The following is a 288,358-nucleotide window of genomic DNA, read 5'->3' as shown; positions in this document are numbered from 1 at the left end:
AATGCAATTGGGTGAAGTTTGCCAACTTCTCCATATTGCAATAAGATTGCTCCTAATACAAAGTCTGAGGCATCTGTCTTCATAAAATAAGGCTTGTTGAAATTTGAACGTACCAAAATTAGAGCTTCTATGAAAGCATCTTTTAAGCTTTAAAAATCTTTCTCTGCTTTGGGGCCCTAGTTGAGCTTGTTCTTTCATGTCAACTTCATAAGTAGAGCTGTAATCTTGGAATAATTTCTAACAAAAATCCTATAGAATTTTATAAATTCAAAAAAATATTAAACATCATCTACAATTTTTGATTTTACCCAATCAATGATTGCTTATACCTTCTTAAGATCCATAAAAAGGCTCTTGTTGGAAATGATATATCCAAAAAATTTATCTTGACGTGCATGAAATATACACTTCTTCATTTTTGCATATAGCCTAGCACTTTGTAGTTTTTTTAACACAAGGTAGACATATTTTTTGTCGTCTTCTATATTCTAGAAAAAGATTAGAATATCATCCAAATAGATCACAACAAAATCATCAAGATGCTTACAAAATATGTCATTTATTAAGTGGTGGATTATGGCTGGTGCATTAATAAGTCCAAAAAGCATGATATTATAATTAAAATGTCGATACATGGTGCAAAATGCTATCTTCTATTCATCTCTCTCCTTAATGCGTACGAAGTTATACATGCCTCATAGATCAATCTTTGTAAAGATATTTGCTTGGCTAAGTTGATCAAAAAGTTTGAATAACAATAGCAATGGATATTGATTCTTTACCACGATTTTATTAAGACTGCAATAATGAATACACATCGATAAAGTTCCATCTTTTTTCTTCACGAATAATATCAAAGTTCCAGATGGCTACTTGGAATGTCAAATAAAATTCTTATCCAAATTTTCATCAATGTACTCTTTTAAAGTCACAAGCTCATTCTAAGATAAATTATAGAAGGATCCAAATGGTGGTTGAATACCTTCTTGAAGGTCAATCCCACAATTGTAAGGGCGATACTTTGGCAAGATGTCTGCATTTTTTTTTTCAAATACATATGTAAAATCTTTATATGCCTCTGGAATTATTATTGTAGCAACGATAAATTTCAATCATGGATATATGTGGACAACAAACGTAGTACCTTGTTTGGTTATCCTCACAAATGCTCTATTGAAGAACAAACACTTTGAAGACACAACACTTAGCATCAGCAAGGTTGCACACAAAGAGAGTATGGAATAAGATGTCTCTCACTTCCAAAACCCATTACTTATAGGTAGTAGTTGCTGCCCTAAAAGACTAATTCCTGTTGAGAAAAGAACTCTTTAAGTAGTTGCTAATGGTCAATAGAGTACAAGTGTTGTTAAGGACATCCCATAAGGTAGGGTACTGGTCTATAGTACATTAGAGTACAAGGGGAGGGCTGGTCCTAGGAGATATCCCATATGGATTGTAGCACTTGGTACCTTGGTACTAGTATATAAGGAAAGGGTTGGCATGGGAAGAATTATCTCATACCACACTCTATTTGTTATAGTGCAACCTTGCTAGTCCTAACTTACTTGTGTGGAGTATGCTTTCTATGTTTCAATAGGTTATGGGCCCACATTCTCTTATCAAGTAAGTTGTTCTTGCATTTTATTTTCTTTGTTGCTTGTTTGGTGGTTGAGATCTTATGGTATAGTATTACTAGTGTTTTGTTGAAGTCATTACTCCTGGATTTGTGAGTGTATGAGGTTAGTGCAAGACCTTGATAGTGTCTTTGCTGAAGTAACACTAGTATTTGAGAGTTTTATGAGAAATTGAGTCATTTTGAGTGAGGTGATGTGAGGGAGATGTTTGAAAGCCATAGAATTACATGACATAGCATTTCCCACTATTTAGACGTGATTTGGACTCAAAGTATGCAAAAAGTTGCAAAACAGCGAATTCTGAGTTTGTAGTTCAGCAATCTTTGAGTAGTCATATCTTTTGCATTACAACTCCAAATCAAGAGATTTTTGGACCTACTTGTAGCTTGAGATGGCATCTTTTGAGAGTGATAGCTTAAGAATGGTAGAAAATTTTAGAGGTGACAACTTTCACCACTGGAAGGCCAAAATGGAGCTACTTTTGGCGTCATTGGATCTTTGGGAGATAGTATGTGAGGAGGAAGAGGCACCTGGATTAGAGGCAAGCATGAAGGAGCAAAAGGACTTCAAAAGACGAGAGAAGAAGGCTTTTGGCATAATTGCCACCAACTTAGATGAAACCAACTTTGCTCATGTCATTTCTTGCAAAGGAGCAGCAGATGCATGGAAGACTCTTTGCAATGTCTATGAGAGTAGGAATCTTTCCAATGTGCTATGGTCAAGGCAAAAGTTCTTCACCGTGAAGATGGAAGAAGGTGAAGATCTCATGGCTCATGTAAATAAGGTAAAAGCACTTGCAAACCAACTTGCTGTTGTTGACAAGCCTTTACTTGAAGAAGATGTTGTGATGACATTGCTCTCAAGCCTTCCGGACTCCTATTCCTCCCTCATTGTGGCATTGGAGTCTATTTCAAGGAAAGACCTCACTTTGGACTATATCACGGCAAGACTAGCCCATGAAGTGACCAAAAGAAAGCAAAAGGAGTCTATTGGGGAGCAATCAGCACTATTTACAAGACCAAGTAAGGCAAGTGCCCCTTTTCAACGTTATCCTCCTAAAACTTGTTACATTTGTGGAAAACCAGGCCATTTTGCTAGAAATTGTTTCAAGGCAAAGAGAGGAGAAAGAGAGAATGCCAACAATGCTTTTCATGATCATGGAGGTGAAGACTTTGCATTCATGGCAAAACAAACTCCTTCCATGTTTGATATGAGCAAATGGATTGTGGATTCCGGATGTACCAAACACATGACTCCATACAAGTGTTCATTTAACACTTATCAACCAATTCAAGCAACCAAGGTTTGGTTAGGTGATAATTGTATGGTAAAAGCCATTGGAATAGGCACCATTGTAGTGGAGGTGGTGGTGAAGGGCATAAGCAAGAGAATCACTCTCAAGGATGTGTTGCATGTGCCAAAGATGAAAAAGAACCTCCTTTCGGTGAGTAAACTTGTAACTCATGGGTACAAAGTGCAATTTAACATGAACGGATGTTTTGTGAGAACCATGGAAGGCAAAGAAGTAGCAAAAGCGACTAGGAATGGCAATTTCTATATTATCAATTGCAAGAGGATCAATGGAGTGGAGATTACTGCCTTTGCTGAATTTCCATCAAATGAAGAGAAGATGGGCATTTGGCATCAAAGACTTGGGCATTTGAATGCCAAAAGCATGAAGGGGCTTCAATCCAAGGTAAATGGCATAGACCTTGGCCATTCTACCATGAATCTTGCTTGTGAGGGATGCATTCAAGGCAAACAACATAGGACACCATTTCCTAGAGGAGTTGTAACAAGAGCAAACCAATTGCTGGAGCTTATGCATTTGGATGTTTGTGGATCCATGAGGACACCATCTATGAGTGGTAGTGAAAAGTGGGAGATGTGTCCAAGTGGGAGTAGTGGTGTGTTTGTGGACACATCTTCAATTCCAACAAACAAACAAGAAGATGAAGAAGTGCATTCTCAAAGTGAAGAAGGAGAGGAAATTGCCATGATAGAAGAGCCCAATACTATGAAGACTTCAATTCCAGCAAGATACAACAAGGACAATGAAGAGAATGAAGATGAAGAATACCAATAAATGAGTAAGAGAAAGCACTCCATGAGTCATACAAGGCAGCAAGAGGTGCAAGAAGGTTCATCTTCTTTGCATGAAAGAAGATATCCAACACGTGAGAGAAGACCACAAGGTGAATGGTGAAAGAATCACATCTTTCCACAACAATTGGATGTAAGTGGGTGCTTAGAACTAATAGAGATGCAAACGATTGAAGGTCAACAATGGGCTATGTATTCTTTGTTTGAGTGGGAGCCATATCTTTGAATAGCAATAGACAACCAAACATTGCAAGGTCCACAATAGGGGCGGAGTATTTGGCAGCAAGTCATGAAGCAATGGAGGCATTTTGGTTGAGGTTGTTATTGGAAGATATTGGACTTGTGCAATTTGAAGCTACTCCATTGAGGTGTGACAATCAAGGATGTCTTGCTTTTGGAAAGAATCCAAAGCATCATGCAAGAACTAAGTACATTGATATTCAGCATCATTTCATAAGAGAGAAGATAGAGATGGAGGTTATAGATATGATGTATTGTGAAACCAAAGACATGTTTGCTGATTTGTTGACAAAAGCCTTAGTTAGAGAAGGACACAACAAGTTGAGTAAGGCATTAGGATTGATAGCTAATTGACCAATAGCAAAGTGGGAGTGTTGAGAAAAGAACTCTTTAAGTAGTTGCTAATGGTCAATAGAGTACAAGTGTTGTTAAGGACATCCCATAAGGTAGGGTACTGGTCTATAGTACATTAGAGTACAAGAGGAGGGCTGGTCCTAGGAAATATCCCATATGGATTGTAGCACTTGGTACCTTGGTACTAGTATATAAGGAAAGGGTTGGCATGGGAAGAATTATCTCATACCACACTCTATTTGTTATATTGCAACCTTGCTGGTCCTAACTTACTTGTGTGGAGTATGCTTTCTATGTTTCAATACTTCCACTCTTTGAATTTTACATACGTGGCCCTAAGATCCTTTTGGCATCTCACGAGCCTCGAGGGTATCCTATGACACATACTAATGACTCATACTTAGTCTTTAGATATTCCCTTGTTAATACTTTATTCTTTTGACTTTGACTCTTGGTCCATGACTTCGTCCTATATCCATTGGATGCTCTTACTATATACCAAGAGTCAAACCTTTGATTACTAGCAACTTACCTAACTTAATATCTTCTATAAGATAATTTATTCTACTTTTACTTTAACATGCTCTAGCTCCAATAAATAAATATTATTTAAATTTTAGTTAGGTATTAAAAGTTTTTTTTTATAGATCTGGACATTCTATTATCTATTAGAAGATATTCTAATTTTTGGGATATACAATCTATCTGTGGATTATATTTTTCAAGCCATGAGAGTCCTAAAATGATTGGACTTGATGGTGATCTACTAATATTGAATACTATTTAGCTCCTATCGTTATCAAAGATTATTTCTAATAGAATCATCTCATGAGAGATGTTTCTAGAGAATAAATGTCGACCATCTATAATGTCTATATGTACGGCTTTTAATTTTTTGACCATTCAAATTTTAAATGATCTAAAAAATTCTTCATTAATAAAACATACAATGGCTCCTAAATCAAGTAATGCATGACACTCTAATTTTTTAATTCCTAATTGTATAGATATAGTAAAATAATAAGAAGGATTGGCAGAGAATACATGACATTTTTTGATTTGTGATAGTCAAGAATCGACCTGCATTGTCCTTATTATGACTAAACGCCTTTATTTCTTGCAAAGCTTTTGATGATGTGGTCACACTTCTCATTCAACATGTACGTTGGCATTTCTTTAAACAATTATCAACCTTGTAGTTAGATTTTCTACAATATAAGCATAGACCAAGTTTCCTTTAATACTTCTTTTTTGCTCAAAAAGAGGTTTGAAGCAAACTACATCAATCAGCATATCTTTTGTTTTCAAATGCCTATTAGAATTAAATGGTGAAGAAGCTGCACAATAATTGGTGTATACATGTGGCATAATTGAAGAACATTTTTCTTGTCATTGTTGAAATAAATGGTTATTGCACTTCACAGCTTGACTAATGGCTTCATCGAATGTTTGAGGATCTGATATAGATAATAATAAGTCCTTGATATCATTTCTTAATCCTCTATGAAATTGGCTCATCAACGCATCTTCTCTCCAATTCATATCACATACTAATTGTCAAAAATCTGAGGCATATGTTGATGTAGAACGCATTTTTTTATTAAAGGCTTCAAATTTTAGTTTTTGAAGAATGAACCTTATCATGTTTATCAAATACTGCCGCAAATGCTACCAAAAATACTTCAAAATTGTGTAATATAGAAGTATTATTTTCAAATAATAGAATAAAAAAAGATAAAGTTTGACCTGAGAGCAAAGTTCCAAACAAACTAATATGAGATAGTTCAATGAAATATTGTTGAAGTTGAAGCAAGGTAATTAGTTGTACTTGGTTTACAAAGCCATAAAATTTTGAGCGGGTTCCATCAAACTTTTCTAGAAGGCTAATCCTTGATTCTTTTGCTCTTATTGTTGTCAAATCATTGCCTTGAGTGGATGCACCTCTCATATTTGTTGAAGCACATATAGTCGTTTGACAATTTTGAACCTCCATTTCTATTTGATGTGGTAGTTGAGGCACTTTGGTTCCTTAACTATTATGTATGGTCATATATAGTTCTTTATTTTCCTTCGACAAAGACTTTATCTTGATCTTCAATGCTTTAAGAGCATTAATAATAGAATCTAATTTGATCTCTTTGAAATCTGTCATATTGACTTTTCTACCTTTTGCCATAGAAAATCAAAGAAATACATGCATTCAAAGGAAAAAAAGCCTCATCTATTGTATAAAAAAAACCAAAAGAATATTAAAAAAAATAATATTAATCTTGGAGAGGATAGTCTGCAATCTCTAGAATGCAACAATACTTCCAAAAAGAGAGCTAATCCATTTTTTATCAAGAAAGATTAAGCTTCTAATATTATTTTATGACAATCTTGACAAATTGTTAGAAATCATATACAAGACAAGGATTCAAGATCTAGAAATGGAATTAGCTCAATATTAGAGCAATAGTTGAATAAAAGGTAAGAAGATCCTGGCTAGACCACAAGAAGTGAGTTGTTGAGACTGTAGATTTGATCAACCTCGATTCCTATATATATATTAGGTCCTAAAAAGCTTCTAAAAAAGTTTCTATGAGACTTGGGAACTAAGCAAGCTTAAGATCCTTCTTTGGCAACTTCCTAAATCATCTAAAGCCTCTTAGAACCTTCTAAAACTTTCTTTGAATCTACTAGAACCCTTTGGAACCTTTTGGAACCTTTTAGAACCTTTTAGAATCCACACAAACCTTTTTAGAACCTTCTAGAACCTCATAGAACCTTCTTGAATCTTCTTCAGTTGTATATCAGTGACGTAAGTGTATTAGAAGTTGTGGATTACTTTCTTCTAAACTAATATTGTTCTTAGTAATTTCTTAGTTTTGAAGTCCACTTTCTTACATGTCTTGAGTAATATTAGATTTTTTTTTTCTTCTTTCCAAGTATTATTATGGCAAAGCTTCTTGAAATCGAGAGTGCAATGGTACAAATGCATGAACAATTGAGGGAGTTGATACTTGCAATGCAACAACTTAGTTTATCACCACCAAGATTAAGAAAAATACCAAGAAGTGAAGATACAAATATGAATTAAACTGCTTCAATATCTATACTAAATCACATCTCTTTTCTTATAATAAAACATCCTTTCATTATTAGAGAACCTAGAATTACCTTATCAGAGAAGTTTGATGGTAGAAAATCTAAGTTTCAAGGATTTATTAATCAAGTACAAGTTGTGATTGAAATTCAACTCCAAAGCTATCTAATGTCAAGATCACAAGTTAAATTCATTAGTATACTTCTTTCAAGTTTGGCAATATCATAGTTTTTATCTTTTCTTGAACGACAAGATTCAATATTAAATAATCTAAAGGCTTTTTTGGTAGAGTTTTAATCTATGTATGGAGAATATGAGGTAATTTATATTATAAATAATAAGATTTATATCTTATAAGAAATCAATCAAATGATAACATCATATACTATCATTAGGTGTGATTTATAATGTGAGAATACACAAAGTATCTAGTTGCAGAGAGTTTAGTTTTAACTTATTGGCTAAGCTATAATAAGTGATTTATTCCACTTTTAACTTATATTCAAAGTCTTGGCTTCTAAAACCTCTTCACTTTATATAAAATATCCAAATTGTAGAAATATCCCTCAAAATATATTCTTTCCGCAAAAGATTTATTCTTTTTGAACTTTAGAAATTCATATCTCCATATGGATGCCCTAATTATTCTTTTTGCTTTCAAAATCCCTTTCTAATTCTTCTTCTAATAAGATCTACATATTTTATGCACAAATATCAAATAAAAGAAACAAAATAAGATTTTAAGAGTCACCAATGTCTAATAAAGATGGCTCTAAATATATAAAAACTATTATCAATATAAAAAAAATCTCAATAATACTCCTTTTAACCTAACCACTTCAAAGTAGTAATCTAATTATATTTTGTGACTAACTAAAATCTAATAATGTGGCTCTTAACACATTGTATAATAAATTATATATTAAATATTTATATGAATTATTTTTACATACTAGCCAAATATAATAATACTTCATAATTTTGATAACAAGTGACTAATATCAAGTTGGATAATACTGCCTTTATCTGCAAATTTTTCTACAAATTATAGTTTGAAATGAAGATATTGATATTCAACTTATCTGATTCTCAAACATTGAGTCTAGCAATTGACTTTGTTGTGAAGTATTATGAATGTAAATTTCACTCTTCAATCCAAGTTACAAGATGGTTTCAATAAAGAATTGCTTGTAATTGATGGTATGAGGTAAAGTAAGTAAATAACAAGAACAAAAGAAGAACAACTACAAAGCAATTGAAATAAATGACATGAAGTAATTACAACATGTAAAACTAAGTTATAATTAGTTCATTATATTTTTATTTAATAAAAAATAAAAATAAAAAATAAAAAATATATTTTTAGATAGGTAATTTTATTATCTTTTCAATGATGTAAGAAACATGTAGATCCGAATTACTATGAATAAATTATGAAGTTTTAAAGATATGAAGTAAATAATTAAAAAGTGAAGTGAAAATATTTTATCTCAAAGATAATTTGCTTATAAATCAAGGATTTGAGCATCGCCAAGGCTCATATATAGTGTATAAGGATATCTAAGAGAGGCTACGAGGTCTTAGTCTTATCCTCCTAACTACCTTCAAGGTGCTACAACCCATATGGAACTTGTGCACCTTCCTTCCTACAAGGACTATACTAGATGTTGGTCCTCCTATTTTCTACTAGATGAACCGATATATTTGAAATTTTGATTTCATTATAGTATTGAAAACACCCAATTAGCCTCAAAACCTTATGTGGCCTTCAAATCTTGCTCTATTTCTTCATAAAGGCTCTCAAAGTAGTAAAATTCATTTTTACTAAGAACTTGAAAATTGCTCTAAAAATTCCTAAAAAATTCTAAATAAATTCTAAATAAATTCTTAAAAATTCGATAATATTTCTATTATGCTAATATCTATTTAAGGCTATATTTTTCTACCTTTTTTATTTTTAATAATGATAAAAATTAATTTTAATCTACTATAAATCCTATTTTTTAAATCAATAACTAAAATGACATGAGGTTCTTTCTCATGCTTCTTCTCACTACTAAAATTTATAGTTTTTATAAGTAGTATATATAGATAGAATACCAATATAAATATTGGTTTTAATAAATAATCCTTAATATTCAATAATAAAATAAAAATATTAAATCAACAAGGATAATTGCCTCTAAGTCTTATTAAGACTCAATGTCTACCACTAACATTTTAATTTTCTATTTTTCTAAGGATTTCTGTACTACTTACTATATATTGTGATTTAAAACATTCTAAATGCATATTTTTATCCTAAACTAATAAATGAGTCAATTTGATGACTCATAAGTATGACAATTAGTTTTTTGTGTTTCAATTTGAGAATTGCACAAGAAAACTTCTATATTATTATAATTCAATGACAATTCTAATGACCTTTTAATGTAAACATTTAAAAATAAAAGATATGCAAATTAATGTGGTACATTTTAAATCTCTTATCATACAAGAAAAGACTCATTGTCATTAAAAAAGACTATATTTTTATTGTGAAGATGCTAAGCATATTGCTCAACATTGTCTAAAGAAATGATGCAACTACAAAATGAGAAGTATGACTATCAAAGATGAGAAAATGTCAAAAAATAAATTTATCCAGGTATAATAGGGACTATATGAGTAGAGTCTTATATAAATGAAGGTCCTATTTTTTCCTCAAAATCCTCTCTTTCTTTTACAATAAATATGCATTTAAGACCTAATAATTACAAAGCCTCTCCTTTGATAGATTTAAAGCCTCAGCTTGTTTCTTAGATAAAGAATTTGTTAAAAGCTATAGAATACCATTAATACAAAAAATAAAATCTATACATATAAAAGTCATAGATGGCCATCCATTAACTTTTAGAGATATTATTCTTAAAATACTTCCTATAGATGTAGTAATAAATAGTCATAATAGTTGCATAATTTTAAAAATAATTAGATCTCTTTTAAATCCGATCATTTTAGGTTTATTGTGATTAAAAAAGTATAATCCTTTGATAGATTAGATTTTTTATAAACTTGACTTTCTTTAGAGCATTATTAAGAGTTTGGTACAAAGCCATAAGTCTAATATAGCCAAATCTATACTTGTAGGTGCAAAAGCTTTCTTGTATGCTACAAAAAAAGGATCACCTTTTATTATTTTTGTTATATTCATTTTAAATGATGGAAAGACTTCAAGTGGTATTTTAAGTCAATATCAAGATTTTTAAGATGTTTTTGAAAAGAAGGATGCAGATATTCTTCTGAAGCATTGTCTATATGATTGCTCAATCAACCTTTAAAAAAAAAAGTCAGCCACTATTAGGATCAATCGTTAGTTTATTACAAAATGAGTTAGTTAAACTCAAAAAGTATATTGACAAGAACTTGGCCAAGAATTTCATATGCCATTTGAAATTTCTTACAAGAGCTCCTATCTTATTCGTGAAGAAAAAAAATAGATCATTGCAAATGTGCATAAAATATTGACGACTCAACAAGATTTTTATCAAGAATAGGTACCTTTTACTTTTGATATCTAGACTTCTTGACCAACTAAATGAAGCTAAGATTTATACAAAAATAGATCTAAAAAGAGCATATAACTTGGTTCACATTAAAGAAAGAGATGAATGGAAGACTACATTTCAAACAAAGTATGGATACTTTGAATATAAAGTCATGCCTTTTGGACTCACAAATGCACCAATTCTTTTCAACATCTTATGAATGATGTTTTTTGTGAATTTTTAAACGATTTTGTTGTCTATTACTTAAAAAATATTTTAATCTATTCTAAGCACATAAAAGAGCATAAATTTTATGTTTGTTGTATATTACAAAAACTTAGAGATGTGAGATTGTACACCAAATTGAAAAAGTATGTATACTACACTATTCAAGTTGACTTCTTAGAATACATCATTTTCAACAAAAAACTCATGATAAATCCAAAGAAGATTCAAACTATTATAAATTGAAAGATTTCAAAATCAATAAGAAATGTATAATATTTTTTGAACTAAGCCAATTACTATCAAATCTTTATCAAGAATTTTCTCAAGTTGTGGCTCTTCTTATATGTCTTATATGCATATACAAACTTTATTTGAGCAAAGAAGTTGAAATATCTTTTGAAGCCTTAAAGTTGATATTTATTTTTGTACCAATCTTGTATTGCATTGACTTTTTTAAGGCATTTTTTATGGAAATAGATGCATCAAATTTTACTATAGATATTGTTTTGTCACAAATAAGAGAAGATAACAAGCTCCATCTAGTAGCTTTTTATTTTAAAAAGTTCTTAGTAATCGAGATTAACTATGAGATCAACAAAAAAGAACTTTTTACAATCGTGGATTCTTTTTAAGAATGGTATTATTATCTAGAAGGCACTTTCAGTATAGTCACCATATATACAAATCAAAAGAACATTAAGTATTTCTTGTCAACTTGTATTTTGAATTGTTACTAGGCTCGTTAAAGCATGTCTTTGTCAAGATTTGAATTCAATATTACTTATCAATAAGGAAAATAATGAGGTTTATTTTATACTCTTTCTAAATGTTTTTATCTTACATTAAAAGAAAGAAATGTAGCTTTTGATCAATAAAGGATAATTTTATTAAAGTAAGAAAAATTTCATCTTTGAGCAATGAAATCAACATTGACTGTTGATTCAACTTTTTTCAAGCAAATTCAATCAACTATATCCTCTGATCCTCTTGTTCATAATATCATGAATACTTCCTCTAAGTTTCATGATACTTCCAAGTTGGATTTAAAAAAACAACCTACTTTATTTCAAAAGACGCCTATATATTTCAAAATGAGAAGCATGTTTATGTGTTCTTCAAGCACGTCATGACTTTCCAATAGTAAGATATTTTGGATATAATAAGATTTTGGAGCTAATATCAAGAAATTTTTAGTGGCTGCAAATGTAGAAGATTGAAAAAGATCTTGTTCAATCATGTGATATTTGTTCAAGGTCAAAAAATCATCATCATCATCCTTATCGATTTTTTTAGCTATTATCTTCTAGAATAATCATAGTCTTTTGTTTTTATAGATTCTATTATAGATCTTCCAATATCAAGTTTGTATAATTCTATATTTGTAATAAAAGATCGTTTTATCAAAATAACACATTTTGTATCATACATAAAATCTATCATAAGTAAAAAAAACTCCCAAGCTTTTCTATAACAATATGTATTAGTATCATGGATTGCCAAAAGGTATTATATCAGATAAGGGAGGTCAATTTGTATTAAGATTATAAAAAATTCTTTTTTACATTCTAAAAGTAGACATAAAGCTTTCTTTGGCCTTTCATCTTCAAACTGATGGACATATAGAGCACGTTGTTGTATTGTAATATGACTGTATGATGAAAGATGATAATATGGATCTTATTATAGAAGAACCAAGTTAAAAAAAAAGATAGAAAAATATGGATAAAAGATAGGAAGATAGTAAAACTTTTAGAAGTAATGGTGCCATTTTAAAAATAATAGCTTCTACTTACTTTGTAGGGCCAAAAATAAGGCAAAGTAAAGTTGATTGAAAAAATAAATGATAAACACATCTTTAGGAAGAAGTTAAGAGTAAATTATAGTAAAAACTACTAAAAAAAACTAGATATTGATACCCAGAGAGGGCTAATTATGAACCAGGGTCGAAATCAGACCCTGAGGCACAAAACTGAGTCTCGACGATGACTATAAGACTCTTTGGTAGATCGGAGAGTGGGATCTGAAAGAAGATTAGATAGCATTTCTATGGGCATTGATTTTGGGTGATTTGGAGTTGTTATGATTTTGTAAGAGCTTTGCAAAGTCAAGGTTTGTTTTGGATGACTTGGATTTTATGAAATAGAACAAGGTTTATATTTTGGGTAATTTCGAGAGTTTTGTAGCAGATCTATAGATAAATTTTTGAGGATTTATGGTTGTAGTTGTGTTCAATATGTGTTGTAAATTTGAGCTCGATCTAATAGTTGAATTGAAGGATATTGAGGTTTAAGTGGATCAAGGTCTCAGAAAATAGAATTTTAGGTCCAGTGAGGGTTTTTAAAATTTCTTATAATTTACTAGTTGTATTAGAGTGAAACTTGCGTAAGAGGATATAAGACTTATTTTTCTATGTGCTTGAGAATTTTGAGATCAATCTAACGGTGCAAAAGAGAGATTTTAGCTCTAGAAGATTGGCATCAAGATTGGAGAAGGAGGCCAGCCAATATCCGAGTACATTTTTGAAGGTAACATCAATTTGGTAATTCCGATCCTTTTCAATTTTTTTGTGCTTGTTTTTAACTTATGTTTTTAGAAGTGTGAAAAATTTGAGTTAAGATCAACGGTTTATTAATTAGTTATTGAGATTTAAATCTATTATAGGAATTACTAAGGTTTGGTTTAGGGTTTGGTTAGAGTTTGGTTTAGGGTTTAGGATTTAGGATTTGGATTAAGGTTTGATTCAAGGTTTAAGGTTTGGTTAGGATTTTATTTAGGGTTTAGGATTTGATTTAGGATTTAGGATTTGTATTAGGATTTGGTTAGGGTTTGGTTAGGATTTGGTTAGTGTTTGGTTAGAATTTGGTTAGGGTTTGATTAGGGTTTGATTTAGAATTTGGTCTGGGTTTGATTTAAGATTTGTTTAGGATTTGATTTAGGATTTGGTTTAGGGTTTGGTTAGGGTTTTATTTAGGGTTTGGATTAGGGTTTGATTTAGGGTTTAGGATTTGGATTAGGATTTGATTAGGATTTGATTTAAGGTTTAGGGTTTGGTTTAGGGTTTGGTTTAGGGTTTGATTAGGGTTTGGTTAGGATTTGGTTTAGAATTTGCTTGGGATTTGGTTTAAGGTTTGTTTAGAGTTTGATTTAGGGTTTAAGATTTTAATAAGATTTAAGATTCAACTAGTTTTGGCCTAAAGTTTGAATGAAGTTCAATAGGATTTTAACTAGAATTAAATTAAGATTGAATTGAGATGTATTTGAGTGATATTTGTGATCCTTCTAATATTTCTTTAAGAATTCTTATTGTTTGTTTGAAATTTCTTTGAGGATTTTTTGAATTTGAATAAGCTTGCTTAGCATTATTATGGTCTAATTAGAGTATTATTAGTATTCTATTAGAATTAGGATTTTGTTATTGCAATTTCCATTCTTCCTTCCATAGTCAGGTGCTCGGAGCATTGTCAAGCAAGACTTCATGTATTACGACAACATTGTCGTATTACATAAAGTCTTGTTTGAAAATGCACCAAGCACCTGGCTGTGGAAGGTAAAAGAAAATTACAACAAAAGGTCCTAACAATCCAATAGGATTTTAGAGAATTTATAATTAAATATTAACAATCATAATCAAACATTAAGCAAGCTCAATTAAATTTTATTGAAGTTATAAAAAAAACACAAGGAAATCCTAAAGAAATATAAAAGAATATTAAAGAAAATGTAGTCAAACCCTAAAAAAAATCTAATAAAACCTTAAATTCTAATCAATCCCTAATCGTAATCCAACCTTAATCAAATCCTAGACAAATCTTAAATCCTAAACCAAACTCTAATCAAACCTTAATCAAATCCTAAACCTTAAACCAATCCCTAACCAAATCCTAAATCAAATCCTAAACCCTAATCTAAACCCTAAATAAAACCCTAAACAAATCCTAATACAAATCCTAAATATTAAACCAAATCCTAATCAAATCCTAAATCCTAAATCAAATCCTAAACTCTAAATCAAACCTTAAACAAATCTTAAATCAAATCCCAACCAAATCCTAAACCAAATCCTAACCAAACCCTAACTAAATCCTAACCAAACCCTAACCAAATCCTAAACCATACCCTAACCCTATCAAACCCTAAACCCTAAACCAATTCTTAACTAAACCCTAACCCTAAATCCTAATCAAATCCTAACCCAAATCAAACCCTAATCACAGATTTGAAAATTAAATAACTAAAGATTGAACCATTGATTCTAATTCAAAATTTGCACACTTCTTGGAGTTTAAGTTAGAAACCAACACACAAATTTTGAAGAAAATCGCACTTACGAATTAGTCGATGACCTCAAAATTCCGCTCGGATGTTGGCTGGTCTCTCCTTCTCTAATCTTGATGCCAACTTCTAGTATTGATATCTCCCTTTCCTACCGTTCGATTGCTTCCAAAATTTCCTTGCATATAGAAAATCAAGTTTTCTACTGATAAAACCAAAAATCTCTCCAATCCAACTAGTAGATTGCTAGATATCTAAGAAAAACTTACTGCTTTTTAAAACCCTAAATCCCGAGACCTTAGCCTACAAAAACCTTTATACGTATTGATCTAGCCATTCGATTGACCTCAAATCTCTTACTCACATTAACAACAAGCATACCAATAAGTCTCTAAATTTTCACCCGTAAAAATGCTACAAAAGATACGAAATCCAAAAATTTGTAAACTAGTTTTATTTCTCAAAGTTCTAAATTCACAGAGAACATCACTCTTTTTGAAAATCCCTCAAAAATCCAATACTGATCCAAATGATATGAAATCACCTCTCAAAAATCCCTCCACAAGTCTTCTCTTTAATTCAGCTCTCCGATCTCCCAAAGAACCCTTGAGTCGTTGTCAAAGTGCGGTTTTGTGCCTTGGGGTCTGATTTCGACCTAGGTTCATATCCGGTCTCCTTCGGGTATCAAATTTCGTGTTTTTTAGGTAATTTTTACTAATTTGCACTCCTAACTCTTCCCTACATATGCCCATATTCTTTATTTTTCTAATATATCTAATTTTGTCTTATTTATGGCCTTACAAAGTAAATAGAAGCATAATTTGTAAAAAGGCAGCATTAGCACCTTTAATTTTTCTACCCTTTGATTAATATTTATTTTTCCAAGATAATTTGCTACAATATTTTTGAAGTGAGATCTTCAAAACATGATATTTTCTTCACCCTTTCACTTTTTAGCCATGTTACATCACGACAACGTAAACTAAGTTTTGGAGCAATATTTAAGGTGTACCATCAATTCTCAATAAAATGATTAGACAACCCTCTTACCATTGGCAAAGTTTGCTTATAATAATACAGTGCATTTTTCTATGCAAAACACTTTTCTTTGTTAATTATGATTATCATCTATAACTTGATGCTTTTGACTTTTTAAAAGATGATAATCCTATAATGAAAGATTTGGCAAATTATTTGTTAGAGGTTCATGCAACAATGAAGGCACAACTAAAAGAAGCTCAAGAACAACAAAAAACCAACATGGATGCCTATCACCAAAAAAAACTACAATTCAATATAAGTGACAAGGTATGATTACTTCATTGTAATATCAAGACTACTTGTCATTGTGAAAAGTTGGACTATCACAAGTTTGAACCTTTTTCTACTTGTAACCAAAACAATTCACTTGCTTATTGATTATATCTACTAGAGTCAACAAAGAACTATCCCATATTCCATGTATCTCTTCTTGAATCATAGAAGATTGTAAATATGCCAAGAAGAAGATAAGTTCCTCCTCTTCTTGTAGAAGTGGATAATAATGAATAGTTTGAAATAGAAGAAGTTCTAGATTCAAGGCAGTGACAAGATAAGTTGGGATATCTTATCTATTGGCATGTGTGAGCTCTCAATTATACTCTAAAATTTAAATTTTTATTATTTTCCTATTTTATGATAATTAAATATATTAGATTAGGATTTATATAAGTGGAATTTAGTTTTATAGAATTTTTAGGATTACAACCCTTGATGGAATAAATCATAGTCTAATTCCTTGAATTAGATTAATTAGGACTAAAGTGATAAGAGTTAGAAAATTAGAATAGCAACTTAGTTAGTTTAATAATTTAGAGGTTGCTAGTCATTACTATAAGAATTGACTAAAAGCCTATGAGTGCATCTATGATCATTCACATAATTTAGGAGTTGAAATTATAATTCTCTAAAACATTTAGGAAAGTTAGCAATGGTAATTTTGGATTTTCCTCCAAATTCGACAAATTTAAGTGGCATGGTGGTTCTTCTATTTAATGGGAGTCTTTTTAATGAAATGGTGGTACCAGATTTACCTTGTGGAGTGAAGAAAATAAGATCAGCAACCTCTCCTTCAAATTACAAGAAAAGCAATGAAATTCTCATTTTGAAGAATTTTACAAAAATTACCAAGATCCTTGTAAGTAAAAACTTCCATGAAAATTATAATTGAGTATGGATTGAGGCATGTGAGTAGTCGATCTTAGCTTAAAAAGGTGTTTTGAACACAATAGTGAAGTTAGATTAATAAAAAAAAATACTTTCTTAACCACTTATAAGAGCCATCAGCCTTGGTAACGAGATTGGCTCTTGGATGAATGAAGGCCGTAGATCTAGATTAGGGATCTTAAAAATCAAGGGTGGAGATGTAGCCACCTTTCTACGAGCCTCCACTCAATTGTATAAGAGAGGCTTGGTTTTCTAAGCCCTCTCTCTCTCCTCCTTTGGGTGAAGGACGGAGCTATGCCAAAATTTGACCGAAATCCTAATCTTAATTTTATTTAGATTTTAATTCTCATTGTGAACCTTGTGATTGTGTATGTATAGATTTTTCATTATAAAGGATGATCATTAAGTTTTAAAATATGTTTCATTGAGGTAGATATCTCATCAGCCTTCCAAATACTCCAAAGGTTTCAAGGGCCTCGAATTTTCTTCAATCAATCACTCAATTTCTGTTGTCTCAATGTGAGATTTTTAATATTTGTAGATTTTGTTGTTAGATTTCCAAAAAGATAAGACTTGCTTGATTTTGAATAAGAAGGAATTTTTGGTGAATTTTTGAGTTTGAGGGAGTTGACTGCCTTTGCAGTTTGAATCAATCGAGTTTGGAAAGGCATTTCTCAATACCTAGATTTATTTGAAATTTTGGAAACATTAAGATTTATGAATTAAGCTCTGAAAGGAACAAGTTTAGGTGAATTTGAAGACAATCTTAATTTTTAGTGAATTTCTAAGTGAAGAGGATTAGTCACCATGGCAGTTTGGATCACTCAACTTCAAAGGAAGAATTCTCACGATTGGATTATTAGATTGCAACGAAGATTATTGGATCAAAAGCGCCTTCAAGTCAGCCTTGCAACAAGCTAAGAATCATTTAAACTGAAGCCGATTACAAATTTTAGCAAATTTTGGAGTAGAAGGGGGTCACTTTCTTCAATCTTTAGGTATTGTCAAGGTACCTTCGCTTTCACCTCTCTCACTTTATTTTTACTATCATCTGCACAGTGAATTTTAAGCTTCACATTTCACTTTTTGTCTAATAAATTTTAAGTTTAACTTTTAATCTTTAATATTCTCACTTTAACTTTTAACTTTAACTTTTAATTTTAATTTTTAAATTGAACTTTTAATTTTAACTTTTCACTTAATCTTTAATCTTAATTTTTAATTTTAACTTTTTTTTTAACTTAAATTTTAACTTAACTTTTAATTCAAACTTAAGTTTTATTCTTATGGTAAATTAATAGTAATAATTTAGTTAATTATTTTTATTATGTTTGCATAGTAAATTTCATTTAACATGTTAATTTGATATTGATAATGATTATTTGGAAGGCCTAAACTAATTGAATTTTTAATATAAAGATTTAAATTAATCTAACAATTATACAATTGGGAGTTCTCCAATTCCACCTCTTAGACTTGTTGTGTGACATAGGTTTCATCAAGTGGTGAAATTTGGCCTCTTAGCATGGAAATAATTTTAGTGAATGTACATGGGAGCTAGTAAAAAAACATTATAAATACAATAAAGAAGATCAAAGTTTTTCATCAATGACATCTATCAAAATAAAGATGAAGGATAACAATCTTTTGCTATAAAAAAATACAATTCAAGAAAGATTGCATTCTATCTTCTATTTTTATTTGTGATTTCTTTATAATTGTAGCATTAAAGAGGATGAGAATCAATAGCCAATGAATTCAACTTAAAAGCCATCATTTGCTTACTTATTGCATGAGATATTATGATTATGACAGCCTTTAAGATAATGTAATAGGAATGAAAGAATAACATATTCATCCTCAAAAAGATAGTAAAATATAATGTGTTTGATATCATGACCTAAAAAAAGACTCTCGATGTTTGGTGATTTTATTGGAGGTATGCACCACTCTTGATGGTAATACAAATATTTTGTTTGAAAAAAGTTACAAAGGTTTCAACAATGATCAAATCATAGGGTGGTCTTTCCGCCTTAGAATGAAATATTACTGATGGCTAAGAGAACCTATTAACTACCTTCAAAAGAAACAAAGATTAGAGTATATAGTAAATAAAATTTGTCACATCTTACACTTCTTCAACATATGATCATTGCTCATCATGGAACTCGTTCCTAGAAGGAAGAATAATATCACAAATATATATCTATTGTAATTATTTTTTAGATATTATGAATAAATAGAAGTAGATAAAAATAGATTAGTTTTATAATATCTTCTAAAAAAGCTTCTTAGAAGCTTCTAAGATATTATTTTGACTTTATATGTCTTTATAGTTAATTGGTAGATTAGAAATTTGGTTGATGAGTTAACTATGTGCCACATGTATTAGTAGCTTACAAAGCAAGCTAACTATATGGCATCCATATAAAAAACTTGCCTTGCAAGTCAAGTTAAGATTCATACAAATTCAACATGTTTCTGGAGGTCCTATAGAATGTTGCTACATAGATTCTAAGTAGATAGTATATATAGAGGTAAGACTGAAGCCTCCTTCACTTTTGTCAAGTTCTTTCTTCTTTCTAGTCTAAATTCTAGTTTCTTTGTCTTTTGACAATATCCATTCTAGTTTTTTTTAATATACATAATTTTTTATTTTTTATATTGTCACTTTTTTTTATATATGGATTTCATATATTTATACATCTTCTTTTAATTCATGTCCTTGATATCCCTCTTTCTAGGGACAAGTTCCATGAAGACTAGTCATTATATGTGATAGAAATCTAAGATGTAGTGATTTGGATTTACGACATACTCTGATCTTTCTTTTCTTCAAAGATGGTTGATAGGTCTCCTCAACTATTGATAGTGTCTCATATCAAGGTAAGAAGACCACTCTATTATTTGATTATTATTGAGGCATTTGTAACTTCTTTCAAATAGAACAATGTCAAAAGTTGTTCCAATCTCTAATAAAATCACCAAACATTAGAAGTCTCTTCCAAAGTTATGATATCAAACATGTTGTATCTTTCCATCTATTTGAGGAAAGACATGTCATTCTTAAAGATCTTCATCTCAATTATATTGTCTTGAAGGTTGTAATAATTATAATGATTTGTCTAGTAAGTTGGCAAGTGATAATTCTTAAGTTGAATCTACTAGTTCTTAGTTCTTTATCTCATTTGCATTACAAATGTATAAAAATGCCAAAAAAAAATAGAAGATATAATGCTATCTTTTCTAGATCTAATTTCTTTTATAGCAAAGATTTTTTATTTTTTTATCTTAATTTTGATAGATGTTTGTCAATAAAAAACCTCAACCTTCTTTGTTGCATTTGCAAGATTTTTTGTTGGCTTCTATGTACATTCACTAATATTGCATCCATCCTAATGAGTAAGATATTTTAGCCTATTTTGATAGTGCCATGAATCTAAGACTTCTTCTACCTGAAATTCTTGATTATTATCCATTTCTATAAGAAGAAGTGGCATTTTTTTTTTTTTTTGAGATATTTACTATCTTATATGGCTTAAAAAGAGACATATAGAATATAAGGTGGATCTTCATAGATTCCAATAGATATAATCAATAAGCAATAGAATTGACTTATTCACTAATAGAAAAAGATTTAAGCTTACGATAGTCCAATTTGTCACAAAGACAAGTAGTCTTGATATTGCAATGAAGTAGTCATACCTTGTCACCTATGTTGAATTGTGATTGTTCCTTGTAATAGATATTTGCATTGATCTTTTTTCATTCTTGAACTTCTTTTAATTGTACCTTCATTGTTGTATGTAGTTTTGATAAATAATTTACAAAATCTTCTGCCACAAGATTATCAACTTTTGAAAAGTCAAAAGTATCAAATTATGGATAATAAATATAATTAATAATATATATATATATATATATATATATATGTATATATATATATATATTGATTTAAAGAATATATAAAATTATTGTACAAAAATTCTAGCAATAGAAAAAAAGTCACTATCTTTGGATAATCTACAATCATAATAGATGTTATTGAGAAAAAACTTAGTTATTTTTTCACTTTTTATAGATTTTTTACATGATATAAAATTTACCCTCTTAATAAAATGATTTACTATCACAAATATATAATCATTTTAACCTAAGATCTATAATAATATATATAGAAACAGAAGACCATCATTGTTTTGGAATAGGTAATGGCTAATAAAATCCAAAAAATTGATGACAAGAAATTTTGGATTTTGCACAAATATCACATGATTGTATAAAGTCTTTAAAAACCTTTCAAATTTAAAGCTACTACAAATCTTTAAATATTAGTTCAAAAATCTTATTGTATCCAAAATGTCTAATCTTGTATTACGTGAATTCTTACTTGAAAATGCATCGAGCACCTAGCTAGGAAAGGTAGAAGAAAAATTGCAACAAAAAGATCCTAAAAACTCTAATAAAATCTAAAATAAACTTTATTTAAACCTCAATAATACTAATCAAGCTTTAATCAAATTTAAAAGAAATCTTAAAGAAATTATTAAAACATCCTAATCAAATTCTATTTTAATCTTAATTAAAATCCTATTGAATCTTAATTAAATCTTACATCAAATTCTAATTAAATTTTAAATTTTAAACCAAATCTTAAACAAATCTTAAAGTATAAGCAAACCTTGAATCATTAATCAAATCCTAACCAACTCAAATCAATCCTAAGGTAGATTAAAACTTCAACATCCATTGATTAATTTATTTATCTTAAATTAAAACTTACATACTTTTCAATTCATTAATTAAAAATAAGTTTAATAAATTTGAAGATAATTGGTCTTACCAAATAGAAAAAAAATCCTTAAATTTTCTCTAATATTGGTATCAAGGACATGAACTAAAAGATGATGCATAAATCAATGAAATCTATATCAAAGAAAGAGTGATAAAATAGAAATAAGAAAATATGTATATTAAAAGAAACTCGAAAGGCTTATTGCCAAAAGACAAGAAAACTTGAGACTCTTGAAACTAGACTAGAAGTAAGAAAGGAGTTGACAAGAGTGAAGAGGGCTTCATTCTTATCTCTATATATACTATCTAACTATGGGCTACATGGTGATGTTCTATAGGACCTCCAATATGTGTTGACTTTGTACGACACATGCCTTGACTTACAAGGCAAGTTTTTCTACGTGTAGACCTCATAGTTAGCTTGGTCTTCAAGCTAACAACATGTGTGGCACATGTCCAATTTATTAACCACGTTTCAATCCAAAAAAATTAATTAAAGATACCTATAAAGTTAAAGTAGCATCTATAAAGCTTCTAGGAAGCTTCTATATAAGATATTATAGAATTATCTTATTTTTACCTATTTCTACTTATTTCTATCTATTTATATAAGTAATTTTTGGCTTACATGCATATGTCTATGACATTACCTCCTTTTTAGGGATGAATTCCTTGAAGAGCAATCATCATATTTTGAGGAAATCTATGATGCTACAAATTATATTTGCTACATACTTAGATCTTTGTTCTCTTCAAAGATGATTGATAGGGCCTTTCAACCATCACTAGTGTTCCATACTAAGGCGAGAGACCACCCTGTTATTTAATTTTTGTTGAGGCCTTCATAACTTCCTTCAAATAAAATATTTGAAATATTGTCAGGAATTATTTCTACTTCTAATAAAATTATCAAACATCAAAAATCTCTTCTAAAGTTGTGATACCAAACGCATTGTATCTTGCCATCTATTTGAAGAAAAACATGTCGTTCTTGAGGATCTTCATCTTGATTGCATCTTCTTGAAGGTTGCGATAATTGTAATGTCTCGTCCAACAAGTCAACAAATAAAGGCTCTTCAATTGAATTTGCTAGTTGTTGATTCTCTATCTCTTTAGCATCACAACTACAAAGAAGCTACAAGCAAAAATTGAAAGTAGAATGTTATCTTATCTAGATCTTATTTCTTTTATAGGAAAGATTTTTCATCTTGATTTTAATTGATGTCGTCAATGAAAAGCCTCCACCGCCTTTGTTGCATTTGCAAGATTTTTTACTAGCTCTCATGTGCATTCACTAATATCATACTCGCACCAATAGATAAGATATTCCAATTTATCTTGGCGCTGCTTTGAATCCAAGACTTCTTCGACTTCGAGCTCTTCATTATTATTCACTTCTATAGAAAGAGGTGGAGCTTGTCTTCTTCTTGTTATATCCAATATCTTGTACGGTTTAAGAAGAGACTCGTGGAATATTAGATGGATTTTTATTGACTCTGGTAGGTGTAAACGATATGCAACTGAATTAATTTGTGTAGAAATAAAAAATGGTCCAAGTCTACGATAGTCCAACTTGTTTCAAGGACGAGTGGTCTTGATATTCTGACAAAGTAACCATACCTAATCACCCATGTGGAATGGTAGTTGTTCCTTTTGATAGACATATGCATTGATCTTTTATTGTTCTTGAGCTTCTTTTAACTAAGCATTCATTGTTGCATGTAGCTCTGATAAATGATTTGCCAAATCTTTTGCCATAAGATTATCAAATTTTAAAAAGTCAAAAGTATTAAGTTATAGATGATAACCATAATTGATCAAGAAAGGTGTTTATTTTATAGAAGAATGTACCGTGTTATTATAAGCAAACTCTACCAATGACAAAAGAATTGTCCAATCATCTTATTAGTAGTTGATGATATATCTTAAATAATGTTTCAAAACTTAATTAACACGCTCTGTTTGTCTATCAGTTTGAGGATGGAATGTCGAAGATAGTTTTATATCCACTTTTAGAATCTTGAAAAGAGTCTGCTAAAATCTTAATACAAACTGAGTTCTCTTATCTGATATAATATCTTTGGATAATCCATGATAGCGATAGATGTTCTCAAGAAAGAACTTAGATGTTTCTTCACTTGTGATGAATTTTGTACATGGTACAAAATGTGCCATCTTGATAAAACGATCTACTATCACAAATATAGAGTCATAAGAATCTGAGATTAGATGATTAGTGATGAAATCCATAGAAATAGAAGACTATGGTTGTTCTAGAATAGGTAATGGTTGAAGGATTCCAAAAGGTCTATGACGATGAGTTTTTAATCTTAAACAAATGTCATGTGACTGAACAAAGTCTTTCACACCCTTCTACATTTGTGGCTACTAGAAATCTTTGGATATAAGCTCAAAAGTCTTCTTGTATTCAAAATATCCTACTGTTCGAAAGTCGTGACATGCTTGAAGAACAAGTCATTGTACTTCTCCTTTTGGAACATATAATTGACCTTTAAAATAGAGTAGGTTATTTTTTAACTCAAACTTAGAAGTATCTTGGAACTTAGAAGAAAGATTCTTGATATTGTGAACAAGAGGATCAAAAGACATACTTGATTGGATTTATTTCACAAGGATTGAATCAACCGTCAATGTTGATTTTATTACTCAAAGGTGACAATGCTTTGGTTTTAAGAAAATCCTTCTTTGTTGATCAAAAGATGCATCTCCTTCTTTTGGTACAAGATAAGAATGTCTGGAATGGGTATTTGACAATCCTTGTTATTTTTCGAGTTGATATGTGATCTTAAAATCAAATCTTGATAAAGACATGCTCTAAGAATCTTGATGATGATTCAAAATACGTGCTAACATGAAGTACTCAAGATTCTTGTGGTCCGTTATTGGGATAGAGAGAGTTTGCCTTAAGAAAGCGCTGAGCTTTTGGCTGCCACTAAATGCTCAATCAAATCTAAGATTATAAAGTACCAAGTTTATATATATAATATTTTCTATTTTAGGACAATTACATCAATACATAAATCCAAGTACCAAAAAAACACCCAAATGTATGATAAAGTATCTTAAAACCTTATACATCCTTATGAAAAATGTTTCTCAAACTTCAACAGCTTATATCTCATGATCGGACTATCTAAACAATCTAAAAATTTACATAAAGTAATGATATAATTTTAAAAACTATTATAAGAAAATTCAATTACAAATTCAATATGGATCTTGAGATATCATCAAAATCCTAACAAAAGCTTTAAATCCTAGCTTTCATACATCCACGTGCTATTTTCTTTATATCTCACAAAATAAGTACTCAAATACCATGAAATTTTAATCAATAGCTTTATAATCTAATAACCTACATTTATGAAAATTTTGAGCCAAAAATTCCTCAAGAAACTCAAGATATGGCTCCAACCATTACTATCAACAAAATGACTCACTTATTGCCTTTGAATTACATGTGCTGTCTTCAATGCCCTAAAACTCCTTCATCTAGACTTAGAATTCATCAAATAGTATATGTTATTTGTAGCAAAGAAAGTAGTTTTTTCAATTCCAGTTGCCGAACTTTTATTTCTCTCCATACGCATATGTTATGCTTCAATGAATGATAGTAGGTACAAATTTGACACCTTAACTTTGAATACCTATATCTCCTTCACAAAAACTCGAAATCACCAAAACTATTCATTCAAATTATATCCAAAATCCTGAACTTACTGATCTTAGCCTCCAAAGCTCAAATTGCTTCGAAAGTAAAATCCTAATCCCTAATAAGGCCTTAGGTAGCCTCTTTGAAGCCCATTAGGCATGGCCTTTGAACAATAGGATTGAAGTTTCTTATTCCTTGCCTTTATCCAACCATACCTTGCTTTCATCCCTTCTAATAGGCCTCCTAATATTTTATACTTTTATCTTTAAACTCCAACCTTCTCTTTAGCTTTATACTAAATATCTAAATTCTACATAATATAAACACTATAATCAAAATAGAAAAAATTCTAGATAAAATTTTCTTATATCAATTCCCTTTAAATTTATTTACTAACCACTTTAATGTACATCAAGACTTACAAACATATTATATGTCTTAGTTAATTTTTACATATATAAGTATTTACAGTATGATATCATATATATGGTGATTAGATTAGAAGCGCCTTCTAGAATATGACGCCATTCTTGAAATGAATCCACGATTACAAGAAGCTCTTTATTGTAGATTTCATAGTTAAACTCGGTTGCTAAAAAGTTTTTGGAATGAAAAGCTACTAGGTGAAGTTTATCATCTGCTCCGATTTGTAATAATATAGCATCCAAAGCAATGTTTGATGCATCTATTTTCATAAAAAAATGCTTTAGAAAAGATGATGCAATGTAAAATTGGTGCAGAAATAAAGACTGACTTCAAAGTTTCAAAAGATACTTCAGCTTCTTTACTCCATTTAAGTTTGTCTTTGCAAGTCAAATGTGTAAGTGGAGTTGCAACTCAAGAGAATCTTTGATGAAGATTCAATAATAATTGACAAAGCTCAAAAAACATTGGACAACTCTTATCGTTTTTGAAATCTTCTAATTCATAATTTTTTGAACTTTCTTAGGATCCATCATAAGTCCATCATTTAAAATGATGTATCCTAAGAAGTCGAGTTGAATAGTGTAAAATATACACTTTTCAATCTAGGCATAGAATCTTTCATCTCTTAATTTTTTGTAACACATGACGAATATGAAGTTCATATACATCTGTGTTCTTAGAATAGATTAAGATGTCATCTAGATAACAGAAAACAAAATCATCTAAAAACTCTCAAAAAACATCATTCATTAGATGTTGAATAGCTGCCGGTGTATTTCTAAGTCCAAAAGGCATGACGTAGTATTCAAAATATCCATACTTACTTCAAAACATAGTCTTTCATTCAGTTCCTTCTTTAATACATACTTGATTGTATGCTCCTCGTAGATCTATTTTTGTATAGATCTTATCTTATTTTAGTTAATCAAGAAGTTTTGATATTAAAAGTAGAGGGTACCTATTCTTGATGGTGATCTTTTTGAGTCCTCAATAATCAACACACATCCACAATGATCCATCTTTTAGCTTCACAAATAAGATTGGAGCTCCTCTTGGTGATTTGGAATGGCGTATGAAATTCTTGGCCAGATTTTCTTCAATATATTCTATGAATTCAGCTAATTCATTTTGTGATAAACTATAGATTGATCCAAATGGCAGTTGTGCTCTTTCTTGAAGATCAATTGAGCAGTTTTAGGGATGATGTTTTGGAAGAATATTTGCATTCTTCTTCTCAAATACATCTTGAAACTCTTGATATTGGCTGGGAATGCCACTTGAAGTCTTTGCATCACTAGAAATAAGTGTGGCATAAATAACACAAGGTGATCCTTCTTTTGCAACATGCAAGAAAGCTCTTATACTTACAAACATAAGTTTAATTGTACTAGATTTATGACTTTCTACTAGATTATTTTTACTCTTAATTATGCTTTTAAAGAATTCAAGGATACGAGAATTCCAATCCATGCATGGATTATACTTTTCAAATCATGATAAACCTAAAATAACTGAATTAGAAGGAGATTTAATTATATTAAAGATTATGCAACTATTATGATCATTTTTTACTACATCTATAAGAAGGTTTTCATGAATAACATTTCTAGGAGACAACGGACGACTATCTATGACTTCTATATGAACAAGTTTGATTTTTTGTACTAACAATATTTTATGACTTTTAACAAATACTACGTCTAAGAAATAAGGTGAGGCTCTTGAATCTATCAAGGTAGAGGCTTTATAATTATTAGGTCCTAAATGTACATCTATTATAAAATAAAGAGAGGATTTTGAAGAGAGGATAGGACCTTCATTAGAAATTGTATAAGATTTTAGCCGCATGATCCCTATTATAGTTGGATAAATTTGCTTTCCAACATATTGTCTTTTTTGATAGATTTGCTCCTCATTTTGTCATTTTTTTGCTTCTTTGAATAATGTTGAGCATTGTGTTTAAGTTTTTCATAATATAAGCACAATTCTTCTTGATGGTGACGAGTCTTTTCTTGTTCGGTAAGAGGTTTAAAACATACCGCATCAATTTGCATATCCTCTACTTTTGAATGTATGTGTTGAAGAGATGTTAGTGTTGCCATCAAATTTTAGTAATGTTGAAGCTAATTTGTATGACTCTCAAATCAAAATTCAAATAGATGACTATCGCATTTCACAACAAAGTTAATTGCTTGACTCAATGTCCAAGGATCAAGTAAGTTGAGCATCAATTTCTTTACTTAATATTGTAATGCACAAAAAAATTAGCTCATAAGTGGAGCATCATCCTACTTGATATCTATTACAAGTTGTCAAAATTGTAAAGTGTATAACATTACAAATTGATTGCCTTGTCGCAAAATATAAATCTTGTTGGTTGCAACACAAGTTACCTCATATTCTCCATACATGGATCCAAATTCTACCAAAAATACCTTCAAATTATTTAATATTAGATCTCATCATTCAAAAAAAGATGAAAACCATGATAGTATTGAACTTGAAAGAAGTGTGCCAATTAATCTAACTTGTGATCCTATAGTTGGATAGTTTTGAAGTTGAAATTCAATCACAAGTTGTACTTGATTGATAAATCCTCAAAATTTAGATCTTATACCATCAAATTTCTTGGGCATGGCAATTCTTGATTCTCCAACACTTAAAAGATGTTCCACTGTGGGTGTATGGACACGATTTGGTGCAAATGTTGAAACAAGTCTAATCATCTCTATATCCTCACTTCTTGCCATTCTTGTTGATATTTGTGGTGGTAAGCTAAATTGATGCATTTCAAGCATTAACTTCCTCAATTGCTCTTGCATTTGTACCATTGCACTATTCATTTCGACAAGCTCTGCCATAATAATACTCAAAAAAAACATCTAATACCACTTAAGATAAGTAGAGGAAAGAACTTGAAGAGAAAGAAAATACTAAGAACAATATCAGTTTAGAAGAGGATAATCTGCAACTTCCAATATGCTTATGTCCTATCATAAGAAAGGAGTAATCTACTTTTAATCAAGACAAGACAAAGCTGTAATATTATAAGTATACTCTTATCAATCTATCAAAGATATAAACTAAAAGATGATATATAAATCAATGAAATCCGTGTCAAAAAAAGAGTGACAAAATAGAAATAAGGAAGTATGTATATTAAAAAAAACTGAAAAGGCTTATTGTCAAAAGATAAGAAAACTTGAGACTCTTGAAACTAGATTAAAAGCAAGAAAAGAGTTGATAAGAATGAAGAGGGCTTCACTCTTATCTCTATATATACTATTTAACTAGGGGCTACATGGCAATGTTCTATAGGACCTCTAATATGTGTTGACTTTGTAAGACACATGCCTTGACTTACAAGGTAAGTTTTTCTACGTGTGAACCACATAGTTAACTTGGTCTTCAAGCTAACAACATATATGGTACATGGCCAACTTATTGACCACGTTTTTAATCCAAAAAATTAATTAAAGATACCTATAAAGTCAAAGTAGCATCTATGAAGCTTCTAAGAAGCTGTTATAGAAGATATTATAGAATTAACTTACTTTTATCTATTTTTATTTACTTCTACCTATTTATATAGAAAATTACTGGCTTAAATGCATATGTCTGTGACAATTAGATGGCTTCTAACTTCAATCTAAATATTAAACTTCCAATGCTAATATTTCTTTTTTGAACTATTAAAGTTGTGCCAAAATTTACTTGAACTATTAGAAATCAAGTATAGTCTCCATACAAAAAAATTCACTTCAATTGAATTAAAAAATTACTAAAGATTTTAAAAATATCCACTTATCCTCAAACTCCAATTTCTAAGACATTAACCTACAAAAACCTTCATATAATTTAATCTAACTATTCAATTGACATCAAATTTTTTATATATATTTATAATTAGCATATCAACATTCTACTCAAAATTTACTTATATACATACTACAAAACTCAAGAAACCTTCAAATATCACGAATTAAGAATACTAACTGGAAAACTAAATAAGAAGCTCAAGAAGAATTGGCAAGAACTAGATTAATTTGATGAGTATAAGAATAACACTAGAGAGGTGAATTAGAGCTCCAAGAGATGTATTGTCGAGACTGAGGATCCCCTCAATCTCGGCTCTTATATATACTACAAGCTAGGAAGCTTCTCAAATAGCTTCCACAAACTAGGAAGCTTCTCAACGAGCTTCTACGAGTTAAGAAACTTGTCAAGTACCTTCCACAACATATAAAGCTTCTCAAGCAGCTTCTACAAACTACAAAGCTTCTCTAGAACCTTCTAAAATCTTCTACAACTTTCAAGTGTATGTCCTTAACATCACCCCTCCCTTTAGCTTTGAGGTCTCAGAGAAGCAATCCTATTGCGAGTCAGTACCAACATAAGAAGTTGAAAATTTGTCACATAGTATCTGTAATATACTCCAATTATTGTTTGTGTAGCAAGTAGTTCATTGGTCCTTGTAACCAATGATAGTGTCTTACGTCTTCGATTTTTGACCATGAATGAATTTTCATGTCTTCATTGTGAAAATGTCCTACAAACACTTATTTGAGAAGATCACCATAGGCAAGTTCTATGTCAAACACAATCACTATTGATCTGTTATTAGGTATTCTTCATCGTCTTCGTGGTACACGCGGTTCTTCATCTCGGAGTCATCTTCATGAGATACTTAGTTAAGAAGACATAACTAGTATGGTATCTATCTCTTAGTTATCCATATCACACCAAAAAATACAAGCACTAAATATGGAAGAATGGGCTCAAGTTACAGATTTATAGTCTCTAACTATGTCTTTTAGAGGTTCCTTCTCTCCCTTCTTTGTAAGGTTGAGGATTAAGAGACTTCAAGGAGAAGGAACTTCACTAAAAAACTTTCATCGAAAGGGCTTAGGTTTCTAAGGATAGCATCGATGAAACTCCTATATCTTTTGCAACGCAAAGATAAGATTTTTCGTTGGTTCTCATGTGTGCTCATTGATATTATAGTTGTTCAAATACACTAGGTACTTCAATTTTTCCTACTTACGCCGTGAATCTAGTACCTTTTCCACCTCATATTCCTTATGGTTCTTAATTTCAATATTAGGTGGTAGATATTACACTCTTTCAAGAAAAGACGACTCTCAATAAGGCTCCAACAAAAAAACTTGAAAGATTGGGTGTACCTTCATAGCAGCCGGTAATCCCAGATGGTATGCCACTAGATTAATTTGCTTCTAGATGACAAGTGGTTCCAATCTCCGGTAGTCCAATTTATCACATGGCTGCTTGGTTTTGATATTCCATCGAAGCAGCCATACTTTATCTCCAATTTTGAAAGTAAGTGTCGGATTCCAAAATTTATCTACGGATGCCTTGTAAGCTTCCTAGGTGGTTTGCAATTAAAGTTTCAAAGTAGTTTGAAGCTTCGATAGTTGTTTGACAAATCTTTCAGCTGTCAGGTTGTTATTAGTTGATGGACTCAACAAATCAAGCTTCGAATGATATCCATAGTTGGAAAAGAATGGTGTTTGTTGAGTCGATGCATGAAAGGTGTTGTTATATGCAAAATTGGCTAACGATAGATATGCAGTCCAATCATCTTGCTGATAATTAATGCTATATCGTAAATATTACTCCAAAGTTTGATTCATCTGTTCTGTTTGGCTGTCAGTTTGAGGATAAAAAGCTGAAGAAAGCTTGATATCCACCTTCAATATGTCAAAGAGAGATCTCTAGAACTTTGATACGAATTAGGTTCCTCTATTCGATATGATATCATCTGGTAAACCATGATATTGATACACACTATCAAGAAAGAGCCTTGTTATATCTTTGCTTGATGATGTTTTCATGCAAGAGACAAAGTGTGCCATCTTTGTAAGCCGATCTACCACAACAAAGATGCTATCAAATGAATTTGATGGCAACAGGTCCGTAATGAAGTCCATGGAAAGTGAAGACCATCATTGACGTAAAATAGGCAATGGCTCAAGAAGACCATAAGGATGATGCCGAGGATTCTTGGATCTTGAACAAATGTCACAAGAGAGGACAAGATCCTTAACATCCTTCCACATATAGGGCCACCAAAAATCTCAAGAAATAAGTTTCAAAGTCTTATTGAATCTAAAATGTCCCGCAGCTGAAAAGTTGTGTCGAGATTGGAGAACTCGAAGTCATGCTAGTTCCTTTGGAACATAAAATCGCTCTTCAAAGTATAAAAGATCTCCTTCTACCTTGAACTTGTCATTATTGATACGTTGAGTGATATCAAAGACTATAGAATCTCCAATAGTCACAATATATACCTGCTGGAAGAAGTTAGTATCAATTGGCACTATAGTAAAGCAAAGCCTAAATTATTTCAACTTTAACAATGTTGTATATTATTAATCAAATGTTGTTTCTCCAATCTTTGGCGCTAAATACGATCTCCTTGATAATGCATTGGACAGTTCTTGTTGCTTCCTAGGTTGATAAGTAATAACAAAGTCAAACTTCGATAGCAACATATTCTATCGAGCTTGACGATGATTCAGAACACGAGCCGACATGAAGTAATCTAAATTCTTATGATCCAGGTATACGGTCATCGAATGCACAGTTCTTTTGAGAAAGTGATGCCATTCTTAGAAAGAATCTACTATTGCAAGAAGTTCTTTATCGTGGATCTCATAGTTGATCTCGACAACAAAAAACTTTCAAGAGTAGAATGGAACCGGATGAAGCTTCTCATCTGTGCCTATCTGCAAAGGTACAACTCCTATAGCAAAATCTGAAGCATCGATCTCCAAATAGAAGGCCATTGAAAAGTCCGAATGTACCAAGATTGGAGCCATAATAAATGCCATCTTAAGATCTTGAAATGCTTTTTTTTCCTAGAGGTCTCCATTTGAGCTTGTCTTTATATGTCAATCAAGTGAGCGGAGCAACAACTTGAGAATAATTCTTGATGAAGATCTAATAGAAGTTAGCAAAGCCAAAAAAACATTGTACATCTCTAATCATCTTTAGAACTTGCCATGATACAATTTCTTCCACCTTCTTAGGGTCCATCTTCAAATCTTCCGTAGTTGCAATGAATCCCAAAAATTCCATCTCAGTTTGGTTAAACAAGCACTTCTCTAATTTGGCATAAAGTCCTCGCTTGCAGAGTTTTTCAAGAACTAGATGAACATGTATCTCATGCTTTTCTGTGTTCTTGGAAAATATCAAAATATCATTTAGATAGACGACAACAAAATTGTTAAGGTGCTCCCAAAAGTTGTCATTCATCATGTGTTGAAAGACTATTGGAGCATTGGTAAGACCAAAAGGCATGACATTATATTCAAAATGGCCATACTTTATACGAAAAGCTGTCTTCCATTCATCTCCTTCCTTGATTCGTACGAGGTTATAACTTCTTTTTAGATCAATCTTTGTAAAGATCTTTGTATGGCCAAGTTGCTCTAGAAGACTTGATATCAAGGATAATGGATAATGATTCTTCTTTGTCACCTTGTTGAGACCTTGATAATCTATGTACATCCACAACAAGATATCTTTATTCTTCACTAATAAGATTAGTGCCCCAAAAGGTGACTTCGAATGACGAATGAAGTTCTTGGCAAGATTCTTGTCAATGTACTTTTGCAACTTTGCTAACTCTATTTGCGACAAATTATAGATTGGGCCAAGAGGTGGTTTTGCTCCTGCTTGCAAGTCTATGGCATAATTGTATGGTCGATGCTTCGGTAGCATGTCGACATTCTTCTTTTAAAACATGTCTTCAAAATCCTTATATTGCTCCGATATATTTGCTATCAAAAACTTTTCTCCGCTAGTTGAAGTCCCATAAATGACAAACGGTGTGCCTTCCTTGGACGATGTTACAAACGCTCTTGCTCCAATAAATAAGGATTTTTTGATTTGGGATCTTCTAACAGACTTACTCTCAGAATATTCTATACGAAACATCATCTTTCATAACTTCCAATCTATGGATGGGTTATGCATTTCTAACCAAGAAAGACCAAGAATAATAGGATTTGATAGGATTCTAATAATATTAAAAATAATATAATTACTATGGTCTTTAAATGTCACCTCTATAGGTTTTGATTCATGGATGATACTACTAGACAATAAAGGTCGTCCCTCTATTACTTCTAAGTGAACAGGTTTAGATTTTTGTATTAGAGGAATCTCGTGATGCTTAGTAAATTCTTTGTCTAAAAAGCAAGCAGATGCTCCTGAATCTAATAATACTAAGGTTTTTAATTTTTGAGGGCCAAAAGATAGAGGAATAATAAAGCAATGGGCAGATTGAGCAGAAAGAGAGGAAACTAATTGTTGTTGTGGTATTAAATTGTCCAGTCGCATGGTCCCTATTGAAGCTAGGCATCCTCGTTTTCCTGAAGAAACGCTGTCGCAATATGTGAATTCTTGCTTGAAAATGCTCCAGGCTGGAAGGAAGAATAGAAATTACAATAACAAAATCCTAATTCTAATAGAATACTAACAATGCTCTAATTAGACCATAATAATGCTAAGCAAGCTTAATTAAATTCAAAAAAAATCGCAAAGAAATTTCAAACAAACAATAAGAATTCTTAAAGAAATATTAGAAGGATCATAAATATCACTCAAATACATCTCAATTCAATCTTAATTTAATTCTAGTTAAAATCCTATTGAATTTCATTCAAAATTTAGGCCAAAATTAATTAAATCTTAAATCCTAATAAAATCCTAAACCCTAAATCAAACCCTAAACAAATCTTAAACCAAACCCCAACCAAATCTTAACCAAATCCTAACCAAATCCTAATCTAAAACTTAAATCCTAAATCAAATCCTAATCCAAATCCTAAATTCTAAACCAAATCCTAACTAAATCCTAAATAAATCCCTAACCAAACTCTAAACCAAATCCTAAATCAAACCCTAAACAAATCTTAAACCAAACCCTGACCAAATTCTAAATCAAATCCTAACCAAACCCTAACCAAATCCTAATCAAATCCTAATCAAATCCTAAATCCTAAATAAAATCCTAATCCAAACTCTAAACCTTAAACCAAATCCTAACCAAATCCTAAACCCTAAATAAATCCTGACCAAATCCTAATAATTCCTATAATAGATTTAAACCTCAATAACTAATGAATAAACCGTTGATCTTAATTCAAATTTTACACACTTCTAAAAAAATAAGTTAAAAACAAGAACAAAAAAATTGAAAAGGATCGGAATTACCAAATTGATGTTACCTTCAAAAATGTACTCGGATATTGGCTGGCCTCCTTCTCCAATCTTGATGCCAATCTTCCAGAGCCAATATCTCTCTTTTGTATTGTTAGATTGATCTCAAAATTCTCATGCACATAGGAAAATAAGTCTTATATCCTCTCACGTAAGTTTCACTCTAATACAACTAGTAAATTGCACGAAATTTTAAAAACCCTCACTGGACCTAAAATTCTATTTTCTGAGACCTTGACCCAATTTAAACCTCAATATCCTTCAATTCAACTATTAGATCGAGCTCAAATTTACAACACATATTGAACACAACTACAACCATAAATCCTCAAAAATTTACCTATAGATCTGCTACAAAACTCTCGAAATTACCCAAAATGTAAACCCTATTTTATTTCATAAAACCCAAGTCATCCGAAACAAACCTTGACTTTGCAAAGCTCTTACAAAATCATAACAACTCCAAATTACCCAAAATCAATGCCCCTAGAAACGCTATCCAATCTTCTTTCAGATCCCACTCTCCGATTTGCCAAAGAGTCTTGGAGGCGTCATCGAGACTTAGTTTTGTGCCTTAGGGTCTGATTTCGACCCAGGTTCATAACTAGCACTCTCTGGGTATCAATATCTAGTTATTTTTAGTAGTTTTTACTAGAATTTACTCTTAACTTCCTCCTAAAGATGTATTTATTATTTATTTTTCCAATCGACCTTACTTTGCTTTATTTTTGGTCCTACAAAGTAAGTAGAAGCTATTTTTTCTAAAAGGGCAACATTACTACTAAAAGTTTTACTATCTTCCTATCTTTTATCCATATTTTTCTACCTTTTTTTTAACTTGGCTCTTCTATAATAAGATCCATATTATCATCTTTCACCATGTAGTCATGTTACAACATGACAATATGCCTCTGGTTTTGACAATGCGTCAATTTTGCTTCTTGGGGCAATTCCTTGCTCTGTGGCCTTCTTCACCACAATACAAGCATAGTCCTTCCTCCATAAGCCGCTTTTTTTTTTCTAGAATTATGGATTTGACACGTATTGCATCAATTTGCATGTCTTCCACCTCTGAATGTGAATTCAATCTACTTGCTAATATAGTTGGAGCATGGTGAGCCATATGTTGTCTTGAGCATTGGTCTTGGTAACGTTGAAATAGGTGATTATCTCACTTCATAGCTTGACTAATGGCTTCGTTAAGTGTTTACGGATTGGAAAGAAATAATAACAAATCCTTCATGTCATCCCTCAAGTCCCAATAAAATTGACTCATCAATATTTTCTCGTCCTAGTTGATGTCGCACGCTAATTGTTTGAAATCTTATGCGTAGACTAACATAGAACGTGCTCCTTGTCGTAGTCACCGGATCTTTATTGTAGTCCATCGCGCCTTGTCATATTCACCAAATACTTCCGCAAACACCTCCAAAAAAGTTTTGAAGTTGTTCAAAATTGAAAATCCTTTCTCAAACAAAGGAGCAAAACATGATGGAGCTTGCTCCGTGAGTAAATTTCTAATAAGTCCAACACGTGACTTCTCCGTCAGATAGCGATTGGACTGTAAAGCTATTATCAATCTAATTTGATTGACAAAATCTCAAAACTTAGAACGCGTACCATCGAACTTATCTAGAAGGCTAATTCAAGGCTCCTTTCATTGTAAGACCAACGGTCCTTATTGAACTAGAGGCAAAGTTGTTTCTCCTAGTGTTGAAGCTTAAAGCTGATGAATCCTCAATTGTACCATCCCAAGTGTTCCATCATCATAAAGTCTTACAATGATTCATTCAATCTCTACAGTTCTCAGTGATAACGTAATAAGAGCATTCATAATGGCAACCAAATTGGACTCTGAACTTTCAATCATACTAATATCTTGAGCTCTAGCTATTCTAAGAAAAGAAAAGAAATGACTCTACAAGAAAGCAATACTGGTTTAGAGGAGGGTACTCTGCAACCTCTAAAATGCCTTAAAACCTTCAAGAAGAGGGGTAATCTACTCTGTCCAAGAAAGATAAGACTCCAATACTATAATAGAAGAAATATCAGTTTAGTTGAGGGTAATCCGCAACCTCTAAAATCCCAGCACCTTCAGGGAGAGGAATAATCCCCACTCTAACAAGAAGGAACTAGCTCTAATATGAAAGATGAGTGTAGTCTCGATAAACTGTCACAAATTTAGAATATTGATTGGAAAACTAAACAAGAAGCTTAAGAAGAATTGGTAAGAATTAGATTAATCAGATGAGTACAAGAACAATACTAGAGAGGTGAGTTAGAGCTTCAAGAGATGTATTGCCAAAACTAAGGATCTCCTCAGTCTCTGCTCCTATATATACTACAAGCTAGGAAGCTTTTCAAGTAGCTTCCACAAACTAAGAAGCTTCTCAAGCAACTTCTGTGAATTAGGAAACTTCTCAAGCAGCTTCCACAATCTATGAAGCTTGTGAAGGAGCTTCCACAATCTGTGAAGCTTTTCAAGCAGCTTCCACGAGCTAAAAAGCTTCTCAAGCAGCTTCCACAAACTACAAAGCTTCTTTAGAATCTTCTAGAATTTTCTATAACTTTCTAGTATATGTCCTTGACATCAAATGAGTAAGCATAATTTTATTTCTAAAAATCTAAACTAATTGAGAATATTATTAACTTTAAAAATCCTCTCAAAATTGAATATTAATTTGATTGATTTAAATTAATGCCAAAAAATCTCTTTATAATTCTGTTATAAAACTCTATTCTTGGATCTATCAAAAAACCTCAAAGTCATTTTAAGTGTATATTTTTGTGCCTTAGGAATGATTTCGACTAAGGTTGACAATTGGTTTGTTTCAAGTATTAATTTTTAGCTTCTTGAAATAAATTTTACTAAAATCTACCCTCAATTGCTTCCTACATATGCTTATATCATTTTATTTCTCAATATACTTTATTTTGCCTTATTTATGGCCCTACAAAGTAAGTAGAAGCCTATTTTATAAAAAGGTAGCAATAGTACTCTTTAGTTTTATTATCTTTTTGACTATTATCTATTTTTTAAAGATAATTTTCTATAATATTTTAAAATCAGATCTTCTATAATATAATGTTTTCTTCTTACTTTCATTTATTAGCTATGTTATATCATAACATTGGCTGTTGGAGATTCATGACGAGTTTGAAGAATACGTAATTGTGCTTTGTCTTTTGGAATGTATAATCATTTTTTGTAATAGAATAGATTATTTTTAAACTTAAACTTAAAAGTATCATGAGATTTAAAAGAATTTTTCTTAATATCATAAACAAGAAGATCAAAAGACATATTTGATTAAATTTACTTGACAAAGGTTGAATCAACAATCAATGTTGATTTTTAGAAGGTCATGAATTAATATAACTAGATTAAAAGAGATAAATAATTAATATGGTTGATACTATGATTAAGCTAAGTATAGGATTGGTTTAAAAAATTCCTAGGATATATTAGATTGATATTCAAGGATCAACCATTTGTGGAAAAGAATCAAAATTAGATATCTAGCCATTAAAATGACCGCCTAGGATAAAGTAGGAGGATATTCAAAGATCAGCAATTAGAATTGATGAGCTAATTTTAATTTTATTTCATAGGTATAAGTTTTTTTTAGAAGGTTTGGAATCACTTTGCAATTATTGTTTAAAATTAGGATTTATATTGGTGATTTGGAATTTATGCAATACAATTAGGGCTAGTACTTTCAACTAGTTTGTATAATTGGTGTCACATCTATAATTCAAAATTTAATAGTGCTTGATTAATTGGATGTACTAAGTATGTATAAAATTTTATATTAATTTAATAGTATAATTGAGAGATATCTAGGTTTTAGTACAACTTTTAAAAGTTGGCAGTTTGGAGTTGGATAGGATTTCTATGATATTTGTACTAGTTGGATCAAGGTGAAATTTGGCATGGTAGTTGAAGACTTTAAGATCGTGCTATATATCAATTTTGAATTAAAGTTAATAGTTAAAGAAGAAAAAATTGCTACTAAAACATCTGCATCAACTTTCAAGTTGACAGCCAAATAACATTAGTACAATTTTTGGGTTTTTTTTCACAATTTATAAGTTAAATTGGCTAAATTTTTTGAGCTTGTAGAAGACTTATAGTGGCATTTGTGTAAAAAATTTTACACCAAGTGGATGGTCAATTTGAAATTATAGCTTGTTAGAATTTATTAACTAAGATTAAGACTTCCAAGGAGAAATCAAAATTACCTAATTATAAAAGTAATAAGGTAATTGGAATTTGTATATAATTGAGGTTACTAAAAAGAATGTTATTGAGTACTTTTTATTAGTTTTAAGTACTTTTGAATTGAAATTAGAATTATTTTATAATCATATAGTTGAAACCTATTAGACTTCCTAGATATTTATAAAATACAACTTTATCTTCCACAGCCAAGTGCCTTATGCATTTCCAAGCAAGAATTCACATAATATGATATTATAGTTAATCTTAGCTGCTAAAATTTTCTTAGAATAAAAAACAATTAGGTGGAACTTATCATTTGCTTGCATTTGTAATAAAATAGCATGTATAGCAAAGTCTAATGCATCTGTTTCTATGAATAATGCTTTATAAAAAAAAATACAATATAAAATTGGTACAAAAATAAATGTTATTTTTAAGAATTCAAAAGATATTTCTTGTTCTTTATTCTATTTAAGTTTGTCTTTACATATCAAATGTGTAAAAAGAGTCATAACTTTAAAAAAGTTCTTAATGAAGATTTAATAATAATTGGCAAATTTCAAAAAATATTATACATCTTTAGCTATTTTTGGGACCTTCCAAACTATAATAGTCTAGATCTTCTTAGGATCCATCATTTATCCTTCATTAAAAATGATTTATCCTAGAAAATCAACCTAAATAGTATAGAATATATACTTTTTTATCTTTGCATATAATCCTGCATCTCTAAGTTTTTATAATATACAACAAACATGAAGTTCATATTTTTTTATATTCTTAGAATAGATTAGAATATCATCTAAATAATATATAATAAAATCATTAAGAAACTCATAAAAGACATCATTCATAAGATGTTGAAAAGCAGCTAGTACATTTGTGAGTCCAAAAGGCATGACATTATATTCAAAATGTCTATACCTAGTTCAAAAATTAGTCTTCTATTCATCTCCTTCTTTAATGTGTACTAGATTGTATATTCTTTGTAGATCTATTTTTGTATAGATCTTTCTTTGATTGAATTAATCAAGAAGTGTTGAAATCAAAGATAAGAGATACTTATTTTTAATGGTGATCTTATTAAGTCCTCAATAGTCTACATATATCTATAGAGATCTATCTTTTTTCTTCACAAATAAGATAGGAGCTCCTACTAGAATTTTTGAATGGCGTATGAAGTTTTTAGCCAAGTTCTTGTCAATATAGTCCTTTAATGTAATAAATTCATTTTACAATAAGCTATAGATTGATCCAAATGGTGGTTGAGTTCCTTCTTATAGATCAATTATATAATCATAGGATTGATGCTTTAAAAGAATAATATATTTTTCTTTTCAAAAATATCTTAAAAATCTTGATACTGGCTAGAAATACCACTTGACACCTTTCTACCATCAAAAATAGGTCAGGCATATATAGCAAAAGATGGCCTTTTTTTTTAGGCATGCCTAAAAGTTCTTGCACCTATCAATAAGAATTTGAATGTACGAGACTTATCTATTTCTACTTTATTATCAAAATTTTGGATTAAACTAAAAAAAAATAAAATAAAATAAAATTAAATTAAAAATCCAATCTATCTAAAGATTATATTTTTATAACTCTAATAATTCTAAAATAATTGGATTGAAGGAAGATCTTATTACATTAAATATTACTATACTATTATGATCTTTAATTATTACATCTAAAGGAATAATCTCATAAATAATGTCTGTAAAAGAAAATAAATAACCATCTATGACTTCTATATTTATGGATTTAGTTTTTTTAATTAAAGATATTTCTTGTATTTTAATAAATTCTTTGTCTATAAAACATGTTGAGCCTCCTAAATGTAATGATATAAAGGCTTTGTAATTTTTAGATCTTAAATACTTATCTATTATAAAACAAGGTGAAGGATCTTAGGAGAGAATATGACCTTTACTTGGTATTGTATATGATTCCAATTGCACGGTTCCTATTGTAGTTGGAAAAACTTGTTTTTTGACATATTATCTTCTTTAGAAATTGTGCTCTTTATTTTGTAATTGTATTGCTTCTTTGGAAAATATTGAGCAGTGTATTTAGCTTCTCCATAATAAAAGCACAAATCCTCTTTCAAATCTTTTTCTGTTCTATGGAAGATTTTAAATATACTGTATCAATTTGCATTAGTTTTGACCTTAATGAATAAATTTTTGAAAACTTAAAATTACCATCATTACTTGATTTGTTCTTCTCCAACCAAGTCTTTATTCTTGACGCTATCGTATTGTAACACGACTATATGGTAAAAATATAAATAAAAAAGTTTTTTTATTAATATTTACTCATCTTCGATGTTAGAAACAGTGGCCAATTCTACTGCCAATATTCAGGGGCTAGATAATGTCATGCCATTGCAAGCTATACCACCGTAAGTGACATCAGCAATATGTTCCACTGGTGTCATCGAACCAAGTACCCTCTGTACCAACGGGACAACTAGAATCATTTTCTAACCCTACATGGAACAAGCCTAGTAGGTATATACCAGTGGAGACCACCCAATATGCCTGATGGAGGTACAAGAAGATCACTTTGTTGTTTTCGTTGGAAACAGATTGGTCATTATGCTGGTGAATGTCTCAATCCCGGAGCCGGTGATGATTATGCATTAGTGTGTGGAAATTGCAAGCAGTTGGGGCATACTTATCAGCAATGTAATGCTCCGTTCAATTTCAATAATTGAGATCAGCAGATTCAAAGCCAAGGAAAAAATTGAGGAGATAAATGGAGGTCCTCAAGATTCTTCGGTAAATCAGATGTAATGTATCCAAGCCATTCTTACCAAGAATCGGCAAAAGAAGAAAGGAGCAATTCAACATTTAGATGCGAAGGACCAATTTGACCCAATTATGGGAACATCCAATCTAGATCCTGTTACGGGCTTCTTATCTAGTATGAGACCTGATTTGGTTGGGCAATCCAATGAGGTCCCGATTACGGAGGCTTCGGTTCTATTTCAAGCTGTTTCGTTCTTTATGGCGTTTCAGAGAAACATCCTTTCATGGAAAGATCCTCTTAGAGGTGGGAATTCCATAGAAGTATAGTCTGCTATTCCAATTCCGAATCCAGGGCAGAAGAATAGGAAACATCACGGAATTAAAAAATAAAAAAATAAAATAAAATAAAATAAAGAGGAAAAGAAAAGAGGGCATTCGGAGATCGAGATTTTGGGGTTGGAGAGCTAGCTTCAAGCTCCTTCGAAAGGTATAAGACTTAGTTTTCATAGGATTTGGGAGGACTTGGCAATTGTTGCTCAAAGTCAGTGTTTGTATTGTGATTTGGATTTTTTTTGTAATAAAGTTAAGGCTAATACTCTTAACTGTTTTGGAAAATTGGAGAGACATCTGTGGTTGAAATTTTAGGTGTCTAGATGGTTGAATATGCCAAGTGCATGCAAAAATTTGTATTAAACTAACGGTACAAATAGAGGATATTTGATCATTAGTATAAAGAGGTATCAAAAGTTGGCATATTAGGGTTGTTTACAGTTTCTGTAATATCTAGAGATCTATCAACTGGAATAAGGTGAATTTAGTCGTAATAAGTCGAGGACTTAAAGGTGGAGCTGCACACAAAGTTTGAATGAGAATTAATAGTTAGAAAAGGAGAAATTACAAGTCAAAGTTTATCATCAACTTTCTAGGCAGCGGTCAAGGGACATCAGTGTGGATCTATGGCGCTTTCTTGCAATTTGTAAGTTGGATTGGATTGAAACTTCTTGAGCATTCAGAGGATTTGTAAAGACACTAGTCGTAGAAGTTTTTCAACAATCAGACGGTCATATTGAAAATTACAGCTTATCGAAGCTCGTTGTGTAGAGTTAGGGTTTTAAAATAATAAATAAATAAATAAATAATTAAATTAAAAAATTAAAATAAAATAAAAACTAATAAAATAATAATAAGAATAATAATAAAACTAACAAATAACAAAAGAATTTGTACTTATATTATCTAAAAGTTATTAAAAATAGTATTTTTAAGCACTTTGTATTAGGATTAAGCTTTTATATTGAAATCCAAAATAGTTTGTATTTAGATGGTTGAAATCCACTAGACTACTTGGATACTTGCAAAACATTGTTTTATCTTCTACAACTAGATGCCCGATGCATTCTCAAGTTAGAAAGTACGTAATACAACAATGCCTTTCAAACAATTGATTGTTATATACAATGATTTGAACAATAAACTATTCCAAAGATTTTGCCCTTGATATTAACAATAATAAACCTTTGACATTATCCTTCTATCCATATCAAAATTGATAAAGACTTTGTTATTCCAATCCTTAGCGCAAGCAATATTTTGGAATTTAGTAGCATATATGGTGATTGATCATGATCCTTATCGTAAAGATAAGAGCTTAGTTTTTCCTATTCTTCCTAGAATACTTTTTTCAAATGTAGCCATAAATACTTCTAAGAATGAATTCAAATCATAAAAGAGTCAGAAATTCTTTTTGATTAAAGATACAAACTAAGAAAGAATACTTCCAGATAGAAGTGTGGCTATAAATCTAACTTGAGAAAATCCATCAAGGTATTGGAAGAGATGCAATCTTAGATAGAACTTGACTTATTGTAGAAATCCTCAAAATTTTGATCTCATTCTATTAAACTTATTTGGCATATTAATCTGTATCTCTATTATACTTGTAGAAGCAAAACTTCCTAAATTTGGTTATGAGGTTGATTTACTTCCTTCTTTCAATTACACAAATTCTTATTATATGTTGTAAACTTCTTCTATAGATATAGGTTTAGTGTTTTTATGGTTGGTACTAATGATGTATAAAATTTCCACTCTAAGAGTATTGATAAGTTTGTAAAGATCTGCAATAGTTACAAATCTATTCTTACTTCTACAAAGAAAAAAAATAGATTCAAATCTACTAGTCAAATGAAAAGGAGATAATTTGTAATCTCTAATATCAAATAAAAAATTCCACAAAGAGGAATAATCCACTTTCTTTAAGAAAAAAAAATTGGTGTTAGAAAATTAAATAATTTATTTAAAGATAGATAATCCAAAACCTTCAAAATATCATAATAAAAGTAGAATAATTGACTCACTATTAAAACAAGACAAGAATAAAAAAATAACACTCTTATCAAACTATCAAGGACATGAATCTCAAAGAACTAAAATGTCAACATATTCTTGTGACATTTAAAAAGACTAGAAAATCACTCAAAGATATATTATTAAACTCGAATGGCTATTGTCAAAGACAAAAAGATTAGAAAGTCTTGAAACAAGATTGAGGATTAGAAAAGCATTGATAAGAGTGAAGAAGGCTTCACTCTTGCCTCTATATATATATATTCTTAAGTAAGAGGTATGTGGCAATATCTTATATAACCTTCAAAATGTGTTGACTTTGCAAGACATGTATTTTAACTTGTTAAGCAAGTTTTCTATATGTATGCGACATAGTTAACTTGTTTTACAAGCTACCAACATGTGGTTAACTTATTGACCAAGTTTCTATCCTATCAATCAACTACAAACACTTGTAAAGTCAAAACAACATCTATGAAGCTTCTAAGAAGCTTTTCTAGAAAATATTATGAAATAAATCTCCTTTTACTTATTTCTACTTAATCATATAAGTAAACATCATAGTAAATATATATATGTCCATAATAATATAAATATAAATATATATATTATATTTTTATATATACATCTTCTTTATTTATTTATATTTTTTAAGTTATTATCCTTAACAACATGCAATATATAATAATTTGTACAAACACCAAATTATTATTTTCTTTTAATTTTTATTTTATAATTTAAATAAAAATATATAAATTTTTTAGAATATATTATAGTAATAAATAAAGAAATAAAGAAATTTTTATTATATATTATATTTATAGATATTAATAGTAATTTTAAAGATGATGATATATAAAAGAAAATATATCAAAGTATTTAAATAAAAAAAAATGAGATACATATCACATTTATGAAGCTTTTAAGAAGCTAGTCTATAAGAAATTATATAATTTATTTGTTTATACTTATTTCTATCTAATTCTTCTTATTCATGTAATTATTAATATTGGTGATGTTTGAGATATTTTCTTACCTTTCTAGGAACAAGTTCCACAAAGAAAGATGATTATAAGTTGAAAAAAATCAAAGATGCAATAATTTGTATTTGCCACATTTATTTATTTATTTATTTATTTACCTTTGTTCTATTTGAAGGTAATTGATAGTTCCTCTAAGCCATCAATAGTGTCCCATACCAAAGTAAGAAGACTACCTTATTATTTGATCATAGTTGAAGCTTTTATAACTTCCTTCAAATTAAATATTTGGAACTAATAAGAGCGGTTTCTACCTCTAATAATATCATCAAATACTAAGATCTTTGAAGGTTATGATTTTAATTGCATTGTATCTTGCCATCCATTAAAAAAAATAAAAAAATAAAATCTTATGGATCTTCATCTTTATTATATTGTCTTCAATATTATGACAATTTTAATGAAACTTTTGGTAAATCAATAAATAAAAGTTTTCAAATTGAATCTACTTGTTGTGGATTTTTCATCTCTTTTGTGCCATAAATACAAAGAAAATTACAAGTAAGGATAGAAGATAGAATGAAATCTTTATTAGATTTATTTTGCTTTATAGCAAAGATTTTTTTGACTCCTCATCTTAGTTTTTTTTTTTATTAATTTTTGAATCTTTAACTCAGTTTTTTTTATTATTATTTTTTGACTCCTTATCTTAATTGTTGATGAAAAATATTAATTTTCTTTGTTATATTTGTAGGATTCTTGGTTGGCTTCCAAGTGCATTCACTAATATCATATCCATGCCAATGTACAAGATATTCTAACCTATTTTGGTATCGCCTTGAGTCAAAGAATTTTTCTTCATTAAATTCTTAATTATTCTCCACTTCTATAAGAAGAAGTGATATTTGTCTTTGTTCCAATATATTCATTATTTTATATAGTTCAAGAAGAGATATATAAAACACATAATGAATCTTCATAGACATTAATAGGTATAAATAAGTTGGGCATATTCACCAATTTAATGGGACATATTTACTAATTAATTTTTGGGAAAAAGTATAAAAAGATAACTATATTCTAAGTAAAAAAGCATCAATTCAACTCAACAATTTAATTTTCTATTCATCTAATCATCTCTTCTTCTCTCTTATACTTTTCTTCTCTATTACTTTCTTCTATCTCTTCTCTTCTACCATGCCTCCTCAATCAAACTTAACCAATGCTTAAAAACTCAAGATTTTTCAACATAAACATCACAATCCTAAAATGTCACAAATTGCCTTTACCAGTTGAACTAAAGATGAGTTCCAACTCAAGAAAGCACCAACTTTGGGCACAATACTTAATCATCAACATCCTTAGCAAATACCATCAGTATTTGGCAATGGATTACTTCAACCTAGCTGCAAAGCGTGTCTGTATTGTCTACCGTTTCCAATTTGATGAAGCCTTTACTGATTGGGTGCTACAATGCCAAACTAGAAGAATTGCACTTTTTTTAGAGCCTATCAAATTGGAAGTAGATACAGCCACAGCCACAAGTTTAGTGTGTCGATGTGTGTTTTAGGCATTTAGTGCGTGTTGCGACACACGGTCCTGCGCGAGGCGTCCGTACATCGTCAACACCAAGTTTACATTGTGACGCACAGCTGCGCGCCGGGCGGGCTGTGCATCGCGTAAACATTGATGTCATCCTGTAATGCACAACCGCACGCATACTTGTGTGTGTCTTCGGCTATGCGTGGGGATGACCTCGTTTCTACCATGGCGGGGTCCTAGAGTAAGATCCACCCCAGCCGGAGATGGAGACCATGGTCAAGCTTTCATGGAGCACGATGGGACTCATGACCATACATATCCAGTAGAAAATATGGAGGATTTGTAAGTTTCGCATTGAGCACTCGGAAAGCCTCAGTTTGGTACTGGGTGTTCTCTCTCGGAACTGAGTGCAATATTCATCGCCGTTGATGCGCCACCGGTTCATAGAATGTTGGCGCTTCTAGGAAGGGAGTCACAAGGATGCTTGTTCATGTGCATGATTGTGCAACGAGCGTTTCCATTCCTCGTGAGAGTCGTTTCTCGCAATTTAACCGCTTTGAATTCCGCTACGACTGACGCTTGAAGGTTGATAACTTCTCGTTGCGTCCAGGAGCGCGTCTTGCTTCCATTCATTCCCTTTCGCGCTGTCTTCATTCTGTTTTCTTTTTTTTGTGTTGGGTTCCGCTTTGTTTTAGAGTTTTGTCAGTGAAAAAGTTGAACCGGGCTGCCGCCTCGCCACCCCGCCGTCGCCACATATTCGTATCCCTTATTTGACGTTTCCCATTTTTCTTTCGCCCACGAGGATTATTCCTATTCGCTGAGGTACCCAGAGTCTTAATTTTGACCACACCTGGAGCCCCGGATTGGTAGGTGATTAGTGAGCGCACTCGCTTGCAGCCATTTGTCGCTGTGGCGCTGCCACTGCTTTACTCACCTAGAGGGTGATTCAAATCCCCAGATTCACTCGTGGCAACTACCTGGTCTGCTGACAACGCCAGATGTAATGCTGACTCTTGGAGGATTGGCAACTCCCAACAACCTCTGCGAGATTCAGTTGGTGAGGCAATAGCTTTAGCAACTCAGACTGCGAAGTGGTTCTTGCACAGGCTGTGACCTGTATTGAAGAGCATAAGAAATTGTGGGTGTATTGTGGTGATAGGTTTTATGTTGAGACGCGCTCTTGGGCACTTGCGAGGAATTCGGTCCCGGAGTTTAGTTTGGTCTCAAGGTTACGGTTCTCTACACGTGGACACTCATTGATAGGTTTAGGAACTCTTGCTTGATAAAACAATGTTTTTGATAACTTGCGGGACGAAGAGGATTACGCGTGAGAGGAGCTGATCTCATGCGGGATGAATCGATTCAGGGGATTCTTCCACTTGTACAGCACATGACGTCGAGGTCAACGGAGGAGGCGTAGAGGATATAGCGCCGTGAAGTACCGCTTGAGCATGGCTTTTCTAAGTTTTGAGAGAACTGCAGAGGTTTTTGCTACTGTTCTCAACTGCATCGTGTTCGGATTGTGCGACTTGGTGGATAAGCTCCTATGTCCTGTGTTTCGATTCCTGGATTGGCAGTTTGACAGAAACTCCTCTCCATGCCACTGCGCCCACCCGACCGCAAGTAAGCTTCAGGTGGAGGGGAGAAATTATGCGCAAGATTTTTGGACTGGTCCAAGTCACACACTTTATGACCGGAGAAAATGGTGGAGTCGGGTGTGGAAGAACTCCCGAGGGGAGAAACTCGGTGCCAAGGCGGAGAAGGCGAGACTTGCAGCTACATTACCGGCCATTGTGGGGAAACTGAAGGCGAAGACCTGGGCGGTAGTGTCCTCGTCGTCAAATGCGTTGGATCAGGAGGTGGTGAAAAAAAACCGTGCACGGTCGGCATGTTGGTCGGACTGCCAGTGCAAGATATGCACAGCTTGGCTTACGAGAGAGAATTCCCTCTACGTTCACGCCGATTGTAAAGGTACAATGCCGCATATACTCGTTTAAGGTTGCGGCGCTTTACGCATGAACGCGGAGAGACTGAAAATGTAAGTGTAGGTTTTTTACGACCTCATCTGTGGTGTGCAGATTTTTCTGTCGCGAATGGGGAAGACTTCAAATCGAAAGCTGCTGCACACAATGTCATTTTCTTACACGGTTTCCTATCGTCGTCATCTTTCTGGGTGGACACGGTGCTGCCGCATTTGTCTCCGGAAGTTCGATCCTCCCATCGCTTGTTTGCCGTGGATGTGCTTGGATTTGGCAAGAGCCCACGACCTGACGACTTCTTGTACACTAATGGAGACCATGTGGAAATGATTCGCAGGTAAACCTAAGATTCACATTGCTCTCATTGAGTAGTCTATACGATTTCTTAGCAAGGAAATTAGCTCGAAGTTGCGCCTCGCTTCAGAAGCAAACTCCTTCGTAATGTTGGGGTATTGTGTGGCTTGAAGGTTACTTGCTAGGTTTTCAACGTCCATATCCGGGCTGTGTGCTTAATTTTATGAGATTCTCTTGAAATCTCTTCTTGTGGTACATTTTGAGAAAACCTTTTGTCTTCTGACGGGGAGACTGTGGGGTGCATCAATATGGAATGAAATAGCGAGGTGATTTCTTTAGTTAGCAGTTTATTTGGTTTGGAGCCTAGTCCGGTGGATCATAACCTTGGCATATCGATTCATTCTTTTAGATCTGTCCTCGAGAAGTATGGAATTCGTAAGTTCCACTTGGTGGCTCACTCCATGGGATGCACTATTGCTTTGGCTTTGGCTGGCCAAGATCCAGCTGCTGTAAATTCTATTACCATTCTTGCACCGGTGCGATGCTTCTCCTCTCATTAACATGCCAGATAGTTTTTGTTTTCTGCAAAGTTGAGTAAAAAATCGTCTCCTACGACTATAGATGCGCTAAGAATGTTCAGTAATAGTGAAATACTCACAAGGTTTAAGTTTTTGTGAAACATGACTCCTTCTTTTGGTGTTTTTGTGCTATTTTCTTTGATATGGATTCTTGGAAATGACTGACCTGCTATCAAATATCCAGCTTTACTTCTCAACGAGACCAGGCGTGCCACCTGCTTCGTACGCCTTGAGCAATGTAGCACCACAGAAAATCTGGCCCATTTTTGCATTTGTTCACTCACTCATGTCCTGGTACGAGCATCTGGGAAGAGTCGTTTGCCTCGTGTTTTGCAAACATCACAGGTTCTGGATCCCTCTTATGACTTTCGTCGCCAGGTTATTAGGCAGCAGGTAATTCTATCTTACCCTCTTTTTGATATTCTTATCAAATAAGTCCCACACTCTTAGCGAATAACATAGGAAAAGTAAGTTGGTAAAGCTTCTCTATCTACATATTCCATATCTTGTCAGAGTCCTTCTTCAGTATATCCTGCGGTCTTTCTATACGAAGCTTAGGAACAAACTTAAGATGATTAGCATGGTAGGGACTTTGTATCTCAAACTGCTGTGTGTTGGCTTGCGTGCAGGATGCCACCTTCCTTCATACACGACTATATGCAGCACAGCCATCGGTCGGCCTTTAAGATGTTACACAACACCATCTGCGTTGGACCCTTCGTCATTGAACACTCCATGGCGAAGCTTGCAAACGCAGGTCGGCACGTCCATGTTATCCATGGAGAAGATGACATGACTTGCTCTGTTGAATGTGGCATTGCGCTGAGCCAAAAATTCTCGAATGTGATGCTATCCAGAATACCTGGAGCGGATCACTTATCAGTTGTCTTGGGTCGAGAACAAGAGCTCGCTCGAGAATTAGGAGCTCAAATTCTTGGTCATTCCCAATAATTCTAGCCATTTTGCTATTAGACTGGGTCTTATTCCTCGTCAAAGTTATGAATGAGTAGAGATGCTTTTAGAATATCACACGAACTTTTTACCTGTGGTGGTCATCCTAATAATTCTTGCTGGAACATGTGAGTTTGTATTGGGAATAAGATGCACTATTTTGATTCTCCAGTCGATTAGACGATAAATTATAATTATTTTTCATGCACTTTGATGCACCATAGAAGGCACGCTGAATACTTGATTTTTCAGTCTTTCTTGCCGAATTCATATTTGATTTTGTTAAACATATGGTCATGACTATTAGAACTGATCATTCCTTAGTCATGAGTTTGTTGGAACCAAACTCTACTCATCAGGAGTTGGCAGATGAAAGAGGTAACTTATTTCATAATAATAATTTTATTGGTAGTATACTCTTGACATTTGCAAAATGTTGATAAAATATTGTTAGTCTCTATATATTAATGAAGCTATTTTGTACTAGAACAATTGTTTGCATGATTTGATTTAAGCTCTAAATATTAATCGAGGTATTATTTGAAGCACATGGATTTAAAAAAGAAACTTAAGAAAGAATATAAGATGGTTGTAAACAATAAGAGTTGCAAAGAAGGTTTATTTGTTATAATCAATGGTAATCAATAGTGTTGTAGACAAATAGAAGACAACTTATTTAAAATTAATAATACATCTATCTATCTATATATATATATATATATATATATATCATTAATAATTAATAGTATTTCTATATATTTATTTGAATTATTTTATTTTATTAGAAACTATAAAATAAATTTGTATTTGGATTTAAAAATACACATATTTAAATATGTTTTGAAAGATGTATAAAATAAATCATTTGAATTGATGATTAAATACATAATTATATATAAAATAATCTTTCTTATTAATGATATATTATTAAAGATGTGTAAATATAAATCATAATATAAAATATTATTATATTATATTGATATTAGAAAGTATTTTGAATATGTTTAAAAACTTATATTTTTAAAAACCATATCTATTAGAACTATAGAATATTTTGTAAAACTAAAAGATTTAGAACTTTTAAAAAGTTATGTTATTAAAGATATATATATATATATATATATATATATATATATATTAATAAATTGACATATATTATTATTGAATTTATTGGATTTGGTCACTTGATATAGATGTCAAGAAAATGAATCACAAACAATAAAAACCTCAATACACTCTTGTGTTAATTCAAAAAGTAGATATTCATTTAAAAGAAGTATAGTATAAAAATTAGAATGGTTATTACTAAAAACAAGAAGACTAAAGAATCTTGAAACAAGACTAAAAATAAAAAAAGATATTGATAAAAATAAAGAAGGCTTTACTCTTCTTTGTATATATACTATCTAACTAAGAGCTATATGGTAATATTCTATAAGACCTCCAATCCATGTCTAACTTATAAGATTAGTTTCTTATGTGTACGCTATATGGCCAACTAGTACTATAAGGTTCCAACATGTGTAATATGTCGCCAACTTGTTTGCCTATTTTATAACCTACCAATCAACTACAAATACATCTAAAGTCAAATCTGCTTCTATAGAGTTTTTAAGAAGCCTCTTTACAAAATATTATCACATCTACTTTCATTTATTTTTTATTTGGTACTTCTTATCTATATAATTGTGTATACTTGTGATATTATTTCTCTTTTTAGGAACAAATTTTACAAGGAGGGTTAATCTCATCTTCATTTTTTATATTGGTTTTAATGGATATTGTTGATTAAAAGTATTGACCTTCTTTATTGCATTTGTAAGATTTTTTAATGGTTTCTATGTGCATTCACTAATATCATATCTATAATAATGTATAAGATATTTCATTTTACTTTGGTGTCGCCTTCAATCTAAGATTTGCTCAACTTTAAATAGTTGATTATTCTCCAATTCTATATGAAGAAGTGGAATTTGTCTTCTTTTAGATATTTTCATTAACTTATATGGCTCATAGAAAGATACATGGAACACATGATGGATTTTTTAAGACTTTGATAGGTATAATCAATATGCAATTGGATTGATTTATTTAAAAATAAAAAATGATCCAAATTTATGATAATCAAACTTATCAAAAAGATAAATAATTTTGATATTACAATAAAGTAATCATATATTGTTGCAAATGTAAAATTATAGTTATTCTTTACTATAAACATCTCCACTGATTTTTTTTTTTTTTTTTTTCTTGAACTTCATTTAATTGTGAATTCATTTTTGCATGTAGCTATAATAAATAATTTTACAAATATTTTTCCAAAAAATTATTACTTTTTGAAAAGTCAAAAATATCAAGTTATAAATGATGATCATAATTAAAAAAATAGTTATTGATTAAAAAGATATATTATATTATTATAAGAAAATTTTATGAATGGCAAAAGAGTTGTCTAATTATCTTGAAGGTAGTTGATAATACATCTCAAATACTACTTTAAAACTTAATTCATCTATTTGATTTGTCTATTAGTTTGAAAATAATAATACAAAATTTTTAAATAAATATTTATTAAAGATCAAAAATAAATATCACATAATAATACAAATTTTTTAAATAAATATTTATTAAAGATCAAAAATAAATATCACATAATAATACAAAGTTTTTAACAGCCTTTTATATTTGAAGCCACAAAAAATCTATAGATATTAGTTTCAAAGTCTTATGTATCCATAATATCTTATAGTTGAAAAATTGTGATAGATTTAAAGAGCACACAATTGTATTTAATATTTTGAAATACATAAGCTTCTCTCAAAATAGAAAAGATTGTTTTTGAATGTATACTTTGAAATATCATAAGATTTAGATATATTATTTTTAATATAATAATAAAAAAAAATCTAAGGATATATTTGATTAAACTTGCTCAAAAAAATTAGATCAACAATCAATGTTAATTTTTTTGTTAAAAGATGAAATTATTTTAGCTTCAAAATTATTATTTGTCGTCAATAAAAAATTATATCTTATTCTTTTGGTATAAAATAAGAATATCTAAAAATAGAATTTAAGAAATCTTATTATATTCTTAGTTAATACATGATCTTAAATTCAAATCTTATCAAAGATATGCTCTATTAGACTTAACAACTATTTAAAATATATATTGATATAATATATTTGAGATTCTTTTAATCTATATACACAATGATTTAACTAGAAGTTTCTTTCATATAATGACACCATTCTTGAAATGAATCTACAATTATAAAAATTTCTTTGTCATGGATCTCATAATTGATCTTAGTGACTAAAATATTTTGTAAATAAAAAGCTATTGAGTGAAGTATATCATTTGTTTTTATTTATGATATTATTGCATCTAAAAAAAATCAATTGTATCTATTTTTATAAAAAAAATATTATAAAAGTTAATATGATATAAGATTGATATATAAATATAATTTGACTTTGAAACTTTAAATTATACTTAAGTTTGTCTTTAATACATCAAATATGTAAATGAATCTGTAACTTGAAAAAAGTTCTTGATAAAGATATAGTAAAGATAGAAAAATCTCTAAAAATATTATACATCTCTTATTATTTTTAGAGTATTTTAATCTATAATAGTTTGAATTTTTTCAAAATAAATATTAAAGCCATTATTTGAAATAAGGTATTCTAAGAAATCAACTTGAATTATGTGAAATGTACACTTTTCCATCTCGATATATAGTTGTGTATTTTTAAGTTTTTGTGATATTCAATAAACATAAAATTTATATTTTTTATATATTTAGAATAGATTAAAATATTATCTTTATAAGAGACAATAATATTATTTAGAAACTCTCAAAAATCATCATTTATTAGATGTTGAAAAGTAGTTGGTACATTTATGAGTCCAAAAGATATGACATTATATTCAGAATACTTATTTTTAGTTTATAATACAATCTTCCACTCATCTCCTTCTTTAATACATACTAAATTGTATGCTCTTTGTGAATCTATTTTAATATAAATTTTTTCTTGATTTAACTGATTAAAAATTCTAACTATAAAAGATATATGATATCTATTCTTAATAGTGTTCATATTGAATCTTTAATACTCTATATATATCCACAATAATCTATCATTTTTTTGAACAAACAAGATGCATATCCCTAGCAAAGATTTTGAATGGCATATGAAGTTCTTAATTAGATTCTTGTTAATGTATTCTTTGAGTGCATCTAACTTCTTTTGTCATAAACTATAGATTGTTCAAATAATAATTGAATTATTTTCTAAAATTAATTAAGCAATCATAAGAATGATGCTTTAAAAGAATATTCGAATTTTTCTTCTTAAAATGTCTTGATATTCTTAGTACTAGCTTGAATGTAACTTGAAGTCTTTTTACCACTAAAAATAGGTGTGGCATAAAAAAAACAAAAAGTGATCCTTCTTGTATAGTATGCATGACAAGTCTTGCTCCTACTAATAAATATTTGGTTGTATTTGACTTATGATTTTTTACTTGGATAAGAAGAGTTTGAATTATGCTATAAAAAAATTCAACATTATAAGATATGTAATTTATTTGAGAGTTATACTTCATTAGCCACAATAATCCAAAAAAAATAGGTTAAAGAAAGATATAATTACTATAAATATTAATAAGCTATTATGTCTATTAATTGCTACATCTAAAAAAATAGTTTTATAGATAATATCTCAAAAAAATAATAAACAACCATCTATGACTTCTACATGCAAAGACTTAGTTTTCTTGACGAAATATATATACAAATATATCTATATATATATATATATATATATATATATATATAGAGAGAGAGAGAGAAATATATATATTTTTAAAAGCCTTCTTCTATAAAATAAGTTGAAGCTTTGATTCTAATAAGACAAGGACTTTGTAATTTTGAGATTCTAAAATAAAAATCTAATATAAAGCAAGGTGAAGGATTTAAAAAGATAATAAGATCTTTATTATGTGTTCAGCAAGTCTCTACTTGCATGATCCCTATTGTAGTTAGGCAAACTTATTTTCCAATATATTATCTTTTTTAGCAACTATCTTCTTTATTTTGTAATTTTATTGCTTCTTTAGATAATGTTGAGCAATGTGCTAAGAATCTCTATAATATAAGCAAAAACATTCTTAATAATATCAACTCTTTTCTTGCTTAGTAATTTTTTTGAAATATACCATATCAATTTATATAGGTTTTGGTATTGATAAATAAGTTTTTTTAAAATTTAGAGATTGTTGTCATGACTTAAGTTATTATTCTCCTATCAAATCTTTGTTAATGGTGTCTTTCAAAAAGCTAATTATTTCATGCTATGGCTTTAATAATTAATTATCTTAATGAATCTACTTCTGATATTACTAATAATAAGTCTTTGATATTATCTTTAAATCCATATCAAAATCAATAAATAAGAATTTTGTCATTCTAATCCACGTACTAAGCCAAATTTTGAAATTTAGCAATATATACAGTGGATAGATATGATTCTTATTGTAAAGATAAGAGTTTGGTCTTTACTATCATTTTTTGATCAGTTTCTACAAATATAGCCATAAATTCTTCTAAAAATAAATTTAGATGATAAAATAATTATAAATATTTTTCTATTAGATATAAAAACTAAAAGAAAATACTTCTAAATAGGAGTATTGTTGAATAACTAGAATTCTAGCTTAAAAATGAATTAGGTACTTAATTGTGGAAGGTAAATAGAAAAATGCAACAAAAAGATTTTAACATCTAAAAGAATCTTAAATAAATTCTAATTAAATCTTAAAAAATCTAATCAAAATTTAACTAATCCAAAAGAAGTTTAAAAGAAATTACCAAAGAAATATAAGGAATTCATAAATTAATTTTAAAGAAAAATAATTAAAAAATATTCAAAATATATTAAAATAAAAACTTAAATAAATAATAAATAATATTTTAAATAATAAAAATTAAAATATTAAAAAATAATATATAATCCTAAATAAATATTTAAAATATAAATTATAAACAAATCCTAAATAAGTGTTAAATAAATCTTAATAAAATCCTAATGAAGTATTAAATGAATTTTAATTAAATCCTAATTTAATTCTAATTAAATTCTAAAAAAATACTAATTAAATCTTAGCCAAATTCTAATAAAATCTTAAAAGAATCTAAACAAATCCAAAATATTCTAAGTAAATTTTAAACAATTTTTATAGCCATTTTAAAATCTTAATAGCTATTAATCAAACCATTGATCTCTACTAAAATTTCATATATAATTCCATTCACAAGCAAATAACAAGCACATAATATTTGAAGAAAATTGAACTCACCAATTGAGAGAAAAAGCTCCTTAAATTTTTAGATGTCCGTTGTCTTCTTTTTCAATCTAGATATTGATCTTTTAGTAGAAATTTCTCCTTGTTAAATAGTTTAATTTCTATAAAAGTTGGCTAATATGTAAAAATCTAAGTCAAATTTTTTTCCACATATTTTTACTTTAATCGCACTTGTAGATTTTATAGAATTGTAAAAACCCTCATTGACTCTAAATTTCAAATATCCAAGACCTTAATCCGATAAAACTCTCATATCCTTTAATCTAATTGTTTAATTGCTATCAAATTTTTTAAATATATAAAAAAAATGCACAATAAAAAATTCACAAATTTTCACTTGTAAATTTGCTACAATATTCCTAGAATTCTTAAATTTGTAAATATTTTTTTATATCTCAAAATCCAAAACCATCGAGTATAATTCTTACTTTAAAAATCCCTTAAAAACTCAATACGCATTCAAATGTATTCAAATTAATACTAAAATAACCCTTTTAAAGTCTTCTTCTTAATTTCAATCTCTAATCAATCAAAAAAAATTCCAAAATTACTATAGGTGCACAATTTTGTGTCTTAGAATCTGATTTCAATCCTATCTTACAATTGGTTTTGTTTGAGTATTAATTCTTGGTAATTTGAGAAAAACCTTGCTAAAATCTATTTTTAATTTTTTTTCTTAATATACCTAAATAATTTATTTTTTTGATCTATTTTTATTTTTTTTTACCTTTTTTATGATCTTCTCAAGGAAGTAGAAGCCTTTTTTTTAATAAAAGGCAACATTAACACTAAAAGTTTTTACTACCTATCTATTAATTATCCATATTTTGCCACTATATCTTTTTATTAGGTTCTTTTATAATAAAATCTATATTTTTATCTTTTCCATATAATTGTATTATTACATGATAGCACACCGATAAATCCAACTTAAATAAATCTATAAAAATATTTTGTAGGATACAACCTTAGAATAGCTTGTTTTTTTATAAAAATCCTTAAAATTTTGATCTTCTTCTATCAAATTTCTTTGGCATATTAATTCTTGTCTCCTTTATACTTATAGTAGCAAGATTTTTTGGATTTAATTATAAGATTGATCTACTTTTTTCTCTCAACTACATAGTTCTTTGACTTAAATATTGAATTTTATTACTAATTTCTTTGATAGGTATAGGAATAATATTCCTATTAATAGTATTAATAATATATGAGATACCTATCCTAAGAATATTGACAAGTTTATAAAGATCTATAATAATTATAAATTTATTATTATATTTAGAAAATATAGCATCTTTAATTTTTCCTTCCATTCCTATAACACATAATTTTAAGACAAAACAAGAATAGTAAATTAGTACTCTTGTCAAATTGGAACACACATTAAATGTCCATTCTTTGTAATTAAAAAATTAAAAAATAATGACCTTTGGTATGTAATACTACAAATTATTATAAAACCATATAATTACTATAATTACAAATATTAGAAGTAATTTGAAGGCTAAAATTTTATTAGAAAAAAAATATAGATAGTCAATTATAATACTCATATATTACTATTTATAAATATTATTATATTATTTATTTAGATTAAATTAGCAAAAAGATAATTCTAGAAGATTTTATCAACATTGTAGTTAAATACATTATAAAAACATTAAATGAAAAAAATCAATTGAAGTACTTTTGAACATGTTAAAGAAGATTGATGCATTTATTAATATCAAAAAAATTATCAAAATCATACTTATCATCTATTTTAGATGTTATTGAAATTTTTATAGATTAACTCAATTACATCCAATAATATTTATTTTAAATTCAACACACAAAATCAACTAATATGATTTATCAATATTTTATGTTGTTGGTGTAATAGGTACATGCAAAAGCTTTACAATATTTGTTGTTTTTATATTAGCTAAGATATGAGATGATGCCATAGACATATATAATTACTTATATTTAGAAGAATTAGGTAGAAATAAGTGGAAGTAAGTAATATTACAAATAAACTATATAGACAATTCAACAAGAAATTGAATAGAAGAGTTTTAACAAAAAAAGCTATAAAATATTTGTATAAACTAAATAAATATAAGATCAATACCAAAGGAGGTGAGTTAGAGCTCCAAAAAATATGTTTTTAAGATCAAGGATCCCTTTAGCCTTGACTCCAATATATACTAAATATTAAAAAGCTTCTTAATTTTTTTTCATGTTGTTTAAAAATGAAGCAATTTTAAGAAGTTTCTATGGTTCTTGAAGACAAAGAAATTTTAAGAACCTTCTCAAACAACTTCTTTAATCTTCTTAAAATTTATTAGAATTTCTTGGAATATTTTAAAAAACTTTTAGAACTTCTCATTAGAATAGTTTAAGAATCTTTAAGAATCTTTTAGAACCTAATAGAATATTTTAAGAATATTCTTAAAATCTTTTTATTGCAGGTCTGTAATATCATCTCTTCTTTTAATTCAAAATTTTACAAGGAGCATCAATTTCATATCTACAATAAAATAACCAAAGCTCAAGCATTAACTTCAAAGTTTTTTATTTGAATTGACTATAGCATAGACATTTTTTTTCTGAAGAAAATCTAGCTTCATCTTAAGGATGCTCTTGCAAAAGTAGCAAGAGCTAGGATAGTTGATCTAATAGTAGTGATAAGAAAAGCTCCAACTCTGGCTTTATTTTGAGATTCATGATCTAAAGATTCTCTAAATACTTTTCAATTTAATATATTAGATACACTGAATTCTAAGGTTGTTGTGAGTAATACTAGCTCTTTTTATTATATACAACGTACTAATACTTGTCACAAACATACAACTAAAGAAAATTCTAGAAGATTTTAGAAGATTCCAAAAAATACCAATAGATTCTAAGAAGACTCTTGAAGGTTCTAGGAAGTTCTAAAAGATTTCAGAAGGTTCCAATAGATTTTAAGAAAGTTCTAGAAGGTCATAGGAGGTCCTAGAAGATTCTAAGAGGCTTTAGGTGATTTAAGAAGTTACTAAAGAAGGATCTTAGGCCTGTTTTGTTCTCAAGCCTCATAAAAACTTCTTAAGAAGCTTCCTAGGACCTAGTATATATAGGAATTGAGGCTGAGGGGATTCTTAGTCTCAACAACTCACTTCTTGTGATCTAGCTAGGACCTTCTTGCCTTGTATCTAGTTGTTTTAATGTCTAGCTAACTCCATTTTTTAGTCTTGAATCCTTGTCTTATATATGGTCTTTAATAATTTGTCGAGGCTATTATAAAATAATATTAAGAGCTTGGTCTTTTTTGACACAGAGTAGATTACTCCTCTTCTTGAAAGTACTATAGTATTCTAAAGGTTGCAGATTATCCTCCCTTAGACTGATATTATTTTTTTTTTAATATTCTTTTGGTTTTTTTTTATATATCATAGATCAAGTTTTTTTCTTTTGAAGATGTATGTTTTTCTAATTTTCTATGGCAAAAGGTAGAAAAGTCAATATGATAGACTCAAAAGAAATCAAATTAGATTTTATTATTAATGCTCTTGAAGAATTGAGGATTAAGATAGAGACTTTATCAAAGCAAAATGAAGAACTATATATGATCATACATAATGGTCAAAAAGCTGGAGTGCCTCAACTACCACATCAAATTACAACAAAGGTTTCAAATTCTCAAATAACTATGTCTACTTCAAATATGGGAGGTGCATCTACTCAAAGCAATGATCTGATAACAATAATAACAAAAGAACCAAGGATCAACCTTGTTTAATTGAACCAAGTTTAATTGAACCCGTTCAAAATTTTGTGGCTTTGTAAATTAAATACGACTAATCACCTTGCTTCAACCTCAACGATACTCCATTAAAACCTCTTATATTGATTTGATTGGAACCTTGCTCTATGATCAAGCTTTATTTTGATTTGTCTCATTATTTGAAAAGAATTCTCTTATATTGCACAATTTTGAAGTATTTTTGGCAATATTTGTAAAAAAAATTAATAAATATGATAAGATTCATTCTTCAACAACTAAAATTCAAAGCCTTTGACAAGGAATTTGTTTTACATCAACAAATGCTTCAGATTTCTGACAATTAGCATGTAATATAAAATGGGAAGAAGATGCATTCATGAGCCAATTTCATTGGAGATTAAGAGAAGATATCAAGGACTTATTTTTGCCTATACTAGATCCTCTAACACTTAATGAAGCCATTAGTCAAGCTGTGAAGTGCAATAATTATTTATTTCAACAATGACAAGAAAAATGTTCTTCAATTATGCCACATGTAAATACCAATTATTCTGCAGCTTCTTCACCACCCAATTCTAATGAGCAATTGGAAGCAAAAGATATGAAAATTGATGCACTTGTATTAAATCTCTTTTTGAATAAGAAAAAATCCATCGAAGGAAATTTAGCCTATGCTTATATTATAGAAAACCTAACCATAAGAAAAATAATTGTTTAGAAAAATGCCAGCATAAATATCAAGTGAGAAGTGCGACTACATCATCAAAAGAGTTACAAGAAAATGAGGGTGTTTAGCCATAGTAGGAACCGTGCGGTTGAATTCTTCACTATCACAAACCAAAAAAGATCATGTACTCTGTACCAGCCTTTCTTGTTGTTTTATTATACCTATACAGTTATAGAGTTATAAAATTAGATTGTCATGCATTACTTGACTTGAGAGCCTTTATATGTTTTATTGATGAAGAATTTTTTAGATCACACAAAATTTGTATGGTCAAAAAATCCAAAGTCATATATGTAGAAGTAATAGATAGTCGACCTTTAACTTGTGGAGATGTCACTTATGAAACAATTCCATTAGAAATAACCTTTGACAATCATAAGAGTCAAGTAGTATTCAACGTCATTAGATCACCATCAAGTCCAATCATTTTAGGACTTTCATGGCTTGAAAAATACAATCCATGAATAGATTAGATATCAAGAAAGTTAAAATTTCTTCTAGTAGATCATAGAACCTCCAGATCTATGAAAAAGCTTGTAACACCCGACAAGCCAAAACTTAAACAATATTTATTTATTAGAGCTAGAGCATTTGTGAGGGTGGTCAAATAAGGTATTACATTTTTTGTCTATGCAAATCTACAATCAAAACCTATGGTTGTTACAACAACAATTCTAGAGGCGTATAAAGATTTTGTAAATGTATTAGAATAGAAAAAAGCAAATATCTTATCGAACCATCGTCCTTATAATTGTGCAATTGACCTTCAAGAAGGTGCTCAACCACCATTTGGGCCCATCTACAATTTATTCTAAAATAAGCTTATGACTTTAAAAGAGAACATTGAGAAAAATCTAGCTAAGAATTTTATTCAATGTTCCAAGTCACCAGCTGGTGCTTTGATATTATTTGTGAAGAAAAAAGATGGATCCTTATGAATGTATGTCGATTATTGCAGTCTTACTAAAATCACAATATAGAATCAATATCCATAGTCATTGATATCCAAACTTTTTGATCAACTTAGCTAAGCAAAGAACTTTACAAAAATTGATCTATAAGACATGCATAACTTGGTACGCATTAAGGAGGGAGATGAATGGAAGATAGCATTTTAGACTAGGTATGGATATTTTGAATACAATATCATGCCTTTTGGACTTATCAATGCTCCAGTCAAATTCCAATACTTAATGAATGACATATTTTGTGAGTATCTCAATGACTTTGTTATGATTTATTTGGATGATATTTTGATCTTTTCTAAGAATCTCAAAGACCACAAAAAACATATTTGCCTTGTATTGGAAAAGCTACAAAGTACTTGGCTATATGCAAAACTAGAGAAGTGTGTATTTCATGCACCTCAAGTCAAATTTTTTGAATATATTATTTCCAACAAAGGCCATTTTATAGATCCAAAGAAGGTACAAGCAATCATTGATTGGACAAAGCCAAAAATTGTACATGATGTCCAATGCTTTCTTGAATTTGTAAACTTCTACAGAATTTTTGTTAAGAATTATTCTAAGATTTCTACTCCACTTACGCGGTTGACATACAAGGACAAACTAAATTGGGGCCTCAAAGTAAGGAAAGATTTTCAAAGCTTAAAAGATGCTTTCACAATAGCTCTAATTTTGATACATCTAGATTTCAACAAATCCTATTTTATGAAGACCAATGCCTCAGACTTTAGATTGAAAGTAGTTTTGTCATAATATGGAAAAGATTAGATGTACTTTCATAGATGTAGGTAGTTCCAATCTATAATCCACTAGATTTATTTACTTTTGTATGCAAAATGGTCCCAATTTTCAATAATTCAATTCATTGCAAGTCCAATTGGTCTTGATATTTTGTCAAAGCAGCCATATTTTATCTCCAACTTAAAAAATAAGAAATATATTTTTAAATTTATCTAAAGATGCTTTGTAAGAATCTTGAATTGCTTATAAATGAAGCTTCAAAGTTGTCTAGAGCTATGATAATTATTTTGCAAGATCTTCAATTTCTAAATTTTTATCTTTTAATGTATCGAACAAATCAAGCTTTGAATGATAACTATAATTGATATAAAATGATATTTATTGAGTTAAAATATAAAAAATTTATTATAATCAAAATTTATTAAAAATAAATATGAGGTCCAATCATCTTATTGATAGTTGATGGTACATTACAAATATTATTCCAAAACTTGATTGACTTGTTCTATTTGACCATTGATTTGAAGATGGAAGATAAAGTAAAATTTGATATCCATTTTTAATATTTTAAAAATAAAATTCTAAAACTTTGATATAAATTAAGATCTTTGGTAAAAAATAATGCTATCAAGTAGGCTATGATATCAATATATAAATATATTTTTTATTAAAAAAAAACCTTGTTATTTTTTTTTTGAAAATTACCTTTTTACATAAAATAAAATATACCATTTTTATAAGTTGATCTACAATAATATAGATAGCATCAAATTTAATTAATAGCAGTAGATCAATAATAAAATCTATTAATATTGAAGACCATGGTTGCTTTGGAATTAATAATGGCTATAGAAGTCTATAAGGATAATATTAAGAATTCTTAAATCTTAAATAGATATTACACAAGAGGACAAAGTCCTTTACGGTCTTCTATATTTGTAGCCACTAAAAATCTCAAGATATAAGATCTATTGTTTTGTTAAATCCAAAACATCTTACAATTGATAAATCATGACAAGATTGAAGAACACAAAGTTGAGTTAGTTCTTTTGGAATATATAAACAATCTTAAAAATACAAAAGATCTTTTACAAACTTAAACTTGTTGTTGTCAAGGCATTGCTTGATATTACAAATTGATGAGTCCTTAGCTAAAACAACACAAATTTATTCAAGAAACTTAAATTAATAGATGTAATTATAAAAATAATATAAAGATAAAATTATTCTAGCTTCAAGAGAGTGGTATATTGTTGATTAAATGCTACTTCTCTAGCCTTTGTAGTAAGATGTGATCTCCTTAATAAAGCATTTGATAGTCCTTGATGCTTCTTTGATTGATATATAATTACAAAATCAAAATAAGATAATAACATATTTCATTGAGCTTGGCAGCAATTCAAAATTTGGGCTAATATAGAATATTTTAATTTTTTGTGATTTGTATATAGAGTTACAAGATGTATAGTACTTTCTAGCAAGTGAATCTATTTTTGAAAAGAGTCTACAATCACAAGAAGCTCTTTATTATGAATCTCATAATTTATTTTTATAATTAAAAACTTTCTAAAATAATATATAATTGAATGGAGTTTTCTATCTTTTTTTATTTGTAATAGTACAACTCCTAATACAAAGTCAAAAGCATTAGTTTTCAAATAATAAGCCTTGTTAAAATTTGAATACATTAAGATTGGAGTTGTAGTAAAAGCTACCTTCAAATCTTAAAAAGTCTTTTGTGCTTGGAATCCTCATTCCAATTTATCTTTGGATATCAAACAAGTGAAAAAAGTAATAATTTTAATGTAATTTTTAATAAATATGTGATATAAATTAACAAATTCAAAGAAATATTATATATCCCATATTATCTTTGGAATTGTCTACTTCATTACAAGTTGAACTTTCTTTGGATCCATTAATAAGCTTTTATTGCATATAATATATCTAAAAAAAACTCTACTTTTGGCTTATAGAATACATATTTTTTTAATTTGGCATATGATCCTAAGTTAAACTTTTGTAAGACTAATATTTTCTATGTTCTTTAAGAATCTTAAAATAGATTAAGATATCATGAAGATAACAAATAACAAACTTGTCTAGGAATTTTTAAAAAATATCATTTATCAAATATTAGAATATAGCTTGAGAATTTATCAATCTAAAAAGTATGAAATTGTATTCAAAATATTTGTACTTTGTCAAAAATACTGTCTTCTATTAATTTCCTTCTTTAATCTACATCAAATTGTACATTCCATAGAGATCTATTTTTGCATAGATCTTAGCTTGATCAAGGTACTTCAAAAGCTTTAGTATGAATGATAATGGATAATGATTTTGCATTGTTATTTTGTTGAGGCTATAATAATCAATACTCATTTATAAAGATCCATCATGATTTTCACAAAAAGTATTAGTGTACTTGCTAGAGATTGAGAATGCCAAATAGAATTGTTTATAAGATTTTTCTTGATATAATCTTTCAATGCCAAAAGCTTGCTTTGTAATAGATTGTACATTGGACCAAATAGAGATTGAGTTCTTTCTTAAAGATTGATGGCACAATCATATAGTTGATGCTCTGACAATATGTCAGCATTCTTTTTTTCAAAGATATCTTGTAATATTTCATACTGCTCTAAGATTACTACTAGTAAGCTTGCTTCTTTACAAGCTAAAATTGCATAAACAATAAATGGCATTTCTTTCTTAGTTTTCTCCATAAAAGCCTTTACTTCAAAAAATAAGAACTTTATTGTTAATGACTTCTTCATAGGTTTTGCTTGAAGGAGTTTTATATGAAATTCAATCTTATGAAACTTCTAATCTATAGATGCATTATATCTTTTGAACCACAAAAGTCCTAAAAAGATAGGATTGGATGAGGTTCTAATAATATTGAATATTATTTTACTATTTTGGCCCTCAAATGATATTTCTTGCAGTATGGTCTTATGAATAACATTCCTTGAAGAGAAAAATTAACCATCTATTACTTCTATAAGTGTTATTTTTGATTTTTATACTAAAAGAATTTAATGAAGTTTAAAAAATTCTTCATCTAAAATATAGCCAGATGCTCTTGAATTTAATAAGGTATTTATTTAAAAATTTTGATAGGCCAAGAAATAAAGATAAAATAAAACAATAAGCAAATTGAACAAAGAAAGAGGAAACTTGATGAATTTGAGATATTGAAATGTTCAGCTACACAGTCTCTATTGTAGCTAGGCTTCTTTGTTTTTCTAAATGATTGTATTCTTAATCTTGATTATATATTGTTTCTTTAGATAATTCTCAAATTTGTGGCATCCTTCACTATAATATAAGCATAGGCCTTATTCAAATTAATGATTCTTCTCCTTTACTCTAAAAAGCTTAAATTTTATTGTATTAATTTAGATATCCTCAACTTTGGAGTGTAGAAGTAATATATTCGTTGAAGCAATAAAATACAAATTTTTAATGTATTACTTTGTCAAAGCCCTTAAAAATTAATCTTGACAATATAAAAATAATCAATTATCACATTTCACAACTTCACTAATAGCTTTATTAAATATTTGAAGATTAAGTAATGATAACAATAGGTCTTTGACATCATACTTTAGTCCTCAATAAAATTAGTTCATAAAAGCTTTTCATCCCAATTAATGTCACAAGTCAATTACTTAATCCTAGAGTATGATCCTTCATAGAATGAGGAAATATTTATTGTTGCTCATCAAGCCTTGTCATATTTTTCAAATGCCTGCGCAAATGCTTCTAAGAAAGCTTCAAAGTTGCTCAAGATTAGAGATCTCTTCTCATATAAAGTAGTAAATTAAGATAAAGCTTATCTTATGAGCAAGATTTTAACTAAATCAACTTATGATTCTTTTATTGGATAGTGCTCAAGTTGTAGAAAAATTATTAATCAAATTTGGTTAACAAACCTTCAAAATTTGGAATGTGTGTCATTAAAAATATTTATAAAATTAATCTAAAGCTCGCCACATTATTAAATAAGTAAATTATTTTGTGAAGGTATAGGTGCTATTGTCTCCTTGGATGTAGAACCTTAAGAAAGCAATTACATCACACATTAAACTACTCCAAGTCTTATATTACCATGGAATCATGCCAAAAATCCTTCAATTTCAACAATTCTACAAGATAAAGCATTGAACTTTTTTATAATAACATCTAACTTTGACTCAAGAGATTAAATTATATAAATATCTTCACTTCTAGCCACTTAAAAAAAATAATAATAATAATAATAATAATAATTTTAAAACAATACCAATTTAAAAGGAGGTAATCCACAACTTTTAAAGAGCTTAGATGCCTTCAAGAAGAAGGATAATTTACTCTCTATCAAGAAGGATGAAGCTTTAGTATTAATAAGAAGAAAATATTGACAAATTGTCATAGATATATTATACAAAAGATCAAACAAGAAGTTGAACAAAAGAGTTTCAACAAGAAAGTAAGCAAAAACTTCATTAAATCAAATGAATATAAGATCAATACCAAAAAAGATGAACTAGAGCTCCAAGAGATATACTATTAAGATTGAAGATCCCCTCAACATAAACTCCAATATATAGTAAGTATTACGAAGCTTTTCAAGAAGTTTCCAATATTGCTTGAAAACAAAGCAATTTTAGGAAGCTTTTCAGACAACTTCTTTAATTCTCCTAGAACTTTCTAAAATTATTTTGAATATTTTAGAAATCTTTTTAAAATATTTTATTGAAATATTTTTAAAATATTCTAAAATTTCTTATTGGAATATTTTAAGAATCTTTAAGGATCTAATAGAGTCTAATAGAATATCATAAGAATATTTCTAAAATCATTTTATTGAATATCTATAATAAATAAATTTAATAATATATTATTAAAAAAATTTCTTAAAAGCTTTTTAAAAATATAAAAAAATATATATACAAATTTAATATAAAAAATTTAAATAATCAAGATCTTGCTCTATTAAATATTATAGAAGTTAAATATTATATTTTTTAATCATCAATGAATATTTGGTATGTCAATAAAAATATTTTATCTAAATATAAGCATTTCTATAAAATAAATAAAAAATCGAATGACTTTTTTAAAAGATGTATAATTTGGTATTCTATTATAATAGAAGAAGATTTTACTAAATAGTGGAAAAAAATAAAAATAAAAATTTATCTTACAAAAAAGAACTATTATTATTTTAAAATAATTTTTATTCTAATTTTAAAAAATATATTGTTATAACTTAGACAAATTAATTTTAATATTTGGGTTGTATTATAAGCTTTCATATAGATAAGGCATATATTTGCCTCAAAAAATATTTATAAGCATCTAATAGAGACATATTGGCAATATAAAAAAAAATATTGCAAGTTCTTAAGGTTGAATAACTAGAAATTATTATACAAAGTTTACAAAAAAAATCAAAAAAATCAAAAAAATAAAAAAAAATCAAAATTATCATCAACCATCAAATTTTTCTAAAAAAGTGGTTCATAGAAAGATCTTGTATTATGCATTAAATTAAATATATAAATAATATCATGAGGAAAAATATTAATTAGCATTTATATCAATGGAGAAGAAACCATATATATGCAAATTCCAAAGAAGATTTTACCTTCTTTGTTGACAAATTATCAAAAAATGTATAGAATTTAGATAAAGATTGATAATAAATTATTTTGACAAGCATTGAAAACTTTAGTAGTTATAAGAAATATTTTTTTGCCTACTATAGTGAAAGCATAAGAAATATTAATATATCTTCTAAAACATCTAAAGCTATAGTTTAAAAATAAGCACACTACTAATAAATTAATATGATATCATCGACATAACCAATACTAATAATTATTTAAATAAGAATAATTGAATAGAAATAAATAAAAGTAGATAAATTTGGTAATATCTTGTGGATAAGCTTCTTAAAAGCTTTATATATAAGGATTTGATTTTATACAAGTTTGTAGGTAATTGATAGATTAAAAACTTGACCAACAAGTTAGCTACAATTTGCACATATTAATCATTTGTTGTATAAGTTGGTCATGTGGCATACATATAAGAAACTTGTTTTGCAAGTTAAACATATATCTTGCAAGTTGGACTTATATTGGAAGTTCTATAATAAATGACATATAGTTTTTAATTAGATATTACATATAGAGACAAGAGTGAGGTTTTTTTTACTTTTGTCAACTTCTTTCTTGATTTTATTCTAGATTCAAGAGTATATAGTTTTTTAGTCTTTGGCAATAACCATTTTAATTTCTTCTTGAATATATATACTTTCTTATTTCTTTTTAATTATCTTTCTTTGATATATGTCTCACTTGAAAAGAAAAATTTGATGGTTGATGATAATTTTGATTTTGATTTTTTTTTTTTTTTTTTTTTTGATAATTTTTTTGACAAAAATTATTTATTTACATTCTTTGAATTTTTGTCCTTGACAAGTGTAAATATATATTAATTACCTTGTATATATTGTGATGTAAAGAAATGTGAATAGATTAAAAAATAAATATATTAATTTAAAATTATTTTTATATTATTATAGGTGATAAATTGATTAAAATGTGATGGTCTTTTTTACTAATAGATTTGTATTTAAATTAGAATTTGTTAGATAATTTACAATTCATTTGCACTTCAATTACATGTTTGCTATTGTTATCTCAAAGCTCACACTATGTGAAGATACATATACAATATATAAATAGATGAAAGACAAATAATGAACAAGAAATGTTGTAAGGTGGCAAGGTTACAAAGTAGTGAGGCAATGCATCAATTAGTCAAGTAAAAAAGAAAAATTGTGATAATGTTAATAATTTTATCACGAGGGATACCAAAATATCTAAGAGAAGATATTCAAATGATAGTGCCTTTGTTTTGTTGTGTTAATGTAGTGTATTTATTAATATGATTAGATTTTTATTTTTTATTTTGCTACTAAAGAATTAAAAATCTAATAATTTTTATAAATTCAAACTGAAGGTAGAAGTTGGTAAAGTCTTGTTAATTTTATTAAAAAATTTTTTTTTTTTTTAATTATTAAAAATTAATATTTTATAGATAGTTTAATTGTGATAAAAGAATGTTGTATAATTTTAAGATGTAATTTATTATTTGATGGAGGTATTTTTAATAATTAGTATGTTTTTTATATATCATTATTTATAATTTAAAACAAAGAATATAAAAATAGTTAACAATCTAATGTAATATCTAAAACATTACTGAAGTTTATGAAAAATGTACAACTTTAAAATACTTTTCTCTTTAAATTAAAAAGTAATGAAGGACTGAAACTAAAATTTCTAAAACAATCAAATCAATATTATATCATCAGTATTGGTCAACAATTATTTTTTATAAGTTATCAAAAATAAATGTATTTTGAATATAAAATATTGAAATAAAAGATATTTAAAAAACGTATTTATTTTTGGAATAATAGCAGTAATAAAAATATTCCAAATACTTATGTAGAATAAAACAGGCTCTGATTTTTCTCTTTTTGGAGAAATTATTTACAAAGTCAATTGAATATATTGTTTCTATATATTGGTATTTATTTTGCTATACTTTTTGAAGATAATAATGATTAAATTGAAACATTCTTATTTCGTTTCTAAAATCTAATGCTTAAATTTTTGCTCTTTAGAAATAATAAGAAAAAATATATCTACAGTATATAAACAATATATATGTTTATATACATATATGTATATAAATAAATAATAAGGATATCCGATGAAGTTCAGCACAGAAAGCTCAAAGCTTGGAATAGCAAATGGGTGATGGATGAATGAAAAACTGCTTCCTAATCGAAGGTCTTTAGTGGATGTCTCCTGTGGGGAACAACCGCCACTTTCCATAAATAAAATGCCACTTTCTAAGTTCACATACTGCACTTGTGCTTTTATCGGATGAATGAAACTATGTACCTTCATTCGTATTTTCCTCATTCATCCTCAGGTTCCACCCCCCTTCTAGCGGCCCCCAGCTCGCGGCGTCTAGCGGGACCCACCGACTCCGCGAGAGTGTCGATGCTAATTTGCGGTTCTTTCAATGTTTTTTTTTTCGCTTTCTAGATCTATTCCTTCGTGTAAGTGAATTTTTTCGGAATTGAGCACCTGCTTTTACTCTGAAAACAGGCTTACAGCGAAACGTTTGTCGGAGAATGCGGCAAGGTTAGTATGCATTGTTAGTATTCCATCTACATAGCAAGCCGCACGATATCGAGGACCAGAGCATCGTCAACCCAACGTCATAGATTCCAACTAATAATTGCTCTGGCGAACTCAAACTGAGAGCTCCGAAGGGTTTGAGTTGTTGTCATCAGAAAGCCGCAGGTGGGTTTTCAAGCCTCGCCAGGTGCGAGCGTAGGCTTTGACCGCAGAGGGATGTAGACGACTCGTTCTAGACCCGTTCTGTGTGCTTTCCAATTTGACGACGTACTTGTCGCTGTTGTCACTATGTAGCGTCACAACACGCCGACTCGTTTTCACCTGGAGGCTGAATGAGGACAGAGCGGAGCCTCTTGCGCTCTTTCCCGCTTTTGCTTTCTTGTTGGGGGCGAGGGAGGCGTGAAGAGTTTGATACGGAGTGTTAGGGGCACAACGAGAACTCGGCGCTGATTTGAGAAACACGGTAGAGGACAAGGTGTTAGTGGGACTGTTGGTGTGTTATTGCCTCATGTCTGCTTGAGTGCTTACTTCCGGTTGGAGTACTTGAAGGAGAATAGGTTTCATATTGTAGGAGAAGCTGCCAGGGATCGGGCAGGGAGCATTAGCAACATGGGGTTCATGTCCTTCATGGGTCGTGTCACTTTCTCGGCCATCTTCATCTTGGCTGCATGGCAGAAGTAAGTGTTGCCACTCGTTCACGCTCCACGACGAAATAGGGGCGATTTCGGTTCTCGTATGATGCTAGAGCATGTTGTGTCTTTTGGGCTTTGCCTAAGCGAGCTGGTTTGGCTTTGGGGTGTTTGATTTAAGTGAGTTCATATTAGGGCAAAAGTAATTTTTGCGTGTATCGTCTCCGTTCTAGGAGGATTGAGCTGGTTCAGCGGCTTTTTCTAATTTCATGAGCTGCGTGGGGACTTTGTTGCTATCTTTTTATTTTTTTTATTGTGTTCTCTCTTTCGATTCTTAAATTGGTTAATGTGTACTTAATGTGACGATGGTTGTGTTGTGCCATGCTTCAGAATCCAGGATTTTGGTCAGGATGGCGGTGAAGCATTGAGGGCTATGGACCCTAAGTTTTCGCTGTTTCTAAAAAACGTCAACGAGGCTCTCAACCTGCACTTGACTCTTCCAAGTGGCGTTGAGGTGCGCGTCAAAGCCGATCTAACCATATCCGCTGATGCATATGTTGTTGTGCCTTGTATTCGCTACTATCCATACATAGGCTCGTGACACAATGCATCCCTAGGTTTTTATATAGATATCATGAATTAGTACTACAATGCAGGTTGAGTATGTAATCCGTGTCCCCCCTCTCTTGAGTAGCGCCAGGGTTTCTGTTTAGTTAAGAGCGTTGGATCACTAGCGAGGTTTGAAAATTTGCGCTCTGATGTATCTCGAGTGGCACATTGTTTCAGACAAAGCATTTGTTAATGGTTGCCATTGCGTTGGAGGGTCTGGGCGGTATTCTTTTCACCTTGGGAAGCACTCTTGGTGCCTATTTACTGGTGAGAATTCACCCACTAATGGATGGATGCTTTGTGCAAAGATATTGTGATGTTCGTCCTACGTTCATTGAAGGGCTAAAAAGTCGGATAATGGTGAATGTGTTCATATGTTGATCTAGTTGTTTACTTTAGGGGTTACTGTCACCGATGAATTTCCAAGGGAGCTGTCCTGTAGGGTACCTAGCAGCGATCCGGATTTGGTATACTAGGGAGTTTTGAGCAATATGTTGCTTCTCTCCTGAATTTATGTGAGGACTCACCGTATGTTGCATGCCTCTGTGAATGAGATTCAAGCTATGTTTCCTACAATTTATGGACACTTGATTTAACTGGTGTACTTGTTCATGTCTTGCGGTTGTAGCTTATTTTCCTTGCAGCAGTGACACCGGTTATGCATGACTTTTACAACTATGATATAGCAACTGGTGATTACTTGCATCAATTCAACTCCTTCTTGAAGGTATGTTTTCTCTCCAGAACCGCCCTTTACCTGAACCTATAGTCCATGCACTAAATTTCTCTGTTAAGTGTCAATCAGTGAACAGTTCATCGCAAGAAGTTGCAGTTCGGTCCTTCTCGACAATCAAGAGCAAAACTAATGAAGCTCAGCTACATGTGATCAATAACAATGACCAGTTTAAGAGTGATTTCGACTGAACTAAGAGTTCTCTCGGTCGAAGAGGGCTTGGCGTTGTGTAATTAGCTGTGATTTGGTTTTGGGATATTTTTTTGTTTTTTATTGTTGGATTTTTCTTAAAGAAATATTTCCTCAGGACGCTTTTCTTTTTCTTCTTTTGCCGCAGAACCTATCTCTTTTCGGAGCTCTTTTGTTCTTTTTGGGGATGAAGAACTCTGCTCAGCGTGCAATGATGAGGAAGAAACAATCCTTGAAGGCCAAGTTTCAGTAGTCGTATTACACCTGACCGTCTAATGGGTCCCTTTTTCCTGAAAGATTGTAGTGTTGGAGAGAGCAAACGATAATTTAGCGTATAGGTGCTTACTGTTAGCATCCTATCCCGAGTTGATACAAGGATTTGTAAGTGGTTGCCTCTCCATAGGGAGGTGTATTGCCGTTGTTTAATCCATATTGTAGACATTTCACATGATTATGCAGCTCGAACTCTTCTTGAATCAGCTTGTCTATTTTTGTGGAAATCTCATTTTATAGGCCCTATGTGTTAGAGTTGCTATGACATTTTGGACTGCTTGATCATGATTCAGTCTTATTTAATCAGTCCTTAATGCTGTTGTGAGTGTATATGACTGGAGACAAAAGGAAACGAGGATATCCTTGGTACAATAATTTGACTCAAGGATGTGGAATGGAAAGAATGCTCAATAAAATCCATCCTTCCCAGACCTGACGATCTAATGGATGCTGAAATCTTACTAGACCCTCCACATTCTGGTCGTTGGAGGGGAAATGAGTATCTTCAAATGGTTTTAACTTATCTCCAATTTTCGAACCCCGTACCACATACATTCTCGATGATAGATACCACTGCTCTGAGACACAACTATCCAGCACTCTAAATACGAAGTTACGCCAGGCCAGGCTACTTTCCACAGAGACCAAGTGACAAAAATAACGAGGTAGTTCTTTGGGATGCCCACTTCGAAGAGAAGAAAATGAAAATGCTGACATCGGACGTTATGTATGTACATACATGCATGCAGGGGCTTGCGACTAAGGTTCAGCTGACAATGACGGCCAACCTCCCAAGCGAACAGGTGTGGCCACGATTTAAATGACTGGATCATGGGTGGTTGAGAGTGCAGAAAGCTGGGGTGAGCAGTGCCAGAGAGGTCAGCTACTTTTCAGACACTTCACAGCATCTTAACGCTCTGCTGCTCTTACCAATTTCCATCTCATCGATGCTGGCAAGAAAGTACTATGCAGCGCAAGATTTTGTCATTTGCCTAACATTGTGACGCGAAGAGGAGGATTTGCATGTGAGAATTAATGTATACACGTGTGACTAAAATTCAATGCCAATTGACACTTAAGCAGATAAACGTAATAGACATCTGCTCAGAATTGTGTGTACTATGCTAGGACCGGAGGATTATTAGCACTATCCCAGATGATTAAGTTCACTAGCTTGCTTTCAGCCTGCCAACATGGACTCCCACCCTAGCACGGCGCCATAGACAGGGACAGAACAACTCTTGTGCAAATCAACTTTCAAACTTAGAGAAGGGATGAAATAGTTGCATGAGTATTTCGAAGTTTGAGATTACATTGGGAAGAAACTGTGATTCTGATTGATGGAGTTGGTGTTGACAATTATATGCTGCATTGAGATTTATATCTGGCCTCAAGAAACAGAAAAGAAACAAAAAGCCTGTGCAACCTCATTACTTTCCGGAACTAGATTACCCTTGAAACTGCAACTGTTAAGGCCAAAAAAGAAGAGACGAGATTCATTTAACTGAAGGTTTTGAACCGAGCAATCAAAGTTGCTCCAACTCCATTCAAGATATTTTTGTCATTTTTCTGTATCTTAGACCACCGTACCATTACAGTGAGTACCTCCACAAATCTGCTAAAAAATGTAAATATGAATTTTGAGACCAGAAAATCAGATCAAGTCGTTTATATCAGATAAGAATGAAAGTTAGAATTTATGGATAAATAAATAGTTTATTAACCAGTGCTAATAGTGCTAATAATCTTCTGGTCCGCTGAATATATACATACTCGCTCAGTCGCCCCACACCATCTTTATTCTCATTATTATTCTGTATAAATGCCCTCGATTCAAAAGGACTAGCAACAGGTTGTGTCGAATCTACCAAACCACATTGAACTTGCTTGCACTCAAGGGTACTCAATCGATGCACGTAGAAAAAAACTAGTCCGTTAGTAGCTGTATCAAAAGAAATCCAGAAGAGAATGTTCAACCATTGCAAGTGGAAGCATCTTCTATGTCGTTGGCATAATGCATTTGTAGTGCTGCTTGGGATGAACTTCCATGGCGAGCTGAAGAGCAGTCTCAATCCCTAGGCCCTGACGGAAGAGGGCATCGTAAATAACACCGACAAAAGCAGCCAGATCCTTCTCTTCTGCCTCTTGCCGTTCCATTAGCTTCTCCTTCCTGTCAAAATCGCTATCTTCCCAGTCACTCTCAGGACTACTTTCATCTGAATCCCCTTCATCATCATCGTCAGCAATCACAAATCGACCTGCATCATTCACATCCTGAGTGTTGGGTCTCCCTGATCGTGTCAGGACATCACCTTCGGCAGCCTGCATATCCGTCTTTATTGTAGGAACAACTACTGCTTTTGCTCCTGCATCCAAGAAAGCCTTGACAAGTGTTTCTGGCGGCCCTTGCTTCCCAGTGCACAAGACCAGGCGGTCACGCCAGCCACCCACCTGTATACGGGAACCGCACGTCAGTCCGTATACATCAACGCTTTTATACCACTCGTTGTCCAGTTTTATGATACTCCAATTAATAGCCAATGCTACGTTACAAATTAACATGAAAGAGAAACAAAAAAAAATTCTCAGAATACAGAAATGGACAGAATTTTCACTATTATCTCACCATCCAGCGCACATCATCAGGAGTAAGGTGAACAGAAGCAAGTATTCTGCGGAATATGTAGGCGCCCACCTCTTGACCATCTGCCAAAACCTGCCAATTAAGTCTTAACTCGTTAGGGAAGTGCTCACAAAGATACTTGTAGGAACAAGTTGGCCTGGAATCAAAGCCTAGTCTATGAAAGCCAACAGTAAAATGTGATGAGCCATACAGAGCTGGTTATACAGGCTGATAAAGCTTGCCCTGAAGCATGATTATTATGCTCCCCTGTGTAAGTCGATGCACACTAATTCATTTGTGAATAGATAATTGAATGAAGCCAACCTGCGTATGACGCCCCATGAAACTATACAGGGTTCCACCGACGCTAAATCTTGGGAAGCCAGCGACAAGACCGGCTAGATTCGAGATTGGCGGCAGCTGCGCCCGCGTCTTCCCTGCTAATCCTAGCCGCAGGCTATTAATTACATTCTGCAGAAACTCTGTTGCGTTTTCTCCTGGTTCTGCTACCGCCAAAAGGTCACTCCGCCAACTACACAGGAAATTAATGTTTATATTTGGAAGGGTCAAATTCAAATATTGCGAATAATGCCACATACCTAAAAGATTGAATCTCTGAAAATTGACGCTTTACCATCATCATTATGCTACGTGAAGGTAATAGATACACAAAGAGCCCCACATGCACCAGAAATTTAAATCGAAATATATTATTGTGCCTAGACAAAAGAAGTTGCAATGTTGATGCATAAGTAATGTCCATAGTAAACAGTGCCAGAAAACGTGCTAGAAATGAGAAAAGTGCATTTGTAAAGTACAGATAAAAAGGATAAAAGAGGTCCACCTTAAAATCATGCCATTTTGATCACTGTGAAGTGCAAGATGAACAACACCCACTTGATTTGAGCCATGCAGCTTTTCTTGGAGAGCCATGACAGGTGGGGCAAGTTGCCGAGACCCTAAAGGTGGCGACGAAGGAAGCGAGTGAATCCCTTTCATTAAGTGAGGATCAAGACTTAGAGGAGGAATTCCATCATGATTTTTGAAGCTTTCTAGTCCAGGTTCTGAACTGTACAACCCAGGACTTCTCGAACCAAGTAAAGGTGATGCAAATGGTGAATTCGAGGTTCGTAGAGAAGTGATCGGTGGAGGTGGGTTTTCGTAACTGAACAACTCTAGTTTGAGACCATGACGTGCACAAAAAGCCTCCACGATCCGGGCGTGTCGCCACGGCTTGACAAGCTCCGGGCTGCGACACCCTTCAACAAGAAGAATTCGTCGTCTCCATCCAATGCCGGCGACTACCGATTCATCTCCTGCCAGCAACCGAGCGCAAAATTGTGAGGTTCAAGTCACACAAGAACAAGTATGCAGGTCAAGTATGTAGGAAGAATTGTGAAACGCCAGAATTTCAACAAAGATTGCTTGAGATATCCCTAGTCTAAGATAGAAGAGCCCAGAAAACTCACTGACGCAATCAAATTACAAACACACAACAAAACCATGATAGATTTCAGTGTTAATATTGAAAAGGTTACAAAGATTTACGAGTTGCATATTATATAAGAAGAAATTTCACAAAAGATTTCATGACATCCCGATGCATTCGAAATGATGCTTGTAGTAAGAAATGAAGGCAAAGTGGCATCTTGCAAGGTCAGAAGTATACTGTTACACTATGATACTATGACACTGAGTAGAAAAAGTAGCATAATTCTAAATTAAAAAGCAACAAACCTTTTCCAAGCTGTGAGCCTCTGGTACCCCCTCGTGTAGAGCGAGCTTTGTCATGCCAGAGACCGTCTGCTTGCGGTGGTGGTGAAAGTACATTACACGCAGCCTGGAATACGGCAGCATTTGCATCCACATATTCCTGAGTGGCGGTTTCCAACTTTGACCACACAGCAGCATCCGTCTCATCAAGCTCCATGTCACACCTATCGTCAACTGCACCAAACGAATGTTCAGAGCGACAGTCATGCGTAGATTGACATGCAGTGTTAATGAGCATATTCAGAAGAAAGCATGACATGTCACAGATATTCAAGGGCAAGGGTTGATTCACATTACTCTTTGAGCCAAAACAACCACTTACGTATAGTGCAAAGATCGTACACGATTTCACATGAAAAGCTTAGTACCTTCGAACCAAAAATAACTTTCTGCCTTAAATAATTAACCGTATATTACTGTAATGGTTATAGTAGACTGAATGAATTATATTTTCTTACTCGGATTGAAGCGAAAATACTGAAGGTTCGGAAGCATGGGCAGAAGAGTGTCTAAAGCTTCTTCCGCCCTCTCAACAGAGCAGGCACTCTCAATTAGTACCTGGCCAGTGTCCAGGTATCTCCATCCTCCTTTGCCGCGTGCCTACAGGTATTATTTAACGAATTTAAAATTGGTGAACTTGAAATAGCGTTGATCATATATCAAACTGAGGTTTGACGTCAATTAAAGGGAAAAGCTGGTTCAAGGATGACCAAAAAATGCACAACATTAGACATGGCCAATATAACGTGCCAACTTTGAACCTAAACTACAAAACTTAAATCGAATGACTTTGGATTACATAGTAGAGAGCCAATCACATTTTCACATGATAAATAATTAAGAAAAAGACATGATCTTCATGGACGTGAAAGCTTAGTAGAGTACACACCTTTGTAGGCACATTACCGCAGCCCACAGAGACGAGGCAATCAACTTGAGTGTCAGGCCATATAAGCTGCGCTTCACGTAAGGCAATAATGGTTGGATTATTGGCAACAATTGCACCATCTTGCCACCGATTGGACTCTGCCAGCACCCAAAATAATGAATTTTGAAATTTAGTAACCTCCGGTTCTAAAACCACAGCTAACCAAACCAATGCTCACACACGTATTGTACTGCTATCATGAACGGTAATATACCTTGTGAGAAGTCATCGAGGTAATAGGGAGCTGCAGATGATGCACGAATAGCTTCCCATATTCGATGCTTACAGCTACCTATGAAGGCACTTCTTCGTGGTCCTACTTGAGTGGTTAATGGGGTGGCGGTGGCCGGAGTGCCAGAAACTGAGGCTGCCGGCCCATCGTTTGTCGAGGGTGCTGTTTCAGGAGTTCCTGGAGGATACTACACCCACGATCACAATTATGAAGAGAACTCATTCTTTCATAGCAACTACGGGGCACATAAAGCTAGAACTGGAAGAAGACGAAGCAGATATTATCGTCCAAACTACAAATAATAAAAATATTAAAAAGGCAGTTAAAGAAGAGAAGATAATATTTGTGGCAAAATCCTATACCTGGTAATTGCGGAACACAAACGGCTGAGCAGGAGTCACACTAACAAGAGCAGAAACAACAAAGACTTTTGGAACGCCCTTCACTGCTGATTCAATTAGTAAATCCCCCTCCTCATCTGCGCACATCTCTTTCAGCAAATGCTCAAATTGCTCCGCATTGTGCTGTTTTGAAGCCCACAAGAATGCCCCATCAATGTCTCTCGACCACGTTTGAACGTTGAAGAGCCACAATGAACTCAACTTACGAAGCAGAAATCAGAAGGTTCAGTGAATGAGCAGACATACAACACGGTGAAGAAGTCTGCAGACATGTAAATAAAGAGTGAGACATTGATCGTAAACATTAATCTTCTTTAGCTACTGTACGAGTTACATATGAAGTTAGCTACCTTTGAGCCATGAACCACGACACGGAAATTCTGTGACGAGCTTTTGTAGACCTGGTCAATCTTTTCGCGCCATGTGGCTGCTTCATTATCTTTCGGAATTGGCTCGGCAAATACCAACTTACCTGCAGCCGCCATTAACAATGCTATCACAACTGATGTAGCTCAACAGGGTCTACACGACAAAAACCTAATCAAAGTAGAGGAAACTGAATAGGTTAGAAATTACAGCTACCATTAGTGTTTTGATCACAATTGTTAACCGGAGAACTATTACATAATATGATTAACAAGAATCAGTTGAAAGGAAAATGAAAAATGAAGAGAAGATAGAAAGCTCCCAAAAATAAATAAGTAAACAATTAAATCTACATTGTTTACCTAACGACTTGTAAATGTTTTCGCATTGATCAAGGTCCATACGCTTAATACCCAAAGCCACAGCAAGCATCCCACCAGTAGATGTGCCACAGATAAGATCAAAAATCTCATGAATTCTTCGACCTGTTCCCTTCTCAATATTCCTCAACATCTGTACAGTGGCCATTCCTCTCATGCCCCCACCGTCCATAGATAAAATCCGCAACCCTCGTTTGGATATGGGCCGGCCCCGCACTGCTCGCCGTAAGTACTCATTTTCACCTGCATGCAAACGGAACAACTTACACTTGACCCTCGTAAACGCTCAAAAGGATCCTAGGACGTTTAGAGAGCAATAATTAACAAAATTCGAACTAAACAGGATAACAATATACTCATTTCATAAAAGCTGCTATAAGCATGCAGGTAACGAAAAAGGAGCTGAACATCAACAGAAGGACACTTGTGCATTTTCAACAACTGTGCAAAAACAGAGAAGATCAATAAGAGTAAAAGCGATTTGATGCATGCTAAGAACAACGCTGGTTTGGTGCACACAATTGTGAGGAACATACCAAGGATGGCCAATGCTCGAGCGGCAGCTTTACATACTATTGCATTGGTGCCAGAAGCTTGACGTAATAGAAGGTCTCTCAAACTTTCAGATGCAACTAAGGTACGTCGGTTTTCCCAGCAAAATGCTAGGTTACCTACAGTCAGAAGAGCATGTCGCTGCACCTGCTTGAGCATAAAGCAACACAGGGCCACTCAGTGTGTGATGACTCAATACGCTTCAACAGGTTCAAATATCATAGATACCCGAGAAGAGCTAATATCCAATTAACGTTCGTATACACTGAATGACCATTTAGTGATAAGAATCAATCGCATCAAGAGTGGAACAAATTTCTACTCTGGAATGGTTAGCACAAACCTCGGGACTTCTATGAACACACAATATTTTAAGTCGCTTGAGTATCTCCTTTGTGAGGACGCGAGATGCAACAGCATCAGAAGTAAAGGCCAAATTCATCAGGACCTGCAAAACAGATATAAGCAATTCGTCTTCATTGCTTGTGTTCCGTAACACCATCTCAATAGCTTGCACCAAATCTGCCCGCATCAAGCGGACTCCCACTGCTCCATCTACAGCAAGCGATGCCAACGCTACGCACGCTTGGTCCACCTTCACAAAGAGAGACGCCAGCACATGCTTAGCACAATGTATGCATAAGAATGTAGACTAAAATGTAACAATAGAGGTTTGTAATGACTACTACAAAAGCTGTTACATTTAAACAAAACTGTAATGATACACTGAACTTCGGTGAAGCATAACCAACCACGTGAGGATCGTCACTAAGCATCATGCTAAGAAGTTGACGGAGAGCGCCCTCGTCCTTGCCAATGACAGACCGATTGCTATCATCTTGCGCCATCTTTGCCAAAGCAGATGCTAGCAGCGGATGTTGGCAAGATGAGAACCGGAATATGAGAGCAAAAAACACACTCAATTTGTGTTTCGATGCCACAAAATACGAAGCTGCTTCAGCCTGCATCGAGATTGGTAAAAAATCAAAAAAGAGGTTTTCATCCCTACCAATCTCATCAATTTTCTTATATACATATATGCAACTCTAGATACATATACTCCTCGTTTCCTTCAATAGGTCACTATGACCAAATAATTTGAAGCCGCGATTACGGGTGAAGGGCGACAGCAAACAGGGCACTGGCAATCCAGTTAACTCACCCCTCTGGCTACGGTCATGACTTCATTTGTCACTAGATTAGGAAACGAACAATAACATAAATTTTGGACCAACTTTAAATAGTAAAGTCCACAACTTCAAACTTGACAAGATTGGTCACCACGACAACCGCAAGCCAAAGTTGCAAAAGCACACCTCAATGTCAACTTTGATGGTAGAGAGATCTTGATCACCCTCGATGCGGACATTGGCAAGAGACAGATGACGCAAGTTTGCGCAAGGAATTATTTCTGGTAAAAACTCCAGAGGGTTGCCAAAAAGTCGTAATACTCGTAGCTTGGACATAGCCCTGATAATGAGGGCACCAGAATAGACCCTCCATCAGAATCCCTGTTATCCTACGTGAAGCTCCACAACTCTGAGAATACTTGGAAACCATGCACACTTGGTGACAGTCTTCGATGGCAATTCCTGATACCAGTTCCAAGCCACATCGCCTTTACGTAGGCTCCGATCACTCACACAATAACACATGTTACCTCCACTCAAAATTCAGGCTAGTTTCCGCCTAGTCTTACCTCTGAGTATGGTAACTCAATACACTGGGTCAAACACAGGTATGATTTTTAAGCAAATCGAGTTCAAAAGCACGTAGATGCTCACCTGAAATCTAATAAAGGGCGAACTAGCTTGTTGTATTCGAGTGAAAGCTCCACCAACTCGATACATTGCCGAAGCTCGGCTGCAACACATTACCATGTAAGACGTATTTACAGACCAGACAAAATTACTGAAAAAGAAAACAGACGTAATTCTACCATTACGGCGAGGGTTGAGGCTTCGCAGAATACCTGGAACAGACACAAGTGCATTATGGTCACATTGAAGCACTTGCAACCGTGTGAGCTGTCCAACTTCTGGAGGCAATAGTGTGAGTTTATTGTTATCCAAGTATAATTTTTCTAGCAATGGCAGCTTCATCAAGTCTGAAGGTATGGTCTGCATATTCACAACCACAACGTTTTGAGCAACATGCAAGGAGAGCTCGGCAGATATTCTAGCCATGAGCAACTCAAACCTTGCAAAGCCTGATTCAAGCCAGGACGCAGGTAATGTTGGTAATATTCACAACTAATATTGGATTCGTGATGCTAACGCTACAGGATCGTACTCGGAGCCCAAAGAAGCGCCTGGAAAGCAAGTCTTGATGACACGGCACAGAAAGTACAGACCACGTAATGCATTTACCGTGCGATAAACGAAGGAACGTTACAAACACTATGGATTGAAAAAGTCACACCGGAGCTTACAGTAAGGAAGCAATTTGAGAGATTGAGAATGGTAATGGATCGATAGTTCCGACTGCAGCCCAAAAGTTCCTCAGAAACAGTCGCTCTTGGAACGTGGTCAACTGATGATCCTGGTGCGACCAACCTTGTCAGCACACTCAGTCCATCTCCTGATGGTCCTGAACCCACTGTCCTCGACAGTGACACAACGCGGAGAAGCTCCCCCCGCTTCTGTACTTCCATTTTAATTTGTACATTCTTGAAGGTTTCATTTTCGACGTGATTTCCCGATTCCTCATTTGTTGGTGGCGTGAGTGTAAACGACACATGGATGTCGTCTTGAGGAGCCGGCAGTGTTATCATAATTAGGGACTGCAGCTTCAGAACCACTTGATCTTCATCGTCGCCAGCTGACCAATCGAGCTCAACCCGATATCTGCAAGACGAGAGGAGGTCGCTGCCGATGTCGGACTTCAAATGCTGGCTATTCTTGAGCAACTCCAGATTGGGAGATTGGACCTGGTCACCGTAGCCAAGAGTCAGGTGGAACGTATCCACCTGCCTCTTCCAGCCTGTAACCCAAGACATGGTGCGGGCGACAATGCAATTGGACTACATCCGGTTTCGGACTGGTGCTCCTATTTGAGAATAGGCATGAGGATCTCTCACTAACTGCATTGAGACCTCCTGAGGGTTATATCTCTGCAACGGAAGGAGTCGTAAAGATCCTTAGCAGCACACCAAACTGCAAAATCAAAGGAGATCAATGAGATTGTCAAATCTCCCACCGTGCTTACAATTCTACTGTTCATAACCTATCTGTGCATTCACCCTACAGCTCCTTCTACAAGAATACCTCACATTCATGAGATCATTACATTCCCAAATGCATGCGAAAGTCAAAATTTGCCACAACACTGAATTGCGGTTGCTCTTTCCCACATCGTTCACAGCGAAAGAACGGACTTCAAGAGATCTATCTGATGCATTTAGATTCCAGAGGACCCAAAAGGAGCCAGTTGGGAAAACAATCATCGCATCTGCTGGATCTCGAATTGTGCACTATGGAACGTATGGGCAAATCTCAATTTCAGCCTCTGCAATAGAGTAGAACTGGTCTACTGCAAGATGTCCAACCCTCGTCGCGAAAAGACCACAGAACTTCGAGAAGATAAATAGCAAATTAGGGCAAAGTCCTGCTGTACAGCTTCCGATCCAACACCGATGGTCATTGGCATACAATATATGCACTTAGCAACCCACCGCAGGGTCCAGGAACATAGGACAATGTTACCATCGGAAAAGAGGGCGTAATTGACAGCATTGTAATCATTGGGAAACTATCCATAAAATGGCAATTGCTCTAACACAACACCCATTGCACCTCTCGAAATGGCAGAGGTTGCACACGAACCTCACAAGGTAATAAATGCCATATCCACAAAAAGCACGTGGTACAGAGGCAGCTGACACCACAAGATCTCCAAGAACCCAGCACACGCGAGCCGCTCGTCGACAGTGTGTCGTGATTTACATCGGCAACATTTTAAACAGGGAACCCTACGGCAGACATTGAGTTCCAAGAGGCAATTGGAGACCACGCATGACAAGAGCAGATGTGGCGAATTCAGAGCGGGGTGGAGAGGAAGAGAAACTAAGCGAGGAGTGGAAGGGACAGACGACACAAAGGGATGGAGGGTGGGGGGTGACGCGCAGCGTGACATAGGAGGAACTCAGCGAAGACGGAGAGAGATTAAGAGAGAGCAGGAGAGTCAAAAGGATGCGCAATCAGGACACAAAGGCCCAAGTCCCCAGAATGACAACAACGGAGCCCCACGTGGTGTTTCCAACTGACGAAAACCCGCACGACGCGATCGGCAAGAATAAAAGGCAAGTACCTGTCAGTGCCTTTCCTCTTCCGTTGAGGTGAAGCAACGATGGCGATCACAACACCTCGTCTGCTCATTTCGCAGCTGACGAATCCACGATCACCGCGACTTTCGCGACGATGACGATACCCCACCAACGAAACTCGTCTCTCTCCCTCTCTCCAATTGCAATGCTTTTTCCGTCTCCTGCTACGGAAGGCGTAACAATGCTCGCTCTGGAGCACGAGGTGCTTCAACCACGCGATTTCGTCGACGACGACGCCCCAGAAGCCGACTCAGAAGCTTAAATTCGCTGCACATCTCGCATCACGTCGGAGCCGCCCTCGCCCCCTCCTAGTCGATCGTATTTTGTTGTGTATATTATATGTATTGTTCCTGTGTACAAACGTATGTGTGTATAGCGTATGATGTATACGCTGGTCTGCGTATATTTAACAGAATTTGATGTTATGATTAATTTCTCTTGAAGTTTAGAAGTCTAATTGTAAAAAAATTGTAAAAATATGATTAAGGCATAATAGCCAGAGATATGATTATGGCTGCACAATCATTTACTCGTTTCTATTTTTATCCGCATTAGATTATTTTTTATAAAAGAATTAGATTCCAAATATTTCTTTATCTTTTGCAATATCATTGCACTTTGAATCATATTTGGATCTATGAGAACAAAATTGGAATATATAGACAAACACATCCTAACCATAATGTTTTAGATAGAAGAACTTTTATTATAAATGTTCCAAAGACTTTTTTGTCCAATGAGGAATTGTGTTTTAGAATTAATAAAACTTTGTTGAAGATTGACTTGATATACATTCTTTTGAACAAACAAAAAGAGAGCCAAGAATTTTAACAAAATATCCCTTTAGATGCATCTAGTTTTAGAATCACTCATGCCCCTACAACACAAATGTCATATTTAACTATGATTTGTCTTTATTCTTTATTAAATCCTAAATTTTTTTATTTTTATTTCATATTGTTTCTAAAGATTTTGTATCTTTCTAATTTCTTCCATATAAGTAAAATACTATAGTATAATTTTAATATATATTAAATCATTTTAATACTAAGATTAGTCACTATTTTTAATCTCTTATTTATTATTCAATATAACCATCAATTTTAGAATTTGTTGCTATATTGCAATTTTCAAGGATATAAATCTGAAAATAATCCTAAGAAGACAACATAATCTTGTGACATTGAAAGAAAATTAAATAAATAAAGAAGAAATAAATATAAAATAGATAAAGAACTAGAATAGTTATTTTTAATGACAAAGAAACCAAAGAATCTCAAGCCAAGACTTAAATATAAGAAAGGTGTTGACAAGATAAAGAATAGCCTCAGTCTTCCTTCTATGTACATACTAGCTAATAAAAAGGTGGCAAAGAAGTTTTTAAAAACCACAAAGCTTATGGTTCAAAGGTCAAGTTGTAAGTTGCTTTGAATAACTTCTTATAATAAGAAACTTGCAATATAAGTTTTAATAGCCACATGTCATATGTATAGAACTCTAAATATTTAATCCATATTTGAGAAATTCTCTCTTATTTAATTTATAAAGATATTATATACCTAATACATATCTACTTACTTATACTTCCTTCTATTTACTTAAATAATATAGGTTTTTATAACAATAGCATAAAAACTTAGTAAAATGGTTAGTAATTTTTCATAAAACATAAAGAGAATTTATTATAAGTTTTACATATATTTTCTTAAATCATAGTAGCTAGTAAATTAAGTTTAATTATTGTGCTTTTGTTCAAATATATATTTTTTATTTAAAATAAAAATAAAAAATATTCTAATATAATTTAAAATAAATTAAGATCAAGTAAAGGTAGTGAAAAAATAACATAGTTACTACTATGCCCAATTAGAATTAGATTCCAATGAATACACCATATACTTGGTAGAACTAATATCTATTAAATGACCATTTGAAAGACAAGGTAAAATCTAATACTAAAGGACAAAAACAAATTTTTTTTGCAAACAAGGAGGTTTTAGAAGATTGGGAGGTGTAGTCATACAATTGGCTTTAAAATAATTCTAAGTTTGTGAGACCTAATAAATTAAAAATTAGAAAATACCATTAAAAAGATAATAAAAACCAAAGTTTTAAAGACAATAATAAAATGATATTATATATATATATATATATTGATATTTTTATGATTTATTTATTTTTAATTTATTTTTAATTATATAAATGTATAAGAAAATACTAAATTATTTAAATATTTTATATTTTAAAAATATGTATAACTTTTTTAATTACATGTAAGAAAATTTAATAATTTAATAATTTAATAATTTAAAATTAATAAACAACTCTTGAAAATCTATATATATATATATATATATATATATATAAATCAAACAAAACCATTATTTAAGATATTAATAAAATAAATAAGACCAAGTTATATGTTAAGTTTTAAAAAGAGCAATGGCTAGATTAAAATAATTGGTGATTGAAGGTCTTTTTAATGTTAAAAGTAAAATATCAAATAATAACAATAAAGATTCAATTCCAACATGTATTTGTTTATTAGTTGAATCAAATTTAAGTTTTCAACTAGATGAATATAAAATATAAATAATACTATCTAAATTTTATAATAAATGTAATAATCCAATTATAAATTTTTAATTTTTAAAATTTATTCATTAAAATTTAATATTTGTTAGGATTTCTTAAGAATTTATAGACTCTAGGATTTATAATATTTGAAAATTTTAGATTATGAATAAGATTATAGTTTCTATTTTTTTTTTTTTCAATAGCAAGATAATTATGGTGCCATGAATATTTATCTTTCTAAAACTACTTTTTAATATCTTTTTAAAGAAGAATTTATATAATACAACCTTGTATCAATATAGTTTTTACTTAAATTTGAATATTAAAGATATTACTTGAAATCAACAAGTTTAAACTATATTTAAAAAGAATCTATTATATGCTTAATGATTCTTTAAAAAATGGTGATCAAAATAGGATTAAATATTAAATTGATGTTTACAATTTTAAATTTTAGATTGATGTTTACAATCTATGCATAAAGTAGGTTGCTCCCAACACAACTTTCTAAAAATATGAAACTTATGAGACAAGTTTTAATACCCCCCTGGTACATTGTAAAATGTTAAATATTTAATTTGGATATACAAGACATCATTAAAGCTTCTCAAGAAAGATACTATCATTCCTATATGTTGCTACCTGCTTATAATTACTTCTATTTAAGTGAGTAATATATGCATCTATTACATAATGTTAACATGAGCATATGTTTATTAATTACACACATATACATGTGTAAGATCTTTTGATACTCTACACATATATTACAAGCATGTCTTCCATGTTCAAAGCTTTTTAAGTCATCAAAATTAGTTGAATTTCCTTTTCACTCTGTAATTCAATAATGAATCTAAATTAAATTCTTGTGAGAATTGAGAGCATTAAATTTAAATTTAAATTTTTTCAAAATTTTAATATTTTTCTTCACTTTTTATAATTTAATTTACTATTATTTACTATATTCTAAAAAATTACATGGTTTAAATTTTTATGTTGGCAATTAAATTTTATCCTTGAAAAGAAAAATAGATTTAATGTTTCAACTACATTTATAAATGTGGTTGATAATTTATCAAAAAAAAAGCTGTAATAAGACTATATTCTAATAATAGAAATAGATTAGAAGTTCAGGACTTATAATATATCTATGTTAAAATAATTACAAAAAATCAATAAATGTTAAAAATTTAGCAAAGCTTCACAACATAAATTTGCCATATGTACAGAATGTTAGATTTGAATTTCAAATATATATATATATATATATATACTTACTTACTGATGATTCAATAGAGTGAAAACAAATATTATTTTTTTATCTGATTTTGATTTTTAATTTAAAAAATATTCTTATATATATATATATATATATATATATATATATACGTGTACCTTCTAATTCACTTTAATTTTATATACCAGCAATATTAATTAAATTATTTTACTAGTTGTACTATTTAATATTCTGTTTGTATCATTATAAAATAATTCTAAAATAAAAATTCAATATTTTTGTTTTTAATACATTAACTTATCTCCAATTTTCATTGCTAATATATACATGTATATATAGTTAAATCCATCAACCCATTTTTTGAATAGAAAGAAAATTAGGTATATATATATATATATATATATATATTCATTGCATTTTATTATGGAATGTTTTTTTTTCTACTTATATTTGTATTTTTCATCAATAATAAAAATATGTAATGTAACATTCTATAATTAAATCACACAGTATAATCAATTCATTATGTTTTCTTTTCATAATGTTATCAGAGAAATTATGATTTTTGTAATATTTTCAATCTTTTACATAAATTTATGTATATATATAGATATCTTCAATTTTATGCAACGATAATACTTTTTATTATTATTTGTACTAATATTAAATATAATGCATACAAATTCCACCACTTTTAAATTCAAGTATTTTGGTTATTGAAACAAGGCCTTTATATTTTTTAATTTTGATTTTGCTTAAACAAAGTTTTGATTTATTAAATTGATTCAGTTTTTTTTCTGACACCCTAACAAATAAAATAGATTTTGATATCTTATAAATTATATTAAAATGAATTATCATCTATTCACTAATCTTATAGTATTTTAAGCAATTGAACTTATGTAATTTTATTGTATATGTTATTGATTCTTATAAAGAGATAGAAAATCAATTAATAATGCTGTATTAAAATCATATTTATAACTATAAATTTATGTTTCTTTTTAAATTAGCTTGTTTCTAAAATAATTATAAGATAATAAATAAAACTATTATTGTGATGATTAATTAACAATTAATAATTTTGATAAGAGTTTAGTGTAAAATTTTTACAAGAAGTGTGTCTCTCTTTCAATATATACATACATATATATATATATATATATAAGTGCTTATTATACTATTTTAAAGTAATTATAAGTTCTATCATTGTGCTTTTATTATTATTGTCATTATCATTATTTAATCAGATCACGTGTTTATGGATTGCAATAAATTATATTATATATTCAATCATGTTAATTAATTTTGTATAAAAAACATAACTATTAACAAAGATAACATTTTTTAATATAGTGATCTATATTTAAGCAACCAATTTTTTAATAATAAACCAAGAAGTTCAGTATAATCTGAGTGTTACCAATAATTGTCCATATACATATGCTAATGAGATTGATAAGTATGATAAACTTAATTATAATGTAGTCAATCATTGAATTTTTTTTTATTACCTTTGATAAAAACAACCGCTTACTCCTAAGGTCTCTCGAGTTAAGAAAAAAACATACAACAATGCTATATAACAACTAAAATAAATAATTTTTTAAGTGCAAAAATTATTTCAACATGTTACCTTCTATGATTTAAATTGTATTAAAAACAAATGTGATCATTCTATTTAATAATCACAAGTTATATATAATCCTTTTCATTGGTTTTCATATATATTGTGTGCCACCAAACTGCCCTAAGATTATCTAGTTCCAAAATCACACCCCTGCAGGTTCATCAATTGATGTCATATCATTATGCTTACTCCAAAAATCTTGTTTTCTTAACAAGATTAAAATTCATTGATAACAACAACAAATTATTACTTACACAAATTGCACTAAACCATATATTGTACACATGCGCACATATGGTGTATGTGACAAATTCATTGAAGCCATTAACTTTGTACTACAAAAAGTCATCTTAACCGTATGTGGGATTACTGACACAAGTAGGACTAAATAAAAGTATTATTCTACCGAGTGAGCTTTGAGAACAAAAACACACTCACAATTCTGTTATGAGGCAGCAAAAGAAACAATCCTATCTCATAAAAGTTAAACACAAATACGGATAGAAAGCAAAAGTTTGCAGAAAGCCTTCCATCCTTTCATCCATCACAACTCTGCTTAAGCACCAAAATGCAAAAGCCCCAGGGAGCGCGAGAGGCCACGGGGACTTTTAAATAGATGAATGAAATATCAACATCCTGTGGATGCATAGACGAATGAATGGTTGTGGCTGGATGGTCGAAGTTCCCGGATGCCCAACGGACAGACGCTGGATCCGCGACGTGAGAGGATAGGGCCCCTCAACGCGACGCAATGATACGTAGAACAGTGCGCGACGATACTGTGCATGACCTCGATCGGAGCAGGAAACGGAGCATCAAACGGAGCGGCAGGGGTTGTCGCGGTACAGCCAGATTGGGCATCTCTTCCAGTGCCTGAGTGGCCCCCCTCTCCTCCGCCCTCGACTACATCGCTGCGTCGGGGTTTTATGTGCTCGCGTGGCCACAAGTCTGGTCTCATTTGCTCGCTCCACTCCTCGCGAACCCTCACCCTTCATTCTCTTACTCTTTTCTCTTCTTCGCTTTCTTCCTATACCCGCCGCCATGGCTTCCCTTGCTGCCGTTGCCGCCGCTGCTGCTACCTCCGTGGCCTTGCCTAGGAGCTTCTCTTTCTCCGGCCTCCGCCCCACCCGCGCCGTGTCTTCCATTGTCGCCTTCCCCCGCTTCGCCGTCGTTTCCAGCCACTCCCGCATGGTGCCCTGCATCCGTGCCGATGCTGTGCGTCCCGAATCCTCTTGTTCATTCCTTTTTGCTTTCTTGTTGGTGAAAGTCCGTTCCTTGCTTGTATTTTAATGTGGTGTTTCTCATTAGTATTTATTTTTGTTGCGTAGGCTGCCGGAAAGGGAGAGGACGCTCCCGTGACGGATGCTGCCGGAGAGGATACCTTCACTATCATTCAGAAGATCATTGCCTCGCAGCTGGACTGCGAGAAATCTGACATCACTCCCGACTCCAAGTTTGTTGATCTCGGTGCTGACTCGTTGGACACTGTGGAGATCATGATGGCCCTTGAGGAGAAGTTCGACATTCAACTTGAGCAGGAGAATGCTGACAAGATCGTGACGGTTGGCAATGCTACTGATCTTATCTTGGAGGTACTCGCTAATCAGTAGAGGACCTTAGAATTCTGTACTCCATTGTCTGGCGGACAAGCTTTTCGATAGCAAATCCGGCGGCATCTCTATCTTTCGGCGGCAGATTATTTAGGATGAGATGTAGGTTTGTGACGTTTGGGTTGTTTTTCATGTGTAGTTGCTCACCACAATGTAGCCTACTACATTTATTGTTAACATTTTTAAAGAATTAGTTCAAAGCATATATGGGTCGTCTTTCGGTTTCTTTGTATGGCCATGGCGGAGAGTGCTTAATACTTGCCGAATGCGTGTTACGTTACGATGTTGAAGTGTTAACTGTGATATCAATAGAATTTCAGTATTAAATCTAACTCGATCTCTGCGGAAATCCTTGTCAAATATGTTTGAGAAGACACTTGCTAAAGATTTGATATTCAAGTATTCTACGCTGAGACTTTGGAATGAACGCCGGGATCTACTTTTCTCGATGTTATCGAACAATGACAAAAGCCTTGATATAGTATTTTAAGTAAGTCTCCGCTCTTCACGCATCCGCATCGAAAGCCCGGCTTACTCTCACTGTAGCTGCTATCAGGTCGTCGCTAATTTGTGATGTAAATAACTCTGGTGGAGTAGGCAAAATCCTGACCTTTAAACTTCACATTTCCTATCTTCTACGACCTTCAGCAGGATCTAGGAAGTGTGCTCTCTCTTCTAGATAAGGGTTATCACCACCAACATTTTTGGATACCTGCCATGAGCCTTGATATGCGACCTATAGCTGGCCTTTGACTCGCCTGACGGGCTAATACCGCTCTATCATGCATTCCGTTGGACTAACTAGTACATTGTCAGCCACATACTCTATCCAAGCAGACACAGTGTGAGCAAATAGAAGAGCACTCTAGGTAGACCACCTTAATTCCCGAGCATGGACTCGTTCACCGCTTCGTAGCAAGAATCCGAACATACTCTTGAAGAAATGAGGCTGCTTACTGAACATCTCTTGGGCGTAGAGGGTTTCACTGTACATCGGTTGAATTCATTGCTTCTGTCTCAACATTCAGCATGCACAGAACTTTACAAAGAATATATCTGTAAATAGTCAAAGTGGCAAACTTGTTATTGTGACGTAATCAGGATCCTGTGGGCCAATGCGAAGACATCCAGCACTGCCCATTCTGAGTCAAAAATCACAGGTCAATTCTCAGCCTTTTAAATATTAAAAAATCCAATTGTTTTTGGGGTCTCGTGGTAATAACTACTATTTTTTTATTTGTAGTGGGAGCACTAATGCTGGGCAGAATTTTGAGAGATCTAGACTCGCTAAATAACTCAAAACTACTGTGGTGATGGTTTCTGTGTCTTCGGGGTGTCTGGAACTGAAGGCGGCTACAGTCTAGGTTTAGGGTGTCCAAGCGCCGGCTTTCATAGTATGAGGCGTGAACAGCGCTGAACCAGTGAGTTGTTCACTCGAAAACTCCGCGGCCCCACAAATCATGTTTCCGTGGTGCGCTCGCGATTTTAGGATTTCGCTAGAACTGCAGCTTGCCCGAAATCAGATTGTTGCCCGAAATCAGATTATTATTTTAAAGCTGTTATGATTTTTTGGGAGGATTCATTAAACTTGTAAGAGTTTACAAATTTCATTGAGGAACAAAAGGTTTCACATATTTCGGTTTGTATGCTAGGAACTCTTGATTTTACAAAAGGACAACTCAATTGTAGCAATTGAGCGCTTGACATGATGCAGGAAAATATGTAATCATGTTTGAAACTACAAGATATACAAATATCATATTGCACAATATTTGTAATTTTGACTTCAGCACCGGTCCAGATTCTGCCACTGGCACGATTTCAGTGACTGCGCACTCTTTGCAGATCTTGCGAAAGCTGTTCATTCCTCCGAGACAATGTTAGAAACCCAGGTTTTATACTTTCCGACAGATTGCGGTCGGTACTATTCTTCGCATTCATAGCTGAGGATCTAACAACTTGAGATAGCAGAACGCGCACGCGTATCTGCCCGCCCTGAGGTCAGAACCATTTGGCTGAAGACAAGTTGGAAATAGATATGAGCCACTATGTATAAACTCGCTGGAGAGTAGGCAAGTCTCGCACAGTCGCCGACTGTGAGAAACTCTGTCATGGTTGCTGATCCAAAAAACCTGTCGAACTCATGTCGATTCCTGTGAGATCTTGAGATTATTGTATTCTATCCATCGCTGAGCATCTTCTTCAAATGCAGATTACACAGAAGGCGTTGACATTCATATATGTACACTTGCATGCTCCTTTTTCAGTGAAGCAGCACTTATACTTCGTGGAGTTGCTGCAAACAAAGGTTCTTTGCCACGATGATTTTGCAAGTCAGAGAGTTATGCATCAGCGAACTACGAAGGTCAATCAACTTGTGTGACGAGACCCCGACACGAATTGAAAACTGATTACACTGATCTGATCCACTGAGGTGAGATAATCAAACTGATGGGAAGCTTCTCACATTCTTATTAGTCATCACATCACAAAAAAGTTCTCGAAGTTGATTTGGCAGTTTGTAAGGCAGAAGATAGACTTAGTGAAGAAGAAAGTCACAGCACATAGGAACTCAAGAACAACCTAAATCATGTCAACAGTAGTGTTGAGTAAGTTGAGAATCAAGGAAGAACAAAACTGAAAGTCGACGAAGGACACCAAGAGAAGAATGTTGGAAGCTTCACTCGTTCCTGATGAAGGATATTTTCCGATATCAGAGAAATAAGTACGTTTTACGAACAGACATTTTGAGTACACAATTTTATTGCATTTTCGATTTCCGCTTCATTGGTGCACTCCCTTACACTGATCTGGTTTAAACCAAGAGCTACCATACTCTAAAATAACCAAAAATGAATGGCTCCTGATTGATAAAGCATCAAAGCTGCAGGAGTACAATCATGGGCAATGTGAGGGGCACCGAGAAGGTTTGTGACACTTGTCAACCCACAATAAAAGGTGCAACACGAAAGGAGCTATACAGACCCAATGAAGCAATCCTATTCAACCAAGAGTAAAAACTGGATCCAAGTGATTTAAATTAGGGGCCACATTCAAAAAGTACAAAAATGGATGCAGTGTAGAAGCGGCTACTTTGGTCTCAATCAACTGAATACCACTCGTTTTTACAACGTAATTTCCATGCCAAATCCACAAGTGATGTTTCTCAATTCCAATCCTGAAGTCTTTTGCACTCCCGGTGTTAACCTCCCAAAAGGAATGAATACGGTGAGAGAACCCACTCGTTTGAGCCACTTCCAGGCGACTTACTTCTCGACGCTCGTCAGCTGCATGCAAGGCTAGTACACGATAAACTTGACGAACTCGCAAATTGTGCAATCTTCAAATTCGCGACTCAGCCCGGATTGCTTTGGTGAAAATGCCCTTCATTGATCTGTGGAGCAGCATTTCTCCAGGACTAAACCTTCAGAATAATTCTCCATTTCCCAGATTTTTGAAATTCGGGGTAGATGCCGGGGATGTAACTCTGGAGTACATTGACGCCCACTGAGGTGGCAAATTTGAGCACCTGGACAAATCGTCGAATTCTCAGGTTCGTTTTCTTCAATTGCTTCAACCCCAATTCCATTCTACCGAGCATTCACCTCACTGGACAGGAATGGGGCTCAGCGAGCAGTCTGCTGCGGACAGCCCTGGTGCCGGAGGATTGTTGTTGCGCAATTGCAATGTCATTAGTATGCACGATGATGATGCTGAAGAGGCTCAAGTGGCTATGGGAGTGCACGTCTTGGTTCAAGGCAAACGGATTTCATACGTCGGGCACTCTCCTCCCCCCGTCTCTGTATCTCAGGTGCGTACCTACTTTTCTCCGCCTCGGCAATGTCTTGGTTATACATCTTTGCGTTTCTCCATTACATTATTCTCAGAACTGAGTGTAGCAAGTAGGGTGCATAGTTGCGTATGAAATTGCAACCAGATTGTTCTGCATCCTGACTCTCTTCTCGAACTGCGTCGATGGAACCGCAATGGCGAAGACGATAGACATCCAGGGAGGCTACATAATACCAGGGCTGTGCGATGCTCATGTCCATGTGACCGCGGTGTCAGCCAACCTGCATGACTTGCTCGTACTGCCACCTAGTCTGGTGACCGCACGCACTACGATCATTCTTCGCGACATGTTGATGCGTGGTTTCACCACCGTGCGGGATGCAGGGGGCTGCGACTGGGGACTTGCGAAGGTGCGTTGCATCTATCTTGGCAACACCAGTGTACGACTCCAGTGCTCCAGTTCGTGTTTAACACGCTGGGTTTTCCACACTAATGCTTCACGCATTGAAATCTGAATTAGGCAGTGGAGGAAGGGACGATCCCAGGACCGCGCATATTGTTTTGTGGAGGCGCACTTTCACAAACAGGTGGGCATGGCGATATGCGACTCCGCGGAGAAGACAGGGTACCCAGCTGTTGTCCGATATCCCTGGGAAGAGTGTGTGATGGGGTTGACCAAGTTAGGTTGGCCGCTCGGGAAGAGCTTCGTAGAGGTGCTCACCACATCAAGATTATGGCATCTGGTGGAGTTTCCTCACCAACTGATTTCCTTACTAACCTCCAGGTCCTTGAAACTCTATCCTTCCATCCCAACGTGCTCAATGTCACCAAACGGTCTTATCATCTCCTTTGTGTAAATGTTTTTTTACGACTAACGATGTGCTCGGGTGCAGTTCTCCGCAGACGAAATATCAGCCATTGTAGAGGAAGCTCGTCATGCGGGCAAATATGTGTGTGCTCATGCGTACACTGCACCTGCGATCAAGCGTTGCCTAGAGTTGGGCGTCCGCTCCATTGAACACGGCAATGTATCTTTCATTTTACCCCTAATTCTTTTTCCCTCGTACCTACGTGTCGTCATGTATCACTCATTCTGAGTATTGGATTTGCGTTTGCTGGTTGTGCGGGTTTGACAGCATATCGACCTGGAGTGCATAGATCTTATGAAGCGGAGGAATTTCTTTCTGGTGCCCACCTTAGTGACTTACGATTGTATAAAGCGAATTGGTGAGGAATCTGGAATGCCTCAGGATCAAGTTGAAAAGGTCAACCCCTACAACTGTCTATTATCCTTCTGATTGACCAATAGTCTTTCCCTGTTGGTGATACTGAACCTGTGTCCTGCCTGTACAGGTTAGTGATCTCCTTGCCAAAGGATTAGAAGCGCTAGCATTAGCAGATAAGGAAGGAGTGAACATATGTTTCGGATCTGACCTATTGGGTTCCATGCATAAGTACCAGTTACAAGAGTTTTCTTTACGGTGTGGAGTTCAAAGTCCTGCTAATGCGCTCCGGTCGGCAACTACCACCTGTGCAAAATTGTTCAACATGGAGGGCGACATTGGGATAGTAGCTCAGGGGGCCTATGCAGACCTCGTAGCTCTCAAGACCAATCCCTTGCTTGACAACTTCTCGTCTCTTTTAGATCCTTCCCATGTACTCATGGTGATGAAAGAAGGCAACATTGTCAAGAGGACGAATCTGTAACATTGTAATAACTAAAATAATGCAAGGGACCTACAAGTATGATTGAGGATCTCTTTCACTTGGAACAATTGGATGATCTAATCTGACCACCTCTCACATCCATCTTTGCGCAGAATCTCCTTTTTTTTATGCCCTAAAAAGTCAATCCACCAAGTGCCAGATACTTACTTGCCTTCACATAGCTTCGGATCGCAATGCATGCGTCTATCAACGGTTCCACCAGTCTCACAAGTATCAGTACCTGCATAATCGACTTTCTACAGTTCTTTAACTAGGTTACACATCAGGTTATACATGTCAATTCGTCATACTGTATTCGCTTCTATTAGATACCCTAGTTTGACACCACAAACAAAGCGATTAGTTTAGGGTATCTAGTGTCAAACTAGGTTGTCTGTACCTACGACAACCTACAATGTTGGCAGAAACAGTGTGCTACGTGTCCAAGGATTTGCGTAACCAGTATGAGAGCGTGAAAATCAGCTCGCATGATTTATACCGCACAAGGAGTCAATCAACGGCTCCTCGGCGAGTTAAGAATGAGAATAGTATAGTGAACCCCTCGGGGTAATGTGCAGCGCATTAAAAACCTAAGAAAAAGCAGGCAGCTCACGCATCTTGTTTGTACCTCCGAGAGAGGCTCTATCAGTAAATCATCCTTCCAGAGGAGACATGCGAGTCAAAACCCTGGTATCGTTAGTCTTGACCCATTCAACGAAGGTGATCAAGATTTGTAAGACTAGCCACTGCTCTAAACATCGATTTTCTCTGCCTAGGCTCTTCGCCAAGGCGTGTATGTACAATCATCGTGGGATCTCTACTTAAATGGAATTAAGCAGTCAACTTCTCAACGACAGTCGGTGGATCTATCCGACCAATTTCTAGCTTGACAGGCTGATCCTTCTCGTCATTGACGCTGGTGGATCCGCCTTCCACAGGCAGACTGGACTTGGGTGGCCCTTGACGATTCGACTTCTTTGAGTTCAGGTAGGTCTTGAAATAGAGAGCTCCAAAGACCATGCTGGCTCCGGCCCATTGAGGGGCGGTCGGAGGATTCCCAAAAAATGCGCACGATAGCAGTATGCTAACCAGCTGTCTTGTGGTCATAATCGTAGCGAACACAAGAGCTCCGAACGTGCGAATAGTGTAGGATATGAAAAACTGGCTAGTGCTAGCCGCGGCAGACAGCATCGCAATGTCCAGAAGGCAGTCAGGATGGCGTGAAAGGAACTCTATTGCCGGAAGCCAGTGCCCTTGCGTTAAAAGACCTGCTATACTGAGACCGCAGGAGCAGAGAGTGACATAGAGGATCTGATTGTAGATTTCCATATTGTAGCCTTTGAACAACTTGTCCTGGAACGTGCTGGTGAATCCATCAAATCCAAGATAGCCTGTGATTAGCAGCAAACCCCACAAACTGTCATCCCCAGAGGACGGGTGCCGAAGCGCCCCAGCCTGGACAAGCTGAGAAGCACCCGACAGGAAGAACATGGTGCACCCGAGAGTGACAAAGACCGCCACAAGATAGTCAAAATAGTTGTACCGCTTTTGCATAATGGCAGTACCCCAAATCATGACCGGCACCATCTTGGCGGACTTGGAGAGCGTTTGCACCGGGAAGCTAACATACTTCAAAGCCTCGTACTGGCACGTGGTCGCAGCGACATTGGACACTGAGACGCCCGCATACTTGTACAAGGGAGCCACAGGAGCGATCTCCCCACCCCGCACCATCAGGATGCCCAGACAAATTGCGCAAGTAAGGAGGCGATTACAAAACACAATGAACAGCGGGAAGTTGAAGAATTCTTGAGCGCCCTGGTCCACACCACCATATGGGGCGCGCATGATCTTCTCCTGCAAGAGACCATAAATAACCAGCGTCGACATAACGCCGCCCACACAGAAGCCCAACTTCACGACGCGGCTGTCACGCAGCGCCATGGCGTGAAGCGAAATAGAGAAACACCCAGAAGAAGAAAAGAGACGAACGACGGAAGGGTCAAAGCAACGGCAGAGAAGGAGAAGTCCTCTGAGAAAATAGAAAAGATGAGCACTGAGACGAAAGCTTGAGGTCCGCCATGGCCCTGCTCAGCGATGCGGGAGAAGAAGAGGTCACCCGGGAGACATATCCGCAGCCTCACTAGTCACGAAAAACCGGCTCGAGACTGAGTGATGCCTTCCCACAAAAAGAGAGGGAGATCTCAGTGATGAGTGAAAGAGTGATGAGAGGCTTCCCGAATGTGAGAAAAACAAAAACAAAACAAAACAAAACAAACCTGGGAAAACCGAAAGCAGGAAACGAAGTGGGTTGTGATCTGTCAGTGGGGTCGGTGGGGGACAAAGAATAAAGGGCGATGGATGAGACCCGAACGAAAGCACTTGGGGGCGCAAATTCTTCCTCTTCTTCTTTACCGCTGCGAGGGCGATGGCGACGGCGATGGCGAGGCATCATCCTCCGCAGTCTCCCTGCTCGGCCCCCGCGCTCAACCACATTGACCCTCCTTATCCACATCCATGCCTTCAGCTGCGAGTCTCCTTTCTCACGCAACAACAGCAAACCCTAATTCTATGAAACCCAAGTAAGGAAACTGAATAGACTGAAATCTCGTGATTGATATGCGTTCATTGGAATTCCTCACTTGTGGGTTCTTTTGGAACAGTTCAGATATTGTCCTCTAAAGAAGTTTTACAATTCTCAATCGTAGATTAAGCAACTGAAGCGTCACAATGTATTCCCAGAATACTCTTATGAATTATGTAAAGTCTATTTTAATTCTATTTTCTAGTTTTTAGTTTTGTTTTTGGATAAAATTTAACTGATGCAGATAAAAATATAACTATAACATTGATTAATGAGAGAGTTTCTTTGTGTCTATTTATTATTTTATTTTATTTCATGATTTTTTTTATATAATTTAAATGGTGATTAAAAGTGTATTATAAAATTTTAAAATTTTATTATATTTTTTTTAAAAAATATCATATATATCCTTCAAATATGTTAAAATATCAAGAATATCCATGTATTCTTTGATTATAGCAAATATATCCCTTAGATTTGTTATAATAGCAAATGTACCCTTATTAGTGATAAGGTATCATCAACATTTTTTGTTTAATTGTCATTTAGGGTCCAAACTAAAGACCATGCAAATTTTGTTGTGCTTCTTTTTGGATTTTTTAAGACTTGAATAAATCTTGCTTCCTTTTCTTCAAACAATTTGAAGACCATGTCTTACATTTCACATTCTTGGTGGTGCCTAGCTATATGTAAAGGACAAGAATTTGATGAAAGCAAATAAACAAGTGAGATTCTATCAAAGAAATAAAAATACAAAAATATATACATTAAAAAGAAAACTCAAATGGCTATTATCGAAAGACAAGGAAACTATAGACTCTTGAAACTAGATTAGAAACAAAGAAGGAGTTGACAAAAGTGAAGAAGGCTTTATTTTTACCTCTATATATATTATCTATCTACAATCTATGTGGCGACATTTTATAAGACCTCCAAAAATATGTTGACTTTATATGATACATATCTTGACTTGCAAGGCAAGTTTTCTGCATGGGACCACATAGTTAGCTTCTTCCATAAGTTATCAACACATGTGGCACATGGATAGCTTGTTGACCAAGTTTCTAACCTATTAATTAACTACAAACATATATTAAGTCAAAACATCTAAAAAACTTCTAAGAAGCTTTTTTAGATGATATTATGAAATTAATCTATTTTTACCTAATTCTACATATTAATATTATCAAGATAATAATTTTAATAGGTATATATCCATGACATTATCTTCTCTTCTAAAGACGAGTTCCACAAGGAATACTGATCATATATTGAGAAAGTGTAAGATGCAACAAATTGTATTTGTTATGTACTCTGATCTTTATTTTCTTTGAAAGTAGTTGATAAGTCTTCTCAGCTATTGGTAATGTCCCATTTTAGGACAAATAGATCACCTTGTGATTTGATTATTGTTGAAATCTTTGTAACTTCTTTCAAACAAAACATATGTAACACCATCAAGAGTCGTACCTACTTCCAATGAAATCACCAAACATCGAGAGTCTTTTTCTAGGTCATGATACCAAACGCATTGTATCTCACCATTTATTCAAGGAAGAACATATCATTCTTGAAGGTCTTCATCTCTATTATGTTGTCTTGAAAGTTGTAATAATTACAATGTCTTGTATGATAGGTCAACAAATGATGGCTCTTGTATAACAAGATATATATAAGATATTTGTATAAAAATAGATAGTTAGAACCATGGAAGTTTCTAAAATTGGAATTAGGTTAGTGGATTATATAGGATCCATTATAAAACATTCTAAAAAGAGTTTAGGGCAATTGTTTAAGTAGGATCCATTATAAAACATTCTAAAAAGAGTTTAGGGCAATTATTTAAGTAAGATCCACTATAAAATCTTCTAGAAAAGGCTTAAGGCGATTATCTAGGTAGAATCCACCATAGAATCTTTTAAAAGGAATTTAAGGTAGTTATCTAAGTAGAGTCTACTACCTAAAAATATTTTAGAAAGTCTAGGGTGGTAGAACAAAATATAAATAGGACTAGTTAGGACCTTTTAAGGCATCTAGTTAGGTATGGCTTCAGATCCTTTCTCTTAGTACAATTTGATTTTGTATTTTCTTGTTTTGTTCTATTCTGTCATAATTTTGGTTGCTTAATTTGTCTTCCATGTCCCATTCTATTTATTTTTGTTTGGTCTTATTCTATTCCAGTTTGTCCTACCTTATAATGAGGTTTTATATTTCTTTGAATTAAAACGAACTTAGACACATTAGATAGATTGGTCTTGTTTCATTGGTATTAGAGCGAGTATTAGACAATTTACTTTTGGTAGTATGTTAATAGTCATCATCTATCCAAGGTCAATTATTACAGTCACATTGGGTATTGTGTTGAGGTTACCATGAAATACTCTTAAAAAGTCAACTGGGAGGTGAAAAGACATTACAATAGTAGAGTCTAGCAGAGAAATTACAGCATGGAAGATATAATGGAGCAATCTTAGATGGGGGCTCAAATACAACACTTCTTAGGCTAGATAGCTACTTTGTAAGGACAAATAGAAGCCTTGAGGATAAGGAAGTCAACATCTACTAGGCTAAAATTGAGTTAGCCTAGTACATAGTCTAGAACTTGAAGGCAAGGAGATGTATGCCAATGGCTCTTCAATATGTGATAATACCTCTAACTATATGGAGTAAATAACACTCAAGAAATTATATATGCAGCCAGCTATTTGAGGGATGCGGTAGCCATTTGGTGGTGACCTCAAAGCTATGGAGCTCAAGGTGGATTTTGTAATTAAAAGGAGTTAGAAACCGAGTTTAGGAATCAATTTTGGTCCATCAATGCAGAGAAGATATTACACAATCAATTGGTAAATCTTACACAATCCAGGTTGGTGCAAGTTTATGTCTCTTAATTCAAGTCCTTATCTCCTACAAATTGGGGAGCCCCATTTTCTTCCTCTGTCTCATTATCAACTTAGTAAGTTTCGAGACTATGAACCCGCCTTGTTTGATGGTGCTTAAATTTTGACGTTTTGAACAACCTCCAATGTGATGGCTTGAATCTCGATAATAAAAACACAATCTCTTTTGCACCAATATTTGTCATCTTTGTGGTATCAATAATCATTGTAGGATATTAATTTCCATTGACATTAGTTTTTGTGCCATAGTATTAGATAGCAGCATAAGACTTTGTGCTATAGATTGAACTCTACGATTTCTAAAATCTATAGCATTGACCATCTCTGCAATCTCAATTATTTTCTTTGCCTAAAGACAAGGAAACTAGAGATTCTTAAATCTAGACTAGAAGTAAGAAAAGAATTGACAAGAGTGAAGAGGGCTTCACTCTTGCCTTTATATATAGTATCTAATTAAGAGCTATTAACAATGTTCTATAGGACCTCTAATATGTATTGACTTTCCAAGATACATGCCTTAGCTTACAAGGCAAGTTTTCTACGTGTAAGTCACATACATAGCTTGTTCTTCAAGCTACCAACATGTATAGCACAGGGCCAACTTACTGACCACGTTTTTAACCTAAAAAGTCAATTAAAGACACTTATAAAATCAAAGTAGTATCTATAAAGCTTCTAAGAAGCTTGTATAGAAGATATTATGAAATTAATTTATTTTTATCTATTATTATCTAAATTATATAGGTAATTATTGATTTATATGTGTATGTCCATGACATTATCCTCCCTTCTAGAGATAAGTTCCACGATTAGCAGTCTTCATATGTTGAAAAAATCTAAGATGTGGCAAATTGTATTTGTCACATATTTCGATCTTTGTTCTCTTCAAAGATAGTTGATAAGCCCTGTCATCCATTGATAGTATTCTATATCAGGGCAAGAAGACCACTCTGTTATTTGGTCATTATTGAGGCCTTTGTAACTTCCTTCAAATAAGACATTTAGAACATCGTCAAGAGTTTTTCCTACCTCTAATAAAATCACAAAACATTGGGAGTCTCTTCCAAGGTCGTGATATCAAACACATTGTATCTCATCATCTATTTAAAGAAAGACATGTCATTCTTGAAGATCTTTATCTTGATTTTGTTTATCTTGAAGGTTGTGAAGATCGCAATGTCTCATCTAGTAAGTCTACAAATGAAAGCTCTTGAGTTGAATCTACCAGTTGTTGGTTCTTCATCTTCTTAACATTACAAATACATAAAAGCTACAAAGAAAGATAGAAGGTAGAATGCAATCTTCCCTAAACCTTCTTTCTTTTATAGCAAAGACTTACTATTCTTTATCTTGATTTAGATGGATGTTGCCAATGAAAAGCGTCCACCACATTTGTTACAGTTGCAAGATTTTTTATTGACTCCCATGTACATTCACTAATATCATATTCGTTCTAATGGACAAGATATTCTAATTTATTTTGGCATTGTCTTGAGTCTAGAACTTCTTCCACTTTGAACTCTTCATTATTGTCAACTTCTATAGGAGGACGTAGAGCTTGTCTTCTTGTTGATATGTTCATAGTCTTGTATGATTCAAGAAGAGACACATGGAAGACATGATAGATCTTTAATAGCTCTGATAAATATAATCAATAAGCAATTGGATTGATTTATCCACAAATAAGAAAAGGTCCAAGCTTACGATAGTCCAACTTATCATAAGGACAAGTAGTCTTAATATTACAACAAAGCAACCATGTATTATCACCCACATTGAATTGTAGTTGTTCCTTTCGATAGGCATCTATGTTGATCTTTTGTCATTCTTGAGCTTTCTTTAATTGCACCTTCATTGTTGCATGTAGCTCTGACAAACGATTTGCCAAACCTTCTGTTGTAAGAATATCAACTTTTGAAAAGTCAAAAGTATCAAATTGTAGATGGTAGCCATAATTGGCAAAGAAGATGTTTGTTGCATAGAAGAATGAATTGTATCATTATAAGCAAACTCTACCAATGGCAAGAGGTTTCTCCAATCATCTGGATGATAATTGATGGTATTCCTTAAATATTGCTCCAAAACTTGATTTACATATTTTTTTTGTTTATTAGTTTGAGAATGAAAGGCCAAAGAAAGCTTTATATCCATCTTTAAAATCTCAAAAAGAGTTCTCTAAAATCTTGATAAAAATTGAATTTTCCTATTTGATGTAATATCTTTTGGCAATCCATAATATCAATAGATATTGTGAAGGAAAAGATTGGCAGTTTTTTCACCTATGATATATTTTGTACATGGTACAAAATGTGCCATTTTAGTAAAATGATCTAAAATGATCAAATATTAAATCTTGAGAGTAAAAGATCTGTAATAAAATCCATAGAAATAAAAGACCATGGTTGTTTTGGAATAAGTAGTGGTTGAAGAAGTCCATAAAGTCGATGCCAAAGAGTTTTTGACCTTGAACAAATATCATACAATTGAACAAAGTCTTTTATAACTTTTTACATTTTCGACCACCAAAAATCTCTAGATATTAGCTCCAAAGTCTTGTTGTATCCAAAATACCATGATGCTGGAAAGTCGTGACATACTTGATGAATATGTAAATGTGTTTTTTCTTCTTTTGGTACATATAGGCATCCTTCAAAATAAAGTAAGTTATTCTTGAACTCAAACTCAAACTTAGAAGAAGTATTCTTGATATCATGAACAAGAAGATCAAAGAATATACTTGATTGAATTTGTTTGAGAAAACTTGAATCAACAATCAATGTTGATTTCATTGCTCGAAGATGAAATTATTCTGGTTTCAATAATATTATCTTTTGTTGATCAAAAGTTGTATCTCCTTCTTTAAGTATAAGATAAGAACGTCTGCAAAGAGTATCAAATAAACCTTGTTGTTTTCTTGGCGGATAAGTGATATTGAATTCAAATCTTGACACAGACATCTCTAACGAGCTTGACAACGATTCAAAACACAAGCTGACATGAAATACTCAAGGTTCTTGTGATCTATATACACGGTGATTGAATTGGAAGCACCTTCTAGATAATGACTCCATTCTTGGAAAGAATCCACAATTGCAAGAAACTCTTTGTCGTGGATCTCATAGTTAATCTTTGTTGCTGAAAATTTCCTGAAATGAAAAGTTACTAATTGAAGTTTATCATCTATTCCCATTTGTCATAATACGGCACCCAAAACAAAGTCCGATGCATCTATTTCCATAAAAAATACCTTAGAGAAATCAACGCGATACAAGATTGATGCAGAAACAAAGGTTGTTTTTAAAGCTTCATCCATACATGTCTCAGAAAATTGATTGAGTTTTACAATTCTATAAATTATTCCATTATAGATATTCAAAGAAAAATATCAAAATAAAGACATTAAAAGAATTCAGTTGCATGTGATGTATATTTTTAACTGTCTTCAAAGATAAAGCTAAATTTTTACATCACCATTCACTAAAAATTGAGTAAAACTATTCCATGATAAACAATTTTCAACAATGTGTATAAAAGTATACAAATAACATGTTTTACAATTTCAAATTGTGATAGAAGGAACACTAAACTATTTGTTATAATAAATCTTTACAAACATGTTAAAATTTAAGTTTCCACTTTTCAATAGCTTTAAGAAATAACTTTAAAAGTACATACATTACATACAAAGATTTGCATTAGCATACACAATTGAATCCTTAGTTGAAGTATATTTTTATAAATGAATTCCATCACAAATAAACAAATAAAATTCTTTCATTTATATTCCAGAACTCCATAAACTTAGAGATCTGTATATCTCAATTTCATTTCTCCTCAGGAATCAAAACTTGAATGTTAGTTCTATGTTGTACTGTTGCTAAAACTACAGCAATTTCACCAGATTTTAAGCTAGTATTTGAGGACTCCTAAACTGAGTAGAAATTCTAGAGGTATTGAATTGATCAGCTACCACCCATCACTCAAGAGAGGACACCAAGGATTGCGCCAGGATTTGCAAGATTTTAAGCTCTGGCATGGAAGGAGAAGCTCCACTTGTGGCGAAGAAGAAAGGACTGAAAAGTATTGCAACCTCATCGCCTGGTGAGGAAGATAAGACAAAGTCCATGTACGTCTAGCAATTGAAAGTGATGAAATGACAACAAGAACCATGTGAGTGAGGAACAGATGCAATAATCCAATTGGGTCATCGGGAGACTATGAGATAGCTGGGTGCCCACTATTGAGTAGGGCTCTGCAGCTACAATTGTTGCTACACAGACAAAATCTTCTAATACTCCACCTACAGCCACTTGGTAACCTGGGTTCCTCACTATATATCTATATATATATTTATATATCCATGACTAACTCCAGGGTATGCAGAACAGGATATTCTTTTCAATCAAACCAACACATACTAATACAGTAACCTCAGTTCTTGGCATAAATTATGAGAGTGGTTGTACTTCATTCATCAACAAAGCTGGAATCAGAAATTAAAATAAAACAGAAAAGAAAAGAGAGGAGGATTGTCAGTGACGGTGAAGCGTATCGTACTCAATAAACCATGCTGGAACGGGAACAAATGTACCCACAAATCATTCCTAAGATGGCACCTGCACCAACTTGCAAAGGTGTGTGGCCCAGAAGCTCCTTCAGCTTCTTCTCGCTCACGGGGTGCCCTTGGAACAAATCCTCCACAATCATATTAAGGACCTGCATACAAGACGTCCATCGCTAGTCAAACACTGTGTAAGCATGTACAGATCATAAATCGGTTTGCGAGCTTGGGCGAGATGTTACAGAAACAGTTAAGAAAACAGACTAGTGCGTGCAACTAAGAATACGGCCTGTTTAAACTCATGTCAACAGTGGAGCAATCCAAGCGATCCAACTAGTGAGCATGATTCATGACGCTTCCTGTATTGCAGCTCAAAGTTATCACGACAGGTGTGCCTCAGTCATGGGAGTTCCCTGTCAACTGTGTAAGGAGTGACTTCCCAAGCAGATGGCGCGTTATGCCAAAGAGGAAATTTGAAGCAACTTACCTCTGCTTGACGTCCAGCATGCCGTCTAACTCCCGCAGCATCGTACATGACAATGAGGGTAAACCCCAGGCATACAGGGAACAAGCTGTCGCCCACTCCATGACACAATGCAACTGCTGTGGTTAAGCCAACACACAGGGCCGAATGAGAGGACGGCATGCCCCCAGAACCCACCAGCATCTTCCAGTCCCATCTCCTCTCCACAAAATACTTAGTGAAAACTTTCAGTACCTGTCATGCATAGAGCACCGCACTAAACCCTCTTGAACCACACGGTAGCAGATAAGTTCCCTGGTCCCATACTTTCAGCCAGGCAACTTGTCATCCTCACTTTAAAAAATAAAATAAAATAAAAAAATCCTACACGGAGAATCTTGTCCACACATTTGCAACTACCGGAAACCAATCCACACACCCACCAGACGGATCGTGTGCAAGATTATGAAGAGTACCCAAAACCTAGAACAAAACTGCGGAGTGAAATTTCTGGAAAAAACACCTGTGCAATTGCCCAGGCAACAAGGCCTGACATGAAGGTAGGATTCGTCCTGAGCGTGATCAAAACTGGACTAATCCTATCTCTGGCAATCATGGATATGCTCAGCAATGCCATTCCCATGCTCCCTTGCATCAGCAACGCTCCCTCGGAAGTTTCCCGCTCCGATTCTTCACATAATGTTTCCAATTCAGCTCTGCAGCGATGTAACCTAGCTCGCCAATAAGACACGATAGCCAGAGCTTGCGCGAGAAATGTCGTGAGGTGGAGCGGGGAATGTGTCGGTGACTTGTCGGCATCTTCTCCAGCAGAACAACTCACGTCCTCATTCGATCTGCCCTCACTAAAACTACTGCAACTATGAGATTGACAGCACTGTTGCCCAGCAACGGATGTCTCCTTCCGAGCATGATGATTCCAGCTAGTTCCACAGATAATTGACCAACCTTGGCGGGAGAGGGCACAGCGCGGGTGCAGATTGGCGTTGTCCAAAGCCGGGACGAAATGCTGAAGAATGGCAAAATGAAAAAATCAGCATTAAAGGGAAAAACAAAAACAAAAACAAAAATGCAGGTATTGCGACGGGAATGGGAAGGAGGAGGAGTACCCGGAAAAGATGGCGAGGGTGGAGGGGAGAGCCAATTGGCAGGTAGAGCGTGGAGGGACCCGCTGTGCGAGAAAGAGCGAGGCACGCCATGGGAAAGTCGACGACGCCGGCGGAGGGAGGGCAAGAGGTTAGGATCTCATTGGGGATGGAGAGATGGAGCAGCTCCAGCCGCCGAAACGAAGGAAGCGAAGTCGCTACTGTCAAGACCCAGACCTGCAACGACGACGAAGAAGAAGTAGAAGAAGAAGATAAGCTATAGCAAAACCAGCAGCAACAACAACAATATCACCGCAGCCAACCTCAGCGCAAGTAACGACGGAAACGCCCCCGTTATCCTGACGAAACAACGAGCAAACGCGGCCCTTCTTCTGCTTCCCGCGATCCAACCCAGAAACGAATAATGAATGGATCGATGCAACAACAACAACAACAACAACAACTCCTGCGCCATTCCGTTTACGGGCGATGGTTGCTTGTTGCAAGGCATCTCTCGTGCTGGGATGAGCACGGGAACGCGGCAACTCCTATCCAAACCCAATTCCCCCCCTCATATGGATGAATGAAAATATGGATGTCTCGGAGTGTTTTGTGGATGGATGTTATATGTGGATGGATGTTATATGTGGATGGATGTTATATGTGGATGGATGTTATATGTGGATGGATGTTATATGTGGATGGATGATGCGTTTATCTGGCCCACCACTCTTCTGTTCGTCGTCGTTCACCAGGTTGGCCCGGCGCAGTGATGTATGTTCTATTTGTAAAATATATCGTTTCAGTAATTAAGTAAAATTTTAACTATTAAAGGAATTACTGTTACCTCCATGCTTGAATTTTTTATTTTTTATTATTTTATTATTTATTATATTTTATTACACTTGTAATATTCTAATATGAATGTGACAACAACAACTATAAATGGAAGTTGAGTAGAAATATTTAAATGGATATTTTTACATGTATGAATGCAGAATAACATGTTTTATATTATTTTGAAAATTCTAACCTTTTTTTATACCATAAAATTATTCAAAATTAAATGTCTATTGTAATGTGATTTTCTTTAAATATATAATTTATAATTATACGATTTTAATTATTTAAGTCAAATTTTATGATATATTAATAATTACAATTAACTATCTTGATAACATCTAAGATATTTGGAATAATTTTTTCTATACATGTTATTTTTCACATTATATGATTTATATTACATTTATATTTTATTTGATATATGTATGAACTAATTATATAAAGAAATATTTTATTTGTGACATTTTTGTAATTTTGAACTAAAACACATGCTATTGCGATAAAATGATATTACATAATGTTATAGTGATGGTTTTGTATTTATAATAATCTAAAATTAATAAACAAAAACAATACCAACACAAGTTAATTCTATTCATAATTAACTTATTGCAATAGTATTACATAAATGATCAATACTAAATTATGTAATAATACTTAGCAAAAATATTATATATGTATATAAATTTGTAACTTTTGGTTATATATTTTTTACTTAAATTATTACCACTAATTATGTTTTGTATATGTAATGAGCTATTAAATTAAAATACTATATAGTAGTAAATAAAACTATGTTCAAATTATCTCTATTATAAAATACATTAGAGGGGGTATAAATCAACAAGATAAATCAAAGAAACATATTGGCCTTTTGATTGGCTAGGTTTTTTAATTATCATTGTTTTCATCAAAACTTAATTTAAATTGCCAATTCATAGGGCCTTAACAAAACCAAAAGCAGTCTCAAGAATCTTGTGGAAGATAGATCTAGACCAATGCTAAATTTGAAGATAGTTACTACTAAATTTTTTTTGATGCAAGATATAAAGAAGAGTGGACATGATATACAATAGCGCTATCAAAATTTGGCATAATAGATTTTGAAGTTGTAAATCAATAATGCTTTCAACATTTTTTTGATGTTATCCATTGTGTGTCTTCTTTTCTTTCTAGCTCAAATTATGGTTTATCATTATAGTTCTAAAGATGATCGCCTCTATAAAGTGGTAGTACATATCAGGTGGAGCTTATCTATGGCAAAGTCATGAGTAGATTAAACATTTGATTCAACACATTAGACAAATGAATGGGTTGGACTTTGTATTTCCTACACTATAGCTACATTGTGTATATCATCAACCAACCAATATGAAGTTGCTTTGCTTGGTTACTTAGTAAATTGTTCTTGCGACTATTCACTACAGCTATTCATTACAATTTGTTGTTGCATGAGCATAGGATATGAGATGCAATAGGATTACTTTCTTTTGCACACAAGAATTTTACATTGCAAAAAGAAGTTGCATAAGAGATGAGAGGGATAGTGAAAAGTCTTGGAATTACTTTTTGTGAGTTGAATGATAGGATATGCTTGGTTGTGAAGTAAAAGTAGAGATGAATTCAATTCTCTAGATCATATGTACATATGAAAAAAGTTTTGTTTTATGGCTAGAGCATGTACTAATTGAGATGGTCTAATTAAATGTATATAGAGGCTCAATTGACACATAGCATGATACTGAATTTAAGTTCCATATTTCCTTTGCTTTACGCAAGGAATTCATCATAAATTCCAAAATCTAAGACAACATTACAGATTCAACTAGTATTTAGATTAATCTTGGAATTATTAAGTAAAACTTATCTTCTACAAAAGGGCTAGCAATGCTAAGTATGCAATCAATTTGATAGTTTGACATTTACAAATATATATATATATATATATATAGATATAGATAACTATCAATCAATAATATAATTATTATTTTTTATGCAAAAAAAAAATAAATTTAATAATATTTTTTGCATAATTTAATCTTTATAATATAATTTATAATGTAAAATAAAATATGAATTAGTTTTTGATATAAAAGGTAATATTGATAGATTCATATTTTGAAATTACTATTTTTGATTATTTCACATTTAAAAAAATATAAATATACATTTTTTATTGTATAATTCAAATGATATTTGTATTATTTTATCCATTAAATCATTTGAATATGGTAATGTTGATTATCAAGCGATTATGATTATTATTATTATTACTATTATTTAATAAAAAACTAGGTAGAAAAAATTATAAATAAAATTATATTTATTAGAAATTAATTGAAATAAACTATTCTACAAATATAGTTTGTTTAACAATATATATATATATATATATATATATATATAGATAACATTATATAAAAATAAAAATAGAAAAATATTTATAAATAGTAATTTATTTATTATGTTGTAAATAGAAAAATTAATTTAAACAAACATGCTATTAAGAAATCTTTAAATACTAATAGATTTTTTTATTATTATTATTAAATAAAGCTTAAAGGGTTTTAGTATTAGTTATCATATAATTTTATATTAAAAAATGAAAAACTAGTTTGTTTACATTAGTTCAATTTTTTTTTCGAAAAATGATTTTTTAAATTTTTACTCTTTCAAATAAAATATTTATTAATTCAGTATAAAAATGTAATTATGAAGTTATAATTTCTATTTAAATATAAAAAGTTTTTATTTTATTTACTATATTATTATTTATAGTATAATATACATATTATTATAGAATATTTATGTTGAAATCAAGTCAAAACATTTATTAAAACTACCTAAATCGTGTACTTTTAAATTATCGTGTCATCTGTCTACACATGATATTTGCGGGCATTGTTTTGACTACAATTTATCAAATGTTATTGTATGAGTTGGCTTTGAATCTTTGTTGCCAATTGTAACTATAAAAATTATATAAAAGAGGTATTGAACGTAAAGAATAAGATCTTTGACTACATCAAGGAATCATATGATCAATCTAATAATTTTCTTTACCTTCTATGGAATTGAATATGGCTAGCATAGTTTGAAGAAGATACACTTCTTCTATGTGACATTAATGACCAAGTTGTCATCATGTAGTTTCATTTACATTTATTTTCTTATCATCATTAGATATGAATATTGGAAACATTTAAAAATACTATTATCATACTTATAATTGTCAATAAAGTTGATACTAGAGTTGTTTTGAAGTAGATTAGATTCCAGTAATAGTCTTACAGAACAGAGTTATTATTTAGATGCTTGAGATAGAATAGATGAATGAAAGCACATTATATATATATATATATATATATTCTAAACATTAATTACTATGATTTGAACTTAAACATATTTGCTACTTATCATAATAAGGTTTTCATCAAGTATTTGAAATGGACAAACATAATTTTTTAATTTTATTCTATTTTTTAAAAATTGCACAAAAACTATAAAAGATATTGATGACATTCATACACACATGCTAAATTTATTGGTTTGATATATCGAATGCATATAGATATTAATTTTATTAATTCCTTATCATTCTGAAACTTAAAATAAATTAGTATCAGAGAAATAGTTATAGTTATAAATATTTCTTTAAATGGATTGAAAAGATAACAGTCCATATACTTAAACTAGGCAAAGCAGGAGTGTTCATAAAAATAACATTATTTTAAATAAATTTAATATTAGCTTTATGCTACTTAAAATATTTTTTAGCTATAAAATAATCAACAGATATTTAAGTAAGTTAAAGCAATTTTAATCAAAATTTCTATGTAGAGTCATTTTTTCTTCTCAATTACTCTTTGAAGTTATTTAATCAATTTTGACATAAATAACAAAACAAAGTAACATGGCCAATTTCTCAATTCTACTTCAAAAAATTGAATATCACGATCACTATCATTTAAAAAATAAAATTTTATTATTATTTTGTACATTATAAATTAAGAATTAAAAACATCATATTTGACGGGAATCTCTCACACAGGAGAGGATTATGGAGATAGGTGGCTCTAGAATGAAGCCGTGCGGGGAAGGGAACCTTTGTGGGAACGCGAAGGGAACACACCAAAATAAAGATAAATGAAACTAATCATCCATCCAACCCCCCCCCGGAAGTGAACCTTAGTAGGAACGTGAAGGGAACTTAATGAAAAGAGGATGAATAAACTTACGCATCCATCCAAACCCCATAGAAGGGCCGCGGCTGCGGCACCAGCTTGGTGGCGCAATGGCTTCGCGGCCGTCCGGGCGGCTGCTGCTACTGCTGGCTTCTTCTTCTTCATCTGTGTCGTCGTCGTCGATTCAGTCGTGTTTTTGGTGGTGTTCGACCTGGTCATAATTCAGGGCTCCATGCTGAGCTTAATCATGGGACCCCTTCCTCCTGCTTCTGTGCTTTGTTGCTTAGTGTTGCTGATTTTCTAGCGCCGTCGCAGGGTCCGTTTTGCCATTGTCCTTACCTCATGAGCTCTCGTTATTTCCCTCGTGGGTCTTGGTAGCCTTGGTAGCTCAGCCCCCCCTCTGTGCCCAGTTGCGTTAATCTGTCTCCTCCTGTGGATTCCTCCAGGTAGGGCGATCCTATGGATTCATCGCTCCTCCTGGGCGCAGCAGGAGCGCCCGTGCTGGAACAAGTGTTGCATCCTTGCCCTTCCCTCGTTCACCAGGCGCTACGGTTGCGTTCTTTTGTGCCAGGTGAGTTCGCCGACGAAGACGGCGACACTGCTACCCAATTCATCCTCGCGGACAAGCCTCCCCACTCTTTCTCTCCCTTTGCTTCGCGTCCCGAACCCGTCCTTCCCGTGCCCTTGCCGGATTGGGAATCCAATTTTGTCGTTCTTTCCGACGATGACGATGACGATGACTATCCCTCTTTCGTTTGTGACCTTTGTCACCAGAGCGCCCCCTTAAATTCGGTCTTCCTGCTTACTTGCCCCTGCTTGTTCTGTGTCCCCTGCTTGCGAGCGCACGCTGAGTCTGTGCTCGTGAAGAAAGCAACTCAAATTGGTCTCAAAAAGGATCCTCTCAATGACGGTGCGTCGACGGAAAAGGTAGCAGGGTCGAGCAAGGGATCGATCACAATCGACGATTCAGCTGGACAACCGTTGGAATCCATTCCATGCCCAAAGCCGGAGTGCATTGGGCAGTTTTCTTTCTCATCAGCACAGCAGCTGGCACCCGAAGCTTTCAGGTCTTAATTTCTTACATTTTGAATGCTGTCTTACCCTGCCACTCCTTTCCATCTGGTTCTTGAATCATTTCGTAATTGATTCGGCGCTCATCACCTGTTGAATTGGTCCTTAAAATTCTTTCAACTTCTAGGGCCTCATACTATGCTCTACTTTAGGTTTTAAATTTCTACCTTGCTTTGGTTCTGTATGGAGTGTGTAATCGCACCTGAAACATTTGCCCTTAAGTGTCTGTTTATTTTTCCGTCTTGCAATGCGGGTGGTAGCGTTGTACTATGTGCTGTTCAGAAAATTTGGCACATACCATTCAGATTCTATTTCATCATCGATTGTCAAGTCTTTGGGTTCCCCAAAATCATAAGCCCTAGAGGTAGTGACCTCATATGCACTTTCGCACTCTTTTTCGGTGTTTGTAATTGTTAGGTGAAGTTCGTGTAATCTAAACGTTTCAGCATCGCCTTCTGATGGACTTGGCTCGTCCAATTTTTGTAGCTTAGATCCATGTGGCCAATCTTCTGTTTCCGCGAGTGTCGCTTAGTCAATGGTTTAGTAAGAGCTCTTTTATGATGATTATTTTAATGAGTTAATGAGTTAATGAATCCAAATCAACAGTTCTCGCTATTACGTTACCATGTACACACTTTGATGTACGCAGTCCTTTAGCCTCTCCTTTAGCATTCTTTGAATGTTTAGAAATTTTCACAAGGAGTCCAAACCATATTACGAGTGTTTTTTTTCACGAATTTGTTCACGTGGTAGAATTAATTTGTAAACCTCAGAGGTGTTGGATTTGGAATGCGAGTATCCTCTGAAATCTTATATATATGTTTTGTTCTGCACTTGCAATACTTTTGAGGATACTAACAAGCTACGCTTTTGACTTGGCTTTCCCGCAGAATGTGGGAGGACGCGGCAATTGATGCCTTTTTCATGGAAAACGCTGCATTCGTGAAATGCCCTGGGTGCAAAGTTGTGTTTGAGAAAGTGATGGGAGTTCTTCCACCTGGAGTGGCACTCACAGGAGTACCAGAGCTGGACAGGACAGCACCCTTTATTGAACTCGATAACGAAGGTCGGCGATTATCAAGGTCAGCCATGTGCCATAAGTCCACAAATCGATTTCGTTGTAGTATGTGCACAACTGATTTTTGCGGGGCTTGCATGGAGTTCCCCTATCACTTGGGAAGGAGCTGTGAGGAGGTAGCAGAAGAAAAAGTCGCAGCCAAGTGCTTGTTTTGCGAAGCCTCATTGCGAGGTACTCGAAGTTGGTATGATGAGAAGGATTTGAATCTTAGGTATGTGCATTGTAGTCTGTCTCGTACATAAGAAACGGAGGGACGTCTCTTCTGAATTATATGTTCGTTTTTTCTTTGGTTGGGTCTCTTCTGGAATCGAAGAGACCGAGCTCACATTTGCGTTCAAGACTTGATGCTCTTTTTAGTTTCCTGATTATTAGATATGCATGTATGTATGCATGTCTATATGCATGGAATGGTCTGTTGGATATATCTAATTAGTGACTTGACCTGCCTCTTGAAGGTCTGTGAAGGAACTTCAGAGTCAACTGGAAAGGGAGGATGTTGATGCCGCTTGGTGTGTTGAGAAAGGGGACCTTGTGGCTGTGCATCGATTTGTGGCCGGTATTTGTGAAGCCAAAGATTGTCGCAAACGTGCACGCTTTTCATGCACTAGAACTTTGGAATGTGGTCATCATTGTGGTGGTGTGCGAGGTGAACGAATTTGTCTTCCTTGTTTAGAGGTACCCAGGATTTTTTTTGTTTTTGTTTTTGGTTTTTGATTTTGTTTTTTGTTTTCTCGAGTGAGGAAATTTAAGAATAGAATGGTGAATTTAAGTAGGAAATACATGAGATTATAGAGCTTGACTCCTCATGAGTTGCTATACTCTCAGTGTTGGTTAAGCTGAGGTGTGAAATATCAGCCTGTTGTGTTCAAAATCTTCTCCTACTCTCGTGCTCGTTTATTCCGATATTTTTAGTTTGACATGATTATTAGCATCACAACTCCGGTAAATGTTTTTGAATCAATTGTAACTATCAATTTTTTAAGTTTTGAAGTTTCAATTGGTTTTTTTGTGTTTATTGTTTTGTTGGATTTGCATCTAAACTAGCAATTGATCAAGTGTAACTTTTTGACAAAAACCGAGCTTTTATGTCATGTACGCACTTGCACCTGCTGAAACAGCTGATTCCGGTCTTGAAAGGCACCGAAAAGAATTACTTTTGCTGCCACTGAGTATTCGATCTTTTTATGCAGGAGAAATGCAAAAGCGCATCTAAACATTTGGGAAGGAAATTCTTGCCTGCTGCGACTGATTTGTGTGGCATATGCCTCACTGAGCCTCTTCAACGTGCACCCGCAATACGATTACAATGTGGGCATGTAGTGCATTTGCATTGCGCAAAACAGAAGCTTCTGCAGGGTTATCCGGGTCCAGCAATAAGCTTTGGCTACTTAAACTGTCCCCAGTGTCCAAGACTCATGCAACACGCGAGCTTGGATGCAGATACGCGCAAGCATCTGGAGTTGCTGAGGCTGGTACTGTTCCTTTCACGTGCGATCTATAAATCAATGTCATCGTGGAAGCATATATTCATTTTTCACTAGATCTTAAATGGACTAACAAGTCTTGTCATCTGTATAGGTGAGAGAGAAGGCCATGAAGAGGTTGACTATGGAAGGTTTATTGAAGACTGCTGAAGAGCTCCAACCAGGTGGCAACTTTGTAGGAAGACCATCTGAGTATGCTCTGTACATATATCAATACTACATGTGCTCCAAGTGCCGTGTTCCTTACTGTGGTGGCAAGCGTGATTGCTTAAGAATTGAAAGGTTGAGATTCATGTACCCTTAATTATCTCGCAACCTTGTATCTTGCAATGACACTCAAGTGTTGGTTATCTTAGATGACTTATCAAGCTGCATCTTGTGGCATATTGGACTTTCTTGTAAGGATGTTTCATGCACACAATTTTCCAATGCAAATGTTAGTTTTAATTCTGCTGTGGAAAATCATATGAATTTTGATCGTACAGATGATGAAGATGTTTGGTTTAGTAAAGGAATTTTTCAGTATGTCAGCATTTAATTATTTGTTACACATGAAGCTTCTTCCTTGTTTCATTCTGATATGTGAGTTGGGAATATGTGATCTGCAACCAGAGACGGGGAGAACGGAGCACATAACCCATTGGATTTGATTTGCGGCGGCTGCTCAGCTGCTGCATGTGGGCATGGTGTGTGCGCTAAAGGACACGGGAAGGAGTACATAGAGTTTAAATGCGCGTACTGTTGCTCTCCTGCCACATACTTTTGCTTTGGACAGACTCATTTTTGTGACAATTGTCATAACTCGAGGCCGGATATGGTTAGAAATCTTGCATTATCACAGTGCCGGGGGCCTGAATGGTGTCCTCTTCGGGTACCCCACTTACCGAATGGGCAAGAATGTTGCCTGGGGTGTTCTATGTGCCGATTCACTGGTCAATGACACATGTTTGTAACTAGACGTCCTTTGTACTCTTAGAACAAAACGCACTCATTATAGTCCAGAGATGGGGGGTTTGATAATTTTGTTTCTATAGTTCGATATCATAGCATCAGTTGGAAAAAGAGGCACCGTGTACAATTATGTGTTTCGCTCATGTCCAAATCTAGGCTTTTATCAACACAACGATGATTCTAGGGAGCTTATCTTACTTGGTCTGAATCGTGTTATGCGCATTTTGGTTTTTACAGCTACATGGTCTAGATTCCACAAGCCTGAATTTTGCACCCAAGTTTCAATTGTTACTTCAAAATATGTGTGTGACCTACTGATGGCATTGAAGCTTTCGTTGCCATTTATCACTCGTACCAGGTCCTGCTGTTCTAACCACGACTGAAGAAATCAGCAACGTATCCGTCACCAGTAAGCTACATGGAATATCGGAGTTGATATCTGTGTGCTTAATTTTCACCAGCTCTTCACTGCCGTCGTGCCTCAGGTGGTTTGTGGTATCATCGTTTGTCGCCCAAGACGAGGCTGCTGCTGTGCGAGTGTTGTTAAACAATGTCGTGGCATTCACTCGTGGGAGTATAACTTATCACATTTGGTCTGCCGCTGATTCGAATGATCGAGAGTAGAGGAAGTGCATATGCAGTTAAGAAAGTTATTAAACTAATGGGACCCGCATGATTTTACCAATTTTGCCAAGTTTAGTTGTTTGCTACTCAAAAAACTTCTAGAGCGGTGACAATATGATGTGGATGTGAGTCTTGGTGAATGCCGTAGTTCATAGTATATGCAGTTATAAGTGTAGTATTTCTCTTTATCTGAGAGTTTCACATGCGTTGTGAATTTAACGAGTCCTCTACCCAGACAATGCTGCGAGATCATGTTGTACCGATCATTGCGACACAGCGTTTGAGCTTTTGCAGTTTGGCCCAAGTGAATCAAATGTGGCACATGACCAGATCCAGGAATGACAACAGTATGGATTAACTGGTACCATTGTCAGATATGTTCAATTGGCTGTCTGTGAGTCCAATAGTTCGAAAACCCATTCAGAAGATAGATCCCAAGCAAGCTATGACCAATGATCAAATGTGAAATTCCTCAACGACATCCAGGTCTACCGACACTGACAGAATGGTGTCGGTGATGCTCATTCCCTGCTACTCCAGAAGTTCTACAAAGAACGACATCACGTGCACCGATTTTATGACCCACTAGTGCAGAATTGGATTAGCCTCCAGAACAAGAAAAAGTGAAACCCCAATGCTTAAAAACAATTAGATTAACATCAATTATAGGAACATTTCGGGATGAATTCATGGTAATGAGAATGTTTCAATAATGAACACATTTGGATCTGTTATAACAAAAGATTTGAAGTTTGGATACGCGTATGACCACAAGAAATCCATTGTTACAGTTAGTCTATTTTTCTGTGGTAAGATATCAGATGCTGTTTTAAATGTGACAATATTAATCCATTTAATTTTTATTTTTATAGAACAATTTACTTGTGATTTCTTTCTGGCATAAATATGGTGGAAAATGATGAGAGTATGATGACATTTGAATATCTTTCTAGAGTATTAATGATCAAGCACTACCTGTGATGATGATTACAATTTTGTGTGTATTTACATGTGTTTGAGTGTGCGTGTATACATACATACATACGTCAGTGTGTAATCATGCTATAATTTATAGATTTTAGTATATATCACAAACTTTAGGATATAAGAAACAAATAGATGTGAATGATGAAGTATTAGTGAGATTGGAGGACGTAGAATTTGCTTTTAAAATGATAATCACCGTCAATGAAATTTTTGTGGAAAGAAACTAAAAGTTGTTTATTAAACCACATTACAGTATTTATTTATCTATTTAATTTGCTGGAAGAGTATTGACTATCCATGAGTATTTATGGCAGAAGTACATTGGTATTTTTCATACTTTACTGATTTCAAACCAAAGCATAATCTAGAAGCTATTTGCACACATGTTGAGTATTGAATTTATGCAATTCAGAACATTATTTATTATTATTTATTGCACTCTGTTTTATCCCTCAGATTCTCTTCATGTATATCTACAATTTATCTAATTATAGACACACTCTTTTTCACGATGGAAACAACACAATTCTAGGTGATCAACATTTGCTTAAGATATGTAATGTTGATTATCGAATTAAAAAAACACAAAAAACCTAAAAGTGTCACAAAGCAACTTCACCAGTACCCACTATCCAGAGAAAGGTGCATTGAATCTCCAACCACGACCTGCCATTACAAAAAAGTGTTACGTCTGTGATGTCCATTGCACTGACGATTCATGTCGATGCTCCAAGGACTTGATTACATCACGCTCAGCTCATCAATGAAGGATGATCTCAGGCAAAATTGCGTTCCGCTATTCGTGACAGCTAATGTTGACATTCTGTTTCGCAATAAAATGGCCTCCAAGAAAAACCAACTGCGAGACCTCGTGCAACCCTCAACTGGGGATAAAACCAATGTATGAATGTACATCCATCATGAACGGCATTCATGCTTGCAGAAACCAGCCGTTCTTTCTTGTTCAAAATACATTCTTGCCGGAATCCGCATCTCTGTCAAATTTTGCTGGTTGAAGCTTGTAGAATATCACTTCACTCCTTTTCAGCAAGTTCCGCCTTAACTCTGGCGAAGTACGTATCATCGGGCAATATTGTGATTCCTCGGATGAGTATAAGAATGATGCTTTAAATTCAACGTGAGAATACAGCAGAAAAACTTGTTCAGACAAACACAAATAAACCGAAAACCAAAATAAAGGGGTGTGATACATAACCAAAGTTCGTAGGTCCTCCCCATGTTCTGGTCTTGTGGTGGATTCCTGCCCATCTGCGTTCAAATCAATAAAACAACGATTGTCAACTTGACGAACTCCGCTACAAAATTGTGTAAAATTTAAAATAATATTCAAATTGAAAAAAAACTCCGGTTTCGTGGTTTGGTATGTCCGAAAACTTCTTGATGCACTAAAGATATCTGCCAATACCAAATTCTAAACAGGCATCATACCCCGACACATATTGTATCACTCTTTAACGTTGGGGTTTAAGCTCCCTCCAGACAACATCATAATCTGATTGTTAATGCACTAGAAACTAGAATAAAAGTATAAAAACTTACGTGACTACATTCCTTCGTCCTGTGGTGATGGAGGTTCCTACGCTGAACAGCAACCTGCGATCCCAGGCTATCTTTAAAAGGCTCAATACATCTTCACCTTCTTTGGTACAAAGCAGGTATGCAACTCGACTAGAGCCCGAGTATGGCTGTCCCGGATTTGGATGCTCGGAACCCTGTGTAAGTAAACAACTTAGAATTCGAAATTGTCAAATCACAGATCCCAACATCATCACTCTGAACCAGACTAATGCATCATGAGCCCCAGTAATGCTCACTTGATGAGCACATGAAAAGCAATCATGCAGCCAGCAAAGCCAATAAAACTAGGTAACCAGTAACTCACTTGTGTTCCGTTTGGGAAGTCATTGAAATTTTCATGATGTCGATGCCAGGATAACCGTGAATTCCATTTCAGAGTCCAGAACTACCAGCAGAAATAATGCGCACGGTCATTGTTCCTTACTGTTGAGTTCCGGTCCTAAGTGCATACGCCATGGTGCATACTGGGCAGGTGGGACGAGTCTTAAACCAAAGCGTGACACAATTCTTACAGAATTAGTGTCTGCACTTAGCTAGCATTACTGCATTCTTCCTCCGTAAACTAATCACGCAAATTGGGCAGTTATTGTCATCTGAGTTCTCAGCGTAGGGTTGTAAATCTGCCACATTGTAACCAAGTGAAGCCGCCCCAGCCGCAACTGATGGGGCAGGTACACTCACCACTGGTTTAGGGGAAGAGCCATGCCGAGCACTAGATGAAGCAGCCACCACAACCGGGGCTGCTGATGCTCCTGTTGAAACCAGCCGTCCTCGAACATTACGATAATATTTTGTGGTCAAACATGTCTGGAATCCATCGGCCGCGAACTGGATGATGTACGTGCGACGGTGTATGTATGCAAAATTTACCCATATTCATTACCCAACTCAAGGCTTCAGCAATTTGCAGTAAAACCAATGCGCAAGAAACATAATGCAGAAGAAAGACACTCGTAAGGATCGTAATCTTACGCTAGCATTTCCTTCCAGAATTGGGAGGACCGTCTAATAATCAAATCACTGTGATGATAATTATGACGACAACGAACATGACAACAACAAACCATAAATTACACACATGCACTCACACAGTCCAAATTAGGAAACAAGTTAACAAATGCTTATTCGATGTCGCTGGAGAGAGCGGGGTTGTAAGGCTCCCAAAGCATGGCGTCTGTCAGCCATTCCCAGACGAAAGCCATGCGGCCTCATGCAATTTTCGCGAAGGAGAATCCAAATCCTGCAGGAGCAACTGGGTGAAGAAGAGCGATATTGCGATACTGGCGGAGAGGGGCCGCATACTGTATGAGCATCAATCTATCTGTCTATGAGGAGGAAGAAAGAGCAGGAAGAGTAGGGACGAAGCAACAATCAAGCAGTCATGGAAATGGAAATCAATGCAAAACAAGCAAAGAAATGTAGGAATGTGAATTGTTGACTGTTGGGAGTTTTTTTTTGTTTGTTTTGTTTTTGTGATTGTTTTAGAAAATGTTTTGGTTTATGGAAAACGTGTCTTTATTTATTTCTTATTTATTTTTTTGTAGTTCGCTTCTTGCCCAAATTGGCCGTTTCTTGGATTGGTTTCCTTTCACTAATTTTTGTTTGATAGAATTCTAATAGTCGGGTCAACAAGAGGACTATGAACTCTAATTTCAAAAAAATATACAATCAAATAATCATGGTTGCCCTCAATATGTTAACAATCAATGCATTAGAGTACCATTGGCCTCATGAATGAATGTATATGCATATATATATATATATATATAAGGAGTTCTGAAAGCTTCACCCTCCTTGCCATCTCATAATTGACTCCATCTATCTTTGTTCTCAATTCTATATCCTTGTTCTCCTTCCATGTTTCTTCTCCCTCATTCCTTGTACTTTGGTATTTCTTTCAGGTAATTAATATAAATTAGTACACTCTATTTCCAATTCTTTAAAGTTCTTTGCATATAATGTATTGAAGAATTCCATTTTCACATTTCGACTTGGGATATTATGACTCTTTAGCTTGCACTACAAATGCATCTTATATCTCCTCCAAATTAATCAAGAATTTCACCTAAGTTTTCAATAGAGATCAAGTGTGGTAGCAATTGCAATGGTGGTCAACTAAAGGAGCTTGAAAAGTCTTGACAAATACTTCTCCTTACTCCATATTCTAGAAGATGAAAGAATGGCTTAATAATATTGAAGCCATTGTCCTTTGCCAAAAACTATTACTAATTTTTAAGACTCACAACAATATTATGTATATCTACATAAGACCAATCGTCATTTCCATTTGCGTGCCACCAAAAATTGGTAACAAGACTCACAATCCTCGACAGCTAGTTTATCATATAATACTGAGCAATCCTTCATGGAATCTCTTCAGAGGATCATCTTGCCAAGAAACTAACCTCCACTCTTCATTAATCTACATAACATGCACCAAAAGTATCTAAGTAAGTCGAGTAGTACCTAAGCATCCCCTTACAAATATTGGTATTAGACTCTAAGAAGGCAATGAACAATTAGCATAAGGAATGAAGGATAAGAAGAAAGTTAAGGGAATTTGAAATAGGGGATAAGAAATGAAGGAGAATAAAGGAAATATGGAACAAAGGAGAAGAATAAGGACATGAGACTAGGAATATAGGACAAAGATGGGAGATAGACAAAATTAAGCATAAGATAGCAAGGAAGTGTATCACTTTAATAACTTCCTATATATATATATATATATATATATATATATTACTTTCAAATAAACAATGTTGTGTTTTAATACAACCATATGGTGAAAATGTCAATAAAAATGATATTATGATTTGTATTCTATCAACTTGGTTCAATAATAAATTTAAACATTTAAGCAAGGCTTTAATAAAAGCCTCTTAGTTAATTTTTTTTGTTTAAATAGCTAGTAGATTAAAAATTGATTAGCAAATTTACCTTTTAGATTATAAAAAACTCTTCTAGTACCTTAGAAAGGCCATAAATTGATAAAAATGAAGTAAATTAAATAAATATTTAATATAATCAACTCTAAGATGAAATTAAGGATAGGATTGTATTAGAAAATTCTTAGAAAAGGTTAGATTGATACCTAAGAGACAACCATTTGTGGGTTGGGGTTGAAATCAAACCTCCACCCACTAAAATAGTTGCTTATGACAAAGTATGAGAGATTTTGAAGATTGGAGAGTTAGGTTGAAGAGCTAGCTTTAAGCTTGTTCCAAAGTAGCAAAGCTTGTTATCATAGGTTTTGAGATGACTTCGCAATTGTTGTGCAAAATCAAGTTTTGTATTGCTAACTTTATATTTATGCAATAAAATTAAAGCTAGGACTACCAACTAATTTGTGAGATATGTATGACATTTAGAATTTAAATTTCATGAATGTGTAGTTGAATGGATGTACTAATTGTGTGTGAAATTTTATGTTATTCTAATGATATAATTGAGACATATTCAATTATTAGCGCAAAGAGGTACAAATAGTTGACAATTTAGGATTGGATAGGACTTTGGCAATATCTAAAGTTCTACTTATTGGAACAAGGAGAAATTTGGCATGGTTTTAGAAGACTAATATTTCAAGCTATACACCAATTTGGAGCTAAAGTTAACAATTGGAGATGGAGAGATTGTTGCTTGAACTTCATCATCAACCTTCAAGTAGGAGGATAAGGGATACCAATGTAGTTCTGCATTTTTCTCATAATTTGTAAGTTGGATTGGGCTGAAATTTTTTGAGCATATAGAAGATGTATTGTTTTACTAATATGAAATTTTTTGTACCAACTAGACAATTAGATCAAGAATTACAGCTAGTTGAAGCTTGTTGCCTAGGATGAGGATTTGGAGAGAAAATTTGAAGTTGCAAAAAAAGGCAAATAATAAGACAATGAGGATTTGTATTTGCTTGTCAAGGACAAGAACTCGATGAAAGCTAAAGAGTAAGTGAGACTTTTCTCAAAAAGAAATAGGACAAAATAGAAATATGTATATTAAGAAAGAAACTGGAATGGCTATTGCCAAAATACAAGAAAACTAGAGACCCTTGAAACTAGACTAGAAGCAAGAAAGGAGTTGACAAGAGTGAAGAGGGCTTCACTCTTGCCTCTATATATACTATCTAACTAGAAGCCACGTGGCGATGTTCTATAAGACCTCCAGTATATGTTGACTTTCTAGGCCACATGCCTTTGCTTGCAAGGCAAGTTTTCTATGGATGGACCACGTAGTTAGCTTGTTCTTTAAGCTTCCAACATGCGTGGCACATGGCTAACTTGTTGACCAAGTTTCTAACCTAAAAGTCAACTATAGACTCCTATAAAGTCAAAGCAGCGTCTATGAAGCTTCTAAGAAGCTTTTCTAGAAGATATTACACAATTAACCTACTTTTACATACTTTTATCTATTCATATAGGTAATTATATGTATGTCCGTGACATTACCCCCCCTTCTAGGAACGAGTTCCACGAGGAGCGGTGATTATATATTGAGAAAATCTAATATGCGGCGAATTGTATTTGCTACATACTCTGATCTTTGTTCTCTTCGAAGATAGTTGATGGGTCCTCTTAGCCATCGATAGTGTCCCATTCCAGGGCGAGAAGACCACCCTGTTATTTGATCACTGTTGAGGCCTTCATAACTTCCTTCAAATAATACATTTGAAACACCATCAGGAGTCGTTCCTATCTCCAATAATATCACCAAACATCGAGAATCTCTTCCAAGGTCGTGATACCAAACGCGTTGTATCTCACCATCTATTCGAGGAAGAACATGTCGTTCTTGAGGGTCTTCATCTCGGTTGCGTCGTCTTGAAGGTTGTGACAATCGCAATGTCTCATCCGGTAAGTCAGCAAACGAAGGTTCTTGAGTTGAATCCGCTGGTTGTTGGCTCTCCATCTAATTAGCGTCACAAAATGCAAAGAAGTTACAAACAAGGATAGGAAATTGAATGTTATCTTGCGTCAATCTTGTCTCTTTTATAAGAGAGGTTTTCATCTTGGTTTTGATGGATGTCGTTGATGAAAAACTTTGACTTTAGCTGATGCATTTGCTAGATTCCTGGATGGCTCCCATGTGCGCTCACTAATATCATATCCGCACCAATGAACAAGATATTCCAGCTTATTTCGGCGCCGCCTTGAGTCTAATATCTCTTCCACCTCAAATTCTTCATTATTATCTACTTCTATAGGAGGCGGTGGCATTTGTCTTCTTCCTTGTATATCCACTGTCTTATATGGTTCAAGAAGAGACACGTGGAATACAGGATGGATCTTCATTGACTCCGGTAGATGTAACCGATATGCAACTGGGTTGATCTGTTCAGAAATAGAAAAGGGGCCAAGCCTACGATAGTCCAATTTGTCACAAGGTCGAGTGGTCTTGATATTGCGACGAAGTAGCCATACCTTATCACCCACGTTGAATTGTGGTTGCTCTTTACGATATACATCTGCATTTATCTTTTGTCGTTCTTGAGCTTTCTTCAACTGCGCCTTCATTATTGCATGTAACTCTGACAACCGATTTGCCATATCTTCTGCTGCAGGATTATCAACTTTTGAAAAATCAAAAGTATCAAGTCGTGGATGATAGCCATAATTGGCAAAGAAAGGTGTTTGTTGCGTGGAGGAATGTACCGTATTATTATAAGCAAACTCTGCCAATGGCAGAAGGTTTGTCCAATCATCTTGTTGGTAGTTGATGGTACACCTTAAATACTGTTCCAAGACTTGGTTTACGCGCTCTGTTTGTCCATCAGTTTGAGGATGGAAAGCTGAAGATAGCTTTATGTCCACTTTTAAAATCTTGAAAAGAGTCCTCCAGAATCTCGACACAAATTGAGTTCCCCTATCCGATATGATATCTTTAGGCAATCCATGATAGCGATAGATATTATCAATGAAAAGCTTAGCTGTTTCTTCACCTGTGATAGATTTTGTACATGGCATAAAATGTGCCATCTTGGTGAAACGATCTACTATCACAAATATAGAATCATAAGATCTTGAGTTTGGAAGATTTGTGATGAAATCCATAGAAACAGAAGACCATGGTTGTTCTGGTATAGGTAATGGCTGAAGAAGTCCGTAAGGTCGATGTCGAGGAATTTTTGATCTTGAACAAATATCACATGATTGTACAAAGTCTTTTACTGACTTCCACATTTGTGGCCACCAAAAATCTCTTGATATGAGTTCCAAAGTCTTATTATATCCAAAGTGCCCTGCTGCTGGAAAGTCATGACGTGCTTGAAGAACACGCAAATGTGCTTTTCCTTCTGGAACATATAGGCGTCCTTCAAAATATAATAGATTATTCTTGAACTCGAACTGAGAAGAATCATGAGACTTGGAAGAATTATTCTCGATATCATAAACAAGAGGGTCTGAGGACATACTGGACTGGATTTGCTTGAGAAAAGTTGAATCAACAGTCAATGTTGATTTCACTGCTCGGAGATGAAATTGCTCCGGTTTCAAGAGGACCGTTCTTTGTTGCTCAAAAGCTGCATCTCCTTCTTTTGGTGCAAAATAAGAACGTCTAGACAAGGCATCGGACAAACCTTGTTGTTTTCCTGGCCGATAAGTGATAATGAAGTCGAATCTTGACAAAGACATACTCCAACGAGCTTGACGACGATTCAACACGCGTGCTGACATGAAATACTCGAGGTTCTTGTGATCTGTATACACAATGACTGGACTAGAAGCACCTTCTAGATAATGACGCCATTCTTGAAAAGAATCCACGATTGCAAGAAGTTCTTTATCGTGGATCTCATAATTGATCTCGGCTGCTGAGAATTTTCTTGAATGAAAAGCTATCAGATGAAGTTTGTCATCTGTTCCCATTTGTGATAAAACTGCACCCAAGGCAAAATCCGATGCGTCTGTTTCCATAAAAAATGCCTTGGAAAAGTCAACACGATATAGGACTGGTGCAGAGACAAACGATGTATTCAAGGCTTCAAATGCTGCTTCCGCTTCTTGATTCCATTGGAATTTATCTTTACTAGTCAAGCGTGTAAGTGGAGCTGCAACTCGTGAGAAGTCTTTGATGAAGATCCGATAGTAATTGGCAAATCCCAAGAAACATTGGACATCTCTTACAGTCTTTGGAATCTTCCAATCCATGATTGTTTGGACTTTCTTAGAATCCATCATAAGACCATCATTTGAAATGATGTATCCTAAAAAGTCAACTTGAGTAGTGTGAAATACACACTTTTCCATCTTGGCGTACAATCCTGCATCTCTGAGTTTTTGTAATACTTGACGAACATGTATTTCATGTTCTTCAACATTCTTAGAATAAATCAGGATATCGTCTAGGTAGCAGACGACAAAATTGTCTAAGAATTCACGAAATACATCATTCATGAGATGTTGAAAAGCAGCTGGTGCATTCGTGAGTCCAAAAGGCATGACATTATATTCAAAATGCCCGTACCTGGTTCGAAATGCAGTCTTCCATTCATCTCCTTCTTTGATCCGTACTAGATTATATGCTCCTCTTAGATCTATTTTTGTATAGATCTTAGCTTGATTTAACTGGTCAAGGAGTCCTGATATCAAAGGTAATGGATACCTGTTCTTGATTGTGATCTTGTTGAGTCCTCGATAGTCAACACACATTCGTAAAGATCCATCTTTTTTCTTTACGAATAGAATTGGAGCTCCTGCTGGAGATTTTGAATGGCGTATGAAATTCTTCGCTAAATTCTCGTCAATATATGTCTTGAGTTCAGCCAACTCATCTTGCGATAAACTGTAAATTGGTCCAAATGGTGGCTGAGTTCCTTCCTTGAGATCGATTGAACAATCGTATGGGCGATGCTCAGGAAGAATATCTGCATTCTTTTTCTCAAAAACGTCTTGATAATCCTGATATTGACTTGGAATGCCACTTGAAGTCTTTACGCTTTCAGAAATAGGTGCAGCATAAATAGCAAAAGTTGATCCTTCTTTTGCTGCGTGTATAAATGCTTTTGCACCTATAGGTGCGAGTTTTACTATACTAGAGTCATGGTTTTTTACTTGGTTAATAGAACTGTTATTAATGCTCTGAGGAAAATCAAGTTTACGAGAAATCCAATCTATTCGAGGATTATACTTTTCTAACCATGATAAGCCTAAAATTACTGGATTAGAGGGAGATCTAATTATATTAAAAATTACGCAACTACTATGACCATTTATTACTACATCTACAGGAAGTGTTTCGTGAGTTACATCTCCAGAAGACAACGGACGACCATCTATGACTTCTACGTGTACAGGTTTAGTTTTTTGTATTAATGATATTCTATGACATCTAGCAAATTCTTCATCTAAAAAACAAGATGAGGCTCCTGAATCTACCAAGGCAGAGGCTTTGTAATTATTAGGTCCTAAACGCACATCTATTATAAAACAAGGAGATGGTTCTGAGGAGAGGATAGGACCTTTATTAGAAGTTGTACAAGATTCCAGCCGCACGGTCCCTATTGTAGCTGGACGTACTCGTTTTCCGACATACTGTCTTCTTTGACAGCCGTACTCCTCATTTTGTAGTTACGTCGCTTCTTTGGACAATGTTGAGCAGTGTGCTTAGGTTCTCCACAATATAAGTACAATCCTTCTTGTCGACGACGAGACTTTTCTTGCTCAGTAAGAGGTTTGAAACGTACCGCATCAATTTGCATATCCTCTACTTCTGAAGGTATGTGTTGAGGAGACGTCGGTGTTGCCATTGAATTGTAGTAACGTTGAGGCCCACTTGTGCGACTCTCGGATCGAAATTCAAAAAGTCGATTGTCGCACTTCACAGCAAAGTCAATTGCTTGACTCAATGTTTGAGGATCAGGTAAATTAAGCATCAATTTCTTTACCTCATATTGTAATCCGTAGAGAAATTGACTCACAATTGTGGCATCATCCCACTTGATATCAGTTGCAAGTTGTCGAAATTGCGAAGCATATAATGTTACTGATCGATTGCCTTGTCGCAAAATACGGATCTTGTTGGTTGCAACACGAATTGCATCATGTTCTCCAAACATGAATCGAAACTCCGCCAAAAAAGCCTCCAGATTATCTAATATTGGATCTCGTCGTTCAAGAAAAGATGAAAACCATGACAATGCTGAACCTGAAAGAAGTGTACCAATGAATCTTACTTGTGACCCTGGAGTTGGATAGCTCTGGGGTTGAAGTTCAATCACTAGTTGGACCTGATTGATGAATCCTCGAAACTTGGATCTGGTACCATCAAACTTCTCGGGCAAGGCAACTCTCGGTTCTCTAACACTCGAAGGGTGTTCCATTCTGGGAGAAGGGACATGGTTTGGTGCAGATGTTGAAGCAGCCCCAATCATCTCTATATCTTCACTTCCTACCATTCTTGTTGCTCCTTGTGGTGGTAAATTGAGTTGATGCATCGCAAGCATTAACTCCCTCAATTGTTCTTGCATCTGTGCCATTGCACTCTTCATTTCAACAAGCTCTGCCATAGTAGCACTTAGAAAAGAGAAGATGTCTAATAACGCTCAAAACAAATAGAAGAGAGGAATTGATAACAAAGAAAATACTAAGAACAATATCAGTTTAAAAGAGGGTAATCCGCAACTTCTAATGCGCTTATGTCTTATCAAGAAAAAAGGGTAATCCACTCTTAATCAAGAAAAGACAAAGCTCTGATATTGTAAGTGTACTCTTGTCAATCTGTCAAGGACAAGAACTCGATGAAAGCTAAAGAGTAAGTGAGACTTTTCTCAAAAAGAAATAGGACAAAATAGAAATATGTATATTAAGAAAGAAACTGGAATGGCTATTGCCAAAATACAAGAAAACTAGAGACCCTTGAAACTAGACTAGAAGCAAGAAAGGAGTTGACAAGAGTGAAGAGGGCTTCACTCTTGCCTCTATATATACTATCTAACTAGAAGCCACGTGGCGATGTTCTATAAGACCTCCAGTATATGTTGACTTTCTAGGCCACATGCCTTTGCTTGCAAGGCAAGTTTTCTATGGATGGACCACGTAGTTAGCTTGTTCTTTAAGCTTCCAACATGCGTGGCACATGGCTAACTTGTTGACCAAGTTTCTAACCTAAAAGTCAACTATAGACTCCTATAAAGTCAAAGCAGCGTCTATGAAGCTTCTAAGAAGCTTTTCTAGAAGATATTACACAATTAACCTACTTTTACATACTTTTATCTATTCATATAGGTAATTATATGTATGTCCGTGACATTGCTTGAAGTAATTAAGAAGAGTGTTTTTGAGCATTTTGCATTGGCTTTAAGCCCTTTTGCATCAAAATTCAAATTGCTCCTTTCTTAATAGTTAAAACCTATTTGTATTTCTTAGATAATTGCAACATACAACTTCACCTTCCACAACCAAGTACTTGATGCATTCCCAAACAAGAAGACACTTAATATGACAATGGTGCCATCAAAAAAATCATACATTCTTAATGTAATTTTATGTTCAACATGTCTACTTAAAATTTTAAGGAATTGGAAATCTTTGCATATATACATATATACATTTTGAAGAAGTGCACACTCATCCTAACACACATTTGTTTGCTTGAATTTAGAAAAAAACAATCAATCAAGTTCTGTACTTATTTGTTGAATTTTATTTAATGTTTTCTTTACTCTTTATATTCATGAGACCTAAATTTACTTACTAATAGATAGATGAATAAATACAATCAAATTATGATATTGTCAAATATGACAAAACTCAAACGGATTTCAGTGATAAACAGGCAATATTAATATTAAAGAATGTTTAATACTTAAATTATCATTACTCTAAATAGCTTACAATCAGAATCTTACATTGGTTTCAGTTAACAATTACTTCAAACTTGAATTATAATACAAAAATTCTTGACATATGTATATGCATATATGCATACATTCAATTTGATATTAAAAAGAATGCCTTAAGGTAGCCAAATGCCTCATTATCTATTTAGAAGGGTGCATGAAAGGATTAATAAGATTCATTCTGTACTGTCTGGAGCATTAAACTCAACGGCCTCAGTGGAGAACTAGACAACGATGTTTGCAACTCCAGTTGTATGGTTTCAAATGGGTCGTTCAAACGCCACCCTTCAGATTGGCTACAAAAAGAAAGTTGTTTTCCATACAGTTCCACAAAGAAAGCTTGTTACACACGACCCTGCTAGGCACCCAACTTCATCTTTCGCATGGTCCACTTATAGCTCTCAAGGCAAACAAAAGGCCACCTCTGAGCAAAACAATAATTGTCTCGACGATATGAACACGACAATTAGGAATGACATTAACAAAAAGCATTGGCAGCCTGACCACCTCTTGTCTGACATTGCCTCTAACAGAAGCTAGTAAGCTCCAAGCTAGTAGTAGAACCTCAGAAAGGGGCAGAGCGCCCGAGGTACCAAAAGACTCATGTTACAAGATGAATTGCTAAGCTCAAAATTGATTTTGTAAAGGGTTTAAAATACAACGGTAATTTCACTAGGTCGTATCTCCGATCTCCAACACGATAATCTTCAAACTGGAAACCCCATCTGTTAGCTACAAACTCTTTGTGGATGTTTGAATCAACCACTAAACGATGACCAGTTACAAGTTGTCTAAAAATAAATATTAACTTCCTTTCCATCGTTCATCTCACTCACGTGGTCCTTAGCTTCTGTGAGAGCGACCTGCGTACACCAAACGTAGTATTGATCAAGTTTCTCAAATCAAACAAGAACATATACGAGAAACAATGGTCGTGTAAATTTCGATTGGTACTTGGAGCTTTTTGTGTTTCGGACAAATCGTGTGAGCAAAACAAGACGTGGAAAAATAATGAGAAACACGCGAGCAGCAATCCTTCGAACCTGGCCGTATTTAGTAAGGAAGTTGCTTGTAAGATTCAAAGTTGAAACAGCAGCATCACCATTCGCTTTCAATGCCTGTGCGAGTGCAAAAGCTCCGGCATCCTAGAAAACAATTGCAACTTCACTGATATAACTACTGCACCAAAATACACTACAAACAATCTCTAAGTAGAAAGAACCAGTCAAAGATACAGTAGCCAAAATAAGCCAAGGCAACGAAAAATCCCAATTAATTGCACTACTCATATGCAGGCTATGATTTGCTTCGTTCAACTACGCCTGATTCAAGGTATCATACATTAAATGTCATGAACTGTGCTTGCAGCCTGGAGATATAGCAGAATGTCTTACCCTAATTTCGTTGAAACCAAGGTCAAGGGACGTTAAATGTTCATTGACTACTTTCAAGCTCTTGGCTAGTAAAGCCGCACCCTGTTTGCACATACAATTTCATGTTAGTGGACGTAGTCTGTATATTTCGGACAATTACGTAAATGACAAAAATTGCTATAATTTCATCATCAATTTGTTGGTGTCCAAACCATACATCATCACCAAGAGAGTTGGCCCGCAGGTCTAATGTTGAGATAGTAGCATTGTAAAGCAAGCAATCGGCGATGGCTTCTGCCCCCTTCACCCCTATCTGGAGATGCATCCAAAAGAACAGCAGTAAGATTCTAAAAAAGTGTGTTCATATTAACTTACAAATTGCAAAACACAAGATAGATCCAACACAAAGTTAAATCCATTGACTTTCTATTTTGTCTACAAATACACCAAAAAGACAAATAAGTGAATGCAACTAGGAGAAATTGGAGAGGTTACAAATATATGAACAAGGGCATTTAAGAAAAAACGAGTAAAGGCAGTCCAGAAAGAAAATTGAATATAGATGGGACTGCAAGGGTGGTAGAGAAGAAGGGTCTTAAATCATCAACTCAAAATCCTAAAGCAAAATATGAACTATAATGGGGGTTCTCAAAACTGATAAACATACCTGGCACCAACCCAACCTAAGCGTTTCAATTTTACCATGAAACTTCAGGGTATCAGCTAAAACCTTGGCACCGTTCATTCCAATTGGGTTGTAGCTAAATTCAAACTGAAGATAACAAGTGCACAGAAAAGTCAATCTTAACATCAGGATTTTCATTACTTAACACGCATCCACAAAGAGGCAACATATTTCCACCGATGCACCCATAAATAATGTAAGACTCGCAGGAATAAATGCTGTGTCCAGGTAAAGCAATCATTGTGAGCCATTAGTAAGTTAGCACTTACAGTAGTGATAGTTGAATTGTCTTTCAAGGCAGCAGCTAAATGAGCGGTTCCTTCAGCTGAAATATTGTTTCCACCCTGTGAAACCAGCAGAAAACTTCCATTTATGACACAGGCATACAAGCACATGAAATGTAGAAAACGGCACGTCATCACAAATTCTTAAAGATCAGTTTATACGAAGTATTAGGGTGGAACTTACCAAGTCTATGGTGACAATAGATCTGTTCCGCTTCAAGGCTTCAGCTATTCTTTCAGCTCCCTGGGCAGCCCAACGAAGCACAACGTTAAGCTATCTACACTCCTTAGGGGATCATTAATCAGAAAAGAATTCAAAATCATAAAAAGGAATAACAATTGAGGGGAAGCTAAGAAAAAGTACTGCTATTTATGAAAGATAGCTTTAAGGGATGAATGCAAATTTCACAAGACATCATTATCTTCAACGCTGACTCTTATGAAAAAGGGTAGTATGAAAGGAAATGAAAATATTGAGATCAAACCTGATCACCAAAGTCATTCATGTACAAATTCAACCATTGAAGAGATTTAGCTTTCTTGATGTACTCAGCGACATGAAACGCACCCTTTGGCCCTATTTTGTTATTTCCAATGTCTAAGTTTGAGATCTTTCCTGCTCAATCATGCGATGAGCCACTTCAGAAAATGTAGAGTATATGAAATGATTATACGATATCGTCTAAGACACGCAGATTTCGGAACCCACAACACACTTAACAATATCCATACGTGACACACTGACGGCACGAGGGTCATGTAAGTGCTTAGTGAATAAAAGCACATATACTGAGTTGGATTAAATAGCAAAGAAATACCTTTGTGGGCCATCAAACCCACCATCAATTCTCGAATGCCCTCATTACCCATGTCATTCCCATGGAGATGCAATTCCTGAGAGTAAGTAATTAATGAGTATATGTGTGTCTTATAAAAAGTTACGTAAGTAAATAAGTACTAAAATCTAGCTATGAAGTGTAGAGCAAAACGGATTGGCCACTCACCCGCAAAGACTTGTTCTCTTGCAATCCTTTCGCGAATGCAGAGCCTCCAAGAGCTCCACCGTAATTGTTGCTGTATTATCAATATTTCCACAACTCAATTATAGTTGAGACAACTAGTAAATTTAAGAGTACTGAGCAGAGCTATAACATTTCTGTGAATGCTACCTCACCCGAGTCTTACCGGATTGTAATACAGGCTAAAAAAATTGATTCATTATAAAATTAAAATGCATAAGGCTACCACCATTAAATGACCATCAAATGATTCCACCTCCAAAAATCAAGTGCTCAACAAGCAAGCATTTGATTACACAAAGCCATAACAGAAGAGCGCTATTTAAAAGACACATAAAATAAGAACTCCTATCTACCAGGGCAAAACCAGATTAAATGTGATGCTAATTGCAATAAACTCAAAAACGACTCAACTTGATTTGAATACTGCGAAGGGTTTTGTTCGTAGTTAAAGCATCTGCAATGGCAGCAAATCCCTGCGAATCGATAAGATACAATTCGTATTAGGCTGGTAAACTTCAACAGCCCTCATCTTGAATAGATTCCCTAATGGTGCTAGTTCACAGCCTTCTGGTGATGCATAACATATTGTTAAAATGGGAATACTTCATACAGTGATAGTGAGATATCAATGACCGAGTTCTGTTACCGCAAAGTCAACAACGTTATTGTTAAGCTCCAAGGTTGTTATGTGCTCGTTCTTCTTCAACATTTCAGCAATGGCTTTAGCTCCCTGTGAAACATCAAATCATATCCAAAACCCCGATGAAAAAGGCACAAAATAAATGCATGTCTACTAATTATATTAGAGTTTGACCGATACCAATGAGCAGTACGTTCAGGTAGGCCAGATCTAACCTCACTTGAGACCAAACTCCAAGTTAAGGTTTCAAGATCTCTATATCGTACCTCGTCACCAAGGTTAATGCTGTTGAGCTGAAGCTTTGTGATTCCTTGATTCTTCTCCAGTAAACCTGCTAGCTCCTGCCACACTGGAACTTTTGAACAAAGGAAAACAGGAAAATTGCACGAGTAACAAGCAGGACGTCATAACACCGTAGACCTCTTAATTCAATTTTAACATGATTGATGTACTACGCTTCTGCTGTGTCCGCTCACAATTCAACCAAAAATTGACAAAATCTACATGAATACATCTACAATATACGGCAGGAAATCATCAATCAGTTATGAATAGGCATGGAAAAGCCATGTGTATCAATATACTAATGGCAGTCGCTTCGGATCTTCTGATGTTTGATGGGATGAAATCCAATCAAAACAGAATAAAGAAACAAATAAAGAAATAAAAGCATCTTCTAAACACCAGACACATGCATCATGAGAGATCCGCACCGCAGCTCCCTCGTCGCCGATACTGTTGCCGGACAAGTTTAGGGTTTTCAAAAACGTGTTTGCAGGCAGCACTTGAGACAAAGCCTTGATCCCAGTGGCCGTGATGCCGTTGGCCGAGAAATCGACACTTTCAGCACTCTGCCTCATCCAAAAAAAAACAGATTACGTCACAGATAAATACAGGGTGTCCACAAGTAGTAAGACTTCCTTGCGCAACAAAATCCTATATGAAAATAGAATACACACGGCCCATGTCCTACACGTTCGTTAATAACTTCTCAGATTGATTCATCCATTAAAATAATTGGCAGTATTATGTTTACGATAGCTAGAATCACAGTCCGAAATGATACTGTTGTATACCAATGAAATCTCTTCAAGACATCAATCTGCATAGGAGCAAGGCGCAGCGAGAAATGTGTACAAACATCGATAAAAATCTTTGAGTAACTACTGACCTGGTTGAATGCCAAACCTTCGGCTAGATACACAAAACCTTCGTCCCCAAAACCTTTACCTGTACAGAAATTGTTAGTTCACAGCGCAACCTTGTGCGGACGTCCATAATCACGATAAGTTTCCAACAACGCTAAGAGAATACATATATAGATATGACCTCTACCAAAATTCGGAAGAGACAATGAGGCAGGATTAGCACTGTAACCTACTATCTCTGCGAAGCTGAAGCCCATGACTAAACTGCTCAACTTTGACATGGGTAAGATGCACGTAGAAATAAAAAATCCAATAGTGTTATTTTATTTTATTTTATTTTTTTCCCCGTACACATAAGCAATAAGCCGAACGAACGGTAGCATGCCACTCGACAATCATTTTTACATGGAACTCAACCTCAGTGAAGTGGACGAAGAAGAATAGTTACGAAGCAAGAAAATTGCACCTGCCAAATCTACTTCACGAAAAGTGCGAAGCTCCCGAGAGAATTCATTCAGTTTCGCCATTGATTCGCGTCGAAACTTCCTATCAGCACCAGCTCCTGCTCCTCCTACTTCTATTCCCGTATTCATTTTAGGCATACTGAGCGAAATGCCGTTCTTGCTCAAGTACTTGTAAACCACTGCCATGTCCACCTGGAGTTATCTGATTGACTACAGAAAATCCCTAGAAAAAGAAAAGGCAATCCAATTCCCAGCACCGCAATAGAGTAGACAAAAAATAAACCCATTAGCAGCAAACATCAATTCCACGTGAATGAGAAGATGTGAGCACGTTATCACACGATGCAAAGTCGCGCGAGAATCGAGATGATTTCAAATCATGTTCTTACAAAATTACAGCCAACTCTGAAGGGAAACGTAAAGGATAAGGTAGAGTGAGATGACCCAAGGTACTTGAAGTAATTTTACAACCATGTGGTGCTTACCGAAACCTAATCCCACCGCAGCTGCAGCGCCTGCCAGCAACGGCATGGACTCGGCATTAAAAGGGGAGGAGGAAGCAGGCTCGTCGGATTCCGTGGTGAAGTAATACTTCTCAGTCTTCGCATTGGATTGCCCGACGGAGCGGCGGGGGCGACTGGAGTCCGCAGCGCGCACGTGGACGCCGGAAGGAGATATTGAGGAGGAGGAGCGAGAGAAGGCGACATGGCTCCAGAGGGATGAGTGCGAGGAGAGAGAGAGCGAGGAGAGGTGCGAATGGTGGAGAGAAGGAGAGCAATTAGGGGAGAGGGTGAGAGCGGGAGGCATGATGGCCAGTGACACGCAGAGAGACACAATTCTGTCAATAGACAAGAGAGCACCACCACCACCACCACCACCACCAACACTCTTTCTCGAGGTGGGTAAGAAGAAGAACAACAACGAGGGACGGATTTGGGTTAGAAACCGACCCTGGCAGCAAGCAGCAACAGCAGTAGTAGTGGAGGCTTCTACTTCTTCTTCTTCTTCTTCTTCTTCGTCGACTACTTGCTCGTCTTCTACTCGTTCTCCACTGCCTCCTCCTTCATCATCATCATCTCCTCGTCGGCATCTGTGAGAGCAACAGCGGTGTTGTCATCGCCCGGTTGCTTTGATGAGGGTGCCTCGTCACTCGCTTGTCGTCGTCGTCGCCATCCGCTCCCGACGCATCTCATTTTATAGCCTCCCTCCCTCCTTCCGCGCTGGAGCTGCCTTCATATGCTTCCTCCGTAAATGTACGTAGATCTCGTGGCGCACCTATCTCAATACATAGGTATGTATTTATCGTATGTATTGTATTGTGTGTATGGATTATCTTGTGCATGAAATCTTGTGTAAATTCGTACTCAAATTACGTCTATGTCCTTATCTGTGTATAGATTGAGCTTAATATGCAGTGTGTTTATATTCCTCTGTATTGGTCTTTACTTCAATGACCAAGATCTATTTGTTTACAGATTTTATGTTTTTTATGTTATTTTTTTCTACGTATTTAGTCTTTTATGATGTATTTACTTTCACATTAGTTTTTTTTCTTTTATTTGAGAGAAAAATAAACTGAAAATTTTAAATATACCTCTCAAATATCCTAAAATATTAAGAATATTCTTTTATTTTTAAAATTTTCAAAAATGACTCTTGTATCTTATATGAACAATTATCATTGACAACTTTACTTAATGATCATGCTAACAAGTATTGTTGGTGTTGTACTATAATTTTTTATAGTATGTAAAATTTAACTAAATCATATAATATATTTATAAATAATGATGTGTATTAGAGTGGTTAATAGGTTAATTTAAAGAAAGTTGATATAAAAAAAATTATTTTGAGATTTATCTATTTTAATTGTAGTGTTTAAATTATATAGAATTTAGATATTTAATATAAAATTTAAAGAAATGATTTGAACTCAAAGATGAAGATCTAAACTTCTAAGAAGCTTATTTGGAGAAATAAAAGCAAGATATGGATGGATGAAGGCAAGGGATGAAGGTCTTCATCTTTATTGGTCGAAAGTCATGCCTAATAGGCTCTTAGGAGACATTTGAGAATCAAAAGCAAGAATTGTAACTTCAAAAGGGGCATTTGAGAATCAAAAGTAAGAGTTGTAAGGTTTAGGGTTTGAACTACAATTTGTGTTCAAATTTTAGAAGGTTTGAAATTAAGGTGATGAAGTTATAGCTATTTGAAATTAAGGTGTCATTTAAAGACATATTGTTGTTCTTTTGAAGTGCAAGGAGTTATACAATAGCTTTTGGAGATTGAAAGATAAGGCCACAAAGGTGATTTTAAGATCCATATTTTTTGCAAAAAAATTGCTACATTTGAAGTTTGTATGAAGGAGTTATAGAGCGTTGAAGACAACATATGTAATTCAAAGGTAATAAGTGAGTCATTTTGTTGATAGTAATGGCTAGAGCCATATCTTGAGTTTTCAGATGAATTTTTGGCTCAATTTTTTTAAAGATATGAGTCATCAAGTTGAAAATCTACATACTAAAATTTATGGTATTTGAATATTTAGTAAGCACGTAGGTATATATAAGCAAGGATTTGAAGCTACTACTAGGATTTTGGCAATATCTCAAGATCCTATAATAAATTTTCAATTGAAATTTGTTTTAGTAATTTTTTAAAGTACATCAGTACTTTATAAAAATTTCAATTTGTTTGAATGGTCCAATCATGAAATATGAGCTCTTAAAGTTCAAAGAAAATTCACCTTCATGATATAGAAGGATTTAGAATATTTTTATTACATTTTGGATGGTCTTTGGTACTTAATGCTTTTGTATTGATGTAATTAATCATATAGGAATAATTTTATATATAAACTTGGTACTTTCTTATCTTGAAACTTGATTGAGCAATTAATGATAGCTAGAAGCCAAATGCTTTCTTGATGCAACTCTCTCTACTTGTCACATATATATACATATTTATAGACACCTTTCTTTTTATTATGCTAGCATGACAGAGCTTGCTGAAATGAAGAGTGCAATGGCTCAAATGTAAGAGAAAATAAGAAAGTTAATGCTTGCAATGTATCAACTCAGTCTATCATGATAAGGAGCAAGAAGATTATCAGGTAATGAAGATATAGAGATGATTGGAGTTGCTTCAACATCTACACCAAACCATAATACTACTCCTACAACAGAACATTGTTCAAGTTTCAAAGAAATAAAAAATTAGATTGCTTGAAAATTTTGATGGCACAAGATCTAAGTTTCAAGGATTCATCAATCAGATACAACTCATGATTGAACTACAACGTCAAAGTTATCCAACTCAAGGATCACAAATCAGGTTTATTGGAACATTACTTTCAAGTTCTACTTTATCATGGTTTTCAACATTTCTTGAATGACGTGATTCAATATTGGATAATTTGAAAGCATTCTTAGTGGAGTTTCGATCTATGTATGGAGAATATGATGCAATCTATATTGCAACCAATAAGATTCGTATCTTGCAACAAGGCAATCAATCAGTGAAATTATATGCTTCATAATTTTGACAATTAGCGACAAATATCAAGTCAGATGATGCAACACTCATCAACCAATTTTTCTACAAATTATAAGATGAAGTAAAGAAATTGATACTCAATTTACTTGATCCTCAGACATTAAGTCAAACAATTGACTTTGTTGTGGATTGTAATAATTGACTTTTTGAATTTCAATCTAAGGAATATAAAGTTCTTGTATTCAATCCTTAGATCAAAATTTAAAAAGTCATCCCTTAGATTCAATCTTATAAGATTGATTGAATAATCATATAGATGATACTCTGAGAGATTATCTACATTCTTCTTCTCAAAAACATCTTGAAAATCTTGATATTGACTTGGAATTTTACTTGAAATCTTCCATCATTTAAAATAGGTGTGGCGTAAATAACAAAAGACAATCCTTCTTTTGTAGCATGCAAAATTTTTTTTGCACCTACAGGTACAGGTTTGGCTACACTAAACTCATGGCTTCCCACTAAATTAGAAAAATTCTTAATGATGGTTGAAGAAATATCAAGTTTACAAGAAATCCAATCTATCATAGAATTATAATTTTTTAGCCACAATAAACCTAAAATGATTGAATTAAAAAGAGATCTAATTATATTAAAAATTACGCGACTATTATGACCATTTATTACTACATCTATAGGAAGTGTTTCATGAGTAACATCTCTAAAAGATAACGGATGACCATTTATGACTTCTACATGTATGGATTTAATTTTTTATACAAACTATATATTATGACTTTTAACAAATTCTTCATCTAAAAAATAATTTGAGGCTCTTGAATCTATTAAGACAGAGGCTTTGTCATTATTAGATCCTAAATGCACATCTATTGTAAAACAAGGAGAGGGTTTTGAGGAAAGAATAGGACCATCATTAGGAATTGTATAAGATTCCAGCCACATGGTCCCTATTGTAGCTGGATAAATTCATCTTTGGACATGTTTTCATCTTTGATAACAATACTCTTCATTTTGTAGTTACATATTGAGTAGTGTGCTTAGCTTCTCTACAATATAAACATATTCTTTCTTGATGATGACAAGTCTTTTCTTATTTGATAAGAAGATTAAAATGTACTGCATCAATTTACATGTCTTCTACTTACAAATGTTTAAATTGAAAAGTTGTTGATGTTGTGATTAAATTATATTAATGTTGAGGTTCTTTTGATCAAAATTCAAAAATTTCATATTCATCATGTGTTAAAAAAACTTAGAGATATGAGATTGTATGCCAAGATGAAAAAGTGTGTATTCCACACTACTCAAGTTGACTTCTTAGGATATATTATTTTAATCAATGGTCTAATGATGAATCTTAAAAAAATTCACACAATCATGGACTAGAAGATTTCAAAAATAATAAGAGATATATAATGTTTTTTAGGATTTGCCAATTACTATCAGATCTTCATCAAGAATTTTTCGCAAGTTACAGCACCACTTACATGCTTAAATTATAAACACAAGCTTGAGTGGAATAAAAAAGTAGAAGCATCATTTGAAGCTTTGAAGGAAGCTTTTACTTTTTCACTAATCTTCCATCTTGATGACTTCTCCAAAGCATTTTTTATAGAGACAGTTGCATTTGACTTTGCCTTTGATACAATCTTGTCATACATAGCAACAGATGAAAAACTTCATTCAGTAGCTTTTTATTCAAGAAAATTTTCAACAGCCAAGATAAATTATGAAATCTACAATAAATAACTTTTTACAATCGTGGATTCTTTTTAAGAATAGCATCATTATTTAGAAGGTGCTTCAAGTGTAGATACCACATATACATATCAAAAGAACCTTGAGTATTTCATGTTAGCACATATTTTGAATCATTGCCAAGCTAGTTGAAATATATCTTTGTCAAGATTTGAGTTCAATATCACTTATTAGCTAGGAAAATAATAAGGTTTGTCATTAATGATATCCACCAAAACATTTCATCAATGACATCTATCAAAACCAAGATAAAAAGTCAAAAAAATCTTTGCTATAAATCAAAGCAAGCCCAATAGAGATTTCATTCTATCTTATATCATTGTTTCTTTAGATTTTTTAATGCTTAGAAGATAGAGAACCAACAATTGGCAGATTCAACTCAAGAGCTATGATTTGTTGAGCTACCAAATAAGACATTGTAACTATCACAACCTTTGAGATGGCAAAATTGAGATGAAGTTCTTCAAGAATGACATATTCTTTCTCAAATAGATGGGAAGATACAATGCATTTGGTACCACAACCTTTGAACAGACTCCCAGTGTTTAGTGATACTTTTGGAGGTATTATCATGGACATACTCACGTAAGCCAGTAATTACATATACAAATAGGTAGAAATAAGTAAAAATACGTAAAATTAAGTTAATTCTATAGTATTTAATATAGAAGCTTCCCAGAAGCTTTATAGATGCCGCTTTGACTTTATAGGTGTATTTAATTGATTTTTGTATTAGAAATGTGGTCAACAAGTTGGCCATGTGTCACATATGTTGTTAGCTTGAAGACCAAGCTAACTATGTGGCCCACACATAGAAAAACTTGCCTTATAAGTGAAGGCATGTATCCTACAAAGTCAACTCATATTAGAGGTCCTATAGAACATTGCCACGTAGCTCCTAGTTAGATAGTATATATAGAGATAAGAGTGAAGCTTTCTTCACTCTTGTCAACTTCTTTCTTACTTCGAGTCTAGTTTTAAAGGTCTCTAGTTTTCTTGTCTTTTGGCAATAGCCATTCCACTTTCTCTTTCAATATACATACTTGTTTATTTATATTTTGTTACCTTTCTTTGAATGAAGGTTCACTTGTCTGAATTTCTTTTTCATCGAGTTCTTGTCCTTGACAGATATGAACCTCTCGTGATGGTATTACTAATATTTTGTTTGAAGGAAGTTATGAAGGCCTCAATAATGATCAAATATTAGGGTGGTTTTTTTGCCCTAGTATGGGACATTATCAATGGTTGAAGGGACATATCAACTATCTACAAAAGGAATAAAGATCAAAGTATATAAAAAATATAATTTGATGCATCTTAGACTTCATCAACATATAATGACCATTGTCGTAATACGTGAAGTCTTGCTTGAGAATGCTCTATGCACTTGGTTGTGGAAGGAAGAATGGAAATTGAAATAACAAAATCGTAATTCTAATAGAATACTAACAATACTCTAATTAGACCATAATAATGCTAAGCAAGCTTAATCAAATTCAAAAAAACCTCAAAGAAATTTCAAACAAATAATAAGAATTCTTAAAGAAATATTAGAAGGATCACAAATATCACTCAAATACATCTCAATTCAATCTTAATTTAATTCTAGTTAAAATCCTATTGAACTTCATTCAAACTTTAGGCCAAAACTAATTGATCTTAAATCCTAATAAAATCCTAAACCCTGAATCAAATCCTAATAAAATCCTAAACCCTGAATCAAATCCTAAACAAACCTTAAATCAAATTCCAACCAAATCCTAAACCAAATCCTAACCAAATCCTAATCCAAATCTTAAACCCTAAATCAAATCCTAACCAAATCCTAATCCAAACCCTAAACCCTAAATCAAATCCTAACCAAATCTTAAATCCTAAATCAAATCCTAATCCAAATCCTAATCCAAACCCTAAACCCTAAACCAAATCCTAACTAAATCCTAAATCCTAAATAAACTCCAATCAAATCCTAAAATAAATCCTAAACCCTAAACCAAATCCTAACCAAACCCTAAACCAAACCCTAAACCCCAAACCAAATCCTAACCATATCCTAAACCAAACCCTAATAATTCCTATAGCAGATTTAAACCTCAATAACTAATGAATAAACCGTCGATCTTAACTCAAATTTTGCATTCTTCTAAAAAAATAAGTTAGAAATAAGCACAAAAAAATTGAAAAGGATCGGAGTTACCAAATTGACGATAACCTCAAAAATGTGCTCGGGTATTGGCTGGCCTCCTTTTCTAATCTTAATGCCAATCTTCCAGAGCCAATATCTCTCTTTTGCACCGTTCGATTGATTTTAAAATTCTCATACACATAAAAAAACAAGTCTAATATCCTCTCACATAAGTTTCACTCCAATCCAACTAGTAGATTGCAAGGAATCTCATAAACCCCCACTGCACCTAAAATTCTACTTTCTGAGACCTTGATCCACTTAAACCTCAATATTCTTCAATTCAACCGTTAGATCAAGCTCAAATTCATGACATATATTAAACACAGCTATAACCATAAACCCACAAAGTTTCACTCGTAGATCTATTACAAAATTCTTGAAATCACCCAAAACATAAACCCTATTTTATTTCATAAATCCAAGTCATCTGAAACAAACCTTGACTTTGCAAAGCTCTTACAAAGTCATATCAACTCCAAATCACCCAAAATTAATGCTCATAAAAAGCCTATTTAGTGTGCTATCAAACCTCATTCTTTGATCTCCAAAAGAACCCTGGAGTCGTTGTCGAGACTTGGTTTTGTGCCCCAGGATCTGATTTCGACCTTGATTCATAACCGGCCCTCTCCGAGTATCAATTTCTAGTTTTTTTAGGTAAATTTTTTCTAGAATTTACTCTTTACTTCCTTTTAAAGATGCCTATATCATTTATTTTTCCAATCTACTTTGATTTGCCTTACTTATGGTACTACAAAGTAAGTAGAAGTCACCTTTCTAAAAGGCAGCATTGATACCTTTTAATTTTTCTACCCCTTTGACTATTAACTATATTTCTAAGATAATTTTTTCTAACAATTTGAACTAAGATCTCCTAAATTATAATAATTTCCATGCTCTTTCACCTATCAGTCATGTTACATCATGACACCGCTCCTCATGGAACTCATTCCTAGGAGGAATAATATCACAAACATATATATTTATCTTGATATTTATCTAGATAATAAGAATAGGTAGAAGTAAGTCAAAGTAGATAAATATGATAATATCTTATAGAAAGCTTCCTAGAAGCTTTATAGATACTACTTTGCCTTTATACATGTCTATAGGTAATTGATAGGTTAAAAACTTTGCCAAAAAAGAGGCCACGTATTGACATATTGACTACTTGTAGTACAAGTTGGACATATGGCGTATACCTAAGAAATTTGCGTTGCAAATTAGATATGTGTCTTACTAGTTGAACAAGTATCAGAGGTCCTATAACATGTCGCCACATAGTTCTCAATTAAGTAGTATATATAGAGGCAAGAGTGAGGCCTTCTTTACTCTTATCAACTCCTTTCTTGCTTTTAGACTAGTTTCTAGAGTCTTATGTTTTCTAGTCTTTGGCAATAGCCATTCCAGTTCTTCCTTGAATATACATACTTTCTTTTATTTTGTCACTTTTTTTTTTGACATAAATTCTATAAGTTTATGTTTCTTCTACTTTGTATCCTTAACACTACCTTGGTACTATCAACAATGTTTAATGATCAAGCATCATCTTCCATACTTGCTCCATGCTATGCCAACTCCAATCAATGTTCTTCAAGTCAATGCTATCCAACTATGGCTTTACATAATAGTGGATTTTTTAAATTGCCATTGAAATTATATCAACTTGACATTGGAACCACCAATACAATCTTTGCCATTATTTGCTATTTTATACCAAGATGTGTTACTTGTGGACTACATATCAAGTAAGCTTAGCAATTATGGATACCTAAAAGTATTCATTTCTATTTAGGTATCTCAATATTGTTATATCAAGTCTCCATATTAAACTATTGTTTCCATCAATATATTTGTAACTACACACTATAATACATCTATACTCTTATCTATAGATCTCTTCTCATTTTTCTAGTTGATTGTGTCCAAATCCTTGTTGCTACAAACATCACATTCTCAATCTTTGCCTCATTGTTTTTTTTCTTTCACAACTTTCTTTTTATACAAGCTTAAAGATTGTATCTTCTACTTTACTTTTTTATTTTAAGTACAAAAAATACACACAAACGTTTAAAATAACCAAATCTAAGACAATAGATATTGGTGTTGTTGTCCAAAGATGTGATGTAAGCATTAGATTTTTCAATTGAAACAATAAGTTTTTACCTAATGGTGCATGCAAAATGCATATTTGCATTCTAAAAATGCATAGTTGATAATATCAATAAGACCTTTTGGTTGATGAGAAAAAAATGAGAATTTTAGAAGGTTGGAATTTAGAGGATAAGATGAAAAAATTTAATTTTAATTTTTTTTAATATAACTTTTTAATGAATAATGGCTTATTGCATATTTTATATATATATAAAAAAAAAAACTATTATATTATATGATTGATAAAAAAATAAAAAAATAAAAAAATAAAAATAAAACATATATAATTCTATATTTTTAAAAAATAACAATACTTATATTATTTTCAAACTATATTGAATCTATATCTAATTTCTATATGTTTAAAATTATTAAAAATATATCTACAAAGAGTATTAGAATATAAAACTCTATAAAATAATGTAATGTTAATAACTAAAAGAATTTTAAATTTGATGTATAGTATGAATTTTAAAAAATAATAGAAAAAAATAAGAATATAATAGTAGATGTCAATGCATAAGGTCAAGGAACTTAATACAATCTAAGTGAGAAAAAAAATATATTAAAAAGAAATAAAAACAAAAGTTTTCTAAAAAAAATTGAATAATTATTTTAAAGAAAATGGTTCAAAGAGAAGTAATACAATTGATTTTTGACTATTAAGATGATTGCAATTCTTAAATATACTACTGCAAAAATGACAAATCTAATAATATTATTAATTATGAAATTGATAGTAGTATTTGTAATTTATATGTTGATAATCATAAATAATAATTATATCTCTATCCTTATATTTAAAATTTAGATAATTAAAATAGATGCTAGAAGCATATTTTACAAATTTTAAAAAATAAAATAAATATATTCTTAGAAATAAAAACAAAATAAAAACTATAAGATTTTAAAAAAAAAATTAAATTAAAGAAAAAAAATATGTTCTTAAATATTTGTTGGTTTTTTATACTAATGATGTGTATTAAGATGATATATTAAAAAGAAATTGTCAATATAGAAATATGATATCAAATCAATAATAGAACAAGATATGAACTACATGTTTAATACATTAATTTAACAATTTTTGGTACAAATAGATAATTATAGAATTATAATAATGCATAATCAATTACAACACTTGGAGTGGATGATTGTTGAAACAAATAGATATAATGTAGATTCTGAAATTTGGTTAATAGATGTTATATATCTTGAAAATTTTTATTAGATAATTTAATTTAATCCTTGTTAAAATAATATGGGTAGAACTAAAAATGGTAAAAAAGATTGTAAGCATCAAACTTTCATATCAATAATAATTATGTAGACATTCTAGCATTTGTATTGATATAATAGAATTAAGTTTTATTAAATAAAATAATTTTTCATGATTCTTTAATTCCTATTTTCTTATATTATATTATTACATAGTTAAAAATATATATCATGTATTATAAAATCAAAAAATTATTATATGTGGTCATACTAGAAAAATTGACTTTCTTTTGCTTAAATTAATAAGATTAAATACTACTAGAACAACATTATAAAATGCTATTAAAATACCTAAGATATGCATGTTTATGATTGAATATTCTTATGTACTGATTTTTTTTAATCAAACATACATTTTTCAAATGTAACATCTGAAGAATATTTATTAATAATTTATAGATGTTATACAAAATAGATATTTTTATCAAAATTCAAGAGTTTAAATAATTAAAATTAAATTCTTATAATTATATATATATATATATATATATATATATATATATATATATATATATTTAAAATGTTTTAAATAATTGTATTATTGGAATTTAATTTTATACAATGTTCAAACTCAAAAATATTACAAAGAGAGAGAGAGAGAGACACACACACACACACACATATTCTTTGACTTCATTAAAAATCCTTAACTTAAATTATTTTTAAAATTTAGATGAATTACTAAAATTAATAAAAAAATATTTTTAAAAAAAAAATATATATATATATATATATATATATATATAGATCTTTAGATTGGAATCATTGCTAAAAGAATTGGCTAAATTAGACCTTTGATATATTTTGATATATGTAGATGTTGAGCCTTAGTCTTATTATAAAAAGAATCAAATAATCCTACATTTTTGAGGTAATTTAATATATATACATGATAAACTTAGAATTATTTATAAAAAGATTAAAATATCTTATATATATATATATATATATATATATATATATATATATTGCATACTCATATTTTCTAAATAAATAAGAATAAATATAAATAAGTAGAAATAGATAGAAATATACAAAAAAAAAAAATAGCATTTTTTAAAGAGCTTCAAAGAAGTTTTTTTTTTATATAAATTGAATATTTAGACTTTTATAGATATGTCATGTGGCTATTAAAATTTATGCCACAAGTTTCTTACTCTTAAGAAGTTGTATTAAAAAAAACCTACAACTACATGTTTAAATCACAAACCTTAATATTCATGGTAACTTCCACAAGCTCTGCTTCATAGCAAGTATATATTGAAGTAAGACTATGATCATTCTCAATCGTGTCAACATCTTTCTTGTCTTTTAGCTATAATTTTAGTCTTTCTAGTATCTTTGTATTTGGCAATAGCCATTATTGTTCTTATAACTATTTTCTTTTTTCTTTTTTCTTCTTAATTAATAATACATGGTTGTATTTTTATATTAAGTATTTATCTTTATTAATTTTTTTAACATCTATAGTAGATATTGGTACAGACAATTATTTAGATTTTAAATTAATTTTCTAAATAATTTTAAAATCTTTCATTATTGATAAATTTTGATATAAATGGATGCTTAACTTACATATTATTGCTAAAAGATTTAAGAAATTTTATATTGTTAATTAATTATTACTTATAAGATTACATAAGTTTAAAATTATTATCTAAAATATGAAAAAAACTTTTACTTTTGACATATTTTTCTTTTGTTAGATGTTTAAACTTGATGTCATTCTGAAATGATTTAGGTAATTTTAAATTTTTAATAAATTTTAGTATATACTATTCTTTAAATCTAAATTTATTGCTAAATTTTTAAAAATAATTTAATAAATTTTCATATTTATTAAAATTCAATATATTATATTTTTTAAATTTAATAATATTTGTAAAAGAATTTGGCTATTTGATTTTTTTGATATATTTTTTGTATAAATAGATGTCCAAATTTAAAATTGTTTCAAAAATAATAGAGTAACTTTTCATCTATTATATGTTTTAGCATAGGTGGTTGTTTAAAATTTAAAATAATTACCAAAGAAATTAAAAAATTTCACATCTTTGAAAAAATTAAAATCAATGACTACTTTAACTTTAAAAATTTGCTAGAGAATTTATTAAAAATTTATATCTTTAAAATCTATATATTTTATATAAAATTAACATTCAAGCTTGCTATCATTACTATAAGAATTCAGTATTTTAGAATTTTTGAATTTCTTCATTATAAATAAATATTCAACTTAAATATTATTGTCAAACAAATGTTCAGAACATAAATTATAAAAAAAATCTAAAGAAGCAATACATTCTTGTGACACTCAAAGAGAGAATGTAGATAAATCAAAGATAAATATAAGGTAGATACTAAGATGATTATTGACAAATACAAAGAAATTAAAGATTCTTAAGCTAAGTTAACAAGAAAAAAAAAGTATTTATAAAAATAAAAATAAACTCTATTTATGATATATAACTAAAAAATTATTTAGCAATGTTTATAGATCATTTGAAATATTTCCAACTTACAACGTAAGTTTCTAACATGTTATCATGGACATGCGTAATTATTTTAATAATTATCTAAATTATTAAATAGGAGTAGGTAAAAGTAGATTAATTTCATTATATCTTCTAAAAAAGTTTCATAAAAGCATCTTAGATGCTACTTTGATTTTACATATATTTGTAGTTAATTGGTAGGCTAAAAAATTAATCAAAAAATTATCCACGTATCACACATATTTATAACTTGTAAAACAAGCTAATCATATAGCAAATATATAGTTAACTTGCCTTACAAGTTAAGATATATGTGTAACAAAGTCAACACATATTGGAGGTCTTATAGCATATTGCCATATAGCTTTTAGTTAGAGAATATATATGGATGCAAAAATGAAGCCTTCTTTACTCTTCTCAATGTTTTTTTAATCTTTACTCTTGTTTCAAGATTTTTTAGTCTTGTCTTTAGTAATAGTTGTTCTAGTTCAATATGTTACCATCTTTTGAGTGATATATTCTTAGTCTTTTTGAGTAACATAAGAGTGTATTGAAGATTTTTTTCTTTAAGATTCATGTCTTTGACAATTTAACAAGAGTGTTAATTTATTGTTCTTGTCTTATTTTAAAAGTGAGTAGGATTATCTCACTTTTATTGTTGTATTTTGAAAGTTACAGACTAATCATCTTTAAATAAATAATTTAATTTTTTGATACTATTTTTTTCTTTAAAGAGAGTTGGTTACCTTTTTTTTGTAGAAATTTTCATTTAATACTAGATATTATAGATTATTTCCCTCTAATTTAATCTTTTAAATTTGTTTGAATTTTTTTTAGAAGAAAAGATTATGGATGCTATTTTTAATAGAAGTAAGAATAGATTTGCAAGTATTGCAGATCTTCATGAGCTTGTCAATACTCTAAGAGTAAATATCTCATGTATTCCTAATATGAATTATGGAGGTATTATTCCTATATATATGGAAGATGTTCAAAGTTTATGTCAAGAAATTGTACAATAAAAAGAAGTAAATTATCCTTACAACCAAATCTAAGAAGTCTTACTTTCATAAGTATAAAGGAGACAAGGATTAATATGCCCAAGAAGTTTGATAGAACAAGATTAAAATTTTGAAGACTTTTATAATAAATTAAACTCGATTTGAGGTTACATCTTTTCTAATATTCCAATAGATTTATTCAAGTTGGATTCATAGGTATATTTTATTAGAAATTATCTTCTATTGATTTATATTTTTTATGAAAAAAGATTCACAACTATTTTATAATTTCAATTCATTCTTGAAAGTATTTACAACTACATCTGGAAAGTAATCAAAAAAAGGATAGCAAAGACTAAGCTTTTATTACTACCACAAGAATCATATTCAACCATTACATTTGTTACTGAATTCCAAAATCTTGCTTGTAATGTGGATTGAAATGACAAAGTCTTTATCAATCAATTTTAATATAGATTAAACGATAATATTAAAGATTTATTTTTGACAATGCCAAGAATAAATTTATTAGAGCAATTTATTACTGAAGCCATTGTATGTGACAATTGATTCTTTAAAAGATGTCAAGAATAAAGATTTGATTGAAGAAATATAAGTCAAGCCATAGTACCACCTTCTAAGTTTTTAGACATATACTTGTCTAGGCCAGAGTTTATGTAAATTGACATGATATGTTTTAAACTTCTTATTGAGTAAGAAAAAATTCATCATTATCCAGAAGGTTTTTACCCATATTATGGAGAATCCAAGCACATTACTTAGCATTGTCTAAAGAATCAATGCAATTACAAAATAAAGAACATGGTTGCTAAAGAAGATAATGTGTTAAAAAATAAATTTCTTCAATTGTAATAGGAATTGTGGAACTAGGATCTTGTATAATTTCTAGTAATGGTCATATTTGCTCCTTAAATTCCTCACCTTATTTTATTATAGGAATTTATTTAAGATCAAAAAAATTACAAAGTCTTAGCTTTATTAGATTCAAGAGCCTCAACGTATTTTATAAACAAAGACTTTGTTAAAAAACAAGAGATATCATTATTCAAGAAAATTAAATCCATACATATAAAAATAAAAGAGGGTCACTTGCTATCTTTTGGAGATGTTATCCATGAAATTTTTTATTTAAATGTAGTAATTAAAGATTATAATAGTGCAATAATATATAATGTGATAGGATCTCCTTCTAATCTAATTATTTTAGTATTATTGTTGTTAAAAATGTGTTATACTCAAATAGATTGGATTCTTGTAATTTTAATTGTTTTTGTAATTTGGTCCAAAATCTTGTTGGTCAAATAAAAACATATAAGTCCAGTACATCCAAATTCTTACTAATAAATAAAATATCTTTTATTATTGCAGCAAAAGAAGAATCATCTTTCACTATATATGCTATGTCTATTTCTAATCGTATAAAGATTTTAAGTAGTATTCCTAACTAGTATGAAGATTTTTGGGACGTTTTTGAAAAAAAAAAAGAATGTAAATATTCTTATAAAGTATTGGCCATATAATTGATTAATTGATTTGCAAGAAGGAATTCAACTATCATTCAAATTGATCTACAACTTATTACAAAATGAATTGCCTGCAATAAAAGCGTATCTTGACAAGAACTTAGTTAAAAACTTCATATGCCATTTTAAATCTCCAGTAGGAGCTCCTATCTTATTTGTGAAGAAAAAAGATGGATCTTTGCGAATGTACCTAGACTATCAAGGACTTAATAAGATTACTATTAAAAATAAATATTTTCTATTTCTAATTTTAAGACTTTTTGATCAATTAAATTAAATATATATATATATATATATATATATATATATATATATTGATCTACAAGGAGTACATAATCTAGTTCACATTAAAGAAGGAGATGAATGAAAGAATATTTTTTAAATTAGATATAGAAATTTTAAATATAATGTCATATCTTTTGGACTCACAAATGTACTAGTTGCTTTTTAAAATTTCATGAATGATGTTTTTCATGAGTTTCTTGATGAATTTGTTATTTATTATTTAAGTGAAATTCTAATCTACTCTAAGAATATAGAAAAACATGAACTTCATGTTTGCAATGTATTACAAAAACTTAGAGATACAAGATTATATGCTAAGTTAGAAAATTGTATCTTATATACTAATCAATTAACTTCTTGGGATACATCATTTCCAACAAAGGACTAATGATGGATCCAAAGAAGATCTAGATTATCATAGATTAAAAGATCTCAAAAACAGTCAAAAGTATGCAATGTTTTTTTAGGATTTGTCAATTATTACATGATTTTTATTAAGAGATTTTTTCAAGTGGAGGCTCATCTTATATGTCTAATATATAAAGATAAACTTAAGTAAACCAAAGGTATAGAAGCATCTTTTAAAGCTTTCAAGACGACATTTATTTTTACACTAATTTTATATTATATTGATTTTTTTAAAGTATTATTTATGAAAACAAAAGCATCAAACTTTTCTAGAAGTGTTTTTTTTGTCATGAATGGAAAAAAATGATAAGGTCTACTTGATAGCTTTTTATTCTACAAAAATTTGTGGCAATTGAGATTAATTATGAAATCCATAATAAAGAGCTTCTTTTAGTTATGGATTCAATTTAAGAATGATCTCATTATCTAAAAGATATCTTAAGTCCAGTCATTACATATATATATATATATATATATATATATATATATAGATATATATCACAAGAACCTTGAGTACTTTATGTTGATATGTATTTTAAATTGTTGCTAAGCTTGTTGAAGCATGTCTTTATTAAGTTTTGATTTCAAGATTACTTATCAACTCAAGAAACAATAAGATTTGTCAGACACCTTGTCTTGCATCAAAAGAAAGAGATGCATCTATTGATCAACAAAAAAATAATTCTCTTGAAGTTAAAGCAATTTCACTTTTGAGCAATAAAATCGATATTGATTATTCAATCATTCTTTTTTAAGAAAGTTTAATTAAATATGTCCTTTGATCTTCTTATTTATAATATTAGGAATAATTCTTCAAAATTTCGTGATACTTTTAAGTTTAAGTTCAAAAATAATATACTTTATTTTGAAGGGCGATTATATATTCTAAAAAGTAAAGCATAATTAAGTATTTTTCAAGCTCATTATGACTTTCCAACAGTAGAACATTTTGGATACAAAAAAAATTTAAGAGCTAATATGAAAAAAAAAAAAATGGTGGCTTCAAATGTAGAAAGTAGTTAAAGACTTTGTACAATCATAAAAAATTTATTTAAAATCCAAAAATCCTTCTCATTGACCTTATAGACTTTTTCAACTATTACATATTTTAAAAAAATTATGGTCTTTTATTTCTATGGATTTTATTATAGATCTTTCAGTCTCAAATTTATATGATTCTATATTTGTGATAGTAGGTTGTTTTATCAAGATGGTAAATTTTGTACCATGTATAAAATATATCATAGATAAAAAAAAATAGCTTAGTTTTTTCTTAACAACATCTATCGCTACTATAGATAATATATTGGATAAGAGGACTCAATTTGTATCAACATTTGAAGAATCATTTTCAAGATTTTAAAAGTAGATATAAAATTCTCTTTGGCTTTTCATCTTCAAACTAATAAAAAAAAAATAGATGAATTAAATTTTGGAGTAGTATTTGAAATATTCCATCAATTATCATTAAAATAATTAGACAACTTTCTTATTATTAATAGAATTTTTGTATAATAATTTGATACATTCTTTTAATCAATAAATATCTTTCTTTGCCAATTATGGTTAATATCCACAACTTGATATTTTTGGCTTTTTAAAAATTATTAATCTTATGGCAAAAGATTTGACAAATCATTTGTTTGAACTATATGCAACAATAAAGGTATAAATAAAGGAAGCTTTAGAACAAGAATAGATCAATATGGATACCTGTCACAAGAAACAACCACAACTCAATGTAGATGATATGATTACTTTGTTGCAATTTCAAGATTACTTGACTTTATAACAAGTAGGATTATCATAGGCTTGAACATTTTTTATTCGAGAACAAGTCAATCTTATTGTTTATTGATTATACCTTTTTTAGTCTATAAAAATCCATCTTGTATTCAATGTGTCTCTTCTTGAGACAAATAAGACAGTGAATATCTTAAGAAGAAGTCAAATGCCATCTATTCTTGTAGAAGTGGATAATAATCAAGAGCTCAAGATAGAAGAAGTCTTAGATTCAACAGGGCAATAAAATAAATTGAAATATCTTGTTCATTGGTACAAATATGATATTCATAAATATTCTTGAGAGCCAACAAAGAATCTTGCAAATATAACAAAGAGGATTGAGGTTTTTTTTTTTTATGGCATCTATTGAAGATGCAAAAAAATAAAATTGATAAAAAGATGATGACTGCTCCTCATAGAACTCATCTTTAAAAAGAAAGGTAGTATCATAGACACATGCATTTATTCTAATAATTACCTAAATAATTAACTAGAAGTAAATAAAAGTAGATTAATTTCATTATATCTTGTACAAAAGCATCATAAAAGCTTCCTAAATGTTGCTTTGGCTTTAGATATGTTTGTAGTTAATAGGTAGACTAAAAACTTGGTCAATAAGTTATCCACGTATCACATTTATTAGTAGCTTATAGAACAAACTAACTTTATGGCCAACATATAGATGATTAATAAACTACATATGTTGACTAAGTTTTGAACCTATTAATCATCTACAATTATTTAAAAATTCAAATCCAAATCTATAAAGCTTAATTATAATATATTATTAAAAAATTACTTTAATTTTATTCTATTTAACTCTTCTTATCTAGATTTTTATTGGTGTTAATATGTATAACCATGATATTATTTCATCATCCTCTATTCTAAGAACAAATTTTGTAAGGACTATTAATCATATATTGACAAAGTCTAAAATATAATAAATTATTTTAATCACATATTCTAATCTTTCTTTCATTTAAAGGTAATTAATAGGTCATCTCAATCATTAGTAGTAATCTATACTAGGGCAAAAAAACTATTGTATTATTTGATTATTATTGAAGTGTATATAACTTCTTTCAAATAAAACATTTGAAATATTATTAGTATTAACTTATATCTCCAATAATATCACCAAACATTGAGAGTCTCTTTGAAAGTTTTGATACTAAATGCATTGTATCTTGCTAACTATTTAGAAAAAAACATGTTATTCTTAAAGGTCTAAATCTCTATTATGTTGTCTTAAAAGCTATGAAAATCTCAGTATTTCGTCTAATAATTCAACAAACAATAGCTCTTGAGTTGATTGTTCTAATATTAGGGACATGAATTATAACAAAACTCTAAAATAAAAATATAAATAAATAAATAAATAAATAAATAAATAAATAAATAAATAAACATCTTGTGATATTCAAAATAAAAAATAAATCAATTAAGGATAGATATAAAATAAAAACTCAAATGGCTATTTCTAAATACAAAGAGATCATTGAACTAAGATAAGAAAAAAAAAATGTTTACAAGAATAAAAAAGATTCTACTCTTGTTTTTGTATATAATATCTTACAAAGAAGCTATGTGACAATGTTCTATGGATCATCTAAGGTGCTTCTAACCTACACAACTAGTTTTCAACATGTGCATTATATGACCAACTTATAAAGCAAATAATCAAAATATGCAACACATGATTAATTTGTTGGCCTAGTTTTTAACCTACCAGTCACATATAAATATTTGAAAAATCAAATCGTTATCTATGAAGCATCTACAAAGATTAAAAGAAACTACAAACAAGAATAAAAGATAGAATGCAATCTTCATTGAACCTACTTTACTTCATAAAAAATAAAAAATTTGATTTTTTATCTTGATTTTGATAGATGTTGTTGATGAATGTAATTCTTAATATATTTTAATATGAATAATTGTCTAAAATTAATATTATTTTTAAATATATTTTACAACTTCATATTATTAATGGATTTATATATGAATAAGTATTTAAGCTTAAACCTATTATAATAAGAATTAGACAATTTTACATCTTTAATAGATTCAAATATATATGATTGCTAAAATTTTCAATTGATATTTAAAAAAGTATACAACTTTAGATCATTAACAAATTTTGATATATGTAGATTCTCAAGTTTGATATCATCGCCAAAAGAGTTGGGCAATATATATGTTTAACATATCTATATATATATATATATATATATATATAATATAATATTATAATATAAATAGAGATTAAATTTTAAATTATTATTAGAATTTTTGAACAAAATTTAATCTATAATATATTGTGATATAATTATAAATATTATAAATATTTCTAAAATAGATATTTTATAAATGAATATAATAAAGAATTATTATAATATAATCAAATTATATAAGTCTTTAGTAATATTTTAATTATATGTGTAACCTTAAAACATAGTTAAAGACTTGTATAACTTAACATGTTTCAAAACCATTAAATTGCATATTTTATATTAGTAACAAATTTTCATTTGATAATCTTTTCTTGATTTAAATAAATTTTATGAAATTATATATTTTTATTTATATTTTAATATTAATTATCAATATTTAACATCATTGTCATGAATGTTAAAAAGTTAAAAGATATCAAAGTGTTTGCTTAAAATTTTAAAATTTATTAATTGTTTTAACTATCTATATTAAAAAAATAAAGAATAAATACCTGAAATTAATTTTTAAAATACTTGTGGCTCAAAGATTTCACAATTGTTTACCAAATCAAAGTTTATTCCTATATATATATATTTTTTTGCAAATTCCATCAATAATAATACCAAAAATTAAAGATGATATTATTTTATTCTGTAATAATTATACAACATAATTACTAAGTTTGACAAATAATTTAGAATACTTACTTTTACAATAATATATCATTTTTTGTACAAAAAATACTTTTATCAATCTAGTCTTTTCTATCTAATTGAAAAATAATTATTCACTTAGAAATTTTAGTATATTTTATAGTAATAGATTGTGTAAAATAAAACCAAAGGATAAATAAATGAATAAATACTATTTATTACATTGAATAAATAATTAATAAATGTTACTCGATCCCACTTCATTAAGTGAATCTAACTTGACTTCTTCAGTTTAATTATTTAATGTAAATACTTAATTTCACAAGGTTGAGAATGATAATATTTAGTTAAGTTAAATATTAACAACTAAGTAAGTTTTAAAACAAGGATATTTTACTACTAAAAGTAAGAATCAAGTGAAATATAAAGGTTGAAAGATTAAGGACTAAGAAGATTTGTTATAATCCAATCCAACATATAATGCATAGATGGTTGTGCTTTTGAGCAATTAAAATGTTAAGAAGAATTAATTTAAATTTATTTATAGGATTTTTGGAGTATTTTTACCATTCTTTCCAATAAAGAAATTAAAGGGTCTTTTTTATTTTTTTTTATTTTTTTTGTTCATTTTATGATTAAAAAAAATTATAGTTTTTTCTGGAAAGAACCAAGGTTGTGCAAAGATAGACTATCATGAAAAAAATCCACTTCTATGGACTTAGAATACGTTACAGTACATAGTTGTTGTCTATACTAGGTTGAAACTAAAATATATAATATATAAATTTATTGATTATATAAAGTTTCTTGACTTTCAAGCAAGATATGATAGTAGTACATTAGAAAGAACAATAATAAAAAGAAAAATAAAATAGAAGGTAACACTAAATTCTTAGTAAACACTTCAAGTAGTTTTATGAGATTTTAAAGTGATCGTTATTAAAATGGTATTTTAAAAAAAATGTACCACATCTGAGATTTAAAATGATTAATTAGTGGGTTTGATCAAACGTTATTAAATCAAGTTAGCATAGAAATGAAGTAGCCATAACCTTATATAATTGATTGCTAATGTAATGTATCAAAAAGGTGCAACGATCTGAAAATTAATTCAAGATACCATCTGTGTTTTGATGAGGGCAAAAAATGAAATAAAAAGTCACAACAAGAAAATTCTAAAACTTAGTGCGAGACAGAGTGATGGTGGTTAACGAGGCAAACGAGCTTGTATGGAGTCTTGAGAGGAAGTAGGAGTTTGTAGTCGTAAGTAAAAATCATAGTTTTTCTTAGATGAACAAGATGTACGAGTTCTTTACATTTTATGCTTAAGCACACTTTAGTTTCCATTCGATAATTGCAAGAGGTGGGATTCTTCTTAACAATATCCACTTAAATAAATAAGTTTGATAGAAAAAGGTTCTACATATGAGAGATCCAAGCAATTCAAAATTAAAGTTTTCTATATTTATAACTACTACTACTACTAAAAACAACAAAAGCTCATTGCCGACAAATACAGTCTTTGCAAGAAAGAAACACACACCAGGCAGCTCAATCACATCGCAGGCAGCAAAAAAACCAAGAAATCACCAAACGCAAGGACCCATCACGACTTTGGTACCGGCAAGCACGAGAAAGACCAGTCAGTTTCCATTCCCACGCCACACCCACAAGCTAGCCATATACCCCGACCACCGATGGCTTTGTGCACCACAGCACCACACCAACATTGTACAATTTCCTTCATCATCCTTGCATAAATTTGCTACATGCGCTTACACCGCTATCCTCCCTCTAAACCCTATCCTGGACCACACTCTCTAACCCCCCCCCCCCCCCTGTTCTCAACATCTCTGCTTCGCTCCTTTGTCCATGAATGCGATACCCTGCCGAGGAAAACCCCTCCACATGCATCCCACCCACCCATCCAACTTCCATCGCTCTCACCCCCAGTGCACTGCTCCTGCGCGGCCTGCATGGAACATACCACTGCGGCCTCAAGCTGCCCGCATGGACTTCAAAGGCGATCACGGACTCCTGTACGTCCACTCAGTTGAAAATTGCAACATCCAGAAAGTCCCCCGTCTGCACACCAACAACGATCCCACCCGATCAGCCCACTGCAACCTCTTCTCCGACCCACTTGAATGCCTCCCCAAAACTCCGCACTTCCTCACTTCCGCATCAATCTCAATGGTAAGATGCCCCACCCAGTTACCTGGAATTGAAGCTCCGCAAGACTCCGAAAATCATCACCTCTTCTTGCAGACGGGGTGGAGTGCGTCATGCCCACCTACCATTCCACGATTTCCCAACAGTCAGAACCACGCACCCACATGCATCCTTGCACTCACCACCCACATTCACCGCCTCACAACAAAGTCACAATACTCATCAACATGGAACCACCATCTCAGCTCTACACCCCTAAACCCATCTCCTCCTCGCAACCAATCACGTGCGGAGCCTCACCGTGCGAATCACGTTGCGACCGTGTCGGTCAGGGTACACAAAGGCGAACGACAACCGGGCATCTCTCTTCCTTGCTGCCGGAGCTACCTCCTTCACCTGAACATGTACATCAATGTCATCCCCTGGCCTTCCAAACACCAACAACCATCAACCACACAACCTGCCACTGGAAATGCACCAAACCCAGCTTCGCCTGTGAAACATCCCCATGCTTCCCCACCACCGACTGCACTCATGTCTCCACTCTCCAAACTCAACGCCCTCCGCACCAATGTCACACCCTAACTACCCAAACCCGACTCCGGATTTAGAAACTCGCTCCACTTCTCAACTCATTCTTCCGCCACACACACTGCACGCACCCCTTATTCCGCAAACTCACGCGACTTCCGAGCCATCCTTACCAAATCAGTTAGCTCCCGCAAAGTGGCGTCCCGCCATGTGTAGATTTGAACCTCGTCCTTCGGTTCTTTCCCCCGAACGCTGAAGTCTTCCACAGTGTGGTGCCCGCCATTCTGCAATAAACCGGACACCCCGCGTGCCTTATTCACTCCAAACACTAGCACAGCAAACGTGAAAACCACCCACAATCCCGCTGCCTACAAACTGGGAACGCAAGCTGCGTCAACGTGCAGAATGAAAGGGATTTCTTTACCTTCGTAAAGACTCGCAGCAGCAGAGGGCAGGTCTGCAAAACACACGTGCACCATACCAATTAGTGCAATCACAACTCCATCGCGCATCCCCCAGCGCAAAGCCGACCCGGCGTTTGCTCGTCACAATCACCCGCGCCATCACTCTACTATACCGTGCCCATCGTGCCAGATCATTTCCCAGCTTTTTGGGTGGCGACAGCACCTCCCACACCTTAAGTCCAAACAAGCTCCAGTGACTCCTAACACGACATTCAGCGTTCGCACCCGACGCCATCGCATGCTTCAATTACATTACTAATGACTGTGCGACTTGTGTTACGGACAAGGACACTCCACACTGCAACAAAATTCTTTCCAAGCATTTCGACAGAAATGTTATTGCTTCTCTACTCCCCACAGAACATATGGGACTGCCGTGCATTCATCCATTGTGTGTTGATATGCAGCATCACGAAAGTGGGAACCCAGCAGACATAGCTAACTCGAGCCAGCATCAATTCCGCTACCATAACCCTAACTAACACGTCGCCAGAATGAAGCCGAAACAGCATATACGGATTGACTGGGGGCACGCAAAAGAGGTCACTTCCTCCTAACCCAATGCGACCGTTCCCTTCACCTCAAACATGCCGAGCTTATTCAAGCATAACGCGTTCTATAACCCGTTCCGCCACAACTGATTGGTGCGAGCAGTAGCGACAACTTCTTCATCCCGCAAGGCCCAACATGACAATCAAGGTCACACCACATACTCACCCCAACCGTTTCCTATCAACTCTCCAACAAAACTATGAACCAGCCACACCCTATCGTTGCACTGCAGTGGTACGCACACCACACCAAGCTCAGGTGAACCCTAGGTCATCAATCAGAGATTCCGCTGCTTCGTTCAGAATGTGTCCCGGGCAACAGGTTACAAACGCCTCGTCGGGAACCCTACAGAACACCACACGAAACGCTTGGGAAGCCTTGCCACACGAGCGAGACCGACCCTTGTACATCCAACACGGCTGCCCTACAAATTACCATGTCTGCCCCTGCAGCTGCACTCTTGTCCTTGCCCGTCACCGATTGACCATCGACCTCTCACTATCAACTTCGATCGGCAATGAACCGTTCGCTGCTGGAACTGGCCAACGCAAACATTAACGGAAGCTGTCACTCCGACCACCTCTTTCGGGCAGACTCGTTGCCTGGACACTCATCGCCGCCCGTTTGACAGTAGCCAAGAACGTCAGGAATGAGAAAAAAACGAGACCAGCAGCGGTCTCGGATTCTCGAAACTCCGTCATGGGGGGGAGGGGGGTGTAAGGCGCAGACCATTCCGGCGCGACTGAAGACTGATCGCTTGCGCTTGCGTTCTCAACCCACGAAATGAACAACACAGAAAGAGCTTCTGCAAAATCTCACCTTCTCTCGGTCCACCACCGGAATATTGCGAGGCGGGCCAGGTTGTCCTCTGGGAGCACCCATGACATTACGCGGAGGACCTCGCGGTTGCGAATCCGGAGGTGGTGCTGCAACTTGCGCTGCCATCTCCAGAAAACGTTCTCCTGGCTTCTCCACCTCCACGACACTAGCAAACAACCCAGACAAACACAACAACGCGGCAGCAGAGCACAAATGGGGGGAAGCTTGTGAAGGAAAGAACAAAGAGTGAGCACAACTTCTCCACTCTATTCTACTCTAGGGTTCTGTTCTGTTGGGGCCTTCCTCTCGCTCGCTCGCTTGCTGCGGGACTTCCATGGCTTGGCAACCGTGCTCGATCGGGGACGCAAAAGCTTTATGGGTTCTGAAGTTTCTACGAGTAATGGACATATTCATTATAATTCAATGATTTTTTTTATTGATATTTGTGTTCAAATTTCTGTGTAGTTTGAATCATATAACATTCAGTTTGATCTTCGTGATTAGATGATATTTGTTTGTCATTTTGACGTATTTCAATTGTCTCCGATGAACAATGACATGGTTCTGAAAGTTTTACATTGAGATTTGTTTGCGTTATATATATATATATATATATATAATATTATTTTCTATTTTGGATTTCTTTTGCATGCATACGCAAGTCAAAAACCTGTAAAAAATTCAATTTTTTTGGCAATATTAACTTGAGTAAGTCATTATCAAATGAAGCTTTTAAAAGTGTGTATATTATACATATCTTTCAAAACTATCATAGCATGTTCAGAAAAATACATGATGTTTTCATATAATATTGCATAACTAATTGTACAATAAAATGATTTTTCTTCAAATGAGAGATTTAAGAATTGTTTCTTTTATATGTATACAATTATATGTTTATATTTACGTTTATATTTCAATGACTTAAAGTATTTTGAATAAAAAAAATTATGTAGCATTTTGTTTTCTTCTTAAAACAAACAACTAAATTAAATTGAATTTAACTATGCTGATAAAATGATCTCAAATTATCAATTTTATATTATTAACAATACTAAAACAAAAAAATAGTGCCTCGTAAAAAAATTACATATAAAACTCACTTAATTTTTTTATTATATTATTATGATCTCAATGAAGAAAAAATTTAATCATTTCTTTACTAAAATAATTGTAAGAATAATCTTAACATATCTATATTTAGTATTATTGATTAGACTTTTGTAATAGAAAGAAGATGATTTTTTTTTAGATTTTTCTAATACGCAAACTTATTATGAAATATATATTTTATTTTAAATTACAAAAAATTCATTTATAAATTTTGTAGCTTTAAATATCTTTAATATACAAATTTAGGAACATTTTAAAAGAACTATTTTATGACAATTTTAATTCTTACATGCTATTGCATTACTTTGAATATTATAACAAATAATTGAGTCAGAAGATTGTTTTGATTATACATTGAAAATTTTTTAGCATTTTTATTTTTTTAATTGAATACAAAAGATTTTTTATTTTTTTATTACAATGTCAAAAAGAAAAATTATGTTGATAAAGAATATTAAATAGAATTGAGCCATCTTAAATTTTTTATATAATTAAAAAATGATTACATTAAATTATATTCTTAACTTTTCATCAATAAACATCAAATTCTATTATTAAATGATATAAATAACTTTTTGATCAATAATAAAATATAGACATTTACACAAATTTATATGTGATTTTCCTTTCAATCTTCTTAAGTCAACATATATATATACTAAGATGCCTATTCGGCTTGTGCATATGATTTAAATAAAGTACAATTGCAGTTTAGAGATTAGTAATACTATTTAATGTCTGTAAATATTTGTATATTTATTTATTTATTTATTGTAATTTTCTAATTGTTTAGAAGTCTAATTTTATCAAAAAAAATATAATCATAAAGTTTAACCATCTTGAGATCACAAAAGTATTTGTGAGTTAGAAACATTTATTTTTGAAGTGTTTTGTTATTTACATTGTTATTTATCAATCTAATAATCTAATCAATCATTTTGATAACTTTAAAAGATACTACAAAGAATAATGCAATATACAATTACTTATGTAATACCACATTTTTTTTTCTAAAGGTGGCAACTATGGCTACATATTTTATTAGTACAATCTCAAACAATAATGCAATATATAATTACTTGTGTAATACCACATTTTTTTCTAAAGATGGCAACTATGGCTACATATTTTATTACTACAACCTCAAACATTATTACTTTGCTCACAAACATCTAATCAGAAGCTTCAAATACATTATATGTGGCAAATCTACATTTTTTACTATCCATCCATAACTTCTTTATAAAAAATGGTGATCCATTGCCTATCATCTTCTAAGCCTTAATCTTACAAATTCGTGCCTCTTGAGCCTCCCATTGCACATTTGGATGCCACTTGTTGCAAACAATAACAAAAAGAAATTTCAACAACTTAGAGCTATGAAAGATCATGGAATTGTAATTAAGACCTCTTACAACAAAACTACTACTAGATAGTTTATTACAAATGACTATGTAGAGGTCAATACTTAAATTGACACAAGCTAATTAGAGTAATAAAACTTTTCCACTACACTCATTCATTGCTCTTTTAAAATGATCATAACCAAAAAATTTAAAAAATATTGTTTTATTATTTTATTGTATTTTTATATTATTTATTATTTTATCTTTTTACCACATTCTTTAATTTTTTTTATTTCACAATTATCATTATTAATTTTTATCAATTTTTTTTTTTGAGATTATTTATGGAGTATTTTTTTTATAGAAAAATAAAATCATGGTTACAAACCTTCATTCTACTCTAGTGTTTATTCCATAACTTTGATGTTGACTAAGAAACAAGAAAAAATTGTCATCAAATTATTCAATTTTGGTGTATATTGCCAAAACATTCAAACTCACTTGTGGTATGTAAATGATGGAGTGGAATATGAATAAAGAAATTGTATAATTTGCACCAAAAAGAAAATATTAGAAAATTTTGCAACAAAATTTTAAAGGACATATTGCTAAAATATTTGAATTTAGAATATTTTTAATCAAAATAGCAAATAATTCAAATGAGCATGTTTCACACTTTTTTTTGTCTATTAAAAATAAGTAAGACTCTAGCATATTTATTATGGAATTTTCTTTTTGGATGCCACATACAAAATAAATATATTTTTTTATTCTATATTTTTGGAGATATAATATTATATATATATATATATATATATATATATATATATATCCTTTTTTAAGGCCTTTGTCTTTATAAAAATTAAAGTTAAATGATCTTGCATTATTGACATTATATTCAATTAAAATTTCTAAAAATAAAATATTTAATTTAAAGTTTTTTCATTCATTAATTAAATTACGTATGCATGTACAAAAAAAATTCAACAAGAATTTATCTTTTTTAGAATAGAATAAAATAAACTATCTAATATGATAAAATATATTTAAAATACTTAGATTTTACTATATAAGAAAAAACTTATCTATGTATCAATAAATATACTTTGGCATTTTAGATAACAAATAATATCATGTTGAAATGAAGCTCATAATAAAATATATATTAATGTAGTAATATTTTAAGGACATGAATCTTATTAAACTAAAAGATTAATATACTCTTATGTAACTCAAAAAGATTGGTGAATCATTTAAAGATGGTATAATATTAAATTAGAATTACTATTCTTAAAGACAAGAAGACTAGAAAGTCTTGAAATAAGTATAAAGACTAGAATAGCATTGATAAGAATGAAGAAGGCTTCACTCTTGCTTCCAAATATACTATCTAATTAAGAACTAGATGGCAATATTCTATATGACCTCCAATACTTGTCAAATTTGTAAGACACATGTCTTAACTTGTAAAGCAAGTTTCCTATATACACACCACACTATTAGCTTATATAACAAATTATCCACATGTACAATACATGGCTAACTTATTCATCAAGTTTTTAATCTATTAATCAACTATAAATATGTATTATGTCAAATATGTGTCTATGAAGTTTCTAAGAAGATTGACCACAATATAATATCAAAGTTATCTACATTTACCTTCTACCTAGTACTTCTAATCTAGGTAAATATATATGTCCATGACACAATGTAAGGATAAATTTCACCCTTTAATTCAAATTACAAGATGGTATCAATTAAGTATTGATTGTAATTGTTAATGTGAAGTGAAGGAAGAAAATAATAAGAAAAAAAACAAGAACAAATATAAAATAAGTGAAATGAATGAAATCAAGCAATTATACCTTCCAAAACTTGGTCACAATATATTTACTATATTTTTACTTAATAAAAATAAAATCAAAAAAATAAGAATAAAATTTTAATTTTAATTTTTTTTTTCAATGATGTAAGAAATATATAAGTCTAAGTTACTATGAATAAATTATCAAGGTTTAAAGATAATAAGTAAATAAATAAAAAAGTTAAGTGAATAATTTATTTTAAGAATAACTTGCTTATAGATTAAGGATTTAAGCCTCACCTTAGCTCACATGTAGTGTATATAAGTGTCTATAAGAGGCCATAAAGATTTAGTCTTATCATCTTAATTACATTCAAGGTGCTACAATCCATATAGAATTTGTACACCTCTTGTTAAGGACATAAACTTCAAAGAACTAAAATATCAATAAACTCTTGTATCACTTAAAGACTAAAAAATCACTCAAAAGATGATATAGTATTAAACTAGAATGACTATTGCCAAAGAAAAAAAGACCAAAAAGTCTTGAAACAAGACTAAGGACTAGAAAATCATTGACAAGAGTAATAGAAGGCTTCATTCTTATATATATATATATATATATATATATATATATATATATATCTTCTTAACTAGAAGCTATGTAGCAATATCTTATAGGACTTCTAACATGTATTGACTTTGCAAGACACATATCTTAACTTGCAAGATTTTTTTTTTATATGTGTGCTACATAATTAGCTTATTTTGTAAGCTATTAAGACATGGTTAACAAGTTGACTAAGTTTCTAACTTATCAATCAACTACAAACACATGTAAAGTCAAAGAAATGTCTATAAAGCTTCTAGGAAGCTTTTCTAAAAAAATATTATAAAATAAATCTAACATTATCTATTTCTACTTAATCATATAGATAAATATTAAAATAAATATGTATGTCTAAGATATTATCTCTCCCTTCTAGAAATAAGTTCTACAAGGCACATTCATCATCTTTCATAGATCTTATAATTCTTCATTTTGATTTTGATGGATATCCTTGATGAAAAGCGGAAATCTTTTTTGTTGCATTTATAAGATTCATTATTGGCTCCCATGTGTATTTACTAATATCATATCTGTACTAATGAATAAGATATTCTAATCTACTTTGATGCCGCCTTAAATTTAAGATTTCTTCTATCTAGAATTCTTGATTATTATCTACTTTTATAGAAAGAAGTGGCATTTATTTTTTTCTTGAGATATTCATTGTCTTATATGACTCAAGAAGAGATATATGGAATATGGGATGTATCTTTATAGACTTTGGTATATATAATGGATAAACAATAAAATTGACTTCATAACAAATAGAAAAAGGTCTAAGCCTACAATAATCCAATTTGTCACAAGTACAAGTAGTCTTGATATTGTGACAAAGTAGCCATATTTTGTCACCTATATTGAATTGTGGTTATTCCTTATAATAGATATTTGCATTAATCTTTTGTCGTTCTTGAGCTTTCTTTAACTATGCCTTTATTGATGCATATAGCTCTAACAAACAATTCACCAAATCATCAATTACATAATTATCAGCTTTTGAAAAATAAAAAATATCAAGTTATGGATGATAACCATAATTAGTAAAAAAAAGGTATTTATTGAATAGAAAAATGTATCAAATTATTGTATGTAAACTCTGCCAATGGTAAAAAAGTTGTCCAATTATCTTGATAATAATTGATGGTACACTTCAAATACTACTCTAGAACTTAATTCATCCATTTTGTTAGCCCATCAGTTTGAAGATGAAAAGCCTAAAAAAGCTTTATATCCAACTTTAGAATCTTAAAAATGATTTTCTAAAATCTTGATACAAATTAAGTCTTTTTATTAGATATAACATCTTTAAATAATCCATGATAGTGATAGATTGTCAAAGACAAGAACTCGATGAAAAAGCAATTCAGACAAGTGAACCTCCACTCAAAGAAAGGTAACAAAATATAAATAAACAAGTATGTATATTGAAAGAAAAATTGGAATGGCTATTGCCAAAAGACAAGAAAATTAGAGACCCTTAAAACTAGACTCGAAGCAAGAAAAGAGTTGACAAGAGTGAAGAAGGCTTCACTCTTATCTCTATATATACTATCTAACTAGGAGCTATGTGGCGATATTCTATAGAACCTTTAATATGAGTTGACTTTGTAGAACACATGCTTTGACTTATAAGGCAAGTTTTTCTACGTGTGTGCTATATTGTTAGCTTAATCTTCAAGCTATCAACATGTGTAGCACATGGCCAACTTGTTGATCTCGTTTCTAATCCAAAAGTCAATTAAAGACACCTATGAAGTCAAAGCAGCATCTATGAAGCTTCTAAGAAGCTTCAATATCAAATAGTATAGAATTAACTTACTTTTACCTACTTTTACTTACTTCTACCTATTTGTATATGTAATTATTGGCTTACAAGAGTATGTTCGTGACATTATCCTCCCTTCTAGAGACGAGTTCAATGAGGAGCGGTCATCATATGTTGAGAAAATCTATGATGCGACAAATTCTATTCGCCACATATTCTAATCTTTGTTCTCTTCAAAGATAATTGATACGGCCTCTCAACCATCGGTAGTGTCCCATACCAAGGCGGGAAGACCACCCAGTTATTTGATCATTGTTGAGGCCCTCATAACTTCCTTCAAATAGAATATTTGGAACACCATCAGGAGTTGTTCCTACCTCTAGCAAAATCACCAAACATCAGGAGTCCCTTCCCAAATCGTGATACCAAACACATTGTATCTCGCCATCTATTCGAGGAAGAACATGTCATTCTTGAAGATCTTCATCTTGATTACGTTGTCTTGAAGGTTGTGACAATCATAATGTCTCATTCCACAAGTCAGCAAATGAAGGCTCTTGAGTCGAATCCGCTGGTTGTTGGTTCTCCATCTTCTGAGCATCACAACTACAAAGAAGCTACAAAAAAAGATTGAAAGTAGAATGGTATCTTTCCTAGATGTTGTTTCTTTTATAAAAAAGGTTTTCATCTTAATTTTGATGGATGTCGTCGATGAAAAGCCTCGACCACCTTTGTTGCATTTCCAACATTCTTTACTAGCTCCCATGTGCGTTCACTAATATCATATCCGTGCCAATGGATAAGATATTTTAATTTATTTTGGTGCCGCCTTGAATCTAAGACTTCTTCTACTTCAAACTCTTCATTATTGTCCACTTCTGTAGGAGGAGGTCGAGCTTGTCATCTTCTTGGTATGTCCACTGTCTTGTATAGTTCAAGAAGAGACACGTGGAATACTGGATGGATTTTCATTGACTCCGATAGATGTAAACGATATGCGACTGGATTGATTTGTGCAGAAATAGAAAATGGTCCAAGCCTTCGATAGTCCAACTTATCACAAGAATGAGTGGTCTTGATATTGTGACAAAGTAGCCATATCTTATCACCCAAGAGGAATGGTGGTTGTTCCTTTCGATAAACATCCGCATTGACTTTTCGTTGTTCTTTAGCCTCTTTTAACTCCGCCTTCATTGTTGCATGTAGCTTTGTTAAATGAATCGTCAAATCTTTTGCAACAGGATTATCAACTTTTGAAAAGTCAAAAGTATCAAGTCGTGGATGATAACCATGATTAGCAAAGAAAGGTGTTTGTTTTGTAGAAGAATGTACCATGTTATTGTAAGCAAACTCTGCCAATGGCAAAAGAGTTGTCCAATCATCTTGTTGGTAGTTAATGGTATATCTTAAATATTGCTCCAAAACTTGATTAACATGCTCTATTCATCCATTAGTTTGAGGATGGAATGTTGAAGATAGTTTTATATCCACTTTTAGAATCTTGAAAAGAGTCTGCCAAAATCTTGATATAAATTGAGTTTCCCTATCTGATATAATATCCTTGGATAATCCATGATAGCAATAGATATTGTCAAGAAAGAGCTTAGCTGTTTCTTTACATGTGATAGATTTTGTACATAGTACAAAATGTGCCATCTTGGTAAAATGATCTACTATCACGAATATAGAGTCATAAGAACCTGAGATTGGAAGATCCGTGCTGAAATCCATAGAAACAGAAGACCATGGTTGTTTTAGAATGGATAATGGCTGAAGAAGTCCAAAAGGTCGATGACGAGGAGTTTTTGATCTTGAGAAAATATCACATGATTGTATAAAATCTTTGACTGCCTTCCACATTTGACGCCACCAAAAATCTCTAGATATCAGTTGGAAAGTCTTATTATATCTAAAATGTCCTGCCGCTAGAAAGTCGTGAAGACCTTGAAGAATACGTAAATGTACTTCTCCTTTTGGAACATATAGGCATCCTTCAAAATAGAGTAGATTGTTCTTGATTAAAATTTAGAGATATCATGAGATTTAGAAGAATTATTCTTGATATCGTGAACAAGAGGGTCTGAAGACATACTTAACTGAATTTGCTTGAGAAAAGTAAAATCAACAATCAAGGTTGATTTTATTGCTGGAAAATGAAATTGCTCCGGCTTCAAGAAAATGGTTCTTTGTTGCTCAAAAGCTGCATCTCCTTCTTTTGGTACAAGATAAGAACGTTTAGACTAGGTATCAGACAAACCTTGTTGTTTTCTTAGCCAATAAGTAATGATGAACTCGAATCTTGATAAAGACATGCTCCAACGAGCTTGACGACGATTTAATACACGTGTTGACATAAAATACTCGAGGTTCTTGTGATTCGTATATATGGTGACTGGATTGGAAGCGCCTTCTAGATAATGATGCCATTCTTGAAAAGAATCCACAATTGCAAGAAGTTCTTTGTCATGGATCTCATAATTGATTTCTGCTGCTGAGAATTTTCTTGAATGAAAGGCTATTGGATGAAGTTTGTCAACTGTTCCCATTTGTGATAAAACCGCACCTAGAACAAAATCTGATGCATCTGTTTCCATAAAGAATGCTTTGGAAAAATCAATATGTTACAAGATCTATCTTCAAAGATTCAAAAGCAACTTCATAAGAAACAAACTCTATCTTCAAAGATTCAAAAGCAACTTGTCAAGGACAAGAACTCGATGAAAGCTAAAGAGTAAGTGAGACTCTTCTCAAAAAGAAATAGGACAAAATAGAAATATGTATATTAAGAAAGAAACTGGAATGGCTATTGCCAAAATACAAGAAAACTAGAGACCCTTGAAACTAGACTAGAAGCAAGAAAGGAGTTGACAAGAGTGAAGAGGGCTTCACTCTTGCCTCTATATATACTATCTAACTAGAAGCCACGTGGCGATGTTCTATAAGACCTCCAGTATATGTTGACTTTCTAGGCCACATGCCTTTGCTTGCAAGGCAAGTTTTCTATGGATGGACCACGTAGTTAGCTTGTTCTTTAAGCTTCCAACATGCGTGGCACATGGCTAACTTGTTGACCAAGTTTCTAACCTAAAAGTCAACTATAGACTCCTATAAAGTCAAAGCAGCGTCTATGAAGCTTCTAAGAAGCTTTTCTAGAAGATATTATACAATTAACCTACTTTTACATACTTTTATCTATTCATATAGGTAATTATATGTATGTCCGTGACATTACCCCCCCTTCTAGGAACGAGTTCCACGAGGAGCGGTGATTATATATTGAGAAAATCTAATATGCGGCGAATTGTATTTGCTACATACTCTGATCTTTGTTCTCTTCGAAGATAGTTGATGGGTCCTCTTAGCCATCGATAGTGTCCCATTCCAGGGCGAGAAGACCACACTGTTATTTGATCACTGTTGAGGCCTTCATAACTTCCTTCAAATAATACATTTGAAACACCATCAGGAGTCGTTCCTATCTCCAATAATATCACCAAACATCGAGAATCTCTTCCAAGGTCGTGATACCAAACGCGTTGTATCTCACCATCTATTCGAGGAAGAACATGTCGTTCTTGAGGGTCTTCATCTCGGTTGCGTCGTCTTGAAGGTTGTGACAATCGCAATGTCTCATCCGGTAAGTCAGCAAACGAAGGTTCTTGAGTTGAATCCGCTGGTTGTTGGCTCTCCATCTAATTAGCGTCACAAAATGCAAAGAAGTTACAAACAAGGATAGGAAATTGAATGTTATCTTGCGTCAATCTTGTCTCTTTTATAAGAGAGGTTTTCATCTTGGTTTTGATGGATGTCGTTGATGAAAAACTTTGACTTTAGCTGATGCATTTGCTAGATTCCTGGATGGCTCCCATGTGCGCTCACTAATATCATATCCGCACCAATGAACAAGATATTCCAGCTTATTTCGGCGCCGCCTTGAGTCTAATATCTCTTCCACCTCAAATTCTTCATTATTATCTACTTCTATAGGAGGCGGTGGCATTTGTCTTCTTCCTTGTATATCCATTGTCTTATATGGTTCAAGAAGAGACACGTGGAATACAGGATGGATCTTCATTGACTCCGGTAGATGTAACCGATATGCAACTGGGTTGACCTGTTCAGAAACAGAAAAGGGGCCAAGCCTACGATAGTCCAATTTGTCACAAGGTCGAGTGGTCTTGATATTGCGACGAAGTAGCCATACCTTATCACCCACGTTGAGTTGTGATTGCTCTTTACGATATACATCTGCATTTATCTTTTGTCGTTCTTGAGCTTTCTTCAACTGCGCCTTCATTATTGCATGTAACTCTGACAACCGATTTGCCATATCTTCTGCTGCAGGATTATCAACTTTTGAAAAATCAAAAGTATCAAGTCGTGGATGATAGCCATAATTGGCAAAGAAAGGTGTTTGTTGCGTGGAGGAATGTACCGTATTATTATAAGCAAACTCTGCCAATGGCAGAAGGTTTGTCCAATCATCTTGTTGGTAGTTGATGGTACACCTTAAATACTGTTCCAAGACTTGGTTTACGCGCTCTGTTTGTCCATCAGTTTGAGGATGGAAAGCTGAAGATAGCTTTATGTCCACTTTTAAAATCTTGAAAAGAGTCCTCCAGAATCTCGACACAAATTGAGTTCCCCTATCCGATATGATATCTTTAGGCAATCCATGATAGCGATAGATATTATCAATGAAAAGCTTAGCTGTTTCTTCACCTGTGATAGATTTTGTACATGGCATAAAATGTGCCATCTTGGTGAAACGATCTACTATCACAAATATAGAATCATAAGATCTTGAGTTTGGAAGATTTGTGATGAAATCCATAGAAACAGAAGACCATGGTTGTTCTGGTATAGGTAATGGCTGAAGAAGTCCGTAAGGTCGATGTCGAGGAATTTTTGATCTTGAACAAATATCACATGATTGTACAAAGTCTTTTACTGACTTCCACATTTGTGGCCACCAAAAATCTCTTGATATGAGTTCCAAAGTCTTATTATATCCAAAGTGCCCTGCTGCTGGAAAGTCATGACGTGCTTGAAGAACACGCAAACGTGCTTTTCCTTCTGGAACATATAGGCGTCTTTCAAAATATAATAGATTATTCTTGAACTCGAACTTAGAAGAATCATGAGACTTGAAAGAATTATTCTCGATATCATGAACAAGAGGGTCTGAGGACATACTGGACTGGATTTGCTTGAGAAAAGTTGAATCAACAGTCAATGTTGATTTCACTGCTCGGAGATGAAATTGCTCCGGTTTCAAGAGGACCGTTCTTTGTTGCTCAAAAGCTGCATCTCCTTCTTTTGGTGCAAAATAAGAACGTCTAGATAGGGCATCGGACAAACCTTGTTGTTTTCTTGGCCGATAAGTGATAATGAAGTCGAATCTTGACAAAGACATACTCCAACGAGCTTGACGACGATTCAACACGCGTGCTGACATGAAATACTCGAGGTTCTTGTGATCTGTATACACAATGACTGGACTAGAAGCACCTTCTAGATAATGACGCCATTCTTGAAAAGAATCCACGATTGCAAGAAGTTCTTTATCGTGGATCTCATAATTGATCTTGGCTGCTGAGAATTTTCTTGAATGAAAAGCTATCGGATGAAGTTTGTCATCTGTTCCCATTTGTGATAAAACTGCACCCAAGGCAAAATCCGATGCGTCTGTTTCCATAAAAAATGCCTTGGAAAAGTCAACACGATATAGGACTGGTGCAGAGACAAACGATGTCTTCAAGGCTTCAAATGCTGCTTCCGCTTCTTGATTCCATTGGAATTTATCTTTACTAGTCAAGCGTGTAAGTGGAGCTGCAACTCGTGAGAAGTCTTTGATGAAGATCCGATAGTAATTGGCAAATCCCAAGAAACATTGGACATCTCTTACAGTCTTTGGAATCTTCCAATCCATGATTGTTTGGACTTTCTTAGAATCCATCATAAGACCATCATTTGAAATGATGTATCCTAAAAAGTCAACTTGAGTAGTGTGAAATACACACTTTTCCATCTTGGCGTACAATCCTGCATCTCTGAGTTTTTGTAATACTTGACGAACATGTATTTCATGTTCTTCAACATTCTTAGAATAAATCAGGATATCGTCTAGGTAGCAGACGACAAAATTGTCTAAGAATTCACGAAATACATCATTCATGAGATGTTGAAAAGCAGCTGGTGCATTCGTGAGTCCAAAAGGCATGACATTGTATTCAAAATGTCCGTACCTGGTTCGAAACGCAGTCTTCCATTCATCTCCTTCTTTGATCCGTACTAGATTATATGCTCCTCTTAGATCTATTTTTGTATAGATCTTAGCTTGATTTAACTGGTCAAGGAGTCCTGATATCAAAGGTAATGGATACCTGTTCTTGATTGTGATCTTGTTGAGTCCTCGATAGTCAACACACATTCGTAAAGATCCATCTTTTTTCTTTACGAATAGAATTGGAGCTCCTGCTGGAGATTTTGAATGGCGTATGAAATTCTTCGCTAAATTCTCATCAATATATGTCTTGAGTTCAGCCAACTCATCTTGCGATAAACTGTAAATTGGTCCAAATGGTGGCTGAGTTCCTTCCTTGAAATCGATTGAACAATCGTATGGGCGATGCTCAGGAAGAATATCTGCATTCTTTTTCTCAAAAACGTCTTGATAATCCTGATATTGACTTGGAATGCCACTTGAAGTCTTTACGTTTTCAGAAATAGGTGCAGCATAAATAGCAAAAGTTGATCCTTCTTTTGCTGCGTGTATAAATGCTTTTGCACCTATAAGTGCGGGTTTTACTATACTAGACTCATGGTTTTTTACTTGATTAATAGAACTGTTACTAATGCTCCGAGGAAAATCAAGTTTACGAGAAATCCAATCTATTCGAGGATTATACTTTTCTAACCATGATAAGCCTAAAATTACTGGATTAGAGGGAGATCTAATTATATTAAAAATTACGCAACTACTATGACCATTTATTACTACATCTACAGGAAGTGTTTCGTGAGTTACATCTCCAGAAGACAACGGACGACCATCTATGACTTCTACGTGTACAGGTTTAGTTTTTTGTATTAATGATATTCTATGACATCTAGCAAATTCTTCATCTAAAAAACAAGCTGAGGCTCCTGAATCTATCAAGGCAGAGGCTTTGTAATTATTAGGTCCTAAACGCACATCTATTATAAAACAAGGAGATGGTTCTGAGGAGAGGATAGGACCTTCATTAGAAGTTGTACAAGATTCCAGCCGCACGGTCCCTATTGTAGCTGGACGTACTCGTTTTCTGACATACTGTCTTCTTTGACAGCCGTACTCCTCATTTTGTAGTTACGTCGCTTCTTTGGACAATGTTGAGCAGTGTGCTTAGGTTCTCCACAATATAAGCACAATCCTTCTTGTCGACGACGAGACTTTTCTTGCTCAGTAAGAGGTTTGAAACGTACCGCATCAATTTGCATATCCTCTACTTCTGAAGGTATGTGTTAAGGAGACGTCGGTGTTGCCATTGAATTGTAGTAACGTTGAGGCCCACTTGTGCGACTCTCGGATCGAAATTCAAAAAGTCGATTGTCGCACTTCACAGCAAAGTCAATTGCTTGACTCAATGTTTGAGGATCAGGTAAATTAAGCATCAATTTCTTTACCTCATATTGTAATCCGTAGAGAAATTGACTCACAAGTGCGGCATCATCCCACTTGATATCAGTTACAAGTTGTCAAAATTGCGAAGCATATAATGTTACTGATCGATTGCCTTGTCGCAAAATACGGATCTTGTTGGTTGCAACACGAATTGCATCATGTTCTCCAAACATGGATCGAAACTCCGCCAAAAAAGCCTCCAGATTATCCAATATTGGATCTCGTCGTTCAAGAAAAGATGAAAACCATGACAATGCTGAACCTGAAAGAAGTGTACCAATGAATCTTACTTGTGACCCTGGAGTTGGATAGCTCTGGGATTGAAGTTCAATCACTAGTTAGACCTGATTGATGAATCCTCGAAACTTGGATCTAGTACCATCAAACTTCTCGGGCAAGGCAACTCTCGGTTCTCTAACACTCGAAAGGTGTTCCATTCTGGGAGAAGGGACATGGTTTGGTGCAGATGTTGAAGCAGCCCCAATCATCTCTATATCTTCACTTCCTACCATTCTTGTTGCTCCTTATGGTGGTAAATTGAGTTGATGCATCGCAAGCATTAACTCCCTCAATTGTTCTTGCATCTGTGCCATTGCACTCTTCATTTCAACAAGCTCTGCCATAGTAGCACTTAGAAAAGAGAAGATGTCTAATAACGCTCAAAACAAATAGAAGAGAGGAATTGATAACAAAGAAAATACTAAGAACAATATCAGTTTAAAAGAGGGTAATCCGCAACTTCTAATGCGCTTATGTCTTATCAAGAAAAAGAGGTAATCCACTCTTAATCAAGAAAAGACAAAGCTCTCATATTGTAAGTGTACTCTTGTCAATCTGTCAAGGACAAGAACTCGATGAAAGCTAAAGAGTAAGTGAGACTCTTCTCAAAAAAAAATAGGACAAAATAGAAATATGTATATTAAGAAAGAAACTCGAATGGCTATTGCCAAAATACAAGAAAACTAGAGACCCTTGAAACTAGACTAGAAGCAAGAAAGGAGTTGACAAGAGTGAAGAGGGCTTCACTCTTGCCTCTATATATACTATCTAACTAGAAGCCACATGGCGATGTTCTATAAGACCTCCAATATATGTTGACTTTCTAGGCCACATGCCTTTGCTTGCAAGGCAAGTTTTCTATGGATGGACCACGTAGTTAGCTTGTTCTTTAAGCTTCCAACATGTGTGGCACATGGCTAACTTGTTGACCAAGTTTCTAGCCTAAAAGTCAACTATAGACTCCTATAAAGTCAAAGCAGCGTCTATGAAGCTTCTAAGAAGCTTCTCTAGAAGATATTACACAATTAACCTACTTTTATCTACTTTTACATACTTTTATCTATTCATATAGGTAATTATATGTATGTCCGTGACACAACTTCAGCTTCTTCATTCCATTGGAGTTTGTCTTTACAAGTCAAACGTGTAAGTGGAGCTGCAACTCGAGAGAAGTCTTTGATGAAGATCCGATAGTAGTTAGCAAATCCCAAAAAGCATTGGACATCTCTTACCATTTTTGGGATCTTTCAATCTAAAATAGTTTAAATTTCTTAGGATCTATCATAAGTCCATCATTTGGAATGATGTAACCTAAGAAATCGACTTGAGTAGTATGGTATACATACTTTTCTATCCTATCATAGAGTCTTGTATCTCTTAATTCTTGTAACATGTGACGAACATGAAGTTCATGTTCTTCTGGATTCTTAGAATAGATCAAGATGTCGTCTAGATAACAGACCACAAAATCATCCAAAAATTCTCAAAAAACATCATTCATTAGATGTTGAAAAGCTGTTGGTGTATTTGTAAGTCCAAAAGGCATGACGTTGTATTCAAAATGTCCTTATCTAGTTTGAAACGCAGTCTTCCATTCATCTCCTTCTTTGATGCGTATTAGATTGTATGCTCTCTGAAGATCTATTTTTGTATAGATCTTAGCTTGATTCAGATGATGAAGAAGTCTAGATATTAAAGATACTGGATACCTATTCTTGATGGTAATCTTGTTGAGTCCTCAATAATCAACATACATCCATAATGATCCATCTTTTTTCTTCACAAATAGAATTGGAGTTCCTGGTGGAGATTGAGAATGGCGTATGAAATTCTTGGCTAGATTTTCTTCAATATACTCCTTGAGTTCAGTCAACTCATTTTGTGATAAACTGTAGATTGGTCCAAATGGCAGTTGTGCTCCTTCTTAAAGGTCAATTGAGCAATCATAGGGACGATGTTTTGGGAGTGTATCTGTATTCTTTTTTTTGAATACATCTTAAAATTTTTCATATTGATTTGGAATGCCACTTGAAGTCTTTTCACCAGTAGAAACATGTGTGGCATAAATAATATATGGTGATTCTTTCATAGCAGCATGCAAGAAAGCTTTTGCACCTATAAATACGAGTTTAATTAAACTGGACTTATGACTTTCTACTTGATTAACTACACTGTTAGTTATACTTTTAGAGAAAGTAAGAATTTAGAAAATCCAATGTATTTGAGGGTTGTATTTTTCTAACCATGATAAACCTAAAATGATTGGATTAGAGGGAGATGTAATTATATTAAATACTACAAAGCTATTATGACCATTGATTATTCCTTCTATAGGAAGGGTTTTGTGTGTAATATCTCCAAAAGACAATGGACGACCATCTATGACTTCTACATGAACAGGTGTAGTTTTCTTTACTAAAGATATGCTATGTCATTTAGTAAATTCTTCATCTAAGAAACACACTGAGGCTTCTGAATCTAATAAGGCAGAAGCTTTGTAATATTTAGGTCCTAAAATAACATTTAATGTAAAACAAAGAAAGGGCTCTGAGGAGAGAATAGGACCTTTACTAGATGTTGTGCAAGGTTCCAGCCGCATGGTCCCTATTGTAGCTGGATAAACTTGTTTTCCAACATATTGTCTTCTTTCACAGCCATACTCCTCATTTTGTCATTGCATCATTTCTTTGGAAAATGTTGAGCAGTGTGCTTTGGTTCTCCACAATATAAACATAATCCTTCTTAATGACGATGAGTCTTTTCTTGCTCAGTAAGAGGTTTGAAACGTATTGCATAAATTACATATCCTCTACTTCCAAATGTATGTGTTGAAGAGGTGTTGGTATTGCCATTGAATTATAGTAACGTTGAGGTCCACTTGTATAGTTCTCAGATTGAAATTCAAAAAGGCGATTGTCGTACTTCACAGTAAAGTTAATTGCTTGACTCAATGTTTGAGAATCAGGTATGTTGAGCATTAATTTTTTTACCTCGTATTATAATCCATAGTGAAATTGGCTAATAAGTGCAGCATCATCCCACTTGATATCAGTTGCAAGTTGTCAAAATTGTGAAGCGTACAACATTACTGATCGATTGCCTTGTCGTAAAATATGGATCTTATTGGTGGCAACACGAATTGCATCATGTTCTCCATATATGGATCAAAAATCCACCAAAAAAGCCTCTAGATTATCAAATATTGGATCTCGTCATTCAAGAAAAGATGAAAACCTTGATAGTGCTGAACTTGAAAGAAGCGTACCAATGAATCTAATTTGCGATCTTGGAGTTGGATAGCTTTGGAGTTGAAGTTCAATCATAAGTTGCACTTGATTGATAAATCCTCGAAGCTTGGATCTAGTGCCATCAAACTTCTCGGGTAGGATAATTCTTGGTTCTCTAAGACTGGAAGGACGTTCCACCATAGAAGAAGAGACATGGTTTGGTGCAGATGTTGAAGCAGCTCTAATATTTCTATATCTTCACTTCCGACCAATCTTGTTGCTTCTTGTGGTGGTAAATTGAGTTGATGCATCGTAAGCATTAATTCCCTCAATTGTTCTTGTATTTATGCCATTGCACTCTTCATTTCAACAAGTTTTGCCATGATAATACTTAGAAAAGAGAAGATGTCTAATATTGCTGAAGACAAATAGAACAAAAGGACTTGAGAACAAAAAAAATACTAAGGACAATAGCAGTTTAGAAGAGGGTAATCTGCAACTTCTAATATGCTTATATCTTATCAAGAAAAAGGGATAATCCACTCTTAATCAAGATTAGACAAAGCTCTGATATTATAGGTGTACTTTTGTCAATCTGTCAAGGACAAGAACTCGATGAAATAGTAATTCAGACAAGTGAACCTTCACTCAAAGAAAAGTAACAAAATATAACTAAACAAGTATGTGTATTGAAAGAGAAACTCGAATGGCTATTGCCAAAAGACAAGAAAACTAGAGACCCTTAAAATTAGACTCGAAATAAGAAAGAAGTTGACAAGAGTGAAGAAAGCTTCACTCTTGTCTCTATATATACTATCTAACTAGAGACTACGTGGCAACGTTCTATAGGACCTCCAATATGTCTTGACTTTGTAGGATACATGCCTTGACTTACAAGGCAAGTTTTTCTACATGTAGGCCACATAGTTAGCTTGATCTTCAAGCTAACAACATGTGTGGCACATGGCCAACTTGTTGACCATGTTTCTAATCCAAAAGTCAATTAAAGACACCTATGAAGTCAAAGCAGCATCTATGAAGCTTCTAAGAAGCTTCCATATTAAATACTATAGAATTAACTTACTTTTATGTAATTGTATATGTAATTACTAGCTTATATGAGTATGTCCGTGACAGTTACTAGACTAAATAGGACCTATTATGGAATATTCTAAAAAAATTTAAGATAGTTATTTAGTTAGGGCCTATCATACAACCATCTAAAAGAAAATTAAGGTGGTTATTTAAGTGAGATCTATCATTTAAGAACATTTTAGAAAGTCCAAAGTGATAGAAATATAAATAGGATTGATCAGGGCCTTTTGGAGCATCTCGTCAGATATCGCTTTGGAATCCTTTCTCTTAAAATATTTAGATTTTTTATCTTTCTATTTTGTTGTGTTTTGTTTTAATTTTGATTGCTCAGTTTTGTCTTCCATGTCCCATTCTATTTAATTTTATTCAATCTTTTTATAGTCCAGTTTATCCTACCTTGTCATGAGATTTTATATTATTATGGATTAGAAGGATTTTAGACACTTGAGATAGATTGATCTTGTTTCATGGATAATTCATAACCTTCAAAATATAATAATAGAATTAAAATAATGTATACTTTTAAAACAAAACAAGAATAATTAGTTAAGACTCTTGTCAAACTATCGAAGATATGAACCTCAAAAAACTAAAATATTAATATACTCTTATGTCACTCAAAAATATTAGAAAAACACTCAAAAGATAATATAGTATTAAATTAGAATGACTATTGCAAAAGACAAAAGACTAGAAAGCCTTGAAATAAGACTAAAGACTAAAAACATATTGACAAGAGTGAAGAAGGCTTTACTCTTTTCTTCGTATATATTCTTAATTAAGAGCTACATGACATTATCTTATAAGACCTCTAAAACGTATTGACTTTAAAAGACATGTATCTTAACTTGCATGGCAATTTGTTTTATATGTACACCACATAGTTAGCTTGTTTTGCAAGCTACCAACATGTAGTTAACATGTTGACTAAGTTTCTAACCTACCAATCAACTACAAACACATGTAAAGTCAATGCAACATCTATTAAGCTTCTAAGAAGCTTCTATAAAAAATATTATGAAATAAATTTATTTTTATCTACTTATACTTAATCTTATATGTAAATATTATAATAAACAGGTATGTCAGTGACACCTCTCTTCTTACAAGAATTAAACTAGTTGCTAGTCTTCCTATTTTCTACTAGTAAAATTAATACTTTTACATTTTCAACTTTACTATGGTATTTTAAAGCACTTAGTTAGTCTTCGAACTTTTAAAAGTCCTTGATTTTGGCTTCATTTCTTCATAATAGCTCCAAAGATGGTAAAAATTTAATTTTATCAAAATCTTGAAATTTCTCTAAAAATTCCAAATAAATTCTAAATAAATTCTAAATATATTTTAAATTTAAATATAATATATTTATAATTTTAATATCAAATTAAAGAATTATTTTTCTAATTTGGTGATATTTTTTAGAAATATAATTTTATTTAAATTAAATAATAATTTTATTTCTAATATAAATAAATAGAAAGATATAAAGTTCTTTTTTATGCTTCTTCTAATTACTAAGTAACATTAATAGGTTTTTTTAATATATAATTCATATAGATAAAAGACCAAGTTACATATTAGTTTCAATAAATAATCATTAATATTTAAAAATAAGTAAAAATATTAAAATATTTAAGTTAATTGCCTCAATGACCTACTAAGACTCCATTATTGTAACTTTTCTACTATTAAAACTTTTGTAACTTATAAATACTTCTAAATTCTAATAATTATTTAAATAGTTAAGTTGACTCTCTTATCTTAATATTTTTATAATTAAATGACTTAAAATAATGTTTTTAATTAATTCACTTACTAAAATATATTGATAGAACTTACAAGCAACCAATATAAAAAACTTGTTAAGTTGATAGATATAAGTCAAGAAAATAATGAAAAACGTTCTTATTAAGTACTATTTGGATGTAAAAATAATAAAAAACGATTTTAGATTTAGTGCAAAGAATTCTATTTGATAAGATCTTTTGGAAAGTAATAAAGATTTTTTTTATTGTATTCTTTAAAAAGTACATATTTAAGAAAAAAATATATATATATATGTATATTTTTCTTGTAATAATATTCTTAAGATAAATATTTTATATTTGATCTTTAATTATTATTAATTTTTTTAAAAAAATCCACTTATACAAAAATATAAATCTTAATACAATACTTTTATAAAAATATAGAAACTTATATACAAAGTTAAGTTATAAGATCTAATTGCAAGAAAAATAATATAGGCTAAAATTAACCAACCTTATTGATTGATAATATATAATTTAATAAGCTTGGAAAAATAAAAGAAAGGCAACAATTAAGAAATCCCATACATGTAGAAATTTTTAATTGTTGAAATATATTTGCATATGAGAATGTATAACTACTACAAAAAATAAAAAAATAAAAAAATAAAAGGTGAGATTGGACACTATCAAATGTTAAAGTAGTCTTCTTCAAATTTTTTAGTTTTGCAATAAGAAGAAATAATTAAGACCACAACTTCAAATTCCTTCTTTTTTATACTTTTTATAGGTATACCACTATTTTAGCAATTTATACTGTTGATTAAAGATCAAATGGCCTTTATACTAACAATTTTTCATCAAGTGTTTCTTTTCAACTCAGTGGAGATGCTAGGATTTCCAATAATTAGAATAATAAAATATTTGGACTTGCTTTTTAGTATGTGTGTTTTTTTTCAAAGTAATAATGTTTGTAGCTATAATAATATTATCTACAGCCATAACTTCGACCTCTTATAAAAAAATAATTTTATAATTTGATTTTTTTTAATAGTTTTATTATCTTTCTACCACTATAAGCAATCTAAATTATCTATAATTTAGACAATATTCAAAAATATATTCAACCAATATTTAAAATACCAAGATAAATATAATTTATGAAAATAGTATTAATTTAGTATAAAAATAAATCAAATCCTTGAAATTAAAGATTCTTTAAAATTAAAAGAATAAATAAATTATTAAAATAAAATAGACATGATATAAGAAAAGATTGATCTTAAAAAATAAGAATTAGAAATTAGAAATTAGAAATAGTAGAGAAAATAGTTGATAGATGTAAATTTGAAAAAAAATTAGAAAAAATAAAATAATTGGATAAAAAATATAATCTTAGAATGAAATTATGATTAAATATAGTAGTTTGAAAAACTTCCATATTCTCATTTTTATTTAGTTATTATTTATCTTGTCTTCTACAAGAAGCAAATTTCAAGATCAAAAACACTTTATTTGATAAGTAACATGTTTAAAGAATTTAAAGGATTATAAATATTTTTTATTTAATATTTAGATATAAAATAATTTTTTAATTTTTTTAATACCTACATATCTATATAGTAAAATATCTTAGAAATAAGATATTTTAAAAGCTCTAATACCAATGTAATACCCCAAAACTTCCCCGAAACCTAGGTATTTTCGTCACCTGCATCCAACCACCTCTCTTGGGTTAGCAGCTGCCTACTTATCTTTCGCATAGTAATTGAGTCACATGAACTTCTACTCGACACGGCCTCTTGGTCCCTCGTACTGAGGAGTATCTCTCCAACACTTGGAACAAGGTCACTTCTTGATAAAATGAGAGACTAATGTCTCTCTCCTAGTGTTAGTCCTTTCTAAGGCGCCTCGCGCTCTAGCTAATACCCCCATGACTCACTGGAAGTCAGCCCAACTGCCTCGCGATGCCCTGCATCGCGATGGAGCCAAGGAAGTCCTCTCGAGCCCTCATGCTCGAACGACCTATCCAAGTCATCTTCCCTAAGTGCCCTGTGGGTCACTCGAGGGACTTATTCTTACTTCTTAGGCCTAACTCACAATCACCACCCAATAGTGATTTATCTTTGTGAGTCGCCTCCTTACCACAACCTTTAGGGAGGTGACATTCTTCCCAACTTTGAACGTTAATGTCCGCATTAACATCAGTGTCCTAAGTAACCTGTTTATAGTCCTTCTCATTGGACTCCTTTTTATCGAGAAGTTGCCACACCTCTCTCAACATTCACACATTTCTGTATTATCGTGGGAGAATTCTTGCTTGTCACTTCTCCCACCTCTTCTTTCAACCTCTATTAGTTTGGTTTCCCTTCCAGAGCTCCAATCCAACTTGGTGTGCAATGAGCGGTTGCCGACTGTCAAGTCCGCATCAAGACTCGGCCTTTTTTGATCCTTGTGTTCCTTTCGAACGTGAGTAGCTACTTTGCATAGAGTTTTCACTCATCACAAGTTAACCCTAATAAGGCCAAATTAACGATCTCGCCCCCGTCCCGAGCCAGCTCTCTTACTTGACTTCGAGAGCTAACTTAGCGGCGCTCCTCCTTCCGGTTACTTCCACTAAAGTCGATCTTCAACTGGCCTCATCTCCAATTGGGATATTTGGTTTCACATTACTAGCATCTTTGTTCATACTCGTTGTGCTTACAAAATATGCGTTCTCCCCACTTTGGAGTTACGATGTTTTCATCGTCTCGGAGGTTTTCATTTAATACTACGTTTTCCTTTGTCTCTATCATTCATTCTTGCCTCATAGGCCTCAATGAGTGCCTTCACATGTTTTAGGTAGCTGGCAGATACCCACTGGTATTCCATAAATGGAAACCCCTCAAAAGTGCATTGATACACTAGGCCTTGTTCTAGTCTTTTCTTCCCTACAATTCCATTGACTTGCCTCAATTTTTTGTCCCAGATTCTGTATGATGGCTCTAGCCTCAATACTTATTTGAAGTAGAGATTGTCATTGTCCTCGGAGAACTTCTTCAACACAGACACATGGAATACGGGATGGAACCTGTCCTTCTTTGAGATATCAATCAGATATACATCCTTATGTATGACCTTCATCACCTTGTAAGATCCTGCCCACTTTTGTACCCATTTATGTGACAAGAAATTGGGGATTGACAAGTTTGTAGTGTTCAACCAAACCATGTCTCTCACTTTGTGCACAACCTCGTGCCGGTGTTTATCCGCCGTAAGTTTGTATTTCTTCTGAGCGCGCTTCAGAAAGTAAGTTACTTTCTTTTGGATGTGTTCTCACTTGGAGATCCAATTGGCCGCTTCCTTAGAAAAAAAGATTGACGGGGAATCCTCCTCCTTCTTGGCTAGTACTAGGTTTGTTGATTTTAATGCATCAAACCCGTGAGCCACTTTAAACGGACTCATATCGATGTTTGTTGAGTAGGTGGTGTTGTAGCAAAACTCCGCTTGTGGTAACACACTCACCCAGTCACCGTGATCCGCTGCTATGTAATTTCTCAAGTACATGTTGAAAGTAGCGTTCACACGTTTAGTTTGACCATCCCCTTGTGAATGAAACGCAGTTGTTAGGATAAGCTTGGTTGCCAACCTGTTCATCAGGTGTTGCCAAAAGACAGTCAAGAACTATGTATTCCTATCACTCACTATGTCTTCGGGATAGTCCATTTTACATATCCAATGTTCATAGAAGAACCGCACCGTTGTTTCGGTGCCATTACCTCACTTCGTCGAGATGAATCTCGCTTGCTTGTTAAACCTATCGACAACCACAAAAATGGTATTGTATCCCTGGACCACTGGCAAAGAGATCATGAAATCCATCAAAAGACACCGATAAGGTGCTTTCGGGATAGGTATGGGACTTAGCAAGCCCATCTTCTTTTCAGTGCTTGCCTTGTTCATTTCGCACTTGGCGCATATGGACACATTCTTCTCCACGTCTCCTTTGAGATTCGACCAATAATATTTTTTGGACAACTTCTTAGTTGTGACTAGCACTCCGCGGTGTCCCACTACGAGCGCATCGTGGAACTCCTTCATCATCCTCCTTCGCAGACTTCCCTTGGGGAGGTATAACCTACTCTGTTTGTAGTAGATTAGTTTGTTGACCCACTTGATGGTCTTTAGTCATGGGAATTTGGAAGACAATCCTTTTTGTCGAACCGGCTTATAATCGAACATCTTATTCAATTCTACTACCTCTTCATCTTCCTTATATCCATCCCTGACTTCAGCCTCCAAGGAAGTGTCATTCTTGCTTATGGTCATAGCTAACTAGGTCATGAGTTCTTGTCTTCTACTCAGCACGTCCAACACCAAGTTTTCACGCCCCGGTTTATGAATGAGGACTACATTCATAGAGGCTAATACATCGTACCACCTTAACTCTTTAGGTGTAGCTTGTGTCTTAGTTTCAAAGTATTTGAGTGATATGTTATCAGTGAAGACTTTCATTTCTATTCTACCCAAATAATGCCTCCATACTTTGAGGCAGTGGACAATAGCAAAGAGCTCTTTTTCATGAGTAGGCCACCTTAATTGGCTACCCGTGAGTTTCCTGCTTTCGTATGCAATGGGCCTTCCCTCTTGCATCAGAACTCCTCCAATTGTGAATCTGCTAGCATCCATGTGCACTTCAAAGTCCTTTCCAAAGTCCGGATATCTCAATACTCCCGAACTGCTTAAGGCCTTCTTGAGTGTATCAAATGCTTCCTGACACTTAACACCCCATTAGAACTTCGTATTGTCCTTTGTGAGCAAATCTAAGAGAGGCCCTGCGATTTTAGAAAATCCCTTTATGAATTTCCTGTAATAATTCGCCAGGCCTAGGAAGGCTCTTACCCATCTTTGGGTTAACGGCACTTTCCATTCCCTACTTGCTCGTAGTTTCTTGGGATCAGCTTTGATCCCCTTGCTATTACAAACATGGCCAAGAAACTCAATTTTCTGAAGTGCAAACTCGCTCTTCTCCGCATTGGCATTGTAGTGTTGTAACACGAGTATACTGTGAAAATATAAAGAAAGAGGACTTTTATTAATGTTCAGTTATCTCGAATATTGGGAGCAACGACCAATTCCAGTGCAAATACTGAGAGGCTAGGTTCAGTCAACCCGTTACAGTCAGCCGGGGCATACTGAAATGCTCCGTTCGATTCCAATAACGGGAGTCAGCAGGAAGGGAAAGGACCAATTCACACGACGGGTGAGCCTGGTTCGAAGAGCCAATTGGATCTAATTTCAAGAATCCAATCCGGGTCCTCTTACCCAATATGAGACGTAAATTGGTCGGGCAACCCAATGCAGTCTAATTACGTGAAAATCCAGGTCTTACTACGGGCCTCAGCCAATCTGATGCGAAGGACCAATTTGATCCAATTACGGGAACATCCGAGTCTTACTACTGGACTCTTAGCCAATATGAGACCTGAATTGGTCGGGCGACTCAATGTGGTCCCGATTACGGGGTTTCGATTCTATTTCAGGCTGTCTTGTTCTCTGTGCCGTTTTAGGAAATGTTGTTTTTAGTAAAAGGATCTCTTAAAGGTAAAAATGGAGGAGAAAGCTCTGACGGCGAGAGCCAATTCCAGATCCAAGATGGAAGGAGCCAATTCTGGATCCAAGACGGAAGATTGAAGAAATTCAGAGGCTAGGGTTTGAAAGAGGGAAGAATTAGGGTTAAAGGGGAGGAAGGTTAAGAAATGAAGAGGTGGGTTTTTTTCAGATCGGGTTTTTTGGATCGAAGAGCTAGCTTCAAGCTCTTTTCAAGGTCACTAGGTTGGTTTCATTAGGGTTTGTGAGGGAAGAGCAATCGCTGCTCAAAGTCAATGTTTATTTTGGTGTTTCGGATTTTATATAAAACATTGATGGTTTGCATTCTCAATCGGTTTGTGCAAGTCGTGTAGCATCTATAGATCAAAATTTGGTATTGTCTGGATAGTTGGGTGTGCTAAGTGTATACAAAAATTTGTATTAATCTAATGATGCAATCAAGAGATATCTGGGTTTTAGTACAAAGGGTTGTCGGAAGTTGGCAGTCTAGGATTGGATAGGGTTTCTGTGATATCTGAAGATCTACCAGTTAGATCGACGTAATTTTTGGCTTGGTAATAGAAGATTTGGAGATCAAGTGGCTATTCAATTTTGAGCTGGAGTTAACGGTTGACAAAGGAGAAATCACTTCTGGAGTTTCTACATCAAATTTCAAGGTTGCGGCCGAGTGTCATCAGTGCGATTTTTGGGCGTTTTCTTGCAATCTGTAAGTTGGGTTGGGTTGAAATTTTTTGAGCATATAGAAGGCTTATACTAGTATTTGGGTGCAAAATTTCACACTAAGTGGACATTTGGATCAAAAGTTACAGCTTGTCAAAGCTCACTGGCTAGGGTTAGGGCTTGTTAAGAAAAACAAAAACAACTTAATTATAAAAGAAATAAAGCAATTGGAATATTGTTAAAATTGGTTAAAATGACTATGAGGAGTGTTTTTAAATACTTGGAAATTGATATTTCAATTACATTCTTCATACATGGATAAAATCTATTAGGGTTTTTTTGTTATTTGCAAAAACAACTATACCTTCCACAGCCAAATACCCAGTGTATTCTCGAACAAGACAACACGTAATACGACAGCGTAGAGTTTGTTGTCTCTCAACTTTTGAAGACTTAAAGAAGCCTTTTCATTTTACAAAATTAAAGAAACCATTACTATAACCACTAACAAAAAACTATCCATGATTTTATTTTATTTTATTTTATTTTTACTATATATATATGATGAACTAAATAGACAACAAGGATTAAAAATTATATATGGAATTCTTTACTAAACTCAGTAGAAAATTTTGAAATCATTGATGGTAGCAAAACACTTTTTAACTAAAAAAACAAAGGCAGATATATGGAGTCCACCAAATCTAAAAGAAATAGTTGAATAACTCATTTATTGATGTTAATCATATTTATAGTGTAATTTTTAAATTTTATTTTTGGAAATCCAAAAATTAAAAAATAGTGTGATTAAATTATTTGTCTTTAATATGAAATAAAGACCATATTTGTTAAGAATATTAAGAATATTGTAATTTGAATAAATTCAAAAACTTTGTTTTTGATATAATCTTTTATATTTTTAATTATTATTTAAGTTTATTTCACATAAATTAAGTCAAAAGCTATTTAAAAATTTAATTGGCATTAACTTCAATTGTAATACAACTGAATGTGCATGAAATCTAATAATCATTAATAATACTTTATCACATTTAAAATTTACAAAATTAATAAATAATATTATAATTACTTTGAAAAAATACCTATATATATGTATCCATATAATTCATAATTTAGTATTATTATTATTATTATTATTATTATTATTATGATTATTATTTATTTAAGTTTCAATACCTGAAACTTTTTAATTTTTTATTATTTGTAATAAGAAAATTTAGTTCATTAAAAATACCTTAAATTTCTTTCAATTTTAAATGCTAAAAATTCCATTAGTAACTTGTACTCATGAATTTGAAACAAGTAGTAATTAGTTCATAGTAAATATGTTATTTAATTTAATTATTATTTATTTATGATAGGATAATTTTAAATTAAAATTAATTTTATGAAAATTTATTTTAAAATTAATGAAGAATTATGCATATATAAGTCTTGATTCATTTGTAATTTAAAAAATTAAGTATATATTTTAATCTAATGGCAATTACATGTTTAAGTTTTTTAAAGTAAGCAAATACTAAAACTTTAATTATTATTATTATTTTTTAAAATTCTTTAAAATATAAATTAAAATCAAAGCTACAATAATTAGAAGGCAACAAGTGATCTATGTCAAAGATTGATGTGAGTATAAAGATAGTTCATATGTGTAAATATAAAAGAAATATCTTATAATTTTCAATATGTGAGAATTTGAGTATTCACTTTATTCCTTATCTCAATCCTCCTCTCAATCCATGTCCCTTGTCTTAGTGTCCATTCCTTGTCCTTTAATACAATCTTGCCCTATACTTTCCTCTCCTCTCTTCTCTTCCCTTGTTTTTTATTCCAACCATACCTTCCTCCTCTCTTCTTCCTTTCCCTTCTCCCATCCCCTCCCTTGTCATTTTTTATATTGCACACCATAATTTTTTGATTTGTTTGTCAAAAGTAGTAGACGTCTTGCACTAATGCCAAAAATCCTTTTTTTTAATGCAATTTATATTTCGGATTTTATCCCAATACTCTTGCCTTCTAGCTTTCTTTGTATCTTGTGATACTTTCTTGTTTTTATGGCATTTTTTTTTTAATATAATTTATTCTTTTAAATTCATGACTTCTTAAAAAATAAATTATTTTTATCATCTATGTATTTTATAATTACAAATGCATACATAAACAAAACATGTGCATTTAAAAAACCAAGAATCCATATGTTTGTGTTTTCATACACATCCCAATGATTTTATAATAAGAAAAGAAAAAAAACCCAAAAACAAAAAAAACCAAACAAATCAAAATGTAAAATGAAAAGAAAAGCAACAATGGTGGGAGTGGAATCAATCCAAAAAAATCATCTATAATTAAGAAGAAATTTCAAAGAATGTATAAGAGACAAACCTAGAAATATTCTAGTAGAATCTAACACATTAAAAGAAGAATTGTAAGAAAAGTAATCCAACAATAAAAGTTAAAATTCTTCTTATATAAAAATGTTTTCAATAGAATGGTCAATATTGTCCATATTGGTTGATACATACACAATCAATCAATCAATCAAAGTAATATTTATTAAAAAATAGATAAGTCAATATTGATAATATCATCTAAAAATTTATGATGGTACCAAAGAATATATATATATATATATATATATATATATATATATATATATATATGACATTATAAAATTACAAAAAAAAATTAAAATGAAAAAATATTTTTACTCTTATTGGCAAAAATCATCTCCACATATTACTAAATTATTGAGCACTACTTGTTATATTGCTTAAGAGACCAAATATATTATTTAGAATTAGTTTTGTTATTATTATTATTATTGTTGTTGGTATTATTATTCTTTTAATTTAACTTCAAAACAAATTCAAAGCTTGTTTCTTTTTTAATAGAGTAGTAAGGTTTTAACCTCTATGTTACTTAAACAGCACCATGATTTTATGCTTTATCATAGTTAGAATTATTGACTAATTATAATAAATTTAATTATTTAAAATTTTAATTTTTCTTTTTTAATTTCATTAATTACAAAAATGATTTGTAATCATGAAATTAGTTTTTTTATTCTTGTTATTATTATACACAAATAGAAACAATAGATAGAAAAATTAAGGGCTAGAAATGGGAGAGGAAGAAGGAATTAGGATGGAAAATGGAGATTGTAAATTAAAATGGTAGATGAGGGGGTGAGATGGAAAATAGAGGCTAAGAATGGAAACTAGAGATTAAAATAAGAGATATATGCTAAAAAAGAAAAAAAATGTAATGATAGTTTTGATTGGTGGGATGATTTAACTACTACTAAGATCAATTTAACATTTGTTTATATAAAAAAAATACTAAATTATAGCACTATTTATTGATGTAAAAAAAATAGTTATTTTTTATTAATCTTAACAATGTTATGAAGTACATGCAAATATTTAAATATAATATAAATAATACCTTAACTTTTAAAAAATTCTTCATATAATTTGGTTTTATTTTATTTATTAAGAATGTTACAAGAAATATAATTTACTAGATGAAAGACTAACAAAATAAGGACGTCCAACCACATTGCTTCTTTGTATTAATTTCTAATATTATTATATTATCTTAAATAGATCAAATCAAAAATTTATACAAAAGGTTTTTTTTAGATTATACATGATTGTTAGGGACATAGTCCTTAGAACCTTCTAGAGACAAGTTTCTAGAACCTTCTAGAGACAAGTTTCTAGAACCTTCTAGAAGCAAGTCTCTGGAACCTTCTAGAAGCTTCTTAGTTAATAGAAGATGTTAGGGACAAAGTCCTCAGAACCTTCTAGAAGCAAGTCTTTGGAACCTTTTAGAAGCTTCCTAGTTGGTAGAAGTTGCTTGAGAAGCTTCCTAAATAGGAGTATATATTGGAATCGAGGCTGAAGAGTTCTTCAGTCTCGACAACACATCTCTTGGAGCCCTAGCTCACCTCTCTGGTGTTGTTCTTGTATTCATCTCATTAATCTAATTCTTGCCAATTCTTGTTGAACTTCTTCTTAGATCTCAAGTCTGTATTTCTGTGTCCGTGACAGTTTGTTGAAACTTCACTCACCTCAGATATCAGAGTTAGTTTCTTCCTCGTTAGAGTGCGGATTATCCTTCTGCTTGGAAGTGTACATGCATTTTATAGGTTGTGGATTACCCTCCTCTAAATTGATATTTCTTTTGTTACAATATTGGAGTCTTATTCTTCTTGGAGAGAGTGGATTACCCCTTTTCTTGAAGCTCTTAAGGCATTTTAGAGGTTGCGGTGTACCCTTCTCTAAACCAATATTGTCTTCTTGTAGAGTCATTTCTATCCTTCTCTTAGATTGGCCGGGGGCTAAGACAATACTATGACGGAAAGTTCGGAGTCCAAGTTGGATGCTATCATGAATGCCCTCGCTACGTTATTGCAAAGTACTGCAGAGATTGAAAGAGTCGTGGCAAGGCTTCATAATCATGGAGCATCTAGAATGGCACAATCTAGGTTGCACCAGCGTCAAAGTTCTGCACTTGGAGAAGCAACTTTGCCTCAATTTCGACAAGTACCATTGGTTCTACAACATAAGGAGCCCCGAGTTAGCCTTCCGGACAAGTTCGATGGTACGCGTTCTTAGTTTCGAGGATTCGTCAACCAAATCAGATTGATAACAGTTTTACAGCCCGAACGCTATCCAACGGAGGAATCATGTGTTGGGCTTGTTGGAACCTTACTTACAGGGCAAGCTCTATCATAGTTTGTTCCTTTGTTTGAGAAACGATCGTCCATACTAAACAACTTTGAAACCTTTTTAGAAGCGTTTGCAGAAGCATTTGGTAAACACGACAAGATTTGATGGACTACAATAAAGATCCAGTTACTACGACAAGGGATGCGCTCTACATGAGTCTATGCATCGGACTTTAGGCAATTAGCATGCGACATCAATTGGGACGAAGAAACGTTGATGAGTCAATTTTATTGGGGTTTAAGGGATAATGTGAAGGATTTGCTGTTAACTCTTCCTGATCCACAAATGCTCAACGAAGCTATTAGCCAAGCTTTGAAGTGCGTTAATCGCCTATTTCAACGCTGCCAAGACCAACGTTCAAGACAACATATGGTTCGCCATGCCCCAACTATATCGACAAGCAGCGTGAATTCACATTCAAAGGTAGAAGACATGCGAATTGATGCGGTACGTGTTAAATCCCTTACCCTAGAAGAAAAAAAGCGACGTATGGACGAAGGTCTATGCTTGTATTGTGGTGAAGAAGGCCACAAAGTTGGAAACTGTCCCAAGAAGCAAAATCGATGTATTGTCAGGACTAGGGGCACATTTGTTCAAGAAAACAAGGATGCCCAGTCACAATAGGAACCGTGCAGCTGGATAGTGAAATATCGTAACAACAACCAAGTTCCTTTCTTTACACTCAACCTGTCCTTTGTTTTACAATCCCTTTGCTTATTGGCCCTCAGAAACTGAGAACCTCAGCATTATTAGATTCAAGAGCAGCTGCTTGTTTCTTAAACGAAGAATTTACGAAGTGTCATAAGATCCTTTTAGTACAAAAATCCAAACCTGTTCACGTTGAGGTCATAGATGGGCGACCATTATTGTCTGGTAGTGTCACCCATGAATCAAAACCTACAGAAGTGATGTATTATTTACATAGTAGTCATATTATTTTCAATATTATTAGAACCCCATCAAATCTTGTTATTCTTGGTCTTTCCTGGTTGGAAAAGCATAATCCATCCATAGATTAGAAGTTGCGGAAGATCACCTTTCCCACAAAACCACCCAAGAGCAAGCCTAATAGAAAACCCCGAATAGAAAAATCCTTATTCATTGGAGCAAGAGCATTTATAAGATCATTCAAGGAAGGTACACCATTTGTCATTTATGCGGCCCCAACTACCAGGGAGAAGATCTTGACAGCAAATATACCTGAGCAATATAAGGATTTTAAAGACGTGTTTCAAAAGAAGAATGCTGACATGCTACTAAAACACAGACCATATGATTGTGCCATAGACTTGCAGGAAGGAGTACAACTGCCTTTTGGCCCAATCTACAATCTATCACAGATGGAGTTGGCGGAGTTGCGGAAGTACATCAACGAGAATCTAGCCAAGAACTTCATTTGTCATTCAAAATCATCAATTGGAGCACCCATCTTATTTGTGAAGAAGAAAGATAGCTCATTGCAGATGTGCGTGGACTATCGAGGCCTCAACAAGGTAACAAAGAAGAATCGTTACCCATTACCCTTGATTTCTGGTCTCTTAGAACAACTTGGATGTGCAAGGATCTTTACAAAAATTGATCTAAGGGGAGCTTACAATCTCGTACGAATCAAGGAAAGAGATGAGTGGAAAACAACGTTCCGTATAAGGTATGGCCATTTTGAGTATAATGTCATGCCCTTTGGTCTTACCAATGCTCCAGTGGTCTGTCAACATATGATGAATGATATTTTTTGAGAGCACCTTGACAATTTTGTTGTCATTTATTTAGATGATATTTTGATATTCTCCAAAAATGAGGAAGAGTATGAAAAGCATGTTCGTTTGGTCTTGGAGAAACTACGCGAGCAAGGACTATATGCCAAGTTGGAAAAGTGTTTATTTCACCAAATAGAGATACAATTTTTGGGGTTCGTTGCGACTACGGAAGGCTTGAAGATGGACCCCAAAAATGTGGAAGCAATCGTGTCTTGGGAGGTTCCGAAGACAGTTAGAGACGTACAATGCTTTCTTGATTTTGTCAACTTCTATCGGATCTTCATTAAATATTACTCTCAAGTTGCTGGTCCTCTCGCTCGGTTGACATGCAAGGATAAGCTGGAATGAGGACCTCTAGCAGAGAAGGCGTTTCAAGACCTGAAGGCGACATTTACTACGGCTCCAATCTTGGTACATCTAGACTTTACAAAGGCCTTTTATTTAGAAACTGATGCTTCAAATTTTGCTTTGGGAGCTGTACTTTCACAAATGGGAGAAGACAAGAAGCTCCATCCGGTTGCATTCTATTCTCTAAAGTTCTCTGCTACTAAAATCAATTATGAGATCCATGATAAGGAACTTCGTGCTATAGTGGATTCTTTCCAAGAATGGCATCACTTTCTTGAAGGAGCTGCACATCCAGTGACCATATACACAGATCACAAGAATTTGGAGTATTTCATGTCGGCTCAAGTTCTAAATCGACGTCAAGCTCGGTGGAGTATGTTGCGGTCTAGGTTCGATTTTGTTATCACTTATCGACCTGGAAAGCAACAAGGACTATCTAATGCCTTATCGAGGAGATCGTATCTTATACCAAAGGCTGGAGAAGCAGCATTTGATCAACAATGTACGACATTATTGAAGCTAGAGCAATTTTAGCTTTGCGCTACTATTATGCCAATTGATGCTGACTTCCTGAATCAGGTATGTACTGTGACCATTGAAGATTCAGTAGCCATTGATATTAAGCAACGTGCCAATGACGATAAGTTTAAGGTGGAGGGAGATCTTTTTTACTTTGAGGATCGGTTATATATCCCAAAAGGACCAGCACGACTCTGAGTTCTTCGATCTCGCCACGATTTTCCAACTGTAGGACATTTTGGATTCAACAAGACCTTGGAGCTTATTTCTCGAGATTTTTGGTGGCCCCAATTGTGGAAGGATGTAAAAGATTTTGTCCTCTCCTGCGACATCTGTTCAAGATCCAAGAATCCTCGGCATCGCCCTTATGGATTCCTATAGCCATTGCCGATTCCACGTCGACCATGGTCTTCAATTTCCATGGACTTCATCACGGACCTGCCATCATCGAACTCATTTGACAGCATCTTTGTCGTGGTAGATCGGCTTACAAAGATGATGCACCTTGTCCATTACAAGAAGACATCATCCAGTGAAGTCACAGCAAGGCTCTTTTTCGATAATGTGTATCGATATCATGGATTATCAAATGATATCGTATCAAATCGAGGAACCCAGTTCGTATCAAAGTTTTGGAGATCTCTCTTTGAGATACTGAAGGTGGATATCAAGCTTTCTTTGACTTTTCATCCTCAAACTGATGGCCAAACGGAATGGATGAACCAAGTCTTGGAACAATACTTATGATGCAACATCAACTATCAGCAAGACGATTGGACCATGGTTTCTTCAACGGAATATCAAGACCAAGTGAGCATGTGATAAGTTGGACTATCGAAGATTGGGACTATTTATCATCTAGAAGCAAATCAATCCACTGGCGTACCGTCTAGAATTATCGGCTTCTATGAAGGTACATCCAGTCTTTCATGTTTCTTTGTTGGAGTCTTATCGAGAGTCATCTTTTCTTAGAAGAGTGCAATGTCTGCCACCTAGTATTGAGATCAAGAACCACGAGGAATACGAGGTTGAAAAGGTGTTGGATTCACGGTGAAGGTGGGGCAAGTTGGAGTATCTTGTTCATTGGTGCAGCTATGACATTCATGAGCGAACGTGGGAGCCAGCTAAAAATCTCGCCAATGTGCCGCAAAAGGTATAGGAGTTTCATCAACAACATCCTCATAAACCTAAGCCGGTTCGACGATAGCTTCCTTCTGAAGCTTGCTTACCCAAGAATATAAAAAAGGGGGAGAGCACCACCAAAATTCGTAGTTGATGTAGTTATTTTCTCCAAGATAAAATAGAATTTTTTTCAGTAGCCATAGTTTGGTCTTTTGATATGGATAGCCAAGAGATAGATACTATGTCAGTTAGATTATCTCAACCGACTAGCTCACAAAGGCGACCACGAGATGAAGAACCGCCTACACTATGACGACTACGAAGGATACCGAGTAACCAATCACTGGTGGTTGTATTTGAGTCCAAGCCTGCTTATGATGGTCAGCCAGAAGGCGTGTTTGCAGGACAATTTCACAATGAGGATATGGAAGTTCATGCTTGGTCAGAAGTTGAAGGAGTGGGCCACTATCGTTGGCTTCAAGGATCGATGAACCACTTGCCTCGTAAACAAGAGTTGGAGTTCATAGCAGACGTTATGCGATAGATCTTCATTTTCTTGCGTTGGTATTAATTAACAATAACATTGCTTCTCAGAGACCTAGAAGCTAAAGGAGGGAATGATGTTAGGGACATAGTCCTTAGAATCTTCTAGAGACAAGTTTCTAGAACCTTTTAGAAGCAAGTCTCTGGAATCTTCTAGAAGCTTCTTAGTTGGTAGAAGATGTTAGGGACATAGTCCTTAGAACCTTCTAGAAGCAAGTCTCTGGAACCTTCTAGAAGCTTCTTAGTTGGTAGAAGTTGCTTGAGAAGCTTCCTAAATAGGAATATATATTGAAATCGAGACTGAAGAGTTCTTCAGTCTCGACAACACATCTCTTGGAGCCCTAGCTCACCTCTCTAGTGTTGTTCTTGTATTCATCTGATTAATCTAGTGCTTGCCAATTCTTGTTGAACTTCTTCTTAGATCTCGAGTCTATATTTTTGTGTCCGTGATAATGATCTTATTTGTGTTAATATGATAGACCATAAATTATCTTTGTCTTTAAAATAATATAATTAAAAATATAAAAAAGAAATTATATAAAGAACCAAAATTTACATAATTTTATTATTTTTTTGAATATATGACAATGTCTTCTTTAAAAGAATCTACATTCAATCTATCATTAGTAAAAACTCTATTAATTTTATTAAAGGTACATGAATTGTATTTACACACATCATATTGCTAAAACCCTAATATTTTAATTCATACTATTTTCAATCATCTAATTGAGCTACATAAAAATAGTATGAAAATATTAGAGTTTCAATCAATGCAGCTTCTAGCATTTGCAAATAAGAACACATCAAAATCATGCATGTGCATCAATATTGCATTAATATTTATGTTCTTTTTTTTCTTTTTTTTTGATGTAGTTTGTGATGAAGACTTTTTGTATCTAGAATATAATATTACTAACTTCTTTATATTAACCATTAGTTTTTGCTCTTAAAAAAAATGTAACTTAGAAATTTAATATATTTATGTTTATTTTTTTATAATACTTTACTTTGATGTTGATACTTTTAAGGAATCCATGTATAATTTTTAATAGGATAACATGTAGAAAACTAATAATCTTCTAATTTTAAAAAATATAAAGATTCACAAATTTGTTTATCATGATCTAAAAACTTGTTTGTGAATTTATTGAAGAGCATTGCATGTATAGAATAAATAGTCATTTGTTCAAGCTTTTAGTCCAAAATTTTTTAAGCCTTTCTATCAATTCAAATATACAATATTTAATCAACTTCATATATTATTTTGTGTATTATATAATAAAAATTATAAACAAAAAATAATAATTTCAAGTCCTAATTATATGCAAGATACTTATAGATTTATTTTTCCTATATTTTTTTAATAATCTATTGGGTTGCTTGTAGTAAAAGATTCAAGTTAAATAACATTTTCTCAAATTATTATCCTTCTTAAGAATTAAGACAACAATGCCAAAAAAATCGAATTCTTTTGTAAAAAAATCAAGTCTACAATATTACAAGACACATTTAATAATATTCCTATACCATTTAAGTGTAACATCAAAAAATAATTTATCAACTTCAATAAATTTTGTGCTCCTTTCTTTGTTGCTTTAGAACTCATCACATCAATTCTAAAACCACAATGTGATTTGATCATGTCTAACAAGAGCAAAGCCCAAAAATATTCAACAACAAAGCATTAACAAAACATCCAAAACTTTCAAAACCTCCTAATTCACATTAGAATTCATGCTATATGGTTTAAATATGAAACACCTTGTGTATTTCTCCCTTGCAATTTTCACACATGAAAAATGAGAGGAATGTAATAGTAATTTGTCTACAATTACGTTAAAAAAGAGGTTAGTTACAGTACATGCTGTTGATGAGAATGCTCCCCAAAATATTTACTATCCACAAGCCATGCCACTTGGGTTGCTTCCATTTGTACTGGTGCGTGGCCCCATTCAATTTGAGATTAGCAAGGATGTTGAAGAAAACAAACACAGGAAACTCAGCAAGCAAGAAACTCCGAGCAATAATATGCTTCTCAGCAAGCGTTTGGATACGTTTAAGTGACCCCCCCCCCCCCCCCCCGAGGAGACTCATCGGGCGGCGTGAGGGAACGGGGGAGGCGACGAGGCGGACGGGAATTGGCAAGGCTCCCAGGGCAAGCGTAGCGTAGGGCGGGGTGGGGAACGGGCAGGGTTCGGCTGTGCTCCGCAGGTGGGGGGCGGTGACGGGGAACGGGCAGGATAGTCAACGTAAATTGGCGAGGGCTTCCGTGGCATGCGCAGGGCTGGGCTGGCTGGGGAACGGGCAGGGTTCGGCTGCTCTCAGCAGGAGGAGGGGGGGGGGGGGGGGGGGGGACGGGCAGGGTAGCCGTGAATTGGCGAGGGCTCCCATGGCAAGCGCAGGGCAGGGCAATTCAAGCAGTTCAGCATTTACTTTGAAAAACTGATTAAAATGCCACTATGAAACTGATACAAGGATAAAAATTAGCGACATACTTCACTGAAAATTGGGTTCAGAATAACACACAACCTCTGTAACCATCAAACGCACTTGCTCAGGTAAATCGCTACTTTTTTATACGAAAAATTCAGAATACAGTTATTGTCGTGCAACAAACTATACTCTGACAAAGCTTACACTGCCAGGATCATCGGTAACACTAAAATGGACGTACAAGTAAGGAGTGCGCAATACAAATAAGACTTGTTGACGAAAAGCCAGAACCATTGCGCTAAAATCACCAAGGCACTTAACAAGACAATGTTACAAATTGCGTTCTAGTCTACCTGTGTTTGCACGAGCAAATTGAACAGCCAGGTGGACTTGATGCAAACGGGGCAACTACAATGAGGACAAGATTTTCAATACCAGAGTTGTAGTCGTTAAAAAGCAGGGACAAGACTTTCATAATCGCAGCGCCAGCAAGGTAAATAGAAATCACTCCGTCATTGTTGATCTGGAATATGAGGGATGTCCACCGGCTGACCAATGGTCACAGGATCTCCCAAGCCTCTGGTGATGTCCCATTTGCAAGAAAAGGCTCGAGGCGAAAACTCTACACTTTTACTCATGGTAGTGGTGTACACTGAACCAATGGAGCAGTTAATTGAAGCGAACAGACAGGAGCTCAAACAAGAGAAAGGAGCCATGAGATAGAGAGCACACGTCAAAGTAGAGGAAGGAGTTATAAGACAAGAGATAGCAGAGAAAGGGGTAATAAGAAGAGAGACAGGAGAGAGAGGAGGATTGGCGATGGCGCCGTTGCAATCGCTTGACAGTGAATTGGCTATGGGACGTGAACGTCCTGATATCAGCCGGACCCAGCCACCCAGCCCTGCCCTGCCCTTGGCATGGGAGCCCTTGCCAATTCACGCGGGCTACCCCCCGTGCTGATATCAGCCGGACCCCAGCCCTCGCCAATTCAAGTCCACTGCCCCGCCCCGCCCAGCCCGTTCCCTCCGCCCCCGCCTCCCGATAGCAGCCGAACCCTGCCCAAGCACGTGGCAAGCGCAGGGCAGGGCAGGGCTTTCCAATTCATCCCGCTGCACTGCCTCGCTCTGCCGCTGCCTTCCAATTCATCCCTCTGCATTGCTCCGCCCAACCTTGCCCTGCGCTTGGCATGAGAGCCTGGCCAATTCACTTTCGCTATCCTGCCCAGCGCGGGCTCCAAGCTCACTCGAAGCTCACCCATATGCTCGATTGGATCAAATGTTCAATGAACGTATGAATGAATCAACAAAGAATGACTACGAATCCTGAAACATTTTCTGAGTTGGTGCTGAGCATCCAAACACAGACTCAAAGCATTTGCGGTGTTAGTCATCAGCATGAATTGTCCACAGTGATGAGAGCTTTCAAGGTGGACTGTACTTTTTAAATTTTTTTATTTTGATGAACCAACTCCTCCTAGCTTTCCAACTCGCAGATTGCATCAAAAGCAGGAAAACAATACTCAGACGTTGTGGTTGAGGAGTTGTTTTATTTCGGGTTTATTCCTTCATTCTTAGCGATGATTGTCTCACTAAATTCTTAAGTTTTCAACCTGTTTTGTAAATAGCAAGTGATGTACAGGAAACCTGGGGTTATCTGACGTGGCAGTCACCGTCCTCCAGTGGCGTGAAGACCCCCCCCCCCAAGGAGACTCACCGGGCGGCTTGAGGGAACAGGCGAGGGAGACGGGCGAAACCCGAGGAGGAGCGGTGGGGCACCGAACAGCTAACCAGACGTCACCAGTGCTGCCTCCCTCCCTCTATCGGCACTCCTCGCCCCTTTGCCCAGCCCAGCCCAGCCCGTCCCCTGCCCAGGTGCTGCCATGGGAGACTGACTCGCTTGGATGCATTCCCCCGCCATCTCTGCCTCACTCGCTCGCTCTCTTGTCTGCGCTCCTGCCCTCCCTGCCGCTGCTCCTTCCTTCCCTCCCTTGGTCTCTGTTTCTCTTGCGCTGGACTGCACCTGCGCTGCTGCATCACGCGGCCCTCGTCTTACCCTTTGCTCCTGCCTTCGACGCTGCGGTGACGGAGAATTGCTGGTATTCGGCGTCCACTGACCTTAGGGTTCTGCTCTCTGGCAGATTTATATCGACCGCAAATCGGGGGCTGCGAGACTAGTTTGCTGCTGTGAACAGTGGTGGTGCTCGACAGTGCGGTAGGGTTTGTAGCGGTGTGCTGGTGGGTGGCTGCGTCTGATGGCCTCCAAGCGTATTCTGAAGGAGTTGAAAGATTTGCAGAAGGATCCCCCGACATCATGCAGCGCTGGTGAGACTGCCGACGTTGTTTTTATTTTGTTCAATACTTGTTTCTTGGAGTTCTTCTGTGTGTGTGTTCGGTTCCGTGCGAGTGCTTGGAATCTGGATTGGAGTTGGCGTTGTGGTGGTGGCGATTGCTCGTGATCAGTGCCGGTGTCGTTTTGAGCTGTCCGAAGGATGTCGACAGCTATCGCTCGGTTCTAAGTTCGCCAATTGTAGAGGGCAGCGGCCGAGAATTCGAGGTGCAACGAACATTGCCAGGCTTGGTGTGATGTACGGATTGTGATCCGTAAGTCCGTTGATTGCAGGCATGGATGCACTTCGTGCTGGAGTACATGATGTTGGATGTAGCGGGTATGGTGTATTTTATTGGCGGGGTGTGATTTGAGGAGGTTCCGTGAGATTTGGCAAGTGCGATTGTGTCCGCGAATGTCCCCGGTACATTCGTGGATACGTGTAGACTTGATGTATCTTCTAGCTGATGTAGTTGAGGGGTCGTAGTCTTTTGAAGTGTGTCGGGGCCACGTGGAAAGGTGTGGTTCCTGCTGATTAGTAGTCGGAGGAATTCGTGGGGTCGGAAGTCTGTCTGGGGGACGTAGAAATACAACGTGTATCGCCTGAAGGCGGGTAGGCTGAAACCTTTTTGATGGACAGGTTGGGTGTTTGTAGAGTCAGCTGACTTTGCAGTTGTAGTGGTGAGCAGCGCGGTGGTTTTCTGCCTGGGCTGTTTGCTTGGTGATGTCCATCCACGTTGATTGTTCGAGATCGTCACATGGTCGTAAGGTACTGGTGCATGTGACCCGAATCGCGTGGCGTTTCGAAATGGCTTAGTCTCGTGGTGGTCTCCAGATATAGTGCCGACGGGATGAGTGAATGTGCTTGTCAGCTCAGTTGAGCGCATAGTCGTAGGAGCTTAAGTGTGGAATATGGGCATGGCATATTCAAACGTTGGTGACAGTTTTGGTTTGGAATGGGATGTAGTAGATGATGTCATGGGTGTCGTCTCACTGGCTGGTTGTGATTGATGTACGACAGGACCTGTGGCCGAGGATATGTTCCATTGGCAGGCTACGATTATGGGACCTCCAGATAGTCCGTATGCGGGAGGCGTATTTCTGGTCACCATTCATTTTCCCCCCGACTATCCATTCAAGCCTCCTAAGGTAGGTCTGCTTTGTCATTGTTGGGGATTAGTTGGGGTTGGGGTAGGAGCGCCTTCCGCCGCGCAACTATGGGTGTGTGGCAGGATTGCAGCCGATGGGTGTTGTTGCAGGTGCATGAATTGGTTATGATAGTCGTTACACACAGTTGCAATACGGATATGAGTACGTCGAATGGCATCTGTTGAGGTGTGGCTTGGGTCGACCATGGTAGAGAAGGTGTTGTATGGATGGACATGAAGGGGGGTTGTCGCGCAGGCTGGTAGTGTTAGATTTTCGAGAGACGACGGATAGTTGATGTTTGTTAAGCTGTTTGTGGAAATTGTGGTTGCAGGTTGCATTCAGGACCAAGGTTTTCCACCCGAACATCAATAGTAACGGGAGTATCTGCCTGGATATTTTAAAGGAACAGTGGAGCCCTGCTCTAACTATATCTAAGGTGCGTTGGTTGTACACGTCGTTGGAGTTGTTTTTCCGTGAATGTTGGTCTGTGTGTAAGAGGGGATGTGGGGTTGAATTGGTAGTGTGATGGGGGACACATGCAGCCGTGGTTGACTTTTATGTGTGGTGAAGGCGCGTGCCGGTAACTATCACCTGGTCGATGAAGTGGCGATGGTGATAGTGGGTGCGGTTGGATTTTTTGGGGGCGGGGCGGGATAAATTTGGTCGGTTTTGAATTGGAGTGGCTGCGGGTGGTATGGTTGAAACTTTGCACAAGTAAAGTCATTGGGTTGAGATTGGTGTAGAGGAACAGGGGTATGGGTTGTGGGAATGCATCTGGGAAGTTGGGAAGGCACGTGACGGGATGGGGGACATGGTTGTGTGTGGGTTGGTGCAGGTGCTGCTGTCAATCTGCTCTTTGCTGACAGACCCAAACCCGGATGATCCCCTTGTACCGGAAATCGCTCACATGTACAAGACAGACAGACATAAGTACGAGAGTACTGCGAGAAGTTGGACTCAGAAGTACGCAATGGGTTGAGAGCGGGAAGTTGCGGCAGTAGGGCTGCGAGCATGGGTAGGTTTGGCAGGACGTGGATGCGAGGATGATGTCTTAGCATTTATGCGAAGCTTAGTGGGAGATAAAGATGACGGTTACCAGTTGGCCCCGAGGGTCCTGATGATGGAGATGTTTGCGTTTTGGAGCCATTGTGTATGCTGCAACATACTGGTAGGGTAGTGAATGTGTGCTGAGGGGTAAAGTAGTGAGATAAGTTCAAAACTGTTTGGTGCACGTGTGTGGCATCTTGTGGTCGAGGTCGTGAGGATCATAGGTGCACCACTGCCTTGCTGTTGCAGCGTTCATGCATTTGCCAGGTTCCATATATTTATTAGAGGAGATGGCATTCTTGTGTGTTGGTCCGCATCTTGTGCTGTTTTGGGTGGAATCAGGACCGCATAGTTGGGTGTTCAGAAAGAATAGAGGTTGGCTGGCCATGTGATGGGTACTTTGGATGTCTGCCGCAAGTGTATAAGTACGTGACCATCCGTGGGGCAGGTTCCGACTGCTAGTCTTGTTTGCAGTGTGGACGAGGGAGGATTGGAAACCTTCTGTTGAGGAACTTATCCGGTGGGATTGTTGACTGAATAGTAGAGAGCGCGGAGGCCTGGCTATTTCTGATTAAGTGGTATTGGCTGGAGTGTTGGAGTCGCTGGTAAGGTTATTTGTCTAGCTCAATTGCAGTTCTTGTTGTCATGCAGAAGTATAAGTGCATTAATTGTGCACTTTGTGTTGTGCTGTAGTAATGTTAAACGCAATTCGGATACTTATCTTGTTTCTGAAATGTGTAGTCTTTTGTTGTTTTTTGGTGTTGTATGTGGGTATACATCTGTGGGCAGTAATTTCATAATGAATGTCTTGTTTTGCATTTTCAGGGTGTGTTGCGCATGCGAATCGTTGTGATTGGCTGCGTTTCTTGATGCAAATTGTTTCCTTCGTATCAATGAAGGTTTTATGACGTTTTCCGTATTACAGGTGCTTGCTTTGTGCTTACAATGCAGAACATTGGATCAAGAAACATCTGCGTTTTGCGAACAAAGTCTTGTCTTTTATAGTCTTTTGCGTGATCTGTGGAATTTGACACTTTTCTGGGTGTGTAGTTGTTGATTCTTTGCATGGCATACAGTTATTGTGAATGATGTGTATGTAGTGCCCTTCTTAATTCTGAGTTGGTGCCGAACCTCTGATTCTGTTCCTTAAACCCGTCTCTTGGCATTAGATTTTTATTGTGGAATATGGAAATAAGAGCCATCATGATATTGATTTGTCAATGAAATCCGTCAAATTCTACCGTGTAAAGATACTCTATTCAATTCCCTATTTTAACTTCTTGCAATACTCAGTGTCCAATTTGTGTCGTGCCTAGCCCTTTCTTTTTTTCTTTTTTTGTTTTTTTTTTTTTCCCCTTTTCTTCAGAGGATACTATTTTTTCGGTCATGTATATTGCCATTGAAAAAACCAATGCATATCAAAAATAGGTACATGAATTTAAAGACCATGACAGGGTAATTTGATGTTGTGCATCTGCTCAAAGAATATCCATTGATACAGAGAAAAATATTGGCACTTCAACAACCCTTGGGACTTGTAAAATCGGAGCAAGACAAACCAGTGTTAACTCAAATCTCTGTACTTATTGGGAACGGTGATTGACAAGAAGTTTGAAAACTATGAGACAAATTTCGATTTGGTTTATTAATGTATTGGCTTGAATGATTGGGACCTTGGATAACTGCGACTGACTATTTTCTAAATTGATAATTTTTTTACACAATGATATTATTATGCGACTAGATGTTACTACTTTAGTTAGGACAATATAGATCAAAAATCATTTCTTTAATCTTGAGGTCAAGAGCCCCTACAAGTCTGTTTCTACAAATTCAATCCTCTACTTTCTTTAGAGGACAGTTTGTTCAATTCTATCCTTGTTTTATTCCAAAGCTGCTTTCAGGATTAGAGGAAATAGATTTTTATCTGCTTTGCAACTTCTGAGCTACAGTTTCTCAACGTGGGAAGAAACTTTGATTGGTTAAAGCAATAGACTTATCCACATAAATATATGTTACGATGTTAATTTTGATGCAAATAAAATCATCTATAACTTAAAATGTTTCAGTTTTCAAATACTGATTTTCAAGTTTTTAATATAATTTATAGTAATCATCAAAAACATTAAACTTGAAACTAAAAAAATTAAATGATTTAGTGTAATACACTTTGCTTATATTAAAAATGTTACAAAAATAATTAAATGTTTTATTTTATTCTTGTTATTTTTCTATCTAATTTATTAAATGTATATTGATCATGCTAAAAAGAATTAAAGTAAAAGTTGATGCATAAACAATTTAGATCCCAATGAAGAATACAATTGATGCTACATGTTGTAGAAACAAATATGTTTTACACACCTTATAGGGGCTTTACAATTTTATTTAAAATTTGATTTACTTCAAACTTAAGAAAACAATATGTACATTAAGACATAAAATTACAAAAATCTTAAAATATTCAGTGAGGATACTATGTATATGATCTTTAAATATTATAAATTTAAAATAAATTTGTAATGAAAATGATTTAATTTAATTTAATTTAATTTATTTGTATTGATCTCATATTTCAATGTATTATTTCTATTAATTACTGTTAACTCTAAGACATATTTATAATTAATTCCTCTAATTGTATATTTTTTAAAATATTTAAATAGAGAAATTAAATATTATCTTTGAGGTCCCTAAATGACCAAATTTTATAATTGTGATAATATAATTTTTCACAAAAAAAAAATAAAAAAGAAAAAATACATATACACACATAGCTATAACATGTCTATTGAATAGAATACATTATTAAATACATTTGTTAAATCTAGGGTTCAAATTTGCTAAAAATATTTTATTTACTTATTGAGATGTAAATTTGGTAGAAACATTTGTACATTGGTGGCATACAATGTATGCCACCAATGTGTTTAGTTTTACCAATTTAGTATATGGTTTTATTTACCTTAAGTAAATAAATAGTTATACAAATACTATTTATTTTTTATTATTTTAATTTATTAATATAAATAATATAGTAAAAAATACCTGATTACAAATTCTAATTCTAAATTCAAATTATTAAGAAGTATCTTAAACAGACTAAATCTATTAGAAACCCAATAATTAAAATATTAGAGTCAATTGGTGGACTTAAATATATGATCTGATTGTAGATTATTTATCTGAAAATAATTGGCCAATATAAGGTGAATTTGTAGATAACTCGTATTAATTAAAAACTTCTTCTATGCTTCATCTAAACTTGATTAAAACTTGTATAAAATACAATTAGTTAATTGTTGTACCTTTCTTATTAAGTCTTATTTAAACAAAGAAATATGCATATTTAAATCTTAATATAAAATATATAGAATAAGAGTACAATAATATTATTCTGGAAGAACTTCGCAGTTATTTTTTTTTATTTATTTATCTTAACTTGAATACTTAGAGCTAATTAATTGAACTATCTTAAAGATGCAAATTCGGTTTCAAAACAAAAAAGACAATCAGTCTACTTTATGCTGGCCCTATATTTATTATCCTTTTAATAACTTAATAATTATAATAAAACAAGGTTAAAATATGAATTAAATATTCTAAATATATATATATATATATATATATATATATTTTAAATTTTAAACTTTCTATCTTTTTATTATATCCAACTTTGTAAATTTTTTTGTATATATATATATATATATATATATATATATATTTTAAATTTTAAACTTTCTATCTTTTTATTATATCCAACTTTGTAAATTTTTTTGTATATATATATATATATATATATATATATAGTTTATATATATCAATACAAAAAAAATACATTTATTTTTTGGAGACAATAAGAAAAGAAAAAAAAAAAAGAAAAAAAAAAAACTTTAATTTATGACAAGTATTTTACAAATTATTATAAAGAATTTATTATTTCATGTAATCTTTAATATTGTCTTTAAAAACTAGTTTTTTTCTATTTACTACATATTTTTTTATATTATTGTACAAAACCTCTTATAATTTAATTTAATTTTTATTATTGTCGATATCTTCCTAATCTATGTTTTTTTAATATTTTAAACTATATTTTAATGATTTGTATAAAAAAAACCATAAGCACCTAGAACCTTTTATTCTATCAAATTTTTGATAAAGTTAATAATTATAAGGTTTGATTATACATATAAAATGTAGTATATCTACTTTGATGTCTAACTGAATATTAATATGTTAGTTCTTGGTAATGGTATTTTACCAATATTAATAATAAACATTTATTATTATTCATACTTTTCCCATAATAGCAAGACCTACATTTGGTAGTTTGAGGTAAGCAATAATTTATTGATTGCAATGTTGACTTCTATATGTTTGCAAAGGCTGGATATGAGTGTGTTATTGTGCCTTAATTTGTTATTGTGTCCAAAGTCTTTGTAGAGTTGGTGTGGTGATGACATATTCCTATCAATAAATGTAGTTTATCTAATTTCACAAAGAATTAATGGAAGTGAATGATTTCTTGCAACTATCAATGCATGGTAAGTAATGGAAATGCAATCCATTGATCTGTTGGAGCTAAATTTGTTTTTGTTTTTTGTTTTGTTTTGTTTTTTTGTATTTTTGTATTTTTGGTGATGTCCATGGCAAAGAAGGAAGAGAACTTCGGCTGATTGTGCCTAGTGCAATTTGTTTCTATATTAGTTGTGCCGTTTTGTTCAGAATCAGTTGAACTCTCTGTATAAGATTTGATATTGCCTCCGTAGTGATATTCAGATCTTCATTCAGTGGAGCTTTGAAACCCTCAAAAATGTTCTACAAAAGTTCGTCTATTTTGGCCAAGGTTGTTTTAGTGAATTGGTGGGCTATGAACTCTTAATAAGTAGTCTCTTGTGTCAAGACAACCTTAGCATGAGAATTGGCTAATTGGTCACTAAAGCGCTATATTAATTGCGGCTTGAATGTATTATCAGGCCTTGACATTTTTTGATTGAAAATAGCTCAGGGCTGGTTAGGTTTATAACATTTCTTATTACAGAAGAGTCTTGCAAAATAGAGTAGGCATGTTTTGATATAGGTGGCAGTTGTTGATTGGTTGGGGTCGAATAATAGCATAATTAGATTTGAAATGGATAAAAAAAAAATCTTGAGCTAAAATATTTATGTAAATCATATTTATAGGCCAAATAGTGTGAAAACATTTAAAATCCTATTGATTTCTATTTCCCTAATATGGAGATATATTATTTTCATTTTTACACTTAGTGGATATATACTAAAATGTTTAAGTCACATATTTTGACTATGTGTGTTGCTTTGCTTGAAACAACTTTTTCAAAGTTTCTGCCAAAGCGTTTAGCCTATCACATTGATTAAATTTGTGCATACTTCTTTTTGCTATCTTGTTCGAATGCATATTGGGCATGTGGTTGTTGAAAGTAACTTGTATTTTTCAACAACCAAAATACTTAAAAATCCTAATAAAATTCTAAACAAATCTTGATTGAATTTTAACAATTCTAATCAAACCTTAATCAAATTCTATAAGAATTATTAACTAATTCATAAAGAATATAAAAAAAAAAATCCTAAAATAATTATAAAGAGACTTTAATGAAATCCTTAATACAAATCCCAAAGGAATCTTAATAAAATAATAATTTAATATTTAAATATTTTAAAATAAATTCTAAAAATATCCAAATTAATCCTAAATAAGCCTTAACAATTTTTAAAAAATTCTAAAAAATTATAAAAAATTTAAAATAAATTCTAACCAAATTTTAATATGACCTTAATAATATCCTATACAAATTCTAATGAAATCTTATAGATATTCTAACTAAACCTTAAATAAATCCTAACCAAGTTCTAAAAAATTATAATCAAATTCTATAGAAAATTTAAAATCTTAATAATTATTGATTAAACTATAGATTTACTTCAAAATTTGGACATATTTTACTCCACTATTTTAAAACAAATATAAGAAATTTAAACAAAATCTAAAAAACTAACTAGGAAAAAAAGCTCCAAATTTGTTCAAGTATTGGAATTCTTCTTTCTACAACTTTGATGTTAATCTATAAGTAGTTATATCTTTTTATTGCACCATTAAATTTATTTTAAAGTTTAAAAAAAATTATATCTAAGTCAACCATAAGCTCACATAGTCTTGGCTCAATTGAACCAAAAAATTACTCAATATCAAAGAAACTATCATTAATCCTTGAAATCCAAATTGTAGGATTCTAATCTAATTGAATTTCTATAACCTTAAATTTAAGCATTTGATTGACTTCAAATTTACAAAGCATATTTAAGTCAAGCAAAGCTATACTTGTCAATATGATATAATGTTCACAAAATCCTTAAATATAGAATTTTGTTTTTTATTTTTCCAAACCTTGCATTGCTTACAACACATTTGAATTTGAAAAGCTTTTAAGAATTCAAAATTAATCTAATATATTTAAATCTAATTCCCGAATTAACATTTGCAAGTTTTTTCTTTAAACTTGCTTGTTGATTAATAAAAGAATCTAAAAATTGTTGTAGATATGTAGTTTTGTGCCTCATGGCCTGGTTTCAACTTGTATTCACAACCAGCCTTCTTTGGATATTAATAACTAGCTTTTTAAGGTTACTTCACTTATAAAATATTCTTAACTCTTTCCTTAAGATTCAAATATTTTTGATTTCTTTAAGCTACTTTATTTAGACTTATTTAAGGTCCTACAAAGTAAATAGGATTCTTTTTACAAAAAGATAGTAATAATACAAAATATATTTATTATATTCTTTTCTTTTATCCATATCTTTTTTAACTATAATTTCTATTTTTTTTCTTTCTTTTCTATAGCCATATAAAAATTCAACAATGTTACCTATGGTGACTATTTTTTCCAATGTCAATTCAATGGTTGGCTTAACTTTAGTTTGGATATATAATTATTATCCCATTTTGTTAAGACTTTGAGAATTTTGCACTATTTGTGTTGTTTCAAGTTCCTTTACTTGCTAATTGAGTGTAGAAATAGAACTTGGTGTAGAGTTGAGATTTTGTACTAATGATCTTTTGATATTTATATATATTATCCAAATATTGTGATTGGAATCCATGATTATTGTTTTGACATTGGCTAATTTTTTTGTACTTGTATTGAATACATGTTAATAAGTTGGATGACAAAATTTAAACTTACAAGTTGTTGCAACTAATTTGAGTTGATAAAGTTTGTGTCTTTAGTGTATCTTTGATTGCTTATTGTCTAATAATAATTGGAAATATCAAGCAATACCACTTTAACAATTGCTATTGTTAAGATCACATATCTTGGCCATTTTCCATTTTTGTGATGTATAAATCTTATTCTTTTCAATGCATCATGTTTGAATTTTTTTGAACTTTTTATCTTGGTTGATTTTTTATTATACAAATACCTCCAATATCTAATGCTAGATTTTTCTATCTATCTATTATTATTATTATTATTATTCCAATGCATCATTGTAATTTTTTTATATAGAAAAAATTCTTTGCATTATCATGGTCTTCTTTCCTACATGAAATTCATTAGTGAATTTGGCTGATATGGATGGTGTTGCTATTTTAATATTATTTTTGATATTTTCTCCCTTATATTGTGGCAAAGAAATGTTTTAATCATCTTTACAAGATAAAAAGAAAGAAATTTATCTTTTTCATTCTATGAATCAAAATTATAAAATCATATTTGTATTATGTATAACTTTCAAATAAGTATCTCAAATAAAATCTTCCAATCTTCTTCTATTATATTTATAAGAATGATTGTAGTGAATAAATTTTTTTTTCCACTATTTCTTAGTAATAATTTAAGACTTTGATGACGAACAAAAAAGTATATTTTTGGTATTATTATTAATTAATTTTTTATCTATTTAATTTTTATCTAAAATTAGATTTGATAAAATTTAATAGTCTATTTTTTTCATTAATGAACAAAGTTTTTTTTTTCAAATTCCTAATTTTTATTATATATGCCAAGGATATAAATATTGAAAAATGAAATCTTCAATGCTTTCTTGTGTAAATAAAAATTAATAAAAAATTACTCAAAGATGATATAATATTGAACTAGAATGGTTATTGTCAAAAACAAGAAGACTAGAAAGTCTTGAAACAAGACTAAGGACTAGAAAGGTGTTGACAAGTGTGAAGAGGGCTTCATTCTTGCCTCCATATATACTCTTAACTAGGAGCTACATGACAATGTCCTATAGGACCTCCAAAACGTGTTGACTTTGTAAGACACGTATTTTAACTTCTAAGGAAAGTTTTCTATATGTATGCCACATAGTTACCTTATTCCGCAAGCTACCAATACGTGGTTAATTTGTTGACTAAGTTTCTAACCTACCAATCAACTACAAATACACATAAAATCAAAGCAGTGTCTATGAAGCTCCTAGGAAGCTTTTCTAGAAGGTATAATGAAATTAACTTACTTTTATCTACTTTTATCTACTTTCACCTAATCATATAGATATTTACTAAAATACCTATATATATTTTTGTGACAATTTATATATTTTTTATTAATTTAAGTTTTAATAAGTAATTTTAAAATAATAATAATTTTATTTTTTTATTACTTCTTATTATATCTTAAAAATATTTGCTATTTTGTGTTTGAATAAAGTTTTGGTTTTTATTGCTTAGTTTTGCATGTTTGTTTGCAAGCTTTATAAAATTCTTATGTAACATAAATAAATTATGCTTTCTTTTGATTGATAGTATGGTTTATATTATTAACATTTATTTATTTGATATTGTATCTATATATTTATAAGTCAATTATTTTATATTAATATATTAAGACTATAATATAAGATTTGAGTCATTTATATTAATTTTTTTTTTATTATTATTATTTTTAACCATAATATTAATTTTTCATCTACATATTTGATTTTCTTTAAAGAAGTAATTAAGTTGTTCTATTAAAAAATATCATACTATAATCAATTGATTTAAAGGTTGAAATTTGTAATTAGTCTTTTGCTATTAGTACATGGTCTTTAATATGATTTTTTGATAATATCCACATTATGTATCATTTTGTGGTTTTTTAAATACATTAAAAAAAATACATATGCAATATTTTTAATTTATAAGTTGTTCAATGTACCCATAATATTAAGTAAAATTTTGTAACCTGTCCAATTTGATTTATATTGAATATTTTGGTCAATATAGCCTTCAATACCTTATTGATTGATTTAAATTGTTTATTAAATTAAAGATGATATGTTGTTGGTTGTTTGTATAAAAAGCTTTAAAAAATTTGTATAAAATTATTGTAGCAAACAAGATGCCTTGAATAGATCTTTCATAAGCTTCAACTATAATTTCCTTTGTAATTTGACTTGCCAAACAAACTCTTTTTGTTATATGTCAGCAAGTCTTTATTAATATTTTAACTCTATTAAGATAATAAGATTGGCTTCTAATTGTGATCAGCATTTTCATATTAATTTAGGTAGCAGAAGTAACTTTTCTTTTTAAGTAATTAATCAGTGGTGCTTACCAATGATTCTTTTTCTTTTTCTTTTTCTTTCTTCTTGTTTGTATGTTCCAATAATTTATACCATAAGTAAGTTTTTATGTGGAAGTTGATCTACTACTTCAATTGGTGCTTTTCCTATAGTTATTTTTGATAAATGGTTTACCATCACATGTTGTTTTGTTAGTTTATATCTGATTTTAAAATCATATTTTTGAAGTAACAACATCCATCTTGCTATTCTTGGTAGGACTATTAGTCTAATGATTAGGTACAATATCACATAGTCATCTACATAAAAAATAAAGTAATTCTTTAATAAATATTATAATTTTTTTAATACCAAATATAATATTCCTAATACTTCTCTTTTAGTGGTGCTATAATGTTTTTCAACTTAAACAAGTTATAGGTTGCCATAATAAATATGAATCTCAATTGCTAGTGATGTTTTGAGCCAAGATACTTCTTATTGTTTAATTCAAATCATTATGATGTAAATAAAAAGTCACTTTTAAATGTGGAGTAATTAATATTGGTGTGGTTGATAGTTTATCTTTAAACTTCAAATCCTTGTCAACAATCACTTGTCCAAATATACATAGACTTGATTAGACTTGATTTTTTTTTTTTTTTTTTTTTTTTTTTTTTATACAAAACAATGTACAAATCTTATACAATAATTAGTCAAATACATAAATTTATGAAATCCTTTTGGATTTTTTAAAGGTCATAAGAAAATTACAGCTTTATTCTTTATTGGATTTATTAATAGCTATTCTTTGCAAATAATATAGCCAAATAAAATTCTAGATGTTATTGCAAAGATACGTTTTTTTAGTTTGAGGATGATATTAATTTATTTTTTTCTTTTAAAGAGATTGTTTTTACAATTCCTTTGCATGGCAAAAAAATCACTAAAATCACACACATGCTCATTGAGCCAACATAGATACCACATAATTATGTAATTTTTTTTAATGCAATAGAAGAAAGATGATAATTTTTCTAAAGGATGTTATTTTAATAGTATATAAAAGGTAAGTGTAAAAGTAATGGGCTCTATCTAAAGCTACCTTCACATGTTGTTTTTTCTTAGTTTAAGTAAGAAAAAACTCATAATAAATTGTAAAAAAGTGTAACGACATTTTGCCATGAAAAAAAAATCATCTCTAGTTAAAAAAAATATTAACATGTGAGTTTTGTTAAAACATTTTCATTGATCTAATATTGTTGTGAGATTCATTTTTTGGTCTTACATTGCTCCATTTTATGTCTGACTATATTTTTGAGATTTTTCTAACTTCATTGTGTCTTTCTTTAAGATTTAAAATCAACTCAATTGATTTTAATGTGAATCTTTTTGATCTATAAGAAAATTTATTCCATCAATAGATATACAAAATAAAAATATTTATTATGCAAGCATGTCCAACATAGTAGCAAATATCAATGTTGATCAAATATCAATTGTAATGTAGATGAACACATTTCAAGATAAGACTATCCAAAATTTATGTGGTAATTTTTTCATTGAATTTTTACTATTTAAAAGAATAAAAGTTTATTTATAATTTTATAATAATGCATTATTATTTTTTACATTATTTTTTATATATTTTTAAAATAAGAATCAAGGATCCATGTATCCTAAAATTTGATCCTTCTTACAAGTGCACTAAAATGTTTTTAAAATTTTTATTTGAATATCTAAAATCAGAATTGGACTTGATTTATTTTTATCTTCTTTATGATTTCTAAATTAACTTTAAAATATCCTAATTTTTTGATCTGTAGTATCTAATCTTTGATATATTAAATTAAGTTTTTAATATTAGTTTAGATCTTTCATTGTTATAATTTAGATCTTTCAATATTAATTTAGATCTTTCTTTGACAATAATATAATCTCCCAATAGGGCTTTGTCAAACAAAGTAGTGAATCCATTAAAACCTTAAAAGACTATCAAAAAAATTAATTAATTATTAAATAAGGCTTACATTGTGCAACAAGGGACATTGCTTCTTATCCCTCTTTCTTCTCCCCCCCTCCCTCCTTCCACCCATAGAAAGCAAAGAATGTACTCTTGGGTGCCTTAAGAACTTCTACATAAAGATTTGATCACATAACAAGCAGGTTTAATATATTGAAAAAACAAATATAGGATATTACTAATTCCACCACAAGCTCTACTAAACTAGTATTGTACACCACAATGCACTTTATGTTATGCATAATACAAAAAATACTATCCTAATATAAATTTATTTTATAAGTAAAATAAACATATTTCTATACATATATTTTTAAATTATAATAAATATCCTTTATAAAAAATAGTGACATATTTTAATTTAAAATTTATCAAATTTAAAGAAAATATTGTGTTTAATTATAATAATTTTTGATTTTATATAAATAAATAAATAAATATAAACAAATAATATGATAAAATATTAATTTATAGCTAAAAAATAAGAATAGATTTAGATTAAAAAATATAATTTATTTTGAAAATTTCTGAGTAGTATCATTGACACCAAAAAAATAATACAATTAAAATATAACTAAGAAAGAATTAATGTTAAAATAATATTGTATCTCAATAGAAGTGTTGATATCTACAACCACAATTCCAACAATTCATTTGATACTTAAACTTTTTATATAGATTAATCTAAGAGAAATATATCAAATATCAATTATGAATATTATTAAACAACCACTTATAACATCAAATATGAAATTATTGGTTTAAATAAGATAAGAATTTATAAAAAGAAATATATATATATATATATTGTAAGTTTATTATAAACTATCCAAGTTTTGTAAATATTAACTTTTTATTATTATTTAGTAATGTATAGTTTTTTTACTTATATTTAGAAATTATTCCAAGTAATTAAAAATTGACTTTATAACTAGATAGAATTTAATTCCCATTAAGTAGAAGGAAGTCATTTTTTTATTAATTAATTATAAATGCAATAATTAGATACCATAATTTAATTGAAGCTTTTGAAGAGTATATTTTTTTAGTGAAATTTTTTTTGTACCTCTGAAATATGTTGAGATATCAAGAATACCCCTATATTCTTAATAATAGCAACTATGCCCCTCATCTTTGTGAGAATAACAAATCTATCCTTGACTTTGAGAAGGTGTAACCTTCATTCCCTTTTGGGTGACACAGCTCGTGCTCTGATGCTTGCAATTGGACTTAGATTCCGAAGACCTTCTCCATTATTTGTGGGGGGAGGTCGGAGAGGTGGGTGTTTGATCTTTATTGAGCTCGTATTACAGCACTACGTCCTCATTAACATTTAAAAAAGTGCCTCCTCTCATGAAACTAATTATGAAGCTTTGACAAAACTGGAGGGTCGCCAAGCGCAGCGGCACTTGTGGAATCCTGGCGCGAAGGACAACATTATCATCTTAGTACATTTTGACGACGAGACAAACAATACGGTATTCGAATCCTTATGAAACTGCACCCCCAAAACTTAATTTTTGCGGTGACAATCATCTACAGTAATTGATCCTCCAGCTCACAGCGATAGCTTCTTTTCACGATTCCCTTAGAAATGCAAATGTAGAAAACATCTGAACCAAAAACAGGGTCATGTGGGGGGAGCTCGTGACGCTAGGCAGCAGACTCCATGTGCTGCTGGAACGCTTTTCATTTGATTATGAAAAACGGTTGCGAATCGTTGCTTTTGGGGGTCCAAAGCGTGGCAATGGACATCACGGCTGTTGTCATATGCTAGTAGAAAGTGACAAGCGTGAACGCCATGTATGAGGCCGATCTAGACGGACGGACCTCTAGCAGCGCCCTGAGAGTGTCGACTGAGGACTCTAGATCTCGAAGATGTATGAACATTTGTTGCAATTCTTTTGTTCAACTTACTTACATGAGAATACTTGAAGACGCAGTTGATTACAATGTATGTCTTTCCATGCATTCCAGTCTTTTGGAAGCGTAGAATACTTCACAGACCATGCTTCATCCCCACCACGCCATGTGACTGTGCAGGAGCACGCTTGGGCCTTAACTTGAATCAAAGTGAGTTGTCGGGGTTATCGAGACATTCTTGTGAAGAAATTTCTAAAAAGGTGCATGATAACGGGGGCGAAACGCATTCCAGCCCGAGAAATAAGGAACCAAAAGTTCAGAGCAATCACACATTTGATGATGATCAGCTTGTTATCAGCGAGGGGAGGCAGAAACGGATGATTTCAAACAGAGAATTGGCTCGACGATCACGGCTCCGCAAACAACAGCATCTTGATGAATTGCGGTCACAGATCTCTCACCTCTGAGCCGAGAATGTCCACTTGCTAAATCGCTGCAGTCTTGCATGACAGTAATACGCTCAATTGAATGAAGAAGACTCTGTGCTGAGGTCAAATGCAGCCGACTTGAGGCATCAGATGTAAACGCTGCATCCTGGCACATCTGGGCACCAGTTGATTACCTTGGAACCACGTGGTCTCAGTTCTGTGCAACCCCTTCCTTTGAACTTAAGCTTGTGCTCAGGTCCTATTGAAGATCCCAATTGGGGGAAGCATTGATATGTTAGCCGCTTCCTTGTTTGAATTGTGTGCATACATGTGTTTTTTGGTTCTTTGGGCTTATATGGAGTGCGAGCGGCGGAATCATTTTTTATACTGAAGACGGTTATATCAGCTTACGTTTGGAATGGTTTTTTTTAATGATGCGCATGTTATATCACGACCGGCTCCATGAGCTACGTAAAGGGTGTTTTATCATCACAAGCAATGGTTTTTTCTTCATACATCTCTTTTTATGAACGATTGTTAGTTTTCTCTCCCTTAGGAGACATGTGCTGAAAACTCAAAAGACATCCTCAAAAACCTTGCCACACAACCTATTTTAATATGCTCGCGGAATCTTTCCTCAATCCCAACTGGAAAACTGTTTCTTCAATGAGAAAAGAAAACCTTAGTTTCAAAAATGGGGGGAATTCACCGGGCAGCAACTATTCCACCCACTGACTTGTAAGAACCCGCAACATTGAAGGTTAGGATTCGTTGCGGAGCCACCTATTCTTTTGTGCAGTAAAGCTACCGACTCGCATCTCTGACTTTTCCAGAACCATTGACCGATGGTTGAGACGCAAGCAAGCACTAGAAGAGGGAGCGGGCTAGGAGAAAGACGTTTGGGGCATGAGATACACATGAAGCGATGGCAATAGAGCCTTGGGGAGTTGTGAGGAAAAAAACAGGGAGGTGAAGATGGAATGCTGAACCTCGTCACTCAGGTGACGCTGATTGCACTCGTCCAAGTACAAAACATTGCGTGGATACACGCAGCAGTGCACGAGTTCAGAGGTATGATCCTGTCCAATCAGTGAGTGAGCAAAAGAAAACTGGGGGGTATACTAGACCGTATCGTTCAAAGCACGGGACGAGACGATGGAGAGAAATGCGAAGGAGAAAAAATAGTCTTTATTACTCGGGAGCTTCCGTTGCCGGGACTCGAACCCGGGTCGCTCGGGTGAGAGCCGAGTATCCTAACCATCTAGACTACAACGGATGGATGACGTAGGTTGGAGTACTTACACAAAATATTACGGATACAAACTTCGCTTCTACACATTTGCTAAAGGCAAAATGTCTCTCCTAAGTACCTGGAATTGAAACATTGCACCTTCATACGCAAATGTGGGGCTCGAGGGATGCACTGATGACATTTCAAAATCCAAGGATTATTCCTGCAGGCCCACCATTGACGGTCATGTTCTCGGTACTTCAATCCCTGTAAATGCTTGGCTACAATACATTACGACCACACTGCCAGCTGCACCCGAACAAGTTCTCCTCGATGAGTGTTCAAAACCCAACAATTATCCCGAAGAAGCTGATACTTCGGTATGAACAGCCTGAGACCGGAAAGCAAGGCTTTAGAAGCTATGAGAATACGTTACGGAGTAGGGACTTCATTCGAGGTTCAAACATGAACATACGGTGACATTGGTAAAAGCTGTTCCGTAGAATTGTTTATATGCTGGACAAGTCCCGCTTGCGGTACAAATAATATGGTATAGTTCAACAGAATAAAACTTTCATAGTAGCAACGAAACAGGTCTCACAACGATTCGTCACCCGAGTTACTCCATTGCGTACTTCTGAGTCCACATTTTTACAATGCTCTCGAAATTTAACCAGTTTTTCCTGTACAAGATAGCGATGTGGTTCAAGGGGATCATCAAGCATTAGGGCTGCTAGCAGGGAGTAGAGTGATTTCAGCAACTGCGGCAATCCACGTACACAAACACTTCCCCCATCCCGTCACGTTCCTTCTCAAATTCCCACATGCATTTCCACAACCCATACTCTTGTTACTCTACGCTAACCTCGACCCTATCACTGTACTTATGCAAACAAGATGTAACGATACCACCCGCGGTATGTCTCATCTTCTATCAAATCCAATTCCAGAAAAAAGCTGTCATCCATCTTTGAACATGCCATGCCCATGCTCCGGACTTACTCTCGTGCCACCCCCGAGCTCAACTCAACAAACAATCACATTTTCCAAAGAGCCACGCCAGTCATGTCATACGCACCATTATCTCACGACCATGTGGTGATCTCCGACAGAAATCTACCGCGCTGCTCAACACTACTGCTGCAATGTCAGCTGACTACACAAACACCCATACTTTCCACTAAAAGGCTCGACTCTTTCCTTCGTTGGCCAGCCGCAACTTTACTAACGACTACAACACGCAAGAGAACCATCAAGTTAGCACGTTTTCACAAGTGCACCAGGGACGTTCAGTAACAATACCGCATTTTGCACTTGCCCACAAGGAACCAACAAATCACTATCCACAAGTAATTAATTACTCTGCCGACGCCTAATGCACCTTAAATTCTCGCCATCTACCTCCACAATGGGGCACCTAAGAACCAATAACGCAACTTCCTACTACTTTCAGACAACTCAACAACACTACCAGCACTGCTCAAGGGCAACTACCACAAACACAAAGAAGCAAGCTCCGAACTACATTCCAAGTACTCAAGCAGCCAGAGACAATACAAGTACAGAAACGATCAAGCGAGCTTTTGTAACATAATCGAGAAAGAGAAGAAGCACAACTGCAGACAACTAACACCGCCAGTCTCACCAGCGCTGCATGGCCATGGTTGATCACTCCGCAGAGTTTTCAATTCCTTCAAAATACGCTTGGAGGCCATCAGGCGCTACCACCCACCAACACACCACCTCAAACCACCGCAAACTTTGCAAGGCCGTGATCACCACAATGAGTCACAGCGACAAATGCACTCCGCAGCCTCCGATTCACGCGCGATCCAAAACTGCCAGCACGCGGAACCATAATCCCCAGGGAATGGGACATACCGACAGATCTTCGTTACCGCGGACCCAGAAATGGGAGCAAGGTGTGGGTTTTGCGCCGAATGTACCGGAAAAATAGCGCCGACAGCCTGTTCAGTGCTAATTTCTCTCAGTAACTGACTCCCTGTACACCACACTTTTCTAAACATAAAGTGATAATCTACAATTGATGCTTGGGCAGTGAGTGATGTTAGTGATTCTTTCATGGACTGTGGAGCTAGTCCTCACTTGGGAATTCGACAGTTCATGGATTTTGAATTTCTCAGGCATTGGGTGTGAAATTACTTTGCTTTCTCAGAGGGTGGCAAGTGAAAATGTCTTCTCATGGTTTGATAAGATCCGTCACTTGGGCATTCTTGTTTTATGAACGGAAATGAAATGTTTATATTTGGCACATGGGTGCTGTGTGTGAATCATGTTTGCTTTTAGTGTTGATGTTTGTGAAGATATTGTGTATTTATATTGAGCATATATGGTTCCTTGAGCAGCACTGGGACGTTGCATGGCACATAAATTACTGAAATCACACACCTTCAAAATGAGCCAACATAGATACCACACAGTGATGTAATTTTCCTTTTAATGCAATAGAAGGAAGATGACAATTTTTCTAAAGAATGTTATTTTAATAGTATGAAAGGTGAGTATAAAAGTAAAGTAATGGGCTCTATCTAAAGCTACTCTCACATGTTGTTTTCTCTTAGTTTAAGCAAGAGAAAATTCATAATAAATGGTAAAAAAGTGTGATTACATTTTGCCACAAAAAGGAATCATCTCTACTTCAACAAAATCTTAACATGTGAGAATTGTTAAAACACATGAGTTTTAATTGGTATTTTGTGCTCATTGATATACTAATGTTGTTCAACAAAATCTTAATATGTGAGTTTTTTATTTGATATAACTTAAATAAGAGTAAATTTTAGCAATATTTTTATTAAAGTATTTCAAAGCAATCAAATTTGTTAAAAAAAATTTGATTGTAGTAAACACAACTTAAATTTAGTTCTAAAACAACAATATATATATATATATATATATATATATATATGCATATTTAGATTGTAAAACTATTTTATAAAGTAGAAAAAATATTTTATTTATATTATTCTTTAATTAAAATATACATCATTTATTTTTAAAGAAATTAGAAATTCTATAAGATGATAGTACCTTACAATCAAGAGTGTTTTTTATTTTGTAGTGTGTCATATAATTTTTATTCTACAAATAGATAATGAGATAGATAAGTTTTAATTAAATTAAAAAAATAAAAAAAATTATATATTTTTGGTTATAAATAAATAGATTAAATTAAAATAGATTAAAAAACTATTATAAAAATTATAATATGATTTTTTTAAATCATTTTTGAATATTAGGCAAATATATAAATAGATTAGTTTGGAAGTATATATATCTATATATATATATATATATATATATATATATATAAATTAAATTTATAATTACTTCATATAGATTATTTTTGAAAGAATCTTCTTTAATTAAGATAGAAATAAACCTTATAATTAGTAAAAAATAAACCAAAAGTAAATTCTATATAACTAATTGAACTCACTTTTAAATAAATAAAAAATATTAATTTAAAAAATATATTTCTATAAATAAAATCTAAAATTATATTATATTTTTATTGATTTATTTATTTAAATGCTATGTTCATTTGGCTTATATGTACAAAGATGTTGCAATTAACACTTGGATGGAAAAAATCAGCCTTGGATAAATATTTATTAGTCTATGAGTCAATTCCAAATAACATCAATTCATCTTTGTTACATTAAAAGTATACAATAGAATTAGAAGAGGTCGAATTTACTCTCTTATTTAATAAGATACAAAATAGATTTGAGATTCAAGCTTCACATTTTGAAGTATTATTTGCCAAAGGCAGAATAATTGACCAAAATTATAACAATAAAATTTCTAAATTAAAATTGAAAGATTAATTTGACATATCAAAGATTAGATACCATAGATAAAAAAAAATCATAAGATTTTAAAGATAATGTAGAAATTTAAAAGAACATAAAATACATCAAGTCCAATTCTGATTTTACATATTCAAATATAAAGTTTAAAAATGCGTACGTGTAACTATAAGAAGTATCAAATCTAGCAATGTATGGATCCTTGATTCTTATTAAAAATCACATATATGAATGATGTAAAAAATCATAATGGATTATTATAAATAAACTTTTATTCTTTTAAATAATAAAAAATCAATGAAAAAATTACTACATATAAATTTTGGACAGTCTTATCTTGAAATGTGTTCATCTACATTGCAACATTTGCATTGATATTTGCTACTATAATGGACATGCTTGCATGATAAAGATTTTTTATTTTATATATCTATTAATAGTGTATTTAATCTTATGGATCAATTTTTTTGCAAAGTCTAGGATTTTTGGAATGTTCAAAGGAATAGCATGGTACAACAAGCATAATTTGTAATTTTGATCAGTAGTAACATTATATATATATATATATATCTATATATATATATATATATATATATGCTTTGAGTTTACATCATGTTGAATTACTTAAATCAGTCTTCAAAATTGGCCTTAAAAATATCATTTTTTTTTTTCATTTTAATAGTCTTTTTGAATATTGTGTAAAAAGAGTTTAAAAAATAATGATGCCTTACAATAGATGCTATAAATAAATACACATTTTTATGAATGCTTGAATCTATCCTTCACTTGTTTTGGAATTGCCATGAAGTGCGCTTTGTTCAAAATTGGGCCACTTCTCATTTATACAAATTAACATCAATTTTTTTGAATTAGGACCCTTAAAAATCCTTTACTTGACAACAAAATATATTTGCAGAAACTCTTTCTTTTAGGTTTAAAAGTTTTGTAAGATTTGGTCATTGTTAAGAAGTCTTTGTTTATCAACCATTTAGATTTAGAATATCAAGTTTGTCTTTGAAAATAAAGCATAGAATATACTCTACACTAAAAGCATAGTTTGGTAGGGTCTTGTAAAACGTAGACAACTTTATTGGAAATTTATCAAAAAAATGTTAACAAAATATGTTCAACATGTTTCTTTCCTTCTTAAGAAATGGAATAATTTATATATGACTCAACACATACTTAGTTTAAGATGTGACAAAGTAATTAAATAGAACTCTATAATATCTTAGTATAATGTCATCATATACAAGAGTATATATGAGCTTGCTTTAGTAGTTGTTCCACACTCCTAGTATTTATAGATCCCCTTTGAGTATAAAGAGTTAAGTAGTTTGTTGTATTTGATTTACTCCAATAATGCATTAGGTGTAAGAAATTAAGTAGTTTGTTGTACTTGTTTTATTCTATTAATGCATTGAGAACATCTTATTTATATGTCAAAAAATAAAAATAAAAAATTTGCAAAGCAGAGAAAGATATAAAGATACTATACTAATTTAGATAATTACTTCCATGACTTATTAAGATTTTATTCTTAAGATTACATGCCTAATAGATTTAAGTTAGATAGAGAACCTTCTTAATCTTAATTAATGTTGGAACAATCAAATTAACCTAATAAAATAATATTTAACTAATCTAATAATATTAAAATATAATTCTAAGAAAATCTACAAATCCAAAGGTATTAATAGGGCTTAAATAAAAGACACAAAGAGTAAGAATCAAATTAATACTAGCTAAGCAAAAATTAATTAATGTAAAAAATAAAACAAAAAATAAATTTTATAATCCAATCATTAGCAAAGTCGTGTAAAATAGAGAATAAAAATAATAAAATAAGTACAGGAAAGAAAAGCAAAGATTAATCTCAATTAAAAAAATATATAGATTGTTTATAATAATATAGATTAATAATAGACATTAGACAAAAAAAGACTAATTGTCACGGACCAAAAATACAAACAAGAAATCTAAACAAGAAGTTCAAGAAGAAATGACAAGAACTAGATTATCAGATGAGTACAAGAACAACGCCAAGAGAATTGAGCTAGAACTCCAAGAGATGTGTTGTCGAGACTGAAGAACTCTTCAGCCTCGACTCCTATATATACTACTGGCCTATAGTTCTAAGGAAGCGCATCAAGAAGCTTCCCAAGAACTATGAAGCTTCTCGAGCAACTACCCAAGAGCTAGGAAGCTTCTCAAGTAACTTCTTAGAATCTACTAGAATATTCTAAGAATCTTCTAGAGCCTTTTAAGGGAATCTTTAGAAAATCTTAAAAGAATCTTTAGGGAATCTTTGAAGAATATTCTAAGAGAATATTCAAGGAATCTTCTGGAAGTTTCTAGAGACTTCTTTCTAGAAGGTTCTAGAAACTTGTCTCTAAAAAGGTCTAAGGACTATGTCCCTAACATCACCTCCTCCTTTAGCTTCGAGGTCTCCGAGAAGCAATGTTATCGTCAGTCAATACCAACGCAAGAAAATGAAGATCTGTCGCATAACCTCTGCTATGAACTCCAATTGTTGTTCACGAGGTAAGTGATTCAATGGTCTTTCAAGCCAACGGTAGTGGCCCACGCCTTCAACTTCTGACCAAGCATGAACCTCCGTGTCTTCATTGTGAAATTGTCCTGCAAACACTCTTTCTGGCTGACCATTGTAGGCAGGCTCGACCTCAAATACAATCACCAGCGATCTGTTGCTCGGAATCCTTCGACGTCGTCGTGGTGCAAGCGGTTCTTCATCTCGCGGTCGTCTTCGTGAGTTAGTTGCTTGAGATGACATGACAAGTGTAGTATCTTGGCTATCCATATTCAAAGGCTAAAACAATAAGAACAAACTTGGGCTACTAACAAAGTTCTACGCTATCTTGGAGAGAATGACTACATCAACTATGGATTTTGGTGGTGCTCTCTCCTCTTTTCTGTTTTCTGGATGAACAAGCTTCAGTAAGAAGCTATCGTTGAACCAGCTTGGGTTTCTCAAGATATCGTCGATGAAACTCCTGTACCTTTTGTGGAGCGATTTTCGGCCGGCTCCCATGTTCGTTCATTAATATCGTAACCGCTCCAATGCACAAAGTATTCTAATTTACCCCGTCTTTGTCGTGAATCCAAGACCTTTTCCACCTCGTATTCTTCGTGGTTCTCTATTTCTATGCTAGGTGGTGGACATTGTACTCTTCCAGGAAAAGACGATTCTCGATAAGGCTCCAACAAAGAAACATGAAAGACAAGATGTACCTTCATAATAGCTGGTAACTCCAGACGATACGCTACAGGATTGATCTGCTTCTAGATAACAAATGGTCCCAATCTCCGATAGTCCAATTTGTCACATGGCCGCTTGGTCTTAATATTTCGTCAAAGCAACCAAACTTTGTCTCGAATCGTGAATTTAGGTGCCTGATTCCGAAATTTATCCGCGGACGCCTTGTAAGATTCTAGGGCAGTTTGCAATTGAAGCTTCAATGTAGTTTGAAGCTGTGAAAGCTCCTTCACCAATCCTTTAGCTGTCGGATTCTTAATCGTTGACGAACTCCATAAGTCAAGCTTTGGATGGTATCCATAATTGGAAAAGAATGGCATTTGTTGAGTTGACGCATGAAGGGTGTCAAGGACAAAGACTCGATGAGGAAAAATATACAACAAAAGGCTATCTCGATATAATAAGTCAAAATATAAACAAGTAGGTATATTAAAAGGAAACTGGAATGGCTATTGCCACAAGGCAAGAAACTAAAGACTCTTGAACCTGGACTAGAAGCAAGAAAGGAGTTGACAAGAGTGAAGAAGCCTTCATTCTTGTCTCTATATATACTATCTAACTAGGGGCTACGTGGCGACGTTCTATAAGACCTCCAATATGTGTTGACTTTGTAGGACACATGCCTTGACTTACAAGGCAAGTTTTTCTACGTGTGGGCCACATAGTTAGCTTGATCTTCAAGCTAACAACATGTGTGGCACATGGCCAACTTGTTGACCACGTTTCTAATCCAAAAAGTCAATTAAAGACACCTATGAAGTCAAAGCAGCGTCTAGGAAGTTTCTAGGAAGCTTCTATATTAAATATTATACAATTAACTTACTTTTATCTACTTTTACTTACTTCTACCTATTTCTATATGTAATTATTAGCTTACATGATTATGGCCGTGACATTACCCCCCTTTCTAGAGACGAGTTCCACGAGGAGCGGTCATCATATGTTGAGGAAATCTATGATGCGACGAATTGTATTCGCCACATACTCTGATCTCTGTTCTCTTCGAAGATGATTGATAGGGCCTCTCAACCATCGGTAGTGTCCCATACCAGGGCGGAAAGACCACCCAGTTATTTGATCATTATTGAGGCCTTCATAACTTCCTTCGAATAGAATATTCGGAACACCATCAGGAGTTGTTCCTACCTCTAGCAAAATCACCAAACATCGGGAGTCCCTTCCCAAATCGTGATACCAAACGCGTTGTATCTCACCATCTGTTCGAGGAAGAACATGTCGTTCTTGAAGATCTTCATCTCGATTGCGTCGTCTTGAAGGTTGTGACAATCGTAATGTCTCATCCGGCAGATCAGCAAACGAAGGTTCTTGAGTTGAATCTGCAGGTTGTTGGCTCTCCATCTAATTAGCGTCACAAATGTAAAGAAGTTACAAACAAGGATAGGAAATTGAATGTTATCTTGCCTCAATCTTGTCTCTTTTATAAGAGAGATTTTCATCTTGGTTTTGATGGATGTCGTTGATGAAAAACTTTGACTTTAGTTGATGCATTTGCTAGATTCCTGGATGGCTCCCATGTGCGTTCACTAATATCATATCCGCGCCAATGAACAAGATATTCCAGCTTATTTTGGCGCCGCCTTGAGTCTAATATCTCTTCCACCTCAAATTCTTCATTATTATCTACTTCTATAGGAGGCGGTGGCATTTGTCTTCTTCCTTGTATATCCACTGTCTTATATGGTTCAAGAAGAGATACGTGGAATACAGGATGGATCTTCATTGACTCCGGTAGATGTAACCGATATGCAACTGGGTTGATCTGTTCAGAAACAGAAAAGGGGCCAAGCCTACGATAGTCCAACTTGTCACAAGGTCGAGTAGTCTTGATATTGCGACGAAGTAGCCATACCTTATCACCCACGTTGATTTGTGGTTGCTCCTTACGATATAGATCTGCGTTTATCTTTTGTCGTTCTTGAGCTTCCTTCAATTGTGTCTTCATTATTACATGTAACTCTGACAACCGATTTGCCATATCTTCTGCTGCAGGATTATCAACTTTTGAAAAATCAAAAGTATCAAGTCGTGGATGATAGCCATAATTGGCAAAGAAAGGTGTTTGTTGCGTGGAAGAATGTATCGTATTATTATAAGCAAACTCTGCCAATGGCAGAAGGGTTGTCCAATCATCTTGTTGGTAGTTGATAGTACACCTTAAATATTGCTCCAAGACTTGGTTTACGCGCTCTGTTTGTCCATCAGTTTGAGGATGGAAAGCCGAAGATAGCTTTATGTCCACTTTTAAAATCTTGAAAAGGGTCCTCCAAAATCTTGACACAAATTGAGTTCCCCTATCCGATATGATATCTTTAGGTAATCCATGATAGCGATAGATATTATCAATGAAAAGCTTAGCTGTTTCTTCACCTGTGATAGATTTTGTACATGGCACAAAATGTGCCATCTTGGTGAAACGATCTACTATCACAAATATAGAATCATAAGATCTTGAGCTTGGAAGATCTGTGATGAAATCCATAGAAACAGAAGACCATGGTTGTTCTGGTATAGGTAATGGCTGAAGAAGTCCGTAAGGTCGATGACGAGGAATTTTTGATCTTGAACAAATATCACATGATTGTACAAAGTCTTTGACTGACTTCCACATTTGTGGCCACCAAAAATCTCTTGATATGAGTTCCAAAGTCTTATTATATCCAAAGTGCCCTGCTGCTGGAAAGTCATGACGTGCTTGAAGAACACGTAAACGTGCTTCTCCTTCTGGAACATATAGGCGTCCTTAAAAATATAATAGATTATTCTTGAACTCAAACTTAGAAGGATCATAAGACTTGGAAGAATTATTCTCGATATCATAAACAAGAGGGTCTGAGGACATACTGGACTGGATTTGCTTGAGAAAAGTTGAATCAACAGTCAATGTTGATTTCATTGCTCGGAGATGAAATTGCTCTGGTTTCAAGAGGGCCGTTCTTTGTTGCTCAAAAGCTGCATCTCCTTCTTTTAGTGCAAAATAAGAACGTCTAGATAGGGCATCGGATAAACCTTGTTGTTTTCCTGGCCAATAAGTGATAATGAACTCGAATCTTGACAAAGACATACTCCAACGAGCTTGACGACGATTCAACACGCGTGCTGACATGAAATACTCGAGGTTCTTGTGATCTGTATACACAGTGACTGGACTAGAAGCGCCTTCTAGATAATGATGCCATTCTTGAAAGGAATCCACGATCGCAAGAAGTTCTTTATCGTGGATCTCATAATTGATCTCGGCTGCTGAGAATTTTCTTGAATGAAAAGCTATCTGATGGAGTTTGTCATCTGTTCCCATTTGTGATAAAACTGCACCCAAGGCAAAATCTGATGCATCTGTTTCCATAAAAAATGCCTTGGAAAAGTCAACACGATATAAGACTGGTGCAGAGACAAACGATGTCTTCAAGGCTTCAAATGCTGCTTCCGCTTCTTGATTCCAATGAAATTTATCTTTACTAGTCAAGCGTGTAAGTGGAGCTACAACTCGTGAGAAATCTTTGATGAAGATCCGATAGTAATTGGCAAATCCCAAGAAACATTGAACATCTCTTACTGTCCTTGGAATCTTCCAATCCACGATTGTTTGGACTTTCTTAGAATCCATCATGAGACCATCATTTGAAATGATGTATCCTAAAAAGTCAACTTGAGTAGTGTGAAATACACACTTTTCCATCTTGGCGTACAATCCTGCATCTCTAAGTTTTTGTAATACTTGACGAACATGTATTTCATGTTCTTCGACGTTCTTGGAATAGATCAGGATATCGTCTAGATAGCAGACGACAAAATTGTCTAAGAATTCACGAAATACATCATTCATGAGATGTTGAAAAGCAGCTGGTGCATTCGTGAGTCCAAAGGGCATGACATTATATTCGAAATGTCCATACCTGGTTCGAAACGCAGTCTTCCATTCATCTCCTTCTTTGATCCGTACTAGATTATATGCTCATCTTAGATCTATTTTTGTATAGATCTTAGCTTGATTCAACTGGTCAAGGAGTCCTGATATCAAAGGTAATGGATACCTGTTCTTGATTGTGATCTTGTTGAGTCCTCGATAATCAACACACATTCGTAAAGATCCATCTTTTTTCTTTACGAATAGAATTGGAGCTCCTGCTGGAGATTTTGAATGGCGTATGAAATTCTTCGCTAAATTCTCGTCAATATATGTCTTGAGTTCAGCCATGTCATCTTCCGATAAACTGTAAATTGGTCCAAATGGTGGCTGAGTTCCTTCCTTGAGGTCGATTGAACAATCATATGGACGATGCTCAGGAAGAATATCTGCATTCTTTTTCTCAAAAACGTCTTGATACTCCTGATATTGACTTGGAATGCCACTTGAAGTCTTTACGTTTTCAGAAATAGGTGCAGCATAAATAGCAAAAGTTGATCCTTCTTTTGCTGCGTGTATAAATGCTTTTGCACCTATCAGTACGGGTTTTACTGTACTAGACTTATAATTTTTTACTTGGTTCGTAGAACTATTAATAACGCTTTTGGAAAAGTCAAGTTTACGCGAATTCCAATCTATTTGAGGGTTATATTTTTCTAGCCAGGATAAACCTAAAATAACTGGATTGGACGGGGATTTAATTATGTTAAAAGCTATGTAGCTATCATGACCGTCTATTGTTACTTTTATAGGATGAGTTTCATGAGTGACATCTCCAGAAGACAAGGGACGACCATCTATGACTTCTACATGTACTGGTTTAGGTTTCTGTACATAGGGTATTTTACGACTTTTAACAAATTGTTCATCTAAAAAACATGCTGAGGCTCCCGAATCTAATAAAGCAGAGGCTTTGTAATTCTTAGGTCCTAAATATAAGTCTATTATAAAACAATGAGAAGGTTCTGAGGAGAGGATAGGACCTTCATTAGGAATTGTACAAGGTTCCAGCTGCACGGTCCCTATTGTAGCTGGACGAATTCGTTTTCCGACATGTTGTCTTCTTTGACCGTCGTACCCCTCATTTTATAGTTGCGTCGTTTCTTTGGACAATGTTGAGCAGTGTGCTTAGGTTCTCCGCAATATAAACATAATCCTTCTTGACGACGACGAATCTTTTCTTGCTCAGTTAGAGGTTTAAAACATACCGCGTCAATTTGCATGTCTTCTACTTCCGAATGTACGTTTGGCAAAGATGTTGATGTTGCCATTGAGTAATAACGTTGAGGTTCCCGTGAATGATTCTCAGATCGAAATTCAAAAAGTCGATTATCACATTTTACCGCAAAATCGATTGCTTGACTCAAAGTTTGAGGATCAGGTAAGTTGAGCATCAATTTCTTTACTTCGTATTGCAATCCATAAAGAAATTGACTGATGAGTGCAGCATCATCCCACTTGATGTCAATTGCAAGTTGTCGAAATTGTGAAGCATATACTGTTACTGAGCGATTTCCTTGTCGCAGAATTCGGATCTTATTTGTTGCAACACGAGTTGCATCGTGTTCACCATACATAGATCGAAACTCCGCCAAAAAAAGCTTCCAAATTGTCCAATATTGGATTTCGTTGTTCAAGAAAAGACGAAAACCACGATAATGCAGAACCAGAAAGTAGAGTGCCAATAAACCTGACTTGTGATCCTGGAGTTGGATAGCTTTGCGGTTGAAGTTCAATTGCCAATTGTACTTGATTGATGAACCCTCGAAACTTTGATCTCGTACCATCAAATTTTCGGGTAAGGCAATTCTTGGTTCTCTAGTGCTTATAGGGTGTTGTACAATTGGAGAAGGAACGTGATTTGTTGTAGATGTTGAAGCAGCTCCGATCATCTCTATATCTCCACTTTCTGCTATTCTTGTTCTTTCCTGTGTTGGTGAATTGAGTTGATGCATCGCAAGCATTAACTCCCTCATTTGCTCTTGCATTTGTGCCATTGCACTCTTCATTTCAACAAGCTCTGCCATAATGACACAAAGAAGAAAAATTTGTTTGATATTACTCAAGACAAAAGAAAAGAAAGACTTGATAACAAAGAAGATACTAAGAACAATATCAGTTTAGAAGTGGGTAATCCGCAAACTTCTAATACGCTTATGTCTTGTCAAGAGAAAGGGGTAATCCACTCTTACTCAAGAAAAAAAAAAGCTCTGATATTGTAAGTGTACTCTTGTCAATCTATCAAGGACAAAGACTCGATGAGGAAAAATATACACCAAAAGGCTATCTCGATATAATAAGTCAAAATATAAACAAGTAGGTATATTAAAAGGAAACAGGAATGGCTATTGCCACAAGACAAGAAACTAAAGACTCTTGAACCTGGACTAGAAGCAAGAAAGGAGTTGACAAGAGTGAAGAAGCCTTCACTCTTGTCTCTATATATACTATCTAACTAGGGGCTACGTGGCGACGTTCTATAAGACCTCCAATATGTGTTGACTTTGTAGGACACATGCCTTGACTTACAAGGCAAGTTTTTCTACGTGTGGGCCACATAGTTAGCTTGATCTTCAAGCTAACAACATGTGTGGCACATGGCCAACTTGTTGACCACGTTTCTAATCCAAAAAGTCAATTAAAGACACCTATGAAGTCAAAGCAGCGTCTAGGAAGTTTCTAGGAAGCTTTTATATTAAATATTATACAATTAACTTACTTTTATCTACTTTTACTTACTTCTACCTATTTCTATATGTAATTATTAGCTTACATGATTATGGCCGTGACAAAGGGTGTTGTTATATGCGAACTCGACTAGCGGTAGATATGCGACCCAATCATCTTGTTGATAGTTGATGGTGCAACGTAAATATTGCTCTAAAACTTGATTCACCCATTCTATTTGGCCGTCCGTTTGAGGATGAAATGTCGAAGAAAGCTTGATATCCACCTTCAATATTTCAAAAAGAGATTTCCAAAACTTTGACACAAATTGGGTTCCTCGATCCGATACAATATCATCTGGTAGACCATGATATCGATACACATTATCAAGAAAGAGTCTTGCTGTGTCTTCGCTTGACGATGTCTTCTTGCAAGGGACAAAATGTGCCATCTTTGTAAGCAGGTCTACGACAACAAAAATACTGTCAAATGAATTCGATGGTGGTAGATCCGTAATAAAGTCCATGGAAACCAAAGACCATGGTCGGCGCGGAATAGGCAATGGCTGTAGAAGTCCATAAGGTCGATGTCGAGGGTTTTTGGATCTTGAACAAATGTCACAAGATACAACAAAATCTTTCACATCCTTCCACATTTGAGGCCACCAAAAATCGCGGGAAATAAGTTCCAAGGTCTTATTGAATCCAAAATGTCCCGCAGCTGGAAAGTCATGACGAGATTGAAGAACTCGGAGTCGTGTTGGCCCTTTTGGGATATACAACCGCTCTTCGAAATATACTAGATCTCCTTCCATCTTGAATTTATCATCACTAGCATGTTGCTTGATATCAAGGGCTAGAGAATCTTCAATGGTTGCGGCCCGTACCTGGTCGAGGAAGTCAGCATCAATTGGTACAATAGCTGCGTTGAGCCGAAATTTCTCTGGCTTCAACAATGTTGTGCACTGTTGATCAAATGCTGCATCTCCAGCCTTTGGCGCAAGATAAGATCTCCTTGATAATGCATCGGACAACCCTTGTTGCTTCCCAGGCCGATAAGTAATAACAAAGTCGAACTTGGATAGCGACATATTCCACCAAGCTTGACGCCGATTCAAAACTCGAGCCGACATAAAATACTCCAAATTCTTGTGATCCATATATACGGTCACTGGATGTGCAGTTCCTTCGAGAAAGTGGCGCCACTCTTGGAAAGAATCTACTATAGCAAGGAGTTCCTTATCGTGGATCTCATAGTTGATCTCAGCAGCAGAGAATTTTCGAAAATAGAACGCAACTGGATGGAGCTTCTCATCTACACCCATCTGTGAAAGTGCAGCTCCCAAAGCAAAATCCGAAGCATCTGTCTCCAAATAAAAGGCCTTTGTAAAGTCCGGATGTACTAAGATTGGAGCTGTAGTAAATACCATCTTCAAATCTTGAAATGCTTTTTCTGCGATAGGTCCCCATTCGAGCTTGTCCTTACACGTTAACCGAGTGAGGGGGGAAGCAACTTGAGAATAATTCTTGATGAAGATCCGATAGTAGTTAGCAAATCCAAGAAAACATTGTACGTCCCTAACCGTCTTCGGAACTTCCCAAGACATGATTGCTTCCACCTTCTTGTACTCATCTGATAATCTAGTTCTTGTCATTTCTTCTTGAACTTCTTGTTTAGATTTCTTGTTTGTATATTTGGTCCGTGACAGTTTGTCGAGACTACCTTTATCTTAATATCAGAGCTGATTCCTTCTTGTTTGAGAGCGGATTACCCCTCTTCTTGAAGGTATTCTAGCGCTTTAGGGGTTGCGGATTACCTTCCTCTAAACTGCTATTTTCTCAATCACAATATCAGAGCTTAGTTCTTTGAGGCAGAGAGTGGACTACCCCTTTCCTTGGAGATACTTGAGCGTTCTAAGGGTTGCGGATACCCTCTCTTGGACTGATATTAATACCTTCTTTTTGTTTAGCATAGCTAGTAAAAAAGATTGTTAACATCGATTTCAGAGCTTTGCCTTCTTGATAGAGTGCGGATTACCCCTCTTCTCGAAAGCATTGAGGCATTTTTAGAGGTTGCGGATTACCCTCCTCTAAAACTGAAATCGTTTAGTTTTTCTTTTCTTTTCTCCGAGTAGGTTTTAGTGACAGGTAGTGCTACAATTTTCTCCAAGAGACTTAGCAATTTCTTCTTCTCTCAAAATTTTAATCCATCTCTTCTCTAAATATGGAAGTAGACCAGGTCATAGACAGTGCATCTTCACAAGTAGACAATAGAGTGGCAACTCTTGCTGATCTTCAAGCTCTTATGAATAGTGTACGAAAGGAGATTGCATTTCTTCGCAATCCAAGTAAAGAACCTCAAATTGATCTAGTGACCGAAGAAGCTAGACTCGAAATTCATAGCCTACAACAAGAGATTATTCAACTGAGAGAAGCAAGACATGTGTCACATACGACCCCTATGGATACTTCAAGGATTAGTACGAAAGAACCAAAAGCGAGTATGCCAGACAAGTTTGACGGAACAAGAGCCAACTTCCGAGGTTTTGTGCAACAAGTACGGCTTTACCTACGCCTATACCCTTCTCGTTATCCGAATGGATTTACCCAAGTTGCTTTCATAGGTACTCTTCTATCAAGAAATGCTCGCTCTTGGTTTGCTCCACTATTGGAGAAGGATTCTCTAATATTGTACGACCTAGAGGCTTTCATACAGAGACTTACTGCTGCGTTTGGAAATAGCGATCGAGAAAGAGTGGCTGAAAGAAAGATACAAAATCTGCGACAAGGATCACGTTCTGCTGCAATCTATGCTGCAGAATTTCAACAGCTTACATGTGATCTTGATTGGAATGATAAGGCGTTCATGACACGATTTCGATATGGACTGAGAGATGATGTCAAGAACTTATTGATCACCATGCCTAAGGCGGATACTTTAGAAGAACTTATATCTCAGGCAATTATTTGTGACAACCGCCTCTTTGAATTACGACAAGAAAGACGATCAGGCTGGAGAAATGATGGAGCATTTGCTACATTTTCAAAAGGTCCAGAGAATCACTCCACAGATCCTGAACCCATGCAAATTGATGCGGTATGTTTTAAACCCCTCACAGCTGAGGAAAGGAAGCGACGGTTTGAACAAAACTTGTGTTTATATTGCAGAGAAGCAGGCCATAAAGCTGTAGATTGTCGGAAGAAACAGAAGCCTCAAACAACAAGACTCAGGAGTACAAGCATGCAGGAAAACAAGGACGCCCAGCCACAATAGGGACCGTGCGGCTGGACATCTCAACATCCAAAATTAATCAAGGTCCCTTTCTCTCAGCTCAACCTTCAGATTGTTTTATGGTACCTTTACATCTGGATATTCAAGAACTACAAGTCGATGCTTTATTAGACTCGGGTGCATCCACTTGCTTTATAGATGAAGAGTTTGCCAAGCTTCACAATATTTCTCTTGTAAAGAAACTTAAGCCTGTCCATGTAGAAGTCATAGACGGACGACCATTGTCTTCGGGCAATGTTATCCATGAAACTAAACCATTGAAGGTACGTCTTGAAAACCATGAGAGCAATATTGTATTTAATGTTATCAAGACCCCTTCATGTCCTATCATTTTGGGACTATCTTGGCTTGATAGATATAATCCATTGATAGATTGGAAGTTGCGGAAAGTGACATTTCCAACAAACTCCTTGAAGGTGGAATCTGCCAAGACAATGTCTAGAAACAAATCCTTGTTTATAGGTGCAAGGGCTTTCATGAAGGAAGCCAAGCAAAATACACCTCTTGTCATCTTCGCAACTCCGACTCGAGAAGATGCAACTCCGACTTTGGTTATTCCAAAGCAGTATGAAGAATTCAAAGATGTCTTTGAAAAGAAGAATGCTGATATGCTGCCAGAGCATCGACCCTATGACTGTGCCATTGAATTGCAAGAAGGAGCACAACCACCTTTTGGACCAATCTACAATTTGTCGCAGATGGAGTTGACTGAGTTGCGGAAGTACATTGACGAGAATCTAGCCAAGAACTTCATCCGTCATTCGAAGTCGCCAACTGGGGCACCAATCTTATTTGTGAAGAAGAAGGATGGCTCACTACGGATGTGCGTGGACTATCGAGGTCTCAACAAAGGTGACAAAAAAGAATCGCTACCCACTGCCTTTAATCTCTGGTCTTCTAGAACAACTTGGGCATGCAAGGATCTTTACAAAGATTGACCTAAGGGGAGCTTACAACCTTGTGCGAATTAAGGAAGGAGATGAATGGAAGACAGCGTTTCGAACAAGGTATGGCCATTTTTAATACAATGTCATGCCATTTGGTCTTACTAATGCTCCAGCGGTCTTTCAACACATGATGAATGACATCTTTCGAGAGCATCTAGACGATTTTGTTGTCATTTATCTAGATGATATTTTGATATTTTCTAAGAACGAGGAAGAACATGAGAAGCACGTTCGTCTAATACTCAAAAAACTACGAGAGCGAGGACTCTATGCCAAATTGGAGAAGTGCTTATTTCACCAAACTGAGATGGAGTTTTTGGGATTCATCGCGACTACGGAAGGCTTGAAGATGGATCCAAAGAAGGTGGAAGCAATCATGTCTTGGGAAGTTCCGAAGACGGTTAGGGACGTACAATGTTTTCTTGGATTTGCTAACTACTATCGGATCTTCATCAAGAATTATTCTCAAGTTGCTTCCCCCCTCACTCGGTTAACGTGTAAGGACAAGCTCGAATGGGGACCTATCGCAGAAAAAGCATTTCAAGATTTGAAGATGGTATTTACTACAGCTCCAATCTTAGTACATCCGGACTTTACAAAGGCCTTTTATTTGGAGACAGATGCTTCGGATTTTGCTTTGGGAGCTGCACTTTCACAGATGGGTGTAGATGAGAAGCTCCATCCAGTTGCGTTCTATTTTCGAAAATTCTCTGCTGCTGAGATCAACTATGAGATCCACGATAAGGAACTCCTTGCTATAGTAGATTCTTTCCAAGAGTGGCGCCACTTTCTCGAAGGAACTGCACATCCAGTGACCGTATATATGGATCACAAGAATTTGGAGTATTTTATGTCGGCTCGAGTTTTGAATCGGCGTCAAGCTTGGTGGAATATGTCGCTATCCAAGTTCGACTTTGTTATTACTTATCGGCCTGGGAAGCAACAAGGGTTGTCCGATGCATTATCAAGGAGATCTTATCTTGCGCCAAAGGCTGGAGATGCAGCATTTGATCAACAGTGCACAACATTGTTGAAGCCAGAGAAATTTCGGCTCAACGCAGCTATTGTACCAATTGATGCTGACTTCCTCGACCAGGTACGGGCCGCAACCATTGAAGATTCTCTAGCCCTTGATATCAAGCAACATGCTAGTGATGATAAATTCAAGATGGAAGGAGATTTAGTATATTTCGAAGAGCGGTTGTATATCCCAAAAGGGCCAACACGACTCCGAGTTCTTCAATCTCGTCATGACTTTCCAGCTGCGGGACATTTTGGATTCAATAAGACCTTGGAACTTATTTCCCGCGATTTTTGGTGGCCTCAAATGTGGAAGGATGTGAAAGATTTTGTTGTATCTTGTGACATTTGTTCAAGATCCAAAAACCCTCGACATCGACCTTATGGACTTCTACAGCCATTGCCTATTCCGCGCCGACCATGGTCTTTGGTTTCCATGGACTTTATTACGGATCTACCACCATCGAATTCATTTGACAGTATTTTTGTTGTCGTAGACCGGCTTACAAAGATGGCGCATTTTGTCCCTTGCAAGAAGACATCGTCAAGCGAAGACACAGCAAGACTCTTTCTTGATAATGTGTATCGATATCATGGTCTACCAGATGATATCGTATCGGATCGAGGAACCCAGTTTGTGTCAAAGTTTTGGAAATCTCTTTTTGAAATATTGAAGGTGGATATCAAGCTTTTTTCGGCATTTCATCCTCAAACGGACGACCAAACAGAACGGGTGAATCAAGTTTTAGAGCAATATTTACGTTGCACCATCAACTATCAATAAGATGATTGGGTCGCATATCTACCGCTAGCCAAGTTCGCATATAACAACACCCTTCATGCGTCAACTCAATAAACGCCATTCTTTTCCAATTATGGATACCATCCAAAGCTTGACTTATGGAGTTCGTCAACGATTAACAATCCGACAGCTAAAGGATTGGTGAAGGAGCTTTCACAGCTTCAAACTACATTGAAGCTTCAATTGCAAACTGCCCTAGAATCTTACAAGGCGTCCGCGGATAAATTTCGGAATCAGGCACCTAAATTCACGATTCGAGACAAAGTTTGGTTGCTTTGACGAAATATTAAGACCAAGCGGCCATGTGACAAATTGGACTATCGGAGATTGGGACCATTTGTTATCCAGAAGCAGATCAATCCTGTAGCGTATCGTCTGGAGTTACCAGCTATTATGAAGGTACATCCTGTCTTTCATGTTTCTTTGTTGGAGCCTTATCGAGAATCGTCTTTTCCTGGAAGAGTACAATGTCCACCACCTAGCATAGAAATAGAGAACCACGAAGAATACGAGGTGGAAAAGGTCCTGGATTCACGACAAAGACGGGGTAAATTAGAATACTTTGTGCATTGGAGCGGTTACGATATTAATGAACGAACATGGGAGCCGGACGAAAATCTCGCGAATGCGCCGCAAAAGGTACAGGAGTTTCATCGACGATATCTTGAGAAACCCAAGCCGGTTCAACGATAGCTTCTTACTGAAGCTTGTTCATCCAGAAAACAGAAAAGAGGAGAGAGCACCACCAAAATCCATAGTTGATGTAGTCATTCTCTCCAAGATAGCGTAGAACTTTGTTAGTAGCCCAAGTTTGTTCTTATTGTTTTAGTCTTTGAATATGGATAGCCAAGATACTACACTTGTCATGTCATCTCAAGCAACTAACTCACGAAGACGACCGCGAGATGAAGAACCGCTTGCACCACGACGACGTCGAAGGATTCCGAGCAACAGATCGCTGGTGATTGTATTTGAGGTCGAGCCTGCCTACAATGGTCAGCCAGAAAGAGTGTTTGCAGGACAATTTCACAATGAAGACACGGAGGTTCATGCTTGGTCAGAAGTTGAAGGCGTGGGCCACTACCGTTGGCTTGAAAGACCATTGAATCACTTACCTCGTGAACAACAATTGGAGTTCATAGCAGAGGTTATGCGACAGATCTTCATTTTCTTGCGTTGGTATTGACTGACGATAACATTGCTTCTCGGAGACCTCGAAGCTAAAGGAGGAGGTGATGTTAGGGACATAGTCCTTAGACCTTTTTAGAGACAAGTTTCTAGAACCTTCTAGAAAGAAGTCTCTAGAAACTTCCAGAAGATTCCTTGAATATTCTCTTAGAATATTCTTCAAAGATTCCCTAAAGATTCTTTTAAGATTTTCTAAAGATTTCCTTAAAAGGCTCTAGAAGATTCTTAGAATATTCTAGTAGATTCTAAGAAGTTACTTGAGAAGCTTCCTAGCTCTTGGGTAGTTGCTCGAGAAGCTTCATAGTTCTTGGGAAGCTTCTTGATGCGCTTCCTTAGAATCATAGGCCAGTAGTATATATAGGAGTCGAGGCTGAAGAATTCTTCAGTCTCGACAACACATCTCTTGAAGCTCTAGCTCAATTCTCTTGGCGTTGTTCTTGTACTCATCTGATAATCTAGTTCTTGTCATTTCTTCTTGAACTTCATGTTTAGATTTCTTGTTTGTATTTTTGGTTCGTGACACTACAATTCTAATAGTTGAATTTTTTTTCTATTTTTTAAAATTTAAATTATTTATCATCAAAATTTCAATTAGGAATAAATTGTAGTTTATACATTGATTTATTTTGTAAACAAAAATAAATGTATATAGCAACAAAACAATCATCTTTTTCACAAATTTACATTTAGAATTTGCCACTTCAAAATAAACATTAAAACAAGAATTAAAGCTTTCACAATTACATATATATATATATATATATATATATATATATATAATTTTCTTTGCAAAGTAATAGATTTTATTAAATAGAACTTTATTAACTATATATATATATATATATATATATATATATATATGTATATATTTATTTATTCATTCAATTATTTTAAAGAATTTGACCATATGAAGCATGGAATTTACTTATTCAAGTACAAGAAAAGAAAAAAAAGAAAAAAAAAGTGGAAAAAAAATATAATGACACTTAAAAACATGAAATCTATCAAAACATTTGCAAAAAGAGCATGTTGTCATCCAATGAAACATTCATTTAAGATGTGACAACAATATCCAAGTAAGCACATTAACAAGCTCAGTTACATAGAAACTCATTTTAATAAAATGCACATTGCTTAGATGTCTACTAAACATCCTTAATTAATATTTTATCTTCTATGCCGTCCCACATTGTTTTGGACTACATCATCACAAAACAAGACGTAACTATTTTTAAAATTCTCATTTCTAGCAACCCAACAACATAAACATCCCAAAACGTGAGATATTAACCAAACCCTCAAACAATGATGCACTTTAAAGTTCAACCCCCAGGAAAAAGTGAAAAGTATGCAACCAAAGGGGGGAAGCCATCATGCTGCATAGGTGGCAGGAATACGTGGCAGCCAGCATGGAGTGAAGCCATAAGGTGCCACGTGGAGGCATGGGTCCGGAGCTGACCTAGGGGTTCGGATAACCTACGCCTGGGCCTGCGGCGTTGATGTGCTTTGTGTGAATGCGTTTCTCTGGGGCTCCGCAACCCCACCCCCATCAGCAGTCAGCAGACAATTGGACACCCAAATTGCTCCAACCCTGGCCGCGATTTTTTTTATTTTTTATTTTTACCGGGTGATGTTTTATGTGGGATTTTTCCGCAGGTTACAATGACCCCAACAAATCCCGAATCCGCAGCTTCTCGCTGAGTCGACGGTCCCGCCGTTGCTGTCTGCGTCGCTCGCGTAGGAAGCCGCTGGAATCCCTTTGCATTGCTGCTTGTTTCTGCTGGCATTGAGCCACCATGGCGATCCTCCACCACGCTGTTACCACTTCCTCTGCTGTAGTTGCGTCTTCTTCTTCCTCGGCGCCCAAGGGGGCGAAGGATTCTGTTAAGAAGCCCACTAGCTCGCAAGTGGGTTCTGAATCTGTTCCTGTCGTCCTCCGCCCTGCGTCTGCTCTTGCTGCGTCTCTTGTCGCGTTTGCCTCACCCGCGGCTTTGGCTGTGAACTATGACGATTTTGTCACTAGGGCTTCCTCTTCTGTTACGTCTGCTGCCTACTCCGTCCCTGAGCTCTCCTTCCCCGAGTTGCCCTCCGTCGACCTGGGTGGTGCCACCGATTTCGTCAGTGCCAATCCCTTGGCGGTCGTGGCTGGGCTTGTAGCTGTCACTGCCCCTTTCATCGCGTCTGGGGCATTGGCGGGTCCTGGTGCGTCATCCAGTTCTGTATCAGCTATTGAAGCTTATGCTAAGCTGTCTGATCCCGAGCTGAATGCTCAACTTCTGGATATTCGTGCACTCGAGGACGTGAAAGCCGAGGGGAGTCCCAACCTTAAGTCCATTAACAAGTCAGTCTTGAAGGTGTCCTATGCTGCGGGCGATAGTGCATTTGTGGAAAAAGTGCTCGCGAAGTGCAAAGCTGCTGAGGACACTACTCTCTACGTTTTGGACAGGTTAGTATGACGCGCAGGTTTTCGAGTCTTTGGGGTACTTCGAGTCTCCGGATACTGTGGTTATATCCAGCCAGATTGAACTGTGTGTAAATTCTTCTCCAGTCTTGTAATGTTGCGTGTAAATTGTCTCGGTGCAGCGTGATTGAGGACAGTAGGAGTGAAAGAAAAGATTTAGCCACGATTGTAAGTTGTAGATATTGAGAAAAGTGCTCCTCCTCGACCAGCTAATATCCATTGTTACGTCGTAGCTAAATTTTCGTTCTCCTCATTAACTGTGTACTGTTCCTTACGTCTGATGCAGTCTGATTCCTTGGATTTCGTGTGTACAGGTTCGACGGAAGCTCCGCAACTGTCGCCAAGCTTCTTTCCAACAGTGGATTTAAGAGCGCGTATGCAATCAAAGGTGGTGCAGAAGGTTCGAATGGATGGAATGTAGGGCTCTCTTCCCGCTCAAAATTTCTGCACCAGTATATTTTTGTCGTGAACGATCATTTTAATTTTCATTCTTCAACTCTTCGGATTTTAAGTCAGTGATTGACTCATCGGGATCGATCGTGCAGGAGAAGGACTTACCGTGGGCAACTCCTTCCAAAGCTCTCAAACTCGACCTTGGCAACCTGAAGAACTTGGTCGGGAATGTCGAAGGAGTAGATGTCGTATGAATCCTTGCACTTAATTTGTATTGAATGATATAGATATAGGACAGTTCTTCTATGTGTCATATGGACCTCAGGACGTACTAGCGTCCTAGCGACTCTCGATTCTGCATTATTGTAGGCAAATCATTTTACAATTCTGAACTCTTTGCTAACTTCTTACATTTGTAACCAATTCAGGATTCAGCTAGGTTGGTGCCAACGACGCTGGGAATTGCAGCAGCAGCTGGTGTTGGTCTCGTCATTTTATCCGAGGTTCAATTTTAGCTTGTTCAGACCCACTTTCATGCATGACGGTCACGCAAGTTTTAATTTTGGACTGCATCAGGTTGTGGGTTCTCTTATCATTAGTAGACAACATGCTCATTGTGTCCTTAATATTGAATCGAGCAGGCAGAGACAACCCTTCAGCTGCTCGGAACGGTTGCACTGGTGCAGTTGTTTGTCAAGAAGTTCCTCTATTCCGAGGTAAGTATTTCATCCCTGTCCTTGTCCTTTTCTTAAGAAAGAGAGAAATATTTTAAAACAAGGAAAAGAAAAGAATAGAAAAGAGGAGAATAAAAACGTAGGATGTGTCCGATCTGCTACTCAATAACATTCCTCGGCAGCATATGTCCTCATATCTCTTTTATTTTCTAAGAGTGGAGTTTGCGATGGGCTTGCAGGATAGGAAGAAAACAATCGAAGACTTGAAGTCTTTTCTGAATACTAAGATTGCACCCAAGGATTTAATTGATGATGTCAAGGTTCCTTTTCTTTTCCTTTTTATGTCTACCTCTTCATGATTTTATAACTATATGATTATTGTGTTGAAGTGAGACTACGCCATCAGGCACTTGAAGTACAATTTTGCAGATATTATGTAGCTGAAGTTCTTGATTAACAGAGGATTAAGTGAGAAATCGGTTTGGAGGTCATTAAACTTGTGTGTATTCTTCCCTAAGCGAGTTGGCAATGGATCGAAAGGCCCCTAAGTTAGATTGCGGATTTCAAATAGCTTTGTCGTCTAATCATCACACATTCATTTTATAAAATTACGCAGGAAGTCGGAAGAGTCCTCCTCCCTAAGGGTTCTGAGGTCAAAGCAGCTACTCAAACTGGAGAGGAAGTTTTAAAGGAAAAACTGGACGTAGAGTCGGTTACACCTGAAGCATTGGCAGAAAAAGCTAAAGATAAGATCGGAGAGATGGTAGACAAGGCTGAAGAAAAAATTGAAGTGGAAGCAGAGAAGCGTGGAGTAGAACTTCCAGATCTCAAAGCAGCTATTCAGACTGGAGAGGAAGCATTGAAGGAAAAACTGGAAGTAGAGTCGGTTACACCCGAAGCATTGGCAGAGAAAGCTAAATCATCTGTTCAAACTGGAGAGGAAGTTTTAAAGGAAAAACTGGACGTAGAGTCGGTTACACCCGAAGCATTGGCAGAGAAAGCTGAAGATAAGATTGGAGGGGTGGTAGACAAGGCTGAAGAAAAAATTGAAGTGGAAGCAGAGAAGCGTGGAGTGGAACTTCCAGATCTCGAGGGAGTCAAATCTGATCTTCAATCCAATTTTGAACCATCTGAGAAAGAGGTGGAAGAATCTAGTAACGGTTCTGCAACCCCTGCTTTGGGTGCTACACCTGCTGCTGCACCTCTTCCCGTTCTTCAAGAGCCCCCAAACCTTACGCCCAAGGCCGAGCAAGAACCCATAGTTGAAACTCCTGCGGAAGAGCCTAGTACAAACACGGAAACCAAACCATTTTTCGAAAGCGACGCAGATGTCAAACCTGCCAGCCCGTTCGAACCAGTTGCGTCAGTTATCTCTAGTGCCGATGATTCGGAAGCTGCAGCGGCCGATCAAGAACCCGTAGTTGAAACTCTTGTGGCAGAGCCTAGTACGAACACGGAAACCAAACCTCTCCTCGAAAGCGATGCAGATGTCAAACTGGCCGGCCCATCCAAACTGGTGGCGTCAGCTGTCTCTAGTGCCGATGATTCGGAATCTGCAGCGGCCGCATTTGAAGGTGATGAACCACCAGCTTATGAAGAACCGGGTTCTAGTGAAGGTATTACTGCTAAAGAGTTGGAGGTATCTGCCTCTTCTCGCGCTGGCGACTCATCCAGGTATTTTCTGGCTCTGTTAGTATTTTTCAGTCTAAACGACTGAACGGATAACTTCCAGATATAATGCAATCTGCAGTTAAGACAGCTCATTAAATGTGATATCGCATGCCGAGATTAACGGAAGGTGGAATGCTTCAAATGAAGTTTTTGTTTCTACGCATTATAATATAAGTGTTTGCTAACTTTGATTGTGCAGTTGAAAAATCAAGGCCCACAGCTCCGCCTATGTCATCAGGACCATGATTAATCAGTGATGTTACACAAACTCCCTGATTTCTGTACTTAAAGTGCTCAGCCATTCATGGACGGTGGACGTACTCATCACTAATGTGACAAAGCATATTTAATTTTGTAGCGGAAAAGTTTTAAGGTGGATCAACTTACCAATGCAGTATTGTTACAACTCTACAGCAGCATCTAGAAACCTTGAGATAGGATCGTTGTTGGTACAGATAGTGGTCGAGTTGGATTGTAGCGGTTGATTAGATGAGGTAAACATTGAGCTGCTGTGTATTTGTACTCGACACTCTTTGTGAGCCCCTTAGTGAAAGTATCATGCCTGTATAGTTTATGTACAGTCAATATGATGCCCGTGTCTGTGGCCCGTGTTACGCAGACCCCTGTAAAGTCCAGATCTCATTTGAATAATTACTGTTCGGTCATCTTCAAAATCTCAAAGAATCTTAATGAAAAGGGAATGTCATATATGAGAGGGAACTTGCGGTTGATTGTATGGAGTCTTGGCCTAATGATGTGGACATTTTTTGTGTACAGTTATTTCTCGACCCCAATCCTCTACTGTTTGGGCATTGCCTAGTATTTGGGCCAAGTGGAGTGGGCATGAAAAAGTGTTCCACTGCAGAATGCATCTGTCCTACACCTCATCCCTGTCAAAATGCAGTACAACTCTTGTACTACTACATATGTACTAGAACAGATGATGTATTTTTGGTTGATAAAGCTATCATGTATCTACGCCATCAAAGGCGGAATTTTCACTTAACCACCGCTGATTGAACTTCAGATTATTGGTTGTGTTCTGAGCCAGTCATGAATACATTCAATGAATATCCTAGAGCAGAAACAACTGAACATAAAGATAAAAATAGTAGTTTCTCAAAGGAATCGTCTCTGTTCTCTTCCAGGATCATAGAAATGCGGTGTATCTGTGATTCCCACGTGAAGCTTCCCTGTGCCACTTCTCTGTATTAACTCTCGACACTTCAAAGCTTCGGCAAAGCAACGATCTTCAAATGTGGATACAACAATTGTTCAAGAACCAGACATTCTCCTTGTACACTTTCTGACTATTGAATTGCGCTTTTTATGTACTGGACAATTCAGATGTTATGACTACAGGCCATTACAATCAATCTCCAGCACCTCCCTTTAAAAGGACTTCTGTCGATGGAAACTATGTCATAATCAGTAGTACATACATCTGGAAGCAGTCTCTAAGTGAAACATAGTATTATCATAATCAGAACCACATCACCCGTTGCACGTTGCCATTGAGGTTCGTTGTGAATCTCAACCACAAACATTCTTCATAAGAAGAAGAAGAATACAAAATGGACATCGATCTTTTAAAAGTTCACGCAAATATTCAACTGAAAGAGGCAGAGAATCAGTGATATTGAAAAAGAATAGAAAAGTATGGCTGGTTTTCATTTACATTAATGCCCTGAACTTCTCCTGAAGTTAAGTTACCTATTTTACTTGAAACTTGTCATGGTGTTTACTTTTACTTTTATCTCCCCCTGGCCAACGCATCTTTTGCGTTTCCGTTTTGTTTTTGGGGGGCGAGGGGTGTTTTGCTGCCGATTCCGGGAAGAGGGAGAAGGGATTCTGAAATGCGGCGGCACCTTGGCTTTGCGTTGCGGGGAAGGAACTATCTCGTGACCTCGTGGCGTAACAATTGAACGCCATAGCCTCGATCCCGTGCGCCATTTGCAGGCACTCTTCCATCACGCACTCTCAGGTACTGCTGGGCGGTCCTCTCTCGTTTGCTGTCTTGCTCGCCGGGTCGAATCGGCTACGCTTCTGTCCCCTGTTGCGAGTTTCCAGGCCTTGCGTCGCAAATTTGCCTTAAATTTCCCCGTTGCTCTCTGTTCTGTTGTTGGGTCTCGAGTCCCTCGTCAAGGTCTTGCGTTTCACTTTTGGGTTGTGTTGAATTGCTCGTGTTTTGAGCTTTCGGGAGCAACTTCGGGGAGTTGCTCAATCGCGCCTTCGTGTTTGGTCGGTGTTCATGCGCTTCCTTTTCATAGTGCGTTCTCTAGTTATTTTTTTCTTGGGTTGGTGCAACGGTGTGGCTCTAAGGGTGCTATGGATTGTCACAGGTTATTTTGGGGTCGGCAGCGGAAGTTTGAGGTAAATTTGAGCATCATGGCGATTCGGAACCTGCGATGGGGAGTTGCGGTTGCGGTGGTGTTGGTGTGCATGTTTGGCATTGGAGAAGGTTCACATGTCAGTCTTGGTACGGCTGTTAAGCAGTTGTCACCTGTGTAATCGTGGGTCTTTATGTTGTTGTCATGCGTTGGGAATCTACTAAATTCGTGTCCAATTACGTATTTAATAGGGCTGCACTCTGTGTCGGGCGTTTGATACGGGAATTGAGAATGGTAGCGTCTCACTCGGGACAACTCACTCCATTGTAAAATCAGTGTAAAAGATGGTTTTCTTGAAGTCTCTGCACTTGCATTGCGTGTTTGTTGTGCTTGCATTTGCATTTGCATTTAAACGGTCGATGGATCTCGTCATAACAGCAGTTTATTTTAGGCAAAATTTGGCTTCTGACAATGTTTTTGGATTATTGCGTGAAGGCACAGTTACAAGGTTGACAAAGCTCGGTCGCAAGGAAGCAGGTTTTGCGAAGGTAAATTTGTGCGATAAATGCCTTCAGCTGTCGCAAGAAGCACAGATGGTGCTGACTAACCCAGACACGTCAATGAAGGTCATGAAAACTGCAGATCACGTTTTGTGTGACAAACTTCAACCAGGGCTGAAAACGAAGGTTAGTAGTTTTCACTCGCTCGCGTCTTATCCACTTGTGGGCAGTTGAGTGGCTATCTCCAATGATTTGTGGTGGACGTAACCATCCACACACACACACATATATATATATATATATATATATATATATATATATGTATATCGAGAGAGAGAGAGAGAGAGAGAGAGAGAGATACGTAGAGATAGACAAATAGATAGAATGGATAAATGATAATCCCTTTGAATTGTTTGTGTTCTCGATATAATCTGTCGTCTCATGGAAGCTGCTTGTACGATGCCTTTTGTAGGCAGTGACAAAAGGCAGTGGCCAAACCTCATTCAGCATTTGTGATCCGATGTTGGGTTTTGTGAAGTGGGACGAGGATGGTATGTACCGTGCAAAAAGTTTAGGTGGTAGAGACTAATGTTACGGTTGATAATGATATATCGTGTTGTTTTGGCAGTGTGAAAGAATGGTGGCTGACTATGTGCCGCAAGCGTTCTTGGAGTTAGAGGCACTGCTTGGCCCACAAAAACTTTGCTATGAATCTGGGCTCTGCACGCCCCCTGCTATCAAGGCTTTTCAAGACGAGAAGAAGACGTGCGTGGTTTGCGAAGCCTTGGCCACTGATGCTTTGACCTATTTGGACAACAACCGAACACGCGAAGAGATTGTAGTTGCTCTCCACCTTGCGTGTGCACAGATGAAGGAGCTTAGCAAGCAGGTAAGCAAACAGTCGTGAGCTGTTCACTCTACCTTTAAGTGGTCACATGATTTGTAGAATGATCCTGTTCCTTCGTCACTCTTGGTGCAGAGTCAGCTTGGAAGCCTCGATCTTTAAAAGGAGAGGGTAAAGAAGTCACACAATGTGTAGTAAAGGCAACTGTTCGATGGTCGACTAATGATAGTATTTTGTGCAGTGTGACCTTCTAGTAGATGTGTATACCCCGCGAATGATGGAGCAGCTTGGGAACATTACGCCTCAGTCTTTCTGTGAGAAGACCAGGATGTGCAAGCCACCAAGGGTCTTCGGTAGCAACGATTGTGCGACGTGCCAGTTTTTCATTTTAGAGATCAAAATAAAATTGCAGGACCCAAAGACTCAGGTAATCAGTCCAAAAGTAGATTTTTTGTCTCGTATGTGCTGAGGGGCTATATTGTATTGGCCTGCTTTTGACCTTCCCACATTCCCGTCTTGTCTTCTTTCTAAATACTTAGGAAATTTTAGTCATATTGTATTTTCACTTTGATGGAATGGTTGAATCTGCAGAGTTCAGAGTGATTGAGATCAGAGTCTTGAGCCTGAGCTAGTACGAATGAATGGGATAAAATTCTGATTTGAATTGGTGTGGTGTATTACCGCAGGAAAGGGTGCTGGATGTGCTGATGAATGCTTGCAACCGTATTACTAATCACGTTGATGAGGTTTGGCCGTTCTTATTCCCGTCCTCTTTTATCTTCAATATCTGTGCTGGACCAGAAGGAGAAATGTGTAATGTTTATTATGTATCTGTTTATTAATCTCTTAGTTTGTTTTTGGTCAAAATATATGTGATGAGTTCTCAGTTTTGACTTTTCTGATCTCTTGTACTGTAGTGTAAGTCGCTTGTGGCACAGTATGGCCCAATAGCACTCGCCGATATCGACAAGGTACTCGATGCTCAGGCTGTGTGCTGCAAGGCTGGTATCTGCAAATCTAGAGTTTGTCCTCAGAAAGCCAAAGCGTGGACGGAGACGATGGCGGAGCTATTCTACAAAGACGACGAGCCTCTTATTGCCTTACCGCAGGAACGCCTCACTAGCACTTACTGAAGACCTTTGTATTAGTGCGAAGGGGTGCTTTGATACTTTAGCATTGTAACTTGTGTGGTGAGGGATTTTCCAGGGTTATATATGTACTTTTGTAGATGACATTCAAAATGGTTGGTCGTTTGGTTCACCTAGACTGATCTTTGTGACTTAGTTATGACGGGTATCTTATAATAGGTAGATTTGATAGGATTTGTTGTTTTATATGAGAGTGTGAAAGCACTGATTGTAAGTTCACGTTTTTAAATGAGTGCGTCATTCATTTCATTTGGCATCTTGAATCAGTTATTCATTGAGGTAAGGTATCGAATCAATAAATGTTAAGTTGTATGAGCAATATGCTGTTCTTTGCCGCTCTGCAAAGGTCACGAGTTCTGCTTGTAACTGGGCACAGTTGAGTCTTTTCGGACTTTTTGAATTTAGCTCGATGAGAGGAGCTGATCCATTTACAACCAAACAATTGGTTACTGGAGTGGAAACTACTGTCTTTCAGCGGGATCCCGAGATTTCACCAGACAGAAAGGGATGCTGTTTTATTTCCACTCTTATATGTATAAATTCATAGAAGAATTTTTATTCTTCTTCAAATCGACAAATCAAATTGGAGGTGCCATGGCTATACATTTAAGAGCTAAGAGTTGAAGTGAAGGAGGCTGTGTAAAAGAACTTTTCTTGCTCCAAATTTTGACACACATATCAAGACAAAGTAATCCTACTATACAAGATTTAACACTACCATTGAAGATTTAATAAGGTTGATGTTGATCTAGTCTTAAAGTTTCAAATATGAAAGATGTTTTGTTGGAGCAAAATCAATAAGAGCTAGGCATGATAGTGCCTAGACAAGGGAAGGGTTTTTGGTGAGATGATAGGTCAAATCTTAGATCCAAAAGGAAATTACATGGTCCTTATTGTCTTGGATGGTTTTGTCTAAGGCAATGCTTGCGTAGGTGCAATGGTATCTCCCATGGAAAAATACTTCCATTGCCTAATTATGTACTACTCTATTATCAACATCTATTCATAGATATATATTGAAATACAAAAAACAAACTCTAATTCAAACATTCATATTAGTTTTTTATGGTTACAAGATACTTCAAAAATTCACTTGAATTCAACGCAACTTCTTTCTTTGAATGCACAAACGCCATCAAGTGCACGTTACAACAATATGAGCATCTTCCCTACAAAAAAAAAACACAACAACAAACATCGTCAAAGGTTCTATGTAGGACCCCGCTGTCAGGTTGGCAGTCCTGACAATGTTTGTAGTATACAGAGCCCCCTCCTCATGATCGACCCCAGTTCAGCCCACTCTAAAATATTTTTGTAAACACTTAATTTGATAATTTAATTCCCATAAAAGCTTGTTTGACCTTCCTTTTCTCATTGTCTTTCTCTCTTCTATATGTTCCTTTCTTACCCTTTTTTTTTTTTTTTTTTTTTTTTTTTTTCCCCTCTTTTGACTTAATTCTTTTTTATTAGTAATTCAACAGTTCATGGCTGCAATGACAATGGGAGGGCATTATCCACACCATTGTGAGCCTTCGGATTTTGCCAACCTTTATTTTAACATGCAGAGTGAATGCTCACAAACCAACCAGGTTTAATCAACTCTTCTTTTATTATTTCTGTTTGTAGTAAATGCTTTACCCTTCATTTTCAACAATGCATCAGCATCAGTGCAAGATTGCTTATCCAGAATGGAAAAGAAACCCAGTGCATACTACTAATGCCAACCAACAAAAGGAGTAGGGAACAGAAAGGAGGAAAAAAGTGAAAGTACGAAAAGGAGAAAATGAAAAGATATGAAAAGACATGAAAAGCCAAAAACAAAAGAAAAGGGGGAAAAGCTTAATTTCTCTCATACAGACAAAATTTGCATTGCGCCAATGTAATATAACAAACATGCAACAATAAAACAAATTACACTCGCCAGCCAGGCTGTATACAGTAGGAAGGTCATTCATTCCTCTACATTAAAGCCTTTTGCGTTGATGACGTTGCAAGCCTCGTGGATATAAAATGTCCATTCAATACGTTTAGGACTATATATATATCAATGTACATATTATTACATAATTTTTACTTTAGAATTCATTGCCAAATGTTGTTTCAAATTTGATTTAAAACATTTCTTTTCAACAAATATATTTTCAGGTAGCTTTTAAAATCTATATATGTGCATAAAAAGACTATTATATTTAATTATACGCATTGTTGGATAATAATCGAAAAGAATTCTCATTCACAAGTTGTAGACTAGAAAAGATAACACGAAGAATTTTTGAAAAGTACCACATAATTTTTGATAAAATCCATGTGTATGAGTAAGGAAAGCGTCCAATAACACATGTATTTTTTCACGATGCTCATTAAGTATTCTAAAACTCAAAGAGTCAAAATAAAAATAAGGACACACTAAAAACGTGGTGACTGCCTAAACATCAATTTAATCGAAGGGTGGCGATCAAATTTATAGTCTTGAGATCACGAGATCCGCGACGAGCCATCGAATCTAGATGCCTACGCGCGCGCCGCCGCGGGGTTCAGTCCTATTCGACTTTGTGGGGGAACTCCGTAGCTGCAGAGGTGGAGGGGTGATGGCATTTTGGGTTGATAGAAGACGAAGTTTGTGTCCACAGTTGTTCTTGTGGGGCTGCGCAGGCCCACGTAGGTCGAGCTGGAGTAAGAGAGTCCGAAGTTTGTGTCCACAGCTGACCTTGTGCAGCGGTGCTTGTAGCTGGATCGTGCTGCGATGGATTGTGATGAGGAACAGGCAGCAAGCAGGGATGGCCGCTCCCTGAGACGACTTCACTAGCCAGCAGGTTGGAAAGTTTGTGGCTGCAAGTGTAATAAGAGGGCTAAGTTTCTTCAGCTCTCTTACAGGTGAGGCGCTTGTTCTCAGTTCGGCTCCGTAGAAACTCTTGGAGAAGTTGATGAGTGGCTTAGGAAGAGTGATGGAATTGGACAGAGCTGGGGGGATTGCTCGGACAGTAGGGTGGTAGAATCAGGAAATCTAGCTCGGAATCTAGTGCTGGTGCCTGGTAGATTTTATTGCCTCAACGCGAGTTTCCTATTTTCACTCCTGTCAGCTCCTTACTCCCATTGCTGCCCATGGTCTTGCTTCCGGCTGGTAACCTATTCTATCTTGAAGAGGGTCCATTTTCAGAAGAAGATTGTGACGTTTGAAGTAAGAAATTAGATTGTTTACAGTGATAGCTCAGTTCATGCGTAATTCGCACATTCGCATTAAGATTCTACCTGCAATCTTCGTCAGACAATGCTCTTCTCTATTTGACAAAGCCTTGTCATTTCATGCAGAAGATTTTCACAGAGCTTTCTCTGATTGATATTTAATGTCGAGGGATACTGTGGAGTCAAATGGAGAATTAAGATTCCCATTTGACTGTTGTTCTCCCAAGCTGCTCAAACTCTGGCAGCTCCAATTGCAGCAATTAATGCTGCAAATGACTGCATTATTTCCTTCTCAATGTGGGTTTTATCAGTAGACGGGCTCATTAGGAGGCGTTTGGGACACCCTTTGCATTCAGATTACTATTTAGTTCATCTCATGTAGTGCAGAATGCAGTGACATTGTGAGGATGCTGTGGTAAGTTCTCATTACTAGTGCAACTTCTTGCTATTTATTTTTGTAGGGCATCTGAGAACCAATCGCGCTTCCCTCAACCGTAGAACAAAGCCACGCAAACTTCTAGATCGAGGGTCAAACATTCTGGAAAAAGATCCACACAAACACGCAGAGGCCGACTGGCCACAGCAGCGACTCGCGCTCCTTTCGGAACGAGCAATATCCTCACGCCTTTCGTGAGCACAATAGTCTGTAGCAATTATCCTGCCTTGAGATCAACAGTCATCTCAACAGCCCCAAACCCAAGTGCAAGCACAATCCCACAGCGCTGATGAGTCCGAGCAGGGGAGCCACGCTTTCACCAAGGACGGACTTGATGCACCAAAGCAGAAATTACTACATCCCAGAGCCAAGCACCGCAACCCAGCGGAAGCAAGACATCTCTGGGAGAACAGAGAGCCCCGTTACCAGGAAAAGCATGACCAATTCTCACTATCCGCAAAATCTCACCATTCTGAGACCGCCACGAAGACAGTCGGAGAATAGCCGCAAGCTCGCGCAGCTGTCCATCACTAGCTCACAGATTACGGAGGATGGCGGGATTGTGCCCGCAGTGAATCATGCAAGCCTGAGTCCCGATCAGGCACGGCTTGCGTATAATTCTAACCTTAACGATCCGCTCAGGTCATCCAACAATGTGCTTTGTCAGCCTGTTGGAGCGGGTAACAAGACAAGTCTTGAGAATAATTCGTCAAGCTCGACAACGAGGTTGAAGAACATAATATTAAGGCAAGTTGAGCAGCAACTTTCTCACCCCTTTGTTTTCAAGGGTTCATCCCCCGGACGAACAAGGAGGAATTCGTCTCGTTCAGCATCTCCTAGCTTGGCGAAAAGTGGAGGTGAGGTACGGAATGCGGCGAGGAGCATCAACTGGGAAATGGACAATTCATTCCAGGGCAGCAAAGGGAAGACGAACTCAGAGTGTGTGAACTTGTCGGCTCTTCCGAGCTGGCGAGGCCAAAGTGTTGATACATCTACTGCGATCGATGAGATGTTTCGAGGTCAAGTCCTTTAACTTGTCATCACTGTTTATTGAGGGTGATTTTGCTTCCAATGTTTCGTAGGAGTACGGTTGGGGAACATACTAAACTTCATGATATTTCGTTGAATTCAGAGTTTTCAGGGGGGTGCAAGCCACCCAGTCTGCGGTCGAAAGTTGGAGATCAGAAGGTGGAGTCGACGCAAAAAACAGGGGCCTTTAACCTATTCAACTTCATGAGACGGGGCAAAAAGAAAAACGGAGCGACTGGCGCTGCAGTAAAAATGACCCAATCCTTTTACTCCAGTAAGGAGGGTGTAAAAGCAGATTCTGATTCTTTCATGGTTTTAAACTACACTATCACGACTCTACGATACAAGTTTGAGCAGGCAAACCAGACGTATAATATGGCAGCCGAGAAGATTCGCGAATTGCAAGCAGCTGCGGAAGCTTGTGACGAGAAGTGCAGGTTGTTGACAGAACAGTGCGATAGTTTGGAGCTTCAACTGATTGCTCGACAGAATGGGCTCTGTTGCATGGAACTAGAGGCGGAGGATCACGTTTTGGGAAAGAGAGAGATCAATCTTCCAGCTGCAGGACAGCCACCCGTAGCTCGTCGATTTCCCTCCCAGGATCTCACACCAAAGCAATTCTTGAAGGTGTTGGAAGACTCAAAAAACTCTCTAAGGAAACTAAGTTCAGCAATTTGCCACCACATTTGGGAGTCAGGTGAGTCGGCCACGCAAGTGATAACCTCTCTCTTGGAACAGCACATGGTTGGGCGATGGGTCCGCCAGTTCCCAGGAAACGTAATCATCCTGTACTTCGAGTCCTTCCTCAACCAGGTCATGTTTGAAAGCTTTGAGAATATAAGCTTCGAGCCTAATGGAGCCTCCTCCGTGTTCGACCCTGATGCATTGAAACAAACCTGCTACCAATTGTATCAGAATCTGAAGAACCAGGAGTGGTCTTCCATTGAGAAATCCCTCGGCAAGCCTGGCGCTCTGGTGGTGAACGCACACTTTCATCGCTTCTTCGTGGGTCGAATGGATTTGATCCTTTCCCAACTCGGAAAACTGACCCATAGCGAGATCTCGCTGAACCTCATGGGGGCCTTCTTCAACGCAGCCAAGTCAGTCTGGCTTGTGCACCACATGGCATTCGCATTCGACCAGCCAGTCTCGATCTTTCGAGTATCACCATCCGCTGAATTCGACCCTCGATTCATGGAACAAACCCCTGCCTTCAAGGAACAGCCTGCTCAATCCAACATCAGCATCATGGTGAACCCAGGCTTCATTATCAATGACCAGACTATCAAGTGCCAGGTTTTGTGTAGCAGTAAATATCGATAGCGGATTCTTTTCTCGGTCTGGGACGTCCAGACCAGACCTCTATTAATATAACTTGGTTGTATGTTACCAAGTTTATTGTAAGGAAAACTTGGTAACATTCAACCATGTTTTCCTTACAATAAAATACCAAGCGTTATGGCTGGAACCTTTATGTAGCTCATTGCAATATACTCACATTTGACAATCAATGATTGTTTAATCTGTTCCTCTTTGTTCTTAAGCTGCTCTACTAGTGAGATTTCTTTTACTGGCAGAAGGTGCAGCAGCTCATCATGCTGTGTGTAATTGCATATTTCATATGTCTCATAATGATTAGGGCATAGGCGTGGTTGACCGAAAGAACGTATGATCTATCCAAACCCCCTCAACCACTGTTCGGGATCATCAGTGAACGCCTGCCCCTAAGAAATGCAGGAGGAAGAGACCTACAGAGTTCCATGACCAGAAATCGTCTTTACGGTGAGTCATTTCCTCACACGAACGTACTTAGTGCGTGATACGGGTAAGAGTTAAAAGTGGCATATACCACACAATGCCCCCTAGAGTTAGTCTGATATTCTATCTTTAAATGAAATTGTGAGCGGATATACTTCGAAGCAAACCACTGAGTGCCACACTTGATGTTCAGTCCCTTCAAACACGACCCTCGATGTTTATTACCGGCAAGATCGTAAAACTAAACCCTGATTATGACCCAGAAAAGAAACTGACACCTGTATTAGTTAAAATGTTTGTACTCTCAACTGCTATCTTTAAAAGTGATTATTTACTATCTTGGGATTCAGAAAGGGGGAGATCAGCCGTTGAACCAACCGTCCAGCAGAAGTTACCCAACATGTGGGATTGCAAAGCTTGCCGCTGGCTCATGAAGGTGGGATGCTAAGCATGCTGAAGAAGCACGGGAAAGAAAGCATGGGAAGCAGGGAATGGAAACAGCAAGAGAAGATGGAGATGGGAGAAAGTGGAGACGGGAGTGATGATGAATGGCAGCGTAGATGAGAAATGACTTGTGTAGAGGGGGCCGAAGAGGAGTAGATGCATTCATACCGCCGTTTGAGAATGGTAATGGTATCGGCGTTAGGCACCTCGGCGTGTGCAGCTTGCCGGGTGCTCCGCCGGAAATGCACTGCTCAGTGTTTATTTGCACCTTTCTTCCCCCCCGACCAGCCACAGAAGTTTGCTCATGTTCACAAGGTGTGCTCTCTGATTCACATGCACGTCTTGCCCTTTGCACTGCTCTTGAAATTTTGCTTCAATTCAAGTCAGCTTCCTAGAGTTCCTCAATCCATTCTTTATCTATCAAAGAATGTCACAGTGGATATGTATTTACGTTGACTCAATGCTGAGTTCGTTAGCCATGCATGGCTCGCCTTCACAGCAAAGATCGCATTAGTAAAATGATTGTGAATTTGCGTTGAAAATGTTGGGATAACAGACTCTGAAGTAGTACCTAACAGAGTACCTCGACCTCGGGAAATGAACAATTTGTATTCACGTTGTTCAGGATGGTAGATTGGGAATCACTCGATTGGGTTTGCTGCTCATATCTCAACACAACCCTAGAATCATTCCAACAAGACATGATGCAAACTCTTAGTCAACCACGCGGTTTGTTCTGTGAGACTAAGTTTGAAATTCTTACGAGAGCAATGTGGCATTGGTGGTTTCGTCATCACCAGATAAAAATAAGTAATAAAGATATTGAATGCGCCAGAAACTCAATAGCAATGACTTCATGGTTTCTCTTGCTTTGAGTCTGCTGTTATGTGGTTTCAATGTGGACAGGTCTTTGGTTCCATCAGCAAGAGCTAGAATTTCCATAATTATACAGCCCTTGCATCAATTCGGGACATCAGACTCGAAAAAACGTGGTGGGACTCTACAGGTATTGCTCTCCTGAGGAAAACTCGAGCACACGTACAAACAGTTTTGTTGTTATCATAATATTTATTACAGTGGTAAGCAGGCTTGAAGAGAGTTGTGTGAAAGGCTGGTAGGTGTTTGGCGTCGCAAATGTCACAAAGATGCTGCATGAGTTGCCACCTCCCCACCGTGAAGATTGTGTGAATTCCCTTGCGTACGAGGCAGATGCAGGGGTTCAAGACCCTGTTTATGGCTGTGTAGGAGCCATATCTGTCCTTCAGCAGCAGGTTTTCCATAATCCCTACCCGTAGCACATCGTGCAATCTATTCTAATTTCTTGCAATCAATTGCAAATTATTAACAAGCATACCTCATAATACTCATTTCACAAATCGTCGTCAAAATCCTCAATAGTAACCCGGTAGGCATGAGCTCATTTTCAGCATTAGTAATAATATGTTTGAATGTGAAATCACAATTTGAATGGGTCTGCATATAAGACCCTTCGGAATGAGTAGGTCGACACGCTAGTACATTCAGTTTTAAAGTAGTTCAGTGGAAGTAGAAGGTGGCCCTATTTCATTTGCTTCAAGAAACTGATTTCACATGATTCAGCTGCAAGAATATACCGTTCGTAGTGAAAACCTTCAAACGAAGCATTGTAGAGAATATTTCAGGGTAAGACAGCAGAAGTTGTCATCACCACTCACAACTACTTGGCCTTCTGCTCAAACACCCCCATACAGAAAGTATCAGCAAGAGCTTGACCTTAGTGAAGGGAGAAAACCAGGGTTTCGAAATCCACAAACGCGCAAATGCACATGAGACTAACTATCATACTAACATCAAAATGATCAACCTGCCTCTTCCCTACTGTCTTCACTTGACTCAAGCTCTACGTTCTGGCCAAGTGATTGTGGGGACAAAAAACCATACAAGTAAACGTAAGGATATGCCCTAGACTAGAGAATGAAATTGAAACAGTTCTCAAAAAGGGAATGTTGAACGTAGGAGGGTCCTGATTACAGGTGGCGCACTTGCAGACACAACTGGCGATAGCAACCTCCGCGATCAAGACTTCGTTAGACCTTCGCCATCACCACCAGCGCCTCCAACGCTTACTCCAGTCCTCCTTTTTGCAAACCTGCTCCTGCAATCGACGAGCCAACTCTCTTACTTGGGCCTTCTCAAGCTTTTAAGAACGATCAATCTGCCGACCTTGATCGCCCCACTCTTGCAGTTGATCCACCAAATGAAGAATCATCCCCCCAGCAACAACCACAGCCAGCCGTTACTTCTTGGGACACCTCAAGGCCTGCTTCTTCAGAACTCCTCCGGCTTCCTTGCAGTGCTCCTCGAACATCTCAGCCTGAGCTAATTGTTCGCCAGCAAATCTGAATCTTTGTGAGGAATTACAACATTTTTCTATGGTATAGCTTGCACTCTAGCAAGTGATCGAAGATGAAATTGATGAATCGCATGAGTCTGGGTGATGCTCTCTCATTACATCGACCGTTTTATAATTGACACAAGTTCTTTCATGACATATTAGCTGCCCAGCTTGAAGAAGAGTGGAACAGAAATTACAAAAGATTGTCTTGAAGCCTACTAGCTATCACATTAACTTGAGATTTAATCTACCTCAACTTGAACACCATACCCCTGAATCTGCTGTATTTTTCTCCGAGGCCGGCACGACTGAGGCCAGCAGCTCCATGGACATGCAAACACAGGCTCCACAATGCATCTCAAAACCAACAAAACAGTTTGTGCAACGAAAACACGAGTGATCCCAGAACTGAACGTATTGCATATCTTCATGATCTGTTCGAGGAATCGTGAACTTGTTTGAGCAAATGCAGCATCAAACTTCGAAAACCTCTCAAGACTTGACCAGATGGCATGAGTAACTGCTCTAGCTGAAATGAAATGATTTTGGTAACAGCTTGAGTTTAAATAATAGTTTTTTGAAACTTGTGTACAAAATTTTTGGAGACTCTTGCATTAAAGATTTTGATACAATATTTTTAAGTAATTTTTATTGCAATAATTACTTTATTCTAATTATTTTAAAAATTAGCTTCTAATAGTAACAATCAAACATTTAAAATATTAAATATTAACAAGTATCTTTAGTTAAAATTAAATTATATCTCCTTAAAATAGAACAAAAATATAAAATAAATAAGTAAAGTACAAAAGAAAGATAAAAAAAAAAGAAAAAAGAAAAAAAAGAGAGATTAATGTTTGATTACAACAAATGTCTATTTTTCTACATGTAAAAATTTTAGTAATTTTGTTTTTATATATTTAAAGAATGATTAATATATATTCTTATATAATAAAAGTGGCGTATTTTTTTAATACTCACAATATTAGAGTGTATAATTATGTAATTTTAACAAAAGACACAATTAATATAATACTTATGTATTAAATTGATACTTAGAAATATATCCAATACTCCTACTAATATATCAGTTTAATTGTATTATGAATATGATTTTGTCCATTTCGTGGTACAATCTTCATCTTCTTCAATCATTTTTGTAAGACTTAAAGCTTTATTGCTGTCTTGTGTTCATTTTTCTTTATTTTAGATCTTTATAAAATGTTGTTGTTGCCTTGTGCTCTCTTTGCTATGGTTTGGAGCTCTGTAATGTGTTGTTGACTTGTACTTATTTTTGCTAAGATTTAGAGATTTACAACATGTTCTTGTTGTTTTTTACTCTCTTTGTTGTGCTCTAAAAGCTTCACAAAGTGTTGGTGCTGCCTTGTGCTTCATTTGCTAATATTTGAAGATTTGCAACAAGTTGTTGCTTTTAGGATGACATAGATTGTAAGCACATGCATCTTGTTAAGGGTTTGGTCAAGTTTATTCTTCATGTTGTAAAAGAATTCATTTTCTTTAGTTTTTATTGAGATGTATGGTTTAGGAAGAAAAAAAATAGTCCTATGTTTTGTTAAAGTAGCTATAATATCTTACTAAAAGTGATAATAATGCTTCACCAAAAGTTTTCTTATGTTGTAGTAGTGATTGCAATTTTGTTTTTGGAGCTTTATTTTTGTAATAACCAAGTTGATTAAGTATTATTTATCTTTTAATTTTAGACTTATTTTTTAAAAATAAAATTTATTAATAAAGAATTTTAAATATTTTTTACCTTACTTTTTATAGGATTTATCTTTGAAATTAATCAAGATCTTAACTATTACTTTTGAAATTAGATTTGTTTTTTAAATAAATTTTTATCTATATTTATTAGTAAATGTGTGAAATCTTATCTTATAAGATTGTTGTATAGTATTATTTAAGTATGTTAGATTGCATTTCAAACAATTTTGATTCAATTTATTTATTGAAGAGTTCTTATTTTGACAAGTCTTGGATAAACACACTTATTAATTGATTTATCTTGTACTCAAAGGCATATTAAAGTGTAAATGGTTTTTAATAGCTTGAGCAAGTAAGTTTAGAAAAATGGTCATAAAATTGATCAAATACAAATACAAAAAAAAAAAAAAAAAAAAAAAAAAAATGTAGATATATTGCTAAAAATTTCTTCCACAAAAGTGACGAAGATAAGTCTGATTTTGATTTGTGAAAGTCATTAAAGGTTAAATTTTAGATGTTAAGTGGTCTTGAAGTTCACGTATTAAATATATACTTCAGTTTTTCATTCAATAATTATGTTATTTTAGAAATAAGAATTTGATTAAAATATTAATATTCATGTTTAAGATTAAAATATATTTAAATTAAAATTCTTAAAATAATACTTTTATTTTGGTAAAATCATATCAAAAATCAACATCCTTATTACTTGAATGATATTTAAAATTTTATTCAAAGCAATAGTATTTTGGCTGTCATAATAAATATTATTAGGAGTAGGTTGAGAAAAACTTCATTTATTTAATAATTTGCAAAGCCAAATTACTTATGTCAATCCTTTATTTAATATGAGTAGTTTCATGAAAGAAAAAATCTTAAAATATAATAATCTTATGTAAAAAAATTCATAAAATGATATACTTTAGATTTTTTTTTCTATAGCCAAAAAAAATAGTAGCAATAAAATATGAATCTAACTTTTATCTTGTTTCATTTTAAATTAAAATATAGACTTTGCTACAAAAGTTCTAAGATAAGATAAATGTTGTTGTTTGCCAAACCATATTTTAAATGACATTTTATTTACTACAATTACTTTTGAAGATAGTTTGTTATTAAGAATACTTCTCTTCAAAAGCATTTTGGTAACTTAAATTCAATAACATTGCTAAAACTATTGCCATTAAAGTCCAGACTTTGCATTCCAATAAATCATTTTGTTAAGATGAATATGAAGTAATAAATCTTTTTTTGATGCCTTTGACACAAAAGTTGAAAAAAAATTATCAAAAATATATTTATGAAAGACATAAATTTCAAAGAACTAAAAGATCATTACTCTCTTCTTTCACTTGAAAAGACTAAAAAGTCACTCAAAAAATGATACAATATTAAACTAAAATGGCTATTGTCAAAGATAAAAAGACTAAAAAGTTTTGAAATAAGATTAAGAACTAAAAAGGCATTGAGAAGAGTGAAGAAGGCTTCATTCTTGCCTCCATATATACTACCTAACTAAGAGCTACATGGCAATGTTCTATAAGACCTCTAATACATATTGACTTTGCAAAATACATGTCTTAACTTTCAAGACAAGATTTTTATATGTGCACCTGTCAAGGACAAGAACTTGATGAAAGCTAAAGAGTAAATGAGACTTTTCTCAAAAAGAAATAGGACAAAATAGAAATATGTATATTAAGAAAGAAACTGGAATGGCTATTGCCAAAATACAAGAAAACTAGAGACCCTTGAAACTAGACTAGAAGCAAGAAAGGAGTTGACAAGAGTGAAGAAGCCTTCACTCTTGTCTCTATATATACTATCTAACTAAGGGCTACGTGGCGACGTTCTATAGGACCTCCAATATGTGTTGACTTTGTAGGACACATGCCTTGACTTACAAGGCAAGTTTTTCTACGTGTGGGCCACATAGTTAGCTTGATCTTCAAGCTAACAACATGTGTGGCACATGGCCAACTTGTTGACCATGTTTCTAATCCAAAAAGTCAATTAAAGACACCTATGAAGTCAAAGCAGCGTCTAGGAAGTTTCTAGGAAGCTTCTATATTAAATATTATACAATTAACTTACTTTTATCTACTTTTACTTACTTCTACCTATTTCTATATGTAATTATTAGCTTACATGATTATGGCCGTGACATTACCCCCCCTTCTAGAGACGAGTTCCACGAGGAGCGGTCATCATATGTTGAGGAAATCTATGATGCGACGAATTATATTCGCCACATACTCTGATCTCTGTTCTCTTCGAAGATGATTGATAGGGCCTCTCAACCATCGGTAGTGTCCCATACCAGGGCGGGAAGACCACCCAGTTATTTGATCATTATTGAGGCCTTCATAACTTCCTTCGAATAGAATATTCGGAACACCATCAGGAGTTGTTCCTACCTCTAGCAAAATCACCAAACATCGGGAGTCCCTTCCCAAATCGTGATACCAAACGCGTTGTATCTCACCATCTGTTCGAGGAAGAACATGTCGTTCTTGAAGATCTTCATCTCGATTGCATCGTCTTGAAGGTTGTGACAATCGTAATGTCTCGTCCGGCAGGTCAGCAAACGAAGGTTCTTGAGTTGAATCCGCTGGTTGTTGGCTCTCCATCTAATTAGCGTCACAAATGTAAAGAAGTTACAAACAAGGATAGGAAATTGAATGTTATCTTGCCTCAATCTTGTCTCTTTTATAAGAGAGATTTTCATCTTGGTTTTGATGGATGTCGTTGATGAAAAACTTTGACTTTAGCTGATGCATTTGCTAGATTCCTAGATGGCTCCCATGTGCGTTCACTAATATCATATCCGCGCCAATGAACAAGATATTCCAGCTTATTTCGGCGCCGCCTTGAGTCTAATATCTCTTCCACCTCAAATTCTTCATTATTATTTACTTCTATAGGAGGCGGTGGCATTTGTCTTCTTCCTTGTATATCCACTGTCTTATATGGTTCAAGAAGAGATACGTGGAATACAGGATGGATCTTCATTGACTCCGGTAGATGTAACCGATATGCAACTGGGTTGATCTGTTCAGAAACAGAAAAAGGGCCAAGCCTACGATAGTCCAACTTGTCACAAGGTCGAGTAGTCTTGATATTGCGACGAAGTAGCCATACCTTATCACCCACGTTGATTTGTGGTTGCTCCTTACGATATAGATCTGCGTTTATCTTTTGTCGTTCTTGAGCTTCCTTCAATTGTGTCTTCATTATTACATGTAACTCTGACAACCGATTTGCCATATCTTCTGCTGCAGGATTATCAACTTTTGAAAAATCAAAAGTATCAAGTCGTGGATGATAGCCATAATTGGCAAAGAAAGGTGTTTGTTGCGTGGAAGAATGTACCGTATTATTATAAGCAAACTCTGCCAATGGCAGAAGGGTTGTCCAATCATCTTGTTGGTAGTTGATAGTACACCTTAAATATTGCTCCAAGACTTGGTTTACGCGCTCTGTTTGTCCATCAGTTTGAGGATGGAAAGCCGAAGATAGCTTTATGTCCACTTTTAAAATCTTGAAAAGGGTCCTCCAAAATCTTGACACAAATTGAGTTCCCCTATCCGATATGATATCTTTAGGTAATCCATGATAGCGATAGATATTATCAATGAAAAGCTTAGCTGTTTCTTCACCTGTGATAGATTTTGTACATGGCACAAAATGTGCCATCTTGGTGAAACGATCTACTATCACAAATATAGAATCATAAGATCTTGAGCTTGGAAGATCTGTGATGAAATCCATAGAAACAGAAGACCATGGTTGTTCTGGTAAAGGTAATGGCTGAAGAAGTCCGTAAGGTCGATGACGAGGAATTTTTGATCTTGAACAAATATCACATGATTGTACAAAGTCTTTGACTGACTTCCACATTTGTGGCCACCAAAAATCTCTTGATATGAGTTCCAAAGTCTTATTATATCCAAAGTGCCCTGCTGCTGGAAAGTCATGACGTGCTTGAAGAACACGTAAACGTGCTTCTCCTTCTGGAACATATAGGCGTCCTTCAATATATAATAGATTATTCTTGAACTCAAACTTAGAAGGATCATGAGACTTGGAAGAATTATTCTCGATATCATAAACAAGAGGGTCTGAGGACATACTGGACTGGATTTGCTTGAGAAAAGTTGAATCAACAGTCAATGTTGATTTCATTGCTCGGAGATGAAATTGCTCTAGTTTCAAGAGGACCGTTCTTTGTTGCTCAAAAGCTGCATCTCCTTCTTTTGGTGCAAAATAAGAACGTCTAGATAGGGCATCGGATAAACCTTGTTGTTTTCCTGGCCAATAAGTGATAATGAACTCGAATCTTGACAAAGACATACTCCAACGAGCTTGACGACGATTCAACACGCGTGCTGACATGAAATACTCGAGGTTCTTGTGATCTGTATACACAGTGACTGGACTAGAAGTGCCTTCTAGATAATGACGCCATTCTTGAAAGGAATCCACGATCGCAAGAAGTTCTTTATCGTGGATCTCATAATTGATCTCGGCTGCTGAGAATTTTCTTGAATGAAAAGCTATCGGATGGAGTTTGTCATCTGTTCCCATTTGTGATAAAACTGCACCCAAGGCAAAATCTGATGCATCTGTTTTCATAAAAAATGCCTTGGAAAAGTCAACACGATATAAGACTGGTGCAGAGACAAACGATGTCTTCAAGGCTTCAAATGCTGCTTCCGCTTCTTGATTCCATTGAAATTTATCTTTACTAGTCAAGCGTGTAAGTGGAGCTGCAACTCGTGAGAAATCTTTGATGAAGATCCGATAGTAATTGGCAAATCCCAAGAAACATTGGACATCTCTTACCGTCCTTGGAATCTTCCAATCCACGATTGTTTGGACTTTCTTAGAATCCATCATGAGACCATCATTTGAAATGATGTATCCTAAAAAGTCAACTTGAGTAGTGTGAAATACACACTTTTCCATCTTGGCGTACAATCCTGCGTCTCTAAGTTTTTGTAATACTTGACGAACATGTATTTCATGTTCTTCGACGTTCTTGGAATAGATCAGGATATCGTCTAGATAGCAGACGACAAAATTGTCTAAGAATTCACGAAATACATCATTCATGAGATGTTGAAAAGCAGCTGGTGCATTCGTGAGTCCAAAGGGCATGACATTATATTCGAAATGTCCATACCTGGTTCGAAACGCAGTCTTCCATTCATCTCCTTCTTTGATCCGTACTAGATTATATGCTCATCTTAGATCTATTTTTGTATAGATCTTAGCTTGATTCAACTGGTCAAGGAGTCCTGATATCAAAGGTAATGGATACCTGTTTTTGATTGTGATCTTGTTGAGTCCTCGATAATCAACACACATTCGTAAAGATCCATCTTTTTTCTTTACGAATAGAATTGGAGCTCCTGCTGGAGATTTTGAATGGCGTATGAAATTCTTTGCTAAATTCTCGTCAATATATGTCTTGAGTTCAGCCATCTCATCTTGCGATAAACTGTAAATTGGTCCAAATGGTGGCTGAGTTCCTTCCTTGAGGTCGATTGAACAATCATATGGACGATGCTCAGGAAGAATATCTGCATTCTTTTTCTCAAAAACGTCTTGATACTCCTGATATTGACTTGGAATGCCACTTGAAGTCTTTACGTTTTCAGAAATAGGTGCAGCATAAATAGCAAAAGTTGATCCTTCTTTTGCTGCGTGTATAAATGCTTTTGCACCTATCAGTACGGGTTTTACTGTACTAGACTTATAATTTTTTACTTGGTTCGTAGAACTATTAATAACGCTTTTGGAAAAGTCAAGTTTACGCGAATTCCAATCTATTTGAGGGTTATATTTTTCTAGCCAGGATAAACCTAAAATAACTGGATTGGACGGGGATTTAATTATGTTAAAAGCTATGTAGCTATCATGACCGTCTATTGTTACTTTTATAGGATGAGTTTCATGAGTGACATCTCCAGAAGACAAGGGACGACCATCTATGACTTCTACATGTACTGGTTTAGGTTTCTGTACAAAGGGTATTTTACGACTTTTAACAAATTGTTCATCTAAAAAACATGCTGAGGCTCCCGAATCTAATAAAGCAGAGGCTTTGTAATTCTTAGGTCCTAAATATAAGTCTATTATAAAACAAGGAGAGGGTTCTGAGGAGAGGATAGGACCTTCATTAGGAGTTGTACAAGGTTCCAGCTGCACGGTCCCTATTGTAGCTGGACGAATCCGTTTTTCGACATGTTGTCTTCTTTGACCGTCGTACCCCTCATTTTATAGTTGCGTCGTTTCTTTGAACAATGTTGAGCAGTGTGCTTAGGTTCTCCGCAATATAAACATAATCCTTCTTGACGACAACGAATCTTTTCTTGCTCAGTTAGAGGTTTAAAACATACCGCGTCAATTTGCATGTCTTCTACTTCCGAATGTACGTTTGGCAAAGATGTTGATGTTGCCATTGAGTAATAACGTTGAGGTTCCCGTGAATGATTCTCAGATCGAAATTCAAAAAGTCGATTATCACATTTTACCGCAAAATCGATTGCTTGACTCAAAGTTTGAGGATCAGGTAAGTTGAGCATCAATTTCTTTACTTCGTATTGCAATCCATAAAGAAATTGACTGATGAGTGCAGCATCATCCCACTTGATGTCAATTGCAAGTTGTCGAAATTGTGAAGCATATACTGTTACTGAGCGATTTCTTTGTCGCAGAATTCGGATCTTATTTGTTGCAACACGAGTTGCATCGTGTTCACCATACATAGATCGAAACTCCACCAAAAAAAGCTTCCAAATTGTCCAATATTGGATTTCGTTGTTCAAGAAAAGACGAAAACTATGATAATGCAGAACCAGAAAGTAGAGTGCCAATAAACCTGACTTGTGATCCTGGAGTTGGATAGCTTTGCGGTTGAAGTTCAATTGCCAATTGTACTTGATTGATGAACCCTCAAAACTTTGATCTCGTACCATCAAATTTCTCGGGTAAGGCAATTCTTGGTTCTTTAGTACTTATAGGGTGTTGTACAATTGGAGAAGGAACGTGATTTGTTGTAGATGTTGAAGCAGCTCCGATTATCTCTATATCTCCACTTTCTGCTATTCTTGTTCTTTCCTGTGTTGGTGAATTGAGTTGATGCATCGCAAGCATTAACTCCCTCATTTGCTCTTGCATTTGTGCCATTACACTCTTCATTTCAACAAGCTCTGCCATAATGACACTAAGAAGAAAAATTTGTTTGATATTGCTCAAGACAAAAGAAAAGAAAGACTTGATAACAAAGAAGATACTAAGAACAATATCAGTTTAGAAGTGGGTAATCCGCAAACTTCTAATACGCTTATGTCTTGTCAAGAGAAAGGGGTAATCCACTCTTACTCAAGAAAAAACAAAGCTCTGATATTGTAAGTGTACTCTTGTCAATCTGTCAAGGACAAGAACTTGATGAAAGCTAAAGAGTAAATGAGACTTTTTTCAAAAAGAAATAGGACAAAATAGAAATATGTATATTAAGAAAGAAACTGGAATGGCTATTGCCAAAATACAAGAAAACTAGAGACCCTTGAAACTAGACTAGAAGCAAGAAAGGAGTTGACAAGAGTGAAGAAGCCTTCACTCTTGTCTCTATATATACTATCTAACTAAGGGCTACGTGGCGACGTTCTATAGGACCTCCAATATGTGTTGACTTTGTAGGACACATGCCTTGACTTACAAGGCAAGTTTTTCTACGTGTGGGCCACATAGTTAGCTTGATCTTCAAGCTAACAACATGTGTGGCACATGGCCAACTTGTTGACCACGTTTCTAATCCAAAAAGTCAATTAAAGACACCTATGAAGTCAAAGCAGCGTCTAGGAAGTTTCTAAGAAGCTTCTATATTAAATATTATACAATTAACTTACTTTTATCTACTTTTACTTACTTCTACCTATTTCTATATGTAATTATTAGCTTACATGATTATGGCCGTGACAGCACCATATAATTAGCTTGTTCCATAAGCTATCAATACGTATTACACATGGTTAATTTAATGATCAAGTTTCTAACCTATCAATCAACTATATATCATATTTTTATTAATAAACAAGATATTCCAACCTATTTTGGTGCCACCTTAAATCTAAAACTTCTTACATTTGAAATTCTTGATTATTATCGACTTCTATAGGAGAAGGTGGCATTTGCCTTCTTTCTGAAATATTCAATGTCTTGTATGATTTAAAAAAAAATATGTAGAATATGAGATGAATCTTCATATATTTTAATAGATATAATTGATAAGCAATATGATTGATTTGTTCACAAATAAGAAATGATCGAAGCATATAATAATCCAATTTATTATTATTACAGCTACTCTTCATATTGTAGTAAAGTAATTATACTTTATCACCAACATGGAATTGAGGTTGTTCTATACAAAGGCATTTATATTTGTCTTTTGTTATTTTTGATTTTTTTTTATTATACTTTTATTTTTGTATGTAGCTAAAATAAATAATTTATCAAATCTTTCACCATAGCATTATTAATCTTTGAGAAGTCAAAAGTATTAAGTGATGGATGATAATCATAATTAGCTAAAAAAAATATTACATAAAAAAATATATTATATTATTATAAGCAAACTCTACTAATGGCAAAACAGTTATTCAATCATCTTGTTGATAATTGATGGTACATCTTAAATACTATTCTAAAACTTGATTTATGTACTCAATTTGTTTATTAGTTTGATAATGTCAGGCCAAAGATAGTTTTATGCCTTGCTTTAGAATCTTAAAAAAAATTCTTCAAAATCTTAATAAAAATTGAATTTCACTCTCAAATATAATATCCTTGAATAATCTATGATAGCAATAGATATTATCAAAAAAACTTAGATGTTACTTTACTTATGATATATTTCATATATAATATAAAATATGCCATCTTAATAAAACAATCTACTATCATAAATATAAAATCATATAAACTTGAGATTAAAAGATTTGAGATAAAATCTATAGAAAAAAAATAAAAAATAAAAAATAAAAAATAAATAAAAGCATGATTATTTTAAAATAGGTAATGGTTGAAGAAGTCTATAAGGTTGGTGACAAGGAGTTTTTGATCTTGAACAAATGTCACATGATTGTACAAAGTCTTTGACTGCCTTCTACATTTGAAGCCACCAAAAATCTCTAAATATTAGCTCCAAAGTCTTGTTATATCCAAAATATCTAATTATTGGAAAGTTGTGACGAGTTTGAAGAATATATAATTCATACTTTTCTTTTTAGCATGTACAATTGCTGCTCAAAATATAATAGTTTATTCTTAAATTCAAACTTATAAGTATTATGAGATTTAGAAGAATTATTCTTAATATTAGAAATAAGAGGATTAAAAGACATACTTCATTGAACTTGCTTGAAAAAGGTTGAATCAATAATTAATGATGATTTCATTGTTCAAAGATGAAAATACTCCAATTTTAAGAAAAATATTCTTTGTTGATCAAAAATGGTATCTCTATCTTTTAGTATAAGATAAGAATGTTTAAAAATGTTGTCTAACAAATCTTATTATTTTTTGAATTGATATGTAATCTTGAAATCAAATCTTGATAATGACATGTTCTTATGAGCTTGGGAATAATTCAAAACATGTGCTAACATGAAGTACTTGAGATTTTTGTGATCCATATATATATATAATGAATAGACTAAAAGCACCTTTTAGATAATGATGCCACTCTTGAAATAAATCCATCATTGCAAGAAGTTTTTTTTCATGGATCTTGTAGTTATTGTCAGTTGTTGAAAGTTTTTTAGAATTAAAAGCTATTAAATAGAGCTTGTCATTTACTCCTATTTGTGACAAAATAGTATCCATGATAAAATTTGATGAATTTTTTTCTATAAAAAATACCTTAAAGAAATCAACGTAATACAGGATTAGTACAAAAATAAATATTAACTTCAAAGCTTCAAAAGATGCTTCAATTTCTTTGCTTCACTCAAGTTTATTTTTACAGTTAAACATGTAAGAAGAGCCACAATTTGAAAAAATTTCTTTATAAAGATTTGATAATAATTGGCAAATATCAAAAACAATTACACATCTCTAATTATTTTTTAAAATTTTCAATCTAAAATAGTATGAACATTTTTTAAGATCCATCATATCACCTTTATTAGAAATAATGTATGCTAGGAAGTCAACTTGAATCATGTAGAATATATAATTTTCCATCTTGGTATATAATCCTACATCTCTAAATTTTTGTAACAACCAAAAAACATGGAGTTTATATTCTTTTATGTTCTTAGAGTAGATGAAGATGTTGTCTAAATAATAGATGATAAAATCATCAAGAAATTCATAAAAAACATCATTTATAAGATGTTGAAAAGTAGCTGGTGTATTTGTGAGTCCAAAAGGCATGACATTATAATCAAAATGTCCATATCTAATTCAACAAGAATTTTTTTATTCATCTCTTTTTTTAATGCATACCATATTGTATGAACCTTATAGATCTATTTTTGTATAGATCTTTGCTTGATTGGCTTAATCAAAAAGTCATGAAATCAAAGGTATAGGATATCTATTCTTAATGGTGAGCTTGTTGAATCTTTGATATTTGATACACATCCACAAAGTTCCATTTTTTTTCTTAATAAATAAAATAAGAGCCTCAATTGGAGATTTAGAATGTTGTATGAAGTTCTTAGTCAATTTTTCATTAATATATTCCTTGAGTATAGCCAAATTTTTTTGTAATAGGCTATAGATTCGTACAAATGGTATTTGAGTTCCTTCTTAAAGATCAATGGAACAATCATAGAAACAATGTTTTAGAAGAATATGTGCATTTTTTTAAAATAAAACCTCTTAATAATCTTCCTATTGGCTTAGAATGTCACTTGAAATCTTTTCTCTATCAATAATAGGTGTGGTATATATAGCAAAAGTTGACCTTTCTTTTGCAACATACATGAAAGCTCTCATGTCTATTAATTATGGTTTAAATGTATAATTTTTATAGGTTTTTACTTTCTTAGCAAAATCTTGAATAAAATTACATAAAAAATCAAGATTATGAGAAATTTAATTTATTTAAATATTATAATGTTTTAGCCATGATAATCCTAAAATAATTGAATTAAAAAGAGATCTAATCACATTAAATATTATTAATTTATTATAACCACTACTTGCTATATCTAAAAGAAAAATTTCATTTATAACATCCCTAAAAGATAATAAACAACTATCTATTATTTCTATCTATAGAAGTTTTTTTTTTAATTTTAATTTTAATTTTTTTGATGAAATATTTGTATATAAAATAGGACAAAGCTCTTAAATCTAAGAAGGTTAAGATTTTGTAATTTTTTGGTCCTAAACAAACTTCTACTATAAAACAAGATGAGGAATCTGGAAAGAGAATAGGACCTTTATTAGATGTTGTATAAGATTTTAGTCTGACAATTCTTATTATAGCTGAAAAAACGTGTTTTTTGACATATTATCCTCTTTAGCAACCATACTCGTCATTTTGTGATTATGCTGCTTCTTTAGACAATATTGAGTAGTAAATTTGGATTTTCTATGATATATGTATGAACCTTTTTGATGATAATGAGTCATTTTTTCTCAATAAGAGGTTTAAAATGTATTGTATCAATTTGCATATGCTCTAGCCTGGATAAATAAGCTTCCAAAAACTTAGAAAGTATTGTCATAGCTTAACATATATCTCTTCAACCAAATCTTTGTTATTATTGTCTTTTAAAGAGTTGATTATGTCATGCAATGGCTTCAGCAATAAATTACTTTAATGAATCTGCTCTTGGGATTATTAATAATAAATCTTTGATATTATCTTTTAATCTATATCAAAATTAATTGATAAGAGATTTGTTATTTCAATCCATGTCATTAGAAAGATTTTGGAATTCAGAAACATATGTAGTGGCTAAATGTGATCCTTATTATAGACATATAAGCTAGGTTTTAGGTATCTTTTCTCAATCACTTTTTCAAATGTAACTATAGATACTCTTAAGAATGAATTCAAATCATAGAATAGTCATGAATCTTTTCCTATCAAAGGTGTAAATTAAGAAAGAGCACTCCTAAAAAAAATATTCCTATGAATCGAACTTGAGTAAATCCATCAATGTATTAATAAAGATGCAACCTTAGCTAAAGCTTTATTTGTTGTAAAAACTCTTGAAACTTTGATCTTGTAACATCAAACTTCTTCAATATAATTATCCTTTCATCTCTTATACTTGTAGAAGCAAAAATCTTCAAATTCAATTATAAACTTGATCTACTAGCTTTTCTTAATTGCACAACTTTTAGGTGCACTTTGAACTTCATTGTTGACTTTTTTTAAGGGCATAGGAATAATAATTCCATAATTTACATTGCAAATGCATGAAATTTCCACTCTAAGAGAGTTGTTAACTTCATAAAGATCTATAATACTTCCAGATCTATTTTCACTTATATCAAGAATAGCATCTATAATTTTTCTTTCTATAGATAATTCAAAGAAATTCAAAAAATTAAATTAGATGATGATAATTTACAATCTCTAATATCAAATAAATATTTCCATAAAAAGAGATAATCTGCTCTCTTTAAAGAAAAAAATCAATATTAAAAAACTATAAGTTAGTTTAAACATTAATTATCTAGAATCTTCAAGAACATAACAATAGAAAAAAAATAATCTACTTACTTTTAGAACAAAAAAAGAACAATAAAATAGGACTCTTGTCAAATTATCAAGGACATAAATCTCAAAGAACTAAAAGATCAATAAACTCTTATGTCACTTGAAAAGACTAAAGAATCATTCAAAGATGGTATAATATTAAATTAAATGGCTATTGCCAAAAACAAAAAGACTAAAAAGTCTTGAAACAAGACTCAAGACTAGAAAGGCATTGAAAGGAATGAAAAAGACTTCATTCTTGCTTCCATATATACTATCTAATTACAAGTTACATGGCAATGTTCTATTAGGCCTCTAGTACATATTAACTTTACAAAACATATGTCTTAATATGCAAGGCAAGTTTTCTATATGTACACCACAAAGTTAGCTTATTCTATAAGATATCTGTTAGGAACATAGTCCTTAGAACCTTCTAGAGACAAGTTTCTAGAACCTTCTAGAAGCAAGTCTTTGAAACCTTCTAGAAGCTTCCTAGTTGATAGAAGTTGCTTGAGAAGCTTCCTAAATAGGAGTATATATTGGAATCAAGGCTGAAGAGTTCTTCAGTCTCGACAACACATCTCTTAGAGCTCTAGCTCATCTCTCTGGTGTTGTTCTTGTATTCATTTGATTAATCTAGTTCTTGTCAGTTCTTCTTGAACTTCTTGTTAGATCTCGAGTCTGTATTTCTGTGTCCATGACAATTTGTCGAGACTTCACTCACCTTAGATATCAGAGATAGTTTCTTTCTCGTTAGAGTGTGGATTATCCCTCTGCTTGGAAGTGTACTAGTATTTTAGAGGTTGCAGATTACCTTCCTCTGAACTGATACTTCTTTTGTTACAATATTGGAGTCTTATTCTTCTTGGAGAGAGTGGATTACCCCTTTTCTTGAAGCTCTTAAGGCATTTTAGAGGTTGCGGTGTATCCTTCTCTAAACCAATATCGTCTTCTTGTAGAGTCATTTCTATCCTTCTCTTAGAATGGCCGGGGGCCAAGACAATACTATGACGAAAATTTCGGAGTCCAAGTTGGATGCTATCATGAATGCCCTCGCTACGTTATCGCAAAGTACTGCAGAGATTGAAAGAGTCGTGGCAAGACTTCATAATGATGGAGCATCTAGGATGGCACAATCTAGGTTACACCAGCGTCAAAATTCTGCACTTGGAGAAGCAACTTTGCCTCAATTTCGACAAGTACCGTTGGTTCTACAACATAAGGAGCCCCGAGTTAGCCTTCCGGACAAGTTTGATGGTACGCGTTCTTAGTTTCGAGGATTCGTCAACCAAATCAGATTGATAACAGTTTTACAGCCCGAACGCTATCCAACGGAGGAATCATGTGTTGGGCTTGTTGGAACCTTACTTACAGGGCAAGCTCTATCATGGTTTTCTCCTTTGTTTGAGAAACGATCGTCCATACTAAACAACTTTGAAACCTTTTTGGAGGCGTTTGCAGAAGCATTTGGTAAACACGACAAGATTCGATGGACTACAACAAAGATCCGGTCACTACGACAAGGGATGCGCTCTACATCAGTCTATGTATCGGACTTTAGGCAATTAGCATGCGACATCAATTGGGACAAAGAAGCATTGATGAGTCAATTCTATTGGGATTTAAGGGACGATATGAAGGATTTGCTGTTAACTCTTCCTGATTCGTAAATGCTCAACGAAGCTATTAGCTAAGCTATGAAGTGCAATAACTGCCTATTCCAATGCCGCCAAGACCAATGTTCAAGACAACATACGATTTGCCACGCCCAAATTATGTCGGCAAGCAGCGTGAATTCACATTTAGAGATAGAAGACATGCAAATTGATGCGATACATGTCAAATCTTTTACTTTAGAAGAAAAAAAGTGGCGTATGGAAGAAGGTCTATACTTGTATTGCGGTGAAGAAGGCCACAAAGTTGGAAACTGCCCCAAGAAGCAAAATCGATGTATTGTCAGGACTAGGGGCACGTTTGTTCAAGAAAACAAGGATGCCCAACCACAATAGGAACCGTGCGGTTGGAATATCGCAACAACAACCAGATTCCTTTCTTTCTGCTCAACCTGTCCTTTGCTTTACAATCCCTTTGCTTATTGGCCCTCAGAAACTAAGAACCTTAGCATTATTAGATTCAGGACTATCTGCTTGTTTCTTAGAGGAAGAATTTGCGAAGGATCATAAAATCCCTTTAGTACAAAAATCCAAACCTGTTCACATTGAGGTCATAGATGGACGACCTTTATTGTCTAGTAGTGTCACCCATGAATCAGAACCTATAGAAGTGACGTTTAAGGGCCATAGTATTCATATTATTTTTAATATTATTAGAATCCCATCAAATCCTGTTATTCTTGGTCTTTCCTGGTTGGAAAAGCATAATCCATCTATAGATTAGAAGTTGCAGAAGATGACCTTTCTCACAAAACCACCCAAGAGCAAGCCTAGTAGAAAACCCCGAATAGAGAAATCCTTGTTCATTGGAGCAAGAGCGTTTATAAGATCGTTCAAGGAATGTACATCATTTGTCATTTATGCGGCCCCAACTAGCGGGGAGAAGATCTCAACAGCAAATATACCTGAGCAATATAAGGATTTTAAAGACGTGTTTCAAAAGAAGAATGCTGACATGCTACCAAAACACAGACCATATGATTGTGCCATAGACTTGCAGGAAGGAGTACAACTGCCTTTTGGCCCAATCTACAATCTATCGCAGACGGAGTTAGCGGAGTTGCGGAAGTACATCGACGAGAATCTAGGCAAGAACTTCATCCGTCATTCAAAATTATCAGTTGGAGCACCCATCTTATTTGTGAAGAAGAAAGATGGCTCATTGCAGATGTGCGTGGACTATCGAGGCCTCAACAAGGTAACAAAGAAGAATCGTTACCGGTTACCCTTAGTTTCTGGTCTCTTAGAACAACTTGGATGTGCAAGGATCTTTATAAAAATTGATCTAAGGGGAGCTTACAATCTCGTACGAATCAAGGAAGGAGATGAGTGGAAAACAACGTTCCGTATAAGATATGGCCATTTTGAGTATAATGTCATGCCCTTTGGTCTTATCAATGCTCCAGTGGTCTTTCAACATATAATGAATGACATTTTCTAAGAGCACCTTGACAATTTTGTTGTCATCTATTTAGATGATATTTTGATATTCTCCAAAAATGAGGAAGAGCATGAAAAGCATATTCGTTTGGTCTTGGAGAAACTACACGAGCAAGGACTATATGCCAAGTTGGAGAAGTGTTTATTTCACCAAATAGAGATGCAGTTTTTGGGATTCGTTGCGACTACGGAAGGCTTGAAGATGGACCCCAAAAATGTGGAAGCAATCGTGTCTTGGGAGGTTCCGAAGACAGTTAGAGACGTACAATGTTTTCTTGATTTTGTCAACTTCTATCGGATCTTCATCAAGAATTACTCTCAAGTTGCTGGTCCTCTCGCTTGGTTGACATGCAAGGATAAGCTGGAATGAGGACCTCTAGCAGAGAAGGCGTTTCAAGACCTGAAGACCGCATTTACTATGGCTCCAATCTTGATGCATCCAAACTTTACAAAGGCCTTTTATTTAGAAACTGAAGCTTCGGATTTTGCTTTGGGAGCTATACTTTCACAAATGGGAGAAGACAAGAAGCTCTATCTGGTTGCATTCTACTCTCGAAAGTTCTCTACTATTGAAATCAATTATGAGATCCACGATAAGGAACTTCTTGCTATAGTGGATTCTTTCCAAGAATGGCGTCATTTTCTTGAAGGAAGTACACACCCAGTGACCGTATACACAGATCACAAGAATTTGGAGTATTTCATGTCGGCTCAAGTTCTAAATCGACGTCAAGCTTGGTGGAATATGTCTCTATGTAGGTTCGATTTTGTTATCACTTATCGACCTGAAAAGCAGCAAGGACTATCTGATGCCTTATCGAAGAGATCGTATCTTGTACCAAAGGTTGGAGAAGCAGCATTTGATCAACAATGTACGACGTTGTTGAAGCTAGAGGAATTTCGGCTTTATACCACTATTGTGTCAATTGATGCTGACTTCTTGAATCAGGTACGTGCCGTGACCATTGAAGATTCAGTAGCCATTGATATCAAGCAGTGTGCCAATGACAACAAGTTTAAGGTGGAGGGAGATCTTTTATACTTTGAGGAGTAGTTGTATATCCCAAAAGGACGAGTACGACTCCGAGTTCTTCAATCTCGCCATGATTTTCCAACTGCGGGACATTTTGGATTCAACAAGACCTTGGAGCTTATTTCTCGAGATTTTTGGTGGTCCCAAATGTGGAAGGATGTGAAAGATTTTGTCCTCTCCTGTGACATCTATTCAAGATCTAAGAATCCTCGGCATCACCCTTATGGACTCTTGTAGCCATTGTCGGTTCCACGTCGACCATGGTCTTTAGTTTCCATGGACTTCATCACGGACCTGCCATCATCGAACTTATTTGACAGCATCTTTGTCGTGGTAGATCGGGTTACAAAGATGGCACACTTTGTCCCTTACAAGAAGACATCATCCAGTGAAGTCACAGCAAGGCTCTTTTTCGATAATGTGTATCGATATCATGGACTACCAAATGATATCGTATCAAATCGAGGAACCTAGTTCGTATCAAAGTTTTGGAGATCTCTCTTTGAGATACTGAAGGTGGATATCAAGCTTTCTTCGGCTTTTCATCCTCAAACTGATGGCCAAACGGAATGGATGAACCAAGTCTTGGAACAATACTTATGATGCAGCATCAACTATCAGCAAGACGATTGGACCACATATCTGTCGTTAGCCAAGTTTGCATATAACAACACCCTCCATGCGTCGACTCCATACACGCCATTCTTTTCCAACTATAGGTATTATCCGAAGCTTGATTTATTGAGTCCGTCAACAAATGACAATCTTGTAGCTGAAGGATTTACAAAACAACTATCAGAGCTTCAAAATACATTGAAGTTTCAATTACAATCCACTCAAGAATCCTACAAGGCGTTTGCAGATAGATTTCAAAATCAAGCACTTACTTTCAAAATTGGAGATAAAGCATGGCTTCTTCGACGGAATATCAAGACCAAGCGACCATGTGATAAGTTGGACTATCGATGATTGGGACCATTTATCATTCAAAAGTAAATCAATCTAGTGGCGTACCATCTGGAATTACCGGCTTCTATGAAGGTACATCCAGTCTTTCATGTTTCTTTGTTGGAGCCTTATCAAGAGTCGTCTTTTCCTGGAAGAATGCAATGTCCACCACCTAGTATTGAGATTGAGAACCACGAGGAATACAAGGTTGAAAATGTGCTAGATTCACGACAAAGATGGGACAAGTTGGAGTATCTTGTTCATTGGAATGGCTACGACATTAATGAGCAAAGATGGGAGCCAGCTGAAAATCTCGCCAATGCGTCGCAAAAGGTACAGGAATTTCATCAACAACATCCTCATAAACCTAAGCCGGTTCGACAATAGCTTCCTTCTAAAGCTTGCTTACCCAAGAATATAAGAAAGGGGGAAAGCACCACCAAAATTCCTAGTTGATGTAGTTATTTTTTCCAAGATAAAGTAGAATTTTTTTAGTAGCCATAGTTTGGTCTTCTGATATGGATAGCTAAGAGATATATACTATGCCAGTCAGATTATCTCAACCGACTAGCTCACGAAGGCGACCCCGAGATGAAGAACCGCCTACACCACGACGACGACAGAAGATACCAAGTAACCGATCATTGGTGATTGTATTTGAGATGGAGCCTGCTTACGATGGTCAGCCAGAAGGCGTGTTTGCAGGACAATTTGACAATGAAAACACGGAAGTTCATGCTTGGTCAGAAGTTGAAGGAGTGGGCCACTATTGTTGGCTTCAAGGGCCGATGAACCACTTCCCTTGTAAACAACAGTTGGAGTTCATAGCAGACGTTATGCGACAGATCTTCATTTTCTTGCTTTGGTACTGATTAACAACAACATTGCTTCTCAGAGACCTCGAAGCTAAAGGAGGGGGTGATGTTAGGGACATAGTCCTTAGAACCTTCTAGAGACAAGTTTTTAGAACCTTCTAGAAGCAAGTCTCTGAAACCTTCTAGAAGCTTCCTAGTTAGTAGAAGATGTTAGGGACATAGTCCTTAGAACCTTCTAGAGACAAGTTTCTAGAACCTTCTAGAAGCAAGTCTCTAGAACCTTCTAGAAGCTTTCTAGTTGATAGAAGTTGCTTGAGAAGCTTCCTAAATAGGAGTATATATTGGAATCGAGGCTAAAGAGTTCTTCAGTCTCGACAACACATCTCTTGGAGCTCTAGCTCACCTCTCTGGTGTTGTTCTTGTATTCATCTGATTAATCTAGTTCTTGTCAGTTCTTCTTGAACTTCTTGTTAGATCTCGAGTCTGTATTTCTGTGTCCGTGACAATATCAATACATGTGACATGTGACTAACTTGTTGACCAAGTTTTTAACCTATCAATCAACTACAAACATGTGTAAAGTCAAAGCTACATCTATGAAGCTTCTAGGAAGCTTTTTTAAAAGATATTATGAAATTAATTTAGTTTTACCTACTTCTATCTAATTATATAGGTAAATATTGGAGTAAGTATATATGTCCGTGATAATATTTATTTCCATTGTTTATCTTTAGTATCTTAATTTTGTAATTAGTTTAGTTTTCTACAAAAATTTCAAAATTCATAAATTCATCAAATGCTTCTATTAGATATATATATATATATATATATATATATATATATATATATATCTAATTAAGTCATCTATAAATGTTACAAAGTAAAATAAAATTTACTAAATATCTAAATGTGAAATAGCTAAATAAATTTTAAAAATAAATTTATTTAGCTATTTCACAAAATATAAAAATAAATAATTATATATATATATATATATATATAAGCCTAACAATGTATAAAACTTTATGTATGAATTTCTTCATATTATTGAATAGTCTTATTTTAGCATTGCTATTTTTTATAGTTTGATATGATGTCATGTTGTCTCTTTAATATAATCAAATAATCCATCTAATTGATGTCTTATGCATTGTATTATTCCAAAACCTACAAGGAAGCTTCATTGAAGACTATTATTCCAAGACCATTGTGACATTTGATGAAGTCTTATTAATGTACTTAGAATATCATACAAGATCTCAAATTTTCTCTACTACCATATAGAAATTGTAGAAATTTTATTACCATATAAACAATTAACATGTACTCCTATAAGGAAGGTGATACTCTACTAAAAGAGTTACAACATTAGAACATATAACCACATAATTCTATAAAAGGATATAATCAATACATATAAATGTATCCAACACTATATAAAGATCTAAATATCTCCAAAAACTAAAAATGAACAATAATGCTTGCAACATGGCCACCGTTCTTGCTAATGGTGGCGCCGACAGCTGACCAAGCCACCTCGGCCTCAAAACAAGCCCCAACAACATGCTGTAGAAATTACTCTATCATGCCGAGGTTGGGACTTGCAATTGGTCTCCGGGGAACCAGTGCGGGACAGGCAGGTGACATTGGGCTTGGCTTTTATTAACCACATGGAAAAGTAGTCGGTAGAAACCACTTTTCTCTGCTTTTATCATACAAGGGGGGCTTCTCAAAGGGAAGGGGGACTGAGAGTGGGGTACTTGTGAAACCCCTGTGGGCCTGGCTTATGCCGGCCACCCCACTCGGTGGGTGGGGACCGCCTTGGGCGGCCATGACATCCACACATGGGCCGTGTCCATTGGCGCAAACGGGTGGCGCTGCTATCAAAGACTCAATGTGAAGCTCAATTTCACTGAGTTGAGTCCATATGGACCATAACCTCGGAAGGGGAGGGCGAAGGTGGGCCCAGGAGGCAAAGCAAGGAAGCTCTCAAGGAAGGGGACATAAGAGGCGGCGGCGGCGGCAGCGCTGGTGGCACCAAAGCAAAGGGAGACAAGGTGGAGGGTGGCCAACATGTGGCTATACAACGAACATGCCGTGGAAACACGTCCATCCATCCCCACCACTCTATTCGCCTGGGCTTATCCCGTTCGTCCATTCCATACTCGCTCGCCCCATCCACCGCCATCGGCAGTCCGCGTCTCCCTTGGTCCCTGCACTGGCCATTCGTCCCACCACAATTCACACAAAGTGCAGTCGTGTCATTCCAGCTTGCCGTTCCTGTGCTGCCTCCCCCTGCGCCCGCCATCGGCATATCATCGAGCTCGTCCATAGTTCGTGACTCGAATTGGACTGGAATTAGACTCGACTTTCTCGGAGTTGTTGCTGGATTTCGCTGAAATTGCAGCCGGAATTTGAGGGGTGGAGAAGTTTGGAGCAGAGAGAGAGAGAGAGAGAGAGGAGGGTTGGTGAATTAGCGGGGAGATCGAGAAGGGAGGCGGCCTCAATGGCCGCCGTGGCCAATCTGTCTTCGTTCACGCTAGGAAGCTTGCTGCAGCAGCAGCCGAGTGGTAGCAGTGGAGGAGGGAAGGCATCGACGCAGATTAATCCTTCTACGCAATTCCCACTGCTTTCTCCTGTGTTCACCTGCTGCAGAGCCAGTCTTAATTACAGGAGGAATAGTTTTGTTCAGGGTGGTCACAAAGTACTGTTCATGATCCAGAAGCTGTCGAGTGCGTGTAACTGCCATGGGAGGCTCCAGCATTTTGTTTGCAACTCCGTCGATGAAAGCTCGGAAAGCGCTGCCTCCCAGGTTTTTCATATCTTCAAACCTGGTGAATTCTTGATAGGGATTCGTTGCATGGCAAAGGGTTTGGCTGAGGGTCGGTTCGTTGATGACATAATCATGAATTCCAAGGAACTTCACGAGTAGGATCACGCCCTGAGGAGCTTGTTGTTAGAGTGTCTCAAGGATTGTTGTTCATTTTGAGACACTGTATAATTGGCTGTTTTTGGCTACGCTTTGAGAAATCATATTTTATCATGAGAAGACATTGGGCAGCCAGTAGATAGATGCACCCTATGCAGGAAGTTCGATCAACATCTGAGTGCCAAGTGTCACTCTGGACCCTTCGTGAAGCGACGGATTTTATTCTGAGATAATACTTTTTAATTCAGGTATAACCGTACGTTGTCATAAACTCTCCCTGTGACATGACATCTTGCAGTTCAAAATTCCGGTTGGCCGACGAAGAATACAGTTTTTCTCTGGCAAGTGGTTGTGCGGATGGGATGGGATAGGTGGATGGTTATCTTGTTGGTGTAGATTACCGGGGTATGTCAGCTTGTGAAGTGCGATTTTCATATAGGTCAAATGTCATTTAAAAATACAAATATACTTTTATAGAGAGTCTGTGCAAGGCTGACTGCCGCAATTCAAATGTAGTTTGCAACCTTAATTCGCCAGACTTGGACCCTGGGTAGCGTGGAGAATTTTAGCTGCTAAAGATTGCTGTTGAAATCATCGTCTGGTCCTTGATGAGGTCAATCACTGCTTCACTGCCCAATTACGTTTGAGTTGATTGTCACTTTAGTACTGTTTTCTGAGAACACTTGTGAGATAGTTCTGGCACAGCATCGTGGCATTAGAGTCTTCGTACTTACAGGCCAAGTCTCATGTGGGTTTAGGCTTGCTAAACTACGTCTTTGTAGAGCTCCTCTGTGTTGTAGCATTGTATGTCCTGTTCACGATTCGTGGCTTTCGGCTGGATTAAAACCTTCATATCATAATTTGTACTAAAGTCCGCTGACGGTGTATGATGCAGGTGAATAGCGATGCGCAGAGAGCAGAAGAGCAACCTTATGGCATTCCTGAAAAAAGGGTTCCAGAACATTGGGGTGTGGTTGGGCTAGGCCAAGCTATGGTAAACATGTCATTCACTTTCTAAGTTTTTGTTTCTCAGTCTGCTAGGTTTGTTAACGATTTTGGTCGGGATTCAAATCGTGCTGCAGGCTGAATATGAATGTGTAAATGAGTTGCGATGCAAATCCTGAGTCAAGCTGCCTCCTGTGTTGTGCACAGGTTGACTTCTCAGGTATTATAGGTGATGATTTTTTGAAAGAATTAGGGCTAGTCAAAGGCACCCGGAAGGTAGTTAACCATGAAGAAAGAGGTAAAGTGCTACGCGCTCTTGATGGTCGCAACTACAAGCTTTCTGCAGGAGGGTCTCTTTCCAACACCCTGGTTGCATTGGCTAGGTTGGGTGTGGCCAGCAGTCACAACTCTGCCCAAAACGTTGCAATGACCGGCAGTGTTGGTAGTGATGCTCTGGGCGATTTTTACA

General features: G+C 34.3%; 15 protein-coding genes, 2 long non-coding RNA genes and 1 other non-coding gene across 27 annotated transcripts in view; 10 read left to right on the top strand and 8 right to left on the bottom strand.

The window, feature by feature from the left end:
* The first annotated feature begins 48,425 nt into the window (after positions 1–48,425).
* On the top strand, positions 48,426–51,640 carry LOC112291028 (putative lysophospholipase BODYGUARD 4). Its single transcript, XM_024537963.3, has 5 exons — positions 48,426–49,601; positions 49,709–49,946; positions 50,313–50,439; positions 50,666–50,874; positions 51,111–51,640. Exons 1-5 carry the CDS (start codon positions 49,082–49,084, stop codon positions 51,430–51,432), a joined length of 1,416 nt encoding a protein of 471 aa, XP_024393731.1. The 5' UTR covers positions 48,426–49,081; the 3' UTR covers positions 51,433–51,640.
* Positions 51,641–72,578: 20,938 nt separating this feature from the next.
* Positions 72,579–74,844, top strand: LOC112291290 (uncharacterized). Its single transcript, XM_024538477.3, has 5 exons — positions 72,579–72,885; positions 73,228–73,351; positions 73,624–73,713; positions 74,075–74,173; positions 74,517–74,844. The coding sequence occupies exons 1-5, from the start codon at positions 72,818–72,820 to the stop codon at positions 74,619–74,621; spliced, it is 486 nt and encodes a 161-aa protein (XP_024394245.1). The 5' UTR covers positions 72,579–72,817; the 3' UTR covers positions 74,622–74,844.
* Positions 74,845–76,269: 1,425 nt separating this feature from the next.
* Positions 76,270–86,345, bottom strand: LOC112291288 (phospholipase A I). Of its 3 annotated transcripts, XM_024538473.3 has the most exons (20): positions 85,721–86,153; positions 84,328–85,051; positions 83,869–84,016; positions 83,681–83,759; positions 83,213–83,366; positions 82,649–82,858; positions 82,240–82,491; positions 81,881–82,043; positions 81,327–81,587; positions 80,949–81,070; positions 80,560–80,721; positions 80,180–80,384; positions 79,927–80,063; positions 79,496–79,637; positions 79,002–79,211; positions 78,109–78,580; positions 77,589–77,796; positions 77,268–77,357; positions 76,954–77,092; positions 76,270–76,811 (listed from the first exon to the last, which is right to left on the bottom strand). In XM_024538473.3, the coding sequence occupies exons 2-20, from the start codon at positions 84,892–84,894 to the stop codon at positions 76,798–76,800; spliced, it is 3,735 nt and encodes a 1,244-aa protein (XP_024394241.1). In that variant the 5' UTR covers positions 84,895–85,051; positions 85,721–86,153; the 3' UTR covers positions 76,270–76,797. The 3 variants fall into 3 exon arrangements, with proteins under 3 accessions (XP_024394241.1, XP_090112172.1, XP_024394239.1); XM_090256046.1 differs by lacking the exon at positions 85,721–86,153 and adding an exon at positions 86,205–86,345 and having other exon boundaries at positions 76,270–77,092; XM_024538471.3 differs by having other exon boundaries at positions 76,270–77,092.
* Positions 86,346–92,630: 6,285 nt separating this feature from the next.
* LOC112291953 (uncharacterized) lies at positions 92,631–93,477 on the top strand. Its single transcript, XM_024539988.3, has 2 exons — positions 92,631–92,879; positions 92,993–93,477. Exons 1-2 carry the CDS (start codon positions 92,706–92,708, stop codon positions 93,272–93,274), a joined length of 456 nt encoding a protein of 151 aa, XP_024395756.1. The 5' UTR covers positions 92,631–92,705; the 3' UTR covers positions 93,275–93,477.
* Positions 93,478–96,828: 3,351 nt separating this feature from the next.
* Positions 96,829–98,841, top strand: LOC112291771 (uncharacterized protein YJL213W). The gene is made up of 6 exons (XM_024539643.3): positions 96,829–97,085; positions 97,270–97,476; positions 97,587–97,850; positions 97,960–98,094; positions 98,203–98,331; positions 98,420–98,841. The coding sequence occupies exons 1-6, from the start codon at positions 96,894–96,896 to the stop codon at positions 98,771–98,773; spliced, it is 1,281 nt and encodes a 426-aa protein (XP_024395411.1). The 5' UTR covers positions 96,829–96,893; the 3' UTR covers positions 98,774–98,841.
* Positions 98,842–99,223: 382 nt separating this feature from the next.
* On the bottom strand, positions 99,224–101,347 carry LOC112291772 (UDP-galactose/UDP-glucose transporter 5B). Its single transcript, XM_024539644.3, has one exon. The coding sequence runs from the start codon at positions 100,715–100,717 to the stop codon at positions 99,605–99,607; it is 1,113 nt and encodes a 370-aa protein (XP_024395412.1). The 5' UTR covers positions 100,718–101,347; the 3' UTR covers positions 99,224–99,604.
* Positions 101,348–108,013: 6,666 nt separating this feature from the next.
* LOC112291852 (uncharacterized) lies at positions 108,014–110,911 on the bottom strand. 2 transcript variants are annotated; one of them, XM_090256045.1, is made up of 6 exons: positions 110,708–110,841; positions 110,409–110,621; positions 109,805–110,308; positions 109,306–109,536; positions 108,815–108,973; positions 108,014–108,389 (listed from the first exon to the last, which is right to left on the bottom strand). In XM_090256045.1, exons 2-5 carry the CDS (start codon positions 110,496–110,498, stop codon positions 108,815–108,817), a joined length of 984 nt encoding a protein of 327 aa, XP_090112171.1. In that variant the 5' UTR covers positions 110,499–110,621; positions 110,708–110,841; the 3' UTR covers positions 108,014–108,389. The 2 variants fall into 2 exon arrangements, with proteins under 2 accessions (XP_090112171.1, XP_024395534.2); XM_024539766.3 differs by having other exon boundaries at positions 108,014–108,973; positions 110,708–110,911.
* A 4,655-nt stretch (positions 110,912–115,566) lies between these two features.
* On the top strand, positions 115,567–120,192 carry LOC112291906 (uncharacterized). Of its 2 annotated transcripts, none has more exons than XM_024539886.3 (6): positions 115,567–116,478; positions 117,373–117,564; positions 118,016–118,235; positions 118,751–119,032; positions 119,139–119,326; positions 119,657–120,192. In XM_024539886.3, exons 1-6 carry the CDS (start codon positions 115,871–115,873, stop codon positions 119,982–119,984), a joined length of 1,818 nt encoding a protein of 605 aa, XP_024395654.1. In that variant the 5' UTR covers positions 115,567–115,870; the 3' UTR covers positions 119,985–120,192. The 2 variants fall into 2 exon arrangements, with proteins under 2 accessions (XP_024395654.1, XP_024395653.1); XM_024539885.3 differs by having other exon boundaries at positions 115,568–116,478; positions 117,373–117,771.
* A 1,956-nt stretch (positions 120,193–122,148) lies between these two features.
* On the bottom strand, positions 122,149–124,581 carry LOC149987886 (uncharacterized). Of its 2 annotated transcripts, XR_016506442.1 has the most exons (5): positions 124,294–124,581; positions 123,887–124,033; positions 123,510–123,669; positions 123,167–123,339; positions 122,149–122,875 (listed from the first exon to the last, which is right to left on the bottom strand). It is a non-coding gene; the product is annotated as an uncharacterized LOC149987886 (long non-coding RNA). The 2 variants fall into 2 exon arrangements; XR_016506441.1 differs by having other exon boundaries at positions 123,510–124,033.
* Positions 124,582–134,648: 10,067 nt separating this feature from the next.
* LOC112291694 (uncharacterized) lies at positions 134,649–162,875 on the bottom strand. The gene is made up of 18 exons (XM_024539493.3): positions 162,823–162,875; positions 140,144–140,748; positions 139,661–139,837; positions 139,218–139,276; positions 138,760–138,897; positions 138,313–138,387; positions 138,053–138,136; positions 137,818–137,879; positions 137,389–137,458; positions 137,203–137,278; positions 136,870–137,000; positions 136,569–136,628; positions 136,370–136,444; positions 136,083–136,187; positions 135,633–135,728; positions 135,437–135,517; positions 135,086–135,187; positions 134,649–134,905 (listed from the first exon to the last, which is right to left on the bottom strand). The coding sequence occupies exons 1-18, from the start codon at positions 162,873–162,875 to the stop codon at positions 134,834–134,836; spliced, it is 2,121 nt and encodes a 706-aa protein (XP_024395261.2). The 3' UTR covers positions 134,649–134,833.
* On the bottom strand, positions 162,566–165,705 carry LOC112291084 (histone deacetylase complex subunit SAP18). Its single transcript, XM_024538066.3, has 6 exons — positions 165,476–165,705; positions 164,065–164,097; positions 163,814–163,924; positions 163,410–163,505; positions 163,156–163,230; positions 162,566–163,022 (listed from the first exon to the last, which is right to left on the bottom strand). Exons 1-6 carry the CDS (start codon positions 165,599–165,601, stop codon positions 162,987–162,989), a joined length of 477 nt encoding a protein of 158 aa, XP_024393834.1. The 5' UTR covers positions 165,602–165,705; the 3' UTR covers positions 162,566–162,986.
* A 40,074-nt stretch (positions 165,706–205,779) lies between these two features.
* Positions 205,780–208,684, top strand: LOC112291625 (ubiquitin-conjugating enzyme E2 28). Its single transcript, XM_024539309.3, has 4 exons — positions 205,780–206,180; positions 207,206–207,333; positions 207,665–207,769; positions 208,169–208,684. Exons 1-4 carry the CDS (start codon positions 206,111–206,113, stop codon positions 208,310–208,312), a joined length of 447 nt encoding a protein of 148 aa, XP_024395077.1. The 5' UTR covers positions 205,780–206,110; the 3' UTR covers positions 208,313–208,684.
* Positions 208,685–223,393: 14,709 nt separating this feature from the next.
* LOC149987885 (uncharacterized) lies at positions 223,394–225,464 on the bottom strand. The gene is made up of 2 exons (XR_016506440.1): positions 225,096–225,464; positions 223,394–224,133 (listed from the first exon to the last, which is right to left on the bottom strand). It is a non-coding gene; the product is annotated as an uncharacterized LOC149987885 (long non-coding RNA).
* On the bottom strand, positions 223,423–223,495 carry TRNAE-CUC (transfer RNA glutamic acid (anticodon CUC)). The gene has a single exon. It is a non-coding gene; the product is annotated as a tRNA-Glu (tRNA).
* Positions 225,465–246,052: 20,588 nt separating the features above from the next.
* LOC112291927 (uncharacterized) lies at positions 246,053–250,264 on the top strand. The gene is made up of 8 exons (XM_024539938.3): positions 246,053–246,846; positions 247,176–247,278; positions 247,407–247,502; positions 247,683–247,757; positions 247,896–247,970; positions 248,168–248,248; positions 248,545–249,602; positions 249,799–250,264. The coding sequence occupies exons 1-8, from the start codon at positions 246,197–246,199 to the stop codon at positions 249,800–249,802; spliced, it is 2,142 nt and encodes a 713-aa protein (XP_024395706.1). The 5' UTR covers positions 246,053–246,196; the 3' UTR covers positions 249,803–250,264.
* Positions 250,265–251,457: 1,193 nt separating this feature from the next.
* Positions 251,458–254,670, top strand: LOC112291929 (uncharacterized). Of its 3 annotated transcripts, none has more exons than XM_024539945.3 (7): positions 251,458–251,583; positions 251,942–252,078; positions 252,431–252,615; positions 253,058–253,318; positions 253,515–253,700; positions 253,960–254,019; positions 254,191–254,670. In XM_024539945.3, exons 2-7 carry the CDS (start codon positions 251,988–251,990, stop codon positions 254,404–254,406), a joined length of 999 nt encoding a protein of 332 aa, XP_024395713.1. In that variant the 5' UTR covers positions 251,458–251,583; positions 251,942–251,987; the 3' UTR covers positions 254,407–254,670. The 3 variants fall into 3 exon arrangements, with proteins under 3 accessions (XP_024395713.1, XP_024395710.1, XP_024395712.1); XM_024539942.3 differs by having other exon boundaries at positions 252,425–252,615; XM_024539944.3 differs by lacking the exon at positions 251,458–251,583 and adding an exon at positions 251,599–251,840 and having other exon boundaries at positions 252,425–252,615.
* Positions 254,671–257,000: 2,330 nt separating this feature from the next.
* On the top strand, positions 257,001–262,271 carry LOC112291928 (uncharacterized). Of its 2 annotated transcripts, XM_090256044.1 has the most exons (6): positions 257,001–257,295; positions 258,066–259,059; positions 259,173–260,851; positions 261,178–261,586; positions 261,828–262,000; positions 262,178–262,223. In XM_090256044.1, the coding sequence occupies exons 2-3, from the start codon at positions 258,330–258,332 to the stop codon at positions 260,390–260,392; spliced, it is 1,950 nt and encodes a 649-aa protein (XP_090112170.1). In that variant the 5' UTR covers positions 257,001–257,295; positions 258,066–258,329; the 3' UTR covers positions 260,393–260,851; positions 261,178–261,586; positions 261,828–262,000; positions 262,178–262,223. The 2 variants fall into 2 exon arrangements, with proteins under 2 accessions (XP_090112170.1, XP_090112169.1); XM_090256043.1 differs by lacking the exon at positions 257,001–257,295 and having other exon boundaries at positions 257,313–259,059; positions 261,828–262,271.
* Positions 262,272–286,257: 23,986 nt separating this feature from the next.
* The window catches only part of LOC112291758 (uncharacterized), a 4,041-nt gene continuing 1,940 nt past the window's right edge, over positions 286,258–288,358 (top strand). Inside the window, exons 1-3 of one of the 2 annotated variants that reach the window (XM_024539621.3) lie at positions 286,258–286,827; positions 287,840–287,938; positions 288,097–288,358. The exon at positions 288,097–288,358 is cut by the window's right edge and continues 1 nt beyond it. In XM_024539621.3, the coding sequence (XP_024395389.1) occupies positions 286,522–286,827; positions 287,840–287,938; positions 288,097–288,358 (667 nt within the window). In that variant the 5' untranslated portion in view covers positions 286,258–286,521. The remainder of the gene's footprint in view (positions 286,828–287,839; positions 287,939–288,096) is intronic. The other variant, XM_024539620.3, reaches the window with a different exon arrangement.

The sequence above is a fragment of the Physcomitrium patens genome, chromosome 14 (genome assembly GCF_059467195.1).
Source record: "Physcomitrium patens ecotype Gransden chromosome 14, ASM5946719v1, whole genome shotgun sequence".
NCBI classification, from domain to species: domain Eukaryota; kingdom Viridiplantae; phylum Streptophyta; class Bryopsida; order Funariales; family Funariaceae; genus Physcomitrium; species Physcomitrium patens.
This window is presented reverse-complemented; position numbering and strand designations above follow the sequence as displayed.

Coding starts and splice junctions, on each gene's coding strand:
- LOC112291028 (XM_024537963.3), top strand. CDS start 49,082: ATGGCTTTTCTAAGTTTTGAGAGAACTGCAGAGGTTTTTGCTACTGTT. Junction 49,602..49,708: donor CGTTCACGCCGATTGTAAAG/GTACAATGCCGC, acceptor TGTGGTGTGCAG/ATTTTTCTGTCGCGAATGGG. Junction 49,947..50,312: donor CATGTGGAAATGATTCGCAG/GTAAACCTAAGA, acceptor TCATTCTTTTAG/ATCTGTCCTCGAGAAGTATG.
- LOC112291290 (XM_024538477.3), top strand. CDS start 72,818: ATGGGGTTCATGTCCTTCATGGGTCGTGTCACTTTCTCGGCCATCTTC. Junction 72,886..73,227: donor ATCTTGGCTGCATGGCAGAA/GTAAGTGTTGCC, acceptor GCCATGCTTCAG/AATCCAGGATTTTGGTCAGG. Junction 74,174..74,516: donor AATTCAACTCCTTCTTGAAG/GTATGTTTTCTC, acceptor CTTTTGCCGCAG/AACCTATCTCTTTTCGGAGC.
- LOC112291288 (XM_090256046.1), bottom strand. CDS start 84,894: ATGTCTTGGGTTACAGGCTGGAAGAGGCAGGTGGATACGTTCCACCTG. Junction 80,722..80,948: donor TCGTGGTTCATGGCTCAAAG/GTAGCTAACTTC, acceptor GCTTCAAAACAG/CACAATGCGGAGCAATTTGA. Junction 79,638..79,926: donor GCGGTAATGTGCCTACAAAG/GTGTGTACTCTA, acceptor TAATACCTGTAG/GCACGCGGCAAAGGAGGATG.
- LOC112291953 (XM_024539988.3), top strand. CDS start 92,706: ATGGCTTCCCTTGCTGCCGTTGCCGCCGCTGCTGCTACCTCCGTGGCC. Junction 92,880..92,992: donor CCTGCATCCGTGCCGATGCT/GTGCGTCCCGAA, acceptor TTTGTTGCGTAG/GCTGCCGGAAAGGGAGAGGA.
- LOC112291771 (XM_024539643.3), top strand. CDS start 96,894: ATGGGGCTCAGCGAGCAGTCTGCTGCGGACAGCCCTGGTGCCGGAGGA. Junction 97,086..97,269: donor CCCCCGTCTCTGTATCTCAG/GTGCGTACCTAC, acceptor GCAATGGCGAAG/ACGATAGACATCCAGGGAGG. Junction 98,332..98,419: donor CTCAGGATCAAGTTGAAAAG/GTCAACCCCTAC, acceptor CTGCCTGTACAG/GTTAGTGATCTCCTTGCCAA.
- LOC112291772 (XM_024539644.3), bottom strand. CDS start 100,717: ATGGCGCTGCGTGACAGCCGCGTCGTGAAGTTGGGCTTCTGTGTGGGC.
- LOC112291852 (XM_024539766.3), bottom strand. CDS start 110,498: ATGGCGTGCCTCGCTCTTTCTCGCACAGCGGGTCCCTCCACGCTCTAC. Junction 110,309..110,408: donor ACCCTCGCCATCTTTTCCGG/GTACTCCTCCTC, acceptor GCCATTCTTCAG/CATTTCGTCCCGGCTTTGGA. Junction 108,974..109,305: donor ATGCTGGACGTCAAGCAGAG/GTAAGTTGCTTC, acceptor TCTTGTATGCAG/GTCCTTAATATGATTGTGGA.
- LOC112291906 (XM_024539885.3), top strand. CDS start 115,871: ATGGATTCATCGCTCCTCCTGGGCGCAGCAGGAGCGCCCGTGCTGGAA. Junction 117,772..118,015: donor GAGAAGGATTTGAATCTTAG/GTATGTGCATTG, acceptor TGCCTCTTGAAG/GTCTGTGAAGGAACTTCAGA. Junction 119,327..119,656: donor GATTGCTTAAGAATTGAAAG/GTTGAGATTCAT, acceptor ATCTGCAACCAG/AGACGGGGAGAACGGAGCAC.
- LOC112291694 (XM_024539493.3), bottom strand. CDS start 162,875: ATGGAAGTTGGATGGGTGGGTGGGATGCATGTGGAGGGGTTTTCCTCG. Junction 139,277..139,660: donor TCGTGAAGTAGATTTGGCAG/GTGCAATTTTCT, acceptor ATTTCTGTACAG/GTAAAGGTTTTGGGGACGAA. Junction 137,279..137,388: donor AAGAGAACAAGTCTTTGCGG/GTGAGTGGCCAA, acceptor ACTTACTCTCAG/GAATTGCATCTCCATGGGAA.
- LOC112291084 (XM_024538066.3), bottom strand. CDS start 165,601: ATGGCAGCGCAAGTTGCAGCACCACCTCCGGATTCGCAACCGCGAGGT. Junction 163,925..164,064: donor TGCTGCGAGTCTTTACGAAG/GTAAAGAAATCC, acceptor GGTTTATTGCAG/AATGGCGGGCACCACACTGT. Junction 163,506..163,813: donor TGCGGGAGCTAACTGATTTG/GTAAGGATGGCT, acceptor GTACATGTTCAG/GTGAAGGAGGTAGCTCCGGC.
- LOC112291625 (XM_024539309.3), top strand. CDS start 206,111: ATGGCCTCCAAGCGTATTCTGAAGGAGTTGAAAGATTTGCAGAAGGAT. Junction 206,181..207,205: donor CCCGACATCATGCAGCGCTG/GTGAGACTGCCG, acceptor GATGTACGACAG/GACCTGTGGCCGAGGATATG. Junction 207,770..208,168: donor CTGCTCTAACTATATCTAAG/GTGCGTTGGTTG, acceptor GGGTTGGTGCAG/GTGCTGCTGTCAATCTGCTC.
- LOC112291927 (XM_024539938.3), top strand. CDS start 246,197: ATGGCGATCCTCCACCACGCTGTTACCACTTCCTCTGCTGTAGTTGCG. Junction 247,503..247,682: donor ATGTCGAAGGAGTAGATGTC/GTATGAATCCTT, acceptor TAACCAATTCAG/GATTCAGCTAGGTTGGTGCC. Junction 248,249..248,544: donor ATTTAATTGATGATGTCAAG/GTTCCTTTTCTT, acceptor AAAATTACGCAG/GAAGTCGGAAGAGTCCTCCT.
- LOC112291929 (XM_024539942.3), top strand. CDS start 251,988: ATGGCGATTCGGAACCTGCGATGGGGAGTTGCGGTTGCGGTGGTGTTG. Junction 253,319..253,514: donor TGAAGGAGCTTAGCAAGCAG/GTAAGCAAACAG, acceptor TATTTTGTGCAG/TGTGACCTTCTAGTAGATGT. Junction 253,701..253,959: donor TGCAGGACCCAAAGACTCAG/GTAATCAGTCCA, acceptor GTATTACCGCAG/GAAAGGGTGCTGGATGTGCT.
- LOC112291928 (XM_090256043.1), top strand. CDS start 258,330: ATGAGTCCGAGCAGGGGAGCCACGCTTTCACCAAGGACGGACTTGATG. Junction 259,060..259,172: donor GATCGATGAGATGTTTCGAG/GTCAAGTCCTTT, acceptor CGTTGAATTCAG/AGTTTTCAGGGGGGTGCAAG.